The sequence below is a fragment of the Manacus candei genome, unplaced genomic scaffold (assembly GCF_025592945.1).
Source record: "Manacus candei isolate 608988 ecotype Guabito, Panama unplaced genomic scaffold, ASM2559294v1 h1tg000060l, whole genome shotgun sequence".
In the NCBI taxonomy this organism is placed as follows: domain Eukaryota; kingdom Metazoa; phylum Chordata; class Aves; order Passeriformes; family Pipridae; genus Manacus; species Manacus candei.
Window position 1 is genome coordinate 8,897,501 of NW_026138108.1, and position 218,636 is coordinate 9,116,136.

At 39.9% G+C, this 218,636-nt stretch overlaps 1 long non-coding RNA gene across 1 annotated transcript; it reads right to left on the reverse strand.

Moving 5' to 3' along the window:
* Positions 1-39,556: 39,556 nt before the first annotated feature.
* On the reverse strand, positions 39,557-178,293 carry LOC127478502 (uncharacterized). Its single transcript, XR_007907242.1, has 3 exons — positions 178,222-178,293; positions 91,633-91,727; positions 39,557-39,650 (listed from the first exon to the last, which is right to left on the reverse strand). It is a non-coding gene; the product is annotated as an uncharacterized LOC127478502 (long non-coding RNA).
* Positions 178,294-218,636: the final 40,343 nt, after the last annotated feature.

The window sequence follows — 218,636 nt, forward strand, 5'->3', positions numbered from 1 at the left end:
TCACCTCTGTTGACATTGTCTGACAAGACTGTTCAGGCTCAGACTGCTTAGAAAAAATAAACTTTGGTGCCAGATTTTGAGCCATCAGCAGTGTTCGCTCTCATCTTTATTCTATTATTCTCTTGCAAAGGAACTTTCAGCTGAGGAGCCACAATGGAAAGAAAACAACTCCAGCTCTCTTTTTTTTTCACCCCCTCTCCTTTTTCCCATCTTGTGATCTTAACCCAGCTGGTGAGGGAGAAAATTCCCATGTGAGGCGTGTGGGTGGAGCCCAATTGTGTAAGCCCCATGCTTGCAAAGTGTTTGGCATGGATCCGCTCGCTTGCTTTGTTTTCCATGGCCGGACACAGAGGGAAGCCACATTCAGCACATTAACAGCCACCACCTGTTGCTCTGTTCTCCTTCAGAGGAACCCTGAGGCTGGGGAATCACACTGTGCTCTGGCCCTTGATCTCCAGGGAAGTTTGATATATCAGGGATGTGCATTTGTCCCCACATTTTTCTTGCTTTTCCTGGCTTTTGCAGGACATGATGCAGATGGATTTAGGGGTCCAGATGGAGAAGAAGTCGTTGGAGCAACTTGAGCACTACTTTGATGCAGGTCACTAGGAAGAATTTTCAAGCTCCAGCCGATGTGGCTGTCCTGAAGACAAACTCTTCTTGGTTAATTCACTGCAATCAGAAATTTCTCTGCCACAGACTGCTCCAGAAATCTTAAGAACCTAAAGCCCAAGTACAAGGAATAGCAAGAAAATGCAAGGGGAAAGAACTTACTAACCTTGTCAATGACATTTGTGGGACCATCCACCAGATTTCTCCCCTTCTTGTGCAGTAGAGCTTAAATCAATCTCCATTCCTATGCACTTTCCTGTTCATATGTAAAGCAAAAAAAAAAAAATCACTAATGCAGCTAATTCTCAGTTTCTTGAAGCAATTGACACAAGTACATGAATTAACTCATCACTTTATATCATATACTTGAGGTAAATGTGCTATTTGGAGTACCTCTTGGTAAGAATAAGCAATTTAACATCCATTAGTATTTGGAATATTCTGTTTCATTAAAACCACAGTCATCTATCCCTAAATGTAGATGAGAGAAGAACCTCTTGGTTGTACTAGATAAACTTAAAACCTCTTCATATTACTGGGTACTGTGAAAAGATTTTAATGTAAATATAAGCGAGGCCTTGGGTTTCCAAAAGATAGTTCTCCTACCTTGCACTGAAGTTTCTCATAGCTTTTGTATGTTTGAAAATTACAATGTGAATTAAGGGGGAGAAAGCAATTGTAGTGCACATATTTTAAGCTTTCAATATAATTCCAGAGTAGTTCTGCAAAGCATTGTTTCTGTCTTCCATTCTGCTACTTGCATATGAAAACCATTCTCCTTTATAATGGTTTCAGTGCCTGAGATTATGGGAGAGCTAGAATTATTTTTTTTTAAATAATAATAAATATCTATCCTCTGTTTTCATTTGAAATTTCCAGATGATTCAGGGCCCCTTTGCCCTGGGCTAGACCTGAAGAATTTACTTCAAATCGCTTTAGTTTATGATACTGTGTTCTTTTATTGTAAGTATTATAAATAATATAAAAGCAGTGACTTCAGATTTTAATTAGACTTGCAACACATCTATAGCACAGTAAAAAAATATATATATTACAATGATTTGTTCAATTTTTACCATAAAAGAACAAGGAAAGGATCCTGAAAAACTTCTAGAAAAAAGAATGTTCTTTTTCTCCTCAGTTCAGTCATATTCAACCCTCAAGAAGTTCCTCAACTTTAAAAAGCTATTTTTGTCTAAGCAGTAAAGGTAGAAATGTTACAGAAGTCACAGGAATTTCTGGAAAAACTAAATCCTTTCACTGTGCTGCCTAATTTAGTCTTAAGTCTTTTCCAAATGTTGAAATACACTTTCAGGGCCACAGACCTTACAATTCATACAAAGCTGGAATGTCTACAGGTAATGGCTGTCGACTGAATGAGAGATGGGCATTATTTCACTGCTGAAGAATGAACAGTTGGATCCTGGCTAACACAGAGTGCAACCTGCCTTCCACTCTTCACCAAGGGGCCAGTCCAACTTTCCCAGAAGGCACTGATTTAGGTGAAAGTGCCGTCCAGCAAAGTAACTGATCAACACCCAAGGTACAAAAACGTGTCTGTGTTGACAATGTGATGCTGCTGGAAGGAATGGACTAGGCAACTGTTGCCACAGAATGTTCTTCCTTTGGAAGAAAAATCTCTTCCTGCTTTGCAAAATTTACACACTTGATGAGACCTCATATCTTGTTTAAAAGCAACACAACCCTGAAGTCACTGTTACACTGGCTGATAGGCTCGTAGAGAGGTGTCCAAAAGGAGAGGTGTCCTGACTAGGTACATTAAGCGCATAAAATATATTCCATGACTACTGTATGTCTACCATATGGCTTAGGTCAGAGTTAGATTAACATAGAAAGATACAAAAAATAGTTTCTATAACCAAACCAAGGCGCTGGATTCTGGTGAATCAGGATTAGTGTTCTGCAGCTGTAGGGAAGATACTTTATAATTAAGCCTGCACCCTCCAGCAGATCTCAGTTGGAGGTACCAGCAGTCTTAGGCAAAAACTGGTTTGAAATCAGCCTAGCTTCCGGCTGAATAGCTCTGCTGGTGAGGAAGAAAAGTCTGTATGTTTGTATGTCTCCCACACAGCACAAGCTCACTTAGAACATCTGAAAAAGTGGACCTAATACATCTTTATTTTCTTGCTTTTCATTTTTCTTCAAGATTTATAATTCTGTAAAAAAAAAAAAAAAAGAGGCCTATATGCAAGAATGGTTGCAAAGTTAACCATTAATTTCCTGCTCAAGTGCATGGACACAGTGCAAAATTATCCTTAAATAACAGAGTAGAAGTCATGTTAAATCTGAAATTCCTATGCTTTTCATTTTTCTGTCTTACCAGGCTGTGTATAGGTGTAATAGCAGGGTAGATTCCCATGTCAGAAACAAGACTTATCCTGTCTGGATTGCAAGAACAGAGCTGCAAAGACCATTGGCCTAAAGTCTGAGAAAAGTGAAGTACGATCTTCCACCTGACTCATAAGTATTCCACATCAATATCTCTGATAAATGTCTAAAGCGTTTGAACATAGAAATAATATCAAGGGTACTTCCCTCATGGCTGAGTCAAGCTGTGACAACAGGTCCTGAAAGTAGATATTTTTGTAATACTTTATCTTGTCATCATCCTGATGTCTACTTGTGCAGGGAAGAATAGCAAAGTCCTTTCATGTTGAACGGGTTTAAGAGCAGTTGGTTGTTTATTTCCCTGAAGCTACGTAGTGTCTTGTGTCTCCACATCAGGGTGAGACTCAGGTTTGTGTCAGGCAAATTCCACAGTAACATTATTTTTAAAATCACACCTAATGTTAGTTTGTCCTGGCTGATAGAAACATCCCCCCTTTCCGATCTCCACATTCCTATACAATCTGGCCAGTAATAGCTCAAATTTAATAGCACATACAGGTATAAATTTAGTCAACTGTTAGCAAAAACTGACACATTACTGTGTCCTTGAGGTGACCCACTTCCACAAGCCTCCACTCTGGCAAACGTGGGTCAGAAATTTCCTTGGGTCTCCACTCTCCCCCCTTGCAAACTGGCCCATAGCTCCAATCCTAAAGTCTGTGCTGCTGTTAAGAAATGTGCTATAGGGAAAAGCTTCTGGGCTGTTGCAGGCAGCTCCCAGCCAGGAAGAATGGTGAGCAGGGCTGGAGCACTGCTGTCAGTGCCACTTGACAGAGTAATGCAGGCAGAGGAGCCATTTGTCTGTGCTCACCTCTCACACCACCCAGTTTTGGACTCATTCTTCACCTCCCACCACATCACCATTTTTTGTACCAGGCACATTTTTGTGGCAAATTCCAGATGAAAACTCCTCTTCTGTTGGATTTTGGCAGTTTCTTGGCCACAACCTGTGGAGTCCATGGGCCTGAAATGAGACTAATGGAACAGCTTGCGATTCCTAGAGCCCTTATTTTAGACTCTCTCCAAACTCAAGTGCACCTTCTTACCTCATTGCTTCACATTTGGTTCAGATTTGAAAGAGATCTTGGCAACTCTGAGAGCCATGAAACATTTTAAAGTGATTAATAAGACTGCACACTTACAGCGAAGGATGACTCCTGCAGGACTCTGCCTACATTTCATGTTAATGTCAGCTAACAATTCATCTGAGTAAAGAAGAAAACTAGTACATTTTTCCTATGCATCCATAACAAAGTCTAAACAGTAGGAATAACAACAGAGTGTTTAACACACAATATTTTCAGAACAAAACAGATTAAAAAAACACTCTCTGAAAGAAAAAAACATTAATATTATAAGTCCCCGCCCAGCTCTCCAGTTCACACTTTTACCTTTCTAAATCCATGCAACATTAAACTCTCTTTTAATTTTCCTGCGATCTCTTCATCTGCCTTGGTGACAGGTACCCTTCCCACTTGCTCTCATACTGGACATCTCAGTGCCACTGACACATGAGACTGTGCTTTTTCAGGCAACCTCCCAAGGCTCTGGGTATCAGGGTATCACAGCCAAATCTCACCGTGTCCTCTGGTGCTGTATCCCTGTCACCCTGGAGCTGACTCCGTGCCAGCCTGTGGTCCAACAGAGTCCCTGGGTGGTGCTGCTGCCCAGGCACAGGAGGGGGATCCTGTTCTCTCACAGATGGCCCATGTTTGCTGTGTGCAGCCAAGGGACATGTACCACTAAAAGGAAGGATGTTTGGCTGGAGGCTTGCAGGCTGGTGCAACCTAATCAGGCTGGGTACTGCCACACATCTGTACACTGCTCCCAGGGATCACAACAGTGGTCCTCAGAAACAGGCCAGCTATCACTGCTGTGACCAGTTACAGCTGTGCTGACACATTGCCTTTTCTACTTTTATGTTGTCAGCATCTTTAATGAGAAAACCCCACTGCTGCTTTCCATGCCACCTGTGTAGTTTATAAATTTTTTTCCTTTTCTAGTGCGAAGGATATACATTTCTTTACTATATTTTTAGATAAATTTTCTCCTTTGCTTGTCTATGTTTTTTTTCAGCACCACAGTTTTGAGAAAGTCTCTAGCCACTTGGTAGTACCAGTGGGAAAGTTGCCCTTGTTTCCTGGGAGCAGAAAGCTGCCTGTGCTTACAGTGGAAAAGACTATATGCTAAGAAATCCACTGTTGCTTTTGTGCACCATATAGAATTTCTCTTTTTTTCCCTTTGGGAATAGCAGTCAATATTGGCAGTTTCTTGGCCACAAACCTATGCAGTCCATGGGTCTGAAATGAGACTAATAGAGCAGCTTGCAATTCCTAGAGCTCTTATTTTAGACTCTCTCCAAATTCAAGTGGACCTTCTTACTTTGTTGCTTCACTCTCAGTTCAGATTTGAAAGAGATCTTGGCAAGAGATCTTGCAGTCCCCTTACTCAGTGCTAGGAAGTGGAAGTGCTTACTGTGATAGTAGCACTGCCTTACCTAAAAGACAAGAAACTCTGAGCTAGTCAAACTGTTGAGGTTGAAATAGATTTTTAAAAACATCTATATTTGTTGATTTGTGTATACGTTTCTCATCCTCTTTTATTTTTCCCCTCTGGTAACCAGATATTCCTGCAAGTCTATTCCTTTGTTGCATTTTTGCTTCACTTCCTGTCAAATTATTTCATTTTATTTAGCTTCACCCGTCAAAATATGTGAGCTAATTCTCTTTGTGATGACCTGCCACTGCTTCTTAGTCTCCAGTGACAGGATGCAGCAATTGCATGCCTGCAAAGCCTGTGCCATGGAAATCACCTGGGTACCTTTACATACATAAGCAGAGAAGACAGACACAGACTGAAATGCCTTGACCAGCTTAGCTCTGCTCTCAAGTGCTACCAAACAAGAAATGTCCTCTGCTCACAAACATGGCCCTTTCCTACCTTTCATCCCTAGGTTGCCAAACGTTCAGTGTGCAGAGTCTAACATAACAGGCACCACCACCTCTCTGAATTTATCCCTCACCTTAAATTTCCTCCAAGGGAACTTACATAGGGGTTTTTTGGGGGGAGTAACACAACATTCTGGTATAATGTATGTTCTGAAATAATTTTTTATTCTATATCAATTGACTGCATACTACCTGACTAAAGGCAGCTGCAAAGGAAGGAACTCTGTAATACCATGGTATTTATTTTTGTCATTTTTCTGCTGTGATGCTGGTTGTAATAATTTATCTGACTTTTTACCTGTGCAGAGCTACAATAGCTCCAAGCCACCTTGCAGCACAGGAAGTCCTTGTCTGGCTAGTCTGATGGTTGTCCAGCAAGTCATTACTTGCGCTGGGAGTGGTGAAATGCAAAGCCAGAGTATCCTGGGTAAACAGATACCTCTTTCATCTCCTCCGCAGAAGTGGGTGAGTGAGAATTGGTGTTACCCAAGACTCTGTTGATGCTGTTCAAAGTGATGAGTTTTACCCTTAATGTTATACTGAGGGAGCCCATGTGGTGGCCAGTGATTGATTACCTTCACAAAGCTCATTTTCGCTCAGCAGTGGTGAGTTTCAGAAGGGTGATAATAACAGATATCATTGCCTAAGTTCTCTCTCACATGTTTTCCACTGTCCCATGGAAATCAAAAAGTGCTTAATTCCTCTAACGGCTTTTGTGGTACTCTGGAAATACTGTCATTAAGTGGCAGGTACTGCATATTTACCTGTAGGAGCCGAAGTCCGTAATGGGTCCTCTTCAACAATGAAAATGGAGGACAAAACATCAGAGAAGAACTGGAAGAATGTTTGTAAGGAAATAAGAGTAGTAACAGAAACAAAGCTCTCAGTAGGGATTCAGGACCTTCACAGGACCAGGAATGAACAGGAAGGCTATGTCTACCTGTGAGCTCTTGTGCTTGAAGAAACAGAATCGGAGCTGGAGGCTTTGGAAGGATGTTTGTCTGACCTTGGAGGTGCAGGATACACAACCTGAATAAGGAAAAAGAAGATGCCTCATGTTACCTGTTAAAACAAGGAAGTACTTCTCTTTGGGAGATTTTAGCTGAGATGCGTCCAAGCATGAACTCTTCTTAAAATGGACAGAACATACCGATTACCAGAGACCCAAAAGGGGTGAAGGGAATACCTGCTGGTGGCAGTTTGTCAGGAGTGCACCATCCTCTTTGGCAAAAGGCCCAGCAGAGGAGCAGCCTGTGATGGCTGAGGCAGGTGCATCCCCCTGTCTAAGGGGGTCGAATTAGCAACCTGCTCCTCATCATGAGCGGTACCAACTGCAGAGGCAGCAGTGCTGGGTTGGGGCACTGTTATCTCTCATCCTCTCCTGCTTCCATGTAAGGAGCGGCAGCTGCTCAACCCCCTGCCCCTGACACATGCCTGAGCAGCACCTCACAGGGTGCACAGTGTCAGTAGGAAATGGAAGTAATGAGGCTCAATTAAGCAGCTCCCTATACAGTCGTGGATGAACTTGTCCCAGCAAGGGTACCCAGACCCAGTGGCTCTGCAGGGTGGTTTTGTGATGTGCAGCTGGTTCAAAGCCATTTGCAGAACACTGAATATTCCTTCTCCCTGTGGGACACTCTTGCCCTTTTGAGTACCACACACACAGGGTGTAGCCGAGGGGGGGGGCACAAACCAGAAGATTTTAATGCCATCCTTTTTATATAGGCCTGTTTTTATACAGGCCTGTTTACCAATAAGGATAGACAAAGGGAGAAAAGGTCTCCACCTTCATAAAAATCGTGAAGGCTTTGGCTGACATAACACTGGTTTGTTTCTGCAACAAAATTTGGGCATCATTTAGCCTTGTTCTCATTACTGTTTATGTTGGACGATACTTACCTTCACTTAGAGAGCCAGAACAACATTTTGTGTCTTTTCTTCTTTCCAAGTGAGTCTTCAGTGTGGGATTTAGAAGGTAGCCAGAAATTTTGCAGCCTTTTCCCAGAGGTATGTTTGTGCAGCAATATACAGATCTGAAAAGATAAACCATTTATTCCTGTTAAGAGTGCTTAGGGAGAAAAAAAACAGTCTTGTTAAATTTAGTATAATTACACTTTGTACGCTTTTTTCCACCAAGCCTTTTTTCTTCAGTTGATTTCCTATGGACTGTGCTCCTAAACTTCCAACCATGATGGAAATGGGACATCAGCCTCTGATGTCTCTGAGGTTAGGCCACAGAAACTGTACTTACTTCCTTCAGGGAAGCAATGCTGCTCATGATAGATTTCACACTTTCTGCAACGTGTGAGTCACCGCGTTAGCTTTTGCTATAAAGTTTGCAGAACTGTACATACATAAGCTTGTACTCAGTGATGAGAGGAGCAACAGTGTTCACTGCAAAACACCATTCAGCTGGACAGCTGCATGATAAAATGACCTGAGGGAAGGACTTTTGGCGTGGGTTTGGGCAGGAGGCGGCCCCCTCACAAGGTGGCATTCAAAGGAAGAGATGAGAAGTATAATTAATTCAAGGGTCCAGGTATTTTGGGAAAGGTTTTTACTGACTGACAGTAAGACGATGTTTGCATAATTGCCCAAACATGTAGCCTTGGAATAATAATAATATTGCTGTTCTCTGAGATACACTTCATTTTCAAAAGTGACCTGATATCAGCAGAAGCAAAAAGACTCAATTTCACAGTTACATAGAAACAAAAATAATTACAGAACACATGCAGAAATTAAAATCTATTTCTGGCAGTTTGTATTAAGAAACTAAACATCCCCTAAAGCTAGACAACTTCAACCATTTCAGTTTGGTTTTGTTACAATTGGTTATCCTCTCTGTATCATTATTTAGGCCTGAGATCTTTTCTTCATCTACCCTAATCCCATTCTTTTGCTGTCTTCCATCATGCTAGAGTTATTCTAGGTTCTAGACAATGTGTATATTCAATAAATGTAATTAAAATGTAACTACAACTATCTTTTTCATTTTCCTTATCACAAAAAAAAATTACATATTGAATCCTAACAAACTTTATGGGTGTGTTTCTCATTTTGAGTCTTATGCAGTATCCACTGAAGACAAATGGGATAATTTCCCATGAATCCAACAAACACTGATACAAATAATACAGCAACATAAAAAAAGCCTTTGTGAAAATTATAGAAATGCAAGAATCTCCTTGGCTGAGGATATGCAAGACTGAATCACTTAAAAACCCACTTGTCAGCTTTCAACCTTCCTGATAACACCACCCAAGGAAAAAGAAGCTTCTTTTCTTCTTTCTGACTGTATTTTGAGGTGCCCAGAAAATCATAACTACAACTCATCTTTCCATACACTTGTTCCCTCCAAGAAGAGCAACACAGCAAAAGACCAGACAAGCTATTAGCTTGGCCATTCAGCTATCAGCTGTTGGGCCATTTTTGGGGGATCACCTTCAGAGGCTTCTGAGATTTTTTTGTTCACCCTATTTGGCAAAGGTTCATCAGCAAAGTGCTTCTGAAAGAAAAACAGAACATTTTTTCTAGTTCTATAAGTGGGAAAGCAAACCTGGGTATGAGTGTGCTGTGTCTGTCCTCTTTCCTTTAGAGAGTAGTTAGAGCACCAGGGCAGCACTACCAAGTCCTAACAGACTTACAGAATGGCACCAAGCTGTCCATCAGCCAGTGGAGAAGGATCTAACAGTGAGTTAGAACCAAAGGGAGTGAGAGAGAAGACATTTACCTCAAGTACTGAGCAATCAGGGAAGATAAGTACTGTAATCTGTAGCTCTGCACAGTGACCTTCTTGGCTGCATTCAGTTCTCACTGACACTGATGTGGCCCCAGCTAATGGGTTTCCACCACTGTGACCAAGGGTGAAATGTGCACCTCCTGTGTTCCTATTCTGTGCCTATAAAGAACTACAGGCTGTCTTCTGCCTCATGGCTGAGGGCCAGTCTGCAGGTTCCACTTATGCCATCAACACTATAAAGGAGGAAAACATAGTAGGTCTGATCTAGTGTTTAGTATGAGGTACACTGTCAGTCAGCTGCTTGACTTGGTTCCATTCCCAATCATCTAGTAGGAAATGAGGAATGAAAAGAAAGTACTTGGCAATGAATCCTAGCATTTTTTCTCTCCTCTGCATTTCTCACCCACCTTCATTTCACAGCTTTGTTGCAAAAGGCCGAGGAGGATAAAGAAGTGGTACAAGCCTAAAAAGCCATTTTTGATAATGAGTTTTAGGACCCAATCCATGCTTTTGCAGGTGGCATGTTTTTATCACTTACTCCATAACCTAGAAGTATCCTACAGTTTCTGTCCTGAAAGGTTGGATATTTAAATGAACAACCATTTGTACTTTCAAGAATTCAAATCTGCAATTTCAGACTGGAATTATGCCAATCACAAAGGCCATCTGGCTAAATTTGTTGTTAGGAAGTCATAAATAAGGATGACATGGGGTCACTTAATGGAAAGGCACTGACATTTTCTCCGTGGTTGATTACTATCCTCTGGTCCAAATTGAAGTGAGCTTACAGTCTCAGCTTAGTTTTCAGTGGAGAAACTGTCTCTGTCACAACTTCCCCCCCCCCTACTGTAAAGAATCCATGTGCTGCAGAAAGCACAGTTCCATGTACCCATACCCCAGCAGCTCATGGAATTCACCAGCACATTTCCCATGACTGAAAAGGCACCACCAAAATTAATTCTGTGCAAGTGCAATGGTCAAGGAGAGAGCACGTACAGAGGCTTGGCCTTTCACTTACAGAATCATAAGATTCAATAGTAAGTTAAAGAAATAGAACTCTCATCCTAAAAGCAAGAGTAGGTCTCAGGGATGTAACACACTAGAACTCTGCAACACTACCCTGCTCATACACATGTGCACACTAAGTCTTTATTTTCAATTGCCTCTTGCCATATAGAGTAGTTTTGATTTAGAAAAAGGCTCAGAAGTTATATGAGCAGCTCAGTCATTTATTTCTCCTAGGAAATGTGTTCTCTTTTGGTCTCCTTGGAGGATCGTGTCTTTGTAGACAGCTTCAGCACTGCCAGGGGAGGGGGAAAACAGTTATTTCCAGATTCATGATCACGGTTTTAAGAATCATCTTGGCTGGGCACTAGCATTAGTCTCTCTGTGTATATGTCTGAGGGAGGATAGGGTCTCAAAATAAGTAAAAGGCAAATTCAAAGAAGGGAATAATCTCTTCTGTGTCCTTGGGGAGTAGGATGAGAAATGGGCTTACCTGCAGCTAAAGGTGATAAGACATAGCAAAGTTAGAGTAGCCCTGTTGGTGGAGGTTCTTGACAGGGACTGTTCCTGGAGAGATGCAGATATTGTTAAGGATGGAATAAATAACCTCTTCACAGACATTCCAGCCCCGTGAGTGGCAAAAAATGTTTTAATTCCACCAGTTTGCTGGTTTCTGAGATCTTCTAGTCTGCTCCAGTGAGAGCAGTGACACAATATCTCAGTTCTTCCTACATGATATCACTTGAGAGTTCACCAAAAGCAGCAAGGAAAACAGACAGGAAAAACATAGCCTCAAAGCATGAAACACGTAAAATAAGGATATATTGCTGGCATGTGAGCCATCCTTCAGCCTCCAGGTGAAATCCTGGGGCTTGGCAGGCATGCAGACAGCCTGGGTGTGCAGGTGTGTGTGTCTGCCTGGCACCGGAACAGCCTGCGGGTCATCCAGGTAATTCAGTGGTCTCGTAACCTTTATGAGCAATTATTCAACAACACCCAATAATTTAAAACAAATATGCTGCAGGTAACATGGAGAACAGCTGACAGAGTCCAGGTGTAAAGACACCACATAAAAAAATGAACGCAACAGGCTGCCATTAAAAAATGAGACAGGCTCCACATCAACCGATGGCTGCCAGAGTTGTGTTCGTACGCCTGGAACTTTTCTTTTTAGTGCCCTTTTAAAGAAGCTGAAAATATCCACTAACCCTGAGAACAAACATATCATTTTAAAGCAGAATAGGCCTGTAAGACTTTTTAACACTTGTTCGTTGATTATATTAATGCCAGAATATATTAAAGAAGTGCAATATAAATTTGATTTTAATTGTTTTGTACACACGCCAGTGAAAAGGAACTGATTGGATACAGTTCACAGGCAGTATGTTAATACGTTATTTTCATATGATGATAGCTTTGCATAATCTTTCTTTTTCCAAGATTTAGAAGAACCTGTTGTTAACCAAAGCACAGGAGAGAGGAAGAATACAATTTACATAAAATCGGCTACCCTACACATTAATTAGTAATGTGGCTGAGCGGAAGGTGTGTTCACTTAGTAGAAAGTACACTTTATAATTTATACACCAGCTGTTTCAGTGCTTTCTAGTCCATTTTCCTCCCTGCCTGCCTCTAATGAAATCGTGTTACTGGAGAATTGACTGGGGTGAATTGAGATTTTAATCCCATTGACGCTTCTCTATGGAAAGGCACACTGGTGGGAACTTTTAATGGAAGGTCTGTAATCAGAAGACACTTGTATTCAGTCCCCCACTATAATGACTCTCATCAAATGTTAAAGCCCAGGCAGTGTGCAGAAGGCTAGAATTTCAAGGTTTTTGACCAACCCCATTTGAGGCATTCCTCTGGGAGTGTGTGATTACTCAAGTTTAGCAGTTTATTGCCTCATCTTTCAATATCCAGTGAAGCACAAAATTCTCATCTAGGTTGCTCTTTTTACTTAAAGAACAGGCCAAAATAGACTGCAGAGCTACTAGCACTGTCATTGAGGTTAATTCTTGCTTCTCAGTTAACAGGAGATCAATGGAAAAGCTTTAAAATATTAGAACACGAATGCTGCTCAGTCTCTAAAAATGCTCAGCAGCCTTTGTAGAAATTCTGGTTCGCATCACACTTTTCCAATACACACGCTCACATTTATTTATTACCAATTGCTTTTTTAAGGCTAAGAGTAACATTAATTGAGAGGTGGTGCTGTTCTGCAAAGGAGGATGTAAACATGTATTAAAATCCAGCAGAGCGAACAGTTTTCCTATTCCCCAAACTTTGCAGTCAAGAAAAGTACAGTCATTAAAAGAGAGGTGGTCAAAAAGCAAGCTGAATTGGGAGTTAATGGGACTCATTATGTTGGCTGCATGTTAGTAATGTCTCCTTCTCTACCAGAAAAACAAGCAGAAATAGACACAGAAAAGCAAAACCCACTTAAACAAATGCCTGTTAAAATCCCTGTGAGGAGAATGCATTTGCTCTGAACAGACACAAACACATCAATTAATACAGTGGAAGCCACTTATACAGATACACGTTAAGAAATAAACTGGAAAAATGAAGGAACTTCTGACAAAAGATGTCAAAAGCTGTTGAAAGGAATAAATCTATTTAAAAGACAACATATTTTTCAAATACAGTAAGTCAAAATAGAAGGAATAATAGGAAGAATGCTTCTGAAGAATTAGTGTTAAATAAAAAAAAAAAGTCTTTCCCTTCCTTCTTCTTTTTCCTTCTCCCCAAAAAAAGGAATCAAGATGAGGGTTTCTTTAATAAGCATTTCTCTGGCAACTTAATGAATACGTTTGAATGACTTTCCTTATTCCTTGTTCCTTTCTTATTGAATTGGTCAGACAAAGGTCTAATTTGGGACTTCTTTTACTTAAAGGAGCTCTTTCTTTCTGATACTTCTTTCGGGCCAGCATGGGTTCAGGATTTTCCGCTCCTTATGCATTTCACTCCCTCTGGTCTCTTTCTTATTTTAGTTATTTCAAAAAATGTAAGGATCCACTTGTTATTAGAAGTTCCTTTTTTTTATGGTTTCCAATCTGAATAGGTACCTACATTCTCACATTCCCTGCAGAATTCATGGCATTTATTGTATATGTACTATAATTCATAGAGGAAGGATTACAATATGGCTTTTCATTAGACTATGTTTCTGAGCAATTTGTCAGGGCTTGTTTAGTGCTTATTTAATTTCAGGGCTTAAATGAATCTGTATGTGTATAGATTTTTCTGTGTGCCTCAGTGCCTTTCAGAAGGTCTTTCTTTAGACTTCCCACTCAAATTTGGTGGATTATTTAAGAGTTCTAAGTGTCCAAATTTGATGGGAACATCCCAGCTTCAGATTTCTTTAGAGTTTCCTTAACAAGTAATGAATGCCTTTTTGTTATATCAGCCCTAATTTTTTCAGGCTCTCTCCTACTTCCTGTTGCCAGCCTCCTGTCCACTTCTTTGACAGTTTTCTCACTCTCCAACCTGTCAAGCCAACCTCTGTTCTCCAGAAGCTTTATGCTGGTATCTCTCAGAAGAACTGATCTGTACATCAGTGATCTGCATGCTTCACAGGCATTCATTAATTTATTTCCTTAGCACCTATATTAGGCATGTAATATTACATCAGCCTGGCAGAGACCGAGCTGAAACAAAGACAAGCAACTGACTCACCCAAGGGCACTCAGAAAATCAGCTCTATGGCCAGAAATCTCATCCAAGCTCCCATTTCTTAAACACAGATATTACTGAATAAGTTTCATGTGGTCCTAATCCACCAAAAAGAGCAAGATACAAATTCAGACATTCTGAAGTTGTGCCTAACCATACAATACTAATGTTTTACTATGTGAGGTATCCTTTCTAGTTCTTCGGAAGAAAGCATCTTACCAACTTAAAACTAATAAATAAGGCCATTAAAAGCTGATTAAATTTGAAGAAATGTGAGAGGTTCTTTCTGTAAGGGGCAAAGAGGCTCCTGAGCACAGAGTAGCACTCCACATTTACCTTTCTTATTGAAGCTGACCTAGTTCTGAACACTCAATTTTGAAAAGGACACACCAAGGTAAATGTGGAGACTGTTGTGATATAAGAGCTGGTCAGAGGGGAAATAAGATGCATCAACACAATAAAATAATTGGCCAGGCAGCAGCATTGCTGGAAAGGACTGAAAGGAGCCCTGGACCATGAATGGCTCAAGGCTTCAGCAATACTGTTACCAAAGCTAAAGACTGAGAAGTTTGCCATGTGTAAATAGAGTAGTCATGTAAGAAAGGAAGGAGAGAAGGAAAATATGTTCCAATAAAACCCACAGGGATAGAAGACATATCTAATCTTTCAGGCCTCCCCAGCACCATCATCTAGGATGCTTATAGCGCCTTTTTGCCCTTAGGTATGTGTTGGTTAGGGGCAATCTGTATCATTAGACTAGAACTACAGAAAGAGTAAAGAACTGCATTTTCTGACTAGAATAAAATTACAGGCATCTTCCAATTCCACTATTTCTGTAGTGCCTTCTAAGTGAGTCAGTCATAGGTTAATCTAACCACGTACTTATTATAAAAGATCAAAAGCTACAGATCCAAATATTTAGTTTTGAAAATAAGACAACCTCAAATTTTTGTTTCAATCTGTTTAAGTTTCTTCAATCTGTTTGCTTCAGGTGGTTACTTTTTGCAAATATGAAGTGTGGTAAATTGCCCATGGAATAAAGACAGCAAAACTCCAAACATGGTCAAGACAGGAGATATAAAGAAGTACTCACATGACAGAAATGTGTCAGTCTTAAGTTGGTTCTTCTGACTGTTACTAAGGCATGACTGCCTGTGTGCTATTTGAGCTGCAAAATAGGGCAAAGAGTCATAGGAATAACAGGACCTTCTGCTTCTAACAAAAATATTGCTGTTTATAGCAGGGAAGCCCTCCAGAATACATTTGCACAGCACTTAGCACAATGAGCCCTGGTCTTCAGTGATACAACAGTAATAACTGTCAATAACACTGTTTAAGGACATTTTCTCTTTTCAACAACATAAGGGTGCCTTTCTAATCCACAAAGGCTATAAACTTGAACTATTGCACTATTTCTAAGGGCAGAAGTGAGACCAGAGATCAGGCAGATGAAGCGTGTCTTTTGTGATTTATCTGCTCAGTGCCACCACCACCTTCTTTCTGCAGTGAAACCATAAGGAGGGGATGATCAGCGCTTAACTCAAATGTAAATAAGTATAACATCTTCTGAGGCCAAAGCAATAATCCCATTCAGACAGACATAAAAATTGATATGACTGGGAAGTATAAGCCATTTACACTTCCTGTACAAGGTAGTTGTAAGGTAAGTTAAAAGAAAAGTACAGCCCTTGTTCTGTGAAAAATCAACATCAGATAGACTAGGCAAAATCACAGACATCTACGGTAGGAGACAATTCAACAAGTCCCAGGGGGTAGAGTAGCCCACCTGATATGGCACAAGCCTTTCCCCTCCCCAGACCAGAGGTACAGAATCCATAGCATTCATTAATTTCTTGTCCTCTGTTAATCTCTAGTAGCTTAACACACCGTATGTTTTTTTCCCTGGACAGATTGCTTTCCATAACATAGTCCTAAGGAAAGGAAGAAAAAAAAAATCCAAACCTAGTACTGCCATTCAGAGAGAAAAGACAAGTCAACAGTCACAGAAAAAAGAAATGTCATTGAAATTTTGTTGTGTTGAATCACTTAAATGAGATCATAAGCTACTAAAATATATTGATTTTTTGCATTTCCTGGAAGGATGCCATTTGAAAGAGACAAGGTGCTTTCTATTTGCTTTTAGGCATTATTTAACACCAAGTTTTACTCTCCTATGTGAAGATTCAGTTGTGTGCCAGTAACTTGATGGGCATACTTTTCTCATATCCACAGGGTCATACAGCTCAGAGCTCTATAATATGCAGCAAGTTCTTTTATAAATTCCTGTGACCTACAAAAAACACTTTTGTATCTGAGTATCTTCCATAGATTGATCTAGTTTCCCTTAATATTTTATGACCATGCATGTTTAACAGGGAAGATGCTTATAGTGACAGTATTTCATATTCTTTAATTACATGGTAAATATTCAACATGCAACTCCATGGTTTCTTACAGGAAACAGGAGTAGCTGTGGTAGTCACACAAGTGAATGAAGCAAGGAATAGGTCAATCATTCCCTGCACAGAACAGAAGACACAGAAAGAAACAGGTTCCTTTGAACTTTCAGTAATAAAGATGCACATGCAAGTCCAATACATAACAGATCAAGTTTCTACTGTTCAGGGTGTATCAGACTTTTTGCCAGGAGTCTCAGTACTAAAAACATCCCTTCTCTGCAACGGTGTTAGTCCAGACCTTCATGACTTGATTTGCTTTCAGCAAAGGGTAGTCCTTTACCTGAGCAACTCAGCCAAAAGAGGATGAAATGCACGTGGTGTTGTTTTCCACAACAATCACTGACACGGTGACTGAATTTTCAAAGAGGATGGAAAAACAACACTGTAGAATCTAGCAAGATGGGCAAAGGAATATGAACTGGCAAAGACCTAATGAATAGCTTGTGTGCACAGAGGGACTAAGTGCAAGAAATATCTGATGGCTGATGTTTTGGACCAAATGGTTGGCAATCAAGAATTCGCAGTATTACGTGCTCTGGAGATTTTTACAGCACTCAGCTGGTAGAATAGGATAGATAACTTGCAGAAAGGTGTATTTGTCCCACCAATACTCAGTACTTCAAAATACATTCAATTGCTGATTTGGGGAGAACAACAACAGAAATAGTCTGCCTGTTTTGAGAACTTCAGCCAAGCTGTAAGCAGAACTCACCACCTCAAAGGTAAATGCAATCCAAGTAATAGAAAATTGAAAAAAATTAAAAATACACATAATCTGTTAGCCCAAAGGTGTAATATAGCCTTTGCTAAATGAAAATGGAGCGAAGGAGAGTTGTGTAGAATAGGCCAAATTATCACCTAGTACAAAGAGACCCCAATGTTTTTGAGGTACCTGTCCTCAACTGATCTCAGTGCCATCTGGGGAATAATCCAATTGCCAGAAGAGTCTTTTGGGTTTCAGATCCACATCCTGGTGTTTGCTACACGAGACCCCCGTACAGGATGGCAGTGGCAATGACTGGTACAAAATCTTTGCCTGAGTCTCTGTAAATGCTCTCTGTGCCTCTTACATCTGCCCAGTGGCTGTGTCCAGAGAGTCTGCCTCAGCTGACAGACAAGAAGCACCAGCCTTATGTTTTCTGAGCACAAGCTATTGTTTGTGCTCAGAGAGTTTCCGCTGAGCTCAGCCTTCTTGCGGCCTCTTCCAGAAGGGGATCTGCTAATGAAGCCAGATCCTGCAAGAGGGACTAGGTGCAGACCATTCTCCTAAGGGGAGAAGAAATCCAAGGTGCCACAGCACGAATGACTCCCAGCAAACACCCAAGTGCCACTGAACTTGTGTGCTACATGCAGCCCAAAGCGTGTGCTTGCAAACAGGGCCATGACCGCAGCTCAGGAACCAAGCTACTGTTACATGTTTACACTGAATAGAAAGTGGATCCACGAAGCAGCACATATGTTTGTCTGATAGTCGTTAAACAGGGATTTGACTGCAGATCTTCTGGGAAAAATCTAGCAGGAAAGAGCCGAGTATCTGCCTCAGTCTTGGCATGCAATAGTGCAGCTCCATTACCGTTAGGGAATTGGCATATGTCTGGAATTAGGCACACTGGCAATCAAGCCACTTCTTTACAAATAACTAAAAAAAAAGTGAACAAACTGTTTGTTATCAAATTGATTCAGGCATCTGGGACACAGTGGGTGAATACTATTGATTATTTTCATTCAGGTTTTAAAGTGAATTTACTCTGGCTGACTGCTCTCCTTTCATATTTACTTGCCATGAACATTCGAGTGATCAAGTTTTACTTACACAGATGTGACCTTGACCAAGTCCTTTTACCCCTTTGTGCTTCCATTTCCTCCTTTTCTCTTACCTGTCTCAGTTGTAAACTCAAACAGATTGCATCTATCAAGGTCTATATTACGGTCTATACCTTAATTAAGTACACTTGGCCCTGTCTTGTCTGGGATCATTCTGCACAACTCTAATACAAATCAGAATAACAATAAATTGTGCAAAATGCATTTCCAACTCTCATATATGGCTGGTGTTAGCAGAAAAGGAATTTGAAATTCAGGGGTGAAATCTGAGCCAGATGCACTTGCTTCCTTGTTCATCCAAACACATAACCCATCTGCCCAAGTTGTGGTGAGGCCACACTGCTCGGTGTGGGCTAGTTGCATCAAATTGCTTCCCAGGGGGATCAAGAAAAAAATTCACAAAAGGTTGTTGAACAAAATGGCAGCACAGAACAACATTATGATCTGCTCATAGAAATTTCAAGAGCAGAAAAAACCAGCTACTTTTGTCTGATATATTACTTGCAAATTACATGTTCTGTTGCACCTCAGTGCTTTTTTAAGCTGCTTAAATTGCCTGGTAAGCAGATAGTTTATGAATAGAAGCAAAAATTATAATAAAAACCTTTTTTTTTTTTTTTTCATTTCTCTAGGATCAGACAGGTATGTGGCCTCTAGGTTCCTTGCAAAGAGAGTTGGGTGAGCATGTATGACTTTTACCTCCTTTCCTCTTTGGCTCCATATTTTTCCACACATTTGAAGGAATTAAATAGCTTTGAGACCTCTCCCTCACCCAGTTTTGCTGAGGTTCTACAACAGGTTCAAGAACAAGTAGAGAAAAATCCACAGAGGACAAGAACTGTAGAATCCATATTTCTATAGGAACTCTTCTGTAGTGGCCTTACAGAAGCTATTCTGCCCAGGGCTCATGGGCAGCACCAGCACCAAGCACAGTTCTGCTCCCAGATGTGTGGGATGTCAAGCCCAGAGAACGTTTTGTACAGCAAAGCTGCAATCTGCAACATCCCTCTTTACTACAGGACAATTAAGAGGGAGTGGAGATGCAGAGAAAAAGAGTAACTTATGCCTCTTACAGAACAATGGAAAAAATGTGCTTTTGGGTAAAAGCCCTTCTGAGCAGCAGTTGCTCAGAAGAGAAGTCCCTGAGCACCCATTCCTCACATCTTATCACATCAGACAGACAGCCATTTCAGCCTTCTAGACCACAAATCTCAGTGTCAGAGGTAGCACGCAATCCTGAAGGTTAGTTGATCCTGTATTATTTAACCCCTTTACTAATGAGGGCCAGATTCTCAGCTGCTGTAAATTGAGACATTTTCACTGAACTCACCCAAGGTAGGTAAACCTAAACCAGCTGAGGATCTGGTTTAACTAATACAACCTCTGAGTGCATTTACTCAAAAATGACAAGAGAGAAGAACATACTTGGTTCTTGGGGGATATTCAGTTTGTATTTCTGAGGTTTGTGTTGGCTTTTCCTGGAGTTTTATTTTAGGAAGGAGGAGTGAGGTGAGAGGAATTATGTTTGGCCTGCTTGGGAGTTGCAGAGCTGAAGCTGGGAAGCAATGCAAAAGAGCACTTTAATAAGTAGGGAGTGCCAAATGAAACACTGTTTTTTCTTCTGTGGATGGAGAAAGCTAAATACAATATTCATATTACCTCAGTTTCTTCCATTGCTCCAGACAAAACCATTGCCAAGACAAAATAACCCCCTCTGCTATTGCATAAACTCTTCATGTGCAATTATTTGTACTAGCCAAACAGAAAGAAATTAATCCCATTTTGAGCCCTGACTGTGTGGCCAAAGATTTCATTATATTGTTACCATTTGGGACAAATATGCAGGAAGAAAAGAAAACTCTGCCAGGATTTGAAACTGAAATGTACATTTAAAACTTAGCTCATGGTTTCCTAGTGCCATTGTGAGGTTTTTTTTCTGATGTTTCACCCCGGAGGAATCATGTTGTGAGTTCAGCAGGCAAGATGTTGCCATGACATATACCTCATCAGATCAAAGGCACTGCATGGAGTGCCAGGGACGGATATGATTCTTTGGACTAATTTTATTATTGTAACTCCACTGACTTCAGGGCGTTACACCAATGATGAATTTGGCTCATCATACAGCAAATGAAGCTTAACATCTTTTGTTCCAAGTCTTCTTTTCTATCCACCTCCTCTGCTACCACCTGCTATTACTCTTTGAGCGTGTTTACACCACATATTGCAAACAGCCATGAGCAAGCTCTGCCCACACTCCAATCTGACAGAAGCCATGTGATTGGATTGGCACCAAGCCTGAGCTAATAATCCCTCATGAGAAGGATTTTTTTCAGTGAGTAGCATGGGCACGATGAGTGTACATCTATCTATACAGTATCAACATGCCCAAAGAGTAATCTATGCTGCAAATCTCTTTACAGGTCTGGAATCTTCTCCTTCCATCTTTCTTTCCGCACACAGACATTTTCCCATGCCCTATAAAGAGATCTTGTACCTGCACTCATAATCCCCACAGCCATCAAAATGCCTGAGTGGCACAGAGAATTACTGTTTTCACTTGTTGGTACAGAGTGCTTCAGTACTGCTCAGTCCTAGATGCTGAGCTTTCTTCTCTACCAGTTTAAGCACGTTTTTCACCCAAGGAGTTGATAAAATGATCCCATATTTGAAATTGTGCCACATCTTCCTCCCTTTCTTTCTACTTTACTTTGTCTTCTGCACCAACATCACTATAGCTTGTTGATGGTGCCATTCCTGCATATGGCTCATCACCCTCTTTGCAGTAATACCTATTATGTTTCCTGGGTTCTTATTTGGCAGCTTTATCTGTTGTCTTTGAAGGTGTGGCAGAGCATTCTTTTGGGGTCTCACTGCTTCCCCATATCCCCAGCTTGCACTATGGTGAAGACAAACCCATAAATACTGGGCCTCCATGTTGGGAAGGGAACCGTGAGATCCAAGGCCTTGTGGTGTCTGTGAGGAAGTATCACCTAATTTGCGTCTCTCAAAATTTATTTTCTCTGATGTAGGGAGAAGCTGGATATTTTCAAACAATTTAAAGCTACCTAAATTCAGTGGGTTTTGCTTTACTTTTGTTACCAGTTTAAACGAATGAGAACACGCCAAGATAATCCAAGTAATTATCCCACTCCTTGATGGTTTTCTACACAATCTTCAGTCACACACTCCTGTACTCAGACACTTTGGGTTGCTCAGCAGGTACACAGAAGCAGAATCACAGCACGCTCATGGCTTCAGTACACTCATAAACACATTCCTATTTCTCTGCATGTGCATAATGAGGAAGGAGGCCTGTTGCTCAGTAATATGAAATTCCCTCCTCCACGCCAAATACAGGGTAGAATCAGGAGTAGTTCCAGGGCAAGAGGTACTAATTTTAACAACAGTTATTTGCATACCCGTGCAGTATTTTTGCATTACTGGAAGCCAAAAGAGAAGCCATCACTGGTTTTCCATGAGCTTTACTAATAGCTTTGCAAAAATGTAGCCCATAAATAAAAGATCTCAAATTAAACAGAAGCAGCAAAGGAACTCTCAGAAAAGAAGAGACAAGTAAAGCATGTGGAAGCACATCAAGAAGATAGAAATAAGATAAACATTTTATCTTCCTCAAAACCAGAAATGAAAATACTTTGAAAACTAACATTTTTTTTGTGCATCTTCATGGCCACATTTACTATACTTGTCAACATCTTCATCAATACTAAAAGGTTTTAAGTTCAGAAGATGCAGTATCACTTCATCTTTCTTCAAATATGAGACTACTAATGAAAGACCTTGTAAAAGTTATGTGGAGTTTGTACTGGCAAAGGATTACGAGATACCTTTCAAAAGCTTAGGAGGAGCTCATGAATTGTCCATTGATACAGGCAAAGGAAGCCAGAGAATCCAAATATTGCTCCACATTCTACAACCTTTTTTTTTTCCATGGGCTGCTGTGTCAAGTGAACAACTCTACTTCACAGCGATAAAGGAAAATGATTTAATAGCCACTTGATCTGTGTTGTCTCCATTCAAAAAGAATCTAACCTGATTTATAGATCCTCAAATGGCTGAAACACTACTTTGCTTAATGTCATTAAAAACCTGGTATCGGCACCCAGCCCTAATAAAAGTACCAGGAACGTGGTAGTAACCTACCCATAGAAGGCAAATGAAGCTGTCATTTTTCAATATAATTAAACCTGGTTTCAAAAATCCAAAGGTCTGTAATATGAATTACACTAATTACTTCTTGTGGTTTAAACATTGATTTCAATGTTAAATTTAATGGACTTAATGGATGTTGCTTTTCCCATCAGACTGGTGGCTGGTGTTTGTCTTGTTTCTTGACCAGTTATAGATTTCTGTTGACCCTTTAAACATATTACAATCGGCAGCCTGCTCATTCTTCGTGCATGAGAGTACTACTATTACTTTCCATAGATAATCCCAGCTTCCATGTAACCTGTCTCTCGGAGTTATTTTTGGCAGCCAAAAGCATACATGCTCCAGGAAATAGAAAAAGAGATCATTGGACTAAATTTTCAGAAATGTGCAAGCAATTAATCTTGCCTGGGCAGTATGTGAAATCCAAACAAACATTAGGAAATAGCAAAACGTGCAAAAATTCACAGTCTAATAGTGCTGCTGTTTGCTGCACACCAATCTCTTTCCTGCATTTCTTCATTGCTGAGCAGAGTCAAAACAGAGAAGCAAGGATGCTGAGCCTAGTTCTGAATTCCAACTGGAGTAAATCAGAAGCTGTTGGAATCCATGGAAAAAAAATTCGAAACTGGAATCAGGTTCCCTCTTGAACTTTCTGCTTATCCAGAAAACAGCAAAAGGAGTGCTCGGGTTGAACAAATAAGAAATGCATTACAAATAATAAACTGTGGGCTTACTGTTGACTTAATGACAGAACCCCCACAGATTTCAAGGAGGGTCAGATGAGATACACTTCACATGTGATCAGTGGAAGAAAAGGACCATCTCTGTACTTGGGCTCACACCCAAGAGATACTCTGAGAGGGTAATGTTTGCTAATGCTTTGATTCTCTTCAGGAGTTGGAATTAATCAGTGTTGTGTCCAGGCTAGATGATGTGGCTTGTTCCACTGCTAAGAACACAAACAAAGCCCAAGTCCTTCAGATCACAGAGTGGGCCTTCATATGAGTTTATAAAGCCCTACTTGGTAGAGGAGGCCTAATCCTGCAGGTCCAGGTAAAAATAATGAGGAGTGCTGGTTGCTTCATATTCTGGGAAACAAGACCATTTACAAATAAGTCCATAAATAAAGAACTTAGGAGAGGATTTTCAAAGTACCTTGTGTTGAAAATCTTTTTCTCCTAATATATCGCAGTTGCTGAAGGCATCCCAGGCTAAAGTTGAAAGAACACCAGAATGCCTGTTTTCTCACCAAACTGTTTTTACATTTGTTTTCCACAGACAAGGGAACATTGATACTAAAAAGGAATCAATGCCTTGAAAGATTTGTACCATTTTTTTTTCTGCAGCAGAAACTCCAGATGCTACATGAGAGATAGTTTGGTAAGAATGGAAGAGAAAGCCTACAAATATTTATAAATTCAGTCAATCAGGAAACTTACAACTGCAGTGAAGTTAGATAGAAGAATTTGCTGTGACCACAGAATCACCATTTGTGGCTCAGGACAAGGGAATTATTACACATTTATCTGTGGCAATCTTGTTACAGTGGTGATGCCAAGGGGGAATTATCATTCAGCAAAATGATCTTCTTCTTTCCCCTCTGCTTGTGGTACATTCCCAAGAAACGCCATGCTGCTGTATTTGTCACTGGCTATGCCTGAAACTGTGGCTGGTATGACTTTAAAAGAATAACATTAGCACAGAGGAATTCTGCCAGCACCCAAATGACTGTTTCTATCCAGGGCCTAAAACATCTGTGCATAAGTAAAATATATATATGTTATCCATATGTGGATTGAAAGATTTAACAGAGTGAAAACACACAGCTCTAGGAAAATCTTGTTATGTTAAGGGCCAAGCAATCAGCATGTATAAACTAGCATGATTTCATTGACACCAGCGACGTTTTGCTGATTCACATCAGTTGAGGAGCCTCGTCTCATAAGTATGTTTTTCTTTCTGCATGGGAGTTCACCCAGCCCAGAATTAAAGAGTATAACATAATCCTAAGAGAAAAGGGAGAAGATTTTGGAAAGGTAATTCTTTCAGTTTAGGGATTCAAGTCAAATTAGAACACACTGAGGATTTCCGAACTGACTCCTACTCAATAGGGAAAACTTTTCTATCAGTTTAGAGAAACTTAAAAGCCTGAAAGACTTTTAGAAAGCCTGAAAGACTGAACTGCCAGCACTGGCCTCCTAGCCAGGGTCTAATGAGAGGAGACAGAGCATGACCTATTATGTCTCAGAGTTTGACTGAATGGAGACTTTTGGCAGATGTGTACTTCTATAAACTCTGAAATTTTATGGTTGCATAAAACCTTTTTATAGCTAGAAGATATTTGAGTTCATAACACGTGCCTTTCCAGACTAAATCATAATGGCATTCTTGATTATTTTCTATCTTAGTATCAAGATGCAAAGACGACAAGTTAACATACCCGTCTCCTTCCCAAGGTAACTCTGTAACAAAATAATTAAGCAATGGAAGTGGTTGGAGAAAAGGGCTCTCTAGTCGTCATTAATGGCCACAGTCCAAAATCAAACATATCCAGCCATGAAACCTCCATTCTGTTTTGACATTGGATTATGAAGATATGTTGGTCTCACTACTCACTCAATTTTCCTCTTCTCCTCCTCTTTCTAGAAAGTATAGACTCCAGACACCATATAACTTTTTAGAGCTACTCAGGTAATTTTCTAAGCAAACAAATGTAGTTCCATGGGTTTAACCTTCCTCCTTCCCACCCCAGAGCTGCACGTTTTAACCAGCCCATGGTCTTTCCTGAGGTCTTGTCTCTGGGAAGACAGCAGCCCCTCATTCCTTCAAGGTCTCCCACAGACCCTGCTCAGGGCAGCAGTGCAAATGATCATGACCCACCTCTTCATGGGTGTACCCAATTTCCATATTACTTCCCCCCTGTTAAAACAGGAGACAGGTGCCTAGGGAGACATGTTTGAACATTTACTTAAGCTCGTCACTGAAGTAAAATAGCATCCTATGGAATGCTATTTGCTTTGAGACTGCTTTGGGAGGACAGAAATTTTGTGTGCTTATAACTAATGAGTACAGTGCAGGCAGCTGGAGTGGAGCCCAGGAGCTCTGAAATGCGGGACCTCTATCCCTGCCATTGGGAACTACTTGGAGTCAGAGCCGTCCCGCTTTCTCACTTTTGCCTTACTAAAACAAAGTAACTAATACCATGTTTTCCCATCTTGGGCATGAGGGAGGACAGATTCTTTAAAATAATGATTTTAATTCACAGTACTTAAAAATAGGCTCTTAACTCTATATGCTGGCATCTAAATAAAAGCAGCCTGACTTTGAGAGGTGCTAAGCATTTGCACCTCCTAGCAATGTGTACACGAGCTGTTTTAAAGATCTCCAAAGATACAGATTTTCTTCCCTGCCAATACCATTTCTCTCTCCTTCAATATAATTTTATAGGCCATCCATTTTGACATGACACCAAATTAACACTAAAAACACACCTACCACTTTGGATGGAGCTTTTCAGAACCCACTCCTCACAACGCACAAGGCAGGATGCCTCCTTTGTGTCACAGACAAGTTCACATTTAACTTCAAACATTTGCACAAGTCACGGAGAATTCATTTGACTTCTGTGTTGTCCCGAACAATGACATTTTCCTGAATCGGGGACAAAGAAAATCATTGGAAAAGCAGTGACAGCAGAATAGATCATGTTTATGCAGTTTAGCAGGGGCATCTGTTTCTCTAAATGAGACCCCAAAAGAAAAATAATAACCAAGAAAAAAATTTGTTCAGTAGGGTTTGGAAAAAAAAAAAAATCAAAACCAGAAAAATTTCCTAGCCCTTTTGGATGAATCAGCCTATGGAGTCAGGAATGCTAAAGAAAAAGGAGAGTGCATTGCTGTGAACTTGTCTGAGCTTTTATATCTCTTCCATTAGGTAATTTTCAAGTAATGTTGATTTAGCAGTTTCAATTTCATTCAGAAGAGGCTAAACAATGTTAGATGTTAAAGTCTTCCTTTCAGGTTTGCTTTACAATTCACTACTGCTCTTTCTACTCTTAAGCCTGTGCTCCAATATATAACCAGTTATATATTCCTTATTAAAAATGTACAATGTTTCAGAAAATTGAAATAGTTTTCAAAATCATCCCCCATTGGTAATTCTGCATTTGATTGTCAAAAATGTTAATCTTTTTCTCAGGCCTGAAATTATGAGCCAGCTTTATTGGTCAAAGGCCATAATAATTTGAGCTCTTATTTTATAAACTCATTTCTGCCGAGTGATATCCTGATAGGAGCAAGAATAATAAATCACAAACATGTCCCCCAAGATTGCATTGTAAATGTCAAACTAGACAGGAAATTGTAATTAAAGAAAGGAAATTGCTACAAAGAAGCACTTGATTTTAAAATGAGCTAAGCACAGAATTTTCTAAGCATTTAATTATAGACCAATTTCAACTGACTGCTTTGCTTTTGCAGTCATATTTCTTATTATAACTGTTCTACATAATAACCAAATCTCCGTGCTTACTCTGGTCAGGAGTATTACTACATAACACTGCATTAGCACGAGGATTACTAACTTTACAGGAACTATTATCACGTTTTAGTGTGATGGACAGCAATATCAGAATTTTAAATCAGTGACAATCTGATTTTAGCTCAGCAGCCGAGTGGATGTCTTTTCATAACAGGAACTGCACCTCTTGGCACCTCACTCTTAAACAAGCAGCAGGACCAGTTCTGAAACACCTGGACTGACAAACGCCTGGGTGAGTGATTAATGTGGTCAGGGTCAGACACTCTGCCATCACAAAAAAATTCATGTTATCCAGGAAGGCTGCTGTGGTTCCTATCAATCTAGACAGAGCCTTTCAGTGCCATAAAACAGGGTGCTATTCACTTCCTCTCCAATGCATATAAGTCAGAAAAGAAAGGATTTAGGGGAGAAAACAATACGTTCTAGTAACACTAGACTAGCAAACCACTTAAATATATGGGTTGTTGTGTGCTGAGCAACTCAGTACAGCCTTTTTGAGCCCTAAATTCTGCTATTGACCCTTTGTTTTTTAGTGATCTTCTGGTTCAAGAGAGTTAACAGGCCTTAAAAACCCTTCTTTCCATCTTCCCGGCCAGACTCAGGAGTTAATCCTCATCCTCCCAACCATCTTTTTCTGCTTCTTGTCAATACCACAGTGGTATAAGGGGTAGGACTGAAGTGCACAGTTCTCCTTTTCTTTAGCATAGCCTAAAACTTTACTGGAACTAAAATATACTATATACCAGCACACTGTATCTTTTTTGATTTGAAAAGACAGACATTAAGAAAAACTTTTCTACAAGACTGAAGCTGGAGAAAATCTTGTTACACTGAATCCTCATTAGGACCTAGCAAAATTCACTCAATACTTGACACTGCATATTTCAAACTAGTAAGGAATAAATCAAGATGCAGATGCAATCATTTGCACCCATAAGCTGACTGCAGTGGAAATATTATGCTGTTGCAGGAGCAAGATGGAATTGGGTAAAGCCTAGTCAACTGGCAGATACTTACCAACCACAGAATTTACTTGTTGCCTCGTGAATCAATATAGTGACCTAGAATTTAACTACTCAAACATTTAGGAGAGCAAGGTTAATAGAAGCTTTCTGATCTTTTACTTTCCTAGGGAATAAAAACCATTAGACTGGATGAAAACAACGTTGCAACAGAAACAGCGTTTTCTTCAAAGTGTGGATATGTAATGGTAATGTAACATAGTCATTATTTGGCACAGGGTCTAAAGACCTCTTAAGTAGAATGGGGTTACATTCTGAAGTATAACACATGCAAAAGAACTCAATCTGTGTGTCTGATAAAGTAGATGTCCTGGAGCCCAGCATAGTTTACTTGCAGATTTCGTCAGTAACCAGAAGTCAGGTGGAATGAGTGGACACAGAGAAACTGCTAATCTCAAAGGGAAAATTGCACTGTTTTTTTGGAAAGAGGTGTAAAGAAATAGGGCCAGTCAAATAGATGTGTCTTGGCAAGAGGACATACAAAAAAAAAAAAAAAACAGTGTGAAAAAAGCAGCAAATGTTTTGAGGTTGCTTTCGTTAGGAAGAACTGTTGAATTCAAACTAAATAAAGACGTTGTGGGTCACGTACTGTGCATCACCCATGAGATATGATTGTACAAAAAGGAGAGAGTGGAGCATCTGTGAATAGGAGGTGCTAAAAGAATAGGATAAAAGAGGAGCCAATAAATGAAGAGTAAATCATTTGTGGGAATCTATGTGGATGAGGACATAGATGGAGAAGACCAAAGGGTTCCATAATGAAGCAGAACCTTTGAAGAACAGATTCCATTGAGAGATGGAAAACCTAAAAGGAAGAATGAAAGAGTGGATGTAAGGAAACAAAAAGAGAATGGGTGCTATTCTTTGGTAAGGTCTGCAGCAAAAAGGCCATATTTGCCCCCATGCCAGCCAGCAGGGCACACGGCTGGGCCAGCATGAACAACACATTTGTGACTGAACAAAACTTCTCTTTTCTGGAGTCTGTACACTGCTCTCCTGCTGAATCTGTATGTTGGCATTACACATCGAACAACAGCAAGTTGATAGAGATGCCACAAAACTTATTTTTTGGGTCAGAGTGAATAAATATGTATCTATTTCCACTGAGCAGTATGTGAAGTAACGCTGGCTGCAGAGGAGCTGAGGAAAAGGAGGATGGAGATGATGCTGTGATTGAATAAACAGCACAGAAAATAATCATGTCCAATAAAACATGCTCTTACAAGTGCACCTGGAGAATTGTTCTGCTTTACACAGTTTTCCTCATTATTTCCTATTTCTCTTTTCCTTCATGGTTATGGCTTTGCCACAGAAGTGGCATTACTAACACTGTGCTTAAATCCTCTCAAGTTAGTTTGAAACCTGGAAGAGAGTGACAATTTTTTGCAAAATCATAAATTAAGCTTCTTAGAATGACTGAATTACTTGGTAGAGCATTTTATTACCATTAGAGAAAGGCTACCCTGGCCAAGCTGTACCCTGTGTTCAACAGGGTTCAGGCACTCTATGGGATGGTGCCAGCATTAAGGTCTGGGTTATGATGAGATGAGGGCCAACAGTCAGATGTTGCTTCAGATAAGTCTTCCTTCAGCTAAACCCAACTGTTTTGTCACTTCATCTAATCGTCATTACTTTATTTCTTGTGCATTTCTCATTTCGCCTCTACTTACATTTACCTTTTATATCTTCCTGTGGTAAATTCAACCTAAATCTGACTGAATATTTTTTTTTTTCAGAGACGTCATTACCCGTGTTTAATTCAATAAATAATGTGAATAAAACCATTCCCCTGCTTGCTATCAGTGACAGCATGGCTTGAAACAGGCACGAACAGTGGCGGAGATGGCAGGACGTGGCTGGCAGCTGGGGGTGATGGCACAGGGGATTCTCAGCACCCAAAAAGGGGTTTTCCAAAGAGCAGAAGCTGCCACCTGCCCACCCTTGCCTCTTGTACTCCAGCCCCGGCCACCCCATGCAGACATGTAGCACTGCCACCTGATAAGCATCTTGTCTCTCTGGAAAGCAATATTTCCTGATTACTGGTGAGCTTCTAGTGGCATGGACAAATTTATTTTGGGAAAAAGAAATACAGTCTGGCGTCCCACTCTTGAAAGGCTACTCACCTCACGCAAGGTTTCCATAACAGTAAGGTCAGGAAAGCAACACATCTCTTTGACAGGAAGATAGCACAATACATTTTTTGGCTCTATTACACCGTCTCCATGCAATCTGGACACAGCACTTCATGACTCGTTTGCCTCAGTTTCTCATTTGTAAAAATGAAGACAGAAATCCTTCTCTTCTGTTTGGGCTCTAAGATCCTGGGTACAGGCACAGTCTCAAATGAGGTTTTACAGCACACAGTCAAGCAGGAGCTATGTCTTACTGAGGGCCTTGCTCCATTTTAATATAAACTTGAAACTTGTGTTACTGAAACTCTATTTATATTTGTCATAGTATTCATTAAGTTGTTAGAAATATCAGGTGACATTATTAGTTACAAAATTTGCAACCAGCACCTTAAAAACAATATATATCAAAAGAGGAAGATGTTTAAAATGCCTCCCAAGCACTTCAGGAGGACCTCTGCTTTTGTTGCCCCTGTGTAGCACTCTCACTCCCCCCCCACTGCCAGCATGCTGATATATGCTGGGATCATCACACAAACACATATTTATACTTCAGCTTAATAAAATGGCTTTTTTTATAACCTGCAGTCTTAGGTACTTGCCATCAGGAAAGCACGCTCGCAGGGGAAGGATCCAGAATTACTTGGTGGGTATCGCTAACACAGCACAGGGAGTTATTAGTAGCAGCAGATTGTTGTGAATGTGCAGAATCAAGTCAGAGACACAGTAACATATAAAATGTATATGTACACACACACACACAGAGTGAGGGCATTTAAAAAGCCAATGCAATGGCAAAGCTTCTTCCAGTGCACAGGGAAGGGAATTGCTTTGTTTATTGCCATCAGTGCCCCTGTGAATCACAACCCATATCATTGGAGCAGATCAAAGGCCACAGCTTTAATTCCTCAGGAAAGTCCCACATCAGAACACAGTCAAAATTTCAGGCAAAGGAAAAATTCCAACAAATGAAAATATCTAACTATATCAAAGTAACTTTTTAGGATATAGTCCCAGTGCTTCCTTTCAACCAAACACTTTATATCCTGTGAAAGCACTTCAGTCTTATAAAAATCAAACATAATGATCATTTTACAAACATTTATCAAAATCAGCTTGTTCCCTCAAATTTTTTGACGCTGCTAAATCTCTATTTTCCATCATGAAGGCTGCAGTGCTCTGTCACTTCTCAAATGCTGCATCAAAAATATTTTAAAACAAACCCCATTTTGTCTTTCCTGCACTCCTTTTGTTCCCTAATCAATAACAGAAATAATCAAATTGGTGAGCAAGGCCTGGTCTTGTGTAATAGTTCCAGTATGTTCATACCAGGGGTAAAAGAAATCAGGGCAAAATTTTGTGTTAAAGCATCAGTTCAAAGTATAGAGCGATAAGACCCAGGACAGACACTTGGGATAGACAGATCCATAGATTTTGTTGACTAAATGCTAAAATCACCCTGAAGGAAATGCTGTTCTATGAGAAGTTTGTAGGATTTAGAAATCAGGAAGAAATTCTTTATTGTGAGGGTGGTGACACACTGGCACAGGTTGCCCAGATAATTTGTGGATGCCCCATTCCTGGAAGTGTTCAAGGCCAGGTTGGATGCAACCCTGAGCAAGCTGGTCTAATGAAAGGTGCCCCTGCCCAAGGCAGGGGATTGAACTAGATCATCTTTGAGGTCGCTTCTAACCCAAACAGTGCTATAATTCTATAATTTATCCAGGATCTCCTGGGAAAGCTAATGAAGCTGATGCATAACTAGCAGGTTCATTAACAACATAAGTTACTCAATAGCCCTTACTGGTTCACTTCTACTAGTTTTACCAGGACATGTCTTTATTCTGTGAGTTAAAGTCTCCAGATCCACAGGCTGGAAAGTCACATCACTGTGGTCTGAGGGATACAGGTATAATTATCATCTGGGCCATCACTGGTGGGAAACATGTCATGTGTGTCTCTCTGCTTAGGGAGGGATAGTTTCAGTCTTTCTGTTGTCCTATCTGAACATGGAACGGCAAGAAATCCAGAAGATCCCAAGTCTGTATGGAAAATTAACAGTCAGGCTACAGGGAAGCTAGCTCAGAACTTGAGACTTCTGTTTCACAAAGCTACTGAGCTCAACTAGATATGAAAAAAAAATCTTGGAGATGATGCTGCCTACATATGCCATAAACAGATGCAGAGTTGGATTTTGTCCACATATCATGAACATTTAAAACTCAGTAGAGGCAGGATATGCAAACAAAGAGGGAAGCTTTGTGTATTCACTCATACATTGACTTATAAAATTCAAGCTGATGGGTCATAAAAATATTTGAAGATGTTTACATGAAAATTTCACTTTGCTTGCAGCAGTTTCAGCAGCACAGTCTCCCCATGTATTATTAAGGCAACCTTTTCCACAATGAGTTGCAAAGTGACATTGCTCAATTCTAGAAGATTTGGGCCGGTTATACAGCGTGCCATGTGAGAAGGTTTCGGAACTCCTTCTCACTGGTGCCTTCTGCAAGCAGTAAAGAAGAACTCGGCACACTCTCTGGCCACAGGGATGCCTGCACCTGACTTAGAGAGTGGGAGGTGGTGCCCTGTGCTGAGCTTCTCCTGGGTGCTGCTGTGCCACTGCACAGCACAGAAGAAGCACCTCTGTGGCAGGTACACGTTCTATACCATGTTGCTTTGCATCAGGAAAAGGCAATTTGAAGAAATCACACCAAGAGTGAGGCCTTGTGAGGTGAGGCTGGTGAGGTGTACAGTGTGGCTTTGGAGGAGCAGGCAGAAGCAAAGGTGGCCCTACAATTCAGACAGAGCCAGTGGCAACCTCAGGAGTCCCTGTAAAGGCACCTCGGTTTCTCAGAGAGGACAAAAGTTGTGCAGCCAAGCGTGAATCAAAATGACCACTTTGAGAAAAATCTTCATTTCTTATTTTTTGTTCATTCCAAACGTGAATGAAGAATCAGAAATTTTCCCTAAGACAGCTATTTTCAGAAAATTCTCCTTTGGAGAACCCCATGAGGAGTGTGTCACACACACATCAACACAAAGACATGAGCGGGTGGGGATCATGGCAGAGCACAGAGAGCAGCCCAGCCCTTGTGGGGGCTAGAAAGCCAAGGCAGTTCATAGCCCACCAGCTGGGCAGACATGGGGAGCTCGGTGACCCCAAGGATGTGGGCAGCTCCACAACCCCAGCAGTGGGAAGGCAAAGTGCCAGCTGCTCAGGCAGCCTGGGGAGGTCAGCAAGCCTCCAGGCAGCCTTGTCAGTGATCCCAGGAATTTGCCAGGGGCTGCCCATTATGTCAGGCTTTGGCAAAGTGGGGTGGGCATGTTTACAGGCCAGGGCTTTTCTTCTCCAGAACCAGCCTTTCCCAAACAAAAACTTCTTCACTGGCAAGCTGCAAGGGCAGAACCCTTCTCTGAGCCCCAGGCCCCCAAATGCCCCTCTGTAATCACCATTTTCTGGCCATTCTGCATCATCCTCTGACCTTTCTCTCACCCTGGAAAGGGCAGTTTTTCAGAGGGGCTCGATGAGGGCCCGGGAGCGTGCCATCCCAGTCATGGCACAGAGGCAGTATCCCTGCTCTCCCTCTGCCAGAGTTCCCAGCAGAGTGGGGTTGCTGCTCCCTCAGAGTGCCCTGCACTTGGTGGCCTCAGTGCGAGTCTCATGGACTGCAATGAACGGCCCAGGTCCCGCAGGCTGGCCCTCACCATGCAGCAGTACCTTCTGCCGGTTTAGCAGACTCCAGTGAAAGCAAACACTTCCCAAAATGCACCTCTCATTTACATATAAAAAATCTAAAATGAAACCTCTAGGAAGGCGGTGCCAGCAGCATCCATATCACTAGATACAATCCAGACAATTCCTACAATTAATGAACTGGGAAAATTACAGGTAAAATAAAAATGACGGTGTGAAGAAGACCTTGAAAGGCATGAAACAGACAATGAGATTTTTCTACTTTTTATTTCTCTTTCCCTCCCTTCCCTAACTACAGTTTTATGCATAATTGTTTGGTCAGTTTGTTCTTCCCTGAAACTTTTACTGAAATGGATTAGGTAAACCATGCTCTGAAACAGATTGAAAATGGAAAATATGTAAATATATAGCATATAACTTATAAAACTGTATATATATGTGTGTGGGTGGGTGCTGGAATAAAAAAGCGACTGTTACTTGCTGGTAGAACAACATATCAACAACTGTTGGAGCTGACTTGAAGGTTAAATATTAGGAAAGAATCCAATTTCTCTTGTCTATTCAGCTCAGCGGTGTGTTAGATTGCGGTTGGAGTGTGCTTATGGAGTGTGGGATATGAAGTAGGCTAATCAATCCCTGCTGCTTCATTCTCAGGTTCTTCTTATATCAGGTCCCTGCCCTCAGGCAGCCTTCAGCTTTCCAAAAGCCAATTCCATACAAATAAAAATTGCGACCTGCAGCTAGAGGGTGAAGCTGAGTTTCCCCCTTGTGATTAATCTCTTCTTGGGTGGCTTTCAGGAAAAAAAAAAAAAAGAAAAAAAAAAAAGGAAAGGGAAAAAAAAAAGGAAAGAGAAAAACCATGCATGCTGCAGCCCTGTGAAAGAGTTTTCCTATTGAATGAGCCCAGTGCTCTGGAGCCAGCTTATCAAATGAAAGAATTCATTTTTTTTAACAGTGCCTCGTGTTGACATTGAGAAAATGAGCTATCAAACACTATGATTAAACTTCAGCTGCCATAATTGTCGTCCGAACAACTGCATGGTGGAACTGAAAAGCATTTTTTTTTAACCAGCTCTATATGGTTCACCAGTAATACTCAGTTTAAAAGGTTGTTGCTGCTAGCAAGAGAAACAAGGCTTGAAATTAACTTTTTCCAATCCATAGGCAAAATTAAACATAGGTATTTGAGTCACACAAACAACAGGTAAATCAGATGTGTTTTAAATTTCATTTTTAGTCATTTTATCTGCCAAGGGGTAGCTCCAGCATATTAAAATATCTGAACATTTTCTTGTTTCACTGCATCTGACTGGATTGGTCCTGCTTTTTATTTTGAGAAAGACAGATAGACAGACAAAAAGAAGTATAAGGAATAAATACTCTATTTGGTCTAAGCGGGGGTAGATAGAGGGAAATCTAAGATTTGTGGAACATTTTCCCTGCAATTTAAAGTTTTGATATGAACAGGGGACAATCTAAATCACAATTGTCACCACACTGCATGCAATTATTGCTCAGTCTCCTTTCTGGCCTGAACTAGTGCATTTGTTCAGTTGAGGTTTACAGGGATACTAAGTATTTTATATTGCTGAGTATTCTACATTAATTCTCAGCAACCTTATTATGTATATCCTCAAGAGACTGTGGCTCATCAAGGAGGCTGGAGAAGTCCTTCAGGGAAGTTGGTTAGAGGCAGGATATCTCAGGAAGGTGACACCCCTGGTGACAGCAGCCCTCTGGACAAAAGTAATTCTTTGCGAAATGAGCTGTTGCACAATTAAATCTCTACTTAAGATTATTAAAAAAAAAATCAAACACTACGGGACATACAGTGCAGTGAACATGAAGGAAATAATGATGGGGAATAACTGAGGGCCAGATTAGGAGAATATGAACAGTTTAATCTGGAATATTTCTTTGCCCCTTTTCTGAGCTCGCTTGGAATGAGTCTCTGGGCTCCCTCCAGAAGGAAGGATGCGCAGGAAGAAGGGAAGGGGGCCTATAAATCAGGATGTGGATGAGACTGAGGATGTGGCCGTTGCCGGGAAGGAAGAGTTTGCTTCCCCAGGCAGTGCTCTAGCCCCTGTAACCAGCGCTGCCCACCACTAGGTGTCCGCCCCGGCCCCGCTGGACCATCGCCGCTCTCAGCGTCTCCCTCCAACTCGCTCCTCCTCCCATCAAATTAATGTCGCATTATTTTTAGAACATAAATGCTTTTCCACACCCCCTCCCCTCCGTTTCCACCTTACTCTACCTACTCAAGCAGGTATTTTTTGTGAAAGTCAATTATATAACCTGATCATCATTCTGTTTCCTGAGCATATGGGAATAACATTTTGAAATAACAATAACATTTTCATCATTTTTAGAGTCTCGCGCACTCTGAGCTTTACTTATCCCTTTCCAAGAGTAAAGCTCATAATGTCTGGGGCTTGTTCAAGACACTCAGGGGTTGAGGTTATTGCTTGCAAACCAATTTCATGATCTGAGCAGAGCAGTTGGAGGAGCAGTGAGGTGCAAGATGACTTAGACATGGGTAAGAGTTAGGAGCTGAGCTGAAGAGATAGGGACAGCTTCCAGAAAAACAAGTTTAGCAACAGATTGGATGTTGTTGATGAAAAATAACACAGGTCTGCAAACTAGGGAATGGTATTTGCTCCATTAAAAAAAAAAAAAAAGAAAAAGAATTTGTGCATATAAAACTAAGAAAACTGAAATCACTCAGATCTGTTACTTCCATGACACCTTCAACAGCTCCTTTAGTAACCCAGTTCTGGATTTTTCCCACCTGCTGGACTGCACACACTAAGTTATTATTGTAGGGTTGCTTATGCATGCTGAGCTGCATTCCCATGTTTGCTATTTGTAGGGTCACTCAGACATGCTGTCTGGATTATGACTATTTTCAAGCATCCTGAGCTGCTGGAAATGATTCATTTATCTGAAGCAACAGCAAAGATATTTGTCTGAGAAACAAAGATATGAAAAAGGTACTCTAAGCCAAACTTTGGGCCAAGCTACAGAGGCACTGGGCAACACATTATTCATTCATCATAAGCTTTGCAATATGAGAATGGCAAAGTTATAATCAATTAAGAAAACAGAGTCTGACACTGCAATACTCTTAGCTTAAGGAAACCAAATAAAATATCACAGCTTGTTCAAAACACTTATTTTGAAATCACAGTATAAATAAGAGGTATAAACACATATCCTTTCAGCTAGGTTTTGGGTGAACTGTCTGATCTATTTGCTGCTGTGCAGAAACCTAAATTAGCTTTTAAGATGAGCCTTTCATAAAAGGCCTTGGAATTCTCTCTTATTCCTCATTTCCTACATTTGAAATGTTTTGATTTAAAGAATCCAGTCTATTGTTCCTGTAATAAACTTAACATTTACAAAGAGATGAACCTAGTATGGTCACCTTTAGAAAAGGACACAATTTTGATCTTACTCTCAGGAAATCTTATTGAGTACCACTGCAAGTGAATTCCAGGCAGTACTGGAGATGGGGGTAAACACTGAGGCAGCACACCTACAGGCTGTTTTGGCTTCAGGTTGTTCTTTGACTAGAAAGAAAATGTGGAATTTGAACTAGCTGATCCCTAGAAAGGGAACCCCTGGCTCCTCTGCACTTGGAAACTGTTCCTGAAGACACCAGCCTGCAAGGCTTTTCTCTAGGTGACAGAAGTGCTGGGCTTTAACTCGCACACATTGTGTTAAAACAGCAATAAAACTGTGACAAACTGACAAAAGCAGGTCAATTCACAGCTCAGGCTGACACCACTTTTTCAGCCCATATTGGTCGGTTACCAATCAAATTTCAGGTATGGGAGAGAGAGTGGAAGAAAGAGGCAGCACTGAGACACACCAGGTTATGGCAATTGTGGCTCACTTAGGGGCCCACGCAGATCCACCTCTTCTGCTCTGCTTTTTGGCAGCCCTCACCACTGCAGGTATGTGTGTGATAACTGCTGGGAGAAACCCCTGGAGACACCCACAAACCAGGGGAATTGGGCTGTGGAGGGCCTCGTGCTCACAACTTCCCAGGCACTGGTTAGACTAAGGCCTATTAAGATATTCCCATGAACATCAGTACCTGAGGATCTCTCACGTGTGGGGTTGCTTTCCTTTGCCATCCTTTCCCACAATCCCAAGGGAAGGAAACTATTCATACAAGACAGTATTTCTGCTTTTAAGCTGGCACATTCATCCACTGATGCTTCTTTTCTCATTGTGTTCAAACTTTGGTTAAATTAATACTTTACAGTAGAAAACAGAGCTAATCATATCATTGCTGCATGAGAATAGCTATGACTGACAACCTTTCTGAAAACACAAGTCCATGACTCAGTGCACACAACACAACTTGTGAAGGGCAAAATGAAAACTGCCTGGAAAATAACATCAAAGTAGAAGAGGAAAAATAATACACAGGATAAGAGTATAATAGATAGACAAAAACCTTGCTAAACCCCCAAACACCATCTATTCTGCTACAGATTGTTCAGAGGAAAGGATTCTGCACCCTTACATTCAGATTTAACTACATTTTCTATGCATTTTTACTTTTAATGCAATTTTGATTTGCCCTGTTGCCTATAGAGAAATTACTTGTATTCATAAAGTGTCTTCCATCCTTTTGCATTACCAGAATCAACTGTCATGGCCTTATGAGCTCCTCTTTATCAGAAATGTAGGAGTGAGGGCTGGACCTTGGCATTCAGGACCAGCACTGGATCTCTGAGTCCAATCTGAGTATGGCAGGCTTAACATCACATAATTCTTCTCATAAATTTACTTTCTGATTGGGAAACACGTCACACACTATGGCTGCTGCTATGAAATAATAACAAATAAATCCAAGGAGTCTTTTGCCTTTTTAAGGCAAAAATATAACAAAAGTTAAACAACTCCTCTCAATTAAACAATGACTGAAACCCATGGTAGCTTCCTTCATGCAAGCCCAAGGCAAAGTTCAGAAAAGTAGCTTGCTTAATCCAAGGGACAAGAATTACTTATCCTTCTTTCCTCGACTCATGCAATAAGCTCAGTCATCAAACCTCTTCCTTTCACAATGAGCAGGAGTTTGGGGGTGGTTGTGGGGAATAAACCTTTATTTTGTTTAACCTGATTGATACTCTGAGTAGGTTGATACTCCAAGCAGATACTCCAAATATCTGCACTTCAAGCAACAAAGGTAAAAAACAGGGTTAGCCTCTTTCCCACCAAGTTTTCAGTGGTGTTTATGCTGATGTTTCTATCAAAATACCAAGCAAAAATCATCTCAGCTTACAAAGAAAAGCAATAATTAGCACTTACTTTGTCTTCTCTCCCTTTCAGGAAAGCTGAACCAGGTGGAGCCACTGTCCTAATATGGCAGTCCAAGGTCTGGGAGACAGAGCCTGGATAGTACCTGAAATAAAATAGATGGAAAGTTCTCAGAAAGGCAGTTCAGGCTGCTGCTGCCACCAGAGACTTCTGGAGTTCCAGAGGCCGAGCACAGAGTGAGCAACCAATGGATGAATCCTTCAAGGGAAAGTAGAGACATGGCTGAAGACATCGAGAGCCAGACATACAAGTGCTTCAGTGATATTTACTCTCTGAGTTCTGGGAATGAATTGTGATTACAAATAGTCCTTTCAATGCTGCTCAGCAGGTACAAATATAAGGTGAGTCAGTTTTCATCTCATAGCTGAAACAAATAGCTGAAACAGAGAAAAGTACTAAAGACATAGTTCCAAGTGCTCTGACAGTGTATGTAATTGCAGTTATACTGGTTTTAACAGAATTTCACCTATTTACATGAGCTGTGTGTAGGTGTGCTTGTCCAAGTGGTTTTCCGTGGTCAGGAGCCTAATAGGCTTTCATTATAATTGCAGCTGGTAGCATTGCCAACTCCTAATGCTGCCTGACACTTCCCAGCAATTCCAGGTTGCTTTTAATTTTGCCAAATATTACCAATTCAGGCTGGAATTGGTATCCTGGATATGTACCACTTTGTTAAAACTATCACCAAAGCCTAGTGCCCCTTCCAAGAATGAAATTAAAGAAAAATATAGTGTTTTACCTTTGTTCAATACATATATATACTCCCATTATATTTCTGTTTGGTTTCTACCTCCTAACAGCAATGTTACATTCTTTCCACTATAGATATTTTGCAATTTAGCAGAAGGAGAAAAGGAGGGGATGTCCCACTGTTGGAAGTGTGGGCCTTGCTGCCCACTGAAGAGGATTATGTATTGATCTGCTCCTTATCAATTCTCCTCACACTGGAAGGAGTCTGTGTCTTATCTTTCCAGTTGGACTGGATTCCCTCTCATTTGATCACTGGAGGGAAACCTAAACATGGTCAAGGGGTGGGAAAAGAGCATCTGGTCCAGGTTTGTTGAGGACTGTGCAGTGTCAGGTTAGAGCCCTTAGTAAATTATTCATCACCAATGGTTCACTAAGCTGTGTTAACTGACAGAAATTACAATATATCTGTTAAAACACCCTTGTGATTGGTTATGTTACTATGTAGGAGCATTCTCTCTGCTTTGCAAAAACGTTCCACAGTTCTTCTATGTTTGGCTTCATTTTCAAGGGGAGAGGGTAAAAATAGACAGTCTGCTAAAACAGATTTTATAATAAACTATTATTCTATAAAGTAATTGGAGAGATTATTAGAGATGATGATTACTTTGCAATTCTATGTAGAGAAATTATACTCAAGGCCTGTCAGCCTGTTTGATGGGATTGCATTTGTAGCCTTTTTTGGGAACCACCAAGTACAGTGGCTGTTTCAAGTCCAGAGAAAGGTAGGCAACCACCTTTTTATTTTGGACCAGACCATCAATGATGTAAATTGACACAGCTCCACTGGTGCAATGTTTCAGGCAGCTTTGACAACGTGCCCGTTCGTGCCCCTTCATACCAGTGGAGCTCTGCTCACGTCCACTGAGGATGTGGTGATTTGCTTTAAAACATGTATGAAGCATCATTTCCTGGAAATAGTTCCCTTTCACTTTGGGCATTAAAAAAAAAAAAGTATCCAAAATCGTCAAAAAGTAAAAGGAAACAGCAGAGTTGAAGAAAAAAATTGCTTAATTCACCGATATTAGAGTTAGACATAGTTATAAAAGAAAATTTCAAACACGCTTGAATGGAATTTAAGATAAATACAATGATTAAGATAGAGTTAACACAGTAATCTAAAATTTCCCAGACACTTAATGAGTTTGGAGCCACTAAAGCTGCACCAAACACAGGAGACACAATCAGAATCAGAACCGACACATAGCTCAAAATCATCTAAATTATCTCTTTCACTTACATTAGCTAGAAAAACAGTAAACAGTCAATGGGGTATAAGAAGCATAATCAGGCAGCATCAATGGGCAGCAGACAAAGGCTGGGTCATACAGTATACAGAGAAGAGAGCTTGACCTTTGGAATTGAAATATAGGCATTTTAAGCTCCAGTGGAATGTATCAGAATGGCCTGTTTCAACTTAAATGCATAAAAGGTCAAGGGGAGGTCATATTTGGCTTTGGGTTCATCAGCACAGAGCATATCCCAGCCCTTTCTTTATTCATTCTCATTTGAAAAAAAAAAAAAAGGGTTTTCAAACCTCTCTGGCATGGCATAAATATTCATTCTCCAGGGCCAGATTTTCAGTTGGTGTAAAACAGGATAGCTACATTGAAATAAGGAATCTCTGCCAATTTATACCATCTCAGAATCTGGCCATCCTGTTCACATTCTTTTAAGATTCAGAAATGGCAATTTTAAAACTTTTCCTGGAGCAAATGCTTCCAACAATAATGATGCATGTTGAAATTTGAGACTTTGACATTTAAATTGTCTGGGGTTTTCTTTGAAAGGCATGGCAGGAGGCATCCTCCAGAACAGCCAAGGAGAGAGTAAATACTGCAACAATCTAGTTTACTGCTTCTCTATGTGTTCACCCTTCAATAGCAGTTTTATGTCTTTTTCAATATTCCCACAATTCTTTTTAGATGGGAAAGAACTTTTCTGTTCCCTTATAAATTGCTTTGAAAACGAAGAAAGACAAAAAATAAAAGGGCCACTCACAAATGGCACTGGCACTTAAACACAGCAAGGAGAGACCCAGTAGATGCAACAGTACCCTGCATCCATAGCAGGGCACTATTCTGACTCTCCTACCAAACCAATTAATAACACAGAAACTGGATGAATACAGGGTGATGTCCAGAGTCAAATGAGTGGTCATCTTAAAGAAACAAGCATCCACAGTTACTTGAGTATCACTCTCCTTTCTAAAGGAGGTATTTCACATCCTACCTTCTTAGTGCAATAAGATAATTTCTAACATTTGGTAAAGGAAAAGTGCCTCTTTTTTAGCATAGAGAATCCATTTAAAGAAATAAAATAATATCAAACTTCTGCTACCTTGAATAATTATTTTTCTCCTAGAATAGATAATAAATAGGAGTCCTTATTTATTTATTTTCATTCTGAAGAGTTCAGATGACACTATTGAACAATCTTCAGAGACTCTTGGGAAAAACGCAGCCCACCCCAGGTGGCACTGGTTTTCATGTGGCATTTCTTGTCTTTATCCAATTTCACTTCTGTCCCTCAGCATGCAGGACAATCAACACAAAACAGTCGATATTTCTCCATATTGAGACTCAATTCCAAGGGAGAGAATCTCATTTTATATTTTATTTTATTTGTCTGTAATATGCTTATCCTTAAATGAACATTTTAGACACAGATTCCAAATTATGCATTCATTGGAAAGATTAACTCTGATTAACAAATTCATGCTAAACAACTGTGTTTAATTGGATTTTTGTAAGTAGCTAAATGTGAATGCTTCTCAGTTCTCCTATGTGGAAAACAAAACAAAAACTAATCTTAAAATATTTAATGAGGAACAAACTCTGTGTTGCTGACCTATCTTCACTGGTGATGAACCTTTCTTCCTTGCATTGCCCTGCATGCAAAGTTCCCCTAATCTAGTCCTAATAGTGGTTAAAGTTATCTGTCTAATCAAACTAATTAGCACTGGTGAACGGAGACATAATCATAATAGAAAGCAAATGCCAGTTTTACAAAATGAAAACGCCATATGTGCAGTAATTAGTGAACCACACGCACTTTTTATAAATCATATTTATTAGTTCGTAAACAAATCAAATCCTAAATGAAATGAACGTTACCATTAACAAACACCAATGAATAAACAGATACAATGACTGGCCCTGCTGAGTGCATTGTGCAAGGATAGGGAAGGGTACCCCCGTCTTCTCAAATCTCCCTTAGAGGTGCTCAAGGCTTTTTACAGAGTACTGTGTCGTCTTCTCTAAGTCACAGTATGGATATATTAGCTGATCTAGGGAAACTGCATTTTGATCATACGGGCTGTTCTTGACTGGAGACCAGATGGTCATAAATTAGGATATTCAGGTTATATCCATGATGAAAAATGTACTGCTAATAAGTACTCTAATAGTGTTCTACAGCAGACCAGGTTTCACCAGAAATTTAATGTGGATTTTGTCAACTTGAATAAATGATGATATAGTACAAACTATATTTAATGGCAATCCTCCCTACCCCCAAAATTGCCAAAACGCAGGAACCTCCGCTCGGCTTTAAAACTCAAATCCTCTTCCTTTAACTGACGGTGGTCAGGTCATTCCTTAAAGGCGATTATAAAGAAAGACAAAAGAAAAGGATTTGCAATGAGAACATTTCTTGAAGGTTATAAATTCTCCTAAAAACTCAGCTTAAAGGAGTTTCAATTACACATTGATCGCTTCTTTCCCACTAAGAAGCTCAGTATCCAGCTGATAACACCTAGCCAGCAGAGGCACACTTTCAGACTCAACATACAAAGGGCTACTTTACACCTCAGGCACACAGCTTAAAGATATAGTATTGGAGAGACTAAATATAAAGTATTGGAGGCTTGGTCTGAAAAATCTGACTCAATACGCACAGGAAGACTTAGTTAAAATTAAGAAGGTTTGTAATAAATACCACATATTATTACATATCTGATCACAGTTTTCATGGCTTTCCTCTCCCACAGGAAATATTGGCAGCAGAAAGATGGTGAACCCAGGTATTTTTGGAGGTACAAAAACTGTTTCAATCCTCTAGCTGTTAAAATAATCTAATGGCTGAGATGTCTTTTTTCCCTTAAGTACTCTTCAATTTAAAAGATCCTGACTATTTCCAAGCTTTGGCCATAAACCAGCTTTCCTTTCTGCTTAAAACACTGCAGAACTTGGTATTTTGGTTTTCTTGAACCCTTTTGCTCTTGACAAAATGAAGCCTTCGACTTTCACAGCTTCTGCAGATCAGATCAGATCATGATTTTTCCTGTATCTGCAGATACCCAGATCTGAGTTTGAACTTAGTTGCGTCTTTCTTTTCAAGGTGATCATATAATCTGGTAGAGCAATGTTTAGGAATGGGCTGTGAACATTCTGCTCTTGAGGTCATAGCACGATATATACTCAAATCCTCACCTTCTGAGGTGAGAACAGAGCGTGAACTTCGGAAGCAGAAGGACAAACCAACTTTTCTGTAAGTGGTAAGTTATGGTGTTACTATTCCCTTTGGTACTCATTTTGAAAACATTAATTAGAGTGGGTATTTAATGTGACTCTCCTGTAGTTTGTACACGAATAGCTCAAACTAATCTCACCCCGCCCCAGCAATTCCAATGTATGCTGTAACAATGTCTGAAACATTAACAGTGAATTAATTATAATTGTGCAGTGGCGCCTGGCCACTTTGCTTTCTGTCTAGTTTATCTTTATTTTAGGCTAAAGAAAACAACAATGAAAGAACAAACATGCAATAAAATCTGTGCAAGAGATAGAAAGCAGAGTATCCCCGTTTTGATTCCCCTCTTGGCCATACCACCCCCTATCTGGGTGGGAAGCATGCTTTTTACATTTAAATTGCAATGCAGAGAAAACAGACTCAAAGTTTCAAGCATGCTGTGCATTTAAATTTGATCCCTTTTTTGTTTGTTTATTTTCCTGTGCTTCTTTGGATTGGACAGGAAGTTTAAGCTTTGCAATACAGAAACAAAGGCCATTTTCATTGTATATTTGGCCTGGCCAAGACTAAGAGGTAATACCAATATTGTGAAAAAGCCTGAGCAGGAAGGGTTTTTCCCATAATAGCTGAAACAAATCCACACAATCATCTGAGTAATTGTAGATTTTTCAAAGCGGAATATCACCAACCACACATAGCCCAAAATAGTTACCCAAGATTCCACCAAAAAACTACATGAAATTGCCTTTAAAATTATTATATTTAAAAATAATAAACCCACAACAACTTTCTTCCTTTAGTTTCTATCTTCTGAGATCCTTGGGTACTCTTATTTATTTACACTTTCAAGCAAAGACTTTCATGAAATCTCTTGTTTCCAAGACCTGGAACTCTAGAACCCTTCCCCAAACTCCATCAAGGCCCTGGGATAAAAATCACAAAAGGCTGACCACTGCAAAGTGCACCAACACCTCCCAGCTTGGATTAACTCCTGTAGTTGACAGAAAGGCCATATGAGACACCTGAAAGGCCTCACACATCTTAGAAATCTGGGGTGGGAATTTTACACTCTGATACCAGCAGGACATAAGGCTAGTCCTGGCTGTGTGGGAAGAACACACTTTAAAAAACACTTTTCCCCCTTTAAATAGGTGTAGTGAATCTGTTTGTCATGCAGCAGAGAGGTAACAGAGGGAAAGGAAGACCTATGATATGTCAGTGAAAAGGAGGTGTGGGGAACCTTTGTGAAGGAAGCAGAAACAAAGTCACTTATACAAATACACATGGGTTTCAGCCTGTCAAGCCCCTCCACAGCATTCAAATCCTATCAGCCCTCTATTTTACTATTTCAGGGGAGTAGTTTCAGCCTCATCTCCATGTAGAAGGTCTAAAATGACTTGAACTCCCACTGTCAGTGCAATTTCAGAAAAAATGACAGGACACCCGCCCAGTATTTTGATGTTTCAGCAAGACCAGTTCTGTTCCTGCTGTAGGCCAAAGGGGATTGCTTAGTGACTAACCTGAGCTGGGGAGATACCTTACTCTACAACAGCCTGATGAGTGACTACAAGAGGCACTGAAAAGACCCCTGTGGATTTAAATAGCCTTTAACTAACTAAATGGGGTTTATGGCTGCTTTGCATTAAAGCTGGTAGATATCAGTGATCTGACCCCAGCTTTGTAAACAACAAGACAGAGCTTTAATTTGCTTATTTTTTGAAGATTGGCCTTTTAGCATTCTAATAAAGCAGGAGGCTAATCTACACACGGGATAAGCTACAGTATGTTTTAAGTAATTATACTACATGGTTAAACAGCCATTACTATAGGAGGACAAAGACCAAAAAGATTAGTTCATACTAAATATTTCTCTTAAGTGATGTTGTTTTTCCCTTCTCATTTGGTTTTCTTACAACAAACTTTGCCTTCACAATTATTCCCCTGGTTACTGTAAGAGTGCCAGCATAATTTAGTATTTGGGGCTGGTACACAGAGCCTGGCAAAAACCTGACTCAAGCAAGTTTTGCTGCAGATTGGAGATTCAGCTTATTGCACAGAAAGCAGTTTTCTATATGAAAACTATTAAACTGTATGAAGAGTAATTAAAAGCATCAATTAAGAATGTGGAATACAAATAATTTTATATTAGCCAGAAAACTTATTCTGACATACTAAAACGGGTGCTTAAAAGAAACTGCAATGTGGGTTGCCTCTTATTCAGAGTTGTAAAATACTGCCAAGTGGTGTCTAAATGTATCATTTGATGCGGTATTTATAGGAAAATAATTTATTCTTACAATTTAAATTAGCGTAATACACTGTCACTATGTTCATTTGTATGAAGATCCCCAGAACTGCCACTGCTATGCTGACAGTTAAATTTAGTTCTGCAAAAAAACTTGTCTCTTTACGTGTGTGGAAAGACATAACCTGACATACTCTACACTCCAGCTTTCCCATGCCAGAAAAAGGGCAACAATGCTATAAGTTGCCTCCATGCTTTGTCATATTTTCCTGAAATAATTCATTTTTACTATGAAATAGTAACCACTTAACTATATTTAATGGCTCTATGACAGAAATTTCCTGTTTTACATGCAGTTATGTAGCTTTTTTTCTGTGGAGAGTCAGTGCAGAAGGTTGGATTCCTTCGTTCTGCAGAGCTACATTCAAAGAACAGCACAGGCACTTTGCACTGCTCTTTGGCAGAATGTAACAAAGTAGTTACACATCATCTCACATGCAACTGCTTAAGGTTATGAATGAGATTTTTATGGAAAACAAGAGTTAAAACAAACTTCAGTCAATATAATCTTGCTATTCCTTGGGAAGTTGCTGCTGTTAGTCTCTAAAATCTGATTCTACATGTTAAGGTGTTCTCTACTTGGCACACTGTTGGCCCCGATGCACAGTCCTAGGGAGAAAGATGCATGAAAGAAAATCCTGGACCACTTCATGCCAAACCAAGAATAACCTCTCTTAGCATGTGTGTACACACACATGCAGCATTGGGAGACAAAGAGCTGCTGTTGGAAAAAGCAGGACACCAGCTGCCTTCTGGCACTCACCCTTTTTTAAGGTTCTGCTCGACAAAATAAGTTCTCTTTAGCCTGTCTTCAAAAACAAAAGCAACTCACAAAACCAAAGAATTCACAAACCCAAAGAATTCATGAAAATAAAGAATTCTTTATGGCAATGAAGCAGAAGGCTTTTTTTTTGGTAATACCTTCCATCTATACCAAAAGATGAAATAGCAATAACCTGATACACACATCAAAAAGGAAAGATTGCAATATAAGACATGGGTGCACTGAAGGATTGGTCCTGCAGTGTGTGGCATCACATCCATGGAATAGTTTAAGGATTTATTATCAACCCATACATAAAAGGGACGAGGAAACTTTCTCTAAAATTGCTAACAGTTGGTGTTTCTGAAGGTTTTTGGAGCCTCACATGAACTAAGAAATTACTCAAGGAGGAAATATAAACAAAGTATTCCCTCACCTTCATGTGGGAGAAAAAATGCTGGGGACTGTGTACAAGTCCAAGAAGACCTTGGAAACGGACTGAGCTTCAAGTGGTAGATTATTCTTCAGACTCTTTCCGGAAGGCATCAATAGACATTCCCATGCCATGTGTTATGCTCTACCCTCCATCCACAGTGAACTCAGAAGCTCGGGTCAAGGTAGGGGCTCTTGCCCAGGAGCACAACGTCTCCAATGCTGGCTAAAACACAAGAAGCAGGAGGAGGTAGCTGGTAGGTACTCATTGGTGACATAGTGAATCCGAGCAGGGATATGAAAAGAGGAATTAGGGGTAAGAATGGCCTGAGAAAAGGACTGTTGTCTTTAGCTCCAGTAGAACTGAGGGGTACAGCCGACTCAGAATATCATATTTTGGGCCCCAAGAGATTTTGTGTCTTCATCAAACAAAAGAAATATTTCATTGCATCCAACCAGTGCAACAATTTCAGGTAAGTGACAGCACACATGCTGATAAGCCAGTTGGATAGTTTCAGTTCAAAGATACTGGGACATGCTTTTGTACAGCTCACTTTCCCTCTGCACCTACCTGTGCTGGTAGGCACCTACACATTCCTCATTTTTACTACATGATCCTGCTTGCTTTGAAAAGCCTTATTCTCACTTGCTGAGTGCAGCCCTTTACAACTCCTGCTGTAGCTGTGTCACACAATGTTGTTGGAAGAAAATGGAACTGTAAAGAGGATAAAATCCCTTAATCAGTTCATCAAGGGAACAATTCAAATTGTGAACCCAAGTCCTAATCTACCCTTACTCAAAGCATGGTTGCAGCAGTCAAAATCCTCATCTACTTCCCTTGAAAATCACAATCAATTGTATTAAAATATAGTTTAGAAACACATATGCTTGATTAGCTGAAGAAAAGCAGTCCTAGTTCATTTGTATTTTTAAGCAAGATATGATGGTAAATCTTCCATCCAGAAGAGCAATGTGTTAACCCACTCTGCCACCTAATCCCTAAGAGTCTCATTTTGATTGCACAAAAATCATTTAGGGAACCTAACAGTTTAAAACTGTCTTTTCTGGTACCTAAGTGCTTCGTTTTAATAGATATTAGCTGTTAAAGAGACTAATTTTAACTATGACATTTACAGCTTTAACCAGTCTATCATAGAGCATAGTGCATCACTTAGCAGAATAGTACTGTTTAAAAAATAATCTACCTGCTTTAATGTATATTGGAGTGTATTATTTGATGTCGAATTAGGACATTTTAACCCTTCAGCATTTTCCAGGAGCATGAATACATTTCAGATCCTTTTAGTTCAACACTGAATGGAAAGATTCTTACACACAATCAGAATATCCACTTGCATCTCCCCTTCCATTTAAGTTCCTTTCCATTAATTCATTTCAATTAATTAAACCTCACAACATCATTGGAAAGAGTCTAGGAGCCTCAGTTTGGGGTTGCAGGCCATATCCATTTGAGATGGACAGAATAACTGCCACTGTTTTGAAGCAGGCCAAAGAACTAGGCCTTTTCATATCACAGAGAAGACTCCCATCAATTTTCAAGGGACTGGGTCGAGACACAGGTGACCAAACCAAAGCAGCACTCTGACACATGACATCGTAAACCCTCTGAGACATCCCAGATGTACAGATTCCTGTGTATCGGTAACCACAGCCCTACCCTTCTTTTGAAACAAAATCATGAGACAGGAGATGATAAAGAAAATGTCAACGGGCTGTATAAACATGCATTGGAAATCTAAGAAGCTGATTTGTTGCTAAAGGCAGAAGAACTGCCATGCTAGATCAAACAGCAAATCCAATTAACACAGTATCCTCTCTCTCATAGTGGTCAGCTTTTACGAAATGGTACAAGAATTATGTTATGCCATCTCTGTTTCTTAAAACCAAAAATTTAAACAACTTTCTTAGCCAGACCTTGAATCAGACCAAATATCTTTAAAAAACTCTGCAGCCTTTTCTGTTTTATCTCCATTACTGCTCAAAATTGAGGGTTAGGAAATGAAATGAGGGCATGGCTCCCTGAATGAGATGGAGCCTTGGCCCTACATGGAAGGAAATACTCAGTGGAAGTCAACTCCTGGCTCTATAGCATCCATAGGGATTTGATGCTGTCTCTCTGGGAGCAACTGGTGGAAGGTATTGTGTTCCTGTGCAAGGCTATGCTTCTCTATTTCCCACCAAATTCTTGGCAGGCAGGGGAGCTGCTACCATCCTCAGTGGCAGAAGTCCAGCCCAGTGGGAGACTTCGAGGAAGCTTGTGGAAGCTCAAAGGTTGTTCTCACATGAAAGCCCAATGCCACCCACACACTAAAGCAGGTGGCTGCTGAGCTGCTGGCTGGAGGCATCTCACATTACTTCAGAGCAGCAGAGCTCGCCACTATTTGCAGGCACCATCAGGCAGCCATTTGGCAATAATGTGTCCACATGGGCCTGTCTGAAGCAAGGGAAAAGCAGGATGCAGGGCCACACGTGCTCTGCTCCGCTGACTTCCACTTGCATCCCTTCGAGATGGGCGATGAAAACTAAAGCGCCCCTGAAACATGCGTGTGCCACCAATTTATGCAGGGGAATAAATATTTTCTCTTCTGTTTTCTCTCTTTGCTTAATAATTCGGAAAATTCTCCTTGCTTTCCCAGCTGCTGCTGAGCAATAAGTAGCTATTTTTAGAGAGCTAATCACTGCGACTCCACAATATTTCTTCTGGGTTGTAAAAACTCATTTGCCCTTGCTTAATTTCACGCAGTTTGCTGTGCAGATATTGCCATGGCTCCTATTTTCCAGCGAGCATTACTTTCACCATATTTCCATTGAATTTCTCTGCCATTTTAGTTTTCCAGTAATGGGAATGCCCAGTCATTATATAATGGGACATCCTTTCACAACTTCTGATTGGCTATTTTGACTCTCTTGCTATATGATCACGTTCTGTGGATTTGAATGGCCGCGGTGTTCAGATTTCACTGCATTGCTCAGGACATGGGAGAAAGACAGGTCTCTGGATGGGAGAACATTCCTTTTAGATGTAAAGTTTAATAAAGGTGCCTGCAATTTTTTAGTATTTCATGTCATGGCTGAACTACGTTATGAGGAATGCAGCATAAACAGTGATTTAAATACAGGTGTCTGAAAACTATTTGATGAATAAGTAAAACCAGACTTTTATTTTTCTGTCTAGCACATTCCATTTTTTCAGAGGTTATCATACTTTTGCAGAAAAGCAGCAGAGACTAAGCAGGACCACAGAGCACATCAGATATATTATTCTTGAATAACTAGAGGTTAATAAAGCCATTTTTTTTGATACAGAATTAATAAGAGATTAAAAAGTCATCTTTTTATCCTTAAAAATGATGTAACATTGTGTACAAAATTCAGGTTTGGCACATGGGTACAACAACACGTGAAAAGATAATTTGTCAGGCCCAGTTCAGGAAAGGATGTCTCGTTATAGGAGTACGTGCTTCATTTTATCACTTGGTAAATCAACTCCGCTCTTCTTAATAGCAACAGATTTAAGTGTCTGACACAGTCTCCTGAATTAGAAGTTCTAATGCCAATTAAGTTCAATTTATTTGGTCTAAGGCTACTTACCTGAAACAATATACTGATACATTTGCAAACAAGAAAGGACAGCTTGAGCATCTGCAGAATCAAATGCTGGTCTGCTGATAGGATGCAATTAAGACAAAAAGAACTTTTTTGGGGATACTTTTTTCTTTGGCACACCATGCAAAACTAAACAGGAAATGGGCTTAGATTTCCACAAGAGAGCAAAGTATAGCACCAGCTAACACATTCATTAGTATTCTCAGGGCTTTAGCAAGCTTAGAGCTCTCTGTAAGAGGTGCTGGACACCCATGGGTGGAGCTGGATCAAAGCAGTAGTAGTATCCTCCTATGGAGTGCTCAGGAGTTACTCACAGGAGCTACTGTTCCCTTTGTGAACAGGAATAAATCACCCCAATGGGTCCCATAGGACAACAACAAAATTATGGACAAAAGAACATGCAAGTGGAAAATTAAAACACTCTATGCAAGGTACCATCATAGAGTTCTGTGCTTTTGTGTATGTGTTTGTGAAAATGTTATGTATGAAGTTCTGAGGAATAGATACAAAATTTGTTAGATAAATAAAACTGGGTCATAATTAAAAGAAGTTTGTACTACCAGAAATAGCATGTCTGGGACATCACTCCAGGTGTATTAAGCCATTGACAAACTGCCAGATTTTGGGTTAATAACTTTGCATAGGTTTGGTTTAGATAGAAGACGTGGTGACTGGGTTGTCGTCCTAAGGGGCTGATAGCAGACAACGCACTTTGAATGTCCCTGTACTTTATCAGGGCAAGATGTTAAAAAAAAAAAAGCACATCTAAGACTGACATCTCAGCAGGTTTCTGAAGTGTTTCCATTCAGGCTAGGCTATCTCCAGCCATGTATGAGAGGGAATGCCCAGGGTACAGAGCTGACAAACGTAACCCTCTTGACAGGCTGTAACATGTCACAAAACAGAAGACTTAAGGTTAATATGAGACGATGCAACTTCTACTTTTGTTTCCCATTTGGGTTTTTGCAAGAGAAAGAAAACCAAAAGCGTTGACAACTGACCACAAGGGATGTCCATGTATCTCTACTAACAGAGCAGCATGGGGACAGGCCATTTCACCCATCTAGCCAGCAGACTTGAAATCTCAACCTTACAGACAGTGATTTGGTCAATCACTCTGTTGTGTATCTTCTCGTCCCTTGTCTACTTATGTAACAAGACATGAACACAACAAGTCCCCAAACTACTGATTTTCTTTTGATGAACAGCATGAACAAAAGTAATCTGTCTGATTTTCTTCCAAAAATGAACTAATGACAGTGATTTCACTTCCTTTCATAGGGTCTTCTTTCACGGGAAGCAAGAGCCACTTGAGTCACTCAGCTATAGCAATGTACTTCACTCTTGCTAAGACCACTTTCTACACAAAACACAACAAAGGTCTTTTCTTTTTATGTTACGACAGTGAGACCAGGACTACTTTCCACCATAGTCCTTCACCTGGTAAACTTCTTGGCACTGAGACCTTTTAACAGACTATCTGTGAGCAGAAGCCAGCATCAGCCAAGTATGTGTGAATCTGCAGCTCAGATTTTCGAATTCCTCGACATTAGCATCCCCGGCGCTGTTGATTTGTGTCCCTCCAGTTATGACACTGAGGTTGCTAATGTGGTCATTCCTGTAGAACTCATATCCGATTAGCTGAAAGAACAGATGTGCTGCTTCTAAAATTTGCATTACCCATTTCCACCTGTGAGAGTAATACCATCAGCTCGCCAATTACTCATGGAGATTTGAGTTTGAACTCCAGACCCAAATCTTTTTACAAGCAGTGCATTTAACAAATCAGTAGTGCACTCTGCAAAAATGCAACTAAACTGGAGTTGGAGAAAACATCTGTCTCTGATGTGCACCATTGTGATGTTTTATGTCAGTTTGGATCAGTCAAGCCTGCAGTTTAACTCTGTTTCAGGTTTTTTTTACATGCATCAAAAGGTTTGTCATTTTTCTGTGATTTAGGTAAAGGTAGGTTAGGCAATAAAATTCCGTGGGCTGGCAAGCACTGAAGCAAACCTCAGCTTTTAGCTTTATGTTCCCAGATGCCTACATTTCCAGTGGGTAGTCTGTCATATGTTTAAAGAAAATGAATGCTAATGAAAGAGAAAGTGGTGAAAAGCTGCTATAATGGCAGAAAGTTGCTCAGCTAATAGAACAGGCTCTGATAAAGGCAATTGATAGAGCTTTCCCAGAGCTCTAAAAAAGTAATTACTTAAATATTTATAGGAGCAAAGAGTTGGGAACCGGGGGTGGAAAGGGGGGGATCCATTTGCAAGTCTGCTGTAGAAGGGATCTTCTGGATGCTACGCTCTCACTGCCTTGCCTTTCCAGTGGAAAACTCTTCCTCTATTCCCTAGCTCAGAAACAAGCTTGCTGCTGAGACACACTTCTGTATCATGTTAGAGACAGAGTAATGGATTTTGAACTATGTGTCTTCAATGGAAATCCTTCTTTCCCCCCAGCTGGAAGGCAGAAGTATTATGTCTGCTTCTGCCCAGAACTGTCATCACATAGAAACTGACCCCAGACTTTTCAGAAAATTCATAGATTCCATCAACTTTTTTTATTAAAATGTCACATTCTTCTACTCTTAAACATTTCACTAAGTGCAAGAACCACGGGGGGCAATATGTTGGCCTCGGCAAATCCAAGACAGGATTAAAACCCTAGAGCGCGTTCAAATCAACAGAACTTGTTCCATTTCACTGAGGGGATGGCAATGGGCAGGGGAAATTGCAGCTGTTTTGCCAATGTTTTTCCTAATGATTTTTTTTAATTGAAAACTTGAAAATCTGACTCATTTTCATAACTGACATATACCCGAGCATGTGGTTAAGGAGAGAGTCAACCTTCCAATCAACCCTGCAGGTCTCCAGAGGTCTGCCACCTTCAGCCAGTAGTTTTTGGAGGATGATGTTTCATTAGTGGATCAAATCCAGACTTGAACTTGAATCCAGCTGGCATACACGAGGCCCTCAAGCTGACAAGCTGTTCCTTGGAGCGTTAGCAATTCTCTCCTCTTCTGCCCTAGCTTTAAAGCCACACATTGGCAGTGTGATGGACTGTTTCATCGTGGTATTTCACAATGATGTTATAACACTCGCATTTCTGAACAGGAGCACATGGAGCTCCAGGAAATTCTGCATCAAAGCTCAGCCTGAGCAGTTATTGATAAGTATCTTCATGAATTAGTCAGGTCCCTTGTCCTCTGAGAGCAGGGAGCTCAGATATACTGCCCTATCCTCCCCCGTTTCGCTCAGGGGCCTGGCTGAATCTCTCTCCTTTCCCCTGCAAACACTGGCTCTAACTCTTTTCTCGGCTCCTTGACCAGTTTCATTCTGAAAAGCCACTGTGATCTGGTGCCAAAGTTCACATGCAGATACTGCCCCAGGCTGCTAATAGCTGTAACCTTCCTCTCTGCTCACTTCTCAAGTGCCCATTTACGATTAAGCAGATCTTACAGTCAAGGAGAGAGATAGGTCTTACTTCACTGCCTGTGTATCTCCACACCACTGCCTTTGGTGAGGAATAAAACAGACTAAATAAAATATAATTCTATTTTTTTCCACACCTTTGGTTTACAAACCACAGAAATCCTCATTTTTAAGTACAACAATATATAAATTGTTATATAAGGAAGCAGGGAGCCATGGCCTGTCCTCAAGCTGCAGTACTCTGTATGTGCCAATTACAAAGAAGGGCTTACTCTAACAGAAAGTGACCCCTTGAATGCTTGTAGCTTTTTTTGCCTTAAAATGATGGCACTTCCTGCACACTGATAACTAAAATGCTGGACTAGAGCTGAGATTCAGTTTCTGGTGATAATTGTCCAGTGGCAACTGCCTTCTAGGTCAGCATCTGCCTTCACACTCAAAAAGCAATTCACACAAATACTGGATTGCTCACTGGTAGTGAAGAAGCATTTCATGAACTTTGAAAGTAAAGACAGAGCTTCAGGGTTTCAGTCTGGGTCCAAAATTTATGATGTTTTCTGTGCATCACAGTGCAGGGGTGTGTAAGCCAGTCTTAATGGAAAAGCTTTGGTGGCATTCTAGTTAGCTTTGATTTAAAGCTTAATTTAGGTCCTGAAAAGGGTTAGTGCATCTTTACAGCCATCTTGTAATTCTCCAAGAGTCCTGCCACAAAGTTAGCCAAGCCCACATTTCAACACGGCAGGGTCACTTTCAGATCAAAGAGGTACTGAGGCAACTACCAAAATCCACTAACAAAAGTCTTACACCTCATCCAAAAATCTACCAAAAGAAAGGCAGGCAATTCACTATTCAAGTGCATTCAAAGGTGATGTAATGAAATAATGTGTGTCATATGTACGTACATATATATAGTCACTCATGATGTTAAATGAAAACTGAAATTCTAGGTTGAAAGTGGATCCAACTAAATATTTAAAACTCAATATTAGAGCTGAGAGAATAATTGGCAGCAAATAATTCACCCATGAATTTAGCTTTTCCTTCGGCTTGTGGAATGTCTGCATACAGATTGCCGTTTCCCCAGATTTGATCATTACTTTAAATGAGTCTCAATTTTATAGTGCAATTCTTTCCCTTTACAGGTCGATGGTGAGGAGTCTCCAGTGCTTTCCTGACACTTCGTATCTGAAGTCTGATCTGCAGTTGTTTGGCTCTGAGCAGCTGCACACGTAGCAGAGTATTGCTCTGACCCACAGTCTGATGTGCGTGTCCTGTTTGAAAATTTGACTGTGCCAGCACAGTGCTTAGTTTTTACAAGCAGTAGTGTGGGTGAAAGCTGGCCACTAAAGTAGGAGGGAAAAGCAAATAACAAACAGAAAATATTGCAGAAAGATACTCACTTAAATATTAGCAGATCCTCAACAATAACAGAAAGGGTTGAAGAAGGCTTTTTGCCTCTCCTTAATATAAGCACTTCCAACAACAGTTCTTAATTAAGTTCAGTGTAGAAGACACAGTTTACTGGAATCAATACCAAAACCCAAGTATTTCTGCAGCTGGGATGGAGTAAGCCCATGCACCAGTACAGGCTGTGGGCCAAAGGGATAGAAATCCTCTTTGCAGAAAAAGCAGCCGATGGACAGCACACAGAGAGGAGTGAGCATGTCCCTGCATCCAACACAGCCAGTTGCCCAGAGGGCTACACTTGCAGCCAGCCAGGCAGCCTGTGTCTGCAGGGACACAAGTTACACCTTGGGAAAATTCCGATTGGATATTAGGAAAAGCTTTGTCACCGTAAAGGTGAAAAACACAGGGAAGGTTGTGCAGATGTGCTGTGGTGCGTCTGTCCTTGGAGACGGTGAAAACCCAACTGGACGTGGCTCTGATGAATTTGCTCTCACCAGACATGTTCAGCTCAGGAGGGAAAACTGTATGACCTCTGGAGGACCCTTCCAACCTACATGCTTCTATGATTCCCCGATACCCTAATAATTATTTTTCCAGTCCCTGGAGCAAGTCCAAAATATTGATCTGTATTTTTGTAAGAATATAAAGATTTTTATAGTGATTTCTGCCCATGAAGAGATTTGGAATGTTAAAACCCACCCCACCAGAGCTAGATGAGTGGCAAAATGAAGGCAACAAAACCAAAGGTGCAAAATTCCTTAATGGTCGGGTTCTCCATGAGCATATCTCAGCTCAACATGACTGACTTATGGTCACCCTGATTTACAACAGCAGAGAGTTCTGCATTGAATCTTAAGGCTGCATAAATGAATGCGTTTCACAGTTAACATAACCTCATATATAGTACAGCTGATTTAAGGACAGCCAAAAAGTGCTGTCTTTCTCTCTGTTGTACCATGGTAGGAACTTAAGTGTACCTCTTGTGAGCTCTGACTTGCAATATTGTTGTGCCTGATGCAGAATTATTAGGTACTGAAATAAACTTCAGCTTTTAATGACTAAATGTCATGCAAGAGGATGCTGGACTTGAAAGCCCACAGAAAAGCCCTAGGCTGTTTGAGAATTCAGATTCAAATTATTCAGTTATCTGTACTCCTCTTAGATATCTATAAATATCTGCACTCCATGGGGTGCTCATGCAATTTCTGATGGTTTACCAGACTGAAGCCACCTCCTCAACTGTAGGTTAGAGTTGTAACTCCTTGATATCGATGAAAAGGCAAGGGACTTAGTTATGAAGGTCATTTTTCAACTGAACAGTTAACTGGAGGGCACCATAGAATGAGTTTAGCTCTCTTTTGTCTCACAAATTTTGCAATCAAATAATATAAACATGAACAAAGCCATTAAGTAGACCTCCTCTTGCCCAATGCTCTGGAAAAAAAAATTTAACTAACTTCATAAGGTAAAATATTGGAACATTTTCATTAACACAAAATGTTCTTTTTAATTAGGATTTTGCAAGTTAAGTCTCCTAATGAATGAAGGAATAGAACTTCAAAATGATTTGAATTGCTTTTTTTTTCTCACTGAGAAGAACAAATGTAACTTTTTGCAAAATATATTCAGTTTGTAATTGGAGACTTTCTAATTAACTATTTCATGGCTTGAGTTTTCATCACCTATAAAAATGCATTGGTATGAGATGACTACACACACTATGTTTGCTGTGGCATGAGATACCTGACTTTGCACTTTGGTGAGTGCAACACCTTCCCCAGTTCTTCCAGCCCTAACGATCTCAAGCAAGTCTCTCTGTCCATGATACACAAATGCCCAGCAGGCTGACTCTCAAGAAACCTGAGTCAACAGACACTGATGGAAAACATCACCATGAAATGCCAACAGCAAAACATGAAGCTATGAGGTTTCAGTGAAAGGAAAGAAGTAGTAGTCTAAAGCTGGCAGACTTGGTAGATCACTGCACAACAGGAATGAGATGCTGCTTTTGACCTGGTCTGGCTGCCTTGTTGTAGCAGCTTCAGAAACCTTTTGTATGGGCTAATATAACCACATTACTACATGTCATGCCAGAACAGGCTATAAAACCAATTGCCAGATGACACCACCAATCAGAGAAACACGCTTGATCCACAGAGATAGGAAGTTTGAGCAGCTGGACTAAGACAGACAGAACACTGCCATATAAAAGACAGGTCAAAGCAAAGTTGCAGGAAAGGGCCTGAACATTTGCATATTTAGTAAAATCTGTTTTTTTTTTTCCAAAAGAAAACATTAGCAAACCGTAAGAGAATGATGTGCAGCTAATTATAAATGTAATACATGGGTAGTTGCTTGCTACTGCTCACTGCTCATAGACTTCTGCCCAACTCTACACCCTCAGGCTTTTAACTCTTACTGTGTTTTTTTCTGTGCATTAAAATCTCAGTTGTAGCCCTCTAGCTCAAGATATGGAGAAACCTGGGTTTTTAAGACTAGGATGATATCTCCATTACTGCCCATCAAAACACAAGTGAGGTCTGGTTTTTGTTCTTTGGTGAGAAATAAGTGGGTTTGTTTGCACTAAGTGTGGAAGCACTCAGGCACCCACATTCAGCAAAGGGATACAAGTGGTAAGAAGGCAGTGACCCTTTCCTAAATGAGTCATCCTAGGCACAATATATGAGGGGGAGATAGAAAAAATCCCCAAAAGTATTTTAATAAACAGACTACTGGAAAGCAAAGGTATAGTGAAGGCAAAGGTCATGATAAAACAGAGATTTTGGTCAGATGTCTTAATCTATTTACACAGCAGGAGGTTTTCAACAAACTGCATTGCAAGATTAGAAATGAATTAGCACGTTCTGAAAACAGACACTGAAGTCCAGGAACAGAGAGCAAACACACACATTATTTGTACCAAGTACCAACCACGAAAGGCAAAATCTAAATGTTATCTGATGTCATGGTGGCCACACAATAATATAGGACAGAAAAGAATTAGAAAGCACTGAAAGTTAGAAAGCAGTGAAAATGATCATCTAGTCCAACTGTCCCTATACAGCACAGTAAAACATGAAGTTGTAGGATTGGAAGGTTTTGTCTGAAATAGAAAATGCAGATGTCTTAAAATTGTGTTAAAACCATCAAATAAACACAATGCAGTAGGTATTAAAGAACTTCAGAAGATGTTTCCATGGATTAGAGTTATTTGAGGATATATTGTATATACTCACATTCAAGCAAAAATACATGCATATGTGTAAGAGTTCATCAGACAGTTAGAAAAGATGTTAAATCTGAACTTTCCTGGAAGATAAAGTCAGATCACATTCAGTGTTTGCAGATATCATCTATCTAAGTTAAGAATGCAATCACTTAAATAAGTGTCTGAAGGTTCAAATCTGGAAGATGGTAATGCTGAGTGCAGTCGCAGAAAAAACAATCACTCTAGTTTCCTGCAGACTAGAAGACTGGGTAAACCCTAATGCTAGAATTAAGATTACAAAAAATTATCTGCAGGTATTTTTTCAGACAGTTTTTTTTCCCTGGACACACACTGTTTTACATGATCAGCCTCAGAACAGAAACAACTGAAACACTATCTCACACGGAGCACCGTGGATGTGATCAATGTCACCCCAAACACAAATTTTTACCTGTTCACGCCATTCTTGGGCCAGGGAAAGGCACATAAAACAGACCAGGGAGATCTTATGCCCCATTCCTTTTGCAACACTAAGGTATATCTATAGATATAGATATATGAACAGCTGAAACTGGCCTCAGTGGATCTTCACATCAGAAAATCTGCTCCAGGTACCCTCAGGTGAGGAGAATGTGCCCCACATGTTCAGGACTCGGGCAGCTCTGGAGAGCTGGAAAGCCAGCTGGAGGAAACAGTGCAACAGTCTTATGCTGTAGGTGCTCCTGCCTGGCAGGGGGTATTTCTCTTTGTTTTCTCTCCTTCTGTCCTTTGTTTACTTTTGTGCATGTCCTGATGGCTGGGTGCTTTTCAAAAAACACAAACACCTCTTCCCAGAGAGCACACAACCCGTAGCACAGTACAGCACTGTGCTGGCTGCAGAACCCTTTTTGTATTCCTTGTGCACTGGGCAGGGATTTTTTCATTTCATGCATCATCCATAACTTGCCGCAGCAATTCCAAAAATCTCTACCACGCTCACATGAATACGAATAATTTAAATTCACATTTTTGCTTTTGAAAATTTATCATCATAGAAGTCTGGCTCATAAAGCAACTGTATTTCTGAAATTTCTCACAGAAAAATCAAGTGATGGCACTGCCCAACAAAACAGCCTAATCACATTGGTGTCGTACAGACACTTGGAGCTATGACTCCATCTCACAGCGAGGTCACGTACTGACAAAAATCTGTCGCCAGCATTAGTGTTTGTTCACTCTACTGGATTTTCTTTGATGCTTCTTTATTTAGGCTAATTTCATAAGCAATTTAAAAAAAAGGTGCTGTTACTCAGAGTACAGGCAGGTGCCTTTTCTCTGCCAATGGGCAGTATCAAGAGTTTTGGAGGCACTTACATGAAATGTTGCTTAAGACATCTATTGAAGACTTGGCCTGGAGTAGATGTTACTCTTTAGCCCCAAGTAGCATCCTCTGGGTTTTGGCCAAAGAACAAGATATTGCATTTCTTAAAAATAACTTTGAATATAGGTGTTTAGTCCTCCCTGACCTCACAGAAACTATTAGCTTTCAGAAAAACAAAGCAAATTATAACTCTGCCATATGCAATGAGTTCTACAGTTTTGCACTGTAAAATATTTTTTGTGACTGAGATGACTCCCTTTCCCAGCACCCGTATCTGTATTACATTCAGCTGAGTACTTCCACGCCCAACAACGCTTACAGGATAAAACAGAGAAGTTAAAAAAAGCAGAAGGCAAGAAATGAATTGTAGTGGTTTTGCTGTTGAGCTCGTGCCTGGCAGTGGGCCTCCTTGGGATTCCAGAAACTGGGCACACCTCCTCTTCAAAAGATGCTAAAGAAGTTTTACCAAACAGTTAAACCAATCTTGTAACTATCCAGAGAGCATTTAAGACAACCACCCTAAATTTTTCATCCAAGCAACAAAGTCTCCACTGGACAAAAAGATATGCACTTCTAAACTCTTCAGGAAGACAGGCAACATTATGTGGACTTAACCAACTGAAAACTTAAACCAAGTTTGAACCCCGTTTTTTCTTTCTTCAATAACGAAATGAAAAAAAAAAATCTGATAATGTTTTTCCTGATACCAGCCTGCTGATGGAAGTAGTGGGATAACCTTGGGTACTGTTCCAGCTGCCCATAAGGTGTACCCCAAAGGGGTTTGTCACAAAGCACACAGTGACTCCTGCCAGCCAGGCACCAATGCTGCCTGCTGCCTCAAGGAGTTTTATCTAAAAATAGAAGCCGCTTAAGAAAAATGACCACTTCTTTAGAAGAACAGTCAGTGTCTCTCTGAATCAATTTAAGCCCGAGCACATCAATGAGATAGAGCTTGACCTAAAGAGCTCCACAGAAATCAAGACCTAAGGTAAAGGTATGCCAGTAATGTGGAAGAAGATAAGGAGACTATGGGCCTGATCCAAAGGCCACTAGGTCAGTGGCAAGCTTTAATGTTGATGTAAATGGGCTTTGAAAGAGGCCACACTAGTGAAAAGAGCACTCCTTATTATAAAAATAAGCAGCCATTAGAAATGGACTAGAAGTTACAGGAAATTTTTTGCAGGCAAAAATTCCTTCCTTTTTTTCAGCATCTCAACAAAGGATTGGGCCATTTGACTCCATAAATGAGTAGGCACCAGGTTGTGCACAGTGGGTGCACAGAGGTCAGAAGTACATGGATCCAGTTTGCCCAACCTGTTTCTGCAGGAAAACATTTTTTCACTCTCTGGCCCAGCTGAGTCCATGCTTCATTAGCATAGCTGGGCATCCAGTCAGCAACACTGCCCACCTGAATTGCTGCACACACCCATTTTGCCCGAGCAGCTGCAGGAATCCATTCCTGGCTCACTAAGGTGTGGTGATGGTTCAAATGATGAGAGAGAAGCTGGGTAATTGTAGCAAACACTTAACTTTTACCCAGCCCAGCCCACCCCACAGCTGCTGTTTGCCAATAGGTGAAAAGTCATTTTTTGGCTCAGGTATAATCATCACAAAACTGAGGAAAGAATGCAAATGTTTACTCCTTGGTGATAGGCAAAAAATACAATTGTAATTCTCACTCTCTGGCCCATGCTGAATATTTCTCATTGAAGCTGTTAAACTGATAAGGTTATTCATTGACAAGATATGAGAGAGCAAATGTTCTGTAATTGAATACCATATGCCTCACCACAAAGAAAAATAACACAATTTTCTCAGAGATAAAAGAAAGAATATACTAAGAGAGTATTGTTAAACTAGCTTACTGCGGTAAAACAATGAGGAGAGAGGGAATATGCAAGTCACCCTGTTGGCTACGATATAATTGGCTCATTAGGGAAATGTGCACACGCAGTGTGAAGGAAACAGGAGATCACAAAACCTGCAGAACAGCATGGACTTTGGGCACAGCTTACAGACACTGCTGTCAAAACGAGGGAGTTGGTGATGGCACAGAAAGTGTTTGTGAGCCCTGGTAAGGAGTGCGTGTACCTGCGTCCAACTCATCCTGCAGCTGGCGATTCGGGTTCTCCTGATTTCCCTGTGCCAGCCTAAGGGGCACTATTCCTCTGTGACCCTGGCAGGAATCATGTTTAGCTGTGAGAAAGTTGTGTTGTGCTCTCTGACTCGGGAGCTGCCAGTTTGCCTTAAAGTATTAGAGCAGCATTATATTGATTACTGCCTGATATTTGCAGGTCTACAAAATGTCTAAGGAGACAGAGGAAAGTTTAGAGACTTTTAATTTGCTGTACCAAAGCTTTTCTGATGGTCCCAGAAGATTACACATTTATGAACAAGTGCAGCAACTATAAAAGCTTATTGTTTGCACTCAGCCAAACTTCATGGATTTTTTAAGTATGACAAAAGAGAAAATGAGTTACACAGATTTTCAATAACTTGAACACCAATCTCTGCTGTCCAAAGGGAATTACTCCAGTGTTCTTTCTTTGTCTACCTTGGCCTGGCTTTAAGGGTTTATCCTTGTAAACGACATCAGTAGTTACAGTTAACAGGCCCAAATGAAGCTGTGGGGCTGAGATCCCTCTTGTCCTGATGTGCTAGATGCTCCAGGGAGAAGACTAAAGATAGCAAGAGAAACTTTGTCAGGGTAGACTCACTGTGGAAGATGGGAGCAAGCAGTGCACGCAGCCCTTCCCTTCGCTTCAGTGACACATCACAGGTACCAAGAGGATTCTCTCATCAGAGGGCAATGGCATGAAGTGAGATTAAGGCAGCAACCCATTTTGCTTTTATGTGTTCAGCTAAAGAACAAGGTCAAAGATATAAGGTCTTAAAACTTTTAATTATGTGACAGTGGAATTATTCGCTTGCTCCTGGATTACATTGATGCAATCCAGCACAAAAGCTGGTATTTGACAATTCTCTTGATTTCTGCTCCTCTTTGATGGGGGTACACAGCAAATTGTTTTCAGGTACAAACTCGCCATAGCTACTTAGAGGGATGCAAGTCTCTCCTAAAATCTTAGCCACTTTGTGGCTACAGAAAAGTACATTGCAAATTAGGAGGAGGGACAGATATAAGGCAAGTACCAGTATTTTCTTTGAGAATCATGCATGAAAAGTCTCATGTCACTGGAAAACAACGGGCCACATGCAGTCCCTATTCCATGGACAGTGAGTAGCACCTTTTTTGGCAACACTGATGCAGGCATGAGCACATCGGGTGTCTCTGAAGGGCCAGATTGGTCCATGGCAAGCAGCCTTAGAAGCATCCAGAATTCAAATGTATGTGGTGGAGCAGAAGCAGGCCCCACAGTCAGGAAACAGAGCATAAAATGCATGGCTGTGGTAAGAATCAAACTAAGATGTGATTACAAAAAAAAAAAAAAAAGGTACTGTTTTGGTTTCTGAGCTCTCCACTTTATTTTTATTTGTTTTTATGCTCCTGTAAGTAAAATCAACAACTTCCTTTTCCCCAATAAACTGAAATTTTGCAGACCATTAATCCATAATATGGACAAAAGCCTTCAGGTGCATGTGAAGCAAAATGAAAAATGGTCAGTCTGGTTCTCCCAGGAAAAACTGATACTTCACATGAGCAGTAAAGATTTTCCAACAAGCAGCAGTACACACGTTTCAGTGCAGACCCACAGTGACTGCGTCAGCGTGGTAGAGGGTAATGGCTCTGAATATCATTTATGCACATTTAACTACCATTTAGTTAATGTTTATGCAGCATTCTGAAAATGTAAAGTGCTGTAAAGATGCCAAGTGTTATTATTATTAATAATCCAAGTGATAAATATGACTCCAAATTCTATACTTTATCCTTGTCCTTCATGTCAAAGGGATGTTTGCACGTATAATGAGCACTGTGATTCAGCAAGACACTCACAGTGTATGCATTACTTAAAGTTCATGAGTTTTACACGTAAAGGAATGGAGGACTAACTGGTTCCTCCTCAAGTTTACTGAGTGTTAAAAAAAACCCACAACAAATTAGGATGGAAGATCATGTTAAAATCCTACTTTTAAAAATACTAGGTCAGAGCTCTGCTGCCACATTTAAAAGCCTGTTTAGCAAGCAACACAGGTCAACATGTTTTAATGAAGTGTGTTTTCCTTTCAATAAATGTAGAAAAGGGCACAGAAAAGGACTTAAAGGCAGCAATATGTGGGTGTCTGCTGTCTGCTATGTTCCCACTGCACTCTCCACTACAGCAGCTGACTGACCATATTTGGATCATCCAAGCCCCAGACCTATGCCTCCTTACATGTTCACTCAGTCCCTTAGAGGACTGAGGGATTGTGCCACCAGCCACAGAGCCTGATGTCACAGAAAGAATTATTCCCTCGGTGATTTTCCTATTTCCTTAAATCACTTCTCTTTTACTTGCATCTGCAGCACCACATCAAAAAGGCAGGCAGGAACTACTCCACAAGTCACTGAGTTTCCAAGACACAGGTCCAAGACACACTTGCCACTGCAGTGGATTGCTCTTATTGCACTAGACCTCAGCAGGGAAAATAATCTGTGAGCCAAGGCCTTTGGTCTCTCCTTTTATCTTCACAAATAAACCTTTCAGTGCTCTCAGAGAAGTGGCTGTTATTTCAAGGAGGTGACCAGTTTGTGAGGAAGTGCTAAGTAAGAACAGGGAATTTTCATACCATATGTTTTTCTCAGGTCTGGAGTGGCCTTTGCAATTGCAACGACTTCGCCACTGAGACTGAACATGAAGTTACTTGTCCGAGTGAAACACCTGCCGTTCCCCTTACTGGAAAACCAAAAGGGCAAAAGAGATTTCTAAAAGAAGGTCTCTTAAATGTCTTCACTCACTTAAACAAAGTGGATTTTCCCGAGTTCAGCTCCCATTCCTGTGTTCTGTTGCAGTGGTTGGATGCTGAGCTCTTGGACACTTGGTCCAGACCATGCGACTGGGGACAGAGGTAGAGGACATATGGCTGAATCCACCCTTTGAAGGCTTTCTCCAAGACTTAAAAAACTATCTTAATTCAAAAAAAGGAAAATGAGAGGAAAAAACCCCACAGAGACAGCCTGATCTTCTACTTGCTCAAAATGGTATAAATCAAGAATAACCCATGGACTTTGTAGGACTTGTACAAGTATAAAACTGCTAGAAATGAAAGGTTCACTTTTTCTAACTTCAGCAGTTGGCTAGGTTTTCTTTAAATAGCTTCATTAATAAATACTTTTTAAAAAAGGGGGAAAAAAGTGCTCTTCCTCCCTCAATACTAATTGCTAGTGCTCAGATTTAATCTTCAGCATTTATTGTGCTTCCCCAAATCCCTAATAATCACCCCAGAAGACTCCTTAACATTGTTGTATAATGGGAAACAAGGGCAGGGTATTACTTTTTCATGTACAAAGATGTTTCATCAGGAGGCCAGATTTCTTCTATGCAGCTAAAGTACATAGAGCCTGACACTTTTAATTTCTTCCGTAATTGTGTCACAAGAGGGGTTTATGTCACCGTGCCTCTTTGCTGAATTCCAAGAGGCTCAATGCTATTCCCATGGTCATTGCCTCCTGCCTCTACTTTAAAATAATGAAGATTTGGGCTGAAATAAATTTGAAGATATCAAATAAGGACCCCTTGAGTTCCAGGGAAAGAAAATAAAGCAGCTTTTATTAAACTTGTTATGAGACCTTTCATGACCACTATTCTCGCTGTTCTCTTTGCTCAAAGCCTTTAGAGAATGGTCTCACTTTAGCCTAAACTCAGCTCTTTCTCAGCTCTCTAAGCCTCTGTAAAATTGAAGGACATTCACTCCAACACACGTCTTTAATAACTCAGTATGATTTAAACTTTCAATCTGCATTCCTGATTTCTGTAATAATTGAAAGGAATGCATTAGCAGCAGAAAAAAAACCCCCACTTTTGCTTCATAAACTTTACCTTCATTGCCTCAGATTTTCAGTAGTTCTCAATATGTAAGTTTAATGGCGTGACCCTAACAAGAAACGATCAGCAAATGAAACGAACCAGTGTGTAGCTGCTCCACACGGCTACAAGTGTCAGCTGTGGCCTGCCTGCCATTAATTTTATTGTAACTCATTTCTTCAGGTTGAGTACAGCACGATTTAATGTTCCCATTCTCCCATTCCTGTTCTGCATGACAAATTGTTTTAATAAACATAAACCGGGTAATAATAAAGTAATAATAAGCCTACCACTCACCTTATATCACTGCAGTTAAATTCTCCCACAAGCCAGCGCTGGTTACAGTGACAATTACAGTCGGGCCAATCCGCAGCCAGGCAAGCACAATGGACAGATTTAATATCGTTTGTAAATATGATTAGTGTGCTGTCATGTTATTGCAGCCTGGTATTTACATTTCTCTCTGGGGTTATTCACTACACCAAATCAACATTAAATAGTGCTCCCTTCCCTTCCCCTTAAATCAAATATACCTTTCTTTGTGCTCCACTCAGAAGTTAATGAAGAAAATGGCATCGATTGTTAATATTCAGGGATCAATCAGTGCTTTACATACCTCTTTTTTTTAAACAGATGTACGTCTGTCTGTATAACCCAGGAAAATTTCTTTCGAAATTCATGATCTTCCCCCCTTCCTCCTCCCCCTCCACACACACCCTTTAACATCAACGCTCGTCTGCTGACTCTCTTATGAAAAATGTTCAAATAATGAATGGCTGTTGTTTACAGAAGTAATTTCATGCTACATTTCCATTATTGCCTGGATTTGTTTAGCTTCTCAAGCTTCCCCATTTCCCTGCAATGAACTTTTAAGGAAATATAACCAGCTTTCACTGTTTATGCCATTATGTTTATAATAGAAGCCGCTCTCATTTGTGACATATTGCAACACTTCATAACTGTGTGCAAATAAGCATCCTTAAACTTGTTAAGGTCAATTAATCATAGTACAAAAGCTTTTTTAGCCAGGACTTCCACCAGCATAAATCCAGCCATGTAGCAGGGTAATGAAAGGGCTCTAGCACGGACTTGGGTCCTATGTGGCACAATTGTGCGCTTCAGATGTTAATAAAACTGCCCACAGATGACACAGGTCTTTTTCTCCAAGTTATTTGGTTCCCATGGTCAGGCAGCACAGGCTGAATGCCTGCAGCCCAAGTCAAGAACAGACAAAATTTTATAATGACTTTAACGATGAATTCCCACCAACCTAAAAAATTTTAAAGCCATCTTTTTCTACGATGAAAGCAAGGAACCAAGCCATAGGACATCCTGCTGAGTTTGGACCCACGGCATTTCACTGGACAGGAACCGATGCAGGAAATACACCACAAAAAGTACTTATTTTGAGGCATCACAGATGACACCATCAGAGGAGAGCACTGCTGTGGGCAGCAAGGAGCTGCTCAGGCGTGTGTATCATTTGACGGCGTGGAGCTCTGGCCTCCTCCTGCTGCTGCGTTAACTGCTCAGGGAGGAAAGGGTTTCTGGGGGATGGCAGTGATGGTACCAACTGCCTAAGAGCTGCCTGGCACAAACACTGATGATGGAAAGAGCTCTTCTTAATTAGTACCAACCTTCTCCATACAGCCATGGCACCCGCAGACTCACTCTTGCCCTTCCTACAGCTAAGAAAGAGGAAATATCCATGTGGTTTATATTTATGCTTCCATTTTCCACAAAGAGGTTCTCATCTCCTGCACTTTTTGACTGAATCAAGACCTACATCTGAAATTTAAGACATGCCTTAATCAGACCCAATAGGTTTTCTGGATGCCCCAGCCTTACCGATGTCATGGTGCCCGGGTGCATGTGAAATGAGCCTGGTCTGTGTCATTGAACTTGGACTGATGTGCAAAAACAAAGACAATAAACCCTCACAGCAACCTCAAATAAACCATAAAAGTAAAATTCCGTGAAATATTTAACACTAATGGAGAATTAAAATTCATAGGATACTTCAGTTTCTGAGGGTGCCCACGTGCAGGTGCATACTTTATACATTCGGTAGCATTTTACTTGCTCTTTCTTTTCCATGCAAATTGGAGTATAAACAGATGCCCTGTGTTAGAAATTTACCCTGATCAAGGCCAAAATGCACGGCAAAGATCAATACAAAGCTATCTGTAATAATTACAAAACTGACACACCTTTTCTTGTACACTGCCAGTTAACTTTCCCATACTACAAGTTTAAGTTAAGAGAAGGGAAAAGAAACATGATTTAAAGAAAGCATTACCAGTCAGCCAGCATAGCTATTTTCTGGGGGTTGTAGATAATCTGGGGACCAAAGCAGGAGTTTTTAAAGACCTGTCTAGTTGTTACTTTATTGAAAATGATAGATTTAAGAATGTGTTTCCTATGGTCACCCACGGGGCATGAATCTGACTTACTGTGACTTGCTGATATTATTTATTTAGAAGAGTCAAATGTCACAGCAAAATATTTCTGCTAAAATGTGTATTTACTGAATTCTCCTTTCAAAGCTCAGCAAGGTGACAGCTGGAGAGGGGTGTCTGTGCATGTGTGGAAAAAAAAAGAGGGGGAAGAACTGGGGTGTTACTAAACACAAGATCACAGTACTTGAAACATCCTACTGAGATCAGAAGAATTGTGAAGCATACCGAGGTGGTACTCTAGCTATTCATTAACTGCCTGTATCAGCCAGCCCGGAGATTAGAGCTTAATGCAATGGTGAAGTAAGTGTCCATATCACAGTAGCCATGGAGGAATAGCGAGATGTAATGAAACTGAATAGCCAGCCATTGAAAGTTGAAAAATATATTGATTTTTCAGTGCTTGATCACCCAGGAGGCTTTATCAGGTATGAATACTTGGAAACCATCTGCTAACTCTGTAATGGTATTTTAGGATTTGTGACAGACACCAGCAAAAATAAAACTGCGTGTTAGAAAATAACACAAAGTGAAGCCTGCTTCTCTGCAGTACATTCCACTGCTCCACATCTGCTTTTCTCATTCCTGCCTTCTAATTGTTTTCAAATTATCTATAGCTAATGTATGAATACAAATTAAATTTGGTACATGGACTCAATTTCTCCCCACCTTTCATACCAAAGATAGCTCAGACATTTATAGCTGCATTTATCTCTACATCAGATTGCATTACATATGTGGTAAAGATTTCTTTCCTCCCAAAAGGAAGTCAGCAGGACCCCAGTTATTGTATTTAGCTATTGAACCTCGTTGTCAACATTTCTTAGCATTCATTTGTGTAAGTCAAAGAACAAAACCGAACAGGAGCAGGCTTGGAGGCACAATATCTACATATTGTCTGATGTAAATAACACTCCTAGACATGATTGGCATTCTCCAAACAACAATCATTGTTATTGAAATGTGCCTCTATTCCCCTTGTTTTAATACTGAGAATGATTATGAAATCTCTTTGGGTACGATAAATCAGCTGAAAGATGTAATAACATGTTTCAGCTGTTGGAATGGATGTTTGATTACAGCTCTGAGGGTTTTTTCCTCATCTTGTTTCTAGTTTAATTCTTAAACCATTCTCTGATTTAACAAAAAATATATTCCACGTATCAACAGCAAATATGCATTCTTGTTTACAATGTGGGTAACTGAGCAGGAATCAAGTTGCATTTTAACAATGCAGGGAAAATATTTTTCTATTACAGTTTTGGTTAAAATAGTAAGTTTAACTGCCATTTGAAATTATATTCAGTAAACACTTAACTTTAGCATCTATGTAAAAATAGAAAAGATAAAAAAGGTGGGGGGTGGGGAGGAAAGAGAGAAGAGGAGACTTTAGCCAGACTATGTTTGATTTCCAGACACACAAAAAAAATCCACCTCTCCTCTCCCTCCTCTCTCCATGATTCTGCAAGCATCTCTTCAAGTAAGTGGTATTAGAATTAATTTGCCCCAAAATGGTGAAGTATAAGTGGAGGAAAATTATTTCCCCCTGATTTTACACTGTAGAGGCAACACACAAAAGATGAAGGAAGTCAGACCGCACCACACAGCGGCAGCGAGAGCGAGGCAGCTGGACAGAGGCTTTTGAAGGATCTGAGAATCTGTGTACAGCAAAGGCAGCACGGCTTCTCCAGCTCACTCTCCCAGAAAAGATTCTGGCAAATGATGCCTTTCCCTTAAGTGTATTTTGTGAAGGAGAAAAGGTGAAGAAAAAAATAACTATGGGAAACAAAAGGATTAGTACGTGGGTGGTTTCCTTCTCCAATCAACTTTCCTTCCTGTCCCACGGGGCTGCCCCTGTGCTGATGAGCACACTGTGGTGGCTGCAAGCACATACCTTGATGTTCTCCCAGAGTTTGCAAGGCCAAAGAGGCAACTACATTCAAGACTGGTGGTGGGAAAATTCTGAGAAATTTGGGGCTTCCTGAGGTCTTTAGAACTGTTCAGTGATGTCTTGCCAACATTTTAACGAGAGGCTCCTAGGAGAATTCCCCCCTTGGCCTGTGATAAACCCAGTGCCCCAACAGTGTGTTTGCTTGCCAAGAGGAGGGGCAAGGGATGAGAAAACCATTCGTGCATTTTCCTATTTAAATGAAAACACTTTCTCATCATGGCAATCAAGGAAAGAGGCTATCCTCCTGTGAGAGCAAACCTACACCACCCATTTTGGTAGAACCACATATACTCCATTTCCCTGCAGGGAAGCGAATATGCATTTGTACTGGAGAAATCATATTCTGGACAGCAAGACATTTACCCAGGAAGAAGTATGCAAGGTCCCCATCATTTCTCCCAGGGTGCAAGAAACACCTGTGGTAACCTAGAAAACAGCCAGGGGTAGCTATTCAGGGCAACTCTAAGGTAACACTCCCATGAGCAGAGCTCCCCAGGGCTGGCTACAATCGGACACGTGCTGACAATCCAGCTCCCACCTACACAGTGACAGAGGGAGGTTACCTATTCCCCTTGCCTCCTTTGTTTATTGTGCAGCCTGCCTCTACTCTTGAAATAGGCAGGCTTTTAGATTAAGGCACAGAACTCACTCTTCCCTAGAGTCACCAGTGCAAGGAAGAAAATATTTCTAATGTTCAAGGGAATTACAGAACACCTTTAAAAAGGTATTCATCGGTTAATTCACTCCCCTCTTTTTGACCTTTATTCAAGGGGAAAACTGCCAACTGCAAAAAATCCTGCCAACTCCAAGAAGCTTAATTGTGCAGATTAGGGTCTGTTTGTAACGCAGATTATTAAAAGCACACTTGGACCCTTAACATCCCTACATTTGATTCAGTAATAGGTTCTGCATTAGATGAAGGAGATTTGTTTTGATCCTCTCCTCACAGATGCAGAGTGCCCTACACCTTTTGTCTTCCAGACTCCATCATCCATGACCTCTTTGCATAAGAGCTGGAGCCACAACAGACTGCTCCATATTGTAACTCCCAGCTCCCCACTTTTGGGGGTGGAAGAAAGGCAGGAAGAGATTCACTTCATGGTTTATATGGTATTCTTAAAAAAGAAAAATAAATACACATCTTATTCTATAAAGAGCACATTTCTCTGAGAGACTCTGGCACTGTGTGGCACAAAACCAAAGCATAGCAATTTTTGAAAGCATAGCACATCGTATTTTTAAAAAAAGAAAAAAGTGAAAATTGCCTTTTGAATTTCAGAGAATGAAGGGAAACACAAAGTCAGAATGGAAAACTTATCCTAGAAATACACGAAGTGAAATAATTTCCTTAGGTTCAAATTTTTTTTCTCTATTTTCCAGGCTAAAAATGTAATGAAAAAGTAATCTCCTTGCCCCCCCACCCCCAATTTCAAAGAGGTTAAAGTATTTTATTTGCAACCTGTTACAAAAGCACAGAAATCACCTTGAATTTCTGGCTGTCATATGGTAAGTACAAATCAATCCTCCCTGCTCCAGAACTAAGGCCTGATCCACAGCCAACCATCATCACTGCAGGGTCTGGGTGGTAAATGTCAGGCTTTTACTTTGCATCTCCATTCTTCAGTTTCCTGTGCTTCAACAGCTGCACTCCATGACCTTAAGGATCTTTTCCAATCTTAATGTTTCTATGATTCTCGACATTATTATAATTAACAATCAAGGAGATTTTCTTTAAATACTATCCAACATGCATTTTGTGAGGCTATTGCATACACTTCACTGCCCTCACAACACAGGGGAAGGTGAGTGGTGACACCAGAGCTGTGGCTATTTATGCCAGCCAAGGATTCAGGACTGACTGTTAAAGAACAGAGAGGAGTCACAGCAGGCACAGCTCACACACAGTGACTCTGCTGTGGCTTCTCTCCCTGTTTACTGTCTTACAAAGAAAGTAGGAGGTGGCAACAGCTTTCACTGGCATTAATGTGCTTTTAGTTACTTGATAAAAATATTTTCCTTCCATAATCACCACACAACACAAGAATAAAAGCACACTTTTGATTTGAACACACACTTGTAGCTGTGTGCCAATTCCTTGCTGCTGTACTGTTGATGAGCAGTTGTATGTGGAACAAATTGAAGAAAGCCACAAACTAATTTCCTAAGTGTGTTTTTTTTTCCTCCAATGGTAAGGAAATGATGAGTTTTAGATGAGAAGGAACATCTATCTGCAGCTCAATGAACTGAAAATTCAGAAAGAAAACTCCTGCAGTCTTCAGAAGTACTCGAGAGTGACACCAAAGTACTAGCCTCTTCAAATTTTGTAATGAAACTAAATGGAGTCAGCAAATCAAGAGGATGACAAGGATGGAGGAAGACAAAACCATACCTGAAATACTGTGATAAGTGAAAACAACTTCTTTTTGTAACAAAATAGTGCTGGCCCTGTGATACATACCATAAGCTGTCATACTACTTATATTATAGTTCAGCAGAAATTTTGCATAACTGGTAGCTCCCTACATGTCCAGTTCTTGGTATCAGATGCTACCTGTCATATTCAGCACAGCTGTGCTTCTCTTACTGGAAAATCAAGAGGGCAGCAGAAGTAATTAATTCTCTGACTACACTGTACTTTTCTGCTGTGGGACACAAACGAACTCACACCGGGCATGCAATTAAGAAAATTAACTTCTAAAAATTTTATTTTCAGTCACAAAGAAAGGTACAGTCATCTGAAAGCCCAGGAATTCTGCTTCTACAGAAACAGGATTGCCAACACTTATAAATTAGCACCAGTGGAAGAAGCTCACTGCTGTGCAGATAGATGGAGGAACTCTGTAAGGTTATCTCATTTCTGGAGTTCTGTAAAGCCTTGATAGGATCATTTTAATGCTTAGATTTTACTGCATACCTGTAAATGTAGCTTTGGTGTAATAAACTCTGTTTACTGAATGCTTATAGTATCTGGGTAATTTTACAACTCTGGAACTGTGTAACCACACACCCTCAGTTACACGCAGATGTAGTTTTGCAGAGGAATTCTCACCTTAGTTCAGTGTTTTTAAATTTCAGTAGAACCTCATCTTTACTCCTTTTGGTCAGCAGATACCAACAGAGCAGACTGTTTTGCCCATCATGCTACTAATAGCTTCCTTGTGGGATTTTCTTGCTTTTAGCCACCCCTGCTGATCTACAGAACATTTAAGGAAGATCTGTACCTAGTGGTGCAGGACACAGCATACAGGTTTCTCCTCACTTCTGCCTAATAAGCTACTTCTAAACACAGATGCAACGGCTTCAGCTCTTACTGGGTAGGTAACTGCTCTCTTAGAGTTCTTACACCACTGTAATATGAAAAAAGGGGCCAGTATGAATAGAAATTAAGAGCGCAGGATGGTTAAGTTCCGTGAAAACAAGGATGGGGTAACACTGTCCTTCTCATAAATATCCAGTCAAACTTGTCTGTTAAACTATCTCTGGACATCAACAACACACAGCCAAAGCTGGTGCCTGCTCTCTCTTAGTGCTGTGTTTAGCCCACTGATAAACCAACTGAGTTCAGGCCTCCAAAAATATTATGTACCACCCCGATCAGAACCTGAAAGAGAAAGGAATGCCCCTGAAAGGATAAAGTACCCATCACCCCTGTCACTGTTATGGGAACCCTTTCTAGTGGGGCAATCCATCTGATTTGAAAGCACTATGTTTCAAATATGTTTCTGATATTTTTAGCACCAGCTAAAGATATCAGAACTTTTAGGTAATGATTTATTTGTGGGCCACGGAGCCTCATGAAAGTCCTAAAACTCCAAACTTTGGTATGCAGATACTCCTATGAACTCACACTGGTGTGATGTGATCACTAGCGCAACGATCTACCACAAAGACGGTGGGAAAGATAATAATCATTACACTATGAAATCAAAAATCAAGAATTTTAAGATAAAGTGCCTGGAATTCAAAAATCATCATGTGCAATAGAATATTTTTCCAAGTTTTCTTGTAAGGTATCAGTATTGGGTAAGATACTTCAAAAAGCGTATTTCAAAGTGGAAGGAGTGAGTGTTAATCCCTGCCGATAGCAGAACAGTAATTTTCAGTGTGTAAGTGATATGCCAGTAGCAAAAAGGACTCCTAGAGACAGACTTTCAATGAATGTCCATATTTCAAATGTAAATAAACTTTTTTCACATGTTCAATAGTGCTAATTTTGATTTATTTTGAAAAACCTGGGTTAGTTGCCAGTTCGTGAAAGCAATTTAGAATTACTCCTTTTTAAACAAGAATTTTAGGGATTCAAACACAGGAAAAAGTATTTCTTATGTGAAACTAGATGATCATATGACTTCTACTCAGTTTGATAAAAACAGAATACTATCAAATATTGAAAAAGACATAAAAACATTAGTTTTCCTTTTCCTTATTCCTTGTGAAATCATTTGGGTCTCAGTTCTCTTATCTTTATTTATAAGGTTGTGTTTGCCTTATTGCTATGCAAAGTAGGTGCAAAATGCTACAAATTAGAACAGCAATATTTTATAAGCACTTTCTAGTGGTATAAATAATGAGAACTCAAACAGAAACAGTTTTTCTCCTTCAGAAATTTTTTGGGATTCTATACTTTTCCAGACCCAAATTTAGATTAAAAATACTTTAAAAATCTTAAAAGTGTTCATAATTAAAAATTAGAAGGCTACTCAATTTGATAATTTTCATCAAATATATCCTTTCAACGACCTTGGAACATTTCACTCCTACTTGATCACCTAATTTTACTTTTTTTTCTAATCTTTTTTTGAACCTAAAATCAGAAGATTTTTGTGCCAAAATATATAAACATATGGTTGACATTTTCAAGAGCTTGAAACCATTTGAGTAGAATAATTTCTCAAAAATTAATCTACTTTACAAAAGAAACCACTGTCTTGGACAGACCACAAGAGCTGGGAAAGCATGCCGGGTCAGCTATAACAACAGGGGATGACGGAGAGCAATTAAGACTCGGGTTACATTCAAAGTTATTTGGAAATAAACCTCCACATTTTTGGGTTTGGTCTCTCACTACAAGAAAGACAGTAAGGTGCTAGAGAGCGTCTAAAACAGAGCAGCAAAGTTGGTCCTGAGCACAAGTCCTGTGAGGAGTGGCTGTTGGAGCTGGAAGTATTTAGCCTGGAGAAGAGGAGGCTCAGGGGAGACCTCATCACTCTCTACAATTACCTGAAAGGAGGTTGCAGCCAGGTGGGAGTCCAGCCTCTTCTCCCAGGTAACTACCAACAGGATAAGAAGAAATGGCCTCAATTTGCACCAGAGGAGGTTTAGATTGGATATCAGGAAAAAATTCTTCACCAAAAGAGTTCTCAAGAATTTGAACAGGCCACCCAGGGAAATGGTGGAGTCACCATCCCTGGATGCATTTAAAAGCTGTGTAGATGTGGCACTTGGGGACATGGGTTAGAGGTGGACTTGGCAGTGTTGGGTTAACAGTTGGACTCAATAGTGTCCAAGATCTCTTCCAACACAAATGATTCAATGGTTCTATAATTCTATTCATGTGATGGACGATGGGAAAAACTGTCAGGGCCACATCTTAAGCCAGCCCACTGCCTATGCTGCTTTAACAAAAGGCACACAGACTTCCAGCATTGTGCCCTCTTCCCATTGCCTGCTGCTCTCTAGCTCCAGTTCCCAGAATCATGGAACATGCTGAATTGGAAGGGACCTATAAGAATCATTGAGTCCAACCCTTAGCCCTGCACAGGACCATCCTCAAGAGTCACACCATGTGCCTGAGAGTGTTGTCCAAACACTTCTTGAACTCTATCAGGCTTAGTACTGTAATCATTTCCCTGGGGAGCCTGTTCCAGTACCCAACCACCCTCTGGGGCAAGAACCTTTTTCTAGTATCCAACCTAAACCTGCCCTGACACAACTTCAGGCCATTCCTTGGGTCCTGTCACTGGTGACCCCAGAGAAGAGATCAGTGCCTGCCCCTCCTCTTCCCCTCATGAGAAAGTTGTAGACTGCAGTTGTACTAGCCTGGCTCTCACCCTGCACCTTCATGGTGGGATGGGGAGCTCTCTGTCCTCGGTGTGCTCGTTTCAGCAAAGCTGAGCCATGGGGCTACAATCACAACTCCTAACTACTGAGAAGCAGTCGTGAAAAGGTGTTTGTGAGCTGCCCATGCATCACAGCACTTCAAGCAGCAAGATGAGGAAGACATGCAATAACAACACCACAGTCAGCTGGTAGACATACCACAAAGTAAACCAATGCAATACGATGCAGCTTCATTTTCCTCAAAGAAAAATCAATCCATCCTGGCAATGGTCATGTTTAAACTCTGTTTACAGCACCAAAACATTAACAATTTCTAGAAATGACATGATTTGGAAGCTATGCTATACTCCAAAACTTAGTGCCTTCCCTCTTCTGATTATTGGCATCCCCATCATCACATTCCTTAAGTGATTTAGAAATGGCCTTCTATTGAATAAAACAGACACTACATAAATACAGACTGTGAGACTAAGGAACAAGCTTCTTGCCATACGGGTCAGCTATGTGAAATTTATTAGGAGACCTCAGAGTTTTTGCAGAACCAGAAAATGTTATGAAAATTAACTCCCTGAGGTAAACAGCCTGTGTAAAACCGGGAGCAGTGTGTACAAGAAATATACGCATATACTGTGATTAGGTTTTCTTCTGACACTCATTCAGAAAAAAAACCCAAAAATTATTCAGTGGTATTTTCTACCGTTTTTGATCAGTTTTAGTTGCATGTTCTTCATTGTAATTTAGAAACAGAAAAAAAATTCATGTTGGTCCCTGAACTCTTACATTAATGTTTCTCCTCCTCTTCTTCTACATTAAAATCACATCCAGTTTTTTTCATAAAATGCATTCCCTATGTCTATGGGGAAAGCCTATATCCCCCAAGTATTTGTTATATAATCTGTGAACAAAGATTTAATTATCTGGAGGTTTTTAAGAAAATCCATTACATTACATTACAAAGTTAGATTTGAAAATTTTCAGCGTCTGCCTCTTCTTTTGCATTTCTATTTTAATTTCTGGCTATATATCTGTTGCAAACCTGTTAAAACTATTTCCCTACTACCATTTAAAAAACTGGCTTTCTGCTTAATAAAGAGCTGGTTCTCCAGTCTTACCCATTACATGTTTGCTTCACTTATATACGTATAATTTCCTATGTCTATAACTCAAACGGGTTTGATCCACAAGACTAATGCAGTTTGAGCCTCAGCATCATCTAGCAAAGACAGTTGCTGTTTCCAATTGTATCTAAATAAAATGGAGTTCATTTAGATAAAAAAACCCCCTCACCTAATTGTTTAATTAGAAAATTAAACAATTTCATCTCTGGATGAAAGATGCATGTTCTAGAAGCACTGGAAGATGGGGTTTGTTATGTGCATTCCCAGCACCTCTCTCTCTTATCCTGGTAGGCATGGCTCTGCAGTTAGTCACCACAGAGGTGCAGGTTTAGCTCGGTCAGGAGGAGTCAGAGCTGCAGTACTGGATGCTGTCTCCCTTAGATGGCCCAGACAAGGATCATTTCCCTTCCTGAGCACTGCTATACCTCATTCAATAAGGGCAAAGGCTTATGGAGACCTTGTTTCTAAAGATGACAACACCTAACTTAGTAATGGAGAGAAAATCTAGAGGTGCAGAAAGTCACTGTGCCCCATTTCCCACAGTGGGAAAAAAGAGCAACCTCTTAACCTACCACATCTACAGGTACCCAAAGTACTTCTCATTTCAATTAGCCGAGTCCATGCACAACTGAGAAAGTTGGAGTGTTATTGCTATAATTATTTTGTTCCTTTTCTTTCCCTTTTCCTGCCTTCCTCACCCCTGGGCTCTTTAAAGAAAGACTCCCAGGAGCTTCCATTCAAGTGGACTGAAAACAGTGTCAGTGGGGGCTAACTTCTGCGGCACAGGTTGCTGTCACTGATGACCTATTCATCAGCACCAGCACCAGCCTGGCTTTGTCTTCTGCTCCACTAAACAAACTGATGGCAGGCTCAGTTCTGCTGCAGAAATATTGAGAATTAAAGGAAGCACAAAGGGAGGCAGCAGGGTTGAAACATTTAGTGGAAATAGGGGAGCTGGTCAATAAAAGGGGACAGAGACTGGATCAAAAGGGGCTGACTTACAATGGCACATGGTCTAAAAAGGGGTGTGCACTACCCCACAGGTCAAAAATGACAAAACCTTGAGTTCCTGAAGCTGTCACCTTCTGCACAGTAGGGAGAGATCCGGGAGCAAGAAGAAATGCAAAGCTAGCAACTCAATATATAGGCAATGTACAAAGGGAAAAAAACATAAAGGGTGAAATTCTGGGGTGCTTGCAACAAGCTGAGACCACTGAACTCAAGGAACCAAACAAAAGAAATGTTTAGAGAAGGTACTGGAAAAAAAGAGAAACAAAGTATGATAAGGAAGAGTGAGATTTAGGCTTAGGCATTCATCTTGGATTTGGGAGAACTGGTTCCATTTCAAGACTATGCCATATATTTCCTGTGGGACTAAAAGTGAGGCATTTAATCTCTGCAATTCAGTCCTTATCAGTGAATAAATACTTAGGGAAAGGATATGACATGTATTTTGTGTGTAGGGTCCCCTGAGTTCAGCCACATTCATGTAAAAGAAAAGAAGTGTCGAAACGAGAAGACGCAAAAAATTTCCGTATTTTGAATTTTTCTATTTTGAGGCATTTAAATGGATCACATTTACTCTTAAATAAGTTTTCAAAGCATTAAACTTCCATTCACACCTTTCTATCATTTTCTACCTTTGAGGCTCTGAATACAAATATCTGACTGGTGTCCAGTGAATACAGATATCTGAATTCTAGCCAGAGATTTTCTTCTCTTCCTGTTTTTCCTATTTTACCTTTTGCTCTGGTGTCATGTTCCAAAATGCCTTCTCTTCTGAAGAAGTTTAGAGGAGATGAGAAAGAGTAAAATTGTAATGCCCGTGGCTTTCCAAAACTGGGGGGAAATTAGGCTAAAACATTAATGATAGTTGAGAAAAGTAATTTTCCCACTTTAAAGAGGTTTGGCACATTTTTAGTAGAAAGGGAGATATTTTTTTCATCCTTTCTTCTCTCATGTAATTTCATTTAATTTAAATATATTTCCCTCCTTAACTTTTCACAGAAAGAAAGAAGCCCAGAAGAGTAAAATAGCAAGAGAAAACAGAATTTCTTTGGACATTAAAAGACCCAAACACATTTCAGTAATGATTTTTTTTTCCTCGGAAATTTGAAATAGAAGCCTGGTTCCACACACACATCGTGAGAAAATGCATCTGATTAAACTCTGTTCTATGTAACCAACCTTGATTGTCATAACAGAGACCTCTGGATCTCGCAAGTGGATTCCTCTACCTGTCACTGGGGGGACTGCAGCAAAAGGAGAACGCACCTTGTCTACCTAAGGTAATAAACAAGGAAGGAAAACAAGGAAGAAAAACAAGGAAGGAAACAAGGAAGGAAACAAGGAAGGAAACAAGGAAGGAAACAAGGAAGGAAACAAGGAAGGAAACAAGGAAGGAAACAAGGAAGGAAACAAGGAAGGAAACAAGGAAGGAAACAAGGAAGGAAACAAGGAAGGTCAGTTCTTAAGCCAAGGTAAGTAGCACCAACACACGTCCTGGACCATATGGAAGATCTGGCTGTGTCCTTCAAACCTGTGCATGGATGGCATGAAGATCACTGCCCCATGGATGAGCTGCCATTTGTCAGACAGAGCTGCCTCAGTGTGCCTAGAAAATACCCCAACTGCCTAATCGTCGGCTGCTCTTAACTATGGTAGTTCCACAGAATTCAGTCCCCAGATCTGTCCTCAGAGTTTAAATGCTGGCTGACAGTCTCGCAAGTAATAAAATAATTCAAACAGGTCAAGTTACCAACTCAGAAACAGTGAGGGGTTTTTTTGCTTCATGCCACGGAGAGGAAAATTTCCAGTCTCCGTTCAGAATTGGCCATCATTATTAAATACACACATGGATGGGCTTTTTGGTCATGATATAAATGACTTAAAGCTGTGATTCAAATAGGTCTATAAAGTGCTTCTATGATGTTCCTCTCCCTTCTTTTTTCCTTTTTTTTTTTTTTTAAACTGTCTCTGCTCCACTGTTCTTTGTAGAGACAAGCCCTTGAAAATCACCCTTCTTAAGGTGTAAACTTGGTGACTGTACATTATAGTAAAACATTTGATTTGTTATAGGTTAGAAAAATAGAGAAGTTGAAATCTCTTCATAGCGTATTAAAGGTCACACAATTATAATAAAATCTTGCTCCAGCAGCTCCAGTCACAGACAAAATCAGTCTCAAATTTCCAGCGAACAATGAAGTCCCTACAGAGTTTCAGCTTCCCCGGGAAATCAGGGTATCTCAGGCTGTGTTGATTTTAAGAATGTCCTGAATGCCCATCATAAAAAAAAAACAACAAACGTGTTACTCAACATAGTCACAGCTCTTTCGGGGTCCTCCGATTGAAAATATGTTTTTTATTTCATAGCCATTTGGGGCATAGCACTTTTTTGGTTCCAGAAACTTAAAAAGCAGACAGCTCTACTTGTTCGGGTGAGATGCCACAAGCTTGAATGTCATTCCGTAGTATGCCACATATCAAAATAAAATAATAGTAATACAGAACAAAAACCTACATCCTCACAATACAAACTAATCTTCCAGTTTCCCATCAAGCGAAACATATTGACAACTGACAATAGGCAATTAATAGATTAATGAGCATAGCTCTTATCTGTCTACATTATGAGTTTATCTGGTTGTAACAGGATGAACACAACACGGGCCTGTGCTCGGAGGAGTGCTGTCCCAATAGAAATGAGATCATTGCAGCAAGATATGAATGCAGTATTTTGATTACCAGGTATCGCTCAATGGAACAGAACCCCCCCACACACACACACATTTATTCTATACATTTTAAAATTATTCAAGGGCAAAGAACAGAATATAATTTACCAGAGAGAGAATTAGAGGGAAAGGTTTTACGAAAGCGGGAGAGATTAGGTTTTGATCCAGGGTTAAGACCACTGCCTCTGGCACACATACAATCTGTCAAGATAGGTGGTGGAATGTAAAAAACCCTTTTCCACCTAAAACTGAGCCTAAACTCAATGCTGTCTGCAGTGGTTAAGAATAAAATAAACTTTAAAAGTCCTTTAATAACCCAAATCAAAACATAAGGCATACAAGCTAGTTCTATCTCCAAAAAATGGGACTGTTGTTTCTGACAGTGGTAAGCTCATTCACACCAAATTTGATCTGTGGAAGTACAAAGGTGCACTGGAGGATGCTGTGCCTCACATGAAACCTACAGAAAACCTACAGAAAAGCAGTCTTTCCAAATGACCGAGGTAGGAAGGTGAGCAAGGTATGAATTTGGGGAGCCAGAGAACCATTATCTCAATTGTATCCTGACATTTTCTCCCTGAGTCCCTGGTGGTACACTTGCCAGTAATATAACTCTCCTGCTCTGTGCTTACTCATTCCCTATTTCCACCACAGAAGGAAGCCAGATTTGCTTCTCTCATGCCTGGAGACAAGTTCTGCCCGCTCTTCCTTGCACATGTTATCTAAGTTTTCTCAACGGGGCTATTTGTACGGATAAAGTGAATTTGCCCTTGATAGCACTGTAAAGTTTCAAAACAAATATTGTGATGTTTTGTGGGTTGGCAAACACGATATGCAATTTGCTGTGTGGAAACTGTTGTCCTGCTCCAGAATTATGCAGGCTTTCATAATGGCTAACAACATGAGACAAATGCAGCATGACAGTTGCATGTTGATAATTCTACACAATTTTGCTCATAAGCTATTTATTGGGTTTATTTCAGAGCCCCGTGCAGCCAGAAGAAAAACTCCGGAGGAGTGAACTTTGGATCAAGCTTGATTTTATTCCACTGCAGTACACCAGACAGTCAGAAATGAGGGATTTATTCTGATTTGAACAGAACCTCCTTATGAAAAAAGGGTTGCAATCCTGATGATGACAGTCTCCTGGGAATGTGGCTGCAGAGGTCTCAGGCACCGTTGTCCCAACTACTCACTACCAGCCCATGCAGACCAATGTGCCTTTACCTCCCCACGTCAGGGCACAGCATCAGAGGTGCTGGGGAAGTGCTGCACAGGTCTCTGTCTGGCTGCTCGTGGTTAATTCCAGCAGCACAGCAGGGGAATAGCTGCAGGTAGGAGCATTTAAACCACAGAAGCAAAAATCACCAGAGGACATTTCAAAGTTTCATACCCCCTTTACACCTGGACCTCTGCTGCTTTAAACAACTGTCATGTTGAAACAGTAGGAAGAGGCTCAAAGGCTACTTCTGCATGTGTCTGTTTGGATGACAAAAAGAGCTATAAAAGCCCAGAGAAATAAAGTATTATTATATACTGCACTGAAAAGGGAATTCAGTTTGTGTCTCATTTTTAAGAGCTAATATTCTTTTATCTGATCAAATGATAAACAGCATTGCTAAATCAAGTTTTGATGGCATATGTATTTGCAAACAAAACTTTATATCCAACCTTTTCTAAGATGATCCCACAAATCTGTGTTGATATCCTCTGTGGTCACATTTTTAAGAGCCTGGAAAATAGAACAGCCTCCCATGCACAGCTTTAAACCATGTACATGCACTTCTACATTTTCTAATTGAATGGGACCTTCTAGGCATGCAGTGAAAAGCGGCTTTGGAAAATCAGTGTAGAGAGGGACAGAATGTTTTCCAAATGCTGATTTTATTCTGTTCTTGGGTATTCTATTCCACAGGAAATCAAACTAATACTCTTCCACTGAGGACTGCAATGTGTCATTCAAACGCACCCCTCAGCAAGGCACTCCACTTGGGGGATGATGTGTTCCTGGATGGCTCCCAGAGCACCCTGCTACACTGAGCTGAAGCTCCCAGGTCCTCTGAAGGGAGATGTACAGACAGCATGGCACAAAGACTGTGAGATACTACAGTTCTCTTAAACACATTCCTTCCTTGGCCACTGCCTCCCATTGTTTTAGCTGGATGCCTCAGGACTAGCCTGGTATAACAACCTTGTCACTTTGCTTTGTCATTCCTCTTTCCAGGGTTTGAGACACCAATACACTGTAAGACACAAAATCTCCTGGTACTATCTCCCAGCAAAACCAAGCTATGAGTCTTTAGTGCAGCTTGGTACATTTGCTCTTTATCTCCATGGTAAAAGCACGAGAGAAGTCCCAGGTATTTGCCCCAAGAATTTCTGGGAAAATTCTTCAGTTTTATTGATCAATTTGGGATATATCTTTTGCAGTTTCAGGAGAAAACTGCTGACAGACCTATCAAGAAGCATCCCCTCACTGCTTTACTGGGAGGTGCATCAAGATTAGAGGATTGGAAATCAATTTGAGTAGAGCAGTTGTGACTCACTGATTTCTTTGATGCCATAAATGTAGCATACCAGAGAGGTCACCGATCAACTTTGGTGCTCATGGAGAAAAAAAGAACCTGTGGCACTGAGGAGAGAAGCCCTTTGGTCACAGAAAATCACTTCAGTTCTTTAGGCAGGTGATACCCAGTCGTTAAATTTTCCCTATGGAGAACTAAGAAAACAACACTCCTGAGCCTGTGTTTGAATGTGTGGACTAAAAATGCTTCAATAGGGAGCAAGGGGAAGAAAAACTATGATCAGCAGCAAACATCTCTGACTGCTGGTAGACAACAGCTTCTGTTGACATAAAATGGTGCTGCTCCACTGAGGTCAGGGGAAGCAGCAATGTTTTATATTAGCTCAGAATTCCTGGACACAACTGTTTCTCACTTTTATATTGTAATTAATACTTTAATGTAGTTAAACATTTTCCCGTGAAGGAGTTAATGAAGCCTTGCTTAGATCTGTAGACACATTTACAGCCCTATATTTAGGATATAGGAAAAAATAAGAAATTCTTTTAAGAAATCAGCTACATGAAGCAACAGGGGCCATTAACCAAAACAAAGAGGTCACAAAACATTTTAAGCAGCAGTTGAACCGAATGGTTACCTTCCAAACTGGTATTGCTGCTATGAACCAGGCAGGACAAAGGATTTCAGACACACTTAAGCTGGGAAGAAAAAACAAACCCAAAAATAACAGGCAGGAGCAGACAAGAGTGTTGGCTCAGGGATGCTTTAGATCTGATAGCAAATCCATTAACCACTGTAGAATCTTTCCTGTGTTCAGGAAAGGCTATGGAACCTCCTATGTTATTTGCAAATAAACAGGACTGCACAATGGGTAGAATCAAATTTGGTATTAATTCCCTCCTTTCACTATTGATCCCTGCTGCTCTCCCCAGTCTGGAAAACCAACTGGCAATTTGGCTCAAAAGGAGAGCACAACGCAAAAGAATCAAAAGCCATTTGAAGAAAACTACACATACATTCTCCTCTCTCACCATCAAAGCACAGCTCTGTTCTCCCAACCTCTTTGGCCCTCTGTTTCGGTCTGCAAAACAGGAATAACATTGCAGAAGAGAGTGAGAGTCAGAGATCGTGAGCCCACTTGCTGAACTCTGGAAGGAGCTCCCCTTCTGCCCTTCAGCATTTTTATGTCTACAGTACCTCCCATGTGGCAAGTGCTACCTACATGGGGAATATCTGGTTTGTTTCTATGCACAGAAGCTACATTCACTTAAAATATTTGTGGAAAATCACTGGTTTCAGATGTGTGACTGACAAACCTCGATTAGAACACAGGATTTAGTACAAATATAAAGCTCTTTACAAATCTCAGACTTTGTGACATAGTATTAGCTGTGAATGTAAAACAGTATAAAGATGTGTTTTGCTGCAACAACAACAATTTAAAGATCAAATACCTTTTCCTATCAGATTCCCCATACTGATTTCTGAGAATCTAGTGAAATACAAAGGATGTTTGCAAAGTAGAACGCTTGCATATGTTTCATTAATTAGTTTGGCAAGGCTTCCAATACCAAAGGTGCATGTATTTTTACACAGGCTTGGGCAATCTGCCTCAGATTTTTAAATATTCATGTTTCTGCACTAATTGTGCTCTGTATCATTTCATTGTATATATATATATATATATGTACACATGTATACACACATATTTAACAGAGCTTGGAATTTGTCATTCTGCTGGGATTTCTAAAAATATCCTTCCAGAAAAACCACCATTGAACTTGACTGGGAGAGGTGGTGCATACTTTTCTTTTTCTTGGAGCTCCATCTCAGTCCAACAGGAATACTGTCCATGTAATCTTAGCATCACATTTCACATTAAGCTCATGATGAGCTGAATTTTTAGTAGAACTGCCTATGAAATTTCAGATGAAACATCTTCTCATTGGAATACAACAGCTTGTTCAAACAGAATGTTTTGGGCTTTGACAACTTCCCAACTCAACACAGATAGGAATGTCTTATAAAACAGCTTGTGGGGCTCCTAAATCAACATTCTTTGGCAAAGGGGTGATGGACTTCCTGGGTTGACTGTGGCACCCAAGGAGCTGCTTTATTCCATTTTGAACAGAAATGGGAATAAGAAGCAGTCATTTTTCTGAAGCCTGTGTTTCTGAATTTCCTTTCCATCTCCAATTCACTTGTTTGCATTTCATCTCTCACCCAAACATCCCAACAAAATTCTTCTAGCAACACAGAAATGCTAAATATCACCTCCTCTGGCCTGATTACTGAGAGCAATGGAAGGGCTACAAGGAGGAAAGGGGAAGCACTGAGAGATGTGGTGCAGCAACAGACTCTAGAGCCTTCACACACTTCTAGAGCCTACTGGCTCCTGAAGCACTGGACCAGCTTGAGAACTTTTTCTATCTAGGTGCAGTCCAGCTTTCACCTTGGGTTTTATTGCAGGAAAAAGCTATTCAATGCCAGTCACTTGCGGCAGTGCTTAGCATTACCTAACAGTTCACAAGAGTACTCTAGAACACCTAAAAGAAAGAGATGCATTAAACTCCCAAAGCAAAGGGCACATCCTCATGCAGAAACTGTCCTACCTCTTCACAAATAATGACATGACATGCTGAAGAATCTTCCTACACTTTAGAAAAATAAAGAGTAGCAGGGAATACACTGGAAAGGAAGTGCAAAAAGTGAGAGGGTTGGGGAAGTGCCTTCCTTATTTTTTACCATCCATTTATTTTCACCTTCTCACAAACATAAGTATACATTCATGTACCTTTGTGTGGCACTTTGTCCCCTAGTAAACATCAAATACTTTGAAGTTAGGAGGAACTTCTTGTGGTTTATGTGCTCCCTCTAAGAACACCACATCATGTTAGTCAAGGCAGAGGGAGAGTCTGGACAATATGCTAAGACATAACATGGCCTACCTCATAAAATGCATTGTACCTACTGAAAACCAAGTACCCGCTGGCCTCAGTGCTGCCCACTGTGCACTGTGTGCAGCCATTAAATAAAGCCCCCAGCGTTTTACCGAGCTTGGACAATCACACTGGACAACATAACAGGATCAATGCGGGAGATGGGGATAAAGACCAAACAGCTCTAGAGATGTCCTAGAGAAGACTAGTAAACAACAGGCCTCCATAGAGAAGGGTGATAGAAAACTCAAATCACACTGAAATTTATCAAAGCTTAAAGCTGCTTACAATAATGGCTCAAGGTGAACGATTAATTTCAAACCAGGCCAAATTGAGGAAAAGAACCTTGATGCACACACCAATTTTGTTTCTCAAAGTCAAGAATTGCCTAATCAATAGTAGTGCTAAAAGGAGATGGGCGCTCTCAGGGGTACCATTACAAAGAATTGCACTGGATTTTAGCCACCTGGCTCCCAATTGCTTTAATAGCTGTCACATGGCTAAAACCCAGTCTGAAGCTTTAAAACCTCACCCCTCAGTCTTCCTGAGCATCCACTGCTGTCAGGTGGCAAATGCAAAACAGCAGGAGGGACTGCGAGATTTACTCCTGTATTGACCAGTACTAGAACATGCCCAAGAATTTGCACTGCTGTTGCAAGTGTCAGTTACTGGGTGAAGAAGGCAAAGCAGGAGAGGGTAAAAGGGGTGAGTGAGAGAAAGTGAAAGAAACTCTACTTAACTCTTCTGCTGTTGATGTGTTGATAGCAGTCTGCATCAGGTACTCACATTGCTGGCCTAATCCAATCAGCCCTCCTCTTCCATTAGCTAAAAATAAACTGGCACTTTTTAGGTAATGCTCTGACTGCTCCCCCCATTCCAAATTGTACTCAAAATCTTAATGGAAAACCTTTGAGGAGTTTAAGGTTTTAAATCAAATAAAGAAGCAGACAAAAGGAGAAAAATCCAATCAGAGCAGAAAGGGTTTGCTTATACAGGAGCTGATTTTCTTTCCCTTTTCACCAGCACTGAACTCCACAGGAGAATTAGCTGGAAAGACAGAAGGAAGTAGACAAACTGGAAGAGGAAGGAAGAGTTTCTCTCGTGCTCCTGTTATACATAGTATTACACAAGGAGAGGTGGCATCATGTCAATGAGATCTTAGATTGACTTGGTTTCTTGGCCTGCTAGTAATCAGCTATGGGATGGTGAGCACCCTGCTCCCCTTCTCCAACAGCTTCCACAGTTCCAGAGCCCTCCAGAGGTGGGATTGCCTTGGTGTGCCCAGAGGAGAGCAGTAGGAGTCGGCCTTTGCAGCAGCCCCCCTCCCAGGAGGTCACCTTGTAGTGGGGCTCTCATAGAACATATAAATAACCAGCAATATCAAACACTTTTTGAAAGGAAGGGGGAAAATATTCATTGAATCATAGAATGACTTGGGTTGGAAGGAACCTTAAAGATCACCAGACCAGGTTGCTCAGAGCCCCATCCTTGAACGCTCACAGGGATGGGGCATCCACAACTTCTCTGGACAACCTGTTCCACTGCCTCACCACCCTCACAGTAAAGAATTTATTCCTAATATCTAATCTAAACCTACTCTCTTTCAGTTTGAAACCATTCCCCCTTGTCCTGTCAACACCTGCCCCTAGGAAATTTCCTCTCCAGCCTTCTACTAAGCTCCCTTTAGGTACAATGTTTCTAAGTGGAAGTGGTTGGGCAAAGAGAATAGAGAAATAAAGTAAAACAAGGGACTTGAAAAAAACAAAGTAATTGAAAAAAACCCCATCATCAGGCCTGTAACATAACTTGAGCCTGTATCTTAAGATGAGTGGGGAAAAAAAATAAGTAAAAAAGATTTTGCACTATCAACCTTCCTGCCAGCCATCTAGAAGACTCTACATCAAAATTTTAGAAGGGTAACGGTTAGACAGTGGTTAGAAGAGAAGAAAGGGAATGGAAAAATACTCTTCAAATAGTAGATAACTGTTACAAGCATGCAAAAACTAGGAATTATTATATATATATATATATAGGAGCCTGAACACATTTCATAGTATGGCCCTTTTTCATTGAACCCTGTGTACTTTATATGTGCCTTAAAAAAATTATTTAAAAACAAACTAACAAACAAAAAAAATTACCACAGTCCCCTGAGCCGAAGCAAAACTACAGGAAATTGAGAGCATTGAGATTTCTATTAAAGGAAAAGACAGGAAGATGGTACTTGATCTAGAACCCATTAATTTGGTAAGCTCTGAATCTAACTACGAGCATAGGGTCATGAGCCAGAGAGTACTGGTGAGTGCTACTGTTACGCTGGCTTTTGCAGTATCTCTCTTCATAGACAGCAGAGCCAAACCACATCAGTTCCCCTTAGTTGAGCTGGATTGGCACTTTGGAAATCCTAGTGCACTGGAAATGTTTAAATTCTCACATTTGAGGAGTAAGAGCAACATAGAGCTACTGGCTAAATGTTGTTCAAGAAAAATAAAGGTAGAAGAATTGGCAGGAGGAGAAGAAGAAGAAACAATGAGAAATAAAACAGAGAGGGAAATGAAACAGAAAAAAAATACAGCAGAGAAGGGAGAATAGGAGAGAGTATGGGAAACTGGGAGAGGATTAAATTAATCAAAACCAAGAAAGAATTACAGAAACGGAAACAATGAGAAACACAGGAGAGCACTTGAACTCACAAAGTAAAAACAAGCAAGAAGCAAGAGGTATATTGGAGGCAATAGAAGGAAATAGAGAGGCAATGAAAGAGAGAAAGGAAAAGGTGTGAGGAACTGAAAATGGCAAGACATAGGAGAGAAAATGGGAGAGAGGAAAGGGAAGTAAAGAGAAGGAATTGTACAGGGAAAGGACCAGAAAGAGGAGAACAATCCTAGGGAGCCTGCTGTGGTGGGTCGCAGAGGAGTTCACAAGCCCATGCACTCCAACTATTTCTTTTTGATTCTGTGTCATTGTCAGGCTTCAGACTGCAGCTGCAAATTGTTTGTCTGGCAGTTCTGGTAGGTTTGATTCAATAACTCCTGTAAGAGGGCAGGCAGGATATCAATGCTGCTTTATTGCCTTTTTCTCTGCCTACAATAGCAATCCTCCAGTTATACAGTATTATAAAGTGCCATCACTGGGGGTTGTATCTCAGCATAGTCACATCTCATCTTCCTAGACTATAATAAGCTGGCAAAGGTAGAAGTCTGAAACTACGTGAGCTTTGTGAAATGATTAACATTGAGGCCTAAAGATTGGCATCACGGGTGGGCACTGAGCAGACAACAGACCCTCACTTCCCAAGTACCACGGTGAGGGGCGGGTACATCCTACAGGATCAGCTCCACCAAAATGCACTTGGTAACCTTTGTCAAGTCTCAGACCATCCACTAGTGAATAAAGCATTAACACACCAGAAAGCTGCAACCACTGCTGGGGAGCAGAGAAAAAAACCCATACAGTCCTGTCAGTTGGGTAACTTTTCATGCCTCTCTTCGAATTCCTTGGTTGTGAACTCTTTAAAAATAATCATGCGGCAACATTTAACCTAATATTGGACTGACTGACATGGACCTACCATTATTCCTCCTGGAAGTTCATTCCTTCAGGCTGTGGGGGTGTACTTCACCAGTCTGACACAGAGGAATTTCTCCAGCCTTGAGTGTGCATGATCTGTCAATAAAAAAGAGGCTTTCAGTTACACTGTGTCATCAAATAGCACCTTTTACAAACATTAAATTCAGGTTAAAAATGTCACAGCAAAACAGGAAAATCACCACACAGAAAACTGCCTGTGAGGCATTTTATTTGTATATCTTTAAAATAACCCTCAAAAATTCCTGACATATTGTTCTGGTTAAGGCCACACAAATAGGAACACAACTTCTAATTCAAGCCTGGTCATTACAAATATTGGGAGTACCTGAATAGAAAGAGACCAATTTAATTTGCTTAACCTCTGCCTCACATATAAACACATACAGAAATCCCTCTTTCATTGTAAAAATCATAGATGGATGTCTTTAAGATTGTGTATAGAAGTCATTGTGATTTTACACTGCAGTTTATTTCATACATTTCCACCCTTTTGAGTCACACTGTTCAGCCTCCTACTTATTCTTAATAGATTAATTTGCGATTGCTCCCTCGACATTTCAGCCTTTCATGACGGAGAGCAGTTCCTCTCATTTCACTCATCAAGGCTCCACATAATAATGAAAGTTCCCATAGGTCACCTTATTTCCTTAACCCATTTAGCCTTCCACCCTGATGAGCGTTCTTAAACCTAGAGCTGTCTGGGTTAAGGCAAAAATAAAATTTTTCCTGTGTGGCAACTGCAACCAAATCTCTATTGCAACAGTTCTATAGAAAATGTGGCTATAAACATGTGACTTCAATTCTCCAACACCTTTGTATTGTCATAATATCCTATTTGGTTTTTTTTCAAGGAGTCAGACACACAGAATTGCTGAGATTCTTCTCTAATAACCCCACGAGTCTTTTTTCCTTGGTACACTGAATAATATGAATTCTGATGTGGTTCACCAGCTCTAGACCTACTGTTAGAGCTACTAAAAGATCCCAGTCCTCCTTGGCTTGGTTAGAATTTCTTCTTACTTGTTTGCTAATCTTTACATTTGGCAGAGTAATCAACGTCTGCTATTTTACTAGTTATAATCTTTCAAAATAAAATTGATAGGCAAGATCCTGAGCTGCCATAAGCTGGCATGTCCCTAGCATCACTTCAGTGGTCCAGCTCCACACATTAAATAGATGCTTCAAAACAAACCTGGAGGGCACGCTGCCAGTTTGAATTTTCTAGTTGTTACTTATGACCAACAGCTATTTTCTAAGTTGTGGCCCTGCTCCATGATTACCACTGATGTAGGGGAAAGTCACAACCCAGCCTGCAGGCAGGCAGGCTCTGGGTGCAAGTGAGGGGCAGCTGAAAGTATAGCCCTGTTCTCCCAGGAGATCCACATTAAAAGACCAAATCATCACATTTATTTAAAGAATGATTTTTACATTGCATCATATTCCAAGTTGCCTTTTCTTTTGTGCAATCTGTCCATTTCAGGGAAGACAAAGTATTTCTGACCAGGAATGTAGTGCTAAATAAAACAACTTTCATTCATAACACAACCTTGAGGGTTGTGCATCATTAGAGGGATACAACAGTTAGCTCAAGGTAATTCAGTGCTGATTGGGTTGGGGATAATTTTCTGGCAACTAAGGATGGAATTGAGACCAAAAAATCATTTCAAATAACTGTGAAGGAGTCACAGGATAGCAACACCTTCCAGTCTCTAGGGACCTAGAATTGATTTGAACTGGTCTACCACTTAAATGGAGAAAAGCTATTATCCCATCACTAATCTCTTGAGCCATTCAGCCCCACTTGAAGCAATTTTTTCTTCAATAAGCTATTTTACATATTTCACTTAGTCCACAATCTATGGGAGAAGCTTATCACATGATTTGTGTAAAAAGATAAATAACTCTCCCCTTTGCATTTCTGTTTATTCTTGGGTTTGTTGCTAACATGACAAAACTATTAAACATGTTCCTCCTGTTCCCTCCTTATGGAACCCTGCTTTTCTTCCTACCATTCCCAAAATAAGACAACTTCTTGTCAGCTTTTGGAAGAAGACTCAGCCTGGGAGCATGTGTTCTAGGTTTTTTTCCACATAAATGTAAATTTATTGCCCTCAAATGTCATAGCAGTCATCAGTATAATGCTGATACCTCCTTCATAGCATTGCAGCACAAGAAGGGTAAAATCCAGGATTGGTAGTGTAGAGACAGAATTGTTAAAGATGAAATTTGGCAAAGCAGTCTTCGTTTTTAGGTACATTCATGGGCACCAAAAGGTGGACTCACTGCTCACTTGTATACAAAGATGCTGTAATTATTAAGAATGTCTTAAAAATTAGGCCTTTGGTGTCTGATACTGGGCTTGCAAAAAATTAAGATATCCATATTGGAAAGTCACATAAGAGAAAGGGGCTGTGAATGAGGCCAGGCCTGTGGTAGAGCAAAGGCGAGCACCAGGGAGGTCAGAGCTGTGGTTTGGCAATGGGGACACACTGGCCCAGAAGGAGACTCCTTTCTGGTGAGAAAGCAAACACACGTTCATGCTCAAACCTCTCAACCTCTCTCGCTGTTTTTTTCACTCAGAAGAGCCTGTCTTGCCTACTTTATGCTTTCTCTTCATTATGCATTTCCTCTGTAGTTTCTGCTACCGCTGAATTTACTCAGCCTCCTCCATCACTCCCAGAATTAGAATCTGTGTCTTTGAAAAAACAGAGTTTTCTTCATTTCAGGCAGCTAATCCTCCTCCTGCTCACCCCACAGGTTACACTGCTGGAGCAACACTACTTTGATACTGTTCCTCTGGCAGCAATTAGAATCAAATCAGCACCAGGCTGTTTATAAAAAGGGATGTTGCTATAATGACACTATCAATTCTTCCAAACATTGTAGCTATTTATCAAGTGATTAAAGTAAAGTAACTTACTCCAGGTTTACTAGCCTATTTTCCATTGGAACTTATAAGATTTTACTGCCTCTAGTATGGCACTTGGACTGCTAATAATTTCAATTTTATTACATTATCATATTTTTTAGATTTATTTCTAGGTTTTGCATAAGATTCAAATTGTTACCCAGTTGATAGAATAATATAAATTTATCTTGGTCAAAAATCACATTAGGATAATTATCTTGCCCTTTTGGCAGATAATTTTGTTTGTAATATATTGAAAATGCTTATTTTTTCGTTTTTCTAACCACTCATTCTTATAGAAGAAGCTATTTTTTCCTGACGGAGGCAACTCTATCTCCCTCTCACTGTCAAGAGCTGTCACGTCTCCTCAAATTTTCCCCTCTCCATTAGGGGGAAACCTAAAAAAAGGTGCCTGTTCTTGGCTTGCCAGCAAGCTACCATGGACACCCAGATTCCTAGCAGGTATTACAGGGCTGACTCATCCACTGGTCGTGCTCCACTGCAGTGTCAGGGACTCATGGGGAGCACTTACTCAGACAGTCCCACACTACAATTAAGGTAACATTTATCAGAACAGGGTGTTGGGAACAGCAGCTCTGTGACAGCTTCTTGCCCAACACATGTGCTGTGGTATCAATGCACCTTCATCGTACTCCTCAACAACTCCCTCCTTCTCTTTGATCATGAAAATATTAATTGCTGATAGCTGGCAGGAAAAAAAACTCCTGCCTCAAAGAATGAAAGGATGTCACTGGCTGATTTCTTCTCCCCTTTCCCTCTCCATCAAACCCAGGTGTCCCTGGAACTGCTGCACTGCCTCCCCTCCTAAACTGATGCTTCTACTTCCACCTCCACAAAGCAGGAGGCTGCAGAGAACACTGCCCAGGCAAAGAACACAGAGCCAATTTAGCCAGATACTAAATACTTGCTCAAACTGCCAAATTATCAGAAAGATACTACTTATGAGGTATCGGAAGAAAGCTGGAGCAACTAATGAAGGATGAAGCAAATCACACCTGACCCTCTGGCCAGGGGCTCTGACTCTAGGATGTCTGAACAGCCAAATATGATCTCCATCATTAGCACTTTGATTAACTCAGGTTAGATTTTTCAATTTAGGGGAAATTTTAATACTTAAAAAGCAAACACTCGCAATTAGATGAAATCTGTCAGATTTTTTTTGTGTGTGAAAAACTCTCAAAATCGTGCTTGTTTAGGAGAAAAAAATCAGTTTTGGGAGAGTTAAAGTTTCAAATTTTATTTAGAATGCATGGGGTTTCTGTTGTGCCTATACAGCTTTTTTTATAAAATAATAATTTATACTGATATGCTTTACCTTGATGTTAATAATTAGTAAAATAACGTAGCTCCTCCTACTTTAAAAATTATTATGGACGTGTGCTGCTTAGTACTGATGGAAACAACTCTTTTACACAATAAAGTAAGAGATATTCTAGTGTACAGAAAGGATAGCAATACCCTGATTTTTGAATAAGTTAAATGCTGATTTTTCAATAATTCTAATACACTTAATTCTAATAGTCCAATTCTAAATTTCAATTATTCGAATTCTCTCAAGCAGTAATGACTGAGTTACCAGATACTGGGTAATATCCAAAAGGTTTTGAGGCATGATGTTGAAATATGAACTTTTTTTGAGCAAAATATGTTATGCAGTCCAGGAGCTTTACGAAAGCAATTGTCTCTTTGTATTTTTCCCCACTTCTTGCTCAAGGGCCCAGGAAGGTACAGGGTGCAACCCCATCTTTCTATCTGCCTTAATGTAGGCAAAGCAAATTGCAGAACACCTAAGAAAAGTCCCAAACCAGAGCTAAATTAAATTTTGTTTAAACACATGGTTGTACTTCAGTTTTGTGATTAAAGTGAAGATCAATTTACATATTTGTGTTATTTCTGATGACAATATTGTGGGATATATAGAGACAGAAATTCACCCCTTTCTAGTAAGAAAATATCTACTTTTCTTCTTCACCATTGCTCAGAACTCAGGCAACATTACATGGCCCTTCAATGGCCACAGAACCAACAATGTGGGGACAAGGCACACATGGCAGAAGCCAAGTACACGGGAAGCATCTCAGGCTCCCAGCAGTGAGAATGGGTTCAGTTTGGTGGATTTCAGTGAAGTCACAGAGAAATCACATCAACAATTTGTATAAATCACAATCCAGATGGGTTGGTAAAGAAAAAGTTTGACTGCTTTTCATACTCCATATCTCTGAACATTTTTGCTTCTTGTAATGACATGGTGAAGAAGCTGATGATCATAAATACAGAGTGTATCAGCCCGTCCTTTAACTCCCTCTTTATTGCTTTTGAAACATAATACATGCATCTCAAATAAATTAAACATGTGACATATAAATTCAGTTCATGCTTTTTGGGGGTTGTCAAAATCCTGGGAAACCAAAACGTTGAAAATCGCTTGTCAAAACGTTCTGGGATGAAGTAGTTAAGCTGTCATCAACAGCTTAAACACTGTTTATTTGAATATGTAAAGCAACTTTTTAAAAAACCAAAAGTACAGAGTCTGTTGATCAGAGTCCTTTCTCCACATGTCTTTATTCTGCTTCCCTGATCTCCTGGGGGAAAAAAAACTTCACATCAAGTGTGAGAGCATATACACCCACAGTGAAGTAAGTACTCTGCTCCACTGACACAACTGATTTGACAAAGTATGGCAATGGTATTACCATGGCACTACAGGATTATTACTCTGCAGTGCCCATTATATGAAATGGAGTTACTCTGTGCTTACCACAAAACAGCAAGTAGCATTTTTCAGTAACGCAATAAATAACCCCTATCATCTCTGTATCTACACCTTTTGCAGGAACAGATACAGAGCCAATCTAAAAACAAATCTAAAAGTGGTATAATAATACTGGAATGACATGCCTCTTAAGCTGTTTACAGCTGACAGACTAAGTGAAATGGTTTGACAAGGGAGAACACAGTATGTGTTGACAGCCCTGCTTAGTTCATATTTGAAAGGCAAAATTAAAGTCATACTTTTACAAGGTGCAGAATTCTGCTCACCTGAAGGACATTCTCTTAAGCAAGACATGGTATTAAGCCTCTGCCACTCTCCTCCTCCTGACTCCTATTTTTAGTGGCACACCTCAAAAACCGGTCCTGACTGCCTGTCTCAGTAATTGCTCATGAAAAGGTATCATTTAGAAAAGTATGGACAAAGCAACAGTGAGAGCAACCATAAACATTCGCCCTCCGTAATTTGAGGGAGCACAGCAACATTTGGGCAACATTTGGCTTTTCTTACAACAGGCAGCACCTTCAGGAAAGAGCACACATCAAACAAAGGCTGAGTACGAATCCCCTCTGTCCACAGAGACACCTTTCACTTGATTACAGGATATGAGAGAAAAAAACATAAAACCACAGTGAATCCTAAAAAAGTAAATAACAGCTAAGGTAGGTCAGAGGAAAGGGCTAGAGACCAGCACTAGGAGAAACAGAGCAGTTTGGCAGTACTTGTACAGCTCTGAGGCGCAGGGAGCAGGCAAGCTCAAAGGAGAAATGGTGGCAAAAAAACAGCCTCTCACTTTTACTTTGTCCTTGCTGATCCCATCAGCTGGCAACAACGAGGGGCTGTCAGCAACTTATGTGGTGGGTCAGCGTGAGAATAGATTGGTGGACTCAGGCCAGCTACCACTGAAGAAGTTTCTTCACTGCAAAAGTTGCTGCTGTTACTTGGCCCTTCACTGTTAGAGGCCATGGGAAGCCAGGAGCATTCACCTTCCCTCCCACCCTGAGAGACTGAGGCTCTGTTAGCATAAGACAGGTGGCCCTGATGAGGGAAAAGCTAATGCCTGCTATTCCTTTTCTGCAGATAAGCCCAGAGTTCAGCTACTAATATTGCCAGTCAGTCCAGCTCTTTTAATGAGCCTTGTAATTGGTGAAAATGAGCCCAAAAGTTGCCAAATGAAATCATCTTGTTGAGGGGAACTACCAGGAAAGCATTAGAAATATTCTGCACTTGAAGGCATGGGATGCAGGTACCATTGCATTACATTGGACTGACTCTACCATTTAAGCTGATCAGAACCAAGGTGCCTGGCTGCTGGCAGGGCCTTCCTTACAGGTAAGTGGAGAGTTATATCCAACTGCAACCTTAGTCCAGATTTAGTATGAAGCATTTCCACATCTGGAGCCCACTGGAAGATCAAGAACAGGGACTGTACAAAATTTCTGGTTGAAGCTGCAGTTCAGGAATCGGAACGGTGTTGAGTGGAAGTGTTTTTTCAAACTAATGGAAGTTTTGCCTACATATTTCTTCCCACACATGAAGGTCATCAAATGTTTGTGTGCCAAATGTTAGAATTGATGCCATCCTAATGAACTCTGAAAACATTTTCCTGTCAAAGCAAATAGAACAAGTTGACATCACTGATCCCAGCATCGACCAAAGAGGAAAAACAAACAAACCATCAGTTATAAAACCAGAGGGTTTTTTGTGATCTAAGTTCAAGGATGTGAGTCCAGCAGTGCAATGACAAAGAGGAGCATGGTGCAGATGACAAAAGGGTTACGCTCACTGCAAAGGAAGTTGGTCCTGAGGAAAAAAAAATGCCTCAGCATCAAAGTCAGAAATATCTGGGCTCCCCCTGCTCATACTGTGAGGCACACAGGAGATCCCTTGTGTCTGAGCTGTGCTGGATTATTACCTGTAACATGTGCCACAGGCTAGGACCTGAGTGGAGAGTAAAACCTACTACTAAACCCTGTCAGAAGTTGCAAAATGATTACTGTTAAAAGCAAGCCAGCACCTCTCAACCTGTCTACCAAGAAACTTTTTCTCTCGTACTTGAGCTGACTACACTTGCAGCCTCCTTCTCTTCCACCTCCCAGGGCCTCTCTCAAACAATCTACCCAAGTATTACGCGTGGAATGGCAATCCCGCTACAAGTGGATGCAAGTACAAAGGAAGTGTGTCTTAGTTATGCTGCTAAATTGGGTTTTGGGAAGTCCAGAGACATTTCTTCTTTCCAACACATGATTCCTGTATGTCCCTTGGCAAATTCATGAAATCATTCCACATGGGAAATAACCATACCTCCTCCTTTGCCTCTCCTGTTTGTTCAGAAATCTGGGACAGGTTCAGGGTTAGAGTCTAAGGAAATGTCCAGTCTCAATCTCTCTAGGAAGCTTGGTAGTCAGGATACAACTAAATAAATCTAATTTTACCATTCACACAGTACAGAGGAAAAGACAGACTTTCTGCAGAGTACACTGGGTATGCAAGCCTGGTGAAAGCAGCTAGGTGCCAAACACCGATGAAAGTCCCAAATTAATGTTTCTCCTCAGCTTCTCTGGCCATTTTGTGAAGGAGATTTTTCACAGAAATTGCTACAGGATAGAGGTCCTGATGAAAAGTACAGCATTAAATTTGGGAGTAATGACAGAGGAACCAGACCAGAATTGAAAGGATGAAACACACTTTGCTGCTCCCTACATCAAACACATTTCCATTTTATTTACTGTTTTAATTTCCAGTTCTCCCATGCTCACCCTGTGCCGCCACCCATGTTTTTTGAACTGAAGGGTATTATCTCAGCTCCCATTTCTCCAAAAGTCAGTTTTAATCTCAGTCACTCTCCAGCCCTGCAGTTTTCCTTCTCCTTGACAAGCCTGACCACTTAAATTTCTATCAGCTCAGACAACATTTACCCACACCCCTTTCTGTTCCTATATCATTTCTTCCCCTTCCAGTTTCTGTGATGCCATCATACATCTATGCCAGCACACAGAGCATGCAGCAATAGACATATAGATCCTGACTGCATTCAGGAAAGGGGAAAGGTTGAAGTGAATAACATCCTGTGTATGAATGATTTCCTTGCTTGCTATACTACACTGAGCTGTGCTTTCATCTACTGTGATGGATGTGAGTTATGGGTCACTCCCTCACTTGTGAAAATAAATGTACAACACTTGCCAATTGTTATACTGTATATTACAAAATTCTATCACTTAAGATTTATACACTTAGCAAACCAATCACACAAACAATACAGGTACAGCACAACAGCTCTACTACCAGTTTTTTTCCCCATTGAGACAGACAGATGCAAAATCACCCTTAGCCATAAAGTGGTGCTACATTATCCAGAGGGGCACATTTTATGGACAAAGAGTTTATCATATCCAGAATTTGCCTTGGGTGCAGTGGACTTAGCATGTGTTAAGTAATGCTTAAGTGATTTGCTGAAGTGGCCTAATAGCACAAAACACTCCTGGCTCTATTTGCTTATAAATACATTTCAAGGCACTGATTGAAGTCTGTAGTGCCCTAAATGGTCTGGGACCCAGTTATTTAAGAGATATCATCTCTCCTTATAAATCTTATGTAGTAATTCAGAACTACCAGAACTACTGTTGCTTTCTTTTCCTGGGTGGACAGTGGGGTGTCTTAAACAGGAGACGCATGAGCCTGTAACCTGTCCTCATCAGCCTTCAGATACATCAGGGGACTTCAGACATAGTAGAGGACCATTTCAAAGAGAAATATGAAGCTGGCCTCTTCAGTGTGACAAACATCAGTTAATCTCTTGACTGATCTTTTACATCAGGTATGTTAGCAATAGAAGGCCTATTTGAGACTGGTCATGTGTTCAGAAAAGCTATTCCAGAAACCTTTTTCTCTTTCTCCTATAACCACAGAACCAGCATAAGGGCAGAAAAATCACACTCTCGCATGTACCATCTGTGCCACAAGGTCTGAGCTACTCTTTGCATCCAGGTTATTTGACTGGAGAGACTGGAAACCCCTGCTGATTCCAGCTCCCTCAAAATACTCACAGTGCCACTGGCACATCTTAGCTAATGGTAGTGGGTCCTGGCCACTTGTATTTTATTTACAACCCCGTGTTCCATTTCAGGTTCATTTTAACTGGCATGAGCTGCTGAAGCACTGGATGCTCTTATCTGCTTTCCTCAAGGAAACAGATACATGAAATACATAAGATAGCAGGTTTTAAAGATTAAATGCCATAAACACAGATTAAATTATATGCTTTTTATTCCTTTATGGAACTCTTGTTCAAGGCATTCTGTTCCAAGTTTCCAAAATAATTTCTGCTTACATTCACATTTAGAAACATTTAAAACACAGCAAAGAGGGAACACATTTGTGAACAGAACTGGCAACACAGAGCTGAGGCCTGCCTCCCAGCTGCCCCCAAACCTCAGAAGGCAGCAGTGGAAACACCCAGGGTAGCTGAGCCCACTTTGGGCAGGGCTCTGCAGGCCCCACCAGGGGGGGTACCAGAGAGGTGCCCAGCAGTGACAAAAGGTGATTTTGGCACAACTTCTTCTCAAAATTGTAATACTGACACTTAGGAGAAACAAGAAGGAAAGCATTGCCTTAATGCCTGTTTCCATGATGCCAGCAGAGACTGTCTGGTCACCTTCTTGAGAGGAAACTTGATTACTGGCCTTTTCAGTAAGTCTGCTCTGATGAAAAGGAACCAAGAAAGACAAATACCCACCCACAGCTAACAGCCTCAGAGGGTTGTTTTGCTGTTTGCTTTAGTTCACTGGCTTAAAAGGGTCAGCAACCCTCATCCTGAGGACCCTATTAGAGAAGTAGCTTTGAGCAAAACATATAATTAACCTTTGGAACTCACTGAATCAGGATATCATTGAGGAAGCATATGAGAAAGATTTCTTTTTTTTTAAAGGATTGTATATAAGCAATTCTAAGGACACAAATATTATCAGTGTTTTTACTATAGAGAATTTACTGGTAACACCCCCTAAGCACTGTGACTCCGGAATCAAGAACAAACAAAATCAGAGACTGATAATAAATTATTCACTCACCAAACGGTAGGTGAATACGATGGGCAAAATACAAAACAATAAGATGAATCCAGACTGATTAGAGTCTTCAGAAAGTGCCACTCTCAAAGGCAGGAATAGAAACTACAGCTGGTGAATGGATTCTTGAGCTATTCCATTATGGCAATTTTTGTGTCCAGCTCTGTCCTTCATGTTCACTTACTTCCTAGCTCCCAAGTGATGGCCTTTAACAACCTTGGAAAGATTAACCAAACATACATAAACCCCAGCCTGACCACAAAGGCTTAACAGGCAACTTGAAAGGAGTATACATACAGAGAAGATTTCAAATGGAAAGAATCAGGAACCAACTGAAAACATTTTCTTTTACTGTGGAGGAGACTCAAATGGCTTCTGCTAAGAAGGACCCAACTGACAAACCTGCCTGAGAATGATATCCTTCAAGCAACTTGTCATATTTAGAAAAATTGTAAAATCCCTGGGTTAGAGGGACATGGTTGTAGACAGGAGACATGAGATGCTTGGAATCTGCTGATACTTAGAATACTTTGAGACAGTAAGACTCAGAACTCTCCCTCGATACAGGGAAGGTCTGAAGTGTGCAGCACACACTGAACCATCAGCATTCTGGCAGCAAGAGGGTGTGGTAGGGATCTAAGCAGAGAGGATACCACAAGTTCTCCAATTTTTTTCCCATTACTCTCAAAAATATTCAAAAAACTGCATCTTTAGCACTACTGGGTGTGTTTATGAGAGAGGTGGAAATTGTATATCATTATATTTCTACGGTCATGTGACCAACTATCTGACATTCACAGAGCTCTATCCTCATCCTGGATCCCTTCACATCCATCAATCTATTCCAGCTTTGAACAGGTAAGCCCTTAGATTTGATCCAAAGGATGTTCAAAAGCTAAAAAAAAAAAATAAAATTGTAATTTTGGCTTTAACACTTCTCTACACAAAGCCAAAATGTCGTCGTGTGTAGTGATGCAGAAAAAAAAACCCTTAACAAAAGCCCCTGCAGCCTTGTGAAACACAGAAAGGGAAACTATGCTGTGAGTTCTGACATTAATAAAAACATAAATTGATTGATTCTAGAGAATTTATTGAACAAAATTTAGTTAGGGTCTTTTTGTTTTGTTTTGTTTTAACGATTGCACACCACTTAATTTTTATGAGCTCGATTATGCCTTTAAGGCACATTCCAGCAGAGGGCTGAGGTGAAAAAACCTCTCCAGGGAGGATGCAGCAGAAGGAAAAGCCTCTGGGATGTACAGGAGTTCAGCTAATCCTTTCTAGGCATGTGTTCAGCATTACCGACTTGCAGCTCTTGCACTTCCCACTGGAAAAGCAAATCTCTGGGCCAGTGGCTAGGAAGTTTCTGCCTCCTTCAGCACACTGTGCCCAGGTTCGAGTAGGGGCTGATGCAAACCCTCCTTCAGGCATAACAGCTGCTGGCTTTTCATGAACACATTATTCAACTTGGGGACCTGGCCCCATCACCAAAACGTGGAACTTCTCAGGAAGGATGAAGATCATGTACCTCCTGTATTCCAAGACAGACAATGCTGGCAAGTTTACAAAAACTCTAAATTTCTTACTCTCAGACCTAACGACTTACTGCTCCTCTCACCTGTCCAAGAAACCTATTCATAACTAACCATGAAGGTCGGAAGCTCTTTGACCCCAAGGCTGCTGTAGCTCAATCTCTTGAAAAGCAAGTGCTGTGCCTTCCACTTCACTTGCCAAATAAGAGCACTGTACACTTCCTTAGCAGAACAAGCTTTAAGTTACTGGGAAAAAAAGGACTAGAAATGACATAAAGCATTGTTCACAGTGTTTGTGATCCTTGAAAAAACTTCAAAGCAAATTCCACCATGTACTACAACTGTTCCAGTTACTCAAATGCAGCTTCCTTCCCTCTCCTCAGTGCTGTTGCATATTGAAACGTACACACATGTTTCCAGCAAATAGGTGCAAGTCGTTGCTTTAATCCATGAATGCAAAAACATTTCCCTCAGACTTCTTTTGAGAAAGAATTTTGGACTCCTAAAATGCAGTGTGCACCACCTGGGCTTCCCAGAGTCTACCATCATAGTCCCTGCAGCAAACAATCAATCCCGAGTCTGTGCAGCAACTACCGCCCCAGCCCTTCTGGAGAGGGGTGCTGGTCCTTTTTCCCAAGAGGTGCCACAAGCCATGGACTGTTTCTGAAGTGGTTCAGGTGTCAGCAGAGCTTCTCTAGAGCAGCACTCTGAAGCTGCTGAAGGCTGCTTTATCTCCCTAGTTAGGGCACAGCTCCTTAACTTGGCTCCTCGGGATGACTACACATAGCCTGTGGTGTGGGGGGAACAGAGGGACAGACCTACTGTTTTGTGTTCCTGGACTGCTCCAGCTGAGCTGACCCGTGTCCTCCCCTGCCACTTGCCCACGTACACATAAGTCGTGTGTGCTGGGCATTCAGTCCATGTTTTCCTTCCTTTTTCCCACCCTTACCCTCTGTTTTGGGTCCCAGTCAAACAATGTATTATAAGAAGTGTTTGGAAAAGTAAATAATGTGACCCTGGGCAGATCAGTGGGGAAATACAAAGTGACTTTAGAGACAAAAAACAGGCTCCCCCACCCCAAGACCCAGAATGAATAAGGGATGCCCACACTGAGTATTAATTTTTACAAATCTCTTAATGTCCTGCCAACACTGAATCAGCAGCACCCTGCACCACACTATCATCATGCAGCCCTTGCTGCAGATCTGTCCCGATGGTCCCAAGCAGAGCTGCGTGCAGTCTCACAGCGCTGCCACCCAGGAGGGCTCCTCCAAGGTGAGGGATAAAGGAACAGCAGGACTGATACTGTGTCTAATGTGGCACAAGGTTCCCTCGGCACAACGAGCCCCGGCTAATGAACGCACTGCCCCAAGTGCAAACAAGCCAGGAAAGGTTCTGTTTTCAAAGCAAACGTATTGCACTTCAATGAAGATTTTTTTTCCCCCTAAAAAGTTTTAATATACACACTAAATTAAGCTTGAGAAAAGGGGACATTTCATCTTTAATCTATTTACTTCTGAATATTTAACATACAATTCTGGCACCAATCACCAGATTTAACTGGAAAATTACTCACTAATCTGTTTGCTTATTTGGAATAATTGGGTAGGCTGCCAGGGAAGAGGATTTCCTACCCTGTTTAATATCTCAGTTAGTAGTCCAATTTCAGCTTGGCGGCATAATTACTCTGACAGAGCTGTAGCCACAGGGCCTGTGAGTGGGGCTGCTTTTTAAACCGTAAATTATGGAGGATTAGCATTTATGAATTTTAAATCAGGGCTGTGGTAGGAGACACTAAAGCTGCTTAGAGCTTGCAAACCACTGCATTCAATCACCAGTCATTAACACATTCCTTCCCAGGACTTCCTGCAATCACATTTAATAAAAAGGTATTTCTAATTTGCTTTAGAATATTGTGGCTCTGTGTCCCCCGTGTAACACCAGGGATAAGGAGATGAACTTTACAGGAAAAAAAAGCATCACAATTTAATTTGACCCTGATTTACCTCCCACATAGGATGTTACAGGGCCATCTCCTCTGCTTGATTCCTACCATTTCTGCTACCAGATGGATAACACGTGGTTTGATCCCCACTAATAACACGTGGTTTGATCCCTAGAAAAACAATTAAAAAAATTAAAACTGCTGAAAACCAGAGCTGCAATGTGGCTGACTGGCAGAGATCTGAACTCTGCCATCCCCCTGGCTCAGGAGCTTTGGCTTGTGAGCTCTCCACTGTTGTGTTTGCCTGTCAGGCTCACGATGAATCATTATGGGGTAAATCCTTCCTTTGATGTAGGCATGTAACTTCTTTTAAGGCCAATGAGAGTTATGTACATGCACTGAGGGCAGAATATTTCATGCCCTGAAGAAGAAGTCTTAAGAAAAAAAACTGCCAAAAATCACACTGCTTTGAACTTCGAAGTTGCTCCACTTGGGAGTCTAAAGAGCTGTGAAGCCGTAAGACATGCATCCAAATGCAAATGCTGAGCCCTTCTTCCTTCTAAACATGTGTATCTCTCCCTCTGCAAGCCTACAGTTCAGCAAGGTATTTAAGTTAGTTCTTCACGTGATTGTTTCAAAGACCAAAGGCACACATAGGAAACTTACAATTTTTACAGAGAGTTTTCATATGCTAAATTATATCTATATGTGTTAATAAAAATATAGAGATATGTAGAGCCTCCTACACAAAACAGAACAAAGACATGAGTGATAGTTACATGCATCAGAATAAGAAAAGGAAGAAAAGGTGGCAAATTGGTCAGAGTAAAACTTGATCCAGCACCTGTCACTAAAACCTGAAGAAAACACAGGCAATTTAAAAGGGAGGCTGACTGAACTCCTCCCACAGTATCCCTGTGCAATTAGCCCAGAAACTCAGAAGAGCTCTGTGCTCTCGGAGCTACTTCCAGAACAGGACAGAGGGAATTCCCCTGCCATTGCACAGCGATGGGGATTTGCACACCCTCCTCAGAGTCACTCAGCATTGACCTCTGACATAAGCAGGATAACAACTGATGATGCCTTGCACTGCAATCAACAGTGCTATTCACTGGAGCAACCAGATGATTTAAGATTCCCGAACCTCATTGAAAGTCGCTGGAAATTAGGCATTTTGAAAAGTTGACACTTTTGAAAATGCCTTTTAATCTCCTAAATTACTCATGCTTTTGAAAACTTTACTCATGCTAAGTACTTTGGGGGCCTCGGTCAGTGAAAGCTAAACTGAAAGATGTTAAGGAAGGACCATTTACACAGAACCCTGTTCAGCTCTTATCTCTCCCCTATCCTCCTAGCAACAGTAGACAGAAAGAAAGCAGATTTCTTGGCAACACCAGCCCTGTGCCAAGAATTCATCTGACAGAGTGACAGATCCCTGGACCCTATGAAGGCTACTTAGACAGATGGATTTTCTCCCCTCCTGCACCCTGAGTAGGCTTTTTCTAGCTGACCTCCTTCCTCTGAAGGCTGAGTGGTGCCACCACTTCTCCACAAACTGCAAGAAAGAGGCAGCCTTTGCTGCCGTAGGAAGAATAATTTGATCACTCCTCAAATGCAAACTGTCCATGTCTCAGGCACCAGTTCCACACACTGATCCTCCTTCTAACCTACGCATTGCTGAAAAACATTTCCTAATTCTGCTTTTTGATTGCCCCACAGTATTCTCACTGATGCTGATTCCATGTGTATGTGTACGACACAGGGGCAAATGTTCTTTGAGCAGGGGAGAAGCAGCAGTATCTGCTTGGCATGGAGAGGCTGAGGTGTTCCTCTGAGTAGTTTTTGTTCCTTTGAGGAGCAGTTAAGGGTAAGGGATGGACACACACAGGTGACCAGGATGAAATGTTCCCCAGAGTGTATATATGAGACTTATTAAGTACTGGTTGTCTGGATCCTGAATTGAGATTTGGGGAGGTGGCAAGGCCTTGATGTGGAGCTAACAAACTAGAGCAGTGCCCAACATCTAACTATAAGGGCTATTCTTTGCCAGTAAGAACAGAGTGCAGTGAGCTGCCTGCACTTTATCTAAAACACCTCTTCAAACACACTCATCCATATCATCTATCATACTGTGGGATGGGAAAGAAGTACGGTACAAGGAACTGAAAAAAAAAACCACAAACATTTCAGTTGCTGTGCATTTTTTGGAAAGGCACCAAACAGCAGGACATTCTCCAAAGAGCTGTTCAAGTTGGCTTTGGGAGCATTGCTGTGATCTCTGCAGAGACAACGTAAAGGCTGCAACAGAGACCAGATTCAAAACCCTGACAATCAAAGTCTGAAAGGAAAAAAAACTAAACAATTTAGACTCAGCTCCTACACAGCATCTCTAAGCAGCTTCAATTCCTCAGCATTTGGGCAAAGAGCTAGGGCACTTTCTTACTCCTCTCTGTACTATGCAATTGCCTCAAAATGTTGGCTGCAGCCAGAAGTTATATTTTAGTTCTCATAAATCAAAGGAAGTGGAATATCCTCTACATTTAATGTCTACATTGTAATGTTTCTAAATACATCAAATCCTTTCTCATCCCACAGGGTTTCTCTCTATGGCTCTGAAAGCATCTCAAAACTTGCAAAAGGAGAAAAAACTTCTTCCCCTAAGGCAAGGGGGGGGTGGGGGAGAAGTTGCACCATATATATATATATATGTGACTGATAGAACTTTGACTTGGAAATCTCTCTTCAGTAGGCTTAATACACTTCCTCTGCCTGAGAAATGCATAATGTATAAAGCAATCCTGCCTGCCTCCTTGTCAAAGCCACCTGAACAATCTCCTTTCATTGGCCATGGGGCTTTACAAGCAACTCCTCTGTACAACCAGGTGGCTCAGCATATGGCCTTGCTTTGCCATTGCAGACAGAAGTATTTTAGACTTATATAACTTTACCTCTAAAAGGTTGGTTGCTGGCAACCAGAATCATCACCATTTCCTCTGACAAAGGAGAGGATCCATTATTGTTCTAAGTCTCTTCCAATGCTGTACCAAGACTGAACTCTCCTCACCTTGTGCCTTGTTTGGGAAAATGGTCAATGAGATGCTGTGGCCAAGAGTGTCCCTAAAATAATTAAGAACCGCATTCACTCTCAGGTGGTTACACTTAGTGTGGTATTGGTACCAAAACTGCAAAAATACTCCAGCATACATTGTTTAGTGTGAGGGGGAAAATAGACAGTAAATAATTTGGTGATGGTCACTAGCAACTAAATATTCTTTTTCCTGAAGAAAAACAATGATTCTTACACATGCCCATCCAGACCAAGAGGCCTTTATGGCTGTGAAAGTCAGGTTCCTTCTGCAGAAAACAGTTCCAAACACAGAATCATTCAGAGCATTTTACTGCCAACAACATTACAGACCACAGTGCACTGGCCTCTCAAGTCCTGCTTCATCATAGTGTGAAATCAAGTGTTTCTTATTGGTTTTCATCAAGCTTTTGGTCCTATGGCACATGGTGAAATTGTTGCCTTAAAATGATGCAGCATGCTGAATACTTTGCTATAACCTTTCAGTTCCCGTATGAATTTCCCTTACTTCTGTGGAGCCACGAACTTGATGAATGACAGCTGAGACTACTTTCATTACTGTTAAGGGGATAGCTAAAGGGTCAAAGCATGTGAGTAATCTCTCATGTATAGCTTGATATACCTATATACTGTAGAGAGCATAATCCCACAAAGCCCAGGTTAAAAAATAATTCTCTCATCAGAAAACACAAGGGACTCATCACTGAAAAGTTTACTGGTCAGGACCATAGATCTGAAGAAATTCTGCAGAAATCCTGCAGAAATCAAAAAGGAGATCAATGAGCATGCCACCTAATCATAACCCTGGGCAGCAAAAGCCTCAGCACTGTCCTAGAAACACTGGAGTCACAGGAGAAGTTTTGCAATGTTTTGGCTATGCCTGTTGCATGAGAGAAAAGAAAGGCTAAAGACAATGTGAATCCCGAGAGGCCAACCAAGCAAGGTTAGAACTAGACCATCCAGATACTACTGCACAGAGTCAAATCTCAGATGTGCCTTGTTTAAATGTTAAAACTCTTCAGGACACCTTTGTGTTGTTATAAGTGGTTGAATGCCTCCCTCTGCTTCCTGGTTTAACCTGGGGAAAAACTACTGAGGCAGGGAGAAGGGGCATCAGCTCAGAGGATCTTTGAGTCTTTGGGCTTCATTTTCTATAAAGAGTTTAGTGCATATACTTGGTATGTTGGATTCTGTGAGAAATTCTCAAGTTTTTACCATGCTCAGATGGAAAAGCACTTCAGCTGAAAAATCAGTATCTCCCTGATGCACCTCCTTGTATATAACAAAGACAATTTCTCCCACAGGCAAGCTAAGAGAACTGTAAGGTCTATTTTCCCTTGACAATATCTGCCAGATGGTAGGAAGCCAGATACTCCTAGACACTGGAAATACACTACTGAAGGAAATGGTCCTATGGAAAGGGGAGTGTTGAGTATGTAAATAGGGTTCTCTGGAGCGATCCCACTCCAGCATCACTACCTGAATGTCAAGAGAAGGCAGGATACTCTCTCTGTTCTTCCTACAGCTTCTGCTCTTAGTAAGAACAACACTTGTTTCTATATTGCAAAGCTTAAAAAACCTTTCCTTAGTCTTCCAGCCTTCAAAACACAGGAAGTTTTAAGAGTGAATCTTCTAGATTGCAGATTAAAACTGATTTATCACACCAAACAGATCCCAAGTCAGATCCACAGCTGGTGCGACTGACTTCAATGCAGTAGACTGATTTCCACTGCCTGAGGACCCGCTCTTCCACAGTTAGTGACATCTCAATTTCCTTTTTAATAAGCAACAGGCCCTTTTATAATGGGATATATAGAAGGAGAGATGTAAAAGCTTATAATGTGAAAATTGATTATCATGTACTTCAGACTATTTCCTGCTGTGCCCTTTGTTTTGGTATGCGTGTTTCATTTCATTACTCCGAGCTGTTTCACCAGCTCTGAACGACACTATGAAATACATTAATTATCTCATTATCTGTGGGGCAAAACCTTCAGTCCTTCTTAAAAAACATATTCACTCAAAGCCTTCTTTGAGTTCATTAGGGATTCTGAGTGTGATGAGAGAGGACAGGACTGTACATACATTGCAACAGATACCAGTTAAGATTCTCGTTCTGTTTGTGCTTCTGCCACTAAAAATACAAACAAAAAAACCCCGCGTTCAGTGTAGGTTTGCCTTTAAAAAAAATAAAAAGGTTCAAAATAAAATTGCTCTCAGGTTCCCAACCCATATGTCAGTGTGAACCCACAAGAACTTCAAAGCTTAGTCATAAACTTCCAAAATAGAGGAGAAGAGAATGGCAATGACAGGTAACTTTACTAATAGCCCACCAGAAGGTGCTACAGAAATATGGCAATGTCAGCTAATTCTGAATTAGCCTCTACATCAAATAAAAATAATATAATATTTTTATTTTCATAAATAAATCTTAATTAAGAAAATGTCTCCTCAAAGCATAAAGTAGAGGAATGTAGAAAAAACACCTCTACAAAAATCTGTGTCACACACTCTCACACTTTGAATTTAGGATTGGGCTGGGGTCATTTTGTAAAGAAAATAATGATCCAGGCCCATCACAATTTGTGAAAGTCAGGTTAGAGTAAAAGCAAAATTCCCCACCGTCCTCACAAGATTTCTCGCCCTGTTCTTTTGTGAATACGCTAGAATGGGTGATGGATGGGAGGCTGCCCCTTTCTAGAGTTCTTGCTGTGTTTTGTGATAACTCATTATATTTCTTTCTTTACAAATAGCCCCATTAACGCTCCAGAATTGAACAGAATCATAAAGCTTGAAACATCCCACTCCCATTCCGGTAGAGTTGGAGGTATTGTTTCATGAATTACAGAGCTGCCAAAACCTGATTTATCCAAGCAAAGCCTTCAAAGCCGAGTCACAGATATTTATTTATTTATTTATTTGGGATTGTAAAAGAAAATACTTTTTACTGAGATAAGGATGATATAACCTAGCTACAGCTTTATTTAAATTGAATTATATGTCTTTTATATTTCTTCAACAATATGGTTGATGGAAATGTTTTAGTCCTTGTTTTTTTTGGGGCTGAACTAAAAACCTTATTAAACCATTTTTAGAAAATTTACAAAACAGAAGAGAGTCAAGCTCTTTCAAAGTCTCTGTGGCCTCAAAACCTTATATATTCTGAGATTAGATGTCACTTTTAGTCAGATGTTTCTAAACAAGACTACTATAATCCTCTCTGTTATGGAGATATTTATTTTTGTCTGAAAAACTTCAAAGCAAGCCGTGACAGATAATCAAAATCAAAATTTGCATTCCAATGAGGATTTCTTTTTAATAAAGAAGAATAATTCTCACAGTTCTTCTGTGAAGGAGAACTGAGCTCATTTACTTCAAGTTTGGGGGGTTTGGAGTCTGGGGTTTTATTTTTTTTACATCTTCCATTCATCATTATTCAGCAAAGTTGCTACTTTTGGGCAGAAATGCTACACCAAGTCAAGAAATACGTCAATGAAACCCAAGCATTGCATTTGACTTCGGAATTTTTCCCCAGGATGAACGCAACAGCCAGGGCTCATTGTCAAGACATAGTTCTACAACTCACTTCCTGGGTGAATACTCCACTGAGACACTGTTTTTCTCAGGGAACTGAAGCCAACTTTCAATGGCAACTGAGAATGCCTGGGCAGGGAATGAGCCTGTGTTTCCTCGTGTGCATGCTTTTATGAACATTTTTGCTTTTTGTGTTTGCAGTGGCAGTGGGGGGAGCTCTGTCTGTGGACCAGGACCAACCACAGCATGGCAAACCCGGCATCACACCAAAATATCTGATGCTTTAGAGACATTTGGAACATCACCTTAGGGGTAAGCTGAAGCACCCCTCACTCGCAGGCATGGACACACAAACACGCTCCCCCTTACAGACTGTGTGTGGTCAGCCAGGGCTCGCAGCTCACCTGGAGGTGCTAGAACAGTCCGACCTACCCCATTCCCTCTGATAAATTGCTTTTGGGAAAGACAGACATTTGGTAGTAGATGCAATGCACCCCTGAGTGCCAAGACCACTGCTGGCTGGCTCTTAACAGTGGCTGGGCACAGCTGAGGGAAGGTGCTTTTTCTTTTCCAAGTTAAGCACCAGCCTGGTCTGCAGCCTTGCCATAGCACAGATGTCTTTGTCCTTTCTGTTTCCTTCCTTTCAATAGTATTAAAAAGTGAAACACTCAGAAAAAACAACACACAGTCTGTTCATAGAACTAACTGGAGCTTCCAGACTCACAGCTTCTACCAGTGAATAAATCCTGGAATTGTGGTACCATTTCCACATCTGATGCAAACCTCCCCTAATGCCAATTTCAGGAGTCCTTCTCTCCTCCTAGGGACACATTCAGATAAAACTGTCCACTGATCTCACAGGTAGGACTGTTAAGATTTTGTCTACCTGTTAATAACTTACAGAAATATACACAGCTTGTAGACCCTGAATCATTGGTTTCTTCTTATTTAAACCACAAGTTAGATCTTCTTTACGAGTTTCCTACGTGGACATCAAGGACAGTTGCAGCAGGAAGGGTGAAAAGCAGCGCAGCAGCAAGAGTGGTCTAGCAACTCTACGACACTTTTGCCAAGAGGTCTGGAAAGGGTTGCACAGAAACACCCCTCACTACAAATAACCTCAGGCTCCCACTTACTTCACTGGGGCTTTGTGTGAGAGGAATCCACTTCATCCCCTGGGAAATGAAAGGCAATGTAGGACAGGGTGTCAAGAAACTAGGTTCTCCCTTGTGGGACTTTCTGAAGAAGCAGAACAGCTATTTACATTTGTTTGGTATAAGCCAAAGAGGCAACAGCCATCGGAGAAGAGCAGCTCCCCGCCCTAAGTGGCCATGAAACACCTCTCTCAGCTGGGTGTTTGCTGGCTGCTGTCATCGGGGCCTGGAGAGCAATCACTGCTCTCAACACCTCTCCCTGTCGCAAACTTGTGTAGTCCCCCGTAAGCAGAGCTGTTTTGTACCTCCTTTCTTACATAAATGAGGTACTAAACACTTCTCAGATCCTCTAAGGCTGCCTGTAAACTGCAAAATCTCACTTCTGTGTGGCAGGCCGGCCAGTTGGTCCAACCAATCCCTTTCCAATTTGCTGGGATTTATTTTTACATATCCCTTCCAGGCAATACATCCTGGCCCACATTGATTTTCATTCACTGTTGCACAATTGCTTTGTTAGCACCTCTATTTATTTATTAATTGTTTTATTAGTGGTCATCCCAGAACAGCACTGTGTTGAAACACACACAAAGGAAACCTTAAAAAAATATTTATGACTGCACGTTATATGGGCTGCTTTGATATTCTGTTCTCACCTCCTTTAAGTACAGTTCTTGAAAGCTAAGGACAGTGGTGTGAGTCAATCTCAGTTAAATGCTGGCTTTGCTCATTTAACGATGCAATGGGCACTCTTGGCTGTGTTCACTAAAATCTTGTTTGATACCAATTAAGCCTTAAAAAAAACCATTAACAGTCTGAATGCTTCTCAAACTCACTTTTCAATTTATTTTGAAAAGACTCGAAGTTGGATGAAACTGAAAAAAATCTGCCAAAGATTCAGTGAAAAGGGGCTGATTTAGAACAAATGGTAGTTTTAATAATGATAAACCTCTGCATACCTTTAAAGTATGGCTCTAAATCTGACTCTATCCTCTTTACATCTTTAACTTTATCCTGCGTAATGCACTAAGCACAATTTTCTTCTTGGAACTCTCTCTTATAATTGAAACTTGCCTAACTGAGGAAGAACAGTCAAGACTTCATGAATTCCTTTTCCTCAGATACACCATCTCCATTTAGATGTTTCAGCTGGGGCCTGTTCAGTGTGAGACTTCATTTTGATGGGAATGTAAAGCCAAGACATTTGGAAGAGAAGAAAAAGAAAGAATATTTCCTCTTCCACCAAACAATCACACTACCTCATTAATCATCAAGCTTTTATTTCATGCCTTGCTGAAACATAATTTTTGAGGCCATTTACTCCTCTGGTAAGAAGGGTTGCTTTCAGTTTTGTCTTTTTACGACAAAACAAAAAGAATGCAATAACAAGACCCAACGCCTGCAGCCTGTCCTGGTTTATTTTATTTTAAATTTTTTGGGTTTTGTTTCTGAAACTGCCACAGGTCCTAATTCCTGCTGAGTAAGAGCATGCTTACATCTCACTTGCAGAAGTACACCACAAGACTGGCTTGAAAAAACAACGTATGCTAGAGCAGAGAGAGTATTTTTGCTGAGGGCTGACAGAGCACACCCTTGGGACAGCACAGCCCTGGTGGCTGACATGGCAGACCTCGAACAGAACAACAACCACTTTTGGGGAGCTGCCCTGACAAAGCTTCAAGTGGCACCAGGGTACCTATTATGGCTGCTCCTCTATTTCTAAGCAAAATGATATCAAACACACAGAAAAGACAGCCAATAATGAGAAACTTGCAGCTGTTCTCGAAGAAAGACTTTTTTTTATTGTACCCCAATCCAAAATACTTTAAACCAGTTTTATCAATAGCGATAAATCAGTACGATGATATGATGTCTCTTTAATCTTTTCTAAAACAAAATTTTTTGAACTTTTGAGCATGGCCTTCCCAAATGGGTTAGGTCTTCTAAGACAGCATCAAACCTTCTTTTCCTTGCTTCCCATGTCAGCCCGAATCCCAATAGTTATGAAGCATAAAAAAAAGTTCAAAGTAAAATATAAATTACCATCCCCTTCAAACACAAGTAGAAGTCTTATTAAGTCTCTAGTGCTTGAATCACGTCCCATGTCTGTTCTTTAGACCTTTCTTCCTTTGTGAGGCATAAATGGACACATCTTATTGATTTTCTTTCAACCTGGATCACCTCGATTGCTGTGAATATGGCAGACAAATCCAACTCATTCTCCCGCAGGGAACGAGGAAGAATGCAGACGAGAAGCTGGGGAAAGTCTTCTCACAGTGGGATACCAGGAGTCATTACGCAAAAAAACCAAGTCTAACTGCTTGTAATTCCAAGACCTTTTTCTTTTCAGCTCCTTCAAAAAAATTTCTTTTTTTTTTTTTTTTTTTTTAATGCTGAGAGCTCTTTCTTAAATTTTTTATGAATATCATTTTGGCTACCGTATCAATTTCTGAGGGTGTTTTTGTTTAAAAAGAGAAGTATCAAATAGGCCAGCGATGGCTGCAAACCCTGATAAATACGTATAGTTAATGATGAGTGACTGTAAACAGACACTGGTCGGAAAGAGAAAGTCAGAATAAGAGAAAGCATTGTTTGAAGCTTGACAAAAAAGCTAGTTAAAACTTTTCCTTCTAACTTGGCTCCACTTTGTATTTTTTTTTTATCATTTATAGACTTACTTTTCTAAGGACAATTGTATGAAATGAAAGGAAGTGTAAAAGTAGAAAGATTTCTGTGCCTTACACCAAACCACTTACTGTACATGAAAAAGGGATTTACTGAATCAATTTAGTTGTGTAGGGTTTTTTAAATCAAGTGAATGATTTCAGTGAAGTGGAAAAAGGTGGCAAGAATGTGCAGCAACCCAAGCTTTGCTCCTAAAAGCAACAAAAAAGACACAATTGAAATGCAGTGGGACCTCTGTGGATGAATTAGACAGACTGTGTACAGACACTTTGCAGTGACAATCTGCTTCTGAAAGGGATATATTAAGTGCTAACTGCACTGAGGACGTAAATTGAAGACACTGATATCCAAGGACTAATTTCAAAGCACTTCTCCTCATTAAATGAGTTGCTGAAAGAGCGGGTTTAAAAGACTTTGTTTTGTGTTAAAGGATTTGAACTACACCTATCAGCAGACTGCACCAGAAAACTAATGCTAACATAATAAACCCACCACTGTCTTATTACCATCCCGTGGTAATACCATCACAGCTGTAACGAGTCGGATTTCTCCAGTGGATCTCAACACCCCATGCAAAGTGCTCTGCCCCAGCGTTCAGTCTCCATCACATAAAATTTTACAGTGGTGAAAACCACATCAGTTTTACAGTGTGAGGAGAAAGGTCTAGGTCATTAGTTTAACTACATAAAATTCTAGAAAACAAGATGATCAGCAGCGGGCTCTTAACACTTTTTAATGATATGTTTAGACATCAGTAACTGTGTTTTCGGTCATTTAAAATGACTTTCGAACAACATAAAATGTGATCTTGAAAGATGTGGAGGAAGTCCCAACTTTCTTGACGTACGGGATTTATATCAGTCTCTGGTTACACCATTGCACAAACTCTGCTATCCATAAGGCTAGAGCTTGGGGGATATCTTGGAATAATTCTTCCCACAAATATCCATCCAAGTAAGTGATGCTGTTAGTCAGAACTCTCCCAGCAGGCTAGCACTAAGCCCTGCAGCACCTATGTGCTCTCTGTTTCTGTGAATGCTGAACCTACTCACTGATCAGAAGGTCCGCAGGAACACTGAGGGCAGACAAAACACCACAAACAGCACATGTAAATATTGCAGTGAGAAATACCATGCTATCCATAGCATAGTACTTAAAAAGAGAACCAGGAGATAGGTATGAAGAACAGGAAAAGTACAGTCAGGAAGCAAGCCACGTTTCCTGGATTTACAAAAAATATCAAAAGGAATCTCAAGAACCAAAATTATGGTACCCTAAGAAGAGCAAAATGACCAGTGTCTGAGGGCAAAATAGCATCCTTACCAGGAAGATGGCACCCTTTCTAATAGACCAGTAGACAGTGCACTAGTCAGACATGCATAGAGGCACAGTCAGGCTTTCTTTCTCCTCAGACTTCTTGTATAACCTTGAACACATCCTTTATCTCTTCAGTACATCATTTCCTCTAAGTACACATGAATATTGTAGGGCGTTATTCAAATATCGCAGTAGTGGGAATTATACAATAATCTAATAGAGTAATTTCAAGATTGGCTGTTCAGAAGAATTTAGGCATATTTTTCCCTGTTTTAATTTTTAATAGAGACAGTAAAAGCAATGCATACAACTTGTAAGATCCAGCTATAGCACCTGGTAAAAGAATCCAGATGTTCCCCCTTCCAACAGCATCATTAAACATGAGGCTGATGTGAAATATTTATAATGAAGGTGAATCATAGCCCACAGAGGAGGAATCTAGGGCTGTATCTTCTACTAGCATCAAGCACAAAAATGCAAATACACTGAACAAATACTGCATTAACTTTCAAATCACACGTTCTATGTCTCACAAAGTAAGACACAATTTTGTCCTGATGCAGGTGACAGATGGTAGCAAGAGACCACCAGTTTGGAACAAAGTGTAAAGAACAGATTTTGAAGTAAATGCACCCAACAACCCAGGATGTAGGAACTCAAGGCTGTGAGTGGTCTCCTTTTCCCTCTCATAGTAAAAGACATCATAAAATCCCCTTCTCAAATTTACCAGTTTCATCTTAAAATTACTTCGGTTATTTGTGCCAGTCACTCTCACTAAGGTTGTTCCAAGGGTTAAAAATCATCTTATTTACAGGTCATTTTTTTCATGCTTAATTCATACCCACTCCTGTGCCGGCACTGACCTCTAACTTAAACTGCTCTTACCAGCTCCCAGCTTTTGTTATGCAGAGCTAAACAAAACAAGGCATATGGTCTCCTCTTTAAGATTAAGCTCTCTCTGCATTACTTCCAAACCCAATTAATCCTTAAACATAAGAAGCCACAACTGTATTGTTGCTTCATATTTTACAAGATCACTCAATACTTTCCTAATATCTACTGGCAAGACTTCACCTTATGCATCCAAGAGCCATTTCAACCACTTACACTGCCATATCATGTTGACAGTTCTTAACCATTGACATTTCTGTCTCTTATTTTCAGCCCATGAGCTCACAGCAGAAATATTATTAGGGTAATAATAAGAAATCTTATTATTAGTGCAGGTAGCACAGCAAGGCAGAAAATGTACAGGTGCTGACTGCCTCCTCAGCAGTGCATTTGGCTGACTCATTTCACTTCCTAAGCCATTCAACAAGCTGAAATACCATCATGTCCACATACTATCCAAGTCTTTCAACTTTTCTTAAAGAACAGTAATCCACAGTTTCTGCTGCCCCAGTGAAGCATAACACTCTCAGAAGCATCTTCATGAGAAAGTAGTTAATACTGTTATGGTACATGATTCATAAACCTTCCATAAATTAAAAATAAGAGACCAATGTCTTCACCCTTCATAAGAAGATCTAAGAAGTTCATCTGTCCAAGAGTAGAAATCCACATAAAACACTGACTTGCTTACCATGGTCTCATCATCCATTCTTAATAAACAACACTGATTTAGAAGATGGACCCCTGACTCGCATATTTCTTCTATAAACAGATAACATAAATCATGTTACTTTGGAAGGAAGAAAATCCATAAAGCAACCCACATACCCACCAGCACATTCATGACAAGGAAACAAATGTTGGTCACCTAGAAGCTCTGAGAGTTGTTTAAGATGGTCTTTGCCCTAAAAAAATTCTTTAGAATTGTAATTAGACTTTAGCACCAGGTCAAAGTTTGCTATCCTCAATTTAAAAAATTGTCTACAATACAGTATGAGCTTAATCATGGAATCATGGTATCATTAAGGTTGGAAAAGACCTCTAAGATCATTAAGTCCAACCATGAGTCTAATACTACCAGGCCCACCATTAAACCACCATTAAACCTAAGCACCACATCCACTTGTTCTTTGAACACTTCCAGGGATGGTGACTCTATCACTTCCCTTAATAACTCCTTCAATCCTTTACAGCCCTTTCAGTGAAGAAATTTTTTCTAATATCCAATCTAAACTTCCTCTGGCATAACCTGAGGCTGCTTCCTCTTGTCCTATTGCTTCCTACCTGGAAGAAAAGACCAACAGCCACCTGTCTACAATCACCTTTCAGGTAGTTGTAGAGAGTTATAAGGTCACCCCCTGAGCCTCCTTTTCTCCAGACTAAATAGCCCCAGTTCCCTCAGCTGCTCCTCCTAATACTTGTGCTCCAGTCCCTCTGCCCTTCAATCACTAGTAATGGTAAATACATATTCAGGTATGTAATGTAAGTTTATATAAAATAAAAACTTCAGCTTCCTTTTTTATGTTAGCTGTCATTTAAAAACTTAAAATGGACACTAGACTGAAAATCAAGCAACTGTTAAAGGTATACTATCAGACATACTTGTTGCCCATCAAATTTCTTTGAGCAATCCACTTTTTAAAAATTCATGCACTTGATCAGCTGCAAAGTAGAAGTCTTATTTAGCACAGAGACTGGTATTGAAGAAACCTAGGAGGTCAAGAAAATTGAATAGGTAGAGATCTAGAATCCAGCTTTTGTGTCACGACAGAGATGCACTGTGAGCAGAAATATTAGCACTGCTCCCCTTTGGCATCACTGCTGATGTCTGGGTTTGGGCCTTTTTGCATCTATCATTTTAGCAGCTGTTCATTTACTTTTATTGGTACATCTGACTCTTCCACTCCCAAATCCAAATCTAGATCTCATCTCACTTTTTATCTCTACTAATGCTGTTTATTTTTCCTCTCATGCTTGAGCTGAGCCATGATCACTGAAACTGATACAAAGACACCAGTCAGCTTCAGTTAGTACTGAATTACACACCAGAAACTTGACCTTTGATATGAAGGAGAACAGAACAGGTTGGAAGCTGCCCCTAGGGATTGTCTTGTCTGCTTCTGCTCTGCTCAAAGCAGAGTCAACTAGAAGACACTACTTAGGGCTGTGTATCCAAGAATGGAGATGCAGCAACCTGTTGGGGCAATGTGTGCCAGTGTTTGACCATCCTCACAGTAAGAAGTTTTCTTTTTCTGTGAAAATGGATTTTCCTGTGTTTCTATTCATGCACTTTCTAATATTCTAGGCACTTCTCCTATCATTTGGCACCACTGAGAAGAGTATGTTCCTGTTGTCTTTACACCCTCTCATCAGGTATTTATACACACTGGCAAGATTCTCTAGAGCCTTTTCTTCTCTAGGCTAGGCAATCCTAGCTCTTCTTCACATGAGATGCTCTGATCCTTTAATCATCCAGGTGGCCTTTTGCTGTGAGAACTACTGCATCTGTTGGCTCCTAATTACTGCCTGTACTTGGACTTAAAATTATTATAAAATCATTTGAATTATAATCAAACCTAACACTGCATCAGTACCTTGTATAAATGGATCTAAGGGCAACTTGAAGGAGCAACAACAGGGCTTTTTTTCTCCATTCTCTTCTCTATTAAGCTATCCTAGACTGGCTCAGGCTGTGCTAATTTGGAAACTGAAGAATTTTACAAGTTGTCAGCTGGCCCAGTTATTAAAAACTAGCAATTATCACCACACACAGGATTTCAAGCACCCGTCTTGTCTACAGTAACAAACTGTTTATCTGTTTGGCACAACAGTGGTCCTGAAGAGCTGATATGCACTGAAACAAAATGTACTTTAAGAGAAGTAAGTGGTGCATTAAACTGCACTCCAATTCCTTTCTTCCTGGCACAGATAAAAGTTGTACTAGGCATTATTAGTTCCCACACACTTCTAAAATACCCACACACACACCGAAGGACGGTGAAGATCTACAGTCCATAATAGCAATTTACTGTCACCCAGCCCTCAGTCCTATGAAAAATCATTCTAGGACTCTACTCTCACTTCTCAGGCAGTACTTAGTGTATCTCGTTGACATGAGACACCAGTAAGTACTTTCTACTTCCAATAAGAAACTTGCTGCTCGGTTCAGACAAGTACTGTCAGAATCCACCTAAACTTACTTGGAGAATCTGGGTAAACTTATTAATGTAAGAACAGCTCATGCAGGACTTTTTCAGCATAAGCAGAGATATGGTGTCTTGCTCGTACTCTTGCAAACCTCAGGCTATCATCACTTAGCTAAATGCCTGTGAAGTAGATGCTTATGTAGAAAATAGAGAAGAAAGGCAGGTTTTAGTGATTAACTGAGTAACCATGGCATGAACTAAGCACTGCATTCTGTAAAGTTGCTCATGAGACAGAGCAAATAAGAGCTGGCTGGAAAATATTGATAAAAAATTGTCTGAATTTTCTGATTTATCACTGCAGTTCTATTTCGCAAAAGGGCATAATTCCGACAGACTTCTGGCTTCCACTTTTTCCCCAGTAGGAAACCAGGTCTTTGGGATGCAGACCACGGCAGGGATGTATGAAAACCTTGCAGGTACTGTTTGATATGGATGCATTTAAGGGGTGCCATTGCTGCTTGTGTCTGTCAGGAAAGTAATTCATCCCAAAAGTGTCACCTTTCAAAAAATCATTAGGGCATGGTTTAATCCAGTCCTTCTGCCTAGTTTTGGGGGAGCTATGTTCAGCTTGCTTTCTATGGAATCAGCATAAAAATTATTTCTGGAAAATGAAAGAGCTCTTGCAGAAGTAAGAGTATCCTTAAGATTCAGTTGCATGGCAAATGCAGTTAAAGTAATCAATACTCCGTTCCAAAGCAGAATATGGATGATTGGGATTCTCTATAGGTAAGCACACAGCAAAGGAGGTGAAATGGGTATAGCTGACCCTTTTCTCTCTGTACCTTTTTTTTTTTTTTAATGATTTGTGAGAGCTCTAGCTTGCTTACTCTTGACTCTGAGATTCTTTTACTTACTGTTTTACTTCTCTACAGTGTCTCCTCATCTTTAAATCCTTCCCAAACAAAAATCTACTCTTTCAAAATTTATCCTACTCCCCATTCTTGAAAATGCAACAGCACATGACTCTGTACTGCTTGGATAAGAGCAACCACTAATTACTGGTCCCGGGTCCAATGCATGATATTTTATCATTTTGTTCAGTCAAGACCAGGCTTTTCACCTATAGAATGCCACAACCAGTTTGGGCCTACATGTCATGAGTTGTTAAAGGGAGAAAAAGGTATATAATGTGACTTTTCAGGCAAGGAATTCACTTCCTTTGAAGTCTCCTATTTTTTTCCTCTGGCCTCCTACTATCCCAAATCCTCCTGATTTCATGATGCAACCAAGCTCTTTTATCTGTAAGGACTCTTTCTGAAGAATTGCATTATCAAATTACTGGATAAAAAAAAGTCCACTACTCCTCTATTCCAGACAATTTCAGTGAAATTATGCAGCTCCACATCTCAGCTGGAACTGAATGATGTACTTCAGATTTCTACAGGTATTTATATGCACCCTCCACCCCATGGATGGTGTCGTAGTGAAGAGGGTCAATTAACTTCTGTTTTATTTTGGATGCCACAGGCTGAAAATACTTGGCTGGAGTTTATTCTAGTGTATGGGTGGTTGCTGGATCTTAACTCTTCGGGAACAGCAGATTGTACTACTGACCTCAACATTAATTAGGTGTTCTGTGCACTGACAAACTACGAAAGGCAAAGAAGCTTTCCAGCTATAATCTTATGTTTCACTAGAGGTTGAAGGCAACCAGAATATAAAGGCCAGAGTTGACAGTTAATTTCAATCCTAACACCAATTTAGTGTCATGCTTTTCCTACCTATATTGAAACAAAAACATACTTTTAATGGAGTAAGAGCAATCATAACTACAACTAAAACTGTAACTACGGCAGCATAAAATATTTTTTGGAATTCATTGTATGGCAGGTTTTGCTACTCATTTTTAATGAGTAGCAAAAACTTACCCCATTATGCATTGCTATTTTCCCCAGTTGTAAAATAATCTTTATTAATTAGATTGATTAGCTAATCAATACTCATTATATTCCTATTAGGAATAAAAGCCTTATATCAACAGGAGAAAATGAGTTGGAGTGACTTAGATGTTAGTAGATAAAGAAACATCAATGTCCTTTGTGCTTGAGTCAAAGTGAGAGGTCCTGCTGCCAGCCTTATGCTCAGACTGCTAGGCCATGCATGACTATATCTCAGTGGAACAGGTTATATCAGGCAACATAATTTTTCTTTATCCTTCTACATATCTCTTATTGACCAATTCCATCTTGGATTTCTAGAACTTCATCTAATTGCTACATTTAATTACTTTTATCCACTTAACTTCATATTATTTCCCCCTTGCAAATTAGGAATAGAAATCCCTAGACACACACACACACAAAATAGAATGTGTAAAGTTTTAAACTGTAATACATGTTCCAAATCTGAACAATAGGATAAAAATAATTTAAAAAATAAGCTAACTTACAATAAATGATAAAAATGTTTTCTACAGAGTTGGAAAGAATGGACTGTATAAATTATTTGTGTGAAAACAGCGGCATTTCCAAATGTAAGGCTTAGAGCCCTGTGAAAGAATTCTAAAAATTAAACAAAGGAAGCCATTTTTTAAAAGAGATAGGGCTCAGTGGGATTTATTAATGCACATCTTTCAGAGATATTCTTACTTGTACAATGCAAGCAGTAGGTTAGCATGGACTTCCAAATTATATTTAATTGGACAATTATTCAAAGTGAAAAACCCAACACAGTAAACTAAGGAGGTCTTTAATAAACACCTTGTCTCTTCAAGAAAAAACAGGGAAGTCATTTACTGACCCAAGAGGCACAATTTTGTCTTGGGTAAATTTATTTTAAAGTAATTGCCAACTCCAGGAGTAACAATTTTTTTAAGAGGAACATGGTGCTCTCAGGCAGAATAATAAATTGATCTGTGCCCTGTATGATGGCCTAATCACATTAGAAAGATGTACATGTAGTTGTCTGAGGCAAATAGAGGATGTACATCACCTGGTCTATGAACCCACTAAGATTCATTTAATGACATATAGCTTTCTCCTCTCTCCATATCAGGACTGAATTATAGGGAAAAGACAAATGATAACTTACACACAGACTTTATAGCTCTGCCTTTCTGTCCCTACATTCCTGTCCAACAGAAGTGTTCCCCTACAGAAGTCCTCTGCAGTCACAGGAAGGTTTTCAATAATCTGCCTTCTACCAGCCAGTACTCCAACACCAGGAACGAGGTCCGTGTTAACAGCACCACCTTTGAAAAGCCATGGCCTCCTCATGAAACCCAAATGCTCTGAAACCCACTGTGATTAACAATCAATTAAAAGTACAAATCAGTATTTAAAATGCTAATGTTTCTTCACCTCAGCTGGAGAACAGCTCTACTGGAACTACTGCTCTGTATTCCCTTTGGCAGGATATGCTTTTCAGATACAATGATCTTTGATAGCAAGACTTTAAGGCTGGGTCATAAACAGGTTAAGGACAGACCACACCTTTGAGAGCTGTTTGCAGGCCTTCAGTACTGGCACAGAAATAGCCTCGATGAAAGAGCTCCAAGAATAATCCCTGAACTCCAGGAACGAGAGTAATTCTTTCTCTTTTATGTGCATTATTCTGCCAGGAAATTTCCAACTCCAAAGTCTTTTCTCCTTGTCAAGGTCATTCCGGGCATTGGGAAGCAATGCTAAATAGTGTGCCTTGGTGAATCCCCCCCAGTTTCTGACTAAAAAGCTGGGATTCCTGTAGTGCAGATCATGATAAAAGATTTATTTGTGGGGAGTGGAAGATGGTGTCTTTAGTGAAGTTAATAAGTTGTTTTCACTTTAGATGCTTTCATTACAAACACTGATAAATCTTAAGGCCAAGAGAGTATGTAAGAGTAATGAGTTGAAGGGCGCCTCAGCTCTTTGGTGATTATCTCTTTCTTTTAGAGCGTTACCGTGGGACATCTGGCTTCCAAATTTGTGCCTCTCCTTCATAGATCTGAGGACCAGCCTACCAATTATACATTCGCATAGGTTGCAATAAATCAACAGCAGCCAAACTCTGACAAGGTGATGGCTGTTGACAGATAAAAACGATACACGTTGTCGTGCTGTTCTCCAAAAACAAACACATGCTTTTATCAGATTTTTTTTCTTTTAATCAAAAAATTGCCTCTTTCAACATAGAGTCACCTAATTTCACAGAGGACTTGCACTACACAAGGTTCCCCTGTCTAAACCTGAGCTGCATGTAAAGCCAGGTTTTCAAATAGGCCCTGAATTCACCTCCCAGTGCAGCCAAGGAAAAAACTGCTGCTCTGATCCTGGGTCAGCGCAGGCCCAAAGATCATTAACCTTTTACTCTGAGAAGCAGAGTTCTGTGCAGAAAAAAGGACTGAGACAAAAAAAATCTATGGATATATAAGACTTGGATTTATTCATAAGTCAAGTAGAGTCTGGACAGTGTATTTTCTTCAGTAAAGGACAGATATATTACGGATATATCCAGCAAGTGTGGCGCGTGCTCCCCAGTCCTCACCCCTCGCTGGGTCTCTGTGGACTTGGCTGGTAGTCACAGACTCTTCTAGCCTGTCTCCAAACCTCTAAAAGTTCGGTGCCTAATCTAACCTAATTTTCTGAAGAGCACCAAAGGTAATCCTTCTTAAAAGCAGTACTTTTATAGACAATGAGTTCTACTTTCAAAATATCTTGGGCTCTGCAGTGATGACAGGGGACCTCAGGCAGTTTGCTTCCACAAACAACCCAAATTCAGAGGAAAGAACTCCATTGCCATTTGTAAAACTAATCACCCTCTTAGAAAACCCAGAACAAAGTACTGGTTGGACCTGAAAATGCTATCAGGTGGTATCACAAAATGTGATTTAAGTGACAAACATTTTACAGTAGGCCTTTTTGAATGCTGATAAACTACATGAACTAATGCAAAGATTTCATCACCCCAAAAAATGTGGGAAGCGAAGGCCTCTAACAATCCTTCTGGAATTTCTGTTAGCAATTCTTATTTGGGGAATAAGGTTTTATCACAAAGTTTCTTAGCATATGGTGGCAATTTATCCACTGTCTTATCCTCCCTTAAGGAGACCAGGACTATTTTCACACCAAATGATGTGAAATACTTTAATATCCAGATAAGTCAAAGACTGAGAGACCATCAAATTCTGCCAGTCCCCTTGTTAATGAGAAGAATGCAGCATAATCTAGCTAACCAAAAGCATTTTAATTCCTTCAGAATTTCTTGCACATCATGGAAAACAGCATCTCAGACATCTCTACAGAGATTTGAATCAAATATAGTTTTTCTAGTGAACTTACTGAACAGAAAGGTAGCATGTTACCCTCCAGTTCAGTTTTATTCTTTGACAATGTTATCTACTAGAAAGAACTCATCACACATATGTTTTGAACCATTTCTTATTGATTTAATCTCTTTCTTTCACCTTTCTACCTTCCTTTTCCATTCCATTCCCGCTAGTTAGGATGATGCTTTGACCCTAGAACTGGCAAGTTCTAGCATAAATAACAATAAAATAGGGATGTGCAAACTTACAAGTTAGGCATCTCTTCCCTTTCTGTTAAGAGAATACGATTCTCTTGGCATACACACCTCTTATTCTCATCCATAACATTCAAGAACCATTAACTGGGTAAAAACCTGAGAGAAATTTAATCTGTTTTATCATAAATGCCATCCACCTCTATTTGACCAATTTACAGAATCAGGCACTGAAACTTTATAACATGTCCTTTGTCACAACATTTTTGTCTCTTCTCATTTAAAGTTCAGTACTAAGGAAATTACAGCTGATCTATGATCTGTAGCTGTTACATAAGCCAGTGTGTTCAACTTCTTAATATTCAGTCTTACTTAAAAAAAAAAAATTATACAACCTAATTCAGGTATGAGTTTTGTTTATAAATGACCCTGTAAGTAAATATTCTTATAAATTAAGATGGTTCCAGGAGTTATTTATTGCAGATTTTTAGCTATGAAAACACATACAATAGTATGAATAATATTAGAATAACAACCCGAGATTTTCAAACAAGTCTGAGGAGATTATCCATCCAACTCACATTGTAATTCTGTAAGAATTAGGAAACTAATTCCCTCAGGTATCGTCAAATTTTAAAAAATGTAAACTGAAAACCAAATAGCAACTGAATTCAGCTAGATGGGCTACAAGAGGTCCCTGTGGGGAACTGTACTAACACTGAGCACTCAGGTTGCCTTCATTGACTCTAGGACAGAATTTAGTACTCCTGATGTGAAAACTAGAGCAGAATATGAGTCAACACCGAAAAGCTAATTCAGCTACTGCTGGTAAATTGGGGAACCTTGGAAGCGAGAAGTTAGCTTGAAAACTCTTAAATTGGCATTAAAATCCAAGATGATTATTCAGTCCACAAAAAAAAAGACACAAGAAAATAAAAATGCTGAAATATGGATTCCTTAAATTAGGCTAAAATTGTTTATGGCACCAGAATGCAGAAATGAATGGCTTCTCCTGGGATGCTGAGTTTAGGTTCCAATAGCAGCAGCAAACACATTAACTATTTGCAACTTTCCTGTTTGCTACTACCATCTTCCCAGGGAAAATCTTTGGGTAAGATATTCAAGAAATGTGCCCCTCTAATGGCTAAGTGTTCTTCTCATTTGGGTCCACATTTACTCACAGCCTCTGCTATTACCGGTTATTTTTCTGCTTCCCTGATTTTAGTCACTTAGATCTGTATGGGTTTTATTTTGCTAAGCTAAGCAAATCAGATTCCACTATTTCCTCCACGAAGAAAGCTTTTCCATTCTCCTGAAGTAAATCAGGTTCCTCTTTGCATCTCTACTTTCGTTTTCAACACAAATGCCCAGAATTATACACCCAGGACTTGTACCATTACACTCACACTTTCTTATCATCAGTAAAAATATTCATCTGAAACATCTGAAGATCAATTTGCTTTTTACATTACTATTTTACAAGGGTGTGTCCTGTGAAATATTTATGCATTTCTTTTTTTCTTTAGCAGTGCCATTTAATGAGCCTATAGAAAAAAAAAATTACATTTGACATTGTGTGCTTCATACAAATTGACTCCTGTTTCCAATTCTCCATTTCTAAAGATGGTCCATCCCTTCCTGTAGGATATCCCAGTACTTCTGTGCGTGAATGATTCTTCTCAAACATGTGGCCTTGGCACATTTAATTTTGGTTTCACACACAAACCCTTTGTGCCTGTCAAACACATCCCAGTGCCCAGGCAAGCCTCCTTAGCTCTCAGTCTAGAACAATTACTCCTGGAAGAATCTGCACTGAAGGAAAGGAAGATTCAGCACCACTCTCCAGGACAAGGTCTGATCACAAATTATAGCATCCTCCTCCTCTTTAGTAGCTCACATAAGAGCATTCCATTTCCTGCAACTGGAGATGTATGGGAACATCCACAGGATACATCTCACCCTTGTGAACCTGGCAATGAGCAGCCATGGAGTGTTCACTTGGCTCTGCTCAATGGCATGAGACACTAAAAGCTCATGAATACACTTGGACATTACTAAGACTCAGGCATTATTTTTAACCGTGGGGTGTGGACCCCACCGTCCTGACTGTCTTCCTGCTGGGAGAAATACAGTTCCCACTGGCCACTACTTTCCTTTTGCTCCTAGTGAGTTATTAGTGCCCCTCATTCTAGGGCTAGACCACTCTTTGTAAAATTCTTTTAGAGCATTCAGGATGCAAGACCCCGTGTAAGGATGTAACAGTCACTGATGTATTAGCAATTAATTGACATCAACAGAAAGGATGGCACTAGACTAAGCAACCGATGTCCCAGTCTGGAATTCAGTGAATGCTCTGGTAATGTTATCTGCTCATTGCAAAGGAAAAAAGTAAAGATATCCATGGCAGTCACTGTGAGCTCTTTGCCATTGTCTTTGAACACTCTATCATTTCTCTAAAAAAAAAAAAAATAAACCTACAAACCCCCACTTGTACTAAAAAATCTTTAAAAAACCCCTAGGAAATATATAACACGTTCAGCAATATTTTTAGCCCATGGATTAAAAGAAAGATCAAGGATCACGACAGCTGTAAAAGGTAAATGTCAAGAATCCAAGTGTATAGTAAAGCTTTTGCAACTACCTAAGGAATCTGCAGCCTTACCTACAGAGTAATTTAAGCACTGTAGCCATGTGTATGTGGTGCTAGGCAGAGCTACAGCACCAAGAGAGGACACTTGTTTGGAGCTATGTTGGACATCCATACACAGGAGATGTATCAGCCCAGAAATCACACAGGAGGACAGCTACTGTAAACACTGACTGTTCAATCAGTATTGCCAGGGTTGGTAAGGGAAGGAAGAAGGAAAAAATAAGAATCTCAAGGATTAGGGATTGAAGAATTGGAAGACATAAGGTGAGAAAGCTAAAAACCGGAAATGGGAGGAGCTGAAAAAAACCTCAGAGATCAAAGACTATAGATCTAGATTTTCAACATATGCTCAGGCATTCAGAGAGATTCCCAAGACTGAGGAGATTGTACTATGGTTTTAGGACAGTGACGAATTGCTTAAGCTGGAATATAACAGTTCAGAAGGATTCTAAAGAAAAGAAAAGGAAAATATGGATGATTGTGCTATTAGGCCATTGTATTTGGCTCTTCTAAAAACTTGATCAACTCCTTGCTCTGTCACAGATCCTTTGCCTGACCTTCTTTGGTAATTTACTTATCCTTACCTCGTTGTCACATCCATTTTCCATTTGGAAAATGAAAGCAACATTTCCCTCTCTTTCTCTTCTTTTAAGGGCAAAAGCTTGTCAGAGGAAGACTCTGTCCCTAATTATGTGTGTGTGCAGCTCCCAAAACAATGGGGTGCTCATCTCAGAAACAGGCAATGAAGTTAACTTGCCAGACCAAAGAAATATCGTGGTAAAAAATGTTTCCTTAGGGACAGTAGCTATTTAGATGGCATATTATATATGACTGAGTCAGTGGCATAATGATGGTGGTCAAAGTAAGTAGCAACACATTCTCCGTCAAGCATAACCTGTTAAAAAGTCATGCACAAGAGGGGGAAGTCAATGAGATGAGTCATCCCTCACCTTGCCTACTACCTTATCAAAGGTTATGTTACACACAGTATGAAGGACCCAGGAATTCCTTCCATCTACAGTCAAATGGAACAACTCTGGCTCCTGCTGTGAGTTCCGAGGTCTCCTCTGTAGGTGTCACTCTAGCTGCTGATGGCCATAGATAATAACAAGTTAGGGTACAGAGTAACCAGGAAATTATACCACCTGCTACCCAACATAAATTACCAACCCCTCTGAGTATAATTACTCCTGTCAACATGTCACATGGCTATTATATTCACTCTTATGCAGCAATGCAGAGCAGCAGCAGATTCTGCAGAACGAATGGGGTCTGTGGCATTTCTGTGTATTCACTGGGGACAAAAAAACCAAACCAACAAACAAAAAACCACACCAGAAAATCCAACCAAAAATAAAATAAAAAAACCAACAACAACAACAAAAAACCAAACCAATTAATTTGTTCCTGGGATGGAAAAGAAATAGAAAAAAATCCTGTAACACAGACAGCAGAATTAGTCCCTCTGCTAGCAATCTTAGCTACTGCACAGAGAGGGAAAACACAGTGAAACAAAGGGCAGCCTCCAGCAGGTTTCTTTCCCGGCTCCCCCAAATCATGGGTCTCTTCTCATTTTCACAGACAACAGGCCCTCAAGTTGCAATTCCCAAGAGACAAAACGTGCACATTATTATTTGACACTGCACCATTATATGAAAAGTCAGTAGACTTTTGCTCAGTCTGCAGGTGACTTTCACAGCAGTTTTAGACACCTGTTTGTGAAACAAGCAGCTGTATCAGAAAGAGCTGAAGCATGAAAGTTCAGTGTTATTGCTGAAACAGCTCAGGTGTCTCTGAACTACCTCATGTTGTCTCTAGACTAACGCTACACTTCTTGAGCAAGATTGCATGCTATGCTGTCAGCAATTCAGTCCCTGCCATTCTATTGTAAGTGCTTTAAGACAGCGTCTGACCCTTAAGACGCTCAGAAAGACTCAAAACAGTGAAGAAACTGAGCAAGCCTTTTCACATGCTTCTGCTTAACTGGCTGTGGCCGAGCAACTGGTCACTGGTTCCAATGCCCTTCTGGGCACACCGACTGAGAAACAGTCGGATTTTCTCCAAGTCCTAAGACTCCGTGTAAGGCTGACACAGCTGTTTGCTCTAGTGAGAAAAGTTTGATTTCTTCAGTTGCTCTTGAGCAGAGGCTGCACCAGAACCATAAGGCCATTTACCCAACAGGTCTCTATCTGTAACTAGCATAGCCCATGATTTTTTTGCAAACTCCTATATACACAACTGACATAATTTGCCTTAAGTTTTAATTCACATTATTTCTGTGCAGAACAACACACAAGGCGTAGAAACCACACTCGAACCAGTAAAAGACTATTTACTGAATGATATGAACAGTACAATATGCCAGCAACTGCCAAGGGTCTTTCTCGATGACTGCTTATGATTACAAAGGTAAATTATTTGCTTGTGTAAAATAATAATTAGAAAAAGTAAAGGTCATTCATCCAGCTATAAACCTGGCTACAAAAAAATCATCAGCATACAGAGTTAGCAGGCATATTCATTGCTTTATAAACAGCAGGCCAGGATAACATTATATAGTTTGCAATCTGTATTTGTTCTATGTGAATCATAGCTTTGCATAATTTTATCACATTCCTGCCAGGCAAAAGCAAACATTAAAAGAAATATTAGAAGTGAGCCAGTTAAATATTCTGGAAGAAGAAAAAACCCTGCAACTACCTCCACATTGTGATGACCAGTAAGTGTTATTTTATCAGTTTGATTTGGCAGCTTGTTTGTATTTTTTTTGCCATATCACTTTAAAATAATTTCCAATATGTGATTGGTTTATTTTGATTGGTCTAATATTGTTGCATTGTGCTAAAGACTGATACAACTGCTTGGACTTTTTATATATGACATGATTGATTAGGTGCAGATAAGAAAGAAAATATTACTTCAAGAGACCTGACCTTCAGTGAATCATCTGAGATGAAGAGAACTTAAATACTGCATGAACTACACTCAACACCAGAAAATGTTACAGAAAAAAAAGAAAAAAAGAAAAGAAAAGAAAAAAACACTTACGGAAAATTCCTGCTATGATTAAGAACATTTCCAGTAAGATTCTTCCTCTCCATTTCCCCCACTGGAAACATTCCTCCTGAATCCCTAAACTCTTCTGAAAGAGCAAACGTGCTACAAAAGCCATACAACACTCCACCAGACCTGCAGAGATCTTCTAGACCTTTACATCTCTCCTACCACACATGATGGCTCTTTCCTCTAGGAAACTCTAGGACTTGCATCTACCGAAAGGGATCTTTCCTCCTCCCCCAGCCTGTCAGTCAGTGTTCAGTACGAGCAGAGCAAACACCCCTTCAGCCTTTGGCACCTGCCTCAGGTCAGTGCTGGCTCCACTCTGGTCTCCCCCCTCTCTGTGGTGCAATGACCACACAGAGCAGTGGTGGAGTAGGAGTGACCTTCTTACCACCTGACACAGCAGTGTGAAAGAAACTTCTGTGACTTGGGACCATGTCTTTGAGTCTGGGACGATGAAAAGTTGGCTTAACCCGATCATTCTCCTCTAGGACCCCACACCATGCCTTACCTATTGTGTCTCCCCAGTGAAATTCCTCCTCACACATGATGAGACCCACACTGCCAAGGCCTCTCTCACATCCCTGCTCAGCCTGTACTGTAACCTGACTGATCCCTGCTGCTTCCTGGTGCTCTGTCCCAGCTGAAGCCCAGGGAGCTCAGCCCCTGAGGTGCTTCAGGCACTGGGGAGCTCCATGGCCAAAGCAAACCCCTACAAAGCCCCACCACAGCTGACTGCTGCCATTTATTCCCTGTTGTACAGTCCGTAAGACTCATCTCGCCCATCTCACCACCCAAAGGACAGCACAAGAGAAGAAATTAGAGATGCAATCATGTGGCTTACTCAGCTCCACAGGTTTTTTCGCCACTAGCTGTCTCCCACATACTGAAAACTCCCAAACTCCCACTCAAGCCTCTATAATATCCATGAGAGAGAAACTGGGCATGGAGATGGGAGCAAGAAGCTTAGACATATTTCCTCACACCCACTTCTTTGCTCTAAATATACAGGAATTTAAGCCTGTCCCCAGTAAAAAAAAATATTCATCCTAGGAAATGGCTCCTCAACTCTCCCTCAATGTAATCCCTGTTATATTTTCCTTTTAAAAGAAAAAAGTAAGGGGGGAAAAAGGGCCTATATAGAGCTAACCATTTGGCAAAAGTAGTTTGCTACTGTAAAGACTCTTCCTCTGAACTATTTATCTTAAAACACGTCAGAGCAGGCATCAAAGGCAGCCGTGGCATTGGCAGAGTGCACACTGTGTGCACTGTCGCTTACTGGGATTGAAAGGACAGTATGTTTTCAAACAACTGCACTCGTGTGAAGTGTCATCAGATCTGACTGCTTAATCCCGATTAAAAAAAAAAAAAAAAGAGTAAAAAGGGCTGTTCCGTTCAGAGGTGAGACTACACTGATGACATTGTCCAGGAGTAGAGACAGTTGATAATCACAGCAGCCACGAGAGACTAGATTAGTGACAGGGTGCATCTCGGAGTCATCACCATATTGAACGTGCAGTATGAGATGCAGGGTAAAGTGAGGATGAAAACCAAGGAGAGATGGTTTCCATCTAGCAACAAGCAAGATTCACCAGGAGAATTTGTACTTTGCAGATTGCTTTCCCTCTCCCATGGGATCCTACAAAAATTCAAGATTCGGCATTGTCCCAAAATCAAAAAGGAAATGAAGTTCTACAAAGAGGCTTCAAAAATTGCCTTTGTCCTTCAGAAGAATCATACTAAATTCCAGTTAAAAAAGCATGAAGTCATGCAAGCTGTTGCTTAGGAAATTTAAAGTGATACAGAAAAAAGAATATATACAGCAAGGAATAATTCCAGGGTTGGCACACGGGTGAACTAAAATATTAAATGACCTATTTTTCTGTTTACGATTTAAATCTAAGGCACTAACTACTTCTACTAATTAGGACCGAAGTACCGATCACTGCACAAAGTCACTTAAAAGTAACATCAGACTCTCAGTAACACCACGAAAACAGCGTTCTGCCTATGTGTGATAAGAAAGCATTTAAATTTGCTCACTTACAAAAGTTCATCTGTTTGGGACCTAACTGGGAAACGTACAGCATCTTGATAATTCATCAAGTTAAGGAGAGTGTGACTCCAGCAGACGTTGTTCTATTCCGCCGCGTGTTATCTCCCCGCACATTCCCAGGGCTACGCTATAAAAGATTGCAAGGTGACAGAATATGTTCATACAGCCTCTAAGTGCTACTTTGCAGGATGCATTGTACTCTGTTACCCTGAGGCACTAAAGTGTTTAATGATGTTGCTGTATGTCATTAGTTAATATTCTCTGAGTGGATCTTATAGGAAAGCATTCTAAATTATAAATTGAGAAGTTAACTTAATATTAGTGAAGAGAAAACATTAAGAGACAGAGTTTGCTTTTGTGGTTATCCACGCAGGTGGGTACAGTTTCAAAGTCTGCCAGAATGCCTCACGCCTGCACTCATGCCTATAATCCCTAAAATGATCTAGTCCTGCCCCTGCCCAGTCCAGATCAGCAAGACTGGAAGAGCATCTTGTTTACTGGTGTTTGCCTTCTGCTCTTACCTGTAAAAATAAAGAAATGGACAAAAGAAAGCTCAGCAATTTTTTTTACTCATTTGCTTTCCAGAGCTTCATATAAATGAGATATCACACATCATAACTACTCAGTTAACCAGCATTTTTATTAAGTAACTATTAATTTCTATCAATGCCATGTTCTGTAATGGTCACAGTAATTTCCCTGCTTCCAGCTATTATTTATCATGCTCTTCTCTGTATGCACGTGTGTGTGTGTTGCAGAATCAGAGAAAGAGAGATGGGGGAAACAGAGAGGAGGAAGAAGGTTGGAAAGTGGGGGTCACTGAATAAAAGTGGAAATGGATCTGCAGAATTATAGGCACAGCTCACAGTGACACCTAGAGTCAATCCTAATACTTCCCCAATGTAAATCCTTGTGCTCAGGCTCTCTCTCCCTTCTCTTTCTCTAAAAACTTTGTTTATAGCTGCAAATGATGTTTCCGTGCTCCAGCTCTACCTCTGGCTTAATTTAAAAAAAAAGACAAAAACAACAGCAACAAAAAAAAACCTGAACACACAAAACCAAAGATATCCCACTTCAGCAAAAATGTCACAGCTGTTTTCAATAAAGCTAGAAAAATCTGGAGAGATTGCCAGCACAAACCACTTTTTAAAAACAAAATGGAGCACTTTGAAGGTTTGGAGAAGAAACAAGGGAATTGAGTACAGAGATAACCCTGAAGCAGACATTTATTAATTTCCTCATTAGAGAAATCCTCTTAATTTAGCCATATGTGAAGTTTCTTAAAAGTGCCATCTGCGTGTGCTAAATAAGAGTCCTGAAGAGCCTGATTGCTCCATCCTGATGGCCTCTATGTGCTCTGCATGAGCTCTGAGCGAAATGCAGCAGGTGCAGTGCACGTCTCTGAGCCCAGAGGACACCCCGTGCCCTCAACTCCTGACCTTCTCACTGGGAGTTCCTATCAGAGATATCTATCAAAGCTGGCTATGTGGATCATCTTGATTCTTACTGTGACCCATCTTTGAAATTTAGATCGCAAACTAACCGTTCCTTAAATATTCCTGTGTAGACGTCCATGATGCCAGATCCTTGTTTGGCAGCAAGAAGCCTAAAAATACAGCTGTTGGGAATCACAGAATCAAAGAATGGTTTGAGTTGGAAGGGACCTTAAAGATCATCTAATTCTAACTCCCTGCCCTGGACTGGGATACCTTGCACCAGACTAGGTTGCCCAAAGTCCCATTCAATCTGGCCTTGAACACTTCTAGTGATAGGGCATCCACAGCTTCTCTGGGAAACTGTTCTGGTGCCTCAGTACCCTCACAGTAAAGAATTTCTTCCATATGTCTTACCTAAATTTCCCTTCTTTTGATTTGAACTCATTACTCCTCGTCCTTTCACTACAATTCCTGATTAAGGATATTTGTGATTGTGACTGATAAATTGAAACAGTGATTTTCAATTTATTCTCCAGAAAAAGAATACAATCAAATACAAACATAAGTGACAGCAAGTAATTTGATCAACCCTTCTGACCACTGAGCTGTTATTCAGGCCTTAGTCACTAAAAAAGACAGTGTCTTTTGTCCCTTTGACTTTGAACGTTTGATTAAGTGAAAGAAATTCATCTAATTAAGATATCCAGAGGATCATATTCAGCTTTTTGTGATTTATTGCAGAATTTTAAAAGTTAACTTTGTTTTAGTGTGACTTTTATATATTAAAATTCAGGACCATCTGCACAGACTTTATCCATGCATATTTCAAACTCTGGAAGAGCTCAAGTTTGAATTAGTGCTGATGTGTGGACATTGCTCATCATTAACACACTGTACGTGTGCCCAGAAGAAAGGTCAAGGGATCCTGAAGTATAAAAAACTCCCAACTGACACCTGCTACAGAATATTGATATTGGGCCATGCCAGCTTTATATACCTGTTTGTGAAATGGGCAGCTAGCAGAAAGAGGGTGGGGGATGGTGCATGACAGGACGACTTTATACAAGGCACTTTCTACCTCATAGTTGGTTAGATTTTGAAAGCTATACCGAATAGCACAGTTATAACTTGAAAATAACCAAGTGAAATGACCAAGTGTGTTGGGTACAAACCTAAAAAACAAACAAATAAAAGAATACCCAGCATCTGTTACCACATAACACCTCGGATTCTGTATGAATAATCTGAATGAGGAATAAAGGAGAAGGGACTGAAAATCTGAGTAGAAAGTTAGAGTTTTCCAAATTGACATGGTTTTCCTAAAAATGAGTTTTATTTAAAAGAACACAATTTTTACTTGAATGGAATCTTTGAAAGCTCACATGCTAAGCTTATTTTCCTAAGAAACTCTTAAAATGTTCATTGTGTCAGCCTCATAAACCATAAGTTGGACTTTCTAGACCTGTTTGTCTTCTATTATATGCTCTTCCTCTTAATTCAGTCAAATGATATTTAAGGCCTTAATAGTTAGTTTCTGTTATGAAGAGAAATTCATGCTAACAGACATTGTTCAGCACAAACTTGTTTTTAAAAATAAAATTTATCAAAGCTCTGGCTCCCCGAATGTCACAGAGACAAGAAAAGGTCATTTCCTGCTCAGCACTTTAAGATCTCCACAAGAGCTCTGTACTTCTGCTCCTCTGGGCCATACATACAACTGTCCTCCACTTCTCTCTAGGCAGAGAGGTATTCTCCTTCCTTTCCATGTCTCAGGCACAGCTGCAAACAGCACATGCTTCAGCTCTGCATCTCAGATCTGCTTCAGCAAACAAAGCCAATGCACCAGAGGCCAGCTCCCCCTATCCAGTCTGTCTTGGGTGGCCAAATCCTGTGGCACATACTCCAAAAAAATGTATATTACTTCTAGTATGAGCAATGATTAACAGTATTAAGTATTTCTATTTTCTACCATAACACTAACTTTCTGATTATCAAGATGTATTTTTTTTTTCCAAAAAGGAAAGCAAATGGCTCCTATGAAAACACAAGAGATTTTAAAAGCAGGCATTTATGTATGAACAGTGTTACCAAAACCAGCCCAAATCAGTCCCCTGATGGAAACACACAGTTTACAAGTTCCTGCACCTTATCTGCCCAGTCAAGTTGAAAGGTATTGAACTATCACTCTCTGATCAGATAAACAGTGGCAATGCCCTTATTACTTGCACATGACACTGAGGTCCCCAAAGAACACAACTATCCGTTGTGACACAGCCTCAAACACTGAGTTTGGTTCAAGAAAAAAAATAAAAATGTAAAAATGAATAGAGTTTTTGGGTCCTTCTACCAATTCAATTTATATAGCCATTATACATACTTCCCATAGCAATACAGCATCTCCCTTTCTATGAGCCACACGCTCTCTGTGTGTTGACAGAAATATTACATGAGCTGAAATGAAGACAGGTCAATGCAATCACACACAACTAACTCTGACACCTTGGCCCCAGACAGCACAGCCTCGATTACGATCTCACCACTGGCAAAAATCTCCTGCTGCATTCCCTCTCAGTAGACAGGACCAGTAAAGGCAGCAGGACATTGGGACAAAGCTCAGTGTTCCTCCAAGCCTCAGCATGGTTCAAGGATTGCCTTCTGCTCAGTTTAGACCAGGTTGTGGCCTCCCCTGCCCAAGGCAGTAGGTATGAAAAAAGAGGAGAGCAACTAGGAAAGAGTTTGGAACCCCTGTCCTCAGTCATACCAACTTCACTTTGCCCAGGGATTGATGAAGAGGATATACCCAGAAGATGCTTCTGTTTTAAAAGATGTGACTTAGAGTAAACTGTCCAAAGTAACAAGGTATGAAACAAACATTAATTTTTCATTTAAATTCAAAACAACTCTGGTTTTGGTCTTCTTTCAAGCACTTCCTAGCTTCTACCTCTGAGCATTTCCCTCACAATCTCCACATAATCAAAACAATAAGAGGAAGTACTCAGAGACCATTGCCCATAGCTGTGTGTGTAACAAGGAATATCACCAGTCTTCCTGGACTAATCACTAAAAAGACAATATAGGGTCATGTAGATCCTGCCACTGGAGTTTGAAATATTTTTATGTTTACCCTATAGTATTCCATGATGAAGTCTTACCACACACGCTGAAACCATTCATAATGCCTGAATGAGGATCTGAGTACTTGGGTTGATATTACAGACTGTGAAAAGGTACAAATTAGCATATTATTTTCACTTCTTATAATACAGCCTCTAGTACGCACACAAATAGAGCTCTAAAACTGTCTCTGTTCCATACAAACTTCATGTTCATAAGCTTCGAACATTTGGGGTTAACATTTCTAGCCTGGGAAGTTCATTGAAACATCTTTCCCATTTTTGTGCAACAGTGAAATGTCAAGAAAGGTGGAGCATCAAACGTTGCCCCCAATCTCTGACCCTGTTGTAAGGTCCAGTTCAACTGGACACCCTTTGATTTTTGACCAATTAAATTGTAAACCTGCAGGAATTCAAAATGTGTGCAACTGCCAGACGTGGGATCTAGGGAGAGCATGCTGCTCAGGTGAACACTCTGACCACAGGTTTACTTCTTTCCCTTTGAAGTAGGCTGTCATCCATTTGGAGAGAAAATGAAGTGTGAAATATAGAGGCTTTACAACATGTAATGACTGCGACAATTTAGTTAAAGCTGATTTTCAGAAGCCAAGAGCTGAGTTTCAAATTAAATTCCTTATCAGTGGTCACCATGACAGAGTGTATATTTAGGAAATTATTTATTCCAACATGATATAATTAATTGTAATATTAAATGTTCTTTAAGTTTGGTGTGGCATTCAATGCACTGACCAAATAGCATAGAAACTCAAACCCTATGGAAGCGTATTATTCATGTATGCTGTCCTGGGTGTTCACTTAGCAGGTTCCTGAAGAGAGAGGACCAAATAGACTTGATTGAATATTTTGAATTTTCTAAATTTGGGTTAAAAATAATTTATTGCTCTTTGACTAGTTTAGAGAATGACGGAATTATCTTTCTCTACATCTGTTTCCTCCCAGAATAAAACTATATTATTGTAATGCTTGACCAATTCTGCTCCTTGGTTCTGGTGCGTTATGTTGGCTTTTTGACATCCTTGCTAAAGCTCCATGGTCTTGCTAAAAAAACAATGAATTGTGTGCATTGGTATCTACACAGACACATTAATATTGCCTTCTGCTACTTCTCCAGAGAGAGCGAGAAATTACAAGAATTTACATGAAAAGGAAAATGTCTTTAGCTCAACTTGACAAGTATTGCACCTTTGAAGCTGAAAGACAGGGCTGGGAAGACCCAATTCCTCATGAAATAACCAGCAGGTGAAGAGTTTCAAAGAGAAATCAGAATTTCTGTAACAATTGTGTCATGACCAGTGGCATCAGCATGACATATACCTGCTCTCCTGCCCCAGTACAGCTGTGAGAAGACGAGGAAGGACCAGAATCCCTCAGCACAAGCACCAAGTCCTCTCATTTTGTTAGACAGAATGAAGGTTGACTCACAAGTCTGCTGCAGATCATGATGGGAGGGTAACTGCCAGCTGAGAGTTTCTCCAGCTCAGCTGCAGCATCCATGTTCATCCAGAATTACAGTTAATCTGGAGAATTATTAGATATAACCTGAAGCTTTTTGGCAATGAACCCTCAATTTGAGCTGAGGGCGAGAACCTTCTTGCAGCAAGGGGACAGCTTCTGCACAGTAACAGCATGCCTGTCTTCCACAATGTTTTACATTCCCCAAAGAATCCCACAGGACCTTGTTCATGAGAGAGAACAGTAAAAAATGTTTCTATTCTAGCCAGGCTGAAAACTTGTCCATTTTGGCTCAGAGTACTCGATCCAGCTGAAATTACCAAGTACAAGTCACCTGTGTCAGGATATTACAGAGACACCCTAGCTCAGTGTCTAAAAAGCAGTTTTATAAATATAAAGATTTAGCATGGTGGAAAAGCTTCTTTCTCTCTAACCACCCATCTAAAAGATTAATCAGATCAATCATGGCACATTTCTTTACAGAATTCAATGACTTAAGTGCTACAGACATTAGCAACATTTCAATCTCCTGTCTCTGATCCTGAAAACATCATCTGTTAGGCTTTTGGCAACGCTATAAGAAAGTTGAGCTGCTTAAAAAAACCCAGGGAACATTTCAGGAGATACCAGTGTCAATCTTTCACTTGCTCTCCCTACCTCTCTGCAAAAATTTGCATAGAGTGAAAAATATGGAAAACTGGCATGGTCGGTGGCATTTTATAAAACCTCATTCAATACTAAAAAGCAAGCAGGAAAAGAAGGCTACTGAGTACTATACTGATAAACTTATCTCCTGTTTTCAGTAAAGATACATAAAGAAGCTACATGTTAAACCACTACTGTACTACCATGGAATATGCATATAGAAATAAAGAGGAGAAGAAAAGCCACAATTTTATTAAAAAGTGCAAAGATAGCAGCCTCACCCAACTTTGAGTACTAGTGGTTCTGAAAAAATCCTCTTTAAATTCAGATTATTTCTCATTTGCATTTGCCATTACTGGGATTTTTTCCCTACAAGGTCCAATTAAGAAAAATATTTCTTTTCTACAAGGCAAATTTATCAAAAATTCAAATAAACTCTTTGATGCATTTTCCGCATAAACTAATCATGAATAAACATAATTCTGTTGCTCTAAGAACAGATGCCATCCTGTAACTCCCTGCCCCCAACAGCTCTGCTCTCCAATCATAAAGGAGAAGGAAATTGTTTGGCCAAGTTTACAGAATGAACCATAAATCATAGACATCTTTGCCAAAGCAAACTCATGTTTCTTTTATGAAACAATTTCTCCTAAAAGAATTTATATTCATTTTTTATATATGCATTTTTTATAAAATACATAAGGAAAGTAGAACATACTGTTCTGTTTCTCCTTTAGAAATGCTTGGTATTTTTCAGTTCTGGTTGAGAAAGCAAACATTTGCATTTTCATGTGGCTTCCTGAAGCTAGTTGCATGGACTTAGCTGCAGTACTTTGATGGATATGGAGAATATTAAAATTGCTTTGGAATATTTGAGTCACCATTATTCACAAAAGTACAATTTGTAACTAGAAAGCTTTAGAGACTTTTGTTGAAGTCAGATACTGGAAATATGAAGGAAGACTTGTGCATCTTCATAATCGGGGGAAATCTCAAAGCTAGATCCTTTCTCAAGAGTTAAAAAAAGAAAAAATCCAGACTCTATGAAGAACATTAAGAGAGCCTGGCCATTCCAGGTGCAGCAATTCCATTCTGACAGGCTGGGGCATCTCCCTCTCTTCCCAGACAGCATTCCAGCTTTCAGAGAAAAACCTGACCTGAAAGGATCATCACGAGCCAGAGTTGCTGACAGAAAGGTGCAGGGAGCACAGCAGAGCACGGGAAGCTCTGCTGAGCGTGGAGGGGACACTGCGGCACAGAGAAGGCTCCACGCCTGTCTGCATGGCTCCATCTCATCTCCCACTTCTTACCCAGCAGGGCACTCTGCTGCTCAGGCTGCTTTAAGCAGCGACTCTGGAGAAAACTCTGCACTGTCCTCAGGCTTTGAATAGAGGGAAAAGAACATATATCTGAGGAGGCAGCATATCATCACTGCTATGTCTGACAGTCAGTCACTTCAGTGAAGCTTTCCAGCCTTCTAGATGAGCACAAGTGCTCAGCAATGCTCTGGCTACATTACTCACATCTAGAACACATCATTCTGACTGTCTCAGTTTATATAGGGCTGAGTGCCTATTTATATCCATGGCTCTTCAGTGTGATTAGCCCTCAAGAGTCCACTAGAGGTACTTTTCTAGGGTACACTGAAAGGTCCAGGCCTGTGATGATGCTTAATTTCCTTTGGGGATGTCTTCTTTGACACAACGCCTCTGCTTTGACCCTGAAAGGACTTCTTGTCATCCTGTCTGATCTGATCTGTGGCTCTAGTTGCTGGGATGGACACTGAGATGTAGTAAGTGGGACAAAACCCTGCTCCATCATGTCCACCGCTCTTATGTCAAAAGACAGTGCCTTTTGTAGAAGAATCATGGAATCTTAGAAATCCTGAGTTGGATGGAACCCAAGTTCAACTCCTGGCCCTGCAGGGGACAGCCCCAAGAATCACATGATGTGCCTGAGAGGGTTGTCCAAATGCTCCTTTAACTCTGTCAGGCTTGATGCTGTGACCACTTCCCTGGGGAGCCTGTTCCAGTGCCCTGGGTGAAAAACCTTTTTTCAGTGTCCAACACAAACCTCCCCTGACACAGCCTCATGCCACTCCCTTGGGTCCTGTCACTGGTCACCAGAGAGAAGAGATCAGTGCCTGCCTCTCCACTTGCCCTGGTGAGGAAGCTGTAGACTGTAATAAGGTCTCCCCTCCATCTCCTCTCTCGAGCAGAGTCAGAGATGATCTTAGCTTTCCATTCCCCACTTTCTGTCCCCACACAGCTTTGAAGCTTTTCCACAACCACAAGAAGTTCAAAATTCTTCCTCACATCACATCTCTTTTCTGAGATTTGCTGTTTCCCTCATCTGCACCTCTGCTCTGTTCCCCTCTAATCGGTTCCTTTATTTTCCTACCTCATCATGCTTGTCACTTGCTTTCTTCCTTTTCTATTCCTCTCATTTTTACGTAACCAACACACTCCAATCCAAAGTAGGAGCTCCAGTGTGCTGAATGCTGTGCCAACACCCTGAAAAGGACATGTCTGTTGTGAACAGTATAATGCTTTTTCCTTGGTTATCCTTACCTTTTATATCCTATGCTGCAACACATCGTTACAGCTATCTGCCACCTCCCATTCAGTAGGATTAAAACCTCTACAGCAAGAACACATTTCAGTTTCAGCAGGTATTAAAACCTAGTGCCTTGTTGTAGGCTGTGTCCTTTCTACAAAGCAACAAAATTCAAGACAATGACAGCCCAAGAGCCTAATGCCAGAGACTTGAGATATCTCTATTTTACCATGCACATGTTTAAACACACCGCAAATAAGTCACTATTTTTTACATATTTTTGCTTAATTGATGTCTTCAGATTGGACAACGGCCACTGGAAATGACAACTTTTAACTGGAAAAAGTCATATTATTTTCTGATAACACAGCATATAATGTGTGTCATTCAAAGGATGAACAATTTCTTCCTGAGTTTTCCTCTGCTTGCTTGTTGTACAAAGCATATGCCTTACCCGATTAAATAACTCATGGCCCCATAAATCGTTAACCATGTGTACAGTACATAATTCAGTGATCTGCAAACTGTGTTACAATACACTATTTCAAAGCTTTTCTCAAGTTTAAAAAAAACAAAAATACCAACCAACCCCCAAAAAACCTGCAAAGCTTTGTTCACCAAACACTGTGCCGGTGACCTTTCTCTCTAGTTTCCATTGCATGTTTGTTCAGTTAACTGCCGAAAACATTTTAATGCTATATTCAACCCCTGCAAAGTCAAACCGACGCATGACAATCCATCAAAATCAGCCAGATAACAGAAAGCACATTCCGATTCCAGAATTATTGTTGTCTGATTCTAAATGACAGGGTATGAAACAAAAAGAGCACAGAGCTTGATTTTCCACAGCAAAATTAAGCCCAGAGAACGATAAGAAAAAATCCTTTAGACTGAGATCCTAAAGAAATGATATGAAATTGAAGAGGATGAGAACGCATGCAACAAGACAATTGCACTGTCACACCTACAAACTTTGGTCAAATAAAAAGGTTTCTAAATGTGTGTATAACTGAAAACTCACTAAACCAGAAATTATGAAGCTATTTTCTGACAATTAAAGCAAGGATGTGTTTATGCCATTAGGTCTAGATGTAAACTCTTTCCCCAGGGTCCATCTCAAATCTAAGGATTAAGTATGTAGTGATGAAATATTTCAATTATCTTCATTTATAACACTTAATAATTATTAAAATGTGCCATTCAGAAGAAAAAAAATTACATTGTAAGATAGCTTGCTTTAGGTAAAAAGCTTTGTTACCCTTCTTAGTCAGCAAAGGAATTACTAAAAAATGTAACTTAAAACAGGTACTGATGAATTAAAAAGAAGAAACCCTCCAAGTTCTTTGAAATAAGTGAAATAGAACTATTGCCATTTAGAAACATCACTGTCATAGCATTTTGCTAACTCAAGTAAGTAAAAACATTGACAACACACTCTATGTCTGTGTGTTCCTTTGGCCAAAAAGGACCAGACTGGCACTTTGCTGAGCCCTCTCTTGGATGGGACAATGTCCTGCACATGTCCTGCAGTTCCCACCAGGCTCTTACGAAGCTTTTGCCTCCTTGAGTCACGAGGCTCCCAATCTGACTCCTATCCCCTTGCGACAGTGGAGAACAAAAGATCACACTCAAACAGGAAGCCATGGTCCCAAAGTAGCAAACACATGTCCACTGAAAGGTTTAAAAGTCTTGGTAGAGACTTTGAACCATATTTTGTCTCTAAGAAGGTGTGAGAACAGTGAGTAATGTACTAAGAAGTGTCCCAGCTGCTACACACCTGAGACCCTTTAAATAAACCTGGTATCCTGGTCATGAGGCTTCCTTCCTCAGAGAAACCCACAACAGCACAGCCTGTGGGCAAATGTGACCACGTTTTTGACTTAGCAGGACTGGGCACAATCTTTTTGACAAGCACAGATTAAAACAAGTAGTTTCTCACACTGTGGTCCTTTGAGTACCTGGACTCAGAAAGCATGGAATCAACTTTGAGAAGGAACATTTTTTGGGGAGTCAGGCAAAACACTTCTCTTGTAATGCAAGGACAAGGGAGTATTCACAAAAATCTGTTGAAAAAGCAATAGGACATGGGAGAAAATGCTCTCAAAAAAAAAGAGGTAAGCACAGTGAGCATTTGTGATTTCCACAGTTGTGTCTTGATGGGTGAATGTTTCAAAATTAAAGACATTGAAACATACTTGATTCTGAACAATTGTGCCACAGTCCTCATGAGGACTTGACACGTATGCAAATGTTCTACAGTTTAAGTTAGGTTGGAAATAGTACAGCACAAGGACCTATTCTCTGACTTCTTTTGTGATTAAGGGTGGAAAAGGAGTTTTCCAAACCATTTCCCTGTAACTTTTTTGGGGAAAAAAAAAAAAAAGGTTCCATCCACTCTCAGTGATCAAAACACTGACTCAGCTGCTCACTTGTCACTTCAGACATGTCAACTCCCTGCCACCCAGATGCATTCCTTCCTATTTGGCTTTTCCATTACCTGTATAGCAAAGTTCAAGCAGCTCATCTTCAGCATCATGGAAATTTTAAACACTTCTGTTTGTCTAACCTCTGTCTTACAGCACTACCTCTGGTATTTTCTCTCTGCCAATACTAACAATGTTAAAGTCCTTCTACTTTTCTCATTCCCTCCCTCTCCTTCTCCACACTTTCTCCAGGATTCTGTTCTGCACAAGAGCTGTAAGGAGTTAACCAGTTGTTGCCAGATAGATATGCTGGGGGAAGCGGAATGGCGAGACTCATATCTAGGAAACGATGTGAACTAAGGTGTTATTCTCAATAGTCATTGGGTCAGAGGGCCTTATCCTGACAAACAATGTGCAGAGCAGTAGAACAAATGCTGCTCATGCATAAACAGCCTCTAATGCACCAAAGTGACAACAGCACAAGCAAGCAATTAAAGTATGCAAAAGAAACATTAACTTCAGCAGCAGCAGCTTTTTAGGTGCAGCACTGTCTAAGGGCTCAGGTAACGGCACCCAGCAGTTATGAAATACAAGCAAATAATATAATTGACAAAGTCAACCAGAATTTGGAAACAGCACTCCTCCATAAGGGCCTGTTCTAATGTCTAGATCCCAATGTACTCCTGCACTGCAGTAAATTTCCTAGGGGCAATGTTCTCTTGCCTGCTGAGAGAGACATCAGCTCACTCCTGAAAAGGGCTAAAGCAGCAGTCCTTCTGGCAGTGGAACTACCTAATGCCCAAGGCAGGCACTGGTACCCTCAGAGCTTTTATTCAGTATGGAAATGCTGCTGTGTTTTTACCCAAAGGAAAACCTGTCCTGTGCAAAAACTTTAACTTATTTTGACTACAGAAGTCAGCATCTAAATCCAGAGCATATTCTATAAAGGTTAATTGATATGAAATGCCCAATTCTCACATTTTCCTAAAGCTAAACAATAAATTTTGTTTTCAAAAATCTCTACTGTCTCCTTACGTTACAGTTATGAGTTATTCAAATTAATAAAGGAAAAAACACCATGATAAAAAGTCTGCAAACTGCTACTACATACAGATCTTATTCCACTGCATATTTTTCAAGCTTTATACTTTTCTAAAATTATATACACTAAAGGCTCTATTCTTAAATTAAATAAGAAACCAGTCAACCAATATCATATATATACACACACATATTTAAATCATCAAGGAAAATTATCCCAGTACCTGGACACATTTTACTTAATGTACCTCTGATCTAAATCACCAGAGAAACTGCTCCGTGCCCCTCCTAGCTATTGAAACAGCTATAGAAGGACCCTGAAAAGGGTAGCCAGGATACCGATTGCCAAGTGAAATTCCTGTGCCTGCCGTTAGTGGAAGCCTTGAACAAAGAGGTGCATTTAACGCTGCTTCCTAAACTTTGCCAGATTCAGGCTCAGACAGATTTCTGGCAGCAGCGAGATCCCGAGCCAGGAGCCTGTCGCTGAGAATGACCTGCCCCCTCGTTCCCACGAGCTCCTCCCTTGGGACAGATGCAAGGGACGTGAAAACCCAGTCATTAATGGGGAAACAGAGCGTGGGGCGAGAGCAGCCCTCACACTCAGGGTGAACAACAACTGGACTCTTTGCACTGAACAACAAACTTCATGGAAAATCCTACAGGACTGAAAGAGCGACACCACAAATTGGCCACACAATACAATCAGTTTCTACAAAATTATTTCCAAGATCTATGTAATTTAGTAAAGAAGGATGACCTTTCTCTGGGAATTTTTTTCTCTGTCTTGTGGAGCTATAACAGACATGCAGTTCTGGTTTGCATTTTCAGGAAGATTTCAAAACCTTATACAAAACTATCATTGTTTTTCTCAACTGTATGTGACTTTGCTAGGGAAATTGAGTTTAATTTTATGCAGTCAATACAAAAAAAAAAGAAAAAAAAGCCATTGGCAAACAAATACTGCCTGTTCCCAGAAAAGATAAGGTAGAGCACCATAAAGCAGGTTGCATTGATGCAGTACCTGCTGGAACTCTGTTGGGTCACATGTGATATTTTACAATTGCAGCTTCAGCTTACAAGTATCAAACTTTCAACACAAATTAAAAAAAAAAAACAAAAACAGGAAATGCATGCTTTCCATCTCTTCTTATCAACTTCTTAGCACCCAATTCCAATGCTATTTCTAGCTCTGAATCTGCACATCCTGCTCCATCCGTATAACTTTCTGGCGCTAGTTACATTGAAAAATGGGAAAATCGAGTTTTATCCTGATTTCTGAACAACACTTGAATTCCTGAAATTGCAGCCACAGATTCAAATAAAATCACCACAAAGCAAAACCAAAACCTTAAACAGACTGAAAAAAACACCATTGCTGCCTGATCCATAGGCAGAATGTATCCTGTAACAGATGACACTATGAGGCAGAATACATTGTACACAATTTGTGTGGAGCTATTTCATCTTTGCATGGACTTAAACAGAAATGCATGATGCAATCCGAAATTATGTTGAATGTGCATGGTTCAAATATTAGTCATACTGATATTCCAGAACTTGCAGCTGATGAAACTTCCACCACCATTAAAACACCAAACATTCTGGAGGACACTTTAGAATGATAAGTGTTTTAAAAGATCTTTAAGAAAAAACCCAATCCTTTAAAATTAAAATTTTAATTTTTAATAAATATGCAAAATCTTTAGAAATAACCTTTTTAGTTCTAATTTCTGAATAAAATTGTAAAATATCAATGTTATACCTTGGGACTCCAAAACCAATGATTATAATACATGCAATTTCTGATAACATATTTTGCAGTGAGTTTTTTTTTCTCTTAAACAACAAAAAAAAAAAAAATCTGAGTAGATATGGGGGACGGGGGGGAAATCACTGTAGTATTCAGTAAACTTCTTGAAATAAAAATGTCTCTTCTGTAAACTAAACCAGAACTGACATGTAATACAACAGATTTATGTAGGAGGATATTCCTACCTGGCATTTTGACTCTATTTACAGAGGAGCAAAACCAAGGAAATTTGAGTAAAATCCTCTAATCCATGGGATGACATGAGTACTATGTGATGCAACTAAAATTTTACTAGAGGGTAAGTAATGATACTCTGGCATGTCTATGATCATCCTAATAGGTGTCTGCGATCCATCATGAGTGTGAAGTGTCTGTGGTGTGCTGTGACTGCAGATGGACTGTTATCTGTTGTGATTCTGATGTGACTGCAGCGGCACCGCAAAGCTCCCAGTCTTTGATGTGACTTTATTGGCGTAGCTGTGGCACTGCTACGATGTCACACACAGTCTCCTGCATTATTTTGACATTTATATATACAGGCACAGTGGGAAGGCAGAGTTTCGTGATGAATTCTAGAGGATTGCTAACCCTATAAAACTATTACACCCCTTTTAATTCTGTAAATATTTTGTGAAGCATTTTCGAAGACAGTGTAAGAAATTAAATATGGCTAAAAGGGCTGGGGTTTGTCACCCAGACTTTCATGGATATTTACATGTACAAAAATTCTAACACATGGGGTTATCTTTTAAAATATAAAGAAGTCTTTAATTTAGCAGCAGTACAAACTATAGTTAGTAAAATACATTTACTCTACAATTTAGAAGGTGTTCTCTTAGAATGCAGATTATCACAGTCTCTTTTTCGTGGACTAGTATTTCAAAAGGAGCTATGATGTATGTTAAAACAATATTTTTAAAATTATAACATTTAGTGTTTGGAGGGGAGGGATGAAGTCGAGCAAAACTTAAAGCATCTAATAATGTTACTAAAAAAACTAGAGGCCCCCTAATTCTGCATAACTGTCATCTTTTGATATTAAAATTTATTCATGTGGTTTCTTCTGCAGGATTTTCAAGTTCTGTAAGGCTTTCCATTTTTTACTGGCAAAATCCCATGAAACTAGAGGTCAGAAGTGACTTTACTGAATATAAACATTTCTGGGGTTAATCTTCAGGAAACAATTATTCACTTTCACAAAAATGGAAGACAGACTTTTTAGAAAAGAAAAAAGCTTTTGCCAATGAAAAATTTCCAACTGGCATACCAGAAAACGTGACAAGAGATAAGCTAAACTAGCTGTTTTGCAACATCTAGATAAACGAAATTCTACACAAATTTATCTTGTAGGATCTGTGATTCTCAATTGTAGCGCAGCAAAGGAAACATCCTGGTAATTGTCAACTTGAGAAGCTTCAGTACATTACACATAAACACTCTGAGGTCACATTTACAGCTAATGTAAACTTGCACAAATGTAAAACCACAGTATACTGAACTCAGTGAGTACATAAAACATGAAATAAAATAAATCATGCCAATGTACAATGTCTGAAATCTGTTCCTTGGACTTCATGTATAGTCCATAAAATACTGATTACATCCATTTTTTTTTAATTACATTAGACCTTAAAAAGCAATTCAGAGAAAACATTGGCAGCTTGGATCTCTTACAGCCTTCTGGACTCCACTCAAAGTAGGTCTGAAGGACGCAGTCATCACCTGATGCCAAAATGCCAAACCAGAAATGCCAAACCTGAGCTGGCTGCCACAAGACCAGCTCTCAGCTCTTTACATGTGCTTCATTCCAGACAGCCCCTAACCAAAATATGTCATGCTCTCTTTCAATACTGAACTAATATGCTATTTTTAAAAAATTCTTGCATGCCTGTTACAAATGCCATTCTACCAAAAAAAAAAAACCCCAACCAAACAAAAAACCCCACCACAACAGATCTCATTTCACAAGAATTAACCATGAAAACTACTCTGCCTAATTTTGCAGTGAAATCCCTGTTCAAACCATAGTAAACACCTCCATTCAGATGTATGGAGCTGTGAAAACACTGCCTCACTATACACAAAACCTCTGCTTATAGCTCTATATTACAATCAGGTGTTTGGAAACCTGTGTCCTAAGTAGCAAGAGCCAGTCTGGTAGCAGAATAGGGAAGTTAAGGAATATGCAGAACTTGTCAAACATAGCACATGCACTAGAAACACGTAGAAAATTTCTTATTTGCTGCAATGAGAGATAATATTTGTAGGATGTTAACAGGAAAACTCGGAGAGCTGTCTTAAAGGAAACCCACTGCCAATTCTGCATTGCATTTTTCTGAAAATATCTATTTGTTAAAACCTAAGATGAAATATTTAACTTCAAACTCTTTGCCTGAAACAAAAGGAATAGTCTTGATGCCCTCTCAGTTCCTCCTGTTGGCACTATCCTACTGCATAGACACAATTTAACACTCCTTGCAGAAGTGCCCAGGGTACCTCAGGTTCCCACACATGCACTGCACTCCCCAGCAGGTTGCAGTCACCCATCCCATGCACTCACTTTTCTGTTGTTGCCATCTAAAACAAGAATTTGGCAGTGAATGGCCTTGTGCGGAACAGCCAGCAAAGCAGGCTGGTGATGACAGCATTTGCCTTGCAGGTGGGTCTCCCAGAGGTGAGGACCTTGCTCCAGACTGCCTCAGGGAGTGACCTGGGAGGCCTCCTCTAAGGGAGAGTCTTCCTCCCCTAAGGCAATCTCCCAAGCCAGCAGGTTTTGGCTGCACTAGCACAGGTATCTCTGGTGTACAGACTGGAAGCACACATTGGGAGAGTTTGGTTTTGTCACAAGGGAAACGACCCCAGTACCTGGAAATGGCAGGCTTGGAAATGGTTTCCCCCAGAAGCCACACAACTAAATTAAAAACTGCAGCTCACTATACAGAAGGGAAAGACAAGATTGCATCACGCTTTCTTTTGGTATTATTATCCCACATCGAAGAAAATACTTTGGCATATCCATTTTACATATTTACATTCCTGAAATAAAACATCTGCTCAGCTCACTATTCAAACTCTACTGGGGACAAATTCTGCTTTCACAGATACCCACACAACTGTGGAGAACTTAGTGATTAGAAATGTTAGAAAAATTGCACACACTTCCCAGGCTTATTTTTCTGAGCTGGTTCTCTTCTCGCTCTCTCAGTTGTTTTCCTCTCTACCCCTCCCATTCTATAACTCTGTGTCTCAATTTAAAATTCCATTTGCTGCTTTTATCAAGACAGTTGTTACTTTTGATAAAAGGTATCATCTGGTTTTGCTTAGAGATTTAGTGGTATTTACGAAAGCCTGGTCACTAGCCTTTCTTTCCAAGATTGTCTGGATTTTGGATGCAGTATGTAGAAGTTTGGTTGGATTCACAGTAAGTGAATCTGCTCTACTCACAGTTCTGTTCCCATGACTTTGTATAATGGTACTTTACCTTACCTGGGATAACAACTCTACTAAATGTGTTTCATTTTTTATCAAACTTGGGCTTTTTTAATATGACATATAAAACATTGATATTCCTATTACATTCCACAAGGGAAAAGAAACACCATTTGCTATAATCAGGGGAAATGTTTTATTGCCTAAGACACGCATTTATCTCCCTCACAAACAGAAGTCATAAAAAGAACATACAACTGGTTAAATGTTACTTGATGTACCTTAGGTCCCAACTGGTTTGCTTTAGGTCCTGCAGTGTCTTGTGGAATTAAATCCAGGCATGAACACAGGTTAATGTTTTTTCTTTCCTTTTAGCAGAACTCTGTCAGTCTGGCCCATACCCCAAGAGCTTTCACTTCAGACTAACCTGCAAGCAGCACTGTGGGTCTCTCCTTTACTTCTCCTTCCCAATGCTCCACCGGTTCACCGCTGACTAATTAATTATAAACCTCTGTTCTTAAAGCTCTTATATAAATCTCTGTCCTTGTTGCCATCCTGCAGATCTATTCAGTGATCACACTCTTACTTAAATCATGTAAGAAAGACTGGTCTGTCCCTTTTATCTGAAAGGCTGTTAAGGAGGCCCAAATTCTAAAGCTTTTTGTAATGAACTGTTCTTCCTTGAAGACAGTTTACCATCAAGCATCCTTCCAGGTCTCATCAAGGGCTACACTGCACAAACTGAGATGACAGTTGTCAGAAGGGAAGGCCAGTCCCTTCCTGAATAGAAAGAAGAATAGGTCTGTCTTTTCGCTTCTGTCCTTTCTCAATTGTACTTTCAAGGCACAACTGGAGTTCCTACAGCAACAGGTATTTTTCTTTGCTAAGATTCATTGTTGGATGCTCACTGGCATTCCGAGTTCCTAATTCTAAACTCACTTCTCCCTTTTATAAACCTGCACATTATTTGTATCCAAGGGAATTCTTTGTAAAGGTTGCAGTTTTCAGAAACTTGATTCCACTTTCTTCCAGGGCCTTCTGTCTTCCTCTCCTCCTCCTCCTCCTCTTTGCCACAATTTTTTTTTCCTCCTCTTTGCTCTCTTAAAGAAATCTCTCATGTGCTGCTATTCGAAAATAAAATCAAGCATTTGATCTTTTCTGTCCTGACTTCCTTCTCATTCTCCTGTATTGTACCATGTGTTGCACTGTTAGCTGAACAGCCACTGTTTAACAGCATATATTGAAAATATCAGAACAAACAAACGTATTCAACACTTTGTTTCATCATGATATTTAACAGAGAATCATAAGCAACTGGCGAAAGAGAGTATTTTTAAGCTTTTCAAGTCCAATTTGGAATTCCATGCTGAAAAAGATGGACTGCAATCTGAATGAAAAATTTTCTAAAAAGCTCTGAATCTAAAATAAATAAAAAGATTCTTTTACAGTAGCCATTTTGTATCTGTCAGAAATTGTAGGGTTCCCTACAATAGGGGTCCTAATAATTTTGTCCTCTGTGACACAGACTGCTTTTTGGAGATTTAGTCATAGGTATTGATGCTTGTCCCTTTGAAGCTAAGGGTTCCTGTCCCCCTTACATACTGGCAGAGTTTTTCATGATCAAGTGTATGAGTCAAACTCTACTACAACTCATCTAATATCCAGGATTGAACAATATAAGCTGTAGCTCATCGGGACTTGTTCCAGTAAGTGTGATTGATGGACAACATAAGAAAATTTTCATCTTGATCTTAAAATCCAAGAAAGCAAATCTTCATGCAAATATTGTTTGGAATATATGAAGTAATTAATTGATTTTGTCTTTGTTGACCAAAAAAAAAAAATTGATTTGTATAACAATAGTTTTTAAAAGATCTTCTAAAGATAGGGTGCTTTTAGTTTTTGTTTGGGGAGAAATTTTTTACATGAGAATTTTACCTGAAATTTTTGAGTGTACCAGCTTCCGCCCAGATGCAGGTAAGTGTTCTGGATTTCCAAGTGCAAACCCATTCAACAGATTTACGAGTTCCCTAATGCACTTTTATCATTACTATATCCTTAGGCCTGTGACATTTTGGATGAATGGGAATGCCCATTCTACAAAAATTCACAGGAAAAATAACAGTTGACATTTTCAGTGGTGTGTGCTCAGATTTAGCTATGACTTCAGGTTGAAATTCAGCAAATCATCACACTACATTACTTTCTCTCTTTCTTGCTGTGAGGCTATTTATGGTGTGGTATTTGTGTTTTGTTGTTGAGGTTTTTTTAATTATAAATCTGTATTTAAATTTTAACTGAAGAATATCAAGATACATCTTTGGGTATCTGGACCTAAGGTTATTCCACATTAGCTTTATAAGAGCTACAAAAATCTTGTGCACAGTTTTTGGATCACATTTCTACTTCTCCAGTTCTGGAGAGAATTCTTGAAAGAAATCTTAATGTGGTAAAGAGACAAGTTATCCAGCATAAAGAAACAGTTTAGAAAAATAAGTATTTTTTTTCTTTTAAGTATCACTCATTCCTCTTTGACTGTGTAAGATGTTGGCCTGCAGAGATCTGCTGAATTATGTCCTCTACGAAGCACCTCTTGCCAGTCACTCTCTTAGAACTTCTTAAAATCTATTCATCTGCTACTATTTCACCAAGGTTTCTGTTATGGGAGAGTCCTGACAACATTTAAATCTCCTACTAGAATTCTCACAGTTCATCAGCATTTAACATGTCATTTGAACAACACTAAAATGTATTCGTACAAACATATCAAGAGTTTAAGGCGGTGGAAGAGTTGAAAAGATACCAAGTTATTTCCTACCTCTGCCTTTGAAAATTCTATTTCTGGGAAGGACACTTAGAAAAAAATAGCTACAGCTTCTATCCCCTGCCCTCCCAATTAGGAGTATGAGCAAGATTTCACGGCTCTATAGCATGCTGTCTGAGCTTTCTATGCACCAGATCCATTAGCTGTTTGCTGGGGGAAGTAAAATTAGAAATGTTTTATTATGATTTCCAAATTACTGTGTAACAAATGCTTCAGTAATCCTTACAGCACAAAAAAAAGTCTGTTTTGCCCAACAAGCAACTGACAGCTTTCTAATGCAGTTACATTAAAGCCCTTTCCTGAGTGTGTGAGGCACTTTTTAACTAGCTCCTCAGGGCATTGTTAGATATCATTGCTTACAGCCACTGCGAGCCACTGTGCCATAATAGTGCTTCCCACTTCTTCCTGATCAGTCAAATACAAGAGGTGACTTTCAACACAAGAAAAAGTCTCAACCAGCCAAGACACCATAAGTAAGAATGTCTCTTCACGTACAGCAGCAGCCCAGAATGAAAGCACAGCCTTCTGGAGAAAGATGCCTCTCAGGGTACTGGAAGGAAATAAAGAACAGCTTCTATGAGTGTCTTTTCTTAGGTTAGTAAACTGCAGGTGCTTGGAGTAATTTTAAAATGGGAAAATAATAGTACCTTATTTTATGCTTTAAGCATACAGTAGTCTACTAAATGAGTAAACTTGAAGTAAATTTCGAAGTCATCTTCTCTAAAGGAGTGGATCCATTTAATCTAAACATGAAAAATTAGGAATTAGAGAGGCAACAGAAAGTATATTTCTAGAGTAGAGATTACTAAAAATACTTGATTAGGTATGTAGTTAAGAAGATAACTGTCATGGATTTTGTGGTTCTTCCAAGTCAGAATTTGTGGAGATCAGATTCAGAAGGTATTAATTTACCTTCTACAGTCAAAGGCACACAAACAGTTCTTGTTGAATTAATCCTTGATAGCTATCAAAAACTGCATCCAAACTTCAGATGCTTATTTGCAACAAATCATCTCAGGGTTGTCAGCTCTTATTGCCCAAGTATACTGGGAGATTGCTAATAAAGCAAATGCGAAATCTCAGCCCGTGTCAGACTGTCTTCAGGACAGATAGGAGACAGAGCTTTCCAGACCCAGATAAAGCATAAAATCAAATAACCAAAACTATTCCAAAGCTATGTGACTACCAGTGCATCGTTTCAGAAGTGGAGTGAGGGGGTAAGTCACCCTATTCCTCTTGAACAGTGCCTGAAGTTTCCCATCCTGTATGTTCCCTCCTACTGGGGAGGGAACAAGCCAAGAACCCTGGGCAGCCTCTCAGAAAGTGCTGTTCCATACCTAAATCTGAAGGCCACTTTCTACCACAATGACACAAGGGTTTAATGCTGTTGATCCTAGTTTTGTCCACTGCATTTTGGTTTTTGTTTTTTAATTCCTCAAAGTCACAAGAATTAATTTACATTAAGGCAAAATTACAAATCTGAATATGAACTCTTCCCCAACACTCAATCCTTATAAGAATACAGGACAAGAGAAGATATTGCAGATACCAACCAGAGCTAGAGGAATATGTGGTAGCAGCAAAGCAAAATATCAGGCAGCTTTGGAGAATGAGACTGATGTGGTTACAGTGTGATTGAGTTCTCCACAATGGAGATAGATGACCATTTACTTTCTTCATTTATCTACTCACATCTGCACTTTACATTTCAAGAAGCTGAAACACTTGCATCATCCTATTTATCTAAGGGACTAAAGGTAGCACACAATCCACATGGAAAAAAAAATAAAGTGGCCCTGGGATATATGTTGAGCAGTTTTTCAGTAAATCTTATTTATTTCCTCAGAGTCCTCAATATCTAAAGCTTTTATGTATTCATTATCAGCAACATGTCGAGTAATGTGATAACTTGACAAGGTTCTATTGAAGCAGCTTAGTGGGACATACAGTACTTATGCTGCCTGATAAGAAAACATTCAGAAAGGTCATATCCTCTGTTGTATTCCCTATCTCTCTGGGCAGCAGCAGTTTGGGTTTTTCTGAAAACTAAAGTTTGAAAATATTCCTGGTAAAAGTGAGCGAAAAGCTATCTGGCTGCATGAGCACAATGACGATCGGTTGCTATTAATATTCATGTTACTTTTCAAAACTTGATATTAAAATGAAAATCCTTGCCCAAAAGTTAACCATGTTGACTAGGCATGTATGACATGAGTAGCTGGTCCGCTCAGCATAACTCTTAGACCTGGGATATGATGGCAATATCCCAGTGACTGACTCCTGGAACAGCATGACAGATCTGACCTTTCCTGCTCACCTTGCTCCTCCACATCAACTGCTAAGTGGTGTAGAAAGTCAAATCAGATTTAGAATCCAACAGACCAAAACATGCACCGTGACTGTGCCTGACTTGCTCTTTTTTAAGTAGCAAGAAGTAACTCTGTTTTGAGTCTTGTGATGTTGGAGACCTACAGAGCTTTTCCTGTGCAACTTATTAGCAGAACAAGGACAGAAATCAGAAGAAGGATGTGGTCCGATTTTCCCAAGATCCAGAACACATCCACTACCTGAAGAGATAGTGCTTGGGGCCCTCTCAGGACAAAACAGATGAGCAGCAAAGCTCAAGCCTTTGATATGCCTCACAACTGGAGGTTTACAAAAAGGTACTCTGGAGCTGGATTTGTCACACATTCTCCTGAGTTTCTGTGACTCCAAGGCAAGCTTGGCCAGAACAAAGACATTCTTGCTATTCAAGTAAACTAACACAAAATTACAGCCTAGCAACCTCTGTTATAATAACACCACTAGTTACAACAAGCTGTTTCAGACCTATTACTCTTTTTTGGGCACATACTGTCTATATGATATAATGTCTGTTTGGCACATGGGGACACATTCAGTTTGATGTGTAACAACATATATATGCTTTGTCACAGAATCTTTATATATAGGCCCACTACAAATATTTAAAAGAACTTTGAAAGGCAATTTCTCTAAGCAGTAGCTTATAGTACTTAAAAGTCTTCTTTGTTTTCCAACATGTTATATCGCTTATTTCACTGAAAAAATTCAGGTCATCTTTATTGTTACTTTCCTCGGTCACTTATTTTACCTTGTGCATGCAGTGTGATTTCAGGCAAGTTTTACAGAAAAATACAAATGTCATTATTGGACTTTGTTAGATACAAAGTGAACTTTAGTAAAAAAAATGCCTGATTGTAAATGTGGATTGCAGCTGGGTGTCACAAGCAAAATAGTGAAATGAGTAATAGAAGGGAGGGAAAAAGGCCCAGCACAATTAGACAAATTAAAGAATCATCATTTATATAAATACGTGCTTACCCTAAAATCCTTTGAAAGACAATAATTTTAAATCCTAGTAAATATTGCAGCTCAGTTTGTCAAGAGTCAAATACACTTGTTTTTTTACCTTCACTCAGAATGCTGTTGGGATCAGAATCAGCAGATTAAAGAGTTGCTGTCAGCTGTTCTGCCCGAGGGAGAGTTTTCCTTATGATGAGATGACGGGTTGCACTTGAAAACAGGAGAGGAGTGGAGGGATGAACACCCATAACAATCATTTCTCTAATTCTGATTGAAAAATCAGCCTGACCATCAGTTCTTGGTGTAATTTCATTAGGTCTCACTTGATGACAGAAGCCTAATTATTCTTCCTATTGACAACTCCTGGATGCAGTCAACAAATTGCAGCAGATTCGAGATGGAAAGTGAAACACTGCCCTTAATTTGTGATGTCAAGCCCTTTATGGCCACAACTATGAGACAGTTAATCAGAGGTATCATCTCAGGTAATGCTGCAGCTTCTGCTGGCAATCAAAGCTGCTTTCACACCAAGGTACAACTCCACATGAGCTGTAACTGAAGACAGAGTGCCTCTGTGCACAGCAGGGGTGGGGGAGTAGGTAGGAGAATTGTCCCATATTTTGTTGGCAAATAATGATTTTATCAGATCAGAGGACAAATTTTAGCTCAAGGTGAAGTTGATACCATGCTACTTTTGAAGATGAAAGGAAATTAATCTGATTTTGACTTTGTGCCTGGCCCTCTTTGCAGCATCTCACCAGGATTCCTGGGACTATAAGAATATGTAGTTCATCATTGATCTTCAGACTTAAACTATCTGGCTTTTTAGTAACTTCATCTGTAGTCTTGTTGTGATAGTTATCTACTGCCTTTTTTTTTTTTTAAGAGATTAATAATAGACAAATTCTTGTAACAAAGGTCATATAAATATAGACACAATTCTTATTCAATTAATAGTCTCTGTATGTTCCAGTGTCCACACTAGGGAGAAAAAAAAAAACAACTAGAGTACTCTTCTGTTGATAACACATAATTTTACCATTTGCTGAGTCTTTGCATGCAGTAAGAGACAAATCTTAACCCTTGGGGTCTGAGCAGATATTCTGCAAGACACAGTTGTTCATCCTTTATTTCCTCTTGCTTAGCAAGATGTAGACTCCCTTGAAACCTTTTCTAAAAGGAAAGGAGGGCTCAGAGACCAATGTCCAAATATATAATGGTTAGATGTTAATTTCAAATTGAAACTGTTAATAAACCATACCAAAGGTAGTTTTAATCACATGAGGAAATCTAATTAAATTAGAAGGTTTTCACTGGGAGTGTTTTTGACCTGTTTGTTCAAATTTAAAACTTGTGATTGAAGTAGGGATTCCAGGATTTGGAAGCTTTGGGATTCCACTCTGGCCAGCTTTAATTCTTTCTAGATTCCGTACCTCATGCAAAAACCTCACAGAAGGAGTTCTCCAAACTCCAGAACTGAGCACAGCTTTACTGTGAAGCTGCTCTGCTGTGGTGCCCACTTAGAAAAAGCAACCTGTTACAGAGGATCAGGGCACAGTGGCAGGCCTGTTCCTACCACGAACAAACCTCTAGGGACCAACTCCCAGGCACCAGCTCTTCCCTGCCAAGGCTCCTTTCTGACTCCTGCTTGCATTGGGTCACACTTGCCGTGGAGCAGCAAGCTCCCAGTCTTTTGCCTCCAAGCACAGTTACTTACAGCAGCTTTTGCTTCATACACTGCACTCCCCCAGAGCATCTCCCATTCAGAGCAACAGTCCTTAACATCACTCCCAGAGCACAGAGAGAGAGAACGGCAAGGAGAGGAGGTAGAGGTACCTGTCCTGAGCACTACTCAGTTTGGATACGCTTTTGAGATGCAACAGTAGGGCACTGAAAGCTAGTCTGGAATGGAGATTCTGTGAAGGGAAAGGGGAATGACTGCAACATCAAATCTGCTGTACATAGTAATTTCTTGAAGCAGAAATATGTACTTGGCTCCATTTCCCAAAAGGTTGTCAGAAAACCCAGTATTTGCTTATTCTACACATTCGTCTTCCCCCTTACCCTCACCCCATGCCTCATAAGGTTTCAAACATATGGCTGGCTTCAGCTATGTAGAAGGATCTTTTTGAATTTGTACAGCTCAAGAAAAAGATAGGTTGATGGAAATACATTTAGTTTCCCTTCAAGAAATTTACAGTGTAAATCACCTAAAAGATCCTGAAAATTTTTGTTGCTTTAAACAACTAAATCTAAATTTGAGAGTCTCAAATCCTCAGCAGGTGTAAATCAGCCTTGCTTCACCAATCTCAGCAAATGCACTGAAACCTGACATGAAGGGACAGAAACCCTAAAGCACAGCCTGTCATCCTCTTAGGAGTTACAGCTCCTTCTCTGGAGAGCAACTGTCATAACATGTTTGTACGGCAGCTCGCATGACCAGGCTGCGACCCTGACTAGGATCCTTACACCACTAGAAATAAAAATTATGTTAGGAGGCCTTGGAAATAACACCGTTCTACTTAAGGTTAGGCATAATTTAACCTCCAAGAAATGAGGTCAGATATGCCATTTTTAAACCTCAGAGCGGGAAGAAGTGAGGTACAACACTCACACATGCACTGTAAAACATGCTGTAGGTAAAACCTTTCTCCTGAGTTCCAGCAGGAGAAATAGAAGAGTCTCGAGACAGAGCTAGGCTGGGAGCACAGTGCCTACACAAAAAAGTTGGAGTTGTAAAGCAAACCTCAATCAATCACGTTCGCGGTGATAAGCTCATACAGATGGGGTGGAAGCAGGGGGCCTTTAATGTGCATTTCTGTGTCTATCTGAGGTTTTGTAGGGTGTATCTCAAGGAATACAAAACATGAAGTTTTCTGAACATGTGAATTAAGAACCTCAGGGAGCAGAAGAAATATCGATTTGACACAGTATGCTGTTCAGTACAGAAAAGTACAGGAGATAATCATCAATGGCAGCTGCTTTCAAACCTGCATGAAACCCCAGGGTAGGACTTTCAGTACCTATTGGCAAAGCTTGTTGTGCTCAGACAATTGTCTGATTCATTTTAAGATAGCTTTACAATATTTAATTATGACAAATGTAGAAAGGGTCAAACACCTTCACCTGGACCAAGTGCAAGTCCTGCAAGATGCTGTTTGATAGAATCAGGTTGATCCTCAGTTTATAGAAACAGTAGAAGACCTATAAGATTTCTCATTTGTTTTGAAAGGAGTGAGGGATGTTTGGTTTGTGGTAAGGAGGAAAGCTTTTCCTTGTTGTTTGTTTCTAAAGCAATAACTAAATTAGAAAGAAAAATCTTTATCAGAATTTTAAAATGTGAGTCCAGCTCCACCTTATCTGATCTATGTTATGAATCAGTTTGTTCTTTATCTCTAGAAACTCTGAGGAGATGATTTCTGATGACTAGGCTCAAGTTTGACAGATTTTTAATAGCATGTGACTGTCAGGTCATCTCACATTTTTGTATTCACACGTATGTTTCTTGGAGAGGAAAAGAGAAATAAGAGTGTGATGGAAACCTGAAGAAAAGGAGAGTTTGAGGATGAGCTGAATAGAGAAAATAAGGCAAACTACTCAATTTTTATCTTTAAACTATTTTTCAACAGAATTACAACAATATTTTTTAGTTTTTTCATTTTTAGGAAATACGTAGACATGAAAACTGATCGAGAATCATATATAGAAAGCTTCATTTTAAAATGGTTCATGAGAAGTTACAAGGATGTGAAAACAGAATCTTGGCAGACTAAGCACAAGAAAGCCTCAACTACTGTGATCATTTACCAGAAAAGCTAAAATAACAAACTTAATTCCACACGGTCCATATAAACCACACAAAAATCTGGATCTCTTTGAAAAATAATCATCATAAACATGAAAGTTTTTTTTAAAAAAGGTCCACCCTCCTCTCAGTGACTACTCTAAAAGTCGGTGCAAAATTAGGATTTCTAAATTCATTTTAAGAGCTTCAGAGAAAGAAAACATGAGGGTAAAACAGCAACATAGTCACAGGACTCTCCAAGACCTACACGAACAGGAAATCATTGTCAATTTTCAAGAAGAATCATATAAGGGTTTCTAACAATGACTAAACAAGTCCTGAGTGCCCAATCTACTTTTAAAGTTTGAATTAGATATGCCAAAAACTGTGAGAAAAATTTCAGGCCTCCATATCTTCTCACTTATGGATCAATAGAGCATTCATGAATCCAACCCTGTGCAATGGCAAGGATCTGAGCATTCAACATTATTACTGTACTGCAGTTCATTTAATGCTGCAACTATAGTTCATTTAATGCTGTGCTGGCTTCTCTTGCATTTTCCTCATATAAAAGTTAAGTATCCACTACAAAAATGAATCATCTAAACTCCAGGTAAAAGCTATCACAGTATGAAAGTAGAGATCATGCTGAGAAAATGATATCAAATGTTATATAAAAAGAGCTATCCTATTGAAAGTGTTTGTGGTTTGTAGTTTACCTCCTGTTAGCAGCTCTCTCTGTATTGATTTCAAAAACCTGTTCAGAAAGCTAAATTTGGAATTTTTATAGAAGTATTTGAAGAGTCTAGCCTGTTAACATCGTTTCATAAATGAAGAAACAATATATATTAAACACATGTACATACAAACTACATTAGAAGAACATTAGGTCTGCAAAGTAAAGCACTCAGAAGTTTTCAGATGCCATAATTAAGATCTTCTGTGCAATCTTAGTTCAGCCCCCACCCCGCACATGCCCACGTTGACACAGTGTCTGACTGCACAACAACCTCTTCCCGAGATGAACTCAACATCATCCAATCCAAACCAACACTCAATTTGCCCTCATCAGTAAAGGACATTGCCTGCATACACCACCTTCAGTTGCCCACGGCAGAGACCAGGAGACTAGAGAGAAATAAGGTGAGGGACTAAGCCAGGGAATGAATGGTCGCATGGTTAACCCTCTGCACTTCTGCCCTTGCAGATTACAGCTGGTCTTCACCACTGAGGACACGCTCACCTTCTCACAGCACTCATTATTTGTAGTATCTTCATTTTCTGTGTCCTGACAAAGGGGTCCATATCACAGAAGACTCTGCACCCACCAGCTGCAACTTGGAGTTAGTGGGCAGCCTGGTTAGAACACAGAGCATGACCTACACTGTGGAGAGCCAGGAAAACATCAGGCCCCTGCTACGTCACACTCAACCACCCTGCATCCCCTTTTTCCACATGTAGGAATAGAGAGTCTTACCACCCGTCTCAGAGCAAGTGTTATTTCAAAAATAAATGTTATTGTTTGCAAAACAGATAGCAACGAAAAACGCACAAGAAAATTAGTAATTCTGTGTTGGTCTTGAACAGTATGCAGTAAGGTAAGCCTGGGACTACCCGTGCAACAGAGAGAATAAAACAACTTAAAGCTGCACTCATTCAGCAAACACCTTCTACTTAGAGCACAGAACGATGCAGGGGTCCATGGGAAAGCAGTGTGTGACCATGTAATTAGAGACAGTATCAAAATGTATACACACAAGGGGGCCCAATTAAGGCTTCATGGACATCATTATTCTTTTTTCTTTTTCCTTTTTTTTTTAGCGCTTGGTTTTATTGCAACGTTCATGGTTTTGTACCCTTTTATCTATAATTTCATAGGTTGTTAAAAAAAATACAGAAAGGGAGAGAAAAGAAAGCCTGAAAAAAATCTATTGTATGGAATGTCAGTGATACTGAAATACAGGGCTGGCACTTCTTGGTCCGTAGCAGAGGCTTGGCCACGTGAGTGGTAATAGAAATGGTAGCCTGCGCATGGAGCAGGTTAAAGGGAGGGCTGGGAGGCACACAGGTTTCCCAGGGACACACTGCAGCACAGGGACACAGAGCACCATGTATCTTGACTTTCCCTCTCAGGTCTACCTTTGGTGGCCCATCTACTACTTTCCATGGCAAATACTTTCCTCTCATGTTCTTCCCCATTCCCAGTCCCCACCTTGTGTATTTTTGCTAATGCAACCCCTAAACTCCTCCAGTCCTAGTTTGCCATTCTAATCTTCTATTTAGTACTGTACTCTATGGCTTCTTCAGACTCACCATAGCAGTATTTTTTCCTCTTCTTACTCCTATTCATTAGTCCTACTCTCTCTCCTACATGTTACCCTCAGGTTCCCAGTCTTACATTTTTTCTTTCTGCCTCCTACCACAACCCATATCCACACTCCTCCAGTTTTTCTGTCATCTCTTATGTCAGTGGCAGCATTTCCCACCCCTACTTCCACATAAGTAAGTTCTTTCTTGCTCCTCTTCAGGCCCCAGTCCTAGCCAAGCCCTTTTACACAGCTCCGCAGCTAAGGAGATTTCCCTCCTCCTTGGTCTGAGCAACTATAAAAACAGAACCTGAAAAGCCCAAGGGCACATTCTCACTTTCTGTCTTGTTGACCTGCACTCTGCTTGGGGCAGAGAGCTGACTTCCTTGCCTCAGCATCCCCAGCAGCACAAGCAGCAGTGCTCTGGGTAGGCACATGCTTGAACTTCCAGCACTCGATGTCACAGTAGCCTAAAAAATTGTGAAATCTAACCCTAAACAACACCTACAATATCGTGTTTGGTGGGGGTTGTCCAGGCAGTGATTTCAGGGAATTCAGCTGCTACCAAATCTCTACTGATCAAGTGATAACACAGATTTTTCAGTGTTTTCCCTAATGGATTTTCACTGGAGCAGCAAAAGATAATGATTCCACAAAACTTTTAGATTGAAACTGAAGAACACTGTCATGGAGCTTATCAAACACATATAAGAACACACACAATTTACTTTGCCTTCTATTTTTCTGAAAAGAATATGATTTTTTTCCCATTTCAATCAGACAGAAGTGGGCTGATGTAGGCATCCAAAATAGAAAATTTCAGCACAGATAGTGCTGAAATAAGTAACTCTAAGTAATGTTTTAAAATAGGTCACTTATGACAACATTAACTGTTATACCATTAGCTTCTTTTATTGTACATAAAAAGGGGGAGAGAAGAGCTTGTATATGCCTTTATAGACTTACATAAGGAAAAAAAAAGAGTACCTAAGCAAGAAGTTATATTTGGCATGACTTAGACCTGGTCTGAGATCCATGTGGTTCATCAAACCAGTCCAATACGAGGTTTGCTCAGTATACCAATTTAAAGCAAGGTGAAGCATCACCTTTGGCTTGCAGTGTCAAAAACGTTATTGGACTTCTAAGTAGTAAAGATCACTGGATATGGATACTTGGGAACTCATGACAGATATGAATGAATTGCAGTTACTAAAAATGGAGGGAACCAAGAAAGCAGGTTACTTCTGTAGATACAAAGACCCAGAAATGTTTATTCTACAGCCAGATGATTAGTGGTATTTAGGCAATATAAATGCTCAAAATATCCACTAGAGAGACCTCACATTGCCCCACTTCTGAGTACAAAAGTTACAGCCACTGTAGTAGCAGACTAATGCATACAGCAAATATAAGCTATTCAGTCTCTGAGCAAGGTCACAGTGGCAGCATCAGAGGGGTGTCAGAGCAGTTTGCAGATTTTGGGGCAATGCTAAGTGGAGGAAGGAGGAAAACCTGCAGAAAACACAATGCTAATTCCCAAGGGTATTCAGGCCACTGTCATGGTGAAAGAGCTGTGCTAAATCAAGATGCCGTTTGCACGTCTGCTGGAGTATGCTCTAGTGATAGGACAGTAAAATTAACAATGCTCATTCAGATGAGGAGCTAAACCAAATGAAGCAGTGGAGCTTCCATAGGGAAACAGACCTTGTGCATTTAGAAAAGCAGCTAAGTCCACTTGATGTGGTCTTCACCAAGTAAGAAAGACAAAAAAGCTGCAGCTAAATATGGGACATGCACGTCAAATGCGTGCCCCAGAAACAGGCACCTCTTTGCTCCATGGTCTATCTACAGGAATGGCATGGGCCTTTTCCCAATGTATCAGTTTTTCTACTTCTCTCCTACCCAGCAAAGTCCCATAGCTAGCCAGAGAAGCTACCACCAGTGAGCCCTCTGCTCCTCTGAGACAGTATGACCCAAACAGCATCTAGCATGGTTACAAATTGGACCTGGGAGTCACTACTCCTGCTTACCTTGCTGCTTCAGCACACTACAAGAAAGACAAGTGCTTAAATACAAAGGAGAGAACTTAGTTTTCATTACAGTAACTTAAAGAGCCTACATAATGCCTAAATATTTTATATATTACATAGCCATATGTAATATATTCTGAATGCTCTCTGCATTAGACAGCAAGATATGTGCAGCTAACTTGGAGCACTGGCAGAATACTCACACAAATGCCAAATGTACACTTGCAACAGTTACTCCATTCTCCAAAACAACCACTTTTTAAGGAAAGCTATTAGGAGTTTTTCTGGTTGGAGAAATTAGACATTACACTTTGAAAGGCCAGTATTTATTCATGTTCACATATATGCACCTGACAATCACTTCTCTGCTCCTTCCACATGATGGAAACACCAAAATTCCTCCTCTGCTTCAATTATTTCTACTTTATATCAGGCTTTTATATGAAGATGAATAAATTGTCATCTCACCTTACTGAAGTCAGATTTCTCTGCTCCTCTGAACAATTTGTGTCCCCCCCCCCCACATTCCTCAGTAAATGCAGTATACAGGGAGACAAATTTATCCCCAGAAGCCAGAAATCAAATGAAGTACGATGAGGATTCAAACAGCAGGAAGCCTGCAGAGGAGGCCAGACTGAATCCAAGCAGAAAGAGTGTTGTCCATGAAGGTGGAAAGGCTCCATGCTGAGCTACTGTGATTCAGTGCTCCATATGACCAACGAATTTCCAAAGAAGACTAGAACTACACAAGAACTTGATAGAGAAACATTCACAGACACAAGGTTTGCTACGAGGATAGCTCAGCTGAGAATCAGCAGGGATTTTTTCCCACTCTGCAATTAGTGCACTTGTCAGTCTTTGACACCACTGCAGTATTCCACAGCCCGTGTACCTGCAGGAGACAGCAGAGTGGAGGGAAGGAGAATGTGACAAGGTAACACAGATGCTGAGGGAAACGTGTTATCCCGTTAGCCACTAAGTGGAGCTACTAAGTAAGAAAGGTAAAAGAAACTTTTGTTTTGATTCTTGAAGCACCTTTGATGCTCTCGGAAATGCTGAAATTTGAAGTGTCAAAGTCATAGCCCTGGTTGTCCTGGTCACATATTTCTATACTGGATTACTCACAGCGTCTTGATGTACTTATTAAATTGCTGAATTATTTTTCTCTTACAAGGAATAATTTTATTCCAGTTTCCCAATTCTGTGTCCAGTAATCGAGTTGTATTGCATCCCACTGCATGTCCCTACAAGTGCTATCACTGTTGTGAGACCTTTACTACAGCTGAAGCTCTTGAGAAAAAGTCTCTGGAAAGCAGTTGGGGTTGCTGACTGGAAAGTCATGAGACGAAGTGTTAACTCAAACTGTGGAGTCACTGCTCAGCTATTGAGATGTTGAAAATACCACAATGCTTTCTGACCAGAACTGGTAACTTAGCTACATCTAGGGGATGGGCTGAGTTTTCCCCTGGCTATCATTATGAAAAAATTTAAAGGAGCTTCCAAGGAATTCATTTTGTTCCTCTGTCTTTCAAGCTAATAAGAGGAGAGCCAATATCAATGTATTATATATGGTGATACCACACAGCCTTCTCTCTCATTCCAATGCCAATGGCACTGTTATCCAAGCCCAGTGTCAAGGACAGAGCTCTACCATGGCTAAATCTAGATCCACCTACTGTGAGAGTAGGCTCTCACAGTTTCTCTAGCAGCAGCATGGAGATTCCTTCACCTTGCTGTCTACACAGCTAGAGGACTGCAATCATTTGCATTACACAAAGTGCTCATGATACATTCAACAGAGATTTTTTTGCAATGTTGTCTACATGGGGCTGCATTTTAGGGCTATCTTGAAAACTTCACTTTTGCAGAAAATATCAAGTGCCATTTCTCAACTCATCATGCTTCAGTAATCTATGATCTATTGTAGTGGTTCCACACTACTGCAAGATGCTTGCTGCTTGTGCCTAAACATCAAAGAATTGGGAAACTTGGAGCTGTTGCCTCCATCCCCCACAGCCATCACTGATGTCATGATAGTCAAAACTCTCTTACCACAACCATGAATTGTGTGGGCAGTGCATTCTTAATAAGTAACCCTCAGTGCCACAGTAGACCCTATATCTTGTCTAGAATATGCAAAGACCACTGATCCTTATGGAAAGCTCCATCTCTTGAACAGAGGAAAAAGTGGATCTTAAGGGAAATTGTATTTACCTAGTGTGGGTTATGCAGTACTTGGGGAGAGGCTGAAATTCATGTATTATGAGGACACAGAAACATCTCATTCAGATACATTGAAAGCAAGGAGTAATAAGCAGAGTCACACATGGGTCTGGTTCAAAGCACAATGATATCAGTTAGTGCTCCAAACTCATTGCACAGTTAAGACAATCTCCAGGGATTGTGGTCACTACCTCTTCTCAGGAATTAGCTGAAAGAGCGTCTCCTCCTACTACAGGAACAAGGCGAGTCTGACTCAGCATGAAGGATCAAATTAAGGCAGACTATTGCATCAGAAACACAGTTCTTTACGTACAATTCAATTCTAAACAGAATATTTAGGGATGTGAATCTAGCTGCTTATTGTGGAATCTTTGTTTAGTCATGCAATAATATTTATGATTTCCATACGCACTAGCCTATGACAAGGCACTCAAGTCACTTGGCCAAAGAACGTCTGCAGTGCATGTCAATGGACAGAGATGCAAAATACATACCCTCTCCTTATTCCCAGTTAAGGTGGGAAAATGAGGAGAGTTCATGAAAAACTTCGCTGAACGTATTTCCAAATTTTGGGATTGGACTTGGCTGTAACGTGCAAATGAGTATGTTTTCCTGTTATGATGCAGTGCTCCAATAGTACCACAATATTTATAAAAGCCCTAACTGAAATTACTAGATAGTTCATTGAAACTATTGTCTCTTCAAAGTTATTGTAGCACAGTCTTCCACTGATTAATTGCACAGAGCAAGACTTTTGACTTCTAAGATCTTTCCTAAACACTCCCCCTGCAGTACCGCCATCAGTTCCACGAGATGCTAGCAATTTGGTTCATGAAAGATGGTGAAGTTAAAAGCTTCTTTCATCAAGATAGTTCTGTTAAAATTAAGTCATGTGGTTCCCAAGCATTTAAAAAAAAAAAAAAAAAAGAAATATTTCTCAATAGAGCTTTGCAATCTTTTCAAATACTAGAAGGTCACTTATGTTTTCAAGGCCGTTTAGCAAGGTCAGGTTGTAATGAGCTGCAACTACTTTATTTGTGATTTGTGGCTCTGAGGGATTAATTGTCCCCACTCTGTCTCATCCACAATCTAAGGCCGAATTGTCAAAATGATCCATGGCTTTCGTCCCCAGGCCCATGGTTTCATTATTAAGGTGCGTTCTAATCGATAGTAGCATTTTTAACATTTTGCCCCTTACGTTTTATCAATCCTTATTATCTAATGACCAATACTGAACTGGCACAAGGTTTTTCAGAAACACACTGACAGATTACAACAGGCAGTCACATGCATTTGTAATTAGACTTCATTACCATTATAACTGCTGAATGGGAGCAGAATAGAAAGGCAGAAGGAATGCACCCAGTTCACAGAGCTCCTCTCATTTCTTAAAGCCCCTGCACAAGTCTGCCTTAATTTAATAATAAATTAAAAATAACCTCAACAACAAATAACAAATAGTTGGAATCTTTTTCAGGTTAATATGTTCAATTTATTCCACTCCACTGGCTCAAGTGGTATCAGAAGCTTTGAGAACTAACCAGCCATCCAGAAATTATAAAGTTTTGTTTTGACAGAGAAAACACCCACTGCAAAACAAAGCAAGTCTGTTACATTTCACATTCTTAAATTTGATTATTTTAATTACTTCGATTCTTTGTCACAGTTTAATCTGTTCTCACATTGAAGCAAATATGAACATTAATTTTCTTCTTCCCCTCTGCAGGAAACTGAAACTATGACAGATAATACTGTATCTCCTTATCTAACATCACTACTGGTTTAGGAAGAAAGCTGAGGGGACAGATCCTCAGATGGTGTAAGCTGGCCTAGTTCCACTGAAGTCAATGGAAATACACTCATTTACATGTGCTGAACATCTGGCCCAATAGTGGTCATTAACAGAATATTGCCCAAGAGTAACGTTTTCCAGGCTACAGAAAAGCTGAAATAGTTATTTTAAATTCCATAGCATTCATTCTCCCTCCTTTTCTGTAAGAGAGTCCTGGGCTGTCTAATGAAATGGCATGCTCTGGCCTCCTGGCTTTCTTATTCAGGGAATGTGGCCTCCTTCCCAACCTGACCTTGTCAAAGCAAGCAGCTTCCATCTCTGGACAGAATGTAAAACTGCAGGCTACACACAAACACATACAAGAGTTTCATGAACTAAATGTGACACTTAGCATTTCTCTGACAAGCACAGAGCATGCAGTGATTCAGAACTACAGTTAAATATGGTAACATTTAAGAAAAAAAAATTAGATCCAAAATGAGTTTTCAAACCCAAGTCTGAATGGCATATTAGTTTGTCAATTCTGAAAATACAAAACTATTGCTGACTTCAGTAAGCCTAGAATATTATTTCTGAAGTCTTCAAATTTGGTATTTTTGTGAGAGCCTGGTTTGTTTGCTTTCTAATCCTTATGCTTTCCAATCCTTATGATAATTTTAGAGCCTCTTATTGTATTTCCCTTTTCCAAAGAACTTTTAGACCTGATTGAAAAGAAAATCTCCTAAACAAACTTAGCCCACACATACCCAAAATAGAGGAGTGGCTGTCACGACTCCCTGATCTCAGCAGAGACTTAGTCACAATTTCTAGTACTGCTGTCTTAACAGCCAGTGTAGTCAGTTCATTGCTGATCAGTGTAGGCAAGAAAGAATTGCAGCAAAGACTTGAATGACGTAGTTTGGTTGGCATCTCATTTCCTATCACAGATCAGCTCTACCTAAAAGAATATCACCATCACTATTTTTCAGCTATCCTAACACATTAGTGGGTAAATAACTGCTTCAGACAGATTATTTCCAAGGCCCAGCAGTGTTTTCTTTGAGATGATGGACCACAAAGGCGTCAGCTAAAGCAAAGTGACACATTTCTGCCGATGGCAGTTCCAGCTTTAAAACGATACTGCAATTTTATGAAGTTTTCCTCTTAAAATCTGTCCCCTTTGTATTATATATGACTATGGGCTCATTTTCTAGATCCAAGGTGAAACGTTAAATATACACAGAATAATATACGTGACCACGTGAATACATATTTAAACCTTTTGAAACACACAGTGAGTTCCTACAAAAAGTTCCTGTGTTAAAGGTCTAATAGCTTGAGCTTATGCTGAACCAGGCTTGATGAAGACCACTCCAGTAGGAAGCATCTAATTTCACAGAGTCACAGAACAGCTTTGATTGCAAGAGTACTTAAAGATCATTGAGTTCCATCCCCTCTGATATAGGCAGGATGATACCTAGTAGATCAGGTTGTCCTGGACACCATCCAACCTGGCCTTGAACACTTCCTTGGATTTCTCACCCTTTGACTTTGTTGGACAGGAAAAAGAGACTGACCGTGTTCCTTGAGAACACAGTGATTCTGCTCACTTCTCAACATTATTATCAGAAAAGTCCAACAAACTGGAAATATTCTTATTTATGTAATGTAAGCAAACTTCTCTTCTTTGCAGAAAAGGTCATAGTGCTAAGATTCTCTACACACCACCACCTCTGTTGGGTGCTGACGTGCCAGGTCTTCTCCAATGTCACTGACATGTTTCACAACTCATACTGTACCTATGGATGAAGGAATTGATCCTCCCTTATTACAAACAGCAAAGGTGATCAAGAGCTCTACCCAACACTAGATTATATTTGTCAGTTAAACAGCAGGCAGAGGTTATTAAATGTCTAAAACTTCTATTTTGAAAAGATTTACTGCTCTTCCCAACCAAAAACTTGTTTCTATTCTGTATCACCAGTGTTTGCCCATTTCCATTTCTCTAATTATAGGCAGTCCTATTACATTTCAGCTATTTGAGTTCTTCATTTAAGATCATGCCAATGTACAGCAAAATTACACAACGATGTTCAAGAAAAATGTTGCAACTACTCAACTTTACATCCAAAGTTTTCCCCATAATATGCTGTTGGTGGGTTGCTTTTTTTTCCAAAGTTCACTTGGAAATAAACTTTAGAGACCTGCTAATGAAAGACTAATCAAATAAGATGGGGAGAAGGATATAAAGAAAGTAAAACCTAGGTAAGTCACATTTGAAATAAAACAAAACATGTTTGGTAAGTTAGTAATACTAGAAACTGATTTCATGCTGCATTCCCTTCATAAGGCAGAAACGGGAGCGCTGTACAATGAACATCAATCCATCACAGCTGGAAATGTGAGTTTTGAAGACCATTTTGGGTAAAGATAACCAAATGAACTGAAACATCTGTTTTTCAAAGAGATTATTTGCTAAGCACAGAGAGACTGTAGTATATCAAGGATTGGACTTGATGATCTCAGAGCTCCCTTCCAACCCGGCTGATTCTATGATTCTATGATATATGACAGTTTGTACCCATGCAGTGAGGTGATCCTTATAAATCCACCTTATAAATCCTTATAAATTCACCTCAGCCTCCCAGGTTTTTTACCCATGTGAGTGTGCCGGGCCTTACACTTCCAGAGCTTCCTTACTTCTCTCAAGGCAGGGCAAGTGAGAGCAAGTACACTTTTCATCTGAAGTAAAACACTAATGTAAATGTACTCCTACAGAAAATCGTGAAAATAAGACTGCCATCATTAAAATACTGCCATCATTTAAATATTGCCTTCACTAGAACAACTAGCATAAGCAGCTGTATGTCCTTCCATTTCACTTCTTTTCTTGTTTCTTCAAGAAAATTTCCATTGTCTTTACTTAAGTCACTGTTTATTACTAACAACAGAATTTGAGCTCAACAAGAACAAGCTAATTAGGCCAACAGCCATGTCATATCCAATTTTTCCAGGGTAACCTTGTCAAGTCTGAGCATTTAATTTCTACATCCAGAATACTCTTACTTCTAAATATTAGGTATTATGCTTTGCTACAACTGATAGAAATAAATGCACTTAAACAAGAAAAGAGTTTCAAAATGAATTTATGGGAAAATAACCACATGCAGTCACTGAACCAACACAGAAGAAACAGAAAAAGATTCTATCACCAGAACATTTGGATAACACCAAAAAAAGACGGAACTTTCTGGTGAATCCAACAGTGATTTTTCTCAATCCAACAGTATTTTCTCAATATGATGAATATTCTAACTCCTGGAGGGTCCATAGCAAAGAAATACCTGCGTAGTCCTGTCACAGCCTTCTTAACAGGCTAATCATGTCATCAATCCTGTGAGGGCAAAAATTACCATGCCCTTGCATTAACTGAGCTTCTAAGAGTTACTCAAACCAACCTTTCAGCAACCTGAGATATTTCTCTGGATGTCAGGCCCTGAAACACCTCTTAAAACCCACGCAAATAGATATTATTTTTAAAGTATAACAATGCTGTGATTGTTCGGGAGTTGAACTCAGGAAGATGCTCTGTAAAACTCAAAATATAGATTATTTTTTGATCGTAGCAGTCTTGGAAGAAGCCCATCAAGACTGCTACTGTGTTGAAAATTAGAGTAATTAGGAAGGCTCCATTATATGTGTCCATATAAATATTTTTTCAAGTGAATAAGTTACACTCCAAGTGAACCGAGTCAAAAATAGGTATATAAAACTACTTGCTAGCCATCCCAATCTAGGAAAGACAATCCTTGATTTTTTTGTTAAGGTAAAATTCTTTTCTCTACTCCCCAATTTTACTTGCCTTAGAAGCAATGTTCCTATTTCAATAGTTTTACCTGCCTCCAGGTTGCAAATGGTAATGGCTACAGAAGTACAGGGAAGTTTGCCCTTTCACAACATTAATATACTCAGTTCTATTCAGTTTTGTTCATCTTTCTGATGAAGGATTTTCCCCATTAATTAAGAAGGCCTTGCATGATAAGAAATAGATTCAATAACAGAAATCAGAGAGCCCAAGTTTATTTCAGCTGGTTTGCTCTGTGGTCAAAAGGTGCCTTATAACAGCCATGTTATCACATACCTGTGTTAAAGTCAAGCTTTAATCAGTTCTTAAAGCTTTTACACAGAAGAGACTGAATTCTATTCTAGTTCTCTTTGTGGCTACTCATTTTCATTGAAGAGAGATTACAGGAGTGAAGAACAGCCTTCAAAGATTTTTGAGGATTTAACACAGGGCTAATTGAAAAGCAAATGTAGGTGAAGCAGCCCATTGTATGGAGACAAGTCTGTTGAGCACTTTTAATAAGGCAAGACCTCCTCACTGAAGCCCAAGACCTCCTTTGTCAATATGGTTGTACACACAAGATCGATTAGCAACACGCATGCAAACTGCCAGCACGTGCTCAGAACTACCTCATTTCTGAATTGTTTGGAGAGGGATGCATAGTATTATACAACATGCTTGCTAAATTTAAATTTAAAAATGTTCATTGATGTTGTCTATTTAGAAATCCTACCACTGTTACTGAAGTCAGCGCACAGATCCAGCTCAAAGCATGAAGCTTGCCTTCCGAGCACTTTACTCTTGTTTTCTTGGGAAATTACAAGCAGCTAAACTCATATACGTATTTCTCCATAAAAGAGCATTTGGCATGGTAAGTTATACTGGGAAATGTTTAAATAAGAAGAGACTTAGTTTGTGGACAAACAAGCAAGAGAAGGTGCAAGAAGTTGTAAAAGTTTAAGCTTCCTGCCCATATATCTGCTTAGACTTTTTTTTTTAAATCCACTGGTACACTCAAGATTTGGGACAATCTACGTACTATTTTTAGTATTTGTCAAAACATGGAAAAAAAACTATTAAAAAAAGATAAAAGCAGGTTACAACTGTGTTGAACTATTGAGCCACTTTGCCCCATCTATGATTGAAAAAAATTCAGAACAGTCTGTAACTGAAAACATCAGCTCAGGTATGAATTCACTGAACCAGTATGACCTCAAGCACAAAGTTCTAATTATTTTGGCAGGTTCTCTGAACAACAGAAAGTAGAAGTCACAGATCCTACTGGGACTTCTTCCATCCTCCCACATCTGGGGTTTTCTGGAAGAAGCAAAAAGCCCTCTTGGTCCTGTAATGTTCAAATTGGTTTGAATTTACAGTAGTTCAGCATGAGAAGTATCCAGTGACCTAAAAGGTTGAACATATTCTATCACAGTAAAGCTGAATGCTATTGGCAATTCCTTTTTAAGTGGGGGTCTTCTGATCAATCTTGTTCTTCTAGTTTGTAAACTACCCACAACCACAATTTCTTCCTAGATATTTTCATAACATTATATCCTTCCTGGATTAGCTCTGTTAATAGCAAGTGTTATGTAAAACAGCACCACCACTCATTCTCATATCCTTCTTAATTTTTTACTTTTTTAATTTAAACAGGTGTTTTTTTCTGAAATACGGCAGGGATTTTGATTACAAATGTAGTTCTCACAGATGTTTTCCAAGACCAGCATACTTTGCTAGCCCTTAAGAAACTCTGTCTTGTCCCACTCAGTTCTGCTATACTTACTGGACTGGCAGGGTAGCCACTATCTATCTACATTCTGCAACACTACAAATGGTGCAGGTAAATTTGGACATCTCATAATAGACAGCCATTTGCTTTCAAAAGAAAGTCCCACAGCAACTTTTACCCCTCAACGGAATAAAATACACCTTCATTTTTAGGATTCCACAGAGGGGAAAAAACAAAAACACAAACACCCAGATTTCCCTTTTTTTAACCCCCCAGTTAAACCACCTAATACCAACAAAACTAAAAAAAACCCACAAACCTCAAAAATCATCACTGGGATCATTCTACTTGGGGACCCCCAGAATTTCTCAGTCAGGCCTTTTCAAATCCCTCCAGAAACAGGAGCACCCCCAAGGGAGCTGTTATTTAACACCAGTACAGGCTGGCAGAGCCTGTCTTTATTAACACTCAGTGAGATCCATCTAACCTAGCTTTAGACATCAAAAGGTTAGACATTTAATTCTGAGTTTGTCACTGTAGGCTTTTCTACAGTCAATGGAGAGAAACAGGCATCTCCAGGGGGCAAGTTGTCTGACCTGCCTATTTTAGGCTGAGATGAATCACTCTCTGAAGGTGCCCATTTTTCCTCAATTGACTGTAAAGTGAATCTAGGGTGACTTCCCCAGCCTTTGATATCTATATTTCAGATATCTTGGTGAAGACATCTGAATTTTAGCCACAATTTTCAGAGCTCAAACCCAGCATCTCTGACAAATTAGCAATGTTATACATCCGTTCATTGAAACTAAAATTTTCACACCAAACTCCCGTATTACATTCCAGTTGACGATCACAATCCTGTTCCTTATAGAGACAATGTCTTTGTTTTAATCAGTCATAACTTCAAGATGGTAAGTTGACACAATAAAAACAATTAAAAGGTAAAAATCAGTTTGATTCTGCTACAGTAATAACTCTTGGGTTTCTTCTGTCCTATCCAGAGCTGACTCCCACCAAATAATTGCTCTGAATCCACCAGTGAAGCACTTTCACTCCAAATTCTTTTATTATTATAAACCAAAATCCAATAAGCATCTTTCAGCAGTAACTACATTTTTCTGCCAAAGTCTGACATGAAATTTCAATTTTCAGTGCTAAGCCTTCATAACTTCATATCAACAAACATAAAGAACAGGACAACACTGAAAGAGGAAAACTGTTCCATACATCTCCATTTCATAATGGAGATCTTCCCAGCTATGCATTTTTTCCCATGGGATACACTAATGTTACAAATTCAGAAAGGTCCTTTCAATTACTATTTTTGGACAGATGATCCATTAGAGCAATACTCACCATTAACACTGTACTCACGGATATACTCTATACCTTAAGGCTAAATGAGCCCTCAGATAGAATCTAATCCATGATCCATCAGCATTTAACTTAAATGACAGTCCTATATGTTTTTACTTTAATGACAAATTCTTACCATATATGTCTTTCTCCACTGATGTGTTCCCTTTTCTTCCTCATCATATCTGAACCACCAACGTTGTTTCTGTAATACATAAAAAAAACCAGTGTTCCTTTAAGTATTACATTACCACCTTGTTTCTGTAGGGTTTGGGTATTTTTTCTTGTTTTCAAAAAAGTTGCAGCTAATGAAATAACTGTTAGAATAGTAGTTAAAGTTACACACAAGAAAAACAAAAGGAAAAGTAAGAAGAAATATTCTAGTTACTAATAATGAAAGCTCCTTTATAATCTTGCCCATTTTTAATACATCAAAACTATTATCACTAAATAAAAGAAAATAAGTTTTGGCACGTGACCAGTTGAAACCATTAAAAAATTAATCACTTTCCTTCAACTCTATGCATTTATTTCAGTCTGCCCAATCTACAATATTGTTCTATACTGTGTTGCTACAGTGAAATCCATTTGCTCAAAGAGGCACCTACAGCAGTCAGTCAAGTTATTAGGGATCTGATTACTGGTCTTATTGCAGTTGACCTGGGGCAGATTCTCCTTTCCTGTTCATGCAGAGGCAGAATCTGCCAGGCTGTGAGTAGTGCTGGCTCTAGACATCTAACTGGCACTGGGACTGCCATCTACCAATTCCTAGTCACTTCCTGAATTTTAGGACTTTTTAAACACTGTTGTGCTTAACTACCTGCAAGCATATGCTACACTTAACAGTACTTTTAGGGAGGAACTCTGCAATGTTTTTTGCCATGATTCATAACAACAGTCCCACAAATGAACGCAGTTAAAGCATAGGCTTAGCTAAAGCCCATGGCTTATCTCAAACAGGAGCACCACAGTGTTTTACTCAACAACAAATACTCCAAATACTCTACAGACAGATCTAAAACATAAAGCACTAATAATTTATTTCCCATGGAAATGCTTTATTCAGCTGACTGCAGAGGGGAATCACTACAACTAGAAGGCCAGCCAGAACAAAAATAAACTCTTCATTTACCTGAATATCACCAGTTACATAGAAGGCAGCACTGTCAAGCATTACTTCTCTCTAAGGAGCAGGTACAGCAATCACTAATTGTCAAGGTGCTACCTGCACTAACTCAGCAGCAGGTTCTGGCCAGTCTCAAAAGCAATTAGGCACTGTATTGCCTATTTTGTGGATCTTCTAGAATAATAATCTCTGCGCTCCTTAACAGACTTATGATCTATATTCAACATATACAAAACTTTAGATGACCAAGCCCAAAAGGGCTCCTGTTCTCAACAGACCAAGGTCTGAAGAACCCAAATCTGAAGTCTTAAGATTGTGTGACCTCTCATAGCTCTTGAAAAGGCACAAATACAAAGTTTGATTCCTCACTGTATCTTAAAAAGCCATCCTGATTTTGGGACTGCAAATCTGAAAAAGCCAACAGAAATAGAGGCAGAAGCTGCCCAGTAAGGGTCCTACATGCTAAGTCTACCAGGGATCAGCAGCCAGATAACAGTTACGAAGTTGTACCTGTACAGTCCACAACAATCCACAGTAGAAAGGAAGTGTATACTGATTAGGATTACCTAATTAAAGTTAACAACTGAATTTGACAAAAATGCTCTTTTGTCTAAAGATCTCTTGTTCCTACACATTTCCAAATCCCTCAGCTCTGTTCTGTCTCCTGAAGAATATTTTACATTCTCTGAGCACTAATGCATCACCAAATACTTTTCTTAAAAAGTACAGCAACTATTTTATTCATAGCTTTATTTTTATAAATGAGTTTAGGTTTGATTCCCCTTCATACTTTCAATACAATAGCAGCTAATGGCCTACAAATTTCAATTAAAAAAAAAAAAGAACAAGCAGAAATGTATTGTGTTTGCATTATATACAGAAAAAAAAATGTTACATTTCTAGAGGATGGGGGCAACATGGGGGCAAGGATTGCTTTTCAAATGCAGTAGAATAGTAATAATTCTGCCGTTATGCTGAGACCTTTCACAGCAGGACAAGTTTCTATTACCAAGATATAAAGTCCCAAGGAAATAGATTTATAGGGGGCATAATGACACTAATCAGAAATCCTTATGAGTGCCCATAGAGCACAACTTACAGGCATTGAACGTGTTCATAAAATTAATCATGGGCCTTTGGAAATGTTTACCTACATGGTACTGGTTTGGTTAAAGTCAGTCAAACTTTAGGATCAGATTCTTAATATATCCCTGTAAAGCTCTTTGTTTTGGGTTACCAAGGAGAGAAAAGAGGAGCCAGTATCTGCCCAGGTATACATGTCCTATAAATCACAACATTTTGGACATTGTCTCTCATAATAAAATAAAATGCCATGATATAAAATTAATAGTGATTCAGAGAAAACACATCTTCCGATGTGTATTGGGAGGTACTGGCAGAAATGAACCAATGGTCTCTGTTAAATTTTTAAAAGAAAAATGTCAAAAGCAATTTGTCCCCAGTCCCCACCTCCTCTCCCAGTCTAAACTGCTGTGGGAAATAAATAAGAGACGATTTTATTACAGGCGGGGGTTTCCATGGCGGCCTCATGCCAAGACACCTGGGGGCCATTTTGTTTGGAAAGCTGAGGAGCCATTTTGTGGTCAAGGACTAGTGGGCTGCTTGTGGTTCTGCTTAAAGTTACTTATTGCTGCTGCTTACAGTTCTGCCTACCTGCTGCTACCTACAGTTCTGCTTGGGGTTGCCTATCGCTGATTCTTGTTGCCTACTCCTACTTACAGTTCTGCTTACTTACTGCTACAGTGTGAAGGTGAGCCGGGAAGAGTGTAAGGTGGTGAGACCAGCCTGGGCTCCCTGCCAAGGGACCATGCGGCCGGGGCAGGGAAACAACCGGACAGGTGGATGAAGGCAACCAGTGGATGAAGGCAACCAGTGGACTGCACCAGAGGGCAAAGATCGCCTTTTAAGGAAGAAAAAAGCAAGGGCTGGCATGGGAGGAGCGAGGGAGCGGCCATGCTAATCGAAGGGTCTTAAAATGGCTCATCCCTCCCATTCAAGGGTGCTCGAACCTGAACCTGGGCACAAGTTCAGTGCAGCCAGAGCTCTGTTAATGAAGTTCTTTGTTTCACTTTATTTGACTGTCTCCGAAATTCTAATTGGAGATATTTCCCACATTGCTTTCAAATTTGGCGATACCTCAATAAAAGTAAAATTTGGCCCCACCGAGACCAATAACAAAGTTTCCACTGAATTTGCTAGAGACAGGATTTCACTTGTGGATAGCAGAATATTGTCTTAAATACGGGTTTGGTCCCACTTGCTCAAGTCTGAGATCAAGCATGTTTATAAAGTGATGACTGCAGGATTCCTGGAATTGACATGTCCATGCTAAGATTTTCCTGTGCATGCTCAGGAAAGTAAGGTGCCTGGTTTAGGTGTTTTGCAATCTAAAAGCAAGATCTGCAAAAATTTGTGATCAAAGCTCCCTATTAAAGAAAAAGGCACCTCTCATGGGAGTAAATATTGCACTTCGTAAGTGAAAGCTATTCCCGAATGAAGAAGAAAAGACCAGCTATATTGCTCTGCTGTGTAGAGTTCATAAGAACCCTCCAGAATAAAACATTTGTATGTGTTTTACTGAATAATTTTCAGCCTTGAAATGTTATTAAAGTAAGAATTTCACTTAATATGAATATATGCAAAATACAACATTTTTTTCGTGCAAAACATATTCACTTATATTGCTTAGGAGAATGACAAGATATTATTCTGGACTATCAATTCTAGAATGCTGCTCCACAGAGTATACAAAACACTTAACAGCAAAGAAACAAACCCCCATACACTTCATACATCACTAGTGTTAATTATGCAATGTTGCAAAAGAAGGTTTAAAAAAAAAAAATCTGTCCCTTAAGCTTTAAATTTGCTTTCTTAAGCATTAAGTATTTTGCCCTATTTTTTAGCATGCAGAACTAGAAATAATTTTGCAATATCGTCATGTATGTTCAATAAAAATGCAAATACATAAAATCCCTGTATCTGAACATTAACTCAGGTTGATGTTTACTAAATAATACTTGTAATAGACTGCAAACAGGAAATATATGAAGCACATATTTTTAAAGCAATTCCAAGAAAATACTCTGTTTTGCAGCTTTGAAGGGAAGTTGACAAGAGACTGACAGTTTTTCCTGTAGATATGCAATTCAAACATCCAGATAGAAGTTGGGGGTAGCTGCTTCCCTCGTTCTTAATAAGAAGACCTGGCAACTTCAGGACTTGACCAAAGAGGCATCAATGGCTATCAGCAGTTGAAAGAAATCACCACAGTCTTTTACAAAGATCTGCTGTTAACCAGCTTCAATGACTTTCCAGGCAGCCTACCTGTTTTGTTTGCAGCTCTAATACACTGGTGGCTACTTATGCAAAAAAGGCAAAAACTAATTAAATTTGTTTATGTATGTTATCGTGTGGAGCACTCATTTCCAGACATCAAGCTATGAATCATTAAATAACTGCTAAATTGGCCTCCTGGGATAGATCATGGCTCAGAGTTGGGCAGGCCCCCATCCCACCAAAGCCAGGTGTGCTCTGCAGTGAGCAGGCATTAAAACTGCTTTAAAGGCCATGATTTGGGTACGCAGCCAGGTCTCACACTGTGAGGTGAGTGGTAGGAAATCATGAAAACAGTGACAGCCCTCCTGTCAGAGTTACTCCTCTATTTGATTAATGAGGGCATTTGAAAGACAATTAGCCAGAGCAGGTTTGGCTGCAACTAGCTTATCAATCAGGCACCCTCTATTCAAAGCACTACTGCCTTCTTTGTTTTTGGTTGCAGAAGAATTGTATCAGTGATACACAAACAACAAGGGACCTTTACATGTAATTTAAAAAGATGAGAGCAAAATGTAGCAAATCACAACTGAAATAGGAAAAAAAGTTTTGCAAGTCACAAGCCACTGGACACTGGGAAATCATCACTGCAACTTCCACATTGCCTAATTTTTAGTTTGTGCATTTTGAATTCAAGGTTGTACAACTATATCAAACACTTCCAAGTTTCACAAGGGCAGGTTTAAGCTGAGTTTTCGACAACAGCAATGAAACCCAACTACCAATGATCACATCTGTAACAAAAAACCCCACTTTATTAGAAAACCTACTGTGAAGCTACTCTCTGAGTTTCAACATGTTTCAAATACGAACTATTTTAATTTTTTTAAAATTAATTTATTGCAACAATTCATCAGTTTGATTTATCTATTAGTAATAAAATCTCTTTGCTTTCCAACTACTAGCATAGGTAGAATTTAATGTATTACTGACTTTTCACAGGCATCTCCTCTCCCAGGAACATGTTTCATGCTTTGGTTTAACTAAGAGCTTTACTTCAAGTTAGGTATTCCTTAGCTCTATGTAAGCGATCAAAAATATGAAATGGACCATTTAAACCATGCCAGAACTTTTCATGAAGATTTGCATTCCATCAGAACTGTTTTGATCAAACTAACTGATTTTTGACTGTAACAAATTACTGACTAATGTACTTATATTACTCTAGATCTGAATAGATCCAAGAGTGAAAGGGCAGGATTGAGACTGAAGTGTGATGTGCCGCTTTTCCTTTCAGTTTACAGTTAATTTTCCCTGGTAGTACCAGATCAGAAGTACTTTTAATGCATGACTAGAGTACTACTAAGTGGTTATGCGTGCAGTGCTAGGAGGTTAATTTTTTCCAACCTTGCTAGAATCTATTTCAGAAGTAAGCTCACAAAATAGCTGCATTGTGTGTGTTTGAATACAGAGCTAATAAAGCAAGCGACAAATTAATCTCCGATTGGATTAGAGTACAAAGACAGAGGGAGCTTCAGCATAGCTCCAAAAATCCTCTCTCAAGCTTCCCTGTGTTGGAAGTATGTGATAGTCCAGCATACTTGGATAGAGAACTATAACTGTTTTTAAAAATTGGGAACAGTTCCCACTGAGAACACACAGCTTGTCTCAGGGTTAATCTGCAAAATCACTTCTGTTAAACTGTTCAGCCACCTCAGTAAGCTCCAGCAGTAGCACCCACAAAGGGAGCACTGTTGAAAACTTGCCACTAGCAGTTTATACCCCCTGGCCCTAATCCAGGAGCCACTAGAGAAAGCCAAAGGCTCTTTCAATGGATTTTAAATTGGTCCCTTCACTCCTCTAAGTTACAAAGGTGGTAATGAAGTATTGGGAGATTTAATAGAAAAATAAAAGAAAGAGGCATCTAAATAGGTGGTGGATAACCAGTGATTCCCCATATTCTAACTGAGAAAGAGTGTGAACAGTTTCTCATTTTTCTATGGTTGCAGTTGTAAACAAAAAGGGACAAAACCCCAAGTGGTGTGGCATTGCTCCCATCTCTGGGCCAAATTCTTTCCACCCCACCATGGGAGCAACCTTCATTCATCCTGCGCATTAGAAATGGCCTCAGGCCTAGGCAAAGCCCTGACCCACACCTGGGCATCATCGAGGAGAGAGCGAGCCTAGGTGGCATGAACAAAACCCATGCCATGACTGTGGCAGCAGTGGAGCCCTGTGAATATATATAAGCCCATGCCTGGTCTTGCTTAGTCTACTAATGCACACATAGTTGCTCTGTTCTACTTTAATGGATGCAGGACACACTAACTGGCTCCTCGCAAGAGAGTGGTAAATGCTATGACTGGGCTTCAGCAAGAAAGTGGGAGTACTGGGGTGAATGTAGGCTATAACCTGCACTGCTAGCTTGTGATCATTTCAGGGTAGGGGAGATCAAGTGGACAGAAATAGGTCCACTATTTTTATACAGATTAATACAGACTGTCAGCTTCTCTCAAATAACAAAAGGTAAAAAGTACCCTGGGCAACTGACAGAGACTTCAGGTTTTGTCGTCACCTCTAGGAGAACAATTGCCTCCTCCTCCTCTTATTCCTCAGCGTCAGAAAGCATCCAGACACTTCTGCTTTCTCAGCAGTTTGAGCAAACACTGGCATGAACATGAACAAATATCCTGCAACATATCCCAGGTATTTCAAATTTGAGGTTGATAGATGGTAAAAAAAATAAATAATTTAGGGCACTTCACAAAAGATGGACACTTCTGTTTCTCATCAGTGACTCAAAGTCCAGCCACTGCCACTTGGTTAGCTGGAAAGAACAGCCAGAAATGCCATTTGTAGAAAACAAGCAGAAATGTTTATTAAGCAGGGATGATTAGACTACTCTTTGGACCATTAAATGAATTTAGAGGTGTTATCTGCTTTTCTATGGTTCCCATGCAGGAATTTTGCAATGCAGGCTGTCTCAAAGGCTGAAACCTAAGGAAGACTTTAAAGAAAATATTAACTGTTACAGTAAACATGTCTTTCCCTTATCTTCCAAAGGTATCAGATTGCTTTCCAGACACAACTGTGGATATTTTCTTTCCCTTATAAGCCCCTACATGTTTCACCTTTTGGCTTTTTCTTCTGAAGCACACATAAGGGGACTTACACTTCAAATCCAGAGATACTGAAATCTTTGGTAAAGAGCATTGCATTTTAAAGTGTGCTCTGCTATCTGAGTCAAAGAACCTGGGCAATCAGAAGCAATTTTGCCCCTCCAAATATCCTGAAGAAGACGCAAGTTCCAATTGAATACATAGGCACTTCCTGAGGGAAAAAAAGTGAAGGTTTCTTGTAACCATGATTAAAGACATTTATTCTTTCACTGTCTATTTCTTTGAAACTATGGCTAAGGCCTAGTAGCTTAATTGACTTTCATAAAGTCAGTCCTGATTATGAAGTGCATAAAAACGACCTTGTATCCTTATTCCTTGTGAAAAGTTGGAGGAATGCTATCTATCTAGGACAGATGGTTCTCACCTGGGCAAAAATGACAGAATATGCATCTTTGTTGACATTCCATTAACTACAATTTAGAAATTCTTCCTCAGCCTTATGCATTTTTTAATGCAAGTAAAGTTTACCTTGCTAATTGGTTCACTAAGTAACACATCATTGTTATTAGAAGGAGAAATGAAAACTTGCTGACCTAACATCCACAGCTCTGATTATTCTTGTCAATTATTTTATATTTGGAAAGGCAAACAAATGTTGTATATAAAAACTAAATACTGTATTTGGCATAACTTCAAATTAGCTGTCTCACCGTGCTTATAGTATGCAAATTAAATGTCCTGAATAAGCATTAATCATCATAATAGGCTAATTATTGTCAGTTAGTTATTGAATAACTGAGCTACTACACCTTGCAAATAATTTGGAAAAAAATGTTAATAAGATTCTGGCTACCTAAAAGCAAGAAAAACACTAGAATTTTTACAAGTAAACAATTTTTAAAATAAATACATAACTTATTTTTACCAGTTTGAGCATTATTCTGGTCTTCCCATATATGTAGGCTTACTGTCTTCCAGTAAGTAATACTTAGTCAAAAACCATTTCTATATGAAGATGTCTTTGTATCTATGTCACTTCAAATGACTTGCTGAATTTTAAAACATTAATTAACATGTTAATAAACAGCTAATCTTTGTCTTCTCTGGCCACACACGGCTACCACAGAGAGCTGGGAACTTAAATGTTTTACAGAGAAGTAAATGTTTTAGAAGTGATAAAGTATACATGAATGTAGAAGTGCTACTTGAATACAGTGTATTAGAACCTTGGAGTATATATTTAATAAAGTAGTGATACATTCTTGAATGTAAATGGATCTTCAATGCTTAAATGGAACTGGAGCACTTTCTACAAATGCACGAATGCCAACACATTCAAAATTAAGTCTTAAGCATCTAAAAATACTTTTAAAACAAACTTGGAGTCAAATTCCAGTTAGACTGGCTGATATTTGTCCTCAGCATTTGTGAGGAAGACATTCCTCTTAGCAGGTTCATTTTTATCCCCCTACATAAGACACTTGTCTCATTTACTCAGAAGCTCTCCCCAAGGGGCTCACTGCTGCAGTGTCCTTGCACTGTCATTGATGTGTTCACCTTCAGATTGCCTCCAGGACTGGGAAGAGGCATTGGCTTTACTTTACAGATGGGAAACCACTGCTCAGAGTATGATTTCTACAATGTCCCAGAGGAAATCCATCTCAAGAGCAGAGACCAGAACCTTCTCTCTCACCACCCCTGCAGGTGGTGTCAAAACCAGCTCCACGTCATACAGAAAAGCTGCATGAAACCAGTAACAGCTCCAGGACACAAAAGTCTTCCTTTACTACCTTGACCACAGACCACCTCATGTGAATAACTTCTGTACTTTGGGGTTTTTTTCCAAGAAATTTCTTGTGTACCTTAGTTCTTCTGTTTCATAACATTCTGCCTATAACACTGAGCTAAAGCAGCACGAACAACAATGACAAAGACAAGACACATCCCCAGATAATACAGAGGGTCTGTAAGAGAACAGTTAGCAAAGTATTGATTGGAAAAAACTTAGTTACTCGGTTGTAGGAGATAAAAATCACTTTACAGCCCACTACTGTCACATCCCACTGGCCTTTCTGAGCACACTTCCCTAGGAGCTCCAGTTCAGCACTCTTGCCACTGTGACCTCAAAAACTTTTAAGTCAGTAACTGTTGCACAGGATGCAGTTGCCATTTCTGTTGACACTTGTATCCTCTGTACAACCTTGTACCTGACTGTGTCAAAATAAATTTTATTCCAAGAAAGTAGATTCCATGTGACATGAAGTCACATAAAAACCTGAGGATGCTCTCTCTCATAATTTTCCACCAATCTTTGTCCAAAAATCTTCTTGGCCAGGGTGTTCTGACGTGGTGTCCAGCCACTGAAGATGACACCAAACACTGCCAAAATCAGTCCTAGCAGGATGCTATTGGTAGCATCCCAAACAGTAAACACTCTTCACTGAAAACTACTCTGACATCTGCCAATAAGGTAATTTTCTGTTTGTTAGGTACCACAGTGACCATGTGAAGTTCCTCTTAATTCCAACATGGCATCAAGACTTGTTGAAGACTAAATACTCTATGTCTACACAGTACATTTATTAGAGTTATAACCACACAAGAAAACTGAAAGTTTATTTTACCAGGTCTTTTCATCATAAAACTATGTGACAGCCCTTACGTAGGATTCCATTCTGTAATTCTTTATGGAATTAACAATCAACTTTCCCATTAATTTGCCTGCAATCAATAGCAAGCTGACAAATCTATACAAATCAAAACCATACTGTTTGCAGTTCTAAACACTAGCACAATTTTATGACTTATGTTTTAAAACACACACAAAATCACATGTTTTAATAAAAATAAACAGGTTGTCTAGAAATTATCTTGGCAAAGTCCTTTAGGACTCTTGCGCTGCGGTCACCTAAGCCTGCTTGAATTAAAACCAAAATGTTTATTTTTAAAAGGCCCTCTTTAACTAAGCTACTAAGGGATTTTAAAGTTGTTCATTGCACTGATACAGTATTTTGACAAACTACCATGTTTCTTTCCAAATTCAATATAAGTATTTATCTTTTTTTTTCCTGCAGCATGAAGAATTTGGAGGTTTTCATCTAGTAAATGATCTGTACAATTCTCCAGGTTTTTGGATAGTTCAGGGATTCTTTTTCCTCCCTAAACACGCTGCAAAACCCATCGTCCTTGATTTTGTTGGCAGGATCCCTCATGTCTTCGCTTCCCTTTTCAATTTTCAGATTTCTTAACTTCTAGTTTGTAAGAACTTTAGGATATGTCAATTGATATATAATTGTATACATAGCATATTACAAATACTCTCTTATACAGTACAGAACTTCTGGCTTTTTAAGTCTCTGATACTCTCAAAATAACTCTCAGTTTTCATTTCCATTTTTTCTGTCTGCATTTCTCTATGTCCATTGAATCTCGATGTAGATTCACTATTCTCCTCAGATTAAGGTATTCCAGTTCAGAGTATTCTGACAAGGAAGTCTAAGACAAATCTGTTTGGTCCCTTTATGGCAAGGCAACGTTTCAACTTGTAGCTTTGCTGTGCACTAACAGAGATGCTGACCACCTGACTAGCTCATGCTTCGGTGTTAACCATGAGATTTAGGACACCTCTGAGACATTTCTGACCTCAGTTACATTCCCAGCTTCAGGTAGGATGAGGTGGGGAGAACAGCAACACTTGAAAATCAAGCCCCATTGAACTGTGGCTGCTGAATTACCTAAATACTCAGACTGTATTTAGGCCAAGGAGATGTTCTTCCATAAAAATTTAAGCCTTTCTTGTCTCGTAATTTGCTGCTAATAAGAAGAGATTGCCTAGTACTAATGGACTAAAGAGGAAAGGGATGCTACTGAGAAGAAAAAAAAATTGTGTTTATGAAGAAAAGGAAAGCAACTCACTCACCTGAGGGCCTTAGATTATAAACTTCTACACCAGGACACTATTTTTGCTTGTTATTATAATCATATTTGAGTGTAAATTATTCTCTTTTGAACAAGTTATGTCAAAAACACTCAAGCAACACACAGCTGAGGGCTAACCTTTCTCCTTCACTGTCACGTACACACACAATTTTTTATAATAAAGTATTTTTATTTCATTTTAGATCAAAAGTCAGTCATTGATGAATGTCTGCTAAAATACATATTGCAAAAGCCCTGCAGGAAATGAGTAGATTTACAGTATCATTGCTGCCAAAATGAATGTGTAATTGAATGCAGTCTGAAGTTTTCATGGAGTTTCTGTAGCGAAAAGAAATAGGACCAGGAGGATTGTGGAAATTTTTTTTTGTAAAGAACTTGTCCCTTTGTCCTGTGTAGTTCTGTGTACTCATAAAATCCGCTGGAAACAGGAGAAACTAGTAATTGAAAAGATCAAGTAATTTGACTTAAAACCAGGTCTTCCTATTGCAAATTATGTTGAAATACAGAGAACATATTAGATAGATAACAACAGCTGAAAAGACCCTAAGTCCATCTTGCTCACACAATTCTGCATGATCATATTTATCTTCTCACAAGAAAGGAGTTAAGTAAAGTCTTCATATAAAGTAAGTCATCTATTTTCATAATTTTTCCCACAAACTATCACTAAAAAAATCCATTCTAAATGCACAGAATTGGTTTGCTAAGGGCTAAGGCCTATTTTTCAAGAGATGTTAAAAAAATTACAACAAGGGCATAATCTTCTTGCTGTTCCAGCAGAATTTGACATCAGTAGGGGAATTATATTGCTGGAAAAGTATGAAAATTAGCACCACCAGCTCATCAATAAAGCAAAATCTCTAGAATAATTTTCCATCATCTTGAACATCAGAAATCTCAATAGTTGTTTCTCCAACTTGTTAAGCTGCTTGGCAAGAATCATATAAGACCTGACTGCTTTTCTGAAATATCAGTACAACCACATTATAGGCAGTACTTAAATAGAACTGCAACAACTAGTCATTTAGTAAGAACTTTCTTTAAAAAAAAAAAAATCTACTGTCTATTATGCAGTGCAGATTAGAAGAATTGCTACATACTTGGGCAGACAAAGTACTTTGATAAGATGGACATATCCACTGATTGACAATTTGTCGACTATTATATGTGTTCAAGTAGTGAAATAGACTCCAGCTGTGCTTAGTACCTCCTGGGTGATATAAAATAGTAAGTATTCATTATGACCTTTAGTCAGCTGCTTAATGGTAATACTAATGGAACTGCAATAAAATTTAGCTGACATACCGCTTAAGAATATTCTTAGGCTATTTTGTGGCATTAAGTTGGCATATGTAACTACATTTAAACTCTAGATTAAATAACGAATTTCCAATTATGAATAAATCTTACAGCTAAAGGAGTTTTGGTAGGTTTTGATGTGACAAAAATACCTGGTCACAAGGAACACTTTCTAGCTGAATGCTAGCATTTAAATGCTAGCAAGCGTTTGCAGACACTGAAGCCTAATGTGAATATTACTGTTCATGTAAATGGCAGCCCATGAAAAAGCTTGGTTTATAGTCACAGTCTGGTATAAAAAACAATGTGAATACACTAACCACCCATACAGAGGCAGGGTGGTCAGGCTGCTGTGATCACTCTTACCAGATAACCCTCCAGAAGAACCAAACCTTTTCTAATAGAGACATCTCTGTGTTGCAATTGCCCATAGCTAAGCTGCAAATCAGCAGAGACTGTTACTCACAGACCTAGAAGTCTTGTCCTGATCCATTCATCTCTGCACTGGAATTCTACCAGTCGAGTGACTGTGGGTCTTCCCCACATACCTCATTTATACTTCACAAACTGACGGAAAAACTCACTAAAACTTTGCCTAAACTGCAAAAAAAGTATTATAAGCCTGGCCTCCATTAATTGCTACCCTTCAATATGTCAATATGGTCTTCAAATATTTTAGGTTTTTTATTATTATGCCCATCTCTTGCTCTCTCTTTCAAATATGTTCTTATGTTACATGTTCTTGGGTTTGGATCACCTCCAACTTTGTCTGCCTGCTTAACCACACAGTTAAATAAAATAAAATCTCACTGAAACTATCTTTTAAAGATGTTTAATTCTCTGACCCGTTCCTGGGTAGCGTACAAAAGAGCTTTCCTCCTGTTTTGTCAAACTTCGCAGTCTTCCCATTCCAAGATGGATATTTCTGTAACATGACAGGAGGGGACTGATCTGGTACAAACTCACTACCCACATAAAGACCAGAGTTAGAGAGATTTTCTTACAGCTTGAGGATAGCTTTCTGCAGAGAAACTGAATAAATTATTGAAATTGTAGTCTCTACATAACCATAGATATGCAAGCAATAATAACAACTTACTTTTAGAAGGTTGAGTGGAAAAAAACATTTTCTTCCAACTTCCTATTTAACTGTAGGTTTTTAAGTGTATTAATATGGTACAAAACCCTATTAATTCTTTCCAGATTTTCACACAGCTGCTTCATCCAATATTTTATCTACATAATAGTTTTTAAAGGACACATTTCAGGATAACATTGTGTGTCTGTTATCCTAGCAGCATCATCCACTCTCCCGTTCAATATCCCGCAGTCTACATCCAGGTCTCTATTAAATCTAAACAAACACAAGACCCCAGCAAATGTTATTTTGCTTCATTTTTAAACTATATGATACAAATACATCTTGGAAAGACCTCAAGAAGCTAATTTGTTTACTACTTACAGTTTTCCACTCCTGCATTAGCCCTTCTGAGCATTCAGCAGAACACCTGCCTTCTGTGGTTCTGGTTTCCCTTCTACATCCATTTGTACAAATAAAATGTAATTTTTAAAGGGCTTATATTCACATAACTCCTGATAAAGGCACTGGCACAGGTTTTATCCTTTAAATTTCTAATCATACTGTTTGTTCATGTACAAGACAAATGTAATTGGGGGCATGAATCCATCTTATTTGCACATATTCAAATGCTAAAGCAGAACTTATCAGAGATGATTTAAAGAAAAGGGGAGACAGAGAAATATTAATTTTGGGTTTGCAGAGAACAATGATGAAAATCAATCTTTTTGCTACAGCTTTGTCTACGAAGCCAGGACAAGTAAGTACATACAACTGATGAAAATAATCAAATATTTTACAGGAAGGTATTTGAAGTCTCAAAACCAGGTCCAACTTTGTTTCCACACAAGTCTTGCTGCAGACTTCAACAGCAGTAAAACTAGTACTTTAAAATTCTATCTTATGTATCTCCTCTTTAACCACAAACCAAAGCAGATTCTGTGGGGTTTTGAGGAAATACCACAACTCCTGGGATATGAAGTTGAATATTATTTACCTTGTAGACTGACAGACACTGTAGAAGTGGCAACTTACAGAAGAACTCCAGGTGAGCCAGGAGACAGATTGAACACAACTACAATACCAAATCTCCTCCTTGCTTCCCTATGTGCAATTTTTCTTTCCCTGGGACAAAAGAGACCGAAGCAGTCCCGTAACAGCCACCCACTTAATCATAGAGAATTAGGCTCTTACTACAAATAATTTTCCTCTTTGTGAGCACAAGGCATGCTACACATGCAGCAACGGTTAAGAAATAATAACCTTATCCTGTTCACTACTATAATACCAACACTGACTCCATAGTTGTCACAGGGAGTTATGGCTGTAGTTCCAAAATCTCTGATTACAAAATAAAGACTATTTATTCTGTAATTCTCAAAAATTGAGAAAAATTTCAAAATGCAGAAATACCCAAGCCAGCTGCAGAAGAAGTAAGTTCATCCTAGCAGCATGAAAGTCAACTAGCTTTGGTGGGACATGACTGCACTCCATGCCTATCCAAACAGCAGAAAATCTGTGTGGAGCTTATGTGTGTGTGTTTCTATTAACACAGATCCATCTTATCCAAGATACACACAATGGTAGTCATGCTAGGAAGAGACATGCAAAATTCATTGATTCTAAAAAGCTTCACCTCCAAGTAGTGTCCTACAGGCTGTATCTCGTAGGCATCACAATATTTGAGATTACACCTACAGTGCTGTTCAATAATCGGATGCAGATTGTCATTCTTTATTTCTTCTCCAAATAACATATCTCAGAATGCACATTGTTTTTGCAGGTGACCAGTTAGGCAGACCACTGGAAAAAGGCCAGAACACAAACCTTACTGTAACCTTGCTCCTCCGTGCAACCCTCTCAAACTCAAGCCAGATGGGCCTCGCCTTCCTAAGTGGTATGCAAAGCTGGGAAGCAAACCATAAACATCTATGTCTCTGATAAGCACCTGGAATAATACAGATGCATTCCAGTGAAAACAAGGCTACATGCAGGGTCTCTGTCAAACACAACAGTGCCTACTGTCTCTTGCTAAGTGCAAACCACTCAGATCACACACTTCCCACCAAAGTCTCTTTTGAGAAACACCCACGTACAGTATTGCTTTGAATTGTTTTCTCCTTTTCCAGATCAGCAGCTAGAAGCTCACCCATTTTCCATGCTTTCAAAGTTTTCTTCTTCTGCAAAGAGAAGGCATTACCATCTATTCTTTAAACTAATTAACTATCCCTTTTAGCTATAATTTCTCTTCATATAAAACATTTGTAAAAGGTCTGTTTTTCCCCATGCCCTCTTTTCTCTCTTCTGGCTCTTCATTATGACCATGCCTAATTGTGATGAGCTGTCCACCATTTACTCCACAGGATTGTATAGAGCTTTGTAATGTGCCTGCCACTGATGTATTTACAATTGGAAGCAGTTAACTCTTTAGTCCTGCTTCCTTGTTCAAAACAATGAACTGCATGACGAACTAGCGCTTAGCCCCAATTAAAGATTTTTAAAAGTCTCCATTTTAAGCCTGAGTACTCCAAATTGAGCATTTGTCAAAGGCTCAGTCACAGCTTCAAATGGAGAGAGGGAAATCCTACTGAGGAGAAGAATAGGACTATCCCATCAGTTAGGGTGAAAGTTCTTCTCAATCAGCATCTTAAAGTGTAATCAGTATGGGATCTATTAGGTCTGCCTTGTCCATACAAACCTGCTGATCTCTATCAGTGTTGCTATCAAACAATGAATTTGCTGATATTCATAATTTCAACATATTTTTCCTCAAAAGAATCCATCTAACTCTTAAGTGTTGAAATGGAAGGGAAGGATTTATTGTCTTGTTGGGGGCCAAGGATAAGAATATGAAAGCAGCTCTTCTTCCTGCATTAGGAATTCCAGCATTTTTGCATCATAACAGTTTCACAGAGCTGCCTTGACATAAACCTATTAAAATACATTAAAATATGAGTAGAAATATCTCTCTCCCTTCTATTTCCTTTTCTAGCAAAGAAACCACACTCAAGAGCCATTTGCAGTTTCTGCAGTTCCAAGATTATTTTCCTCTGCATGTAGTAACTCTAAACCAGCTCCTTCAGATTGCTATTTCAGGGTAAAATCCCTCAAAATGACATGATGGTGGTTCTAAAGACTCTTGTATTCAACTACTTGAATATTTGTATTATTTTCATACCAGCTACATGCATCTTTAGAGTTAACATCTACAGACAGATATGAATTAATGGTTATGCCTCTTGATCAGCTTTGCACTGGACAGTGATTGTAACAATGAATGATTGTTTTTCCAATAGAAAACAGAGCATAGCAGTTGACAAATGTGCATGGACAGCTACCTTTCTGTGCAAAAATATTCATATTTTGGGACCTTGATATTGACAATCTGTTTAAAATGGACGTAGTTAAAACTTCAGTGCAGCACTGATAGAACTTTGTATGTCTTTTTGTCTTACACATTTTCTTTGTGCTAAGGATCTCTGTACCTGTTGAAAGAACATAGTTTCAGAATACACTTAAAAATTGGACAACTAATATCTACAAAAAAAAGTAGAAAAAAGAAAAAGACAGTTTACCCCTGTAAAGAAAAGAGAGTGTAATGAGATCTGACACAGAGAACTATCAAAAAACTGGAAGTTTACTTCTCATCTGAGTCACAACAGCTAAGCTGACACAGCAGGGCCACACACCTTTGCCACAAATCATATTTACTCAAAAAAAAAAAAAAAAGTTAAACGTAAGTGTGAAATGCTTGCCCTATATAGTTTTTAAGAGTAAAATACTAAAATAACATTTATAAGAGTACTTACTGTTAAAAGTAGACTGCATATATTTTTATGCAGAAAAAAACAACCCTACTTCCTTTCAGCTGGTTCTTGGACTCTGGGTTTTATGAAATTTTGGGTTGGGTTTTTTTTTCAGTCTAAATCAACGCAGTGTGATCGAACTGGTGATACTGAGTACTCTTGTTCTGCTGCATGCCCAAGACCAGACTTGCAGGTGGGCGAGAGCAACGGCGAGAAAAACAGAGCAGCAAATTAAATGAGCCTCAAAGTACACTATTCCCACTCTCCCAAAGGACCCAGGAGAGAATAACAGCACAGTGTACCTGAAGCTTAAGTGCTTTTCAAAATTACAAAAGGATTGTTTTAAAAGAAGACACTGTATGGGGCTCTTCTCTCCCCATCTTCTGTTCACATTTTCTCCCTCTCCTATTTGTTTATTCTGTTCTTACCGCTGACAGAAATACTAGGATCTAAGGTGACAGAATTACTCCTGCATGTCAGCTTAACCTGCTCTCCTGGGAAATAAAAGAAAGCCAAAAAGCAACAATTAAAAGAAAAAGCTCTTCTGTCAGTACTACATTTTGTTACTCTAGCTGCTCTCACAAATGGCTGGGAGACCACAGTGGGCAGAATGACTTCCTAATGGAACGACTCAGCTATATGTTCATTGCACTCAGACCTCTGTTTATTCACGTGGGGAAAGTCCACACAAACTGAAAGCTTGTCTACAACCACAGACTGCAGTGGTTTCTCTTTAGCAATACCTTTCCTCTGCAGTGGATAAAGCATGCAATAGGTTTAATATCAAACACCAGCAGAATATTTGTTCAAGTTTCAAAAGTAATCGTGAAGCTTTATCTCAGACCAACTCTCTGTGCAGATACATCTTTCTTTCCTCTTTAATTTATTTCTGCAGCTCTGAACACCAGTCCACCACTTTCTTGCTGAGCATACTTAGCCCTCAGTTATCACAACTTACATTTTCACCTGTCCTTTTATCAACATTCAGTTGACATATTCAAGGCCATCTCCCCACCAGCAGTGAGCAGAGTCCCATGGCTACATAATTTGTTCTTCAATATTAAAGTTTTCATTAGCATTTAACATATAAGTGTATAATCATTCTATATGATTTGCATCAAATCTTCTGAAAAATAACCCCTTGCTTTCCTAAAAGGTATATAAACAGGTAAAAAGTTATCAGCTTTCTTGTTATCAGAGAGGCAACCACACAAGTTACCATCCCTTCCTAAAAAAAAAATGAAGAAAATTCAATACATATCTTCACAGAAGATTTCCAATATACAGCAGATGTACCACACAGTTGTTCACCCTGTCCTGACTGCATACTTGTCCAAGGCCAGCAAACCTTTTGCAGCAGACAGCAAATGTCTCCTTTCCTTCCCACCTGGTCACCCTAAATACAACCCAAAGAAAATCAGCTTTTCATCCAGTACACAGGCAGAATGTGCCCCTTGTGCTCAATTACAAACAAGCTTGATAAGGTTTCTCAGCAGCAATAACAAGAGTAGCACATCAGCTGTTTTCTATTTTCCAAGGGAAAGAGAGCAGTATACATTCTATATTCTTTTCTTGACTAATAGAAGAGCACCATTTCCTAATTTGAATCCTTCAAGCTTCTGCATCTTCCTTTTCCTTAGCAATTTCTGTCTCTTCCTTATTCCACCTAGGAGAAAGGGATCCTGGAAATTGTTTTAGCCTGAAGTATGTCCCGGGAGAAACCATACAACCCAGCCATGCTATTTATACACTTTTACAAGCAAGAAACCAAACTCATAATTTTCAGCCAGTGCAACAGATTTTCTTCTAACTTACAAGAAAGCAACACATTTCCAGTTGTTAGGTTTTGGAGACTGTCTGTTGCATTGAACAAAAGTGGGGGATTTGATTTGTTTTGAAAATACCCATTGTTCTTCATTTGTGTAAAAGTATCCACCTCTTGAGCTCCCCGAGCATTCTGAGGTCTAGGACACAGTGCAGTACTCCCTGGCAAAGCAGCACTCTCAGAAAAGAACAGAATGCACATTGATAGGAAATCTTCTGCGTCAAATCCATTGCACAATAAAGTTTATTATTAATACCTTTATAACTTCTCAGCTTCCAATATTCTCCACAGCTGTGACGGCCCAAGAAGACTGAACTTTTCCACACAATTCTCACTAATATGGCCCACTACTTGGTCTTATTGTTATTAGAATAATTTGCTCCCAAGTTCTGAAATGAACTCTGTGCCCAAGTAATTAAAGCTCTTAAAGTTTCTAGTCCTTTGTTTAAAGAATTCGTCCTTGTGCTCTCTATGCCCCATCAGCTACCTAATTAGCAGAGCCTTTGCGTGATTAAAAATTCTCACAGAGATTCTGCTGGATATTTGCCTCTCTTAATGAGTGTTTGTGGACAGCTGGGAGCGGGAGCTGGTTCCCTCCTCCCAGGACCTCCAATGAATTCTGCAGACCTCTGTCAGGGCCCAGGAGTGAAAGCTGTCATTTTAGTAATGTGGATGAAAATTGGTCAAAAGCACTGTGGTCCTTGAGGAATGAAAGGCCTTGAAATATAAATGAAGATGAATATTCATATTTGGTTCAATAAGTGCCAACTATTAATATACATGTCTGTCAGTAAGAAAAGTCAGAACTTATTCAATTGTGCCTGGCATAATTTGGCTCCTAATTCACAATTATCCTCCTATTCTTTGCATTACACTCTTCAGTTAATTTTTTAAGTTAAAACCTTGTTAAAAACTGAAAGCATTGTTATTGCCACAAAAATGGCAATATCTATCCTTCCACTAATTTACTGCCTGTTAAGAATCACCTGTGGCTTTTACACACAGGATTCTAACTATCTTGGTCTGGCTTTCCCTGTCTCATTCTTTCTGTCAATGTCAGCTTTTAAAACAGCCCATTGTATGCCTCTGGAAGTATACTCACTTTCTTTAAGGAAATTCTCATTTGATTCCCTACCCTCTTCAGCATGACCCTCCACTTGATTTCCAACCCAACCCTAATTTCGTATCTGGTGTGATTTTTTAAGCATCTTTTAATTTTTAAGGCCATAGGACTAGGTTGAAATATCACATAGGGTGGTTTTGTGGAGGATTTGGGATTTTTGGGGATTTTGGGAGTTTCAGGGGGTGGGAGAGAAGGGCAAGAGTTTGTCTGGTTTTGTTTGTTTGTTAAGTACTGCACACGTTTGGATTTGAGAAGGAAGTCTGAAGACACTGAAGAGATTCTACCCTGCTCTGTTATTAGCAATGACTACTAATTTCTGAAATAGAAATCTGGGATTACAGAGGAATCCTAAAAGTATTCAAACTAGACAATCCTGCTTCATATGAGAGTGATCTCTTATTCAGTGACATTTGAGAAATTAGAGCTGAGTGAGTTTCCTAATCAATATATTCCCATTTATCACTTTGTTCCAAACACCTGTGCACTGGGACCAATATGCATACTAGACACTTAGTTCTTAGCAGAATAAAGTGCATTGGAGAAAACAGTGCAAAGTGGGATTAATACTTGATTTACAAAGATAAGATGATCAGAGGAAAATGAAACACTGTGTAGATGAGGAGCTATTAGATCATATCCAAAAGAACTAAAAGGCATTCTGGATTTCTGGACTAGAATTCAGGGAGAAGAGGGTAGAAAAGTATTTGTTTGTTTCCTTTAACCACAAAATTACAGATCATATTAGAAACAAGAGCTAGAGATATGACTCCTTCAAAACCTGCTGCATCACCAGAAGGTTACACAGAGGCCACACAGTGATTTAATTCAGCTTTACTGAGGAAGTCTAACAGGACCTGGCCCTGCAGAAATATGCCTTGCTAAATGACAGAGAAGTACTTATTGTTTCAAATTCTACTTGGTCAGGTGCCTGCTCACTGATAATGTGAGCTTGTCCAAGTAAGACACAGGTAGGAATCAGAGAGGCTGTGGCTTAATGGGATAGTGTGCTTGAGAGAAGGATGTGAAGCACTAGAGTCATTGTGGAATGAAACCAGCACCCAAGGGAAAAGAGGTCCTGGGTATTTTGACACAAGTGACCAGATTCTTCTCTCATTTATACTGGTCCCGGTCCATTAGCTTCAAGGTGGTACATCTGTGAAGCCTGTAAGTTAAACAGCTTTCTGGTCAAAGCTTTTAGATTAAAACATTTTTTTTTTCCCGAACTATTTCTATCTACATTTCATATGGCATTTTTTGTGTGTGTGTGAGTAGGATATTGTTTTTCACTCTGCCTGCTAGATGTAGATTTGTTTCAGCAGAGAACAGTGATCAGCTGCTTTCTCTGGCAGTTTGAAAAATGGAAGAAGTAAGTTAGGACAGGTGTGGGTGCACATTAGTGAGGCAATTAGGTTTGCAAATATTAATTTATCACTTTTAATAAGGTCATGGATTACAGATCTATATCCATGATGCACCTATTATCTCAGAGGTTCCAGTTCAAAGGATCCAAAACAAACTGGGGGGGAAGGGATATCTTTTTTTTATTTTGAAATACTCTTTCGGTTTACGTGTTTTCAGACAACTTGCCAAAATCTAACTCCTCTTAGACTGAAACTGAAAAGCCATGACTCCACTTTTACTGCAAATTAAGCCAAACAGAAGCCACAGGACAGACACTAGTCAAAAATTCAAAAAGAGTGGACTGAAATACTGTAAGCATTTTAGGTTTACGATTAGAAATTACCACAATCCACAGAAGTCTATATTTATGTGTGCTTGCTTGTTTATACTTGCACAGTGGTCATAAGTCACAGTCCCATGCAACAACATGCCATTTTACAGAGCTCCTTTGAGTTTATTTGGCTTCTGGTCGTTTAATATCCATCCGGTCTCTGTTAGGAGAAAGTGCCATTTGCATCGCCATTATTGGCCAATTTCCCCCTCCAAAATGTAATAAACATTTAAAAAAGAAGACAAGTCAGTTCAGAAACTACAGAACAAAAACATTGGTGAGAGTTTTTTTCCCCCACCTCATTTTCTGTGGTTTCATGTAGCACATTACCAGAAAGTACCTTGAACATAGTAACTGCCATACCAGAGCAGATCAAAGGTCAGCTAATTCTGTCTGATTTGCAGAGATTAGCAGCATACAGGTGCTTTAGAAGACTGTTCAATACAGTCATATGTGCAACTACCATACAATGCATTCCTTTTCCCCCAATTGATTGTTGCACCAATGTCCACAAAAAGGAAGCAGCCCATATTATTGTTAAAAAATAAAGTTTTTAAAAAATCCATCTGTGATAATATGGAATTCAATAGAGTGGGGAGAGAGAAAATTAATCAACTAAGTAAAAAGTGAGAAAGGAAACCAATATTTTAATTCAATGTTTGTCAAAGGCTGAGCTGAAAAGGTAGAGCTGGCACCACTCTGCACAATAATAAACTCTGGCTTTAAAAAAAAATGAACAAAGGAAACTCCCAGGTCGGGAACCTCCCACAAGGGACAGACTTCCCCCTGCTCCTCATAATGTAGACACTGGCTGCAAAAGCACCCCAGCTCCATTCTCAGCCCACACACAGGAAAGGAAAGGTCAAGAAGGCTGCAAGAGTCAGCAAAGTGCAAAGGTTTATGGAGGCATTCACTTTCACTGGAGTTCTACATTCACTTTCACTGGAGTTCTACATTCACTTGGATGTGGAGGGCACTACAAGATTTTAATAAAGATGCTCATATTTAAATTCCTTTTGAACTAATTAACATTTATTCTGCATATTTAGAAGTCGATCTGTTCATTTACCTTGTTTTTAAAATGAGCTTTATTGTGACAGAAACATGGTGAAAAAAGACAAGCAAAAGGAAAAAAAAAAGAATGTTTGATTTTTTTCTTGAAGATTTTTTCAAAACTATTCTGAGCACAGAAGTATTAGGTTCAGAAATTGTGTCATCAACGACACATGCTACAATAGATGAAAGTCCTGCCTCAAATCAGTATGGATATCTTGGGGGAATCGTTGTAGGAAATCTGCACAGAAGTCATCTCTTAAGGAGGGATTTAAATTGAGACAGGAAGATCATTTGACATACAAAGCATTGGGGGAACTTGGGAGACTGTGAGGATGAGAGCAAGGGAAGGATAAACAGTAGGTAGGCTTCTTTCACATAATAAAACCGTCACACGTAGGAAAGAGACTATCTGTGACTAGATACTGTCACAAAAATGCAGTGAAATTGGCCATAACTGCAAAGTCAATAAAATGCCCTTAATCTTTCAATAAACAATTTATTTTTAAAAGTTATTTTGGAGCTATTGAAGCTCCTGGGGTGGGGAAGTAAATGCATTTTAAATGTGCTGTATGGTATGCAGTATCACAGGTTTAAGTTTCATTTTATCAGATATATGGTTTAGTCATTTGAACTCTAGATTAGAAGCCAAAATTCCTCCACTCTAACACTGACTGCTTTTCTGGCTTTCAGCAAATCATTTAAGGTCAGACTCAAATAGCTCTCCTCATGAAGGAGGGCAGGTACTATTGCAGTACAAGACAGGAAAGCAAAATTTGCCCTTCAAATCAGTCAGCTTCTCTGAAACTAGTGCAAAATATTCCCCTGTTTTCTTGCAAGGTCATTGCCAAAATGAATTATTGTAGTTGGTATTTGCAGAGAAGGAAGCATATTGAATAGAGCCAGAGAAAGGTTTTGGTTTAGAAAAAAAAAAAAATAAAAGAGGACTTTACAAGGTAAAAAAGCTTTTGGAAACCAAAATAAGTCTGCAAATACCTTACTTCTGTAATTTTTCCTGTTGTTTCCTTCATTTTCTCCATACAGAGAAAAACACACTGACCAATGAACAAACAGGGCAAGAATAATGGCAAAGCTTTGAGTATTTATAGGTGAAAAAGCCCCCTAAACAGTCATGGCGTTCAAATGCAGGTTTTCATTAGTCATTTGCTTTCAAAACTATTGCACAATATTCTGGGCTTGAAATAGTCACTCTGACTGAAAATCATCCGGAGACGACAGCAATACACTTTCCCATTTGCTAGCTTGATCCCATCTCTGTCACTTTAATGTCTCAGTAACTGCCAGGAAGGTGTGGGGAGGTCATTTGAGCAATTGACTGTTTCATCAATTATTACTTACCCATTTAAAAATTGCTAGGACACTTGCACATATTTTCATTACACAACGGGCCTAAAACAAATCTCACTGCACGACTTCAAGGTAGCGGGTAGAAATCTATGCTCCAGATTCAACATCAGTCTCTTGCTTTGGAGGTGACTTCAGCCTAATCTAATACAAGCTACACACTTCTTTAAGAAATTTTACTTCCTCATCATTTCATTCTGTAGTAACTCCTTTCACAGCCTTAGAACAGGACTTTTTTAAGGTATACGTAACCAATGCCAGTTAAAAATACATTCATCTCAGCAAGAAGTGTTAAAAACGTTGAAGATACATTACCAAGATTGCCACTTCCATGAGACAAGTCATGGAATTACAGAATATGCTGAGTTGGAAGGAACCCACAAGGATCACCAAGTCCAGCTCCTGGCTCTGCACAGGACCATCCCCAACACTCAACCATGTGCTTGAGAGTATCATCCAAATACTTCTTGAACTTTGTCAGGCTGTGACCACTTCCCTGGGGAGCCTGTTCCAGTGCCCAAACAGCCTCTGGGGCAAGACCCTCTTTCTAATATCCAACCTAAACCTCCCTGACAACTTCAGACCATTCCCTTGGTCCTGTCACTGGTCACCACAGAGCAGAGATCAGTGCCTGCCCCTCCTCTTCCCCTCACAAGGGAGTTGTAACTGCAGCGAGGTCTCCCTTCAGTCTCCTCTTCTCCAGCTGAACAGACCAAGTGCCCTCAGCCTCTCCTCATAAGACTTCCCCTCAAGGCCCTTCACCATTTTTATTGCCCTCCTTTGGACACTCTCCAATAGTTTAATATCTTTCTTATATTGTGGCGCCCAAAACTGTCACCATATTCAAGGTGAGGCCACACCAGTGCAGAGCAGAGGGGGACAATAACCTCCCTCAACCGGCTGGGGATGCTGTGCCTGAACTAATCTAGATCTGTATTCACTTGCAATAGCCACTGCTACTGATACATGTTCTGCAACTATTTGACTGAAAGCTGTGAAGATATCTCAGATCTGAGGAGGTGCCAAGAAACACCAAGCTGTTAGGAAGTCTCTTCCCCAGGTGAAAAAAGGATCACCACTGTACAGAGAAAAAAAAAAAAAAAAAGAAAAAAAAAAAAGAAGAAAAACAGTTTTGCAATTTATGGGGTCAAAAAGGCAGATGCACAGTCGCTATCAAGAACCAAGAAAACAGCTACTGCTCTAACCCAAAGCCTGCTAAGAGCAGGAGCCAAAGGATGTGTGAGTCCAGAGAAGGGCCACCAAGACGATTAGAGGGCTGGAACACCTCTCCTATGAGGAAAGGCTAAGAGAAATGGGTTTGTTCAACCTGGAAAAGAGAAGCTTCGGGGTGACCCATTTGTGGCCTTCCAGCACCTGAAGGGAACCTACAAGAGATGGAGAGCTGCTGGTTTTACAGGAGCATGTAGTGACGGTTCAAGGGGGAATAGCTTCAAGCTGAAAGGGTAGGTTTAGGTAAGATATTTGGAACAAATTCTTTACTGTGAGGGTAGCGAGACACTGGAGCAGGTTGCCCAGAGAAGCTATGAATTCTCCATGCCTGGAAGTGTTCAAGGCCAGGTTGGATGAGGCTCTGAGCATCCTGGCCTAGTGGGAGGTATCCATGCCTATGGCAAGGTAGTTGAAACTAGATGATCCTTAAGGCCCCTTTCAACCCAGGCTATTCTATGATAGTATCTCACACATAACAAGTATCTGGAAAAAAGCCCTAATGGCACAAATGGAACATGTTAGAAAGCTTATCCTTCACTGCACATTTAAACAGGTTTTTTGGTAGCTTACAAGAGACAAGAGTAAACCTGTGATCTATATCCCAAAATTAGGAACTGATTCTATTTTTGCAATGATTAAAAATAAAGGCTGGATCATAAATGTACTCAGAAAGTACCCATCCAAGCAGCACAGCTCGGTTGCCACAATTTAATGACTTGTATGTGCAAACGGTACTAATGGTGTAGCAGTGCTGAAAGTACCAGGAGATCCCTAGATAACTTCATAACTTGCAGAAACAAGCTCAGATACTGAGGGAATATTGTGAAAAGTAATATTGTAAACATTAGGGAAGATTAATACTCCAACACTCATTGGCATTACCAGGGGGTTGGTTCTTCGAGTACTTCTTTCTGCCTTGAATCACAGCTTCTGACTTTAACCATGAAAAAAGGAAACAAGTAGTGACCTAATTACTATGAATTCTTCCAGAGTGGCTCTGCTAGTGCCCCAAACCTTGGAAAGAGATTTTGTGTCTTATTTTACCCCTTCACTTTCTCCACTTGATGATCTCTGAAGTGTTCATTTCTGAAAATTGCTGTAATTTATTTTGTGGTGGGTAATTGACTTTATTCTAGGGTTTAATAGATGCCATTTGAAGTTGTCATCTAACAGAGTCTAGAAAACTTCCATTGAAGACTCTCTTTCCTTCTTCATGCCCCCATAGAAACTGAGCTACCTTTGCAGCCTATGCTAATCTAGAATCCTATATGTATATACATCTATATCTGCACCAAAGAGCATCTCCCTGTACAACTCTGATTTTTCTCAGCAGATGTTCGGATACCTTATAGAAGGAGTAGGACTGCAACTTCATGCTTGATCTATGCTACCTCTGTATTTGCTTTGCATTAGCAACTTTTTGTTATATAGATAGGGGATTGGAACACACTATACCATTTTTCTCTATTTCTTGCATATCTCAGGCAACATCTCATTGCTTCATTTTTCATTTGACTTGTCTCTGAACAGTCTCAATACTTTACCTTATTTCTTTGGATACAATAGTAGAGAAACAGTTCACTGATATTTAGGCCAACATTTAAGTACAGAACTAGAGCAAACAGTGTGTTTGGTTCTTGGAAGAAGATTATACACAAATCCTTCCCCCATTCCTGCAGGTCTGGGATGGAGCTAAAACTCCACAAGTTGTTCTCTTCCACTCTTCTCCATGGAATGCCAAGATGAGACAATTCTTGGTCAGATAATGACTGTGCCTTTAAAACTCTACAATAACCTCATCCTTAGCTGAAGATCAATGCACTACTATGTATTCTGGATGTAGGAATGGGTTCTCTGTCAGACACTGATTCTGGGTTTCCCAAAAAATTCTAATTGAAAGAAGTTCATCTCAAATCCAAGATTTGTAGCATACCAAACATTTTAGTGAGAGTGGAAAGAGGAAGTAAAGAGGAGCAGTTAGGGAAAGCACATAAAATTATCACATTTGTGACCCTTACATGCCAAAAACTCCTGTCTTTCCAACTTCCATAAACAGGCAAGCAGCTCCCCAAAACTACTTTTCCAGTGTCAGACACTAAAATGATCTGTATTTAAATATATCAGATCTATTTCTGTGCATCTTTCTATAAATATTTTTACAATGAAAATCAGATTAAACATCCTGTCCTCCTTACAAACAGGCTGTGAAACGAGAAGTGTAAAAGGTTACAAGAAAACTGGCTCCTGGTATTTTTATTTTTTTTTTTTAAGAACAAGGTCACATCTCAGCAACTGAAAAGTAGCAGAGCTCCTTTCATCAAGTTTTTAACTAGAAAAATAGTATGCCCATTTCTTTGTAATACACCTCTGGGCTTTTTTATTATGACTTCATTTCCCCTTGTAATATTGGAACGTCTCTATAATTGTAAAAGTGTAATAGAATCTAATAGAATTTCATTTGGAACTCTGAATGGTCTATGCCATCTCTGCTCATTTTGAGTAAAATAATGATTTTTAATGTCCACACATGGCTTCCCATGACCTTATTCAATCTTTGGGTTGATCAGGAAATATATTGATTCAATTACATACTGATGACAAATGAACTAAAAGAAAGAGGAAAAAAAGGTCAGCATATATTTGAAAATGTAAATCTTAGCAATGTCTTTTGGGTTTGCCCAAAAAAAAAAAAGTCATTTCAAAATGCCATTTGTGGCTAATAGTGTGGAGTTCCAGTTCCTATCTATGAGCAGCAAAGAAATCATTAAAGTGTAAGAAGCATACTCTCCCCCTTCCTTTTATCGTTCCAAAATCCTCTTTCCTTTAGAGGTTTGCATGGAATGACCTCCTTTGGTTAAAAGACCCTTTCCCCCCCTCACTTTACACATAGAAGGCTGTGGTTCATAAATACACCCCCCATACAGTAATTTTTTTTTTCTTCCTCTCCCCCTTTTCATTTTGTTTTCTTCATAAAACAATTACCAGCACAAACATTGCATCACCACCACTTTCCTTTCCTTATTATCACACTTTTATCCCCTCATCTTCAATCTCAGCCATATAAAATGCCAGATGGGATGGTGTGCATCAGTGGAGTTGTTTCCTGCTTAATCAGCTGCAAGTGTCCATTTGTACTGTTGCAGTACCTGATGGCACCTCGCAGTAAAAGCCTTCTTAATCTAGGCTGAAACTTCATCTCTGCTCTGAGAAGCTGGGCTCTGAGCCTTAAAAACAAAACATTTAATTGCTAAGAAGCAGTAAGACATGAACAGAGATAAAGAGCAGTCCATAGCTAAAGCAGCCACTGTGTCATTAGATTACTTGGTAGTGTGGATTTCACGAGGCACTGACACATCCCTGGGTTTGGATTAACTGTTCTGCTGGTTTCATTACCTTGCTCGATCTTTTCTTTTAAGAATGAACTATGGGTCTGTGAAAAAGCATCCAGCTGACAGCTACCCAGTCCAACTTCTGGATATGCACCCCAGCAGGCACACCTGACAGGCCCGTTTTTCCCCAGTCAGGGGGATGCAATCAAGCCCATGAGCCAAGTCTATGGGTCCCTTCCACATCTGACAATACTTTGAGAGTTTTGCTATGAAAAAAATATGTTGATTTGGAACAGAAATGTGGCCATCCCTTATCTTTGTGCATTTCACTGAAGTGGGGAGAACTTGAGGAACGTTCAAACTATTGGAAGACTAGCACAAGGCTACGCCACTCACATCTTTCTTGAGTCCCTTTGGATCAGTCTCAAGCCTTTAATGAAGGGAATGGCAGAACTAGGAACTGACCAGTCATCTGGAGGCATTAACCACAACTGCCTCTTTCGGCAGACAGGTCTTGGTTTTTTAAATATTTGGGCCTATCATCAGGACACACCTGAATTCTTTCAGACACAAAAGCACATAACTGAACATCTGAAAAACAGGATACTTCACTAAAATCCCAATGTCAGATACAATTTTTTGTCCAAAGCACTATATTTTGTTTATGCAAATTTTGTAGAAAACTGTGTGTACTGGAAAAGATCCATCAGGTATTGACTTTACAGAACAAAACACATATATGGGGAAAGTGGCTGATTTCTAGAGATACATGTAGCAAAATAAATTCAAATGTATTATAACAAGATTTCTCAGCAATTTTTTTCAGACTTAGTCCAAGATAAAAACATATACAGCTTTCAGGATCTAATCAGTTTGAGAACTGATCAGCATCACATAATATAAATTTCACTTTAGAAGTTTAAACCACAAATATTAATTTTTTTTCATGACAGCTTTTGTTTGCATACTCAGAGGGAGAAAGGTTAAAACAAAAAATTATCTTTTCCTAATCTTTGCTCATTTAGGGCAAAATTACCATGGGAAACATTTAGATGGGTAGGCTGTTTTGCTGTTACTATTCAGTGGAAAATACGGTTCATTCACAGTAATCTCTTGAAAACACAGGCATGCAATAACACCTCCAATCTGCAGCATTTTTTGACTGAATGAAACATTGTTGGAGGATTAGTTTGTCTGCAGTGGAGTGCTGCTTTATGTTACTAGCTTTTGGAGTGCTGACTTCGGAGTATTAAAGTCCCTACAGGCTTTTAGGACAAAATTGTCAATCTCCTGGGAAATGAACATAAATTATGTATCTTATTTTCTGCAAGCAACAAGGATGGCTCAATAAAAAAAAAATTCCCTTTGTTTCAGTGTCACATAGTGACACAATGGATAGTTCCATGAAAGCACTGAAGAAGTATAGTTAAGGATCTAATCCCAGATCTCTAAGTTGAGTGAAACTCAGACTAAGTCCATCCTTCTGAGCTAGGTATGGCAGTAAAATACAGTGAAGTTCCTTCAGCTACTCTGTGAAACTATGAGAAGCAAATGCAGCATGGTTATTTATGCTTTTCTTTTTGTCTACAGATTCTTCTGGTTTCCAAAACAATTTAAATACTATTATTAATCAAACCATAATATTCTGCAAAATATTTAAACGTTCAACTCATGACAAAGAAAAGCCAGATTTAAACATTTTGTGCATAACTGTAGCATTTAACATGAGGCAGCAAATACCCATTTACACTGAGGTCTGGCAGAATAATGCAGATCCTTAGTAGAATAACCAGACTTCTTCACAAGTCAGTCACCATAAAGAATTGTACCCTGTCCTACTTTTCAGCAAACATTTAATGGCAAAGTGTGGTAGCAAGGTCTCATATTACCACAGCCTCATTAATTTCTCAATACATACTGCAGAACATTTGCTAGCATACTCTGAAGTATTATTCTACATTATTTAAGCTAAACTACACTTGTCAAACAAATGAGTAAATTACATTTTGTGATGCAGAATCCTAGATTTTTCACTCTGGTACTGTTTCTCAGCTTCCTAATTGCCCAAACTAAAAATTAGCCTGGACCTTTTTTTGTTCCTAACACAGTAAGAGCAGTACAATCCTGAACTTATGTATGGCAGCTTTGTATATACATACAATGCCCAGGTGAAAATTGCACTGAAGTATGGGTTGTTCAGCCTAACTAATGCCTGCCCAGTCAGACCATGGAGAAGTTCAGCTTTCCACAGCTGAGGAGGCCATATGAGCTCTGACTAACAGCTCTGGGGTCAGCACTGAGAGAACAAGGAGCTCTGTGTCCTACAATACCAACGCAGTTGATAGAAACATTAATATTTACAGGAAATATCGTGGTTTCATCAGTAGACCTTCAGAGCTGCACCTCATCAGCTCCTCAAGATCTTTCTGCTGTGACACTAAAAGGAAAAGCTGTGCTGTCCCATCTTTACAAGGTGATGGAGGCCTGCAGTAAGAGCTGTTTCACCACAGCACCCCCACGTTGTGTAAAGCCTGCTCAACAACATTTTGTTACTGCAGTTCTAAAACATAACCACAACTGCCAAGCAAGGTAACTGGAGCTGACAGTATCATAGTTTCCTAAAGATCACCACAGCCAAAGTGGTGTTCACCATTGCCACATTCTTAACCTGCTGTATTAAATCATAACAAAAACATTTACAGAAAGCTTCACTGGTCTTGAACTATCCTTGATAACTTGATCATTCAGTTGAGGCACAAAGAAACCCACACCTACGCTATAAATATATCTTAATAATGAAAGGGGAATAAAAGAACTTGTTTGCTATGTCACTCGGGGTGCAGATTGAAAATGTCTTAAGTTACCATCATTTAGAAGAATTAAGGCTATAGGTTATTAAATATCAGCTTTGTGCCAGCAAAATTAAATACACTAATTTATTTTATAACACTTTGAAGTATTAAACAGCATTTTATTTCTTGATAACCTTTCAATGTCTAACCCCATTTAATTTACATACATAGTTAGCAGCTCATTAACAGCTCATTAGAAACACCAGGAAAAACATGCGACAATAACAAATTCAGTGCAGCAGAGGGGACCAAAATTCTATTTGGGAAATTATACTGAAACTTCTGCTACCAAATGACAAATCTATGGTATTTTGCCAGCACTAGGCCTGCAGGGCTCACAGTTATTACATGAAAATAGTAAAAATAACTCAATTTCTATAGCTGACTCATCTTGTATTTATTTAGACAATACTAGAGGGCAATGTGCTGAGAGAGGATCACATGGCACAAGGTAGGGAAGATGCAACATAATGTAAATATTGCCACAGGTAAGTGCTGCAGTAAACACCGCAACGCAGCAGTGTGTTTAGGATGATATAGAGTTCTCTGAAACTATGCTTTTCTCAATTTGTATTCTCTTTTAATTTTTAAATCAAAGCAAATGTGCATAATCTGAAGCCACAGATGTCACAAAAACATATGTGCCAGGCCAGATCACAGCCTCATTTTTAAGAGAGTGTAGGTAGTAGTATGGACATCTTTCCTTGGGTGTACCTTCTGGCAAACACGAAGGCAGAAGTTTCCCAGGCAGGTTCACTGTACATGCAGGCAGTCATGCTCAGTAGTGACTAAATGGACTTGTCTTTCATGTCTCCCTTTAGTCCTTGGCAAGGAGCCTCTGTTTATACACTGAGAATAAGGATGCTGACGGCTATCATAAAGCACCACTGGATCCGTGGAGGGAAACTTATGAAATATTGTCATCACCTTCTCATAGGACTTTGGAGGGATCATAGAAACGAGTTCTGCCAGGGAACACAGTGCACATTGGAACTGGAATATGGCAGCACCGCAGAAATCTCACCAATAAATCTCAGACACAATATCAAACTGTGACACCCAAAGAGTAGATTTAAGGGAAACTGAAGGTAAATGGGTCACAGAGCCCAAAGTTACCACATTAGAAAATAAAACGCACATATTTCCAACAAAGAACCTAATTTCCAAATGCCAAACTCTGTCAGGTTCTCTGAGCTCTCAGCAATTCACCTGCTAATGTACTGATAAGGATGCAAAATACTATAAATTTGACAGTGGCCCTCTCCGATTCTTTCTGCCCCTCTTCCAGTTCTCCTGAAAGAGATCTAAGTTGTTTCTTGGCCCTTTCTCATTCTCAGCATAATCCTTCAACTCTCTTTTCCATATAATCTTGCTTTCTTTTATACCAAACTTTTTACCACTCCATAAAATGTTGTTCCTTCCTCCCAGCCCTCCTCATCCCACTGTGCTCCAGAGTTTTAGAATGAAAAATAGTTTTTTCTTATCTATTTTGTCATTCCTGAACCTTTTCTTCTGCATTATTTTACATTTGAACAGTCGTTTCCTCAAATCTAGATTGTCTAAAATGCTGCTGATAAAGTACTTGAATGTAGTCACATTCAAGTGACTGTATGACTCACATACCTTCCCCAGTATCATTCCTCCATTTGCCACTTGAATATAATCAAAGTTTAAAAAGACTTGTTGCTATCACTACCTTCTCTGGTGGGTAGCTAACCACAGTGACCACTTCACGCTTTGCCAAATAAATGCATCTCTTCTTTCTTTCCCCTCCTTCCCGATATCTCTGTATCCTTTCTACCCAACCAGTTTGGCACATTCCTCCATTCTCGAGGACATTTGCCAGTTAAATCAAACTTTTTCTAAAAACCAAATCCAACAGACCCATCTATAGAAAAATGAATGTATATCTACTTTACAGAAAAGTCGTGGCACAGGGATATTTCAATAACAAAGGTGAGGTACCACAATCATAGGCAAGTGTACACATGTATTGTAAACATGTTTATCCGTCACTTATGGGCAACTTCCATCCTCCCATGCTCCGGTCAGCCTGCCATCTCCTACAGAGACACCTCTTACGCGATTTTCCTCTTTCAATCACCTACTAACGCAGCAGCATCTTTACCTGCAAGGAGCACCTTAATAATACTGACTTGCGCATTTCTAAGCTGCTCAGGCATCGATATGTTTTCTTCGCCTCCCCTTCCCGCACCACGGACTTCCCACACGACCAAGAACCACTCCAACCACCCTCAGCAACGGCATTTCCCCGAGAAGAAACTTTTCAGCCGAGCTGACACTCGACATCGGGGCCCGTGCCCGGTCTGACACTCCCAGCGGTGCCGGCTCCGTACCCGCGGGGCAGCGCCGGGGCCGTGCGGGGCATCCCGGTGCGGCTCCGCATCCCCGGTGCGGTGCTGCCACCTGGTGCCGCTCCGCCGCCCGTCCCGCACGGCCACAGCCCCCGGCAGGGGCAGCTCCGCAGCGGTTTCGGGTGCGGGGTTCGGCGCCCCGGGGGCCGTGGGACGTGCCCCGCCTGCTCGCAGCTCGCAGGGACACCGCGCCGCGCCCCGCGCTCGCTGCAGTGATTCGAGCTCCGAACTGCAGCAGCCACCGTAGGATAACGGTGGGAATAAGAGAGTTACTAAATCTTCGGTGAGCTCGCTTGCCAACGGGAAAGTGTTGGCTTAAAAGCGCTGCAAGTAAGTTTCAAAGCAAAACACAGTTAAAACCTACTGGAGGTAGGGTTTGTAACTCTGTAACCTATGGACTAATTCTTCTTTCAGAGTGTCCATTAGGCATCCCTGGACAGTAAAATCACATATATTAAGTGCAGCTGTTCATCTGCTGATGACTCCTAATTTCAAATTAATCTAAAAGCTACACATGCATTTAAAGCATTTAAGTTCCAAATTTAAATCTGCAATGAAACTTTGCCAGAAAGCAGCAGGGGTTCTTAATGTAAAGTCACTCGGTTTTAAGCAATAGACAACCGATTAAAGTAGAGGATAACCACCTCTCTGTAGAGAATCTGTAGATTCTCCTGCTACATTAGCAATTAAGGTGATGTTTCTTACGAATTTCTGTAATTAAGCAGCATCTTAACCAAGCTGTAACTGTTGAAAACTAAAGTTGCAGTGGAAACTGTGCTTTGTTATTTAACCTACTGCTATACTACTGCTCAGTGTTTACCAGTCTAAATCCTCATTTTCTACATATTAAGATGCTTCTCATCCTAAAAACCTAATAGTATCTAAGTATAACTGCTTTTTAATGAGCTCCCAGTGGATCATACACAGGGCCTTTATGACATCTCTTCTCTTTTGCTCTAGTCTGTCGAAATGATGAAGCAATTTTTTTAATCTCATAAACAATTGTAAGTTTTCTGCTTCAATCTTATGTTGATGGCATTTCTGTTTTACAGCAGAAAAAAAAAGTGGACAATATATGACAGAGGAATTTCAGGTTCTAAAAAACAGAATAAATCTATGCTGTAGCAGAGGAAGACAACTGGTTGTGATAAAAGGAAAAACTGAATTAACTGAACTTCAAGCACATGCTATAATATAATACAGCACATCAATTACTACAGTCACCTTGCCATTTCTGCACAGTAGAAATCGTGTGTGTGGAAGGTTCTAAGACACCAAAGTGAAGTGTGACACACAGCTATGTTCACACACAGCACTTTATGCGTGTCCATGAACAAACAAACAATACTGTGGGCAAAATGTAACTCTTGGAATGAAGTTTCCTCCATGGTTTTGCTTAGCTAACCTCATCTATGCACTTAAATACACTTGTATTCATGAAAGCCCCTAGGTGTCACAATTTAAGCCAAGAATACAGAGGTTTTTATCTATTTATTCCACCAACTTAGGTTTTCCTTCAATTTCAGCACCTTTGATTTGAGTGTTTAAATCAGGTATTTCAGTGAAGCATCCTCTCAGCCAGCAAGAAAGACGCTTCTGACTCCTTGAAATATGACATCAGGGAGAAGTCTAAGCTAGCCACAGCTCTTTCCCTGGATCAGAATGGCCCCAAACTATTACTGTGGAGCTTTTCTAGGCTTGCACTGACTTAAATCACACCTGAACTCAAAACAGACTGGAAGAAAAGCTACTGACAGTGAGTTACATCTCCAAAATTATAACATACCCACCAGAGTCAGAATGTGACTGTTTTCCAAGTAAATTTAGGATTATTTCTACAGTATGTCACCTTAAAATACAACGAAGGGGTAGGGGAGAAGCACGACCATGATTTCAGACATAATACAGAGGGGAATCATTTAAAGTGGGCTGGGCATAGGTTCACACTCATTGTGTGCCCATCAGAAGTGACACTGGGTGACTGCATTCCCATTACAAAATATACACAGCGACCATTACTCACTGGTATGCAGCAAAATGTGGCTAAAAATGTGCCGTACCACTGGAGAAAAATACAGCACAGAAGTGGCTAGGATAAGACGTCAAGAATCCTGAAGAATAGAGAGATTTAGCACAGCAGAGATAAGAAAGGACTAAACTAATCATCTAGGCATATGAGGTCATCATAATTTTAATCTTCTACACAAAAGCACTTGAAAAAATGAAGTATGCAGATGTCAGTGCTCGGAAAATAAGAGCCTCCCTTTTAAAACTATCGATCTGAAGTGCACACAGAAACAAGATATATAATGGGGATCAGATATGTACTGAATTTGGTCCTTGTTCCCTGTTGCATATTTGTTAAGAGATTTCTTTTTATTACTTTTTAATTCATTATTGTAAGTGTAATCTCAGTCAAGTCAAATCACTTCATTAATTAAAAGGGATTGAAAAGGTCCTTAGCTACCGGATTCCACAAAGGCCCAAAAGCTCAGGCCCGTTTACAGGAGGTCGTATTTCATTTGCTGCCTGTGTCAAACCAGTACCCGTCGGGCCTCTGCTGGGCCCCAGAGACGAGCCAATCAATGTCTGCTCGCTAAAGCCCCTCGTACGAATCCATTTAAGTGATGTGGATGCTTCCTGTTGAAAAAAGAAATGGTCTCTTGGTATCTCTGATAGAAATTAGCCATGAATTAAGAGAAGCACAGTTGTTTTGGAAGAAAGCCAGAACCAGAATTAATAGGCCATCTGAGCCTCTTGAGTGTTGAATCCCATTTGTTAGCAATTCTTTATGAAAGGTTTCCCCTCCCTACACCAGTTCTGACCAAACCCTGCACGCCGTCTCCTGAAACTAGTTAAATTTTAACCAGCTGGGAAAATATGAAAGGATACTGGCCTTTGTCAAACATAATTTTAGAAACTTGCTTCATGTTTGTACTACAGTAACCCATTTGCCCTCTGTTTCCTTGAAAATACACTTTTCCTCATGACTCATCATCTCTCCGTGCTCAGTTGTAGCAGGATCACTGACACAGATGGAGTTGCACTAGTCACGAGTTTGGCTCAATATAATTTCAGTAATTTTGGCAGAATCTTATAAAGGCTTTCACTGTACATTTAATTACTATTGTACTGTGTGAATGGAATAATCCATCTTGCTGCCAATCCTCCTAGCCTCAAAAGCTTTGCATATAAGTTTAGTGGCAATGAAATTAAAGAGCTTTTAGAGATCTCATTTTAAAACGCTCTAGACTCCCATTTTTACAATAGACAATTCAGTTCATGTCTGGTTTTCCAAAGTTATTTGAATTTTCTCCAATTTTTGGCGTCCAGGCATAAGAATTGCAGGTGGGGGAGAGTGCGGAGGAAAAGGGGGGGAGGGCTCATTTGTTTGTTTTCTTTCCAAAACATAACGAATTCTGGTCTAATTACTAAAACCTCCAGGTTTTACAGAAAACTGGGTGTCTATTTTTCTCAGAAAAGCTTGTGAGGACTTCTTGAGTGGGACATCCCAAAAATTCACTACTAACAGCTAGGCTGCTCAGTCCCTAAGCAAAGCTGTATGATGTACCAGGTGAACCTCAGCCTCACTATCCAATCACAGAGAAAAAGAAAACAAACCAGCAAAAAACCCCCAGACCAAACGTAACAACACATCTATGTTCTCTTCAGCCTCCTTGTTTCTTTCAGAGTTTTGCTATACTTCCCTGAGGTATCATATTTCTCTTTTTAGACTGTAATATTTACTGTGGCCTGCCTTTTTCATTCTACTCTACCACCCCTGGAACAATAAGATATTAATCCAGGTTGATGCTTTGAATGCTCAGGCTATGCAAATCAATAATTTGATAATAATATTTATAAGCATATAATTGAAATGTGATTAGTTTTAGAATCATCGGCTAGCTCAAAGGATCTCACTCGGTGTAGTGAATATTTAGAGCAGTAAATGGGTTTTTTAATCATTTGTTCAGAACCTGTTGATTTTGGTTATAGGGAAGGTTAAACCTGACCTTTATTGGCTTCTCTCCTGCAGACAAATAGGCAGTTTTACAGTTATTTGGCTCTTTCAGAAGCATACGCCCTGTGAACTTGCAGGACAGAGGACATAATTTGTGTAATTTAATTTTTAATTTTGACCGGGAAAAATTTTCAGGCTTCCGTAAACTGAAGCAGCCAAGTGATTATTTGGTACTTCCTGACTTCTCATTTGTTCTTATTATTTTCAAAGGCCTTTTTTTAACTGAATATATTTTGAAGAAGAAATAGCAGAATTTTAACAAATGTCTCTGCCAGTCTTAATTCTAATTGCAGTATCATTTAATCATTTAGTAAGTCTTGGCAAAAATACCCCACACATTAGAGCACACAGAAGAATCTTGTAAACAACTACCCTGCCAGGCATCAGCTTTAATTCATTTTCACTTGATTTGCATTGTCTGATCTCATTATCAATCAGAAGATACCCATTTTTAAAACAGTCCACCATATTAATGCTCTTTTCCTCTGAAGGAGACCTTAGCATTTAATCATCCATGATTTGTTCATACATTTGGCACAAAAAGAAAAGCATACGACAATTTGCTAACCACTTAAGGAGAAAGAAAAAAATTATATATTGTCTGTCATTATTGGGTTTTTTTAAGCTATTTCAAGACTGCAACTGTAGAATAAGGCAATGGACACAATTACATGGAAAGCTTTGAGTATAAATCATCATGAAGTGTCATGAAGACGACTGTCCCACACACCTTCAGCCAATGAAACAACGAAACGTGTCTTCATGACATGGCCAAAGTGACAAATATTTAGAAACTCCTAAATATAACTGATATAACTGATATGAATAGTCTCATGTTATACTACATGAGGTGTAAGCAAACCACAAGCTTCTTAAAAATCTCTTCTTCAGGTCACTGAAATCTCTTCAAAGATGCACTGTCTGCTCTTGCTTTGGGGACTGGGTCTGAGATTTTTTTACACATCAGATTGACAGAGATAAGGCAACAACAGCGTAGAAGCAGGAGGAGAATCATGTGCAGCAGCAGGACTCCACCAAGTGTTTCACCAGCTCAGTCAAATGCCTGTTCTCATCCTCACTCGGCAAAAAAAGAGGAGAGGAGATACAATCTGTCCATCTGCACCAGTATTGGCAGACAGGTACAAGCAGGAGTTCTTAGAGATAAATTGAGACAGAGGCTTACAGTAGGATAAAAGAGTTTTAATCACAATTATTTCCCAGAGCCCACCTAAAGACAAATAAAAGAACCTACAGCAGAACAAAGTGAACCATGAAGGTTTCACAGCTGTTATTGCAATCTAAGGTCAAGGAACTAAAAAAGCAGAAATGGCTTTTAGGATTCCCAAATGCTGTTTCTCCTGCGTGTTTGACTCCGTTGCAATGCCGGGTGGTTCTTCTCAGCTTTGCAGTTCAGTGAAACAATGGTTCACAGAGCGTATACATGCACAATCTCCACAAAACACCTTGTTCTGGCAACTGCTTTGATTTGCTTCCATGAACCCTGTGCCAGGTCACAAGAAACCATCTATTCTGCCTGCTAAATGCACACTCACAATCCCAGTTGCTACCCCAAAAGCACCATGCTCCAGCCCAACAGCTCTCTAGAGGTTGCAAAATACTGTATATTTGCACTTGCCCAGTACAGTTTGTCAGATCTCTTTTTTGTCTTATGGTCTCAAGCCAATTCTTTTCAAAGGGCTATTTCTGAGTTTGCTGTTCTTCCCCTCTTTCTTACCTCCCCCCAAGAGTATTTTAAGGGATTAATTGATTTGAAAAGATGTTGATGCCATTAATGTGACTATTATTTCTAGCATGGCTCTGACCACAGCACAGATAATTGTTGCAGAAATATATATGAGCCCAGCAACATAGTTTCAAAGACATCAAAATTGCCAAAACAGCTTAGAAGCCCCACTCCCAGTCCTGCCTTCAGAATTGTTTACAGAATACTTACTACAGGCTTCTACATTAAAGGTAAAGCA